Here is a 278,924-nt window from a genome sequence, read left to right on the forward strand (position 1 = left end):
CCCAGCTCCCACCTCCCAGCCCTGTGCTCTTCCTGCAGGGCTCACGCATGCCCACAGACTCCCAAAGGTGGGCATTTGCCACCCTCTGAAGGAGGAGACATCTTCTTGGGGTGTCACAGGGACCAAGACTTGGGCAACACAGCGCGGGGCAATGGCTAGGAGAGAGGATGGAGAATGGGGCCCCTGGTCTGCCATGCCCAGCTCAGCTTCCTGCACATTCTGGGACCTTTAGAAGTTACTTCGCACCACGTGCCTCAGTTTCCCCATCCAGATGGGAGCTGTGCACGAGGGGAGGGTGTACAGGATGAGGCCAGAGAGATTAACACTGTGCAAATACTGCCACACTCAGGAGCGGTGCGAAGATACACGAAGTGCCCTTCCAAAGACATCAGCGCCCACAGAGCCCACGTGACAAACGAGGGCAGTTAAAACGAGGTTTCACGGAGGCTGCACCTGCCTGTCTGTGTTTCTGTGTGCCCCCCAGACCATCCGTCTGTCTGTCTGTCTGTTTATCCCCCCATCTCTCCATCCACCTTTGCGTCTCCCCTTTGCGAAATGGCGGCACCCTTCCCCGGCTGACAACCCCCTAGAATAAATCCATACAGCGATAGCTGGTGTTTTGCTCGAGAAAGGTCATTTAAGCTATTTGTATGACAGAGCCGAAGCCAACTCAATATCCTTCCTGTCCTGACATCCTTTTTCAGGCTGAAGTCCTTTCTGGAAGCACACGGAGGAAAAGCACCGAGCAGTCCGCCTTTCCTCCACCCTCCCAAGCCGTGTCCTGCAGCATCCGACCATCTGGGGGTAACGTGTGCCAGACACCACACCGAAAGAAGAAATGGCTCCTAAATTGTGCCTACACATCTGCAGTCTCCACGTTTATTCAACATCTCCTGGAGCACGGGTGCAGCCAACCTGGGTAGCACAGAACAAGGTGTCAGAGCCTTGCCTGGCTGCCGTGGTTTCTCCCGAGTCCTTCTCATGGCCAACGTGGCCAGGATGAGCAGTGACACACAGCAGCACAACCTCGGAGTCTCTCCGGGCCATCAGCCCCCCATCTGCACAACCCAGGAGTCCCTCGGGCCACCAGCCCCCTGTGTTTCCCCCGGCTCCAGCCCTTCTGGTGGGTTTGTGCCAAGGACAAGCGTGGCGCTGGCTCTGCTGGGAAAGGCAGGAGGGAGGAGAGGGCAGGGGTTAAATTCGGGCCTCAGAGAGCTGAAATATTCCAAACACAAGGCGGATGTGGCACTTCCAGACTGCATGGAAATCAGAGACACATGCAGCCTCTGCTATGGCAGCACATGTGCGCAGTTTATTTGGAGGACCCACGTTGTCTTTTTTTTTTTTTTTTTCTGTTTAAACCCATCCAGAGTCAAACACTTGCTCCAGCCCCGTGTCCCCCTACAACATGGAGCCTCTCCCCCAAGGACCGAAGGCGTGGATTCTACCAGCAGTTCTTGACCAAAAGGGCTCAGCAGTGCCCTTTTCAAACGAGCTCCAGATCCCCACCAGGCCTGGAGCTTTCTCTCCCTCTGAACCCTGCCAGGAGCAACACAACATCAGGAAACTATTCGAGAGGCTGTTCCGCATTAGCTACAACCCAGTTATTAGCTGCAGCCTGACCAAGCCTCCCTGCACCCCTTGCCAGGAGGTGAAGATGCTGCGTGCGGCGCTGGGCAGGCTGGAGGTGACCACCTCCACGTCCCCGTCCCAGGGACAGCTTCGTGGGCACACGCCAAGGTTTGTGCTGCCTGTACAAAGCCAAGTGTGCATCGCCTCGCTGGCAGCACCATCCTTGGGGTGAAATCCAGCCCAGGCTCTGTGCTGGGTCCTGTGCCAGTGTGCTGAGCTGCTAAGGAACCCAGCCTGCTGAGCATCCTCATCCACATCCTCGTGGATCCTTTCTCACCTGGCTGCAATTTTTCAGCTCTTGCTGAAGTTTTTTCCTCCTCTGCTCACCACCCAGCCTGGCAGCCAAGCCAGCCCTCCAGCAGCAGCCACAACATCAGGCCCGATGGAGGTGCAGGGGACGGTCCTCGTGCCCCACTGCTGAATTTTGGATTGGCAAGGCAGGGAAACAGCCATGCTCCAGCCCTGACCTGTTTTTTTCCCTGCTGAATTCAGGCTGAGGTTTTACTCCCCACTGAGCCCAGGACTGATAGGAAAGGACCCACTCGGAGCAGCCCCCGCTGCATTTTTTTTGGCTCTGTGATGTCCGTGCCCATCCCACAGCCGAAGCCCACAAACCCCAGGAATTTGGGTGCACCTCTTCCCCACGCCGTGCTGCCGGGGCTTGCCTTGCTGGAGGGGCTGCTTCTGAACCCACTCACGGCCCCGTGCAGAGGGAAAAACAGCTGAGGAGGGCTGGGGGGGGGAGATTGAGAGGGCTGGGGGAGGCAGGGAAACCAAAACAGAAACAGAGCTCGGAGGGAGGGAGGGGGCATCCTCATCTTGCATCCCCAGGTGGGGCGAGGTGGGGAGCAGGAATGCTTTGGAGTGCCACCAACAGCAGCCGGAGCCCTGGGGGGCTGCCTTCGCCCCCGAGACACAGCCCTGTGCCCTCCTGGCTGTGCAAGCAGGTCTGCATGCCACGAAACCTGGCAGCAGCACGGCCCCTGCCTTCCTCCCACTCGAGACGAACCAGCCCTTATCTCCCAGCTAAGTGGGCAAGAGGTGCCTCCTCCGATGGTGGATGCTCTCACTGGTGTACAATGGCTGAGCAAAGATCAAAATCCTCCCAGGAGCAATTAGCCAGGGATATGAGCCCAAGAACTCCCCCCCACTCCCCACGGCCCCTGTAATCTTACCCATGATGGGTAAGAGAGTGAGAACTGCTCCTGGGGACCGTGGGTGCCATGGGGACCATCCTGAGGCCACAGCTTTTTGTCTTCCTATGGCACCACTAAAAAAAATATACAAAAGCAAACAAACAAACAAACAAACACATTTTTGTGGTGAAGGACTAACATCTGCTTAATTTGGAGCTGGAAAAGATCACACGCCTTTAGACAGCTTGGAAGCATATTGATTTGACTGTCGTGGTTCTAGGCTGTCGTGCTATGTCAAAGCGAGATGCTTTGATAAGGTTGAAGTGATAAAAATGTTGAATTTTCCCTTCAGAAACAGAATTCCCAGGGCTGTGATTTTCATCTTGGTTTGGGAGAGATGAAGACTGCCCCGCCTCAGCCTTTCCCTGGGGACAGGGCCATTTTCTTCTCTTTTCCAAGCCTTTATCCTCCAGACCTTACTTCTGAAGCTCTGGGTTTGGTCTTCCCACAGAGGTAGGTTTATTTGTAACCAGGGATGCCAGAAGGTCTTTTTACTATTACTATAATTATAACTGAAATGTCAAACGTCCAGAGAACCAGGACTCCAGAAAATAAAGGCTGAAGATGAGCACCGGACATGGCAAGACCCCGAGGAAGGAAGGAGAGCTGCTCACATGTCCGGAGAGCCTTGGAGAAAACATTGGGGCCCCTGTTGGTGCTCTTCTGCATCGTGCTTGTGACCATCACATGAAACCACAGCTCCCACTGGGAGGCTGTAGGGGAACATCACCAAAACCATGGTTAATGGACAAACATCTCCCACCTGCTGCTGGCCAAGGGCTCTGCGAGGTTCTCCTCTGTAAGTGAACCCTTGTAAGGGCAACCAGGCCTTCTGTATGAGCAGCTTCCATTCTCAAGAGAAGAAAAGATGCGTCAGATTTGGGTTTTATTTTAAAGCTTTTTCCCATCCCTTCTGCTCCTCCTTTAGTGGAGTCTCTCCTGACTCACACCACTTCGGAGCTGCCCTTGATCTTGGGAGGGAAGCTGGAGAAGCTCTCTCAGATACCCGGGCAGAGCAGGTCCTCCAAAGGAAACCAATTCCTCTCTTTGCAGAGACAAAATGCAAACATGGGACTGGGGCTGGCATCTGGTTCTGACATACACGCATGCCTTGTACCCTGGGCTTATTCCCTGCTCGCTGCCTGGCTCCTGCCTGGAAATGAGCTGGATCCATGCAGACAGAAACAGCTCAGTCCTCCTCTGGCAGCATTCCCGGTGCAAAGAAAAGGATAAAAAGGGAGAAAAAATATTATTTTTAAACAAGTCTGAAAGGAAAGAGCTGTGCTGAGATCAGGTTAACTGCATATTTCAGGCTCTGTCCTCCTCCCTCCCCCGGAATCAGCAGAAGGGCTCCCAGTTGGGAACTCGAGGCGGCGCAGGAGGAGAGCTGCCCTGGAATGCTAATGCATGGGTGGCTGAGATCTTCCTTTGCTGATCCTATGCGATGCTGCATGAAATAGGAAGCAGTCAGGCCATGCAGGTCTGCTGCCAGCCTCACCACATCCCCCCAAAATTCTCTGGGAGGGAGGGAAGGAGCCCTCGGGAGTCTGAGCCCTGGGCTGGGGCACAGGGTGGCCTGTCCCAGCACTTTGACCCCCTCGTTTTTCCCATCTGCAAGGTCAGCATTGACACTGAGGTCTTTGCAAGGTGCTTTTGGTCCTACAAGTTCACAGGTGTCAGCGCAAAGAGGACACTTAAAATTGGGGCTGCTTTTGGCCCCAGAACGGCTGCTGAGCATCTGGGTTTTGATCCAGGCGCTCGTGCCTGTTAAACTGTAAGCGATGTACAGGAGTCCCGTGGGCATCCACAAGGCCAAAGGACACATCCAAAGCGAAGCGTGGGGTTAAACCAGGCCTCTCAAAGGAAGCTGAGTTAAACATTCAACTCCTGCTGCAGCAGGATGTGGGCACCTGCCTGGATCCCTTCCGAAAACAGGATGTGCAGATAACACCGCTTCACCTGGCTGGGTGACTTGCTCCGAGACGGGCTGATGCCCAGCTTGGCTCGGTGTCCTCCCCAAAGTGTCATGTTTTCCATCAAAGGGAGCCATTCAGGAAACGAGTGACTCGGAGCCTGCACCGATGATGAAGCCGTGTAAACAGGGCCGGGTGCCCGACGGTGCCAGGAGTTTGGTGTGCGCGGCGCATCCCCGACAATGGTGGAACGGGTCCTGATCCCACAATGAGACCAGAAGCCCCTCGTGATCTGGGCTGGGGAAGTTTGCAGAGCATTTGAGAACCCAAGCTCTGTCCTGTTTAAGCAATCCTCATCTTTAAAAAAAAAATAAAAAAATGAGGTTATGGAGAATCCAATGAAAATCCCTGTGCGTTTCCTGAGCGTGGAGGAAATGAGTGAGATCAGCTCCAAGCTCTCGCAGAGAGCGTGCCCTGCCAGAAATAGTTGTGCTTGGACCAGCAAAGCCAAACTTCCCAGGCTGGACTGGGAGCCCAAATGCTTCGCTGTTCGACTCCAAGGGAAAAAGCTGCCAGATGCCAGGATTTAAACCAGCGGTGTTGCTTCTGAGCATGAAATCAGCCAGGCAAGACACTGTGATGAGGCAGAGTGGGATAAAAGAGGGCAAACACTCGGCACCGAAAGCACCACGCTGAGAATCCCAGCTGCAGCGCAGAGCTGGGACAAACCCGAGGTGAGGCTGGGTGATATCAAGCGACTGGGACCGTGAAGTTCATATTGCTGCCATCCTTCATCCCTTACTCATCCTCAGAAAGGGGGCAGGAGCTTCTCAAAAGGTGCTACCGCTACCGCTGGTGATTGCCTGACCCTCCTCCCCGCCTGACAGCCCGGGGCAGGCTGATCCATGGCCTGACCACGCACCCCACGCTCTGCTCTGGATATTGCACTGGAAAGATGGCTCAATCTCACCTAGGCACCGAGGATGAACTCAGGTTGAATTGCTTTGAAAGATGACTATTTTTTTCCTGGGGTCCATCAGCGTGATTGCTCCCACATCACAAACTCGTCCTCGCTCTGCATTTTCCCCGCTCCCCTCCGCACTTCCAGAAGCAGCAGGATGAAGGCAGATGTCGGCAGCCAGCAAGATTTTTCTTTCCCGAGCCAGGCAAAAATGACTTTGATTTTCCGTGCTGTTCCAGCAGACTTTTGTGACCGACTGCACGAGCGGGCATGGCTAATGGCAAATCTACCTAACGAGTTAGGAACTATGGAGCAGGCTGTACATATGCAGATCAAATGCCTGTTTTAAATGAGCGTCTGATGACTGTTCTTTATAAAAACGAGGATTTGTACATGAAAAATGTTAACATCTGTGTGTTTCCGGCAAAGAGAAGGTCTGATGGGAGTTGTTTTTTTTTTGTGGGCGCTAGTTTCCCACATGGGAAAATCTGCACACAAATGTGTTTTGTAAACACACTGAAAACTTTATTGCAAAAAGTGACTGACTGTACCTCTCTGCAGTCAGAAACGGGATTGCATCCTATGTAGGCATATCCAGGCTAACCTTAAGCTCATTAGCTCTGGTAGCAGTAGCAGCATTGCCTGAGCAAAGCTGTGAGAGATCCAGGCTGCAGTCCTGGCTGATGCCACCTTCAACCTTCCCACATACTGCAAGGGAAATTCTTCCAGTTCCCAAGCATTAAAATCTTTGATTTGAAGAAAGTCAGCTGGGAAAATATTCCAAATTTCTTTTCAAAAGTGAAAGAAAAAAAAAATCATTTAAAAATGAAGTCTGGAGTGTCTTCCTAAATAAATAAATAAATAATATAAAAGAGCTTTAAGTTAGTTTTATTCTAAGGGATGTGTCAATTCAATATTTTTCTTCATTACTTGATGACATATCAGAAATTGTAGTGCATAATAGAAGTGTCATTTCTAACAAACATGTCATAACATAATGGGACGTGTCAATCTGGGATAGAATAGGAAGAAGTTTAATACTCGGGGCACTGCTAAAGCCATCTACCATATTTTTTAGCTCACAAAGCACCCTGCCTGTACTGCAGTCAAACAGCTTGCCTTTCACAAAATGTGTGCAAATGCAGTGATGGCAAATACCTGAGGGTGAAATTCCAGATCTGCTCACCAAAAAGTGCCGATGTGCAACGTGCAGTGGAGATGCTGCGAGCACACACAGCTGAAACCAGCAGCACTGCTGCAGCCACACCATAGTTTGGTGTTGCTCACACAGAAAGGAGCTGCAGGGGCCTGCTGCAAGCTGAAGTTTCAAGCTTTCAAGTTCCCACCTTACGTGCCCACGTGCAAGAACAGCTGGGAGTTGTGCCGGACCTGGGTAAGCAATGCAGCGCAGCAGCGCAGCGAGTGCTTTGGCACACGGTTGATATGAATGAGGAACTCCCACTGTCTCAAGCCAATTGTAATTCAATTGTAAAAAATTTGCTCCAGGTGGCAGTTTGGCATCTGCTTTCATTTCATCCCTGCACCGAGGGATTGCAGGCAACGCTAATGAACGGCTAATTTTGCACACAGTGGGCCGGATCCTCAGCTCACATTAAATCCGAGGAAGCTCCATTAAATGTGAAGCAACCAAAGCTTGCACCAGCAGAGACGCTGAGCCTTGGTACCCGTCCTTCCAGCCAGCTGCTCTCGGTTGCAAAAGCAGCTTAAAGCTGTGAGGTTTGGGCTTCAGCCACTGCACTGGTGCCCGAGGAACATCTCCAGCCAGAGATCTGTTCCCAGACCCTTCCTGCAGCCCGTTTGCTCTGGGGACGTGTTGCAGGCTTGCTGTTTGCATCTGCAGCCCCTTTAAAGGCTTTTCTCATGTCCAGGGCAGTGTTATCTTTCTGGCATTCCTGAGCGCTGAGCCCTGGCCTCAAGCAGCCGGAGGAATTTGCTCCCCAAGCACTAATTCTTTTCTTCTTCCAGAAGAAGTCCATGGGACAGCTCCTGTTGTGCAATGGTGACGGGCTGGTGTCCTGCCAGTGCTCCTGACCCATGCACCGGGTTCTGCAGCCTGCCCCGGTCATCTCCACGTTGGGGTTGGATGGTGGGGTCGTGGTTCTCCATCCATGGTGGGGCTGGATGGTGGGATCATGGTTCTCCATCTGTGGTGGGGTTGGATAATGGGGTCACGGTGATCCATCCATAGTGGGGCTGGGTAATGGGGTCGTGGAGCTCCATCCACATTGGGACCGGATGGTGGGGTCGTGGTTCTTCTCTGTGGTGGGGCTGGATGATGGGATCGTGGTTCTCCATCCATGATAGGGTTGGAAAAAGCGTGGGGGCAGCAGCCCCTTCTCCCCACCACCCTACAGGTGCCCAGCTCCACACCAGCTCATCCGGAGGCAGAACCAGGGCCAGACCCAGCTGAGATGTGTCACACCTTGGTTCCTCTCTCCCCTTTTTCCCACCAATTTTGAGAACAGAAGGGAACATTTCCCCGCACAGAGCAGAGCTCAGCTGCAGGGCGAAGCTGCAGCAGTTTCATCACAGACTGGGTTCGGGAGGGGGAATATGAAATCCCACGCGGACAAGAGCAAAGAGTTCAAAACGTAAAAACGTGGGGAAGAGATAGAGGAGGTTCGAGACTAAAACCAGGCTAATTGCTTGGGGTTAGGAGGAGGCTCAACCACATCTGCTTACGGCAGGGCTTTTTGCCGCTCCGCTTGCTTGCAGTTGCTGCCGGGGGAAGAGAGGCTTTGGGACGAACTGGGCTGTGGGGCTGGTGAATCATCCCGGGCGAGCTCTGAAGCAGCCAGCGAGCTTTTCCCGAGCCTTTGTGTTGACAAGAACATTGTGCTGACAAAACAGCCCATTTTCCCCAGTCTAACCTCCTCCTTATCAGCCATTCGTTACAGGAGTGTTGGCTGACACTGGATGGTGGCAGACGCAGATTATTAAGCTGTTGACAGAAAGCTCATCCACTTTGAACAGTTATCATCGCGGGGAGCATCCACCACGCAGCCTGCTCCTGACAGGCTCTCTCATCAGCCAGATGCCATGTGTCGGGGAGCCTCCTTGAGGCGCACGCCCCCATTCTCCCTCTTGGCGTATTCAGATGAGTTTCCCCCAGCAGTGTCACGGTTGATTAGCCCCGCAGATCGCTTCACGATCACAAATAGACATGGGGGTGCTTCTTACCTGGCCCCCGGATGGGATGTCTCTGCAAGGAAATAGGTACGGGGGTAAGGAGGGGATTCATTTGGGCAAATGATGCAGCAGTGGCTGTTCTGATGAAGAAGGAGGCTAAGGAGAAGCGCTGGATCGTGCCTTCCTGGGCAGGGGAAAGCCACTGGGCTTCTCAGCTAGACCTTCATTAATTTGCTGATTTTCCTACTGACTGCAGCAAGTGGCTGAAAGCCGTGCCAAAAGGAGGGATTAGAAAGCCAAAACACAGTTTGGTGCTTTTCTTCTGAGCTCAGTAAACCCATTCCCTCTTCGGGAGGGTGCTCAGCAGCAGCAGGTTTAGTGCCGGGCTGTGCCCAGTTTTACCCCACGAGAAGAGTAGAAAGAAAAGGGGTGGGAAGGGCAGGAAGGAGCAGGGAAGGAGGAAGCCTTGGGTGAATTTTCCTCCTGCTCTGCCCGCCAGAGCTCAGTGCTCCCTCCCTGTTGCTCTGCCATCCGAGCAGCTCAGCCTCGCGTCGCAAGGAAGCAGCGAGAGCACCCCAAGCCAGCGCTGGAAAACTCAAGATTTCACTTTGATGTCTGCCTGAAAGATGAAAAGTCTTAATCAAAGCCAAGAGCATGTAAAACAGCAGACTCTAAAATAATTGGGCACTCCGGCCTTCTGAGGCAAGTGCAAATAGGAGGATTATTGTGGCATGGGTAGTCAAACATGCCTAAGCTTTAATCCAAGCGGACTCAGACTCCCGCCTGCCCCGGGATCGTGCTGCTCTCTGCTCCTTCCCTTCTGGCTGGATTAAAGCTGCCGTGGGCAGAGCCGCCAGGCTTGGCCGGCACTTTGCTTGCGAGCCTCCAAGAGTGGCTGCTTTTATGTAGGGGATTTGTGCACCCGGGGAGGCTGAGTCCTTTGCTTCATTTCCCCGCGCTAAAGGGTTTCGTACGGCGTCAGCCTGCGAGGCTGAAGAAGGCTTTTAAGAGGTTTTAAATTGGTCAGCGCTGGTGGGAAGGGGACAGGAATGGCTTCACAAGAGGATCGTCTTCCTGAGGCTCTCAGGACAAAGGTGGCTGACATGCCAGGGGACCAGGGACAACCGTGACCTCCAGATGGGCCAGACCAGAGCAAGGGGCTGCAGAAACCAAGAGGAGTGGGGAGGAAGGGGCTCACTGCAGGCTGGGATCCAGCTGGGATCCACTGGGATCCAGTGATGTGATGCAGATGGCCAGACAGGGGTGCAGAAGCAGCGCCCAGACCCCATCTTGTGCCACGGTTTGTACAGGAGGAGGAGGATCGTCTTTAAGAATGGAGAGGACATGAGACACAATGTTCTTGCTCAATGTTGTAAACAGCCCTAAAGTGTTTTGAAAGACTCTGTCAATATAAATTACCGAGAAACAAGACGCTGGAATTGCAAAAGAGGAACCCAGCTGGAGAAAGGCTGCTCGCAGAGAGCCTCGCTGCCGTCCACCTCCAACACTCAGCGGGCTCCACGCCGCGCTCCTCTGCCCTCATGCATTCCTCTCTATTCTTCCCCCTCTCGCATGGAGGAGATGCTTCAAGTGCTCTGTGCAAGATAAGTGCATTAAAACCTCCTTCAGCCCCAGCCTCTGCAGCCGTGCGAGCGGAGAGAATTTACCAGCAGAGCTCTCAGCATGGCATTTTTCGGATGGAAAGGTTTCGGGGTAATTCCTTGTGCAAGCCCCCCACATGTGTGCACCACCAGGGTGCGGGTCTGCAGCGCATCCTGGAGCTCGGCATTCTCCACAGGGAGAATGTGAACTTCAGCAATTGCCAGGGAGCAGCTGCTGTGCCTCAAATTCACACCCTGCTTTACCTCGTTTTAATTTCCTCATGTCCTGCCGGGACCACGGCCAGCCCCCTGTGAGAAACCTCCCTGTCGGCCACGGCAGAGCTCGCCGGGCTCAGCCCAAGGTAGCTGAAAGCCCAGGTGTTAATGCTGGAGAAAAATGAAAATAAAAGTCAGAGCAATGCCGTGCTTTCATTTGCACCCTGGAGGCATTGCCTGCATTGATCTGAGCTCGCAGAAAGGTTGCTGTGCGCTCCCCAGGAGCTTCAGATGGCAGTGATGGGAGAAGGGCCTGTGCCAGTGCACTCTCACCCACACAGGCAGTGCTTTGGTGAGGGCTGGAGCCAAAAGTCCCCCTTTTTGGAGTGTGTCAACCCTCTCCCAAAGACATCAGGTGAAAAACCTCTTGCAGGGGATATCAGTGCGGTGAGCGCCCAGCCCAGCCCCAGCACCAACCCTCCTCCCATGGGGCTCTGGTGGTAAATCTCAGGAGGATTTCCACAACACTGGGGGGAATCACAAACTTCAAAACCTTCCTCCTTGCCGATTAAAGTGCCATCACCACCACCGCCTGCGCGTGGCGATGCTTCAAAGCCCTGGGATTTCCCCCAGCCCCGAGTTTAGGCAGCTACATGAAGGAACCGGAGCGGCTCCATCCCCTGCTGAAACACCAACACGGCCGGGATGGCAGGGAGCCAAAGCGGAGAGATAATATTTTCCTTAGATATTAGCCCGCTACGAAATCAGAGCAGAAGTATACTCAAAGAAAGTCTTGACGGGTACTAATGAGGGTTTCAGGTGGGCTTTTAAAATTTAACTAGAAAGCTGGGAAAATGATGAATTCTCCCGATGATTAAAGGAGCCTCAGCACCGGTAGGCAGCGCATTTCAGGAGGGTTTTGCTGTGATCTCTGCTGCTGCCGACTCTGAGGGAGGCTCCAGGAGAGCGAGCTGTGGTGCCCTGAGCTCTCAGCTCCTCCAGCTGCAACCAAGGCCACGAGTGGGGTCTTCATGGGACACAGCAGGCAGGATTATCCAGCAGAGCTGCTGATACAAGTGTTCCTGCAGCTCAAAGCTGGCTGAAGCTGCAGGGCTTTGGGGCACAGATGGAGCCTCTCCAAGAAGAAGGCTCAAACCCAACCCAGGGCGCACACAAGGACTGGAGAGGTCCTCTCCACATGCATACTGCTGTCACCACCATCTCCACCTGTTTTGGTGCTAAAAAAAACCTCGCCAGGCATCCCGGAGCAGGGCAGGGGCTACAGCCTGACCTGTGAATGTGGGGCTAGGGGTGGAAAAAGGGGAACAGAGAGAAATTGCTCAGCTTTGCCTCCACCCAGCACCGCTCCCGGCAGCGGCACGAAGGAGGCATCGCTCCGCCGCGAGCCCGCGAGGAGCGTTTTGGCTGACGTCTCTGCCTGTCAGCATTCAGAAATATGAGACGATGGACGGCTCGCAGGAGCAGAACTAACAAGCCAACAAATCAGGCCGCTGCCATCTCCTCCGCCCCTCTCTGTCTGGTTCAATAACAGCCGATGGGGGAGGCTCCGCGAGCCGCTGAATGGCTCGATAACCAGGAGCCAAAAACATTCAAAACCACACGTCTAAATTAATTCATCCCAAAGCATCCGCAGACAGCGAAGGGTGGGGGGGGGGGGGGAGTGGAGAGGGAGGAGGTGGAGGAAAAGAAATAGAAGAGGGAGAAACGACTTGGCCTCCTTTCAAGCCCTTTCTAAAAATGCTGAAAGAGTTTGGCAATACTAATGAAAACCCGGCACAGCAGTTGCCCTAATTTCTCCAAGTACCATCACAGAGACACGGGATGGCTGTGGCATGTAAAACCAGGGCGGAAAAGGATGAGGAAAGGGTTCAGATGTCAAAATGACAGCGGCAGGATGGCGGGACAGAGCCGGGGCCACTGAGCTCCGTTTCTGCTCCCCCGGTGCTCACCCCAAGCCCCCTCCTGGGGCTTCTCCAGTTGTGCTGCAGGCTCCTGGAGCTGGCCCCTGGCCACCTGCACGTCCCAGCCGGGCACCTCAGGAACAGCAGAGCTGGATTTTAGTGTAGTTTAAAGGAAGCGGACGAGGTAATGCTGTCTGCTGGAATGAAATTCAACAGAGCCTCGGAGAGACGCATGCGAGCATAAAAGCAAGGCGTTAGTATGCAGAGCGAGGGAGCCCAGCAGCCAGGCAGGCTGCTTGCCTGTAATGCAGCACGGGGAGCATTTTTTCCTTGAGGAGCATGAAATCCAGGCAGGAGAGAAGTTGGAGAGCTCGCCAGCTCGGCCTTCGAGAGCTCTCCCAAGGAGGTGAGGGCTGAGGAGGCTCGGTGGGCACTGCTTTCAGGAGTGCCTTTGTTTGGGGCTCAATGTCTACAATCAAATGACAAAATATCATCACTCCAGAGCAGTGCTGGAGGCAAGCTAAGTGGTCATGGTCATCATGGCCAAGGTGGGATGCGTTGGGTTATTATCTTGGAAGCTGGCTTCATCAGTTGGATACCCTGGGTATCCGGTCCCTCAAGAATTTCAAGCTCAGTGCTTCATAATTTAGGTTTCCAAAATGAAGCATGAGATTAATTTAAACAGGAATTGAGATGACTCCATTCCCACAGCTGTGGGCTCAGGCTGCTGGCCCTCCTGGCTGCTGAGTGGTGACACTTGTAGGGCAGCGCTGGACCCAGGTCGGTGCTCGGGGTGGCTCATTTCTAAAGCTAGCACTGCTGTGAGCAGCCCAACATTTCAGGGCTGCAGCCCATCAAACCAGCAGAACAACCAAGGTCAAGAGCATTTTTTGAGTCATCCCGCCGAGCCTTACAGTGATATATATAAATAATTGTACAGGCTAAAGCTAACGACCGAATGCAAACACTCCCACTGCTGCAGAACTTGGTGACATTCAGCCAAAAGGTCAGTTTTCTCACGTTGGTATTTGCATTCTCCATCTACATACATTAAAAGGAAAGCAAAGGAACTGAAAGAGGCAGATGAATGGCCTGGAAATGCTGACGGGTCTCTGGTTTCAATAGCCCCTTGCATTTTTTTTTTCCTCCCTTTAACTATTAAGGCCGAGCAACAAAACACCTCCCGGGGTGCTGGGGCTTTTTCCCTCTGACCAAGCGCCCCGTGGGCGAGGACAGCACAGCCCCATGGGGCCTCGAGCCCCCAGCAGAGCAGCTGGGAGGTGGAGGATGCTGTGGGAGACCTTGCCCTGCTCCAGCTGGAGCTGGTTCCCCAGGGAGATGCTGTGGGGTCTTGTAGGGGCCAAGAGCAAACAGTAGGATTGCTCCAGTGGAGCTGTTGTCACTGCAGAAAGAGGGATTGGGAAGAATGAAACAGCAAAATCAGGCTCTGTTAAGTTATGTAGTATTTTTAGGGAGCCCTAATCTCAGTAGTAGTTGAGGGTAATTGAAGCTTGCAGAGGGAAACTCCCAACTTTTGGGCAGGGGGGCACCGAATCCCCATCGACCCCAGGCTGGCTCTGGATGGGGTGAGGCAGGAACGGGGCTTTTCTGTCCTTCAGAGCTGATGTTTGTTATCCGGGGATCATGGGGACAAAGAGGTGTTAGGAAATCTCTCTGACTCATTCTTAAAACTTGCTCAATCCAAATGTCTGCGGCGTGTAACGTGCCGCGTTGGAGGGGTTTCTTCCTCAGAGCCCCATCCCGAGGGGAAACGGCTCCAGAAGTTTAAAGCTCCGGCTAATTATAGACGCACTGCCCTATTAGTCCCCAAGCGTGCATCAGCTGAACCTCGTTCCTCTGTGATGCAGGACATGGGAGACATCTGTAGGGCTGCAGATTGCCTGAGTCAGAGCATTTCTGCAGCCCGAGGCGTGCCGTACTGGATGGCTGCTCCTAGCGCAGTTTCTGCTGATGTCTGAGGCCTCTCAGAGTGCAGAATGCATCTTTTTGATCAGAAGGAAAAAGGCTGCAGCGTACACAAGCCTTAGGAGCCATGTCCTCGAGGTCTGGTGAAGGGATCAAAGTCAGATAACCTCCTCCTTGCTTCCCCGCTCAGGCAGCCACGCTGGCTTGTTGCACTGACTGTACATAATTTGAAGTCCTGGGCAGGATTTTAACCACTTCAGATGGTTTAAAAGGCAGCAAAGAGCTTCCAGAGCCAAACCTGGGGTGCAGACCGTGCAGTAACACAGCTCCTGGGTCCCACCTCTCCTGCTGGAGCTCCCCACGTGGCCCCAGAAACTCAGGGTGACACAAGAGGGAAAGATCTCACACGGGAGATGGTACAAGGTGAAAGAGGGGCTAGAGCAGACATTTTAGGAAAAACACTGGATCCGTGCAAGTCATCAGCACGAGGCAACCCCGTGCTGCTCAGATTTCTCCATACAGATGTCTCCAGGTGGGGCCAGGCCCAACTTCCAGGCAACGGGGCTACCCTGGAGTCCAAACGCTGATGCTTTCAGGGTTTTGGTGCCTGCAGGGTTACGTGCCATGTTAGCAGGGAGCTGAAGGGTGGCGATCTGGCAGCTCACAAGTGGCAAAGTCCCACGAGTCCCCTTTAACGCACTGAAGGTCTTTTTGCAGATCCAGGCCTGTGTTTGTGTCTGTTTAAAAATCAATAAAATAATACTGGGCTTATGGAGGGTGTTGTGACACTCCGAGGATGCGGCTGGAGTGTTTTTGAGTTCCTCCTCTGGAAAGAACTCTGCGAGGGCAAATTGAAATTGTTTTTAACCTTTTCCTGGGTGGTGCAAAGACCGGCTTCGCTTCAGCATCCGGCAGATTCAAGCTGAGATCAAGGGTTCCTTCTGCAAGGTAATAAAATTTAGGCAAAGGCCATGCTCAGAGAGATTTGTCACCCAAAAAAAAAAAAAAAGGAAGAAACAAACAAACAAAAGAGAAACAGTAAAAGCAGAAATCGTGAGCATCCTTCCAGAATGAGTGGGGGAACAGGGAAAGGGAACAAGCTGAAGCCAGACAAGAGGCTGGGATTTCACCTCTCCAGAGCATCCGTCCTGCAGCTGCTGATGCTCCTCGCGCTGTGGGAGATTGCATCAGCGCTGCGGCTGCATTACCTGCAGGGCATGCAGGCTAATTACCAGCCCCACACTCAGCAAATGGCTCTGCCTTGGAAAAGCGTTATCGACTGCATAAGAGTGCAGGAAAATGGCCCGATCTCTGCTAAGGTAACCTCCTTTTTCTAAATGGTTAATCTCCGACATTAGAGCTAGTGTGTTAAAGGAGGTTTAGGACAATTTAATAGCTCATAAAACTTTATGGTCCCAGTTGAAATTGGAGTGATAACTCTGGAGTGTAAAGCTATACTTTGCTAAATGTCTCCCTTAGATTTTTTATTTTATTTTATTATTGGAAACTTAACATCTGCTACAGCAAAATAAAACGGAACAATTTTCGCTGTTGAGAGACATGAGCATTCTGCTTCTCTTCGTTCTGTTTATATGTTTATTGCTTAAAACTTTGGCGTCGGTATTATCCTTGATTATTAAGACTTCAATCACTTAAAGGAAGGGAGAGATAAAATAATCCAAAACAGACCCATGTTCGATTTAACCTGTGAGCAGAACAGAAACCAAGAGGATACTAAATTGTAGTCATCAATATTGTCTGGAGCCCTTTCAAATTTCAATTTACTGATATGGTTCCTTGGCAAAATTTGGTTTGCAACTGTGCTGCATAAAGCAACATGCAAATCATCACGGAAAACGCAATGGAGAGGCTCTGGATGTGTCTGGCTGCCAACAGTCCCTGTTTTGGTACGAGGTGCAGCAGTGCCTCCGTCTCCCCAGGTGTCCAATGCTGATGAAGTTACTTGATCCTCCTCTTGCCAAGCACAGACCTGCAGCCAAAGGGCTCATCCTGGAGGTCAAGCATCATTATAGCACAGGGCAGTAACGCCAGGCTTCGTGAGCGCCCAGCTCTTCAGCAGAACTTCTTCCTGAGTGCTGGTGTCGTGGGGCTCTCTGATGCCCAGAGTAACGTCTTGTTTTCCCCCAGCAAGTCCCTATTTGCTACTCCTTCCGTATTCTTCCCAACACAAATCTCAGCTTGTATATTCTGGCCACATATTTAGGGGGAAAAATATGTCTCTAAAAGAGCCGCAGGAGAGCTGAGGCAGTGACTTACGATGCCGGATCAGGCAGAGCGTGAGCGGCGATGCGCGCGGACACGAAATGCCCACGTCAGCAAATGCAACACGGGGGCTCCCACCGGCTGCCTCTGGTCCCCAGGGCACAAGGAACAACCCTGGGGTTATTCAGGGGAGGAGGAGCTGGTTTAGCTTGGTTTGAGTCCCTGGCAGTGTGGCTGAGAGCCCGGAGGTCTGCTTTAAGCCTGGCTCTAGTTCGGTGCCCTTCCCTCAGCATCACCCCGTGCTTTATTACCAGGGGTCCTGCCTGTTACAATTCCTCGCTGCAATTTTGTGCATTTAATTGCCACTTGGAACATAATGAAACAGTTCTGACAGGAGCAGAGCAGCTTGTAGAGGCTTGAGAGGGCTCATCCCAAACCTGGCAAGCTCCAACCGCGGGCCGGACGCTGCGCTCCGTGGCGTGGGAGGAGAGGGCTGGGCGAGCCACTCGTCCTGAAGAGTCGGTTCCTCCGCTTCCCCTGGCCTGGTTTCCCAGGCAGATGGTGGCACGCACAGCTGTCCCCATTACTTTTAATGCCTCCCTGCATTTCTCCTCGCTCACAGAAGCACAGCTTCGGTGCCTTCCAGCTGCTCCGCGTGCGCAGGGCAGCTCCACGCTGGTGCTGGTCCGCGGTGATGCAGCGAACAGCAGGGCAGCACCCGAGGAGATAAAGCACCGCTGGTTAAGTTGTCCCCAGGGATCCCATCCCGAGCTTCAGTCCTGGCCTTTGCTGAAAGCCTCCCTCCTTCCACAAGATGTCATTTAGGCCGTTAAGGGATCTTCTGCGAGGAATAATGCCTCTCCCTTACACGTGGTCCCCTTAATTAGTAATTAGGATAATGCGATATTGAAAAGGAAAAAAAAAAAAAAAAAAAAAGCAAGGCACAAATTTAATTAGTTGTGTTTTATCGGAGTAACTGAGGAGAAGGCCCCTGGACTCCGCTGGAGGAAAGAGATCGATACGGAACATCTATTTTCACAGGAAAACAATCGCAGCTGACGGCTGTCCGCGGGGCGCGGGTGCCGTGATGGAGCTGCCGCCCGCCGCAGCCACCGCCGCCCACCAAAGGGGAAGGGGGAGAGCAGGGCCTGCTAAATAAATGATCGATATCTCCGGAGAGGATCTGTGTATCCTCAGATAGCGCTACGGAGCGGCTAATAGGAGCTGACACATAGCTATAGGGAGATGGCTTCCATTGCTCAATTAACTAATTATCTTTTAAGCCGTTCTGACTCAAATGGGAAATGATGGCGGAGGAGCGTGGCTCTTGCATCTCTGTCCTTTTTGGCAAGTTGCTCGCTCTGTTGGCCAAGCAAACCCCCTCCCACGGCCGCTGACTCGCCTGGTGTGCAGGAGCAGGTGGGGGTGCTGGGCGGCACGGCTGCACCACGGCACAACTACACCAGGGAACAACTACACCATGGAGCAGCTACACCATGGAGCAGCTACACCACGGCACAACCACACCACGGAACAACTACACCATGGAGCAGCTACACCATGGAGCGGCTACACCATGGCACAACCACACCACGGCACGGTGTGCACGCACAGCAGGAGCAGCCGCTTGCTTCTCCCGTGCCGTTCCCCCCCCTTCTCCCCGCCGCTGGGATGGAGTAACACATTTGTTGGCTCTTCCAGGCATCCTCATGGAGATATTGCAGGAAAGGCTTCCTTCTTGGCAGGGCTGCTGTGTGCACAAACTCGCCGTTATTTACGCGCTTGCTTCTTCCTATGAAAACGTCCCATCTGGGCACACTTAAAGCACTTTATCTCAGCGCCAGTGAGTCAGTAACAGGCATATCTTTGCATGGCTTATTAAAGCCGCCAGCCAGTTCCCAGTCCACCTTCTCCTCCCTCCACCTCTGTTCTGTAATTGTTAGCCTTTCCATATTTCATCGCACACCGAGAGCGGGGCCCTGCTGTGCTAGGAACTGTACAAATACGTGCTGAGATAAAGGGCCCGCATGTGGGCACTTGTAGCTCGGAAAGGAAGATAACAGCTGGGAGAAAAGAACAATTGTCCTGCTTTACAAGAGGGTGCCAGTGGCTAGCTGAAGGTTGCACGAGGTGGCCACCGCTCTGAGTGCCCCTTGCCAGCGCATTGGCCACCGGGCAGCCAGGAGCCGAATTGGGGGAAAAATCCAAAACTCAGCAATGCTCTCTTGGAGTTCAGGACCTGACTCAAGCGAAGCCTGGCTTGAATGGAGGCCAGGCTTCAGGAAAAGCAGCTCAGCCCATCCTGGAAATCCCAGGCAATGCCACCTAGAGCAGGAGGAGGAGGAAGAAGAGGTGGAGGAGGCAGCCCCGAGCCGTGCACGGCACAAAGGGAACCACACTCTGAGCCCAGCCTCGCTGCTCCCGGTGTTTAATGCTCTCCAGCGCGATTTCGTCTATAGAGATCAGTCAGGCTTTGATAAGATCATAGCAGGAGGACAGGAGGAAATTGCAGTCTTGCCCAATGCTTGATCTTACGCTGCTGAACTTGCTGTATCTGGGATATTATAGCCCAGCCTTAATAGCATCATATTAAGCTGAGACAATGCAGCCCTGTGACCTTGCAGTGCTTGATAGCCATATGTGCTATTTTAATGAAAAATTGGGACTTAAGTAAATGGCCGCCTATCGGCAGAGGGCTGCTAACAGGATCTCGCTCCCGAGCTCGGGCTGAGGGGGAGGGCAGGGGAAGGGAATTGGGATGTAATGGCCATAATCAGCCCCCGGCCAGTGACCTTCCGCCTCCTCCCAGTGCGTCCCTGGTGCTCACAGGAAGCCAGAACCAGGGGGCTGGAGGCAGGGTGGGCATCTCCAGTCAGTGACGGACCCCAGAGGTGGCCAAGTGGCTGCTTCCACAGCACTGGGGTGCTTTAAGGCCACCAAAAACCCTTGCCCGTGCCAGCAGCCACCCGTGAGCAAGGAGCTGGTGCTGCCTCGCAGGCAGACACCCACCCCTGCAGCCGCACACGGGGGTTTCCTCCCCCAGCAAATTGAAACTGTAAATATTGATAGCCTTTTCTTCCAGGGCTTTTTAATGCCCTCTGATACTTAGAAACTATTAAGTGCACCCATCATCACTAACCTGCGAAGTAAATGCGTCCTAATGGGCAGGCGAGCTGCGCTCGCCCCAACAAATCATTTCTAATGAATAGCACCTGGCACATTCATCACCGTTAAATGCCAAAGCAAATCCATCTGCGTTAGCCGCTGAAAAGAGCCAGGCAGAGCTCGCGCTCCCCTTCTCTCCAAGGTAGGGGAGGGCTTGGCTCGCAGCGTGTACGTGTGGCTGTTTCTAATCTCTCCCCGTTCCTGCAGCCAGGATCCTCGAGGCACGCCGCTCAATAGCCGGGCTGCTCCCGCACACAATGGCCAGAGGTCTCTCCGAGCGCCGTGGAAGGTTTTAAATAGAAACCAGCGCCTCTCCCTCACACGCACACAATGCTTTCCTGACCCTCTCCTGACCTCACCCTCAAATCTGGGGTTCACAGCCCCAGCCTTGAACCCGGCTCTGTTTTTTCATGTTTGGCCTCTCTATTTCCTGAGGTCAGGCAGCCCACCGCTCCATTAGCATGAAGCAACTCAGGGCTCATTTGCCAAAACTGACATCCTGGGAAAGTCCTGATGAATTTATGAATTAGAGGCTACAGATGCCAGTAAAAGAATTAAGGACTTATTTATTTATTTTTTTTTATTATTTGCAGGAAATCAGCTGGGATGCTGCTGTTTTCTTTTTTTTTTTTTCTGAAAAACGCCATCAGCCTTGAAACTGCAAAGGCTGCGTCAGCAGCAGTTTGCTTTCAGGGAGGAAAAAACACATTTTTAAGGGCTTGTTGTTTTGTTTTTGAAAGGAAGGGCCGGGGGAAGAAAGTTGAGCGGGTGGACGAGCGCGGGAGCCGGCGCGGCACAGCGGCCCGGCGGGGCGAGGTGCTCTCACCTTTCAGCACGTAGCGCTTGCAACGCTGCAGAGAGAAGAGGTAAAATTTATATCCCATAAATCACATGTCAAGTGCCTGCGAGGAGAGGTCATTAAACAGATGTATGAGGCAAGAGACAAAGTCCATCCATTTTGGGAGACGCTCCCGGTGTCAGCAGCACTCCAGGAGCCTCCAGAGGCAGGTACCCAAGCAGCACAAAAGAAGCTCCCCGGATAGTTTTATTTTATTTCCTCCCCGATTTATTTGATTGCTTTTTCTTTATTTAAATAACTTGCCGGGCTTTGCCCTGCCAGAGCTGCTGGACAGGGGTGAGAGCGGAGGGTAGCAGCACATCAAACAGCTCCGAAGCACGGGCGGATGGAGTGATGGATGGAGGCCGGCCCGCGATTAATAATCAAACCAGGAGCTTTTGCTGGGAGTCATGTGGAAAATGTGGCTTTGGAAACATTTGTCTTGGTCCCACAAACAACAAGTGGTGTTTCGCTCCCTTCCTTTGTTCCTCGCCCCCCTTTCCTCCCTCCCCTCTCTGCCTCTTTTGGCTTTTCATGCCCAGATCCGCTGATTAAGATCTTCTCCATCCTTTACCTGCTCCAAGTGGCTCCTGAGCTGCTTTGATTTATGCTTTGCTTATCTCAGGCTTCAGTGGAAAAAATAACGACCAGATAATAAAGAGCACTGAGGAGCTTTTCAAATGACATGGCACCCGCTGCTCGGGCCGGGGCTGTGCAGGAACCTTGGCGAGGGACGTGGTGCTGGCCCTGGGCCTGAGCAGAGGAGGATGAAGCAGAGCAGCTCCACTCGCCCAGCGCCCACACTCCAGCATCACCTCTCCAGGCAAAGCTGGGCACCTTGAACAGCTCCTCCATGGGCTGAGTCAGCATTTGGCTTGGCAAATCCATGGAGAGGTTTGCCGAGGACTTTCTGCAGGGATGCAGTAGCTGCCAGTCCTCCCGGGGAGGTGATCAAAGCAGCGTCTCCACAATGCTCTGCCCTCCCTGAGCCCTGCTCCATCCTTCGGCTGGCCTGGGGTGCCCGAGCCCTGCAGCATCCCAATCCCAATGCTCCCATGGACCTTCAAGGGCTCCACACCTGTGGGGCTTCAGATTTGACTGTGGGGGTCAGATTTTACCGTAGGGTTGGGGACCTATTGGTTTCCCTGCGTTCTTTATTACAGCCTGCACAGGGACAGCACGTAGTTTCGCTCTTCCAGATCTCCCCAGCCTCTGCACCGCTGTCATCTGGTTAAAGAATTGCCATTAATTTTAGGGTAGGAAGGACCCATTGTTTACTACGCGATCAGGGAAAAGGGAAGGTTTTTGCTGCCAATAAACTATTTTTACCCGTAATGCAGATCCAGTATGGCCAGCGAGGTGGCCGCAGTGTGGGAACAGCAGGCTGTTTGCAGCCCAGGCTGCAGCACGGGGACATCAGCGACACCGCAGCTGGGACAGCAGCCAGTGCCAACCCAGGGAGGATTTTGGCACTGGCACAGCATGGAAGTGCTGCACGGAGGTGGCAGCAGGGCTGGGCACAGCCCTGGAGTGTAGGGGCAGAGCTGGGCAGGCAGCAGGAAGCAGGGGGGCAGCAGACCCCGATGTGCTGTGCACCATTTTCCACACCCCAGCGCTCGCTCGGTCCCGGAGGCAGCAGTAGCCAGCAGCCTCGTCCCTTCCAGGATGCATTTCCAACAAATCATCCCCCCAAACACGCTGCTCGGTTCGATTTAACAGGGAGAAGAGATGCAGCCCAGCGCAGGACCCGCAGCGTGAAATTATTGCAGGGGAGGGAGAGCAGAGGTCCCTCCTGGCTTTAAATAATCCTAAAAAATAGACGTCTCCGGATTGCCTCCTGGCTCCTTCCGACGACTGCGAGTTTGTCAGCAGGAGGAGGGATGGATGCCTGCTCATTTACCCCCATCCTCCGGCGGCGAGCCAGCAGTTTACACCTACGGCAGCAGCGGCGAGCTCTCCGCCGAGCGTGCGCTCCCCGCGCCGCGTGCTCTATAAATACGTGTGCATGACAGATTTGGCACCGCGTATTCCTGTAAGTGATGTAATCCTCGGGAAGTTACTTAGCAACCACGGAAAATGTTTTGGAGGCTCTAATTTTTCAGTATGGTAAAATCGTATATTTATGCAGTGCGGCTAATCAGCTTGCTGGCAAGTCAGCGACGATGATCTCATTTTCTTCATCATTATTTTATGTGAATTGGGCTTTTAGCACTAAAGAGACCACAAAGATTTAATTCAAAAATGTGATTGCTTTATGTTTCCAGGGTATCATTAACATGGCATCTACGCAAATAACCATGGTAACAAACTGGTAATTAGTACATATATGGCACTTATTATTAATACAGAAACAGGACAAGCTCCAAATCAGCGCAGATTACAGTACATTATTACCATAGTAATTACCTGCAGTAACACACACAAATTGAACTAAATGGCCAATTGAACTAGAGTGAATGGCTTTTTATTCCAGTCCCTAAATAATGTGCATTCTTGGCTGAGTAGTTCAAGGTAAATAAAACTGTTTTAAATTTATTGCCAACTTTTTTTTTTCCTTTGGTGGGGAAGGGCTGCAGATGGCAGGAGTCAAGAACTTTTTTTGCTGTGCATACAGTGTAATTATTGTACAGACTAAGCCGTTCCTAACTTCCATAGAAAGACAAAGAGGGCAAAAGTTGTTAGTTTCTATTTTACTAGCAGCTTTATTTCTGTAATTTCAGCCATGAAGTAATGTTCAATGTATCTAAAAGAGTCAATGCCAAAAAACGTAGGGCCCAAATTCAGTCTTTTGTTTTCTGCGCTTTTTTTGAGAGACAGAAAAAAAAAAGTATCTCTTTTTGGAGGAGGCTAGAAAAGTAAACTTTTTAAAAATAATCACATTGATGAAAATATGGAAAAAGGGGCTTTGACCTAACCCTTTCCCATAGTCTGAGGATTGACTGGAAAAGCACCGAACACGTGTGCCCAGAGCCAGAAGCCAAGTGCCCTGGCTGGAGCTGGCAGTGCCAGGATGAAGCCAACTGCTGAAAAAGGAGCAAAGCCCCTGACCATTTCTCACTCCCCACATTTCACAACATGGCACTGGGGCTCTGCTGCCTGCACGAGCCCAGGGGGAGCAGAAGCAGGAGCAGCAGCAGCAGGAGCACCCAGCCTGGATGGGAGCAGAGCATCCCGGAGCTCTCTGCCAGCGGCACGGCCGTGATGCCAGCCTGGCAAAACCAGCACCGTGCTCACTTGTTGGGCCTTGGCAGGTCTCATCCCCCTTGCTCGGCTGCAGGACGTGCTGCTGCCAGAGACACAGAAAATCCCCAGCTCCTGATCCCCCTGTAAGAAAATCCCCAGCTTCTGATCCCCCTGCACAAAGCAGGAACCGTCCTGCCATCGGGGCGCTGCCAGAGAGGAGCCCTCTCTGCTCCCCACCCGTGCCCTTTAAAGGTGAAAGCCATCTATCCACCCTAATCTTTACTTTCTAAATGAATATAACATTTATAGAGAGGCTTTCAAAGGCGATGTCTGCCTGACCTCTAGGGCTGCACTTTTGGCAGGGCGGGCGCGAGCGCTCGGCTGTGCCCAGGAACACGGGGCGTGCTGCGTGCGCTCCCCAGCAGCAGCTCCTGCAGGTGCACAGCTCGGGACCTCTCTTCTTTATTTTCCAGCTCTGCCTCCTAAAACGACTCCCCGGGGTTCTTAGTATGATGATGATCTTACCATTCTCTTCTTATTTGGAAGGGCTTCCTTGCCTCTGCAGTGTTTTTTCTGCCCAGAGGCCCGTTGAACAGCTTTTCAGAGCAAAGGAAGCGGCCCCAGCCCCACCAGACGAGGTGCCTCCCGTCCCCACAAGTGAGAGCAGAATTAAAACTGCCGTCATTCACAGACCTCCCCCCTTCCTTCTCTTTCCTCCAGACAAGCATTAATGTTTGCACGTGCTGCTGGGGACTCAGTGCTGCCTGGAGTGTGCGTTCAAGGTTTGTGTGGCGATGGGCAGCACGTGAGGGCTTCATCTGCCTTATTAACACCTCTGTGATGAGCAGACACAGGGGCCTGCACAACAGAAAGAGCGGAAACCCTTCCCCACCAGAGCCCTGCTTTACCTGCCCACCAGCCTTTATTTGTGCTCTTTATCTGCGCACTTCCAGCAGGCACAATGGAGAATCATTGTTCCTTTATCAGGCCCATCTTTCGTTGTACTTTACCTTTCTCAATTCATAAGAAAATTATTATTTTAGCAGGCGAGCATTTAATTATGTCTCACTGTATTTGCTTTGGCTCTCACAGCACGGAAAATCCACTCCTTTTAACAGCTATCCATTTAGTGTGGGTTCCGATAAAGCCAAATTGCCTGCAACTCAGTTTTATGCAACTCCATCTGCGTTCTCCATACAGCTCCCTCTCTCCGTCCAAATCCCAAACCCACCTAACATTGTTCCAGCGCCTGCCCGGCTGTGCCAAAGCCTACGTAACCCCCGCAGGCATGCAGCAGCAGCAGCAGCAGCAGCGCTTATCGGTGCTGCACCGAGCACCCGCCTGACTCACGGCTCCGAATTAACGCCCATCAGGGCTTATTTCCATAACGCTCCTCCTACGCGCCCGCAGCAGAGCAGCACCTGAGTTCAAAACAGGGTTTGAGCCTTGTTTTCATGCCAACTTTCTCCCAGTTTTGGCTCTCGGGGTGTTTTCGCTCAGGGGAGCCAAAAGCGTCGTGCGCCCCACGTGCGCCCCTGCGCAGGAGCAGGCGGTCAGCCCCTCGCAGCAGCACCAAGGAGGTGCTGTAATGCCCAGTTCCCTGGCACAAAAAATCCCACTTTCCCTTAAGGAACCCTGCAGGCCAGAGCAGGGCTTTATTTTCCCTTTCCCCCTCTCTTCTTGTTACTGTTTTGTTTTGCAGCAGTTGCCGCTGTTGCCATGCTATCGCCTTTTGTTGCTATGGATTAATATTGTTTTTTTACTTATTTTTATGTATGTCCTGGGAACATGATTGCTTAATTTGCCCTGCAGCTTTGTAGGCCTGTCAGGCATTTCCACATCGTCCCAGCGCTCACCTTATCTTAATCCAGTTCTGGGCTGCTTGCAGGGTAAATACCTGAATAAATGTTCACGGCAGGCCAGGGACCGGTATTTGCCCCAGTGAAGCAGGGGACAGGACAGACTGTTCCTGCTGTCTGCGCCGTGCCCACCCTGCTCGAATGGGGCTGGCTCCCACCTAACCCAGAATCACAGCTCAGAAGCTGCCCAGGCAATGAGCTACCAGACCTAGGCAGAGGGGTGGGCTCCAGATGTCTTGCCCGGACCCCAAAGCCCAAAGGGGACACATGCGAGGGCTTCATAAAACGCATTCCTTTATGTGATTGTAATGGGCAGCTCCATTTTGCTCCCGATTTATTGTCTCCGGAAAATCTTTGTCACTAGAGAGGAGCCAGGGGGCCCAGGGGAGCGTCTGAGCTGTGCCATGGAGAGGCTTTTGTCCTCAGTGTGCTGGAGCGAGGGCGTCGGGAAGAGGCAGGGATCGTTTTCAGGTGGTTTCAGGAGGTTTGTCTGCAAGCTGTGCAGCCTGAAGGCCTCCCCAATCTGCTGCACTGATAGGGCTGAAGTCCTGAGGCCGCTGGTTCGTGCCCCACCAGCCCCCAGGATGCCCTCCCGAGCATCCCCGTGGTGCTGCTTGCCACCAGCCCGTCCAAGAGAGGGCCTTGCAAAAGAAAACCACCAGAAACTTTGTGGTTTCATCGTGTTGTATAAGCGTGAGGCCACCAAGGGGGCACAGGAGGGATCTGCTCCAAGCCTGGCTCCATTGCATGCCCCTTTTGGGACAGCCTGCTTTATTATTTTAAGGCAGGCCATTATTGCTCTGTGTCTCCATCCTCCCCACAAAAAAATGGGGAAAACAGTCTATCCTTTTGTCCCACCACTGAAATCTTCAGGGAAGTGACTTTGTCCTACTATTATTTTCGCATTGGGCTCGCCACAGCGGCCACTACACCCTAATGCACTAATAAATATGGATGCGGGGCTTGGTCTCTTCCTTTCCGTAATTAATCTTCTCTCCATCCTTCTAGGTCATCTCGTGAGCAATGCGCAGACAAATATCCCCCTGGAGTCGTGAGCCGGCGGTTCCTCGGCTGCACACATCAAAGGGGAGCTGGTGACATCACGGAGATCACAGAAAACATCAAGTCTGGCTGTCTGGGGGAGAAAAAAATAGCTCCTCGCAGACCCACAGCTGGTGGGTTTTTTAATTACACCCGGGCCAAGGAACATTCCAACCATAACATCCTGCAGCCCGCCCGCCACCAGACAACACGTCTTTTATTAGCCCAGGAATGTATCTTTAATAAACTGGAGCTCTTCGGCTCGGCGGAGGGGCTGGAGGTCCCTTTTGGCCTGGCTGTGGGGTCTGCAGCAGGGCAGCGCACCCCTGCCCGTGGCTGCAAGCTAGGGGAGGGCTTTGTGCTGCTACAGGCAGGGCTCACCCTCTGCAGAGACAAGTTTTGGGGACGCAGCGGCAACCTGACAGCAGCAGGAGAGGCACAGAACGTGGCAGGCTGTGGCCAAAGGCAGCCCCGGGCAGGGTTTGTGCTCGTGGTGAGCATGGAGATCGTGGTGCCAGCGGCCTCGTGGTCCCCGATGTGGCTGGGAGCACCTGCAGGGAGCAGCAGCCCAGCAGCACGGGTGTGTGCCACTGCCCGGAGAAATCCCTCGCTGGGGGTTTGGGGAAAAAAATGGAAAGAACAGGTCAGGAAGTCCTGCCACAATGCCGTGGCCATGCAGCTGCCAGGTCACGCCTGCTTGTTGGACTCGAGCTCTCTCCAAACCCTACAAAAGCTTTTCCTTTGAGCCCCAACCCCAGGCTGAGCAGCACGCTGGGACCCCCACCCTACAGAAAACCTCAGGGGACAGCAAGGGGGTCCCTGTGTGAGCGGTTTGCTGCTGGCCAGCCCTGGATTTCAGCACCTCCTTGGGCATCTCACAGCATCTCTTCCCCCCAGTCCTACCCAAACCCACCCGTGTCCCTGCAAGCCGAGGGGCTGGCAGCACACCACCCCCTCTGCTGCTTTCTTTAGAGCTTTAAGTGCGGTTAAAGTCAGCATGACAAATGAGGGAGTCCATTTTGCAGCCTTAATTATCTCTCCCATCGTTAGTGTATGCCTCTGCGTTTGCACAACCTGGGTTTTGGGGTGTTTTCCATGAAAATAATTTTTTTTCTCCAACTCCAAAGCCATGTTTTTCATCCTCCTCACCAGAGTCCGTGGATATCCCCATGCACGAAAGCACCACCCCGCATAATTCAGCAGGTCTGGGGGGTTTTATTCACGTTTTTTTCTTCTCCCCACTTAAAGCAGCACCGGAGGAAATGTGATGCCGAGCAGTTGCTCCAGCAAGTAACAAATCTCCCGTATTGTTCCCTCTCCTTTATTTATCCTGAGCGCACTGTAGCAAGGCAGCCTGAAAAAGTGCGTTGTTTTCAGAGGCATGCAGCCCTGAAAATGGATGTTTGCTTTAATCAATCTCGGAGGAGCCCGTGGGGGCCGGCAGAGGTGCGGCGCTGGAGATTTGTTCTATTGATTAACCGAGCGCCGAGATGGGAGGCATCAAACACTCCGAGTGGATAAAAGCCTGCTAGGTGAATAGGGCTATTGTCGGGTTTGGTTTGCAGGTTATTGGGTTTGGGGGATTTTATTTTTCTTTTCCTACCTGCGGGGCCGAGAGCGAGCCGAATAACTTTGCTAATATTCCTCCCCGCTTCCCCTTTTCAACTTCCCCGGGAAAGGCACCGCGCCGCAGAGACCCCCCCTCTGCGTGCCAGCCCGAAGTGAGATTTCACATTATTGCATCTGACAGCTCTCATTCCTCAGGCGCTTTCTCTTCCCTTCCTCAGAGAAGGAGTAAAAAAAAAAAAAAAAAAATCAAAACAAAAAAAAATCAAAGGTTTCAAAATGTGAGCACCTTCTGAGGCTGCAAAGCGCAGCGCCTCCTCGGGGGGGGCTGCTCAGAACGGGGAGCAGGAGGGGGAGCGACAGGAGGAGAGGTACAGGGATTTGCCATTGCATTTGCCTTGGGCCCTCGGAAAATGTTTGCAGTTTTCAATTAATCTCATTAGTTCGGAAGGAGGTGGAGGGGCGGGGAGGCGGGGAGGAGAGGCGGGAAATAAAAATAATTTCACGGGGAATTCTCTTCAATGACTTTTGCAAAACACGTAATTGAAAGCGGTGCTCGTGGGGAATGCTTCAGGAGCGCCGAGGCCGGCGGCGGGGGAGCAGCGAGGGATGCTGACCAAGAAGCAAAGGGGAGCTCTCGGTGCCAGACCCCTTGGTGACAGCCTCCCCACCACGGTGACACTGGATGGGGTACGGGGTGGCCTGGCTGAGGACAAACTCCAGCCCCCACATCCCCAGAGGGACAGACAGAAGAGGGACGGAGCTTGCCCTGCACTCAGGGCACCCAAAGCTCGCTGCCTCGCATGAACAAGCCCAGTACTGCTCCTGCCTGATGGGGAGGAGACCCTGCAGCATCACCGGGGCATGGGCCACAGGAGCTGCCAAATTCACTGCATCCTAATGAACTGCACGCTCACCAGACAGGGAAAACTGCTCAGCCAGGGGCAGCACTTGCTTGGTTTTAAGGCTCCATCAGCACAGCCTGCAGGTGCTTGCCCGGCATCCCTCTGCACCCACGTGCTTTGCTTTCTGCTGCTCCTTGCCCTGTCGCCTGGTCAGTACCCAGGTATCAGCACTGCTCCTTCCCACAGGGCATTCCCTCGTGCCCTGGTACCAAAATACTCCCAGCTCCCAGGGCTTACCCTGACCACTGCCCGCCTGCTGAGTGCCACCAGACTTCCTGCATTTTGTCCCGTGCTGTGCCAGATGCTAAAAGCTGCCAAAACCGCGTGGGTTTCTGCAGCACGTCCCCAGCCGTGCCGGGCATTGGTGCAAGCCTGCACCGGCTGCACCTCCATGAAGAGCCCATTGCAGGGACCCCCAGCAGCCTCCACCAGCCCTTGTGTACCCCAACCTGCCCTCGTGCACCCCAACCTGCCCCGTGCTCCAAATCTGCCCCATTCACCCCAATCTGCTCTGTGCACCCCAGCGCTGCACGGCCGCCCCTTCCCCTCCGCCTCACCGGCAGGGCTGTGCCCTCCGCTCCAGCCCCCAGGCTGAGCACTTAATTGATCGGATTATCCCTTATTTACTAATTAGCAGCCTTGTACTCAGACGGCAGGAGCGGGGGCCAGCAGCGCTTTCCCTTTGTACCTAAGCAGTTGGTGTTTGCCGGCTGCGGAGGCTCGGTGAGCAATTTGCTGTGATTCATTTCTGCCGTGGAAAGCTGATACTTGGCACGGCGCTCGCCTGGGAACAAAGCAACGCAGATGCATTGCCCGTAGCCACCGGGAAGAGGCAACGCCAGCCTCTGCCCACCTTTTGCCTTGCCTTATTTTATTCCTTCTTCTGCACCGCGGTTTGGTTTGCTGGGTTTAATGAGTTCGGTAATTGCCGGCGGGGGTAAGGTCTGCTGCTCCATGGAGGTCGCACGGATATGGGTCTAATAGAGAGGGTATTATTGAAGAGGAGGGACATGAGTCCAACACCCTGAAAACCAGGCTTTTGTCCCAAAGGCACCTCTGCCCTTCACTGAGGGGCAGAAAAGAGCAGATTAGGACAGAAATCTCCATCCTCTGCAGCAGAACCCATGAGGTCAGCAGGACTGGCCCCAGGGTGTAAGATGCTAAAACAACAGAGCCAAAGGAAAAGCATTGAGGGTGTGTTGGCAGGCTGGATAATCAGATAACTGGGCAGGAAGGACACTCGAATCCACTGTGATCCATTAGAAGGCCCCGCAAGGAAATGGGGATCTCGCTTCCAAGCCAGAGAGCACACCTTCCGAATTAATAGCAGCCCAAAACCTTGTGTGCATCCCTTCGAGGCATCCCAGGGGCATGGACAAATGCTGCCAGAAGCCAGCTACAAGGAAACCAAAGCCTGCCATAGGAGAATATCCCCAAACACGCGGCCGTGGGTGCTGTGTGCTGCTGGTTACGGAGGGCAGGGGCAGGGTGCTGGGGCTGCGGGGTGCCCGGCCACCAACACTCGCTCTGTCTTTGTGTGCTGCCAATGGATCGATTGTGTGCAGGGAGCTCTGCTTCGCCTATGTAGGTCAGGCAGACAGAGCTGGCCCCACGGCTGCCACGACGTTGTTAAAATGAACAAGGGTCCCCCTTTCTCCCCCCGTCCGACCCCCCTGATGCCCTGCCCTTGGCAGAGGGCAGCCTTGGCTCCCTTCCTAGAGGATCCAAGGCGGTTTTTGAGGCTTTGGGCTCGTTTGAGCCCAGCCAGCACATTTGCAGCTCCTGGGCCAGCGCAGACATTTTGCCCCGCGCATCGCCCTGAGCAATGCTCCCCCTGTTTGTCTTTGCACGAGGAGAGCTCCGTGCTGGGAGGGGAATGGGCAGCGTGACCCAATTCACGGCTCTCCGCCGGTACGGCTGGCATCGCTCCCTCTCAGCTTCGTGATCTGGAAAGGGCTGAACCAGCTCCCGGAGAAGGGGGATTTCTCAGCACTTCAGCATCCCCCAGCAGCCCTGGGGGAGGGAGATTTCCCACACTGGGCTGTTCCCCTGCTCATCTCTGCATGGGAGGGGAGCAGATAAGAGAGCGACTTCCTAACCCTCGACCTTGGGAGCCTCTGGGTTTGGCCACGCATCTCTGCTTCCCTCCAGAAGTTTTCATGACTCAAGGAGGAAACCGAAATCCTCGGGAAACTTGGACTCCCCCAGGGCTTGCAAGCAGAGCAAAAGGGGGAAAGGGAGAAAGCAGAGAAGAAACTTTCTCAAATAAAAGAGACTCGGTAGTTTAGAGCAAACTTTGCACTAGCCAAAGACTTGACCTTGTGTTCTCTCCTAGGAACAAACAAGAGAAGAGTGTGGATCGCATTATTTTGCCTGAAATTTGGAGTGGATCAACCCCCTGCTGTTCCTAGCTCCTGAAGTGAGTGGCTATAAACAACACGCATTTCCCGAGGATGAATTAAACAGCGAGCCTGAGTACTGACTGTATTTTAAGAGATGTTTATTTGTCCTCGCTGCTGCTCTACAAAGAGTTGCACAAGGGCTTATTAAATTTTAACCCCACATTGTTCCTGGGTAAACACTGCCCTTCACCCAGCGTGCCGAGTGCTCGCAGCCCCAACAAGCAGCCGCTCACCAGAGCCCCCAGCGTGCAGGATCCCAGCACCACGGTCCTGAGCCACCGGCACCACGCACGGCCCCGTGCTGCCCCTGCTGGGGCTCGGAGGGCTGCTGGAGGCTTTTCTTTGGGTGCTGGGGAAGGCTGCTGCCCGGCTGTGGTTTCTGTCACTGGGGCAGCCAGCTCGTTTCGTCTTTCCTACAGACATCCAGAGGTTTTTCTGCACCTTTCTGCCAAAAAAATCGCTTTGTGAGAAGGTGGGGAAGACCTCGGTTTGCAGAAGGGTAGCCAAGCCAGCAATGTACATCTGGGCTCCTCTCCTCCTCTTTTCAGAGCATGGAAAGGGAAAGGGTGAGAAACTGGGACCGCTGGCCAAGGAGCTTGTTGCAGCTCCCCAGGATGCCAAGCCCTGGGGGCTGCCTTGTCCCGAGGTCCTCCTGCCCCAGCTCCCACCCCCAGCACCCTGAGGAGCCGGCACGCTGGACACGTGTGCCGTGGTCCGTCCCTCACGTCCCCTTCCTGCAGGCAGCATGGAGAGCTTCCAGCCCCCAAATTGGCTCTGCGGCATGCCCAGCATCGTTGGCGAACACAGCAAAAGGCTGAGGGGATTAGTGCTGAATGCTCGGGCTCCCCCCTCTCTGCAGCAGCTCTCGCCCTGCCTGCCCCGGTACCGTGGAGCTGGGCAAGCACCACGGAGCTGCCCGGTGCACCAGTGGTGAAACCCATCAGCAACAAAACAAGAGGCACAGCCCAGAGTTCTGCATTGCTGGGGGAAAAATATGGTTTTGCTGTTCACAAGGGCAAAGCGATGAGCATGAAAACAAACCCCAGCATGAAATCCAGGCCAGCTCTTCCTGCACTGCTGAGGACCCCAAGAAGCCATCACCTCCCCGTTTTTGGGGTGCTTTTGGGGGTGTTTCCCCTGCCAGGGGCTGTGGGATGGGGACACGCAGCCACAAGAAGCGAGATGCTGAGCAGGGTTCTCCAAAAAGAAGGCTCCGTGCCTTGCAGAAACATTTTTGAACTCATGTTTGTTCCCTCTCCTGGGTCTGGGCAGAATGTCAAAGCCTGCTCTGAGCTGGAAATATTTTAAGACTAGCACTCACTGGAGACTGAAACAATGGCAATTCTTTAGCTACTGAGGCTTTTATAAAAGGGCTTTTGACACAGAGGCTGCTTAGGGGTTTTTTTCGGTGTCGGTTTTTCTCCCGGAAAGCACGGTGCTCGTGCCCGTGCGTCTGTTTGTGCGCACACTTCTGCGTGTGCAAAGCCCCCTCTTGGCTCCCAGCTGTGCTTTTGGTGCGCAAGCCCTCGGGGATGCCCGCGGCGCTGCTCGGGCGCAGCCAGCTCCGGCGAGGAGGGAGGAGATGCCGATCGCACGGGATGCCATGCAGCGATGCAGGAAGAAGACATTTTCGAGTAAATGTCAGCTTTTGCGTTTCTGGGTTTGGGGCTTTTTTTAAACACGTGGGTGGGACTTTTAATGCCCACATGAAGCCGAGATGGTTTCAGTCTCCGGGGCTTATCCAGAAGATTCACACAAACACTATGGAAAGTGTCTCTTTGCTTAGGAGGATGAAATTTGACACTGCGGAGATTTTAGCCCGGTATTCCAGCCAGGAGCCTCGGTGGTTAGTGTGTCATATCTGATAAAGGCTAATCAGCCCTCCTTCAGGCACCATTCAATTCTTATTTTCATCTGCCTCCCGTGCGCGTTGCGTTCTCGGTGATTCGTACTCGCACGCAGGCAAACCAGTGCAAATTCTGCCCAACTCTGCTCTCCCCTGGACACGAGGCCAACGGGCAGGGCACAGGGTAGAGAAATGCACTGTGGGACCCAGCACCTTTGCCCACAGCCCCACTCCTGGCCCTGCCTGCAGCACTTTTGGCACCAGATTTTTGCAGGGGTACGGGCACAGGATCGCATGAGAGGCATTTTTCCAGCCAGCCCTGCCGTCAGCTGCCTGCCCCGAGCCCGGCTCCATGCCTGCCCTTCCTGCGAGGTGTCCAAAGCCTCCTCAACAATTACCCGAGTTGCTGTTTGTTCAGGCGATGTGGATTTAGCTCTCCAGCCTCACGTGTAGTGTGTGTATAGGGAAAGATAGATTGCCGCTACTTTCCAGTATAAATCACATTCCTTACAACACTCCAAAGTAGCATTTTCAACCTCAGGGTGCTAATAGGATCCAGCAGGAGAAAGAAATGTCAGCTAAGTAGCAGGCGCTGTTTGGAGAGTGCAATGGAGCTGATCCACAGCCCTGGGGCAAAAGGAGCAATCCCAGGGCAAAGGTTAAAGAGTTCAGGAGCACTTCAGCCTACTTAATTGCAACAGGCCTCTTACACAGTGCAAGATGGATGACTCAAGCCGGGCAAGGGGGGCAGAGCGGGGCCAGCAGCATCACCATCTGGAGGCAGGCAGGCGGCAGGGGACCACGGCGGAGGGGACGGAGGTGGCTCCTTGCCTCGAGCCACTGCTAGCCAGCAAGGTGGCCTGCGCCACACCGGGACCCCCGGCCACCAACTCTGTCCCCTCCACCAGCAGCTCATCCCCAGTCCCAGCCAAGAAATGGGAATTTCTATCGGAGCTGGCTGAAGGCACCAAGGTTTGGTTGCAGGAGCTCAGCACGGATCCGGGCTGATAAATACCCAGGAGCGAGAATACCTCCAGCTGCCAAGGAAAGGTTCCTTGCTCCCCCCAAATCCGTAAGGAATATTGTAAGGGGAAAGGAGAGGAATTGGTTATCGCTGCCGTTCTTGTCATTGTGGCAGGATTTGTTTTCCAATTCCCTCTTTTTTTTGTTAATCTTCAGAATCTGAAAATGTCTTGTATCAGCCCCAAGGTGATTCTGCTGGGAAGATGCCTCAGATAATATTTTTAGTAGAGTTTAGACTTGTTTTCTGACACTCATCGGAAAAAAAATGTCATCAAAAGCTGATGTTCTGCATGGAAAATGCCTTTTGAAATATTTTTTTTTTCTCTATCGGAAGGAAAAAAAAAAAAGTTTAGAATAAAAACATTTCTTCCAGGCCTCACGGGCGAGCTTTCTGCCGTTTCCCTGGTGATAAAAGCACGAGGCTGGATCCCGAGGCACCAGCACTTAATTCCCAGCACCATGACCTTGACGGAGCCCCTTCGGTCCAGCTCCACGGGGGGGGGGGGGGCAGATTTTTGCCCCAGCTTTTGGGGCTTTTTTGCTCAAGACGATGTCTGACGGGCTCGTGCCTCCTTGGGACACCCCGCTCCCCCCCATCACCACCCCCGTGTCCCCCAGAGGGGCTATCCTAGGGCTCCATCCCCTCATCCCCCATTGCTTTGGGGCTGCTTTAGATCCCTGCAGCCTTTTCTTGGGGTCGAGGAGGGGGTGAACTCTGCCGGGTAGCCCCGGGGACAGCCTGGTTTTATGGGGGGGCTGCCCCAGCTCCTCGACCCCCCCCCCCCCCAAAAAAAAAAAACCCCGGCTGGCGGCCCCCGGGTGCCCCCTGGTGGGGTGTGATGGAGCCGCAGAGCCGAGGCCTGCTTCGGCCTGGGGAGGCCCTCAGAGCCCCCCCTGCCTTGGGCACGACCCCTGCCCCCAGCCCAGGCTGCCCAAAGCCCCCCCAGCCCGGTCCTTGGCACTGCCAGGGTTGGGGGCAGCAGGGATGGAGCCATGGTGGCTCCTCGGGGCAGCCTGGGCCTCACCTCCCTCGTAGTGAATTTCTACCTCATATCTGACCTAAATCTCACTTCTTTTAGCTTAAAGCCGTTCCCCCTTGTCCTATCACTGACACAGAGACCCTCCCCAGCTGTCCTGCAGCCCCTTTTAGGGACAGACAGGCCGCTATAAGCCCCCTCTGGAGCCTCCTCCACACCCCCAGCCTCCCTCCACAGCAGAGGGGCTCCAGCCCCTCAGCACCCCCCCGGCCTCCTCGGGACCCCCTCCAACAGCTCCATGTCCTTGTGCTGGGGCTGCAAGGGGGGTCCCAACCCCAACACCCCCTGCCCACCTCCCTCCCAAGAAGCAGCCCCATCTCCAGGGCAAACATTCTCTCCAGGGCAAAACATTCATCGGCTTTTATTGAGGAGAGGGGCGAGGAGGGCGCTGCGCAGGAGCAGGGATGGGCGCACATCCCCCCTCTGAAGCTCAGAGACCCCCATCCCAAACCCCTTGGGGGGGGGTTCAGGAGAGGAGCAGGGCTGCCAGGAGGCAGGGAAGCAGCAGGCGGCCGCCGGCGAGCCGGGGGGAGCCGTTGCAGAGATCGGTATCGCAGCAGTGGATGCGGACCCCCGGCAGCTCCTGCTGCTGGCAGTGACGGGAGGTGGCACAGCCGCTGGTCAGCAGGCTGCCCAGGACCACTGCAAAGCAAGCAGAGCGCGGGGCATCAGGGACAGAGGCTGCGAGGCTTCGGGGTTTGCTGTGGGCAGGCAGGCGGGCAGAACTCACCGCTCTCTGTCTTAATGCAGAACCGGTGTTTGAAGCCCTGGTGGGAGTGGGAGCAGGTGATCACCTCGGGGTTCGAGCACCCCATGTCCACGTACTTGGTGCCAACGATGATGTTGCAGCCGTAACACTGGAGCCCGGATGCTAAAGGAGAGCATATGAAAACACAGCTGGTTGTTATTATTTTTTTTTTTCAGGGGAAAACGCTTCAACTCCTTCCTAGCTGTTCTCCACGGAAGGATTTGCAGCACTCGCTGCCTCGCCAGGTTGTGTTCAGCACTGAGTCAGAAACCAAATCTGCCCGCCGCTTGTTCACCCACTGGGCCCCAAAACGCAGAGCCAGCTCCCGCTAGAGGTCAGTGCGAAATCAAAGATTAGCCGGAGATTTGAGCTGGGATCAAATCACAGGAACAAGGCAGCTTTGAAACAAGGTTTGTAAAGAGTAAGTGAAACCTCCAAACCACAGACACCACCGAGCCTGGGCTCAGCCGCTCTCGGAAACAGCTTTTGCCTGTTTCTCCAAAATCCTCCAGTTTCAACCGTGCCTGTGCCAGAGTCGCTCACACTGGAGGGATCATTTAATTTTTGGTTTGGTTTTCTCCCTGCTTTTAACACAGGGTCTACAAGGGAGGTAAAATGACCCAGAATCAGAAGAGAAAGAGTCAGAGTGGCTGAGAGCAAATGTCCGTGAGCCCACAGCACTGGCAGTGCTTTGTCCCCCCTAGAGCCCTGCTTGCACTGGCGACAGCTCGGTCCTTCCCTGCAGGGTCAGTGGCTGTGTCTGAGAATGGCTCCCCCCAAAGCAGAGTGGGAATTAAGTCATTTTTCAAGTTCTTTAAAGCTAAATAAAAGGCATTCAGAGGATATTCAGCTACATCACTCACAGGGCTTAAGGCAAACACAGTACCTGAGACACATTTATTAACCGCAGCAACAGAAATCACGCTGCAGGCTTCCTCTGGCTGTTGCCTTCCCCCTGCCTCTTAATTATGACCTGGAGCCCTTCCCTGTCCCTTGCTCATTTGCTCCCAAACCTTTTTGGGGCGCTGTGTGAGCATCCCCGCACCCCTGGGCCCGGCAAGGGGGTCACTGGGGAAGGGGAGCCCCCAAGGATCCTGGCTCCTGGCCCACGCTTCTTACCCACATGCCCTCATACAAAACGTGACCATTTTTCCTAAAACTGCCGACAAGGCAACATGCAGCTACACCGCTTGGGGCAGGAATACCCCCAGATTCATCCTGAAAACAAATCACACTTTAGCAACCCGGGGTTGGGGAGGATGTGAAGGACCACAGCTCACAGGGGACACCCCGCACCCTGGGGACATCAGCACTTACCCTCCGGGAGGACGAACACCATGGTCAGCAGCGAGAGGATCCCCTGGGCACCTCCAGGCATGTGTCTCGAGAGCATGGGGGGGTCGGCCCCACAGCCCCCCCGGGGCTCAGAGGATGAACCCCAGCTGGTGGGGAGCGGGCACAGACTGCCTCTCCTCCCTGCTTTCGCCGGCCTCACTTTTCTCCTGGATTTTCTCCTACAAAGCCCTCCGCCGAATGAAGGCAGGGAGATGCGGTTGGCGTAGCAGAGCTGGCCCCGTGGCTCTGAGTCTTGTTCTGTTGATGCTTAATTTCTCCCTTTTCCTCCCGAGAAATTCTCTGATTCTTTCAGTTCATGCACAGACGTGAGTGCGTATGTGCTACCCTCGGTTATTTCTGTCCTATTTCCTCTGTCCACGATCGCTTCCCATTAATACTACTGTGCAGCAGCTCTTGGAGAGAAATTCTCCCTAATCAAGATTTAGTTTTAAATCCACTTCAAAATCCTCTAATTCAGTTGGATTAGGCAGAAGGGGTTTGGGGAGATGTGTTTTTACTTTTTTTTTTTTCTCTCTCTTTCTCCTTTCTGAGCTGTCTCATCTTCACAAGCAGACCCACTGGCTTTGTGTGACATATTGTGCTATTTAAAGAGGGAAGGAATATTTTTATTAAAGAGAAGTCGTCAACTAATTTTAAACCCAAGGCTCGGGATTCTGTAATAAAGTACAGCCCTGGGGGTGGCTGTTGGGGTTAAAGGGAAAACCTGATGGAGGCAGAGGTGGGTCTGGATGTACCCTATGCATTTGCACACAAGAAAATTGTTTCCTCATTAGAGCAGTGAGGAGCCAAATGGGGCCAAGGCTGGGCTTGCATCAGCTCTGGGGGGAGCATCACCAGGGCTGCTCGGGGTTGGGATAGGGTCTGTGGGTGCAGCAGAGGATCACACAGAGCCCTGATGGCCCTACAGGGCCAGGATCAGCCTCACAGCCACGTGGGGCCTCACGGACGTCACTGGATGCAGGATCAGGCCCCCAGACCTCCGCTGGCTCCCCCACGAGCAAAACCCCAGCTCTGAGCGGAGCTAATGGGACTTAGAGAGATAATGCTTACTAATAAGAGAGCACAACTGAATGCATGAGATTAAAAAATTAAAATGACAAAATAAGCTGCTTATGCAGTGCATCCAGCAACTGCCTGCTAGCACCTGGAAATCCCTGCCTGGGGCAGCCCAGCCCAGGCTGGTGGCAGGACCCCAGCCCCATGGGGTCACCTCTGCTGCCAAAAAAAGCCAGGTGCTCGGACCCCATCTCCACAGCATCTTCATTAGCCAGCACGCTCGTTAATATTTCACAGGGAGGCAGCACCAACTTGTTCAGGTATGGGCACCCACAGCTCAGGAGGGGCAATTAGCACCTGGGAGAAGTGCCTGAGTAACGCAGCTCATTTATTCAAATCACTTAAACCACCCACGGTGTCTCGCTTGCCTCAAAACAATGTGATTATAGCAAATGTCTCACACAGCACAAGCCTGAAAGCCTAGGGGAGAAGGGATAAAACGCAGGAAATGGGATTGATTTAACCGCTCGCATAAATCAGAGCATTCAATAAGGAGGGGAGACTAACTTTTAATCCCTTAATAAACTCATCGGTGTCTGGCAGGGGAGGCTGCTCGCGTGCAAGGAGCAGCCCGGGCTCTGATGAAGCGATGCCGAAGTGATGCTGAAGCGATGCAGCAGCCCCGTGCAGCTGGTGGGTTTGGGGCCGTGCACAGCCCCAGGCACAGCACCTGGCTCTGCGGCCTCGTCCAGCAAAGCTGGCGGCTCCGACGCAGTCCTTGCAGGGCACCAAGCCGGAGCCAGAGGGGCTGAGGGCCAGCACGTGGCGTTGCAATGGGTGGGGAGACGTGCCCTGTGTTGTGGCAGGGGAAATAGGACGATGGGGATCTGCGGCTGGTCCCCAGGCAGGGAACGGGGTCGTTGGAGGGCTCGGAGGAAGAAGCCAGGCTGGTAACCTCGGCTGGTGGTGGTGGTGCTGAGGCTGGGTTAGCCAGATTCGCTCGTTTGTTTTTCTGTTCCTTTGGGATGCAGGAGGTAAAGACTTCTATGGAAATAAAGCAAAAAACATAAAAAAATAAAAAAAATAAAAAATAAAACAAAAAATAAAACCCTCCTCTTACAGCCCGCTTCTGCACCTGGAAGCAGCGCATGGTTCTTTCCGCGTGCCCTTGGCTCTGCTGCAATTCAGAGATTTGTCAGGCACCAGGAATGGGTTAGGAAGCAGCCATCCTCCCCTGCCTGAGAAAGATTTGATGGGCAAATCCCCCGGAACATTCATGTTCTCGCTTAAACCTTTGTGATGCCCAGCAGGACGGCTCAACCCTGCGCAGATTAAGGGGGTTTGCAGGCACGTCCTGCTGTGGGGCTGTGAGGGCAGCGGCGGGGCCGAGCAGCAGCGCTGGGCACAGCCCCGGGCCCTGCACCCGAACCCTCGCCCCCTTTCGCCCTTCCCAAAAGCCGGGCTGGGGCCGCTGGGTGCCCCGCCCCAGGCGGGATTCGAACCCGCGGCACCCGGAGCCTCCCCGCCGCCATTAGCGCCGCGGAAGCCGGGCTGCCGGCAGGGGGCAGGCGGAGAGGCTCCGTGACTGGGCGCTGATTGGTTGGAGGCGATGAATATCTTAAGTAGGCTGGGAAAAGAGCCGGTATGCGGCGTTTTTTGGGATTTTCAGGGCTCTAAAAACACATATTGGCCCAGAATTAAATTTTTCTCATGAGGATTAAATAGAGAAATCTGGAAGAGGAAGAAAAAAGCAAAAAAGTTTTCCTCGCCTTGTTGGAGAGGTAGAGTGTACGACGGAGCTTTAAATAGCCGCAGCGCGAAGCCGACGACCGTGTTGTATGAAAGGAGAGAAGGTTAGCACTCCCCTTGATAAGGATGGAAGAGGCCCCAGTGGCCTGTACAACACGCATACGGTTAAGGCACTGCCACCTACTTCGTGGCATCTAACCATGTTTTTCGATTTTTTTCTTTTCTCGAGGAGCACAGGCAGAGCTTCCCCTGCACTCTCCTTCTCCCCCCATCATCTTTTCCCCCAGCCCCTCAGAGCACAGGGCAGTGCTGTGCCTTCCTGCTGCAGGGGTTGATGCACTGCAGCCCCCAGGAGCTTTGCTTTAACACCAAGTGCAAGGAATTTTGCTGTAACCTGGACCCCCAGACTGCCAGCAATGTTAAACAGAGATGATGCCAGCATCGCTGCTCCCCGTGGGGTACAGAAACACAACCTCAGCCAGGGTAAAGAGAGCAGCAGCAGCAAGATGCAGGTAGCAGGCCGGCCCATGCAGGACAGGGATTGCTGCAGGACAGGGGGGCAAGCGAAGCCCCCCCAAACACAGCTACACTCAATGTGCTATGCCATGCAGTGCTGAATCCACAGGGAAATGCCTCCAGGTGTAATACAGCAACTGCTCTGCGCTGGTGAAGAAGCACGGCCACATCTCGCACTTGTAAAGTTCTTCTGGACTGTAAAAAAGGCTGAAAAGCTCCATAAAGTTATTTAAAGAAATGTGACTATTTCAGCAGTGAAGCTCTCTAAGTCCAGAGCCACAGCAGCCCTCCCTGTGGGTAACGAAAAGCCTCAAAGGATGGGATTATTAATAGCTGGTGGTGCTCAAACTCGGCATGAACCCTATGTTAAAAACAAAACTATACCTCATGGCTTGCAGCTGTCTTCTCTAAGGGGAGAGGCAAAACATCCCAGAGCCACTACAGGAGAGGTTTGTACTACAACTGATTTTCAGTTATTACGAAGCAGATGGTTGATAGCAAAATAAATATATGAAAACCCCTTACAGCAGAACCCTTGAGGCAAAGTAAACCTTGTGCATAAGCACAGTTAACCGGCAAAAGCTGTATCATCATGCAGCCTGCCCTGCCCACTCCGCACCGAGAGGGCCGCAGAATTCCTTTCCCCTTAGCTAAAGGGCCCTCTGAGGGTTTGTACTAATGTTGCCTCAGGGGAGGACACCTTCAGTTCAATCCTCTTGCTTTCTTTCAACAAATGCTCCTCTTTCATCAGAGCAGATGTAAGCATGGCTGTTTCTTCTCCTTTCTCCTTCTCCCCTACTCACTCAGCGGGGCTTCTACAGAAATACTTCCTCTAAAACCAGTTTTTAAGGGAGGCTCCTTTGGATACAGACACTTCACATTAGTACACTCTTACCACAAGCATACACATAAAATCCCACCTTTTTATTATGGCATATGGAATTTGTTTGGATGTGTAAATACCACGTGGGTATGACAAAAGGGGAAAGAAATACCAAGGCTGAAAGAGATACAGAGTCATGCCATCATCAATACAGCTTCATACGATGGATTTTCAAAATACAAAAGTCTGGGTTTCTTTTTACATTGAAATAACTTTACAGTGTTCCGAGAGCTCGCTTTTATCCAGAAGAAGAAAAAAATATGCTCAGAGTAACTACAAGCAGAATTAATTTTAATGATTAACAGAAGATTTGTAACTGCTCTAGAACAGCATCTATGAAACACACTTAACAAGAGGTAAGCAACTATACAGAAGGTAAGAGGAGATCGTCACCACAGCAGTCAAAGTCAGTGGGGCAGGAAGGGGAGGGGGAAATCTGGAACTGCATGGTTTCATTTGGTCACAAAGTTTGAGCTGAGTGTTTAAAATGAAGCACCTTTAAAGATGCAGTACTCCTAGTTAAAACAATACAGAAACTTTCAAGACTAGAATCTACATTCTGAAAAAATAAAAAAGTTAGACATTTAAAAAAAAAAATCCACGCATCTCTAGGCTCGTGACTTAACTTACTGTTAGAAAGCAGACTGGCAGCTCTTCCTTAAGCAGCAACAGTGCCTAGAAGTAATGCCACCAGAAAGTAAAGCATCTTTGGGGTGTCCAATACAAGCTGACACTTCTAACGATGTCAGAATGATCCATTTGTCTGCCAAAAGATTAGGCAAGAAAAGGAGACACTGCATCTTTTTTTTTTTCCACCACGTTGCCCGGTTCTAGCAAAGAGCTAAGACGTTTTCTTTGGGCCAAGACTAACAGAAACCACTTTATCAAATATTCTTCAGGTTTCCTGCCAAACTGGATTTATTATTCTCATGTGGTTTTTTAATATTTTTTTAAAAACAATTTTTCCTGACAGTCTCTAAAGTGTTACTGGAACGTTTAACAGTCACTCTTCCACAGTTTAATTGTTTTGTCGTTTTCTAGTGCTGCTGATGCAATGATGTTTTCTGTTGGGTGACAAGCTGTTGAGATTACAACATCTATGCAAAAAGAAAGAGAAATACAAACATCATTATTTACAGCAATGAAATCAGGCTCATAGCACACTTCTGGAAAGTAACATGTATTGTTGCTACATCTTAAAACAGCATAGACCAGTTACTATTTCCTTGTAATTAAGAACAGTTATTCAACATTCACTCCATATATTGGAGAAGAAATATTTGCTAGCAAAAAAAAGCATTCCATAGGTGGGCTCAACTTGAGAGCAGTAGTCAGGAAGTGTTTGTCAGGTTACAAAATCTCTAGATTACAGGTTACAGAATCTCTAGATTCTAGTTCTTGCCTATCTCATGGCAAAGCTCTTGGCAATTACAACAGGACACAGCTAATAAAAACCCTGCTCAGTACCTAAAACTAAACATCAGTGAGAAAATGCTGAAGCTAAGCCCTCTTTACAACCTGACATGTAGGATATTCTATCAATAAAACCAAAATCCTCTTCCTTACCTGTGTGCCCTTGTAATTTCTGTACAATCTCTTTTGTCTGAAGGTTCCAAATATAAACCAGGTTGTCTTCTGAACCGGACACAATCCACTGGAGGGGCACAGAAAAGTTATTTTAATCTTTCTCATCATCTATATCTAACAACTAGTACTCAGTAAATACTTTATTATTATAAGGAACTTACACAACTATTTGATGTGATTTGTTCTGTCTCAGCCCCTATTCAGTGCATACAGGCAGCAGAAAGTTTTGTTACACCCTCTGTATGCCAAAGGAGGAAAACTAAATGACCAAAAGATGCCAAGGTCCTTCTGTGTTAGGATTTAACCTCTGCTGATGTGCTCCGCCATCTCAACCAGAGCACACCATCGTATCCTCAGACAGCTGCCTGCTGTGCCACTAACCAAGACATTCCCACTGCTCCTCACTTGGGAACGTCCTCTCCTGCTGCAGCAGAGGGAGCCTGGCCACGAGGCAGCAGGACTACCCAAGGACACAGACACCACAGGCACTCAGGGAGGTAAATGGAGCTTCCCAGGACAGCTCCTTCTCCCACTGCCCTATGGCATCCATGAACCAGGATCTGCTAAGGGAGGTTTCCATCCCCAAACTACTGCTGCTTCTACAAAATTTTACCATTGCTAGTTATTTGGCACGGCCTCTACTAAACTATTTTTCCTCCTCTTCCAGATAAAAAACAGTTTTCGACACGATGATAGAGATGTTTTGGAATCAAATTACAGAATGAGACACTTGCATCATCCTTGCATGCCCATGGAGAAAACCAGTAAAAACTGCACATGAGTAAAAAATAAAAATAGTCCAAATAACCACTAACCTTTCCACCAGTAACGGAGAAGTTTGCAAATATGCAGTACTTTTCATTTTTGTGTCCTGTGTACGTCTTCAGGCACTGAAAGTGAAGAGCCAAAACGCGTAAGCATTGTCGGGAAGTAGCTTTCTCACAGCCAAGGACAAACTCTCTTGTCTGATCAGGCTATAAATATATCTGCCCGGGTTTCCCTCCCTGCCAACTCGCTTATCTAGAGGATGCATAGGGCATCGCTGTCCTAGAACACTAATTTTGAGGATAGCAGGAAAAATAAATAAATTTGTCACTTCCCCACCAAGCAAAGCAACAACAATTTAATACCTAAAAGAGATATATATGTGTATATATATATATATATATATACATACACACACACACACATAATATATATATATAAAAAATAGATATGTATTATATATATTTATAATTATATACATTCAGTGTCTTGGGCCTATACAGCAGGATAAACAATTTTTTTTCAAAGGCATCTTTAGTCCTCCTTGACAAAGGGTTACTAACACTTTTTCTTATAATATTCATAAAATGTTAAGAGAGGTTAAAAAGCAAATGAAATCCAGATTCTCCAACAAATTTAGCTAAGTCTACATAACAAGACAGTCATAACAAGACAAAGGACTTACCTTTCCTTTGCTGTAGTCCCAAAGTTTAAGAGTGCTACAAAACACAGAAAACCAAATATTAGTTCTTGCAGTTTTTTTTTCACCAGACAATTTCCTAGTAGCAGAAAGTTTCTCCGTAACAGAACTTAGTCTACATGGGGCACTTTAGCCTGGATTTTCATTGACTAGCTGAAAAAGGCAGGCTACGGTCATGATATTCTACGCACAGATGCTCAGACAGACAGGCTACCAGCCACCCAACACAGGAAGGGTAGGTCTCACGAAAGCAACAGCATCATTACTGTCTGTGAATGGAGATGACAGATCAACTAATCCCTTCTTAGACACTGCATTGAAGTTCTCCAGGTGAATCATTAATACAGTAAGCACACCTGCACTGCTCTTATGCCTTACACAAAGAGTTGATTTCATATTGCACCCTTTTATAGGCTAAATTTTGTCTCTTGATGTTACAAGAGAATCGTATGATTAATGCAAGAGAATCCTGTGGTTTTGAAAGGTACACTAGAAGGAATAGACAGGTCTTGCAGACACTAAGCAGTGCCAAGGCTGTAAAAACAGAAGCTCTACCTATGACATTAGCAACATACAACACCTCCCAGATTTTCAAAGTTTTATAGTATGTATGAAGTTGTGTAATGTTATTATTGTGACAGGTAAACAGCAGCAAAATAAAGTTTTATCTGATATTCATGGACACTTCAAAGCTTGTGGATTTTTTTTTAAATACCTACTTGTCCAAAGTTGCAGCTAGTATGTATTTGCCATTTGGGGAGAATTTCACAAAAGACACTGGAGGGTTATCATCATCTACAGTGAAAATAAAAGTGATTGTTAACCAGCGCATGGTTGCATTGCTCCATTGGCAAAGAATTTCTTTCGACAATAATCTGTTGTTAGTTGTCTCACTGAAACAAGCTTTCCGTTTTGCTATCCCTTGGTACTTCAAGAAATACAGATATAAGAAAGTGATCGTTTTCAGTACTTCAAGAAAATGATGTTTTGCTCACATTTTAAATAACCCTTTGTAACTGAACTTTCCTTCTTTGAATCAGCACTTATCAAGGCAAAAGTATATCTATACCTTTTAAAAACCATTACATTAAGAGTATATGGTGCTAATTTGCAGTGCCTGTAACTTGTCTATGTAATGTTTTATAAGAATATGAAAGACTAGGGAACATATGCCCAACAGGTAACTTTCTTTTATTATCTTTGTTCACGAGATGCCTCATGCTAACAACCATCACCAGTAAAAGCAGGCAGCTCATGCAGTCATGGACTGTTTCCATCACATCCAACAGCACAAACAATTTTGTTACAGTTTTGAACTGCTGCACAGCAACAAACTGAATGGTAGAAAGCTTTGAAAAACTCATTTATCCTGCATCTATACTACAGAACACTCCAAGCTTAAGCAAGTTTCCATAGATGTGACAGTTTCTTTTATTGTAATAGCTAGGAGGACAACAGTGTGCTAATGGAATGGTAGGAAGACTGAAAAATAGAGGTTAAGGAAGTCACTGTTCACAGCAATGATGCAGAATAGCTGTATTGCAGCTAAACAGCAAAGAATGAAGAATGGAGCACAAACGAGAAGCCTTCTACTTACCAATCAGTGTTTTCAAGCACTGCCCTGATGCCGTGTCCCAGATTCGACTATGAAAAACACGAGACTCATTACTACCAATATAAGATTTAATTATATATATTTTTTTCTAAGTATGCAACAGTTTTAAAGGTTGCAGCAGACCAAAAAAACTTACCAGAGTCCATCATAGCTACTTGACACTATCAGGGATCCATCACGATTAAAATGCACCTGTAATATTATAGAAGGGAGAAAAAAAAAAACTTTACTTATGTTTGTAGAAATCAATGTTTTTAAGCCTCAGTAAAAATATTCATCTTCCAACACTAGCAGTTTAAGTCGTATGGATAGAAGCAGAGAGTCAGTATGATACCAAAACCACAGGTATGAATTTAGAAGGGTAACACAATCAAAACAAGATCCCCACCACCCCAGTTTGCCTGGCATAAATGGAAATAGAGTTAACTCAAGCATCAGGAACTGGCATATATGTTTCCTCAGAAGCTAAGAGCAGCACCTTAACATGAACACGGCATTAGCTGCTCAAATAATAGTAATGTTCAACCTGGGGTAGCACCTTAACATTTTAAGGACATGGAACTTAACCTCTTACGTAACCAAATATGTTTTGAGGTCAATTTATTCCCTTCAGCTATACCTCAAAATACTACTATTTAAAAGAATAATTATTGTTAATGTACATTTTCAAGTGTGAAATCCAGGCAAGGCAGAACAATTGTACCAATCGCATTCCAACAGCCATGTTTTAACACAGCAGAGGCTCAACATTCTTTTAGTCTTTCCTTTATTTCAACAACATTAAGAGTTAAATACCTTCTTGTTTTCCTTCATTTTATTAGATATTGGCGTATTCCACGTTACTTTAAACTATTTAAATTAACAAGATTGGAAATGGAGCGTACTATGGAACTGCCCTGGTCTGAACCATAGCACTAGTTTGGAAGAAGCAAGCAGACACACAGCAGTTCCAGGCTGTTCTCCGACCCTCAAGTGACAACCAGTCAGCACCCCAGCATCAGACTGCCAGGCTCAGGCATGCTCAGCACTCCACCATTCACTGCTCCCCACATTAACACCCAAGACAGAGAACCATGTAAGCCTCACACGTAACACTCCTCATTTTGTTCTCATTGAGCAATGACCACCTGCAAACCAACCGCAGCCCATCCACTACACTGTATGAGGGGTTCATAATAAGAATGAGAGCACAATCCCACTCCTCTACCAACAGAGGTAGGAGAGGAGCTGCCCTAAACAAAGCACATTAGCATGTTTGTTTATCAGAAAGGACTTACAGCTGAAACTGGGTCAGAATGAGCAGGCAACGTCTTGAGGCACTTCCCTGTTTTCACATCCCATATCCTCACGCTTTCGTCAAACTGAAGATTGAAGAAATGCACAAGGTAGTTTAATGATACACCTATTTGTGGCATACACGATGTTATAACTTGATGCAAGCCTAGACACACTTTGTCCTCCAGTTGCACTGTAGCCTCATTAGAAAGGCCAGGAAACAACAACCACTACACAGGGTAGCAATAACAAACAGGGAGCACAGTTCCCTTCAACTCTTCCTCTACATGCAAGGAAAACTGCATGTTGAAGATGGGCTAAAGGCTCAACTGAGTCCCTAAATAAGGACAGCCATAACACTGCACAGCTCACCCAATTACAAGTTGCATTTGTGGGGGAAGACAAAATTGAAATAAGGGGTGTGCAGCAATTGCTGCGCTCTAAGGAAAAGAAATCACTTACTGAGCCAGAAACGATGAGGTTTGACTGAGGGTTGAAGTTGCAGCAGAAAACGTAGTTACTGTGCCCCTTCAGCGTCTTTAAGCACTTACCCTGAAATAAGATTTAGCAGAGTTAAATATTTAGCATCCTCTACAGCCATACATGCATTCAGATAAACTGCATGAAGGTTAATAACCTTGCAGCACAAAGAAACCATCTCTAACCCCAGACTTAGATGGGCAGAGGACCAGCTACAAGAAAACAATAGAAAAAACTTTTTTCAGTGAACGCAGCCAAATTTCAAACCCTCTGGGCAACAAGAGAAAACCAAGCACTTTAACATATCCAATCAAAATTAAACCAATTTACCCAGTTTTCAACATAACTGCGGAAAAGAAAGGGGGAAAGAAGCAAAGAGAAGTGAGCCTATGATGAAAAGTTACAAAAAAGTTCAATCTGAGAGGCTGCTTTCAGAAACAAAGCCTGCAACTGCATTGCCACCGTAAGACTTTAGCACTCTCAGAAGATAACCAGACTCCTCTTGGTACCCGTGAGCATCCCCCTCTTTCCAAAAGCACGCGGCACAACTCACTCATCCTCACTCATTCAGCCAACTGCTTGTTTTAAGCAGGAAAATGGGAGCTATTACCTAAAGAGGACCAGTGCTTAAAACTCTACCTTCTCTCATCATAGCACATCACGCTCATCTCTCAGAAGAGCCTGATTTACAATGGCAACGTTGCAGGAGAAGGTAGGTAAATAATAGCTTGTCCTTACCGAGCTTACATCCCATATTTTGAGAGTTTTGTCATCAGAGGCAGAGACAAGAAGGTTGGAATCTGATGACCAAGCAACATCGGAGATACCCTAAAACAAAGGAAAACAATCCTCTTAGCTCTGTTTGCTCAGTGACACATGCAAATGGAAAACACAGGCTGCATATTATATTCACAGCTGAAGCTTGAAAGAAAAGTCAGCATTGGGAGCTGGGAATTCATTGATCTGACTGGGATGCAGCTCCTTTGACACTTGCTCATTTTAGACTGAGCCATACACTCCAAAAACATCAACAGCTTGTTCACATGGCACTTATTGTGGCCACCAACACCCTTTCTTGGAATTCATAAACAGTATGCTACACAAACTAATCTGAATAAGTGGTTTCTCATGATGACAAATGGTTTGCTCTTTCTGGTCTGAGTCCCTAAGGGCTGGAGGACAACAAGATTCTACTGGCTTTTCTTTTGGTGAATCTTCATCTTTGCTTCTGAAACTTCAGCACGTAAGAAACTTTGGGAAACAAACCTGGAGGGTTTGGGAATTTGTGTTTTCTTTAGAACTTTGGAGAATGAGTAAGTGTTGTGTTTATGTAGGCAAAGCCACAAGAAAATTCAATCTCCTTAAAAGGCAAGCCATTCTGCTCCAGATACAAAGGAAAGAAGGAACAGGACATAGCGTTACAGTTTACAGGGATTTTCACCCAAGAATACGTTGCCCCTTGTAGGAGGTCAGTGTTCCCGAAATGGAGGGACTCAAGAAAACAGCTAAGCAGTGTGCATGCAGGTTCTTCATTATCACTCTGCAATGTATTTCCAGCTTGACCTGGTATCACCTCAGCAATTCCAGTCCCAGGGTATTGCACAGGACTGTATAAACAAAGACGTACAAAATGTGACTAAAGAGCAAGCCCTCTACACAAGTCAAACTAATCACAAATGGAAAACTCGGGACGTGAAAAACAAAGCAAAGTAAATTCCTTACAAGTAAATTCATACTCAAGTGCACAGAGATCTCCTCATACTTACCAGTTTATGACCAGATATTGTTTTTTCAAACTTGCCGTCGTACGCTCCCCAAATTTTAATGAGCTTGTCAGCAGCTGGAAAAGAATGTACCAGTTAAGAGACTAACAGCACCGACAGATACATCTGTCCTTTCTAGATGGCAAGAAATTAACTATGTCTCTGCATACAGCGAGTAGTTTTCCCTCCCCAGGCAGACGCTAGTGGATAAGGTCGTCTGTAACTGGTGAAGAATGGTTTCGTACACGCCACGCTGCAGCAGCTGAGATTACATAAACTGCCTGGAATGCATGGAGTCTCCAGCCACTTCAGTCTCTCTGATGACAACTTGGGTTTCTACTTTTGTTTCAGATTGCCAGTGGTAGAAGTAGTACTGTTCCACGAGGAATGCTGAAATGCTTTTGTCCAGAAAGAACAAAAGTGACATCACTACCTGGACTGAATTAACGTCTGTAACAACCCAAACATATTATCCATTTTAGCTCACAAAACAGGCCAGAGAAAAAGGTTGATATTTGCCAGAGGTAGAGGTTGGAAAACCTTGGGGTGGGGGAAAGGGTCTTTCTTTAGGATACTTGAACACAAGAAGGATTTATACACGGTGTACTGGCCTTATAAAGGCAATCTGCAGTTAAGCCAAAGACCTAAGTCATTCCCATGTCTGGAAGTTGTTTGACTGGCCCTCAGCATCATATTCAACATTGTTCTTTTTAATTGCCCTTTCCATATATATGGATCCTCACTGAGGGTTTATGTAAACACATTTTCAAAGGAAAAGCTGTCAAGCAGCATTAACCATCAAAAAAATTAAAAGAAATACCAAAGCTGTCAGGGAGAGAACTTGATCTACCACCTAAGAGAGCAAGTAGTGAAGCACTATATATAATAACATCTTCTGCACATTTCATGGGGATAATCAAAGGCTCTGACTCACTGAACACCACAGGCACAGCGGACAGAAACACATGGCCAGTCCTTCACACCACGCTACAATCCAGTCTGGCAGTGCAAAGCTATCTCCCTCAGCTCCCAGAACTACACTTTTGCCTGCAGGTACTGCACACAAAGCTCAAATCAAAAGCTTAAGCTGGAACTTGAGCGATACAGAAAGGCACAGGGGAAAGAATCCTGTGCTTGCTTTTGCCCACTTGCTCAGAAAAGAAAGCTGAACAGGAGAGGACTCTGATCTGGCAACACCTACAAGATCCAACATCCAAAGTAACAGAACTTAAAAGCCGAGAAGTAAATCATCCCAGAGATTGTCAGCTCTGGGACTGTTCCTTTTAGGAAGAACAATGACACTACAGCCCTCTTCCATTTGATGAGGGTAACAGTAAAGACAGGTAGCTCTCCAAGGCCCAAACATGCACGTTTTCAACAAGATAATAAGAGAGCAATACTTACAGGAACTGGCTAGCCACTCTCCGTTAGGACTGAACTTCACCGACGAGACTGCCTTTGTGTGTCCTGCTAACGTGAACTTTAGAGCATAATTTGGTTTTACTGGCGCGGGCTGAAAGAAAAATATGAATGAATGAGCTTAATAAACTCCCAGGAGAGTTTCACAGTCAGCACACAGTAATGGACTCCATGAGTATTCACCATAACACAGATTCTACTGTTTACATTCTTTTCCCTCTCCAAATTCAAAAAAAAAAGCAACATGCTGTCAGGAGTCTGTGGTGCCTTACTGCCCACGTGCAACACCAACTCATCCTCGACAACAATTCCATCCAAGCCAGGAACAAACAGATGAGAAGAATCCAATGGTCCAAGCACAAAATGCTTGGCAGATTAAAATAAAACTCTCAGTACTGATCTGTGTAGTGCTATTAAACATTTGTAGTTCTGTTCTTTGTTGCAGATCAAACCACAGGTCAACTCCCCCAAAATCCCACTTTTTTCCACTATTTCACCATTTGTGAAGGCTTCATGGTTAGACAGCAACATCTTCTTTCAGCATCTGCAGGCTTCAAAGAATCTGACTAATGCCTGCTTTCCCATTTTGCAACTAAGACCACAAATTCACCAGTTCTACAGCCATCTCTAGGCCTTCCAAAAATACAAACCACCTGAGCTTTTAATGCTCACAGTGACAAGAAGTATTTCCTTAGCAAGAACTTAAACAAACAAATCTAGTGCTACAAAAGAGGCTGTTTTTATCCACCTGCTTTACCCACAAAATCCTCAGCACGTTTTCATCCCCAGACGGCAGCAGAAGCAGACATCTTGAGAAGTTCTTAATCTACATTTGATTCAACCCTCTAATTCTGGTTTGCCTGGCGAACGTGCAGGTAGTTGCCATGTGCATTTACACAGACATTGTTCAGCCCCACACACACCTTGCTCTGATTGGTTGAGGAGGAAGGAGTAGATTGTGTTTTGGTGGATTCTGCATCTGGCTTCTTTTCTTCTGTTGCCATGGTTCTGAAGCTGGCAAATGAGACTTACGGTGCTTGAAGGGGAGAATGAATGTGCTGCTTCAAAAGGCAGCCCTTGCCACAGAGAGCAGAACCGCACTGGTAATGAAAACCTGGAAGAAAAACAAAATATTCTCAATAGCTGTCAAAGAAAGATCGTCAGCAGCTAAAAGAATGAGGTCAGCCTAACTGCAGATCTCCAGAAAACAGCGTGTAAAACTTATCTATAATCTTTTGTACAGATATGTATATCTTTTCAGCAACATAGCAGTATTTTATGTCTTCAGGTCTATTAACGTGCAAGACCAAGAGTCCAACTCATGGCCTTTTATTACTTCTTGGACAGCATTTTTCACTCTGCTCTGTTCCAAACACAAATCATTAGAAATAAAGCAGAATAGCTCTTCGGTGCAGTGGGACGGTTCATATCATATTCCCCAAAATACTTGTAAGAAGAAGTACTTGCATAGCACAGCAAATACAATGGTTTATATAAAAGCCGTTTCCAAAGCTTAAAATCCTACCAGGATGCTTTCATCTCCTAATTCAAGTATTTCAGTCTCATATTTCTCCCCTAAATGGTGTGAGCATCACATCATACCTTTGTCTGAGCGTTTCACCTGACTGAAAGCCAGCCTTGTGTTAGTCTCAGCAGACTCGCTTTCTGTAACAGAACCTGATAAAGCACAGTGCCAGTGCTCTATAGTTAGGGCCGATGCTGCAGAGGGAACAATCTCCAGCTACTTTTTACCGTAACGATTTGTCTTTAAACTACATTTGCAACATCCCTCCACAACTACCATTCTTTTTGCTGGTGGCAGCAGATTTGAGAGCCAAATCGTTTGCTCTTCCAGCAACTACTGGTATTTTAAGCAACTCTTTCTTGGGAGGGGACGGGAGGGTGCAGGGCAAAGTGCTACCAGTTGCCTGCTTGCTTTAATAAGCACTCTCTGCAGTGTGGATAAACTTCGTATTGTTGCCACCAGTGATTTAAGTTTTCTAATGCAGATCACATTCTTTTCATCTGGAACTAATCTGGGAACTTGAGCGAGCACGCATCCTGCTGCCAGCACTCAGCTCCATCCCGGGGAAGGCTTCACCCTGCACCACAGCATCTTGCACTAAACACAGCACCTCAGCAGCACCCGCTGCCCAGTGTGAGGGCTTCCAGCAGGGTGACCAGCAGTGGGCAACACCACTCCTTCCCCACCCACCTGCCCTCGCCTCGCTGCTCCCCTTCACACCCAGGGGAAGTTCTGTGGGAGAGCCCAAACTTTTGGGGGGCACGAGGAGCCACCCAGAGGCATGCAAAAGCGCAAGAACACACACATGCAGGCATGCACGCACAGAGGCATGCAAATGGAGGCGTGTACACACATACATGCAAGCACGTACAGCTGCAGGCATATCCAAGAGCATGGTATGGCTCCAAGTACACGTACACATGCAAGCACACACAGCTGCAAGCATGCATGGCTGCAAGCACATGCAAACAAGCATGGTATGGCTCTGAATACACACATGCATGCAAGCACACGTGCATGCCTGCAAGCACACACATGCAGACACACATGAATGCAAGCACATGCATGCTGCAAACACATGCATGGCTGCAAGCGCATGCATGCAAGTACATATGCATGCCTGCAAGCACACACATGCAAACACACAGGTATGGCTGCAGTCACACGCATGCACACAAGCACCTACAAACGCACAGCCACATGCAAGCGCTGCTGCAAGCACACACATGCCGGCATGCACCACCGCAAGCACACACCCCCCCATACAATCCACTCAGGGGTGCAAGCACACAGACACAACCACGCAGCGCAACAAGCATGCACCGCTGCATGCACGCGCGGCGAGGCGGCGGCGAGCACACGCCCTCATGCAAGCACCGGGCGCTGCAACCACGCGTGCATGCAAGCAGCATGCACGTGCAGCGAGCACGCGCACGGCTGCAAGGCATGCACGGCTGCAAACGCGCGCGAGGCTGCACGGCATGCAGGGCTGCAAGGCATGCACGCGCGCACCGCCCCCAGCGCGCGCCGTGTGGAGAAGGCGGGAGAGGGGGGCGCGGGGGGGAGGGGGGGGGGGCGCTGCGCGCGCGCTGCCTGAGGGGGCCCGGCCGGGCGCTGAGGGGAGCCGGGAACCGGGCCCACCCCCACCCCTCCCCCCCGTGACTTACCGGGGGCTGGGGAAGGAGCCGGGGGCTGGGGGCTGGGGGCCGCCGCCGCCTCCTCCTCCTCCTCCTGAGCTCAGAGGCGGGGGCGCGGCCGCGGCGGAGGGGAGGGGAGGGGGGTGGGGAGGGGAGGAGGGAAGGGGGGGGGAGGGGGGGACGCGGCGGCGGCGGCGGCGGCAGCGGCGGCGGCTCCGGGGCCGCCAGGCGGGGGAAGGCGGGAGGGCGCATGCGCGGTGCGGGCCAAAGGCTGCACAATGCCGCTCTCTCCCGGGAGCGCTACGGAGGGGCCCGAGGGCCAAAAAGGGGCGGGGAGCGCCTTAAAGGGACAGGCGCCGCCTTCCCTAAGGGGGGGGGAGGAATTCAGCGCTCACCCCCACAGTGAGGGTGGGGTGGGAGCGCTGCGTGAGGCTCCCTGGTTGTGAAAATCGCCTGATTTTAGCCCGTTAAGGCTCGGTAGCGCACTCAGGCACGCATCAGTGGGTTTGTTTTGTGCCGCTGGGGCTGCGCAGCCCGGTTTTGGCCCCAAAAAAATAAAGAGAGGGAAAAGGAAGAGCCACGCGTCGCTGACCAGCCCAAAAAGGTCCTCGGGCTCCAAAAATCCGAGTGGCAGCTGGGAAAGGAAAAAATAAAAAGGAAAAAAAAATAAAGCTGTGGTGCAGCACAGCCAAGGCCCAGCTCCTTCCTTCCCCCAGCCTGGAAACCCACAGCCACAGGCTGGGCATCGATCCCTGCCCTGCAGGAAAAAGGGAGGGAAAAATCAAAAAAATCGTGTTACAAACACAAATCATAACCCTAAACAACCCCTTCGCCTCTGAGGGTCCTGGATTTTTCTTTTCACACATTCAAAGCTTCATAAACCTGATTTGGCCAAGTACTCGGTCGCACCTTAGATTGTGTTTTTTTGACAGAAAAAGGCAGCCCCACGTGCATATTTCTTCGGGACTGCAAAATGTGCGCACCAGGGGATTTGCATGGACAGCCCATGAAATTTAGCTTGTTGGTTGTGAATCATCCGCCAGGGTCCTTCTCGCTCCGCAGGCCTCGCTGCCACAGCTGGGATCAGCAGGATGTGATCTCTGTCCAAATTCCCTCTCTGTAAAAGACTGGGCCTTGGCAGGCTTCTCTCTCACAAAGTCTTTCATTCCATTTGGTTCCCAATAGCCTGAACTTGGTGACCTGCCAAGTACACTGGAAAAGACACCTGTCTGTGTTTTGTTTTTTTTTTTGCTCTTGTATTTTATTTTATTTTTTTTTCAGGGGGGAGAAGCTTCCCATCATGATGAAAAAGCAAAAATTTCCACAAGTGGCTCAGATGGTAGGGAAATGACTGCTTTCAGCGAGGCTGTGATTCCTCTGGATGGCTTTAAGTGTGTCAGGAACAGATCTGCGGCCATGGATCCTGCTAAGACTAACGTGTACAATTTTGTCACAGGTTCCACCGAGACGAGAACTGATCCAATCCTGCAGATTTCATCCAAAGGACATTAATGCTTGTGGAAAAGCTCTCACTAACTTCAGCACATGCTGGATCTGCTCTTTAGACGTGACGGCTGCAACCAAGCACATGCTGACGTTTGCAATGGTGAGTAATAAGGCAATAAGCTTACGAGCTATGCAAGTCTATGTTTATGTTTTGGCACAATGAGCAGTCTCTGTTAGGACTTCTATTTACTTGGGCCACTCAGACAGCAAACAGAAGGAACACAGAGCAGACGTACTGCATGTTTCACACTGTTCAAGAAACAGAGGGAGCAAGAACTCATGAGAGACCTGCTGCTTCTTTTAGGCTCTTAAGGAGCAGCTGATGCCTGACATATAGCTGTTTCTGTGCGGTTGCTAATATGCTGCTCTGTTTTTTTTTCTAGATCCCAGATACATCGTATTCATATGTTTCTTCTGGGATTTAAAAACAAACACTGAACCTTTTCCAGGCTGATATTTCTACCTCCCCCACTACAGTATGAACCTTACTTGCATTACTGCCAACATTTGTTCATTTAAAACTAGGAAAACTTACCCCAGTGGAAAGCAGCAAGGATTTGATTCATTCTGCCCTGGGAGGGATGTGTATACTTAGCCTGGGCACAAGGGCCCAATGGATGTTGAAGAACTCAAAGTAAGAGTGTTTTATCGAACACTGCGTGTATAGAAGTCCATGTCAGGGAAGCCCTGCAAAGAAGCAGTCCATGTTTTTGCAGGAGAAACATGGACTTCATTCAGGATTAGCATCCTGCAGTATCGTTCAATGCAGATTCCCCCCCAGTGCAAATCACAGCCAAGTTGATGCACAAGGGCTGCTGATTTGAGGGCCCCGGACTGAATCACACACGGTCTGATTGCCAGGCGTGATGACAGCCTCTCTCTCCTGGCCTCTTCAACTGGAGCAGCAGGTTCTCAGCACTTCTGTGAATCAGAACTTTGTTCTTGACTGGTGCAAATGGTTGCAACTCCAGTGACTGGATGGCTCAATACACCTAGCTCATTATTCCCTGGGATAATTTCAGTAAAATGTATGTATCTTTGTCATTGAGATGTTTGAAAGTGTTACTGTTGTCTTAGAGCTTCTCTTTACTGTTTTTCCAGTCTGTAGGGCAGAATTCTTCATTCTGAGGGCAGAATGAAAAGTAAGAAAATACACAGAAATACGTTAGGGCTTTAGTCAACTGAAATCTAGCGTGTTCTGGGATCTGTTAGTTTAAACTGCCAACTCAGTAGCACACACCATTCACAGGCTTGCTTTCCTGTGCAAACCACTGTGTTAACAGCAGGTGCTAGGTCTCTACATCACCCTGATGTGTAACAAAACCATTTAGATGCAGCTAATTTCCAAATAAACATATTTACTGTGGCCGAAGCTACATAGCCATATTAGCTGAACATTTTCTCTTAACTTCTCAGATTCTTTTGGTCACATCCCTTTTTTTTCTTTTCCTTCCACAACAGTTTATACCGTTGCTCTGCTTCCTTCCATAAAAATAAAAGTGTCTTGGCTCACTGTGTCCCAGCATCCAGCTCCTGCAAGTAGAGCTTCTTGCTACATCCTGATAAAAGATACAGAGATCAGAGCATTTTGCAGGCTTTTCATGCCTTTCCTCTCCTCTGCGGAGGAAGCTGTTCATCTTTGTTTCTTTGTTCTGAGAACTGCCAGTCTAGAAGGACACTATTAAAATCCACTTCAGACTCTCTATTGGATATTGGCTGTCTCCAGAACAGCATTTAGAGCATAATCAAAGCTTATATTTGCAGATGAACACTTAAAAGATCCGTCGGATCTTAGACTGCTCAATTCCTTCCTGTCCTCTGATCAGTTATCATAGTGCTGTGCTTTTTGGGGCTTGTAGATGTACTGGCTCATGGGTTCTCTGTTCAGAGTCTCTGCATACCTCTCTCCGGATGAAGAGTGAACACTGAAAAGTCAAAAGTCCTGTAGACACTGACACCTTCCCAGCAGTGAGTAGCAAGGGTGGCCTCACCAGTTGGTGTGGCCAGGCTCACAGAACTACAAAAAATGAGTCAGAAGAGCTGCATCCAAGTTCTTGCTCGGCTAACGATTCTCTGCATCATCATATTCTCTCTCAGCTTCCCCAGCTGAAAAACAGAGCTCATAATATTTGATTTACCTACATAAGCTGTTAGGAGGATTATTGCATTGTTGTGAATTCCACAGATGAAAGGTAATACAGAAGAACAAACTGTAATTATTGTTTCAAACCTCTGCCCTAGACCTGTCACCCTTACCTTATGGAATAATGCTTACTCAGTCGAGGAAATTCTGCTGCTATGGTGAAGAAAATCATGAGTGAAGATGACTCTCTTTTGCAATAAGAACACTTATCCCCTAGCGTTCAACACCCTTCTCTTTGCCAGTGGGATGACTGGAGTCACTCATATAATCTCAGTCACTCAGTGCACACTTATGCAATACGCTGTTTGGACACTGTTGTTTCTTTATCCCAAACAGGACTGTAGTTGAATAAATTCTCTTTTTGTAGTGGCTAACGATGTCCACTCGAGAGGTAGCAGCTCCTGGTAATAGGATTTTCCCTGAGTCCATTGATAGGTGAAGGCTCTTGGAGACTGTGGTGGCTGATGGCTGACAAAATGGTCAGAATGGCCAAATTTGCTGCCTTAAGGCATGTGGAGCCCCCATCAGCCTTTCACATGCACGCAGATGCACAGTGTGCCTGCGGATGTGCCCGGAGATGGAAGACAGAACTCACTGATGGAGTAAATACTCAAAACATTTCAGCAGCCTTCTCCGCTTGTAATCTGTTTGCAATTTGTATAAGGAGCTTCCTTGCTGTAGGAAACTACGGTTTTGATGGTGAAACGGGCACTGAATGGTGATGTAGAGAATCAGAAGCTTACAGTTACAGCTTACACCTATGGTAAACATCAGGAAAATTGGTGCCCAACGTTAGTCTTCTCAGCAGTCCCCGAATACTATTAAATACTGTTGAGTGCAATTATGCAAGGCACTGCGTGTGGTCAGTTCTCATAAAACTCAACAGTTCCACAGAGATAAGTATCTTTTCTGATTCTGCCCACCCTTGTTTCCTAAAGACTCAAGTCCTCCCCTTGACAATGAGAGCATAGAAGCAAAGTGTCAGTGCTCGCCAGCCCTGCAAACCACTGTGTTCTTACACAAATAAGTTTTTCTTGTCAAAACCTATGCACAAAGCTTCCTAGAAGGGTGTACATATCACTGCACATTAAGGGTTAAAAGTAGTGCAAGGGCAAGGAGTAAATACACTGCTGGTGTTGGTTAACAAGGTACTAATTGGGTAACTGGAGGTGCATCTTAAAAGACCACAGAGGTTAATCAAAAGGCTTTGGGTGAATCCAGGGTGCTCCTTTGAGCTTAGGGAGCAGGTGATATAGCAAAGGCAAAAAAAGCTACTGCTATAATCTTGTATTTCATGGTAAAAGTCAGAAGTAAGGTATCTTTGCAGAGAGAGGTTGTTAGATACTATGTATAAAGCTAGTATGACAGAATTGGTTCTGAAGCTAATTTAGTGATGGCAACCATCTCTTCCTCAGTCTATGTGCTCTTATTTGGGGCTAAGTTCCCTGTGCTTGAATCATTCTGATATGATTTCACTATATCTCACTGTACTGGGGCTTATTCAAAATGAGTCAGCACGTACCTGCTTGGCTGACCAGGTATCTGAATTTACTGCCTTACTAAGGGTCCCTAAAATATGTTTGTTTTCCCCTTCTGTTGGAGGATGTGACTGAGTTCTTCAAGCACAAGTTTGCAGACCTCCAGGTAGGTGTGTGAGGGACTTGGGTGTTGCAGCTTGAAAGCTGATAGCTGTGAGATCTCAGGGGACGGTTTCCCATGTGAGCTGTTTTGCCCGCTCTGGTTGATGCATAATGAACATAACAATTTGGGATGAAATTATCTGATGACCCCCTGTGTGAGATAAAGGAGTATAAGGTGTATAAAGCACTATGGGTGCAGAGAGCACTGAAATGGCTTTTAGGGACAAAAAGGTCAGCTTGCAGGTGCCTGTGGTAGGGGGGATCCCGAGTCACACACAAACCCCATGTAGGGTTTTGCTTTTTGCGTGGATGCAACTTAGAAACTCTCTCAAAGAGTAGTTCTGTCCAAGAGAGGTATGGTTGTGACACTTTTCTAGTTCCTGAGTTTGCATCAGATTTGAAATGGAGTGAAAAATGCACTTTTCTATGGATTTGGTTAAGGTATGTGCACAGCTCTGCTTTCGTTCTGAGGCAACCACAAGTCTGGCTAAGTGGAATTTTCCTAAGCATCTGTCCTCTTGCCTGTGCAACAATCAGCCTTTGGGTTGTATCGGGCTGTCTGAGAAATCTCAGTTCCATTGGTCACATTTTTCAAAAGCTAATCTGCTGGAAGTAAGGTCTTGCAGTGAAAGTGCCTCCACCTTATGCTTACAATCAAGTGACTTATTAATTGGCATCACCACACGGCTGTCCGTGTAACAGGCAGCGTGGCAGCCTCTGCTGGCATATGTGGCCACAGCGAAATCCCATAACTAGCTCTTATTTCACGTTGGCTCTCACATTTCCTCTGGATTCATTTATTTTCCAACCGATTTCTGTTTGTGCTGCAGGGACTGACTCCTAGTTTGGTGTACAACAGCATCTTTTAACTTTTTTTCTTCTGTTTGCATTCGTAGATTGGCTTCGGGACGCGGGCTGCAGGTCTTTATGGCTTGGAAGCGTTTAACAGCGTTCCCGTTTGCTCTTGTGGTGGGTGGGTGTAAAATCCTTACTACTGATGGTAAACATTAAGAGATTTTGCGCTTGTTTTCAGCAGCTGACCGTGCGGTGGAACTCACTAAGCACACCACACGGGGTTGGGGGCTCTCTGGACGGATTTTTGGGGTGATTTCCCCCTACAACTCGCTCTGGCCGCCTGCTATTTTTATTGCGGCTCGCATTTTAGTCGTTGCGTAACCGAGAGGAGCGCGCATTACCCAACGCAAACCGCGAGTTCAGCAAAGCACGGGCCCAAGCAAAAAGAAGCACGGGCCGAGGAGAAAAAAAAAAAAAAATAATAAATAAATAAATAAAAATAAAATCCCAACAAGCACGGGCCAGCTCCGGCTACCAGCTTAACCCCATCCCAAGGAGCAAGCAGCTGCCCGCGGGGTCCCCAGCTCCCCATCCCCGAGCTCTGCGCCCCCTCGGGGACCCCAAACCCCCCGGCAGGACGTCGGGGACCCCCCCTTGTCCCCCCCTTTTCCCCCCCCAGCCGCCCCCGCTCCTTCCCCCGCCGGGGCCGCGCCGCTCCCCGGCCGCTGCCGCCGCCGCCGCTCCGGGGGGAGCCCGGGGGGGGGACCGGGGAGCCGGGGGGGGCCCTGCCGGCTCCTGGGACTTGTAGTCCGGGGGGGTGGCCACCGCCTGCAGCCCTGCCCGGCCGGGACTACCGGCCCCACATGGCCTTGCGCCCTGGCGCATGAGCTCTCGGGCGCTGGAGCGCATCTATTCTACTGCCTTGGCGAGGATAAAAAGAAGAGCAACTGGAGGGGGACTGTAAGGCAAACGGTGCTGGAGCCGCCGGGGCAAAGTAATCTGGTTTAATCTTTCCCTTTTTCTTTCTCGGGTGCTGGGGGGCGAGGCGGTGCTGGCACCGGGTTCTGGAGGGAGAGGGGTTGGGGAGAGGGGAGGGGGACCGGGGAAGAAGCGAGGGAAGGCAAAAACCCACTTGGGAAAGGCCAACGCTGATTTATTATTCTTATTATTTTTTTTTTATCGTTTGTTTGTTTATTTATTTATTTTGTTTGTTTTGCCCTCCCCTTTTTCCCTTCCCCCCTCCTTCTTCTTGCGGGAGCCCCCATGCGCCGCTCCCCGCGGCCCCGCAGCCTTTGTGCGCCGCCACAATGCAACAAAGCGCGGCGGGCTGGGCACAGCCTGCCCATTGATTTCCTCCCGGCCCCGCCGCTCCTGCCCACCCTTTTCTTCTGCTTCTTCTCTTGCTGCTGCTGCTTCTTCTCCTTCTTCTGCTCCTCCTCGCCCAGCGCCCCCAAAGCGACCGGGCGGCCGCGGGGGTTGCGCGCCCCGGCCCCTGCCCCGCGCCCCCCGCGCAGGAGGGGTTTAGGAGGGATTTGCTTTCTTTTCTTCCTTTCCTCTTTTTTTTTTTTTTTTTTTCTTCTCTTCCTCCTTCCCCTCCTTCTTCCCCCCCTCTCTCGCTCGCTCTCCCTCGCTCGCTTTCTCTCTCTGCCCGCCATCTTTTGAAGGGGGAAAAAAAAAAAAATAAAAAAATTAGGGGCGAGGGAAAGGAAGGCGGCGGGCGCTCTTAGGGAAAAGAGGAAAAAAAAAGTGGGGGGGAAAAAGGAAAGAGAAAAGGAGAAAAAAAAAAAGGTGGGGGAAGAGACAAGGGAATAGAGCAGGAGCAAGCAGCTTGGGGCAGCTCCGCAGGCGCGCAGGGGGTGCGGAGAGGGGCCGGGCAGCTCCTGGGAGGGTGCTGGTGTGGGTATGGGTGCATGTGTGAGTGTGTTTGTGTGTGTGTTTGTGTGTGTGTGTGCAGCTGCTGGCCCTGTGCAGGTAGCTGGCGTCCTCGGGACTTTGGCAAATCAAGGGGAAGCGTGGGTTTGTTGTCCAAACTTTCCGCGCTTTGAAGGCGCAGAAAAGATTGCCTGCAGATTGCCTGCTCGGTGTCACGCGAGGAGCAACGCCACCGGTAATAAAACATCAAACTTCCAAACAGCCTGGCTTTCCCTCCGTTTATACGACTTCTCAGCTTTCGCACCTCCGCGGGCGCCGGGGATAGAGCGTTATTTGTAGCCTGCTTGGTTTCGCTTTCAAACAAAGCTGCAGTGTGCAGGGCGCAGATCTGCGCTCTGTAAGCAGGAGGCTGAGCCTCGCAGGGTGCCAGGGGGGAGTGGGTTTCCTACCGAGCTGTCTTCTGACAACGCTCAGCCTGCCTCCTGGGTGGTTGGTGTTTAACGTGTGACACCTCTGTACCTTGTGTGCACCCCTCCGGGAATCGAAAGTTACCAAAATAAACTTTTTATTTTGGATAAGCAAACGTGGTGGCTTCAGCACTGCTCCAACGTTTATAAATTTTACATGCAAGTTGCCCGACGTTAGTAAATAGTAGGCTGGGGGGTAGTGCAATTAGTGAAGCACACCTGCTGTTCCTTGCTGGGAATAGAGAAGTGGAGAGGTGGTTTTGATAAGCTTGTTAGTATTTGTAATGTATTCAGTCTCTGTCAGCCTGCTAAGGGAGTGTCTCTAAATTAAGCTGGAAATTTGAGGTTCAAGCTGGAGCTCGTGTCCTTAATTTGCTCGGCAATAAGTCAAGGTGTTGGAGAGGACTCAGTGTCTACCGTATGTGCTGCAATATAGGAGTGAGAAGTGTGGAATAAACACGCACCAAAACAAACAAGAAATCCCCAACACAGTCTGGTTGCGTTGCAAGCAAAAAACCTCGAGCTGCGTTGCTTACCCAACAACTTGAGCATGCTGTAAACACAGAGTCCTGCCTCCTAATCTGCAGAGCACAGCTCTAGCAGAGTGCTGGGTGTCTTATTTTGTTAACTCAGAAGTTTAGGGAGTTTTTAATAATCCACTCGGAGGCTCCCGCTGAAACGGAGCAACTTCTGACCTCGGAGCCTTCCTTTTTGGAAAGAATAAATGCTAACATTGTGTTTTCTTTCTCTTTACTCCACGCTGGTTAAAAATACTCACTTACGCATGTACTTAGTGCTCCGAGACAATGTTTAATAAAAGGATTGGGCAGAGGGTAATAGTCTTATTCAACATTTGGCGTTAGCTTGATTGCAATATTGTCTTCCGTACGTGCTGCCTGTGTGGTGCTGGGAGCTGAGGCAGTAGCTAGCCCAGTGAAAGGCTTTTTTAGTTTTAGTGACCTATGCCTGCAGAGTTTAAATTAAAAAAGAATGCATGTGAAATGTCTGAGGTTTGTTCTCCAAACTGACTTTGTATTTAAAATTAAAGCAGCTCAGACTCCAAACGAGGCTCGATTACTTCTGGAGATAAAGCTGTTGTTATTTTAGCACTGAGGTGCTTTCAAAAACTTTAGTTCTTGCCATTTAAAAAATATTTGGAAGAAAAGCATGTGTTAAAACTCTGATGGGCCCTCTCGGAGTGTATGCTAGGCAGCAGTGCTGCTCTTCTGTCTGCCCCTTAAGGCTGGTTGTGCTGGTGTTTGCAGATACAGCCTGGTTCACTGCTTCCTGGCACTTCCACGAGTTTTTACCCACACTTCATGGTTCAAGTTGTGAAAGGCGCTGTTTATTTCTTACCTCTTGGCTTTTGGAGGGCACTTGTGTGTTCCCACAACACGCGAGGGGTGTGGGGTTGGGGGGCTGTGTGCTTCCAGCCCAGCCTGGCTGCGCTCCTGGAGCCCTGCTCCTTCTCCCCGGAGTAATCTGGGAGCCCGATCAGCCCCGCTGACAGCACAAACAACTCGGGAGTCAAATCCCTCTCCTCAGCAGCAGCTGAGTGATGTAGAGGTCTCATGTTTCAAAGGCTTAATTACTTTTACAAAATATATTACCCTCTGTCTACTTCGGTAGGCTATCAGGTGCTCTCAGTGCAGGCAGAACTGCGCTCACCTAAATAAATGCACAAAGAGCGTTTTGCATTTCAACGTTGCCGATTGTTTCTCTTTAATCCCGCTTGCTCCTTCTTTGCTAATTTGCAGAATTCATTAATCTGCAGCGTGTTTCCCAATCATTACCATGAACCTTATGTTTTGTTTTGTTGTTGCTTTATTTTTTTTTCCCCTTAAATTGCCACATTATTCTCCAGTAATAGCCCAGAACACCACTGTAAGCAGTCGAGTTCTGGGAATTAGGAAGGAGCCATTGTTTGCTGTGCTGCTCAGTGAGCTGTCAGGACATTTTGGAAGGATGTGTGCGTCTCGAGCTTTTCATTCCACAGTATCTCACTGTGATACTAGTGGGGCTTTGTCAATCGTTAGTGCTTGCTGGAGGTGAACATCTTTCTTTGGGGTGCAGTAAAAGGGAAGCAGTACTCTTTAACCCACTTGCTGCAAAAGGCAATGTTAAAAGGATTTAAATTCTTCGGGAGAGTAGTGTGGAAACTCACTGTAATGCACTGTTAAGGCTGCTTTTTCTCCTAGTCCTTGTTCCTTCCCCCAGCCTTGCTGATAAGGCACTGACTGAAGCAACACTTGCCTCTTTTGGATTCTTTTCACACCTTGCTGGGCCTCAGCCTTTTTCCAGCTTGAGTCTGATAAGAAGACACCATCGTGTCTGGGTGTATTTCAGCAACTCGGATAACCTGGGCAGAGGAGGAGGTTTGTTTGAGTTTCTCATTCCTTTTACTGGACCAGACCTTGACATTTTCCTCGCCACCAGCAATGCAACAAGTGGAGCAAAGATGAACCACGGTGAAATTTCTGTGAAATGGGGGCTGATCTGGAAGAACGTGACCCGGCTTAAACGATTCCAACCCCAAGCCTGTTCAGCTTCAGACTTCGAGGTTTAGACTCAGTCCTGGTTGACCCAGGTCAGCTGTGGGAATGACCTCGTTTGCTGGGAATAAGCAGCATGGTGCTTGTGTCCACGCTGTGGTGGTTGTGCTTCCTTTGCCTTGAACTTCATTGGTGTCCTGGTTTCAGCTGGGATAGAGCTAATTCTCTGTGTAACTGTTAGCATGGTGCCCTGTTTTGGGTTTAGGAGCAGTGTGGTATCGATCACACGCTGGTGGTGTAGTTGTTGCTTGAGCAGTGCTCACAGCAAGTCAGGGACATCAGCTTCTCACACCTTACTGCAGGAGGCTGGGGTGCACCAGAAGCTGGGAGGGGACAGGACCAAGACAGGTGACCCAACCTGGCCAAAGGGATATCCCATACCGTATGGCATCATACTGAACCATAAAACCAGGGGGAACTTGCTAGGGGGGCTGCTGCTGCTTGGGGACTGGCTGGGCAATGGCCAGCTGGTGCTGAGCAATTACATTTTGCATTACTTGTTTCATGTATTCTTTTTTTTTTTTTCCCCTTTTCTTTCCTATTTAACCGTCTTTATCTCAGCCCACAAGTTTTACTTTTCCTGCAGGAGCTTTGAGAGAGGCTTAGGGGTTGTCTCTTCACTTTGCAGGGAGCAAAGCTGGGGGTGCTCGCAGCGGGAGCTGTGTCTGGGGGAGCCCAGATCCTGCTGTTGGGATCCTTCCCCTGTTTGTTAGGCAGGGGGGAGCTCCTTCCCCTCAGCTCCCTGCACAGGCAGGATGCAGGCTTCAAAATCCAAACTTTTTCCGTTCTTCTCCTTTCCTCTGAAATAGTGGCCCACATGCAGCCTTTTGCACTTGTTTGCTCTGAGTTAACCCATTGAGTTATAGTTCTGGGACAGCGTGTTTGTTCAGGCGAGGTGCTTGTGCTGGTCTAGAAACAGCTAACTGGGTTACACCAACATAACTTTAATGTTTTTAGGGGAGAAGTGCTGTTTGTGAACGGGAGGGCTGCTGCAGCCCAGCAAGTTGCTGCTGCTGTGCCAGCCAAGCTGCAATAATTAACCTGGGGGGGGAGTGTGCTTGCTCTGCCCTGTTACCAAGTGTAACATTACTGCGGCTCAGCTAACGAGTAGTAATTTTATGTCATGGTAATTCAATCCATTTCACTTCATTGTCCAACCCTTAAACTGACTTGAATGTCGTGTATTGATTTAGGTGAGCTTTGTGTGCTCGGGAAAGTCGCCGTACTGTAAACCCAGCACGATTTACACCAGTAGCGGCTGATCCCTGCTTACTCCACTTTTAATGCTTTTTGTCCTAAAATCAATCTTCTATTCTTCAAAATAGTATGTTTAGTCATATCAACGTATGAAAAATAAGTTTAAAAAGTGGAGTAGGAGAAGGTGTTGGAGCACAAGAAGCGTGCAAGAGGTCTGTTGGAGAGGAGATGCTTTCTCTGAGTTCCTTAGGAGGTTCTGCTCTGTGCTGTGAAATGCTTCTAAGGAGTAAGCATGTGGATCTGTGTCTGCTTGCTAGGATTCTGTCTTCTCTGTCAATGTTTGCGTGGAGCTGCCCCTGAGGATAATGTCTGTAGCACTGTTAGTGGCATTAGTGATGCTGATAGATGGTCGTGCAGCGCTAGAGATGTAGGGGAGCCTGGTGGTGTAGGTCGTTAGGCACGCAGCAGAAAACCATCCTTCCTGCAGGTAACACATAGGAACGGAACTGATTACCTGGGCTCTGTGTTTTGTACCTTGATCCGAACACTTCTTATATTTAGTTTCATTAAGAGGAGTTGTTCTTCCTGTTCCCCGTAGGCTGTCAGTTTGAGATGAAGGTGGCTGTATCTGAAAACCCCTCCCTAGCAGGTGTCACGGGAGACCTCTGTGGTGGTGTGGTTTATCTTTTAGAAACATGCCCAAAGAGCACCCTGTTACTGGGGAGCGGGATATAAAGCAGAGGGCAGTTTCATTTCTTTTTTTTTTTTTTTCAAATGACAATTAGTGTTTATGTATATATATGTACCTATATATACACTAAAGTATTTCTAGACCCAAGTCATGGTATTTGAGTACCTCAGAAATATTAGTTTCTAAGTGTAGTGTCTGTTTGGTTTTGTTTTTTCCATAAAAATTGGTATCATCATAGCACTGTAAAGGACTTGATGTTCAATGGGCTGTGTAAATGCATGGGAAAAAACAAATGGCTTTAATTGTGAGTGATAGGGGACGTATTTCTATCCCAATTTTACAAATGGGGAACCATAAGCCCACAGCACGGGGAGTCAAGCACTGAGCGGAGATGTCAGCATCCTGTTTTGTAGCTCTTTTGTGTTTTGTAATTCTTTGCAGGTATAGCACAAGCTCAGAGATGTTCTGCCCAGCAGGGAAGTATTCGTTCTCGCTTTTTTTTTCTGGTTTTCTCCTTTTCTTCAAAATGCTTTGTGTCCGATAATCTCTCTTTGGAAATCAAAGATCAGAAAAAGAAACAATCATGACAAAACCTGTTGTGGAAAGATTATGTATAATTTATTCGCCGTATACTGAATCAAACTGAATGGATGTGAGTTTTCTACTTTTACAAGTACACAGAGCACCATATGCTGATTCAAAAGGGGAAGGGCCGACTGTCCTTTTCAGAACACAAATGTTTAGCTGCAGATCACATCCTTTAAAAAGCAAAAAAAAGAGAACCCTGCGAGGGTGTAGACATGCCATAATCCCATTAAGAGTTCTGAAGCCGTTGCGGGTGTTGCCACGTTAAGCTTTAATGGGCATACATAAATGCTTCTATTATGCACGTATCATCTGAAACTTGGGGCAGTGCCAGAGCAGTATTATTATTATTATTTTTTTTAATAATGTGACTGCAGAATGGTTTGCTAACTTGAAATTGGGACAGCTGACTTCTGGTGTCACAGGTTGAATGTGCCGTAGTGTCGTGTGTTGGATAGGTCACGCTTTGGGGCAGTTTGGCTGTAAAGTAATAGATGAGCGTGGGGAATTAAGAGATAGAGCCTTGAAGGAGGTGGGATGCGGTGCTGACAGGGCACGAGACTGGCGCTGAACTGCTGTGATTTCTTTTTTTCTTTAGGTCACTGCATCTTGCCAGCCTGTGCCTCCCTTTCATGGCCTGCCTGGGCCTCTCCTTAGGGCAGAGGCCGTGTGGGTGCTGCCCAGTGCTTGGTCACGGCCGGGCAGTATGACCTCTCAGTCAGGCTGGTTGATGTCTGCACACAGCCTGGTTAAAACAGTTAAACCGAGGTGTCCAACCTGTCAGTTCATTGCCCTTTCCATCAGACTCCAACTTACAGTCCCTATCCCCATCCCACTCTTGCACACTTCCAATGGGTGGTCATGAGCCGAGGCTAGCGTCTCCTACAGCATGCACAGTCCTCATAAAGCACCTGGCAGGATGAAGTCCTGGTCCGTGATGGTCCTTTCTGTGTTGTTACACGGCAGCAATGCCGGTGACCGAGCCCGGATGAAGCACACCAGGGCTCCTCTCCCCCTCGCACCAGCCTGGAGCCCACAGAAGTGGGAGCGGATGTGTGTGATGCAGCACCTCACAGCAGCCTGCGGTCAGTCGCCTTTTCAAGCTGCATGAAATGGGAAGCTTTAACTTCCTGTCTCTTCTCTATTTTTCTCCTTTCTTTTCCTGACTTTCTCCACATCTTGCTTTCTCCTGCAGGACGTAGGTCTTTTCTCCTTTTCAGGGTTGACTGTCTCCTCTCCCAGTTTATCTGCTCGCTAATACTTGCTTCTTTCCACAAATTTTGCTCCGTGAAGGCAAGGAAGCAAAAAGGCACCTTAGGTTGACTTCTGAAGCCACTGGATACCAGGTTAAAACTTCTCAGCACCCTTTCATCTCCATCCAGTTCTGAAATGATGAACAGGTTAGGCCTGCTTGCGTGCCACCTTGGTGGTGTGTTTAGGACAGACCTGTTGCTCCTGAACTTTGAGACATGTTTTCTTCGTAGCAGCTTGCAGCAAGTGAGATTTTCTTTCCTTTGCTCCTTGTGCACTGTGGTAGTATTTCCTGATGGCTGGGCAAGGAGGGACCCAGAGATCCTGTGCCACTGAGATCTGGTACAAGAAAGCTCATGGTGAAGGCAAAGGTCTTCCCCTTTGCCCAGCAGCAAGGTTTTTGAATCTGGGATTGTTTAACTTTTTTTCTCTTCCCTGGTCAACTTCTGTGTAAATGCGGAGATGACTTTCCTTGGCAGGGTTCCAGTTTCTTTGTTGTGTTTTAGGAAATGCGATGACAGAGACCGGGATCTCCATGATCTCGCACACCTTACACTTGTACAATGACACTTCTCCAGCTGGGGTCACGGTCTGCTGCGAGAGGCTGCGTGTTCAGGGCTGGGTAGAGCTGGCCAGATCATCTGTCAGAGCTATTGCAACCCCAAGAATAGGAGCACCCACAAGCCTGCCTCTTTCAGAACAGACCTCCCAACCCCAGGTAGCACCTAACCTTCTGTTTAACTTTCTCTCACCCTAACAGACCCCTAGAGAAGGGGTTGAGCCAGGCTGAGAGGCCAGAAAGCGTGCGGAGCCTGAGTTTGTGTCTTTGCCCAAATCTTCCTTCGAAAGAGGTTTATCTTGATGGAGCAATTAGTTGTATCTTGTAGGTGATAAGTTTTGCAAAACCCATCTGTGGAGAGGCGCGGAGCCGCAGAAACCCTGCAGCTGAGCGAGAGGGGAAAGTTGCTCAGCGCTTCGCAGGATGGGGCTTGAAGTGGTTACTGAATCACGGAGACGCTGCGATGCTGTCGGGGCTGTGGTTTACACCATCCTTCCAATGCGCCTTCAGCCACGTTCCTGCCTCCCCTGGGTCCCCCCCCCCTTCCCGCTCCTGACATGTTGGGAGCTTGTATGGTATGTGGCTGCGTGCCAGCACCTTCCCAGCATTTTCTTTTCGCCTGGTGCCCAAGGCTGCAGGGCTTCTGCTGCACACGCGGGGCTTTGGGGCGCTGCAGTAACCCCTCTACAAGCTCTGCACATTGCCACAGAAGCCCTGGATGTGAAGGTGTGACAGCAGGCGTGTCGCAGTGTGTTACATATGAGCGGGCACGTGCCCAGGAGCAGGCTCACCTTATCTCCTTTCTCTCTGAACCTTGACTGCCGGCTGCCTGGCGTCTCTCCGGCTGTGCCCATGATTGCGAGGTGGTGTGGGTTCAGCCTTCTGGGTCATGCAAGGTAACTTCATCGCATCTCTGCTTTGCCCTGCTATAGGAAGAAGTGGCACAAGCAGACTCTGCCTGGGCATGTGAGCCTCCCAAACACTTGCCTTTCTGTTACAAATCTCTATAATGAAAATGAAAGCTGAAACAGCCCCCCCTTTTTTTTTTCATTGCCACAAATGGGTAATTGGTTTATCTTGTGAAAGACACAACCACTAGAGCTTTCCTGTTAAGCACCTACCCGTTCCTGTCCCACAGATTTGACTCAGTCTTCCCAGAGTATCACATGCAAGCCACTAGCTGCTTTGTCCACTCTGAAACTTCTTCATAGGTTATTTCTACTGCTACAGCTAAGCTTTCATTAATGTTTTCATTATAGGTCACCTAGCTAATTTGCTGACGTGCTTCCAAGAAGATTTTTTGTAAGTGCAGCTCACTTTATTTCACAAGTCTTAGTCCAATCCTCAGCTCAGAGTGAGGTCTCAAGCTGGCTGAACTCCCCTAGTGAGGAATCCAACACAGAGTAAACTCCCGAACCAGTCTGACACTCTTCTTTCCTCCTGTAGCCTTGTTAACAAAAGTGCACATAACTGAAGGGCTTGCACACAACCAACATATGGCTGAGTTAAAACTTGTCTGTTTTCAGAGAACCACAAGATGGTAGGGCTGGAAGAAATGTCCAGAGGTCATTTTGTCCTTCGCCCTGCTACCAAAAATAAGATCAACCGTGCCTAATCCATTACTGAGGGTGGTTGTCTAAACTGTTCCCAAAAGCAAATTCAAAGCTATGAAAATAAACTTGTTATACTGTGAAACATCACTCCCTGCACTCGAAGCTGCAGCCTTTAGAAAGCAGTTGAGCCCCATATGATTTGTGTTGCAGAAAGTATGTGACGTGCATCTCAATTCTTGCTCAGACTTGGGAGGTGCTTTCGGTGGTTTTAGCAGCTCGGTGGAGAGAAATGCTTTGGCCCATAATTACTAATTCCTAATTACATTAGGAACTTTTTACTTGGGGTGCCAAGAGCAGTGCTCATAGAAGTCCCCAGTGCTTTTATTGTCAAGGTAAAGTAACTTCTGGGTACCCCAAAGTTTGAAGGCATGATGTAAGGCGTCTTGAGTTGTGGGAAATGCTGAGTACGTGTCAGAACTGCAAGCCCTTGAAATGAACAGCTACACCTCTGGCTAACTCTTATCTACCAGTGAGGCTCCTCGCTGAGGAAACACCTGCCCTTATGTTAGCCAAGGAGAAATCAAGGGTGGGAAATCCATCCGTAGCATCCAAGGAGCCTTCAGCTAACCAAGCCAGAAGGGAAGGAACCGAGAGAGTCTGCCGTGATCTCCCTCCCTCGTGCAGAAGCAAAGTGCACAGTTATGTCTGTGAGTCTCGGGATGTTACTGGGGCTGTGCTCAAAATAATTTACACAAAAGGCAAATCTCTGCATGGAATTAACGATGTGGGAGACGAGAAGGACAGCTGAATGGACTTTCGGAAGTGCAAAGATGCAGTGTGCCGTCAGGGCACTTGCAAGCCAAATTGCTGTTTCCTGCAGTGAGGCCAGGTGCAAACGCTTCATCCCCAGCTCGGAGGGGGCAGCATCTTGTGTGCAGCGTGTGTGTGTGTCTGCCAGGGCAGCGCTGGCTGATAAAGCAAATCGTCTGCCCTCGAGCCTTGGTCTTAAATTGCAGATCCCTGTGCATTTAAAGGGAACGTCCATGCTGACATGGAGTTAGTGGGGAGTGAAAGCTGCCTGAAGTTCGGTTCCTATGCAGGGCTGTGAAGAAGGAAGAGCATCTGCATCATCACGCACCTGCCCTGTTTCTCTCCGAGGAGCCTGGAGGAGAGGCGTTGTGTCCCTTGCTTTCTGCAGCTAGAGGCATGAAATGGATACAACTACCCTCACTTCATAATCTTATCTGAGGTTAAGGTCGTGTTGATGGGTAGATTTTGGGGGCTGTATGGCTCACATACTATAATGAAGGGTAATGCAGCTGTCTCCAAGATGAATGGAAATCATTCCTGAGGGTATAAAGATGGGTGGATCAGGCAGCTGGTTGCTTTAGGGATCTTTGGACTCCATACCCTCATTTTCTTTCTGGAGATACCTTATTGTAAAGGTAATGGAAGTTGCTCAGTTTGGACAAAAACAGATTTCTGGGTAGGAAATTGCTTGCTAACAGGCACTTGAGAGAAAAGCAATATTCCCCTCATTTGGGTGGTGTTTGATTTACCCAAATGGATTTCTGGGTTCTCCAATAAACCAAATTCACTTGCTGCTTCTACTAAACTTTGCCTGGCCACAGTTAAAATCGAATGCTCTGTACTTTCAGTTCCCGTTGCTATTCAGCATCTTCCTGCTGAAGTGGCTTATGTACCGAGCAATGTATGCGTAATCACAGTGGCATCAAGATAGAAAGAATCTCACTCTTCAGTTAGGCAACTCAGGAAAGGCTGGGAAGGCAGTTCTGCTCACCGCCCTTTGCATGCTTTATAACCAAATAGCCGTGTGCTTTTCTGCCTTGGCAGCGATCTGTGTTTGCAGGGATTTGAGCGACGGGCAGCCTTTCTCATAACCCCAGTTTCTAATTTCTGCACCTCCGAAGCCATAAGAGCATGCTGAACCTCTCCCATGGCTGTAAGAAAGGCAAATCCCATCGCCACTGTGCATGGCAAGCACTGGCTCTTCAAGCAAGGAACAGGGTCTCGCTGTGTGCCTGCAGCGAGCTCGGAGCTAAGGGACCCTGATCTGTGCCCAGCCTGTGCTGCCAAATTGTCAACCTCAGTGCAGATGAAGATTGAGGTCAAGGAACATCTCTTCAGCTTGATAATTTTCCCTGATGGGAGGATTTATGTGGCTGCTACTGGCTCGGCTGGAGTTGCACCAGTTTTTGGTCGAAGTCCAAGTAACCACACAGCAATACTACAGGGCAGAAAGAGAAAGTTGTTGGGCTCGCCTGATAGCATAAAGCTCGCCGCCTTCTAATTTTGCAATCAAAACAAACACCTTCCTGTGCTGCAGGAACAGCAGCAAGGGACGGAGCCATCCGTTAAATGTTCTGCCTTGCCAAAGGAAGTGGCAGAACCGTTAGCTGAAGCAGCAGGCTTGCTGGCACAGTGCACATTTCATGGGGCTTTATAGCTTATTTTAAAACAGTCTCCACCACTGCAGACAGTCTGTGGGTAGCATCAGCTGAGTCAAATGTTATCCTACTAGGGCAGGGAATTATTAACATGTTTTCTCCGTGCCAACTGTCTCTCCGCTGACTGACCCATGCAAGCAGCTCAGTGAAACAAATGTTTTTGAAAAACAACAACAGAAAACAAACTTCCAGCCTGTGTTGTTTTTTTTTGATGGTTGGTTTGGCTGAAGGACAAGCCAAACCCCATAGCTTTGCTGGATGCCACGCTTGAGGTTGCAACTTAGCACAAAAGGACAGACTTAAACTCCACAGAAGCAGGATTTATTTGAAAGTTTGGGTTTGGGTTTTGCTTTTAATTATCTCCTCAATCTGGGGTGGGTAAGAACGAGGAGAAATGCACAATGTGGCAAGCAGCGTGCGCTCCTTGTTTATGGCAGCAAAGGGCGTACTTCAAATTTGTAATATTAGATGTGTGGCCAGAAAAATCAAGGACAGCTTCTGTTACTTGAACCTTGCAGGTCTGTGGAACAGGATAAGTAGTGACTTAAAATTTTAACTTTAAGTAGTAATTACTTCTGGGCTTAAAAAGTCCAACCTTAGGCCCTCAGTGGACAATGCACGTGCTGCCTGTGCCAGGGCAGGTTTTGGCAGCCTTCCTTCCAGGTTTGTGTAGCACCTCGTGCAGTGAGGTGCTGCTCACAGCTGGGCTCCCTGATAGTTTAACTGTTGATATTCATGCAGGTTCAGAAGATGCTGAAGCTCTTGGACCAGAGCTGTGTATTTTAATTCTGCAATTAAATGGGGCAATTTGTGGAAGTCTGCTTGATTTCTGTGCAGGAATCTGCTTAAGTGTCGTGTTGGATGATTTGACTGAGAGGTCAAGGAGGTCAGAGGGTCATGCCTTCGCTTTCTTTGTATAGTAAGTGAGGTCTGACAGCTAGTAAATGTCTCACGCGGGGCTGTGGCCTCTGAAAACGTTGTCATGCACTCTGCTAGGAGGTGGGACATTGCCAAAACATCTGTACCCTCAGCTTCAGATTTCTCCTAATCCTGCTTTTTTATTTTTTTTCCTTTTTTAAGAAGTATTATTTTGAAACTTTAAAAAGAATGGACATAAAGATTAAATAAATAAAAAATAAAAATAAGGGATCTGATATCTGCAGCTTCCCTGGCAGATGATGAGGAATCTGATGGAATAAGGGTTAAAAGGCTGCAGGGAGGTGAAGGCGCATTAAAGCTGCGTTTCTGGCAGGAACAGACACTTCCAGGTAGCTATTCCTGTCTTTCAGCTGCAGGATCCGGAATTTCAATGACTGCTGCTAAGAGGCTTGGGGTTTGTAGCCACTCTTGGTTGCACTAAGTAACGAGTAGGAAAATGCAAGTTACAGAGGATCAGTTGTCAGCGGACTGGCTGAGCTGGCTGTCATGATTCACCCTCCCTACTTTTGCTAATGTTCTTAATTAAAATCCTTTCTGAGTTATGTCACTGATGACTATTACAGTCCGTTTAAGCGAGCCTTCTCTGGACGAGCAGCGCTGTGCACGTGAAGAGGCGGTGTGTGTGTGTCCCAGAGAGTTTGCAGGCTGCTGGGTGGAGCGGATGAAGGCAGAAAGGAAATACCATTCCCTCCGTGGCACAGATGAGGAGCCGTGGTGTGAAGATCCTGAATGCCTTGGCTGAGGTCAGAGGGGAAGTCTGGGAGAGGCAGGAGCCAGATCTGTTTTTTGAATTACGGGTCTGGGATTTGATGGAAATTTAAAAAATCCTCTCTGAAATGGAGCTTGAGAGGTAGAAGGAGGTGGAGAAATTGTCTTATTTAACCTTAGGGTATTTAAGGGGAATACTTACGTTATATACTGCTTAGTTTCAAACTTACAACCGAAATGCTCGGTAGCACTCGGAATTACTTTTCCACACCAGCTCCATAAGAGCTAACGATGCAATTAACCCTAAAATAACCTGGGTCTGGATTCTGGAGCCAGGGACGCCTCGGAGCCAACCAAACTGGGCCAGAGCAAGGTGCACCCAGTGCCTGCAGCACCCAGAGCACTTGGGTGTCCCTGGCACCCGGTGAACCCGTGGTCCCTGGCTCACAATGCCACCGGGCTTCCAGAACGCAGTCCTGGTTACGGGATGCTGGAATGCAGATACCTCTGCTGCCTGGGCAAGCCTGAGAGGACGGCTACTTAAACATCCCTCCGTGTCGCAGATCTGTTTATGTTTTGTACACATCTATTTTTGTAAAATTTCCCTAAATTAGGCATGTGTTTACTTTTTGCCATCGTCTAATCAGCAGCTCAAAGGGTAAGTTGATGTTCTATATTTAGTCCAGACATTCAGTAGAGATGATTAGGGAGGTATCAAGGAAGAGTTATTTTTCTAGGATGCCTTAATATTCTCTCCTTGCATTACTGCAGTTTCTGTCCCTGCTCATGTTTCTATGTGCAAGAAAGAAGCATATGTCAGTGAGAGTATATTTGTGGTTTTCCGAACGTATTTGAAATAATCTGCCTCTAGAAAGTGACTGTGGTCTGTTTGTCATAAGAAGCGTAGCTACAGTTCTGATACAAATTGAAATATCAAGTGTTTACAGAAGATGACACAGCAGAGCTGTTTACCATATGGTATACAAGAAACAGTGATACTAGACCATTTTTCCACTGGAGTTTGCCAGGGAAAAATAGGATAAAATATTGCAATTTGTGTATTCTTCTGTGTTTCGTGCATGCCTTGGGAGAGCATGGCAGTGCTCTCTTAGCCAGCTCATGGAAAGCAGTATAACACTAACTATCATTTATATTGAACCTGTATCTTCCATATGAAACTTCCATGAGGGTCCGGTTAATTGGGCATAGTAAGAGACATGCTAAGACATTTGAGATTCAAAGCAGAGATTGCTTCCAGTTAGGATGTTTCTGGTGCCTTTTTCGTTTACGGCTGATCACAGCACATCTCTGCAGGCCTGCTCACTTCTCTTGCTGGGGATCTTCTGACAGCTGGAGTCAGCTCTTGATTGTGGGATCTTAGAGAACCGTTGTACCAGTGTGGAAGCGTGCAAGCTGGCTCAGTGCCACCCAGCGTGGGTCCAGAGACAGCATAGCTATGTTTACATGGGGCTGCGTGCTACGGATTTACTGGCTTGAGTCAGCACATTCATGGGAGCCTCTGCGTTACATCCCAGCTGTATTCTTGTGCTGCCCCGTGTGTATTTGTACAACGATGCTCTCTGACCTAGATAAAGCAAGAACCAGTCCTGCGAAGCTTCCTGGCTCTCTGCAGGCTTTGAATTTGGGAATTGCTGTTCCCACTCTCTCTTGGGTCTTGAGCTATGCCCATCATCAAGGTGACAAAGTTTGTTACAAAGAATGAAGCAGGTGGGGTAAAGAGCTTGAATTAAGATGCTTCTACTGCTGATAGTGCTTGAATGTGCCTACCTTAAATAAGTACCAGCATTTACACGTTGTCCTCTTCCTCATTTGCTGTAGGTTGCATGGTTGGACCCTGGAAATGGGATGTCAGTCCCATTCAGGGAGCATAAAGGAAGAAGGAAAATCTCCCAGTTGCTGCCGCTGTGACAGCGAGTGAGAGCAAGAGCAGGAAAATGTCGACAGTCACATCAGCAATTCAGGCTCCTCAGGGCCCTGTGAATCCGCCGCCTCCGGAGGTCACTAATCCCAATAAGCCCGGCCGGAAGACCAACCAGTTGCAATATATGCAAAATGTGGTTGTAAAGACCTTGTGGAAGCATCAGTTTGCTTGGCCTTTCTACCAACCTGTTGATGCAATTAAATTGAATTTACCGGTACGTATCTACCCTCTTCTCAGTGTTGTGTTCTTGGAAAGCTGCATGTTAATGGGATCGGTTTTCTGATCCCCGGGTCAGAATGGTAAGGTTGCTTTTGGAGATGACCTCGAACGTTCTCAGACTCACTGAAGTTGAAGATTTTATTTTACAGAGCTGGAGAGGTGCAGGTCTCTGAAGGAGAGAACTGCTCCTGGCTTGGTGAGGGAAGGGAACACCACACAGGCAAGCTGCCTTAGAGCAACTGAAGCACAGTGCTTCGTTTATGGCTTGTCTGTGGTTACTGTTGTGTGTCTTCCCCCCACACTGTGTCCCACCTCTGTCCAGTTTGAGTGACAGACCTAAAGTCTGTGCTCTGCTACCCGTGCTCTACAGAGCATTTGGTACTAGGCTAAGAGTGACTTGTGTTTCCGATAGGCTTTGCTGGGTCTGACACTGACTGCAGGGATGAGGGAGTCAGGAGAAGCTAATTACCAAGCATACTTGGAGTGAAGTGGTTTCAAACACCATGCTGGAAGCAGAACTAACAGAACAGTTGTATTTATCCATCTGCCTCCTGTACTTAATGATACATATATATATATATATATATATATATATATATATATATATATATATATATACACACACATATATCCTGTCTCTGTCAGACCAGGTAGTACAAGACAAAGCCAGGTTATTCATAAATGACCAAAGTGAGTTAATTAGCTTAATTCCAGGGAACAGAACCACACAACCTTCACCTCTTCAGAGTGGTCCTGTAGGTGTGAAAACTCAGCCCTGGAGGCAAGCCCCCATCCACCTGCCTCACTTAAACACGGAGCCCCCCATGTGCCCTGCTGGCTGTTCCTCCAGGCAGCCCATTACGAAGTCATTACGAAATTACTCTGCTCTGAACCCGAGGATTGTGGATAGGATTGAGGGAGCATGGTTCTGGTATGTTAGCTCTGGAGAGCTACAGTTACTGCAGGTTATGACCTGATTTTATGGACTGGGTCAGGAGTCCTTTGAACTCAGTAATTTTGTTAATGAGTGCTATTTAAAGTGATAATCGAAAGAGTAAAACACTTAACACATGTATAATGTTTCACTAGGTCTGTGCTCCTATGTGTCTTCTTTTTCTGCATTTAGTTTCTCAGAGAGACATTTTGAAGTGGCTTTAGGGCAGGTTACCAAAAAGGAGGAGTCAGTTGGAAGTGTAATTGTTTTTCACATGTTTCAAATCAAATCTGCACAAGCCCAGCAACCAGCAGGATTGCCTCTTCTGTCCCAGTGTGCCTCGCCTGAAAAAAGTTGGTCTCCTGGGTCGTGCCTGAGGGTTGGGCTCAGAGCGGCTCGGGGCTGTATGTGGCTTTGTGTGCACATGCAGTGAGAGGCACTGCTGCCTTTCTTTGGAATGAGAAAATTACAGCATATAACCTCGCATGTCTGCAGTGTCTCCAGACTAATCACAGCCTCTACAGATGCTTGAAACCAGCCCAGAGAGAAACTGGGTTAACACGTGGAAGCCTTCGGAGACCGTTCCCAGAGAGTCACTGAAGATTTTAGTGCAGTCTTAGCCAGAGCTGGCACTGATAAACCTCCGTAAGTGCCGAGCGTTTCAGAGGCAGTCTTTTAAAAAGGCAGGCAGAATTGCTGTTACCCAAACAGCTGCTGCCAGTTCACTGTTGAACTGAACACAAGCCAGAGATAGTGCTGCCCCTGTTATCCTGACTTCTGGTCCCATGCAAGCACGAATTGCATCACTGCGGTGTTAGCCAGCTGCAAAGAGTGGCACTGTCCCGCTCCGCAGCACAATCTGCAGTGGCATCTACAACCTCAGTGAAGGGATATCAAGGTTTCCATCAATTTCCAGATAGAGCTGCTCAGAAAGCATGTTTTCTTCCACATAGCACTGTTACTATCTTCCCGGTCCAGCTGTCCTTACAAAAAAAGCTGGTAATGGCCAAGCAGCTGTTTGTGTGTTCGAGCATGTACTGGGGGGAGCTGGTGGTTGTACAGGGGGATCTGATGCCTTGTAGTCAAGTTCCTAATGATAGGTTAAGGGCTACAAATTAGAAAATAAAAGTAAAGGTGATATTTGCACTTTGCACAAAAATACGGGGATGTGTATTTTTTGGGGAGGGGGAAAGAGGAGAAAGCTGGGAGTCGAGAGAGATGTGAACACACTATCTTTATACCAGGAGATGTAACATCTTTCCTGTTTCTCCAACAGGATTATCACAAAATAATAAAAAACCCCATGGACATGGGGACTATCAAGAAGCGCCTGGAACATAACTATTACTGGAGTGCCAGTGAATGTATGCAGGATTTCAACACCATGTTTACAAATTGTTATATTTATAACAAGGTAAAGAGCCCAGACAAGCACTTAGCTGGGGCACTGCCTAGGAAAAAAACCACCTACAATTGTTACAGTGCAGGTTTTGAACAGGGCAGCTCCTTTGTGCTACAGGCCCTCCTTGCAAGGATTGAAAATGCCACTAATTGCAACCACATTACTTGAAATGCACAAAGCTGTCTTTGTGCTGTGTCTTTCTTCCCTCACAGCATTTAAAATGGCAAATGTGCCTTTTAATTATATGTAGATTGCTGTTTGGGGGTTATGTAGCAAGTTTTTACTCCTCTTATTTTCATTTAGGAATTCTTCAAGGTAAACTTAAGGTTTGTGCAGGTGTTTTGTGTTCTTAGCTCTAAGTTTTACAATACTTGTCTAGCAGTAACTAGTGTCTCCTGCCTCTTTTAGCAGCAGAGAGCAGTTCAGTAAGTTGCGTAACTCTGTCCTCTGCTGAGCCTTGTCCATACTTGTACACCTTTGGATTGCTTATTATTATTTTGGGTTTGGCTTATTTGCTGTTTTGTTAGCTTGTTAAAAGCCAGTATTTTTTTGTTTCTTACAGTGGTTTGTCATCATTGACCCATTCTGGAGAACTAGCTGAAATAAACAAATTAATTAGTATAAGCCACAGACTTTATGTTTACGCTTTTCTCTAGGACCTGTTGGCAAGCAGGGAGGACAGCTCATCTGTTCCAGTTTTCTGCTTCCACGCTGATGCACAGGATGCTAGCTGTCAGGCTTCAGCTGGAAGTCCTGATATTCTCTGGATGTAGCCTATTTAGAGGCTGTGATTATTGCATCGTAGACTGGATTAGACGAGCAAAAGAGTAGTGTACAAGGAGGGAGAAGAGCTAGGCTGTTTATTGTCAGTTCAGTGGATACCATCATTTATTTGAAGGGCAGTGTCACTGGGGATTTCAAAACTTGATCTTGAACCTCTTTGCTTTTAATGAGCAGATGACACAGCTCAGGCTTGTCTTCTTCCTGCAGCCCACAGATGACATCGTTCTCATGGCCCAAGCCCTGGAGAAGATATTTCTGCAGAAGGTTGCTCAGATGCCTCAGGAGGAAGTCGAGTTGTTACCCCCAGTTCCTAAAGGCAAAGGTCGTAAGCCGTCAGCAGGCACACAGAGCGCAGGTATTAACCCGATCCGGTGACCATAGATGTTACAAGCCTGTTGGTAAGGCCTGATCCATGTTCTAAGCTGCATGACTTTGCAAATGGTGCAAAAGGCTAGGAAAGGAGCGTGTAGCCTAACAGAGCAGCGGAGGAATGCAAGATGCATAGATAACGTTCACCTGGTGTTTCAGGGCTTGTCTGTCCTAATGCCACTCTCCATTTGTCACACGAACATCTTGCCATCTGATGTTTCCATCTGCGCAGTGCTTCAGTGAAGGAGGGCAGTGCTGTTGCTTTCTGTGTGCAAAGAGGAAGCCAAGGCAAGAAGAGACAAGGTAGTTAGACATGCCAGCCTGCTGCAAGTGACACACCGTGGTGCAGGGTGCCTCTATACATCGGGGTTTATACAACTCACCCAGGGTCCCAACAGAAATCCGACACAGCAGAGACACTAAATCTTGCCAAACTCCTAAACCCCAGATAGTTTTTCTTTTGCACACACGGTTGCAACATCACAGAAAAAAAGTGTGATGGACCATAAAGGATTTATTAAGCTATTGCAAAAGGCTGTGTAGACTATTGTATATCAGTCGAAATTAAGTTTAGTTCAGTTTACCCTGAGTTGATTTTAAATGGATTTAAGATGAAAACATCCATAAGCAGGGTAAAACAGTTCATAAAGGAGCTTGTGTTGGCTGAATTAAATTGTTGAAAGTTTTTTTTTTCTGTAAACAAAGTATAATTGTTGCGCTGGAAAAGTCAACTGTTCCTCTTTGTTTTCCCACATCTCAGGTGCCAAATGGAGCTGCAACTTTATCCAAGCTGAGAGAAATTTGTAACGATGTGTATTTTCAGCATCCTTTGCTGAACACAGCTATAAAAACATACAGGCATATTGATACTTTATTAGTTATGAAATGTCCTGTTTAATTTTATTTTAGTAGGTAATTCTTTAACAGTGTGAGCATAGTGTAAGAGGCATTTGCCTGGCTACCTGGAGGTTAGGCACCCAGCTCTCTTTTTTCATTGTATAACTTGTTGGCCTCTGGGTAATGGCACCAAGCAAATCACACACAGTGTCCTTTGTGCTCTTCCTGTGGCCCCGAACTGGGATCCTTTTGCCAAGCCCATGACTGTATAATCCAGCAGCACCGGTGTCACTTTGTTCACAGTGTCCTGTCGGCGTTTGTAACCGTCGATACATTGCAGTGTTTTCACTTTGTCGTTTGAAAGGAGCGCAGCAAGCAGTGGCCGTGTCTTCCGTCTCCCCGCCGGCCCCGTTCCAGAACGTCCCTCCAGCTGTGTCTCAGACGCCCGTCATTGCTGCCACCCCTGTGCCAACCATCACTGCTAATGTCCCGCCTGTCACTGCCCCTCCTGCCGCTGCTCCCCCTCCGCCTGCTGCTCCGATAATGCCTGTGGTTCCTCCTACGCCACCAGTAGTCAAGGTAAATGGAGAACTTGACCCCTACCTCTTCAGAAGGCAGGATTGCCGAGCAGTGCTTTATTTTCATCCCCTTACTGCTGGTTGTGTGCATAACTTCTCTGCATTTGGCTCCTTGGCCACTGTTGTCCCTTTGGGATGTGCTCGGACAAGGGCTTGCTGTCAAGTTGCAGTGGGTTCAGAAATGTTTTGTTAGTTTTACTGCACCCCAGCTGAGGTGCTGTCACCTGTAATTGCTCCAGCTCAATTATGAGCTCTCATCTGACCGCAGCCTTAGCCAGTGCTCCCTGAATCAGAAGGCTGCTGGAGGTTTCCCCTGTTTTCCTCCGTATAACCCAAAGCGTGTCTTCCCTCTGGAGCTGAATCCCTGATTTTCCTGGGACTATTCCATTAAGGTTTGCACACCCCAGCACTAGGAATGTTCCTCTGCCACAGAGGTCACGATAAGCCTTTCACTCCAGTTGGAGGAGACTGATGTTGCCTACAGGTTTTGGGTACATGAGTTCTGTCTTCCTTTCTGAGTAATCTCCTGGGAGGTGTCACTAGTGTTGCGCTATTTAATATGTTAATTTATGGGTAAATGAAAATGTTGCTCTAAATAACCGGAATTTTCCTAGCAAGCTGTGTATTACCTAAAAAACAGTCAAAGCATAGCTCAAAGCTCAGTTCTCTGGACTGGTATATTAGCTGCAAAAGTGTTGGTGCTCCCTGTTGTGAGGTTGCATGGGTCAGCAGAGCTCTGGATTTTTTTCTTATTTAACCCTATAGTTGGAGAATTACGAGGGGAATTGTAAGTCAGATCTTCTTGCAGCAATGCTGTGCTCCTCAGAAGCCTGTCTCATATTGCAGTTTCTGTTCAAATAACTTGCTTCTGAGAATCAGTTTAATTTTAAAACTCAAGGATGAACCCAAAAGTGAGTTTGCCAAATATGTACTGCAAAATTAATCTTGCTTGGGATTTACTTAAGATTTGCCTTAGATTTCCCCGGGGAACCTCCCTCCCCCTTTCTTGTTGTTGTTTCCTCCAGAGGAATAGATCCTTCTTAGGAGCACAAGAAAGAGCTGACTGGACAGCCACAGCTTGAATTTATGGGAGATGTATGTTTTATTTGCTTGAAGCAAAATCGTTAAATTCTTACTCTTGTCCGTAATAAACAATCTACCTTAGCACATCCCCTAAATACAAGGGAGTGAGGGCTCATGGGTCTTTGGTGATTAATATGCTTTGGTTCAGAACTTATAGCCTGATCCTGCCACTGGGGACTCAGACATGTGGTTAAGTTACTGACACTTACTAAGTCACCATGCATCAGCTGAGCTGCAGTAATCGACTGGGCGCACTCCTTTCCTTTGGCAAACATGAGGTAAGAGTCCTTAGTTTAAATCTCAGTGAAATACATAGAGCTAACACATTTTTCATCATGTTTGGGGTTGGGTTGGAGACGTGCAAATGGCTGGTTACTGTGGCTCAGATGACATGTAGTAATACATTGTGTTGTGGTCACTGAATTGTGTGTCGAAGCCTCTAGTCACAAGTCCCATTTGTCCCAGAGAAATAATTGTGTTTTCTGTCAGAGGACAGGCAGATCGCAGAAATGAGGATGAATTGGGCTAGGTTTCTGCTAGCTTAGCGTGACAGCCGGGCATGCACTCATGAAGCCTGTCCATCTCCTCTTTCAGAAAAAGGGAGTGAAGCGAAAAGCGGACACGACGACGCCCACCACCTCTGCCATCACTGCCAGCCGAAGCGAGTCACCCACGCCCCTCTCGGACCCCAAACAGGCCAAAATCATCGCTCGACGGGAGAGCGGCGGCCGGCCCATCAAACCACCAAAGAAGGACCTTGAGGACGGAGAGGTCCCCCAGCACGCAGGGAAGAAAGGCAAACTCTCTGAGCACCTCAAGTACTGTGACAGCATTCTCAAGGAGATGCTCTCGAAGAAGCATGCAGCCTATGCATGGCCCTTTTACAAGCCTGTTGATGCAGAGGCCTTGGAACTACATGACTATCATGACATTATCAAACACCCCATGGATCTCAGTACTGTTAAAGTACGTCCACATTTACCACCTCTTTTGCAGGGTGTCACGGCCCTCTGGTTGCAGAGGACCGGCTCCTTCTGGGGGAGGGGGAAGGGACAAGGGTGGAAACTGAAACTGGATATCATCTGGATATTTTTATATTTTGTTTCCTTACCCTCTCCTTTTTTCCCCATAATCTGTGACTTTTTTTTTCTGCCCTACAAAGCAGACTATATGATGGCATCCTCTTCTCTTTACGGATAGTCCAGCTATTTAAACTTGTGTTATTGGGATCGTGTTGCACTCGGAGAAGAAGAGGTGCTGTATTTCATAGGATTCAATTAATAGTATCCCATTTCCAGAAACCGCTGCCTGGCTACTTGTTGGCATGATGCACGGTCCAGATAGGCTTACGCTGAGCAATTCCAGCTGGAACACGATGATCTGGTAGGCAGGGGGAGGGAATAATGTGATGCTTGTGTGGTACAAGATTGGCTCTTCAAGACTTTAGCTTAGCATGGTCCGATATTCAAGATGTTTTTTTTTTTATAGACTGGGGGAGTTTCTTAGCCCCTCCTAAATATCCACAGAGCAAAGCTGTGTCTTTCTAGTTCCCATTGCTACTTGGCCATTGGAATTGATGTCAGCGGAGGTGAGACTTTCTTGCGTATGCAGGAAGTTAAGGTGCCTCTGCTGGCTTTCATGGGCATGCCAGGATTGTACTGCTCCCAGCTTGGCCAATGCCTAGGATTGTTTAAAATGCTCAGGTGACAAAAGGACAGCCTCATTCCTGATTCCTTACATGTTCCTTGACAAAATCTTTCACAGTACCTGGCAGCAGCACGTGGTGCTCTGATGTGCCATTCCATTCAGCCATGATGCTGCAGGGGTTCTCACTGCAGATACAGCATTTCAAAGAGTATTTTAGTTGCATTATTTAATGGTGAAAGAATAGTCACAGAATCATAGAATCATGTCATCCCAGTCTGTGCGCTGAGGACTAGAGCAAGAGTTAGAAGTGTCTGAGTTAATTGCCATCCTGATGCCGTGGTCCTTGGCAAGTTTCCCCATGCCTCTGTGCCTTAGTTTACCCAGTCATAAAATGGGGATAAATAATATTTAACCTACCTCACAGAGCTGTTGGGAAGACATATCTGGAAAGTGTTGTCTAAGTACTAACTATTATTATTGATTTGGTTTGTACAACGAAGGCCCTCTCTGAGCTGCCAAAAGTGCTGTAAGTGGGCTCTGGTGGAGCTGGGCTTGGGGACAGTTCATCTCCTGATCTTGCTGTGCCCTTGCTTTATTTACATAAACCAGTGCAATGTGCAGTATTTTCTTAGACTTGCAATTAAGCCAAGTCGTATTAAAAGCCTGCAGCAATTTCCTGGGAAGAAAAGAGAGTAAGAAGGGTGAGTTGAGCTGCAAGCAAGAAGGGGGAGCCAGAAACAAGTGGTAAAAGCAAGAGAAAGGACTGGGTTGATCGGTGTAGTCTGGAGAGGTGGAGCACTGGTGCCTGGCTGGGATGTTCTGCTGACAGAGGAAGGTCCCAATGTTTTCTTGAGTAACTTTCCATTTTCTCTTGCTCTGAGCATGGATGAGGGAGGGAGAAGTTCCCGTCAGTTTTGGTACTGCAGTTTGTTTGCCATCCTGCTAATTTTGGACGGCCAGTACTAGAGGCCTACTTAGTCCTTGCACCTTGCTTTAACGATGTGACTGCATCCCTTGCTGTCAAGGTCTACTCGATTCCCTTTGCAATGGGGTCATTTTTTCTTCCACTTGGCTTGAAGGTCCATCCACGTGGCTAGGATTATAGCGTAATTCAGGTTGGAGGAGACCTCAGGAGATCACGGTGTTTGACGTACTGTGCGTACAGTTATATCTGCCTGTGCTTATCATGGGCTGTGCCAAAATCAGCTCAGAGTTCCCAAAGTGTCCAGTAGCTTTAAAGGGTGTCTGGTTCACAGACGTGGCTGAGATGGGGAGAGGTGTCTCTGGCTCAGTGCAACTGTTCTTCTCGTTATCACACTAGAGGGATGCAGTTATTGATAACCTCTTCTCTACCTGTTTTGTGAAAACAATTAGATAATGGTGTCCTAGATGACGTCATTCAGTTACTGTACTGGCGAACCTCGTCCTTTCAAGACGTGGTCTCGGCTCCGTCGCATCTCCTTGACTTCATAGGGATGCCGTGGGTCTCTCCAGAGATACCTGCTGCCTGGTGGATCAAGCCCAGGTGAACGCAGTAAGATTACAGATGAAAGAAGTGGAATCCTGACTGTCAAAGCTGGTATTTTCACATGTGACTAGGTGGCTTCTCGTTGCAAGGGCTTCTGTGCTGCGTTTTGCAAAAAGTAGCTGCGATGCTCTGATTTTTTGGGTTGGTGACTGCTTCATTCTTGAAACTCTTTGTGGTCCTAACTTTATTCTTTTTAAAAAGTGTCCATCTCTGCACTTCTTCTGCAAGTGCAGGTGATTCTTTTCCCTCTGTACTTTTGTAGTATAGGTCAGAAAGCTGGAGAAGAATTGCTGGCAGACCCAACAGAGTCTTTTGTTTGTAAAGACTCTGGACTTGTCTTTCTACGTAGTAGATTTTTTTTTAATAAACTTGTTTGAAGTGCTGTCTTGTTTTGTTCTTTATGAAGTGTTTTGTTGTCGTTGCCCTTGGCCTGTAGATCATGGCGTGACTTTTCTGAGATGCAGTCTATAATACGTTAAGTGCCTGGAACAGAAACCTGCCATTTGCAGGCAGTGCAGGTGTCAGGGGCTTTCGCTGTGGCTCTGAAAGGCTCGAAATGTAATTCTGCATGAGTGACAATGGTTGTGGTAAAGCAGTGCAAATAATGGCCTTCAGACTAATCTTGAAAGAATTACGTGAGGAACTAAAACATAAACATTGCTGCAGCTGCAATGGATTCCGCAGTACCTGGCTGCTTGGAACTTCAGTTCTCTGTACCAAGTTTGATTTTTCACTAGGGAATACCTTTCCTGCCCAGGAGCATATTTTTTTCAGGCTGTGCGCCCAGCAGAGGTGTTCTTCGGAAGGATTTGGAGATGGTTTGCGTGGTGGAAGCAGCAGGTTGGTTGTTGTGGCTGTGCCGTGGCAGGTGAGAGGTGGAGAAGCTGCAGCAGAGCAGGTCACAGCTGGGAGCTGAGGGTGTGCTGGGGTGCTGTGCTGGGCTAGGACTGCAAGCAGGAAAATCTGAGGGCACAGGGGGTCTGCAGGGGTCTCGGTCATCACAGAGCAGGCGAGAAATGCAGAACTGTTTGGAGCAGAGAACGGATGAGACATGGGGAGAAAAGGAGAGAAGGGCATGGATTATGCTTTAAAATCAAAGAGGCAGCAGCTTTAACTCCCCGAAGCAGTTGAAATGCTTGCTGTGAAGCTGGAGCAGTGCTGTGCTGCTGCTGTCCCATCCACAGGCGTGCAGGGCTCAGCTGCAGTGTGTTTGTGTCCACCACTGGTGCTGGGGAGCCTGGGCACGTGGAGGCAGGGTGCTGCGCCTGCCGTGCAGCGCAGGATGAGGTCCTGCAGAGCCCAGCAGCAGGGATGTGGATGGCTCTGCCTTTGGTTTGCTCCACAGTGAACAAACAACGGTCCTTGCTGCGTAAGAGGATTTAGAAAGGTGTTTATTTTGGGAATAAAGTGCTATGTCCAGGGATCTGACTGTGCTTATCGGTTAGCTTTATGGCAGTGAATTGCTGTGGTTTCAGAGCAGCCGAGTCTTGGGGTCTTGAAAGTGACAAGAAGGCTCTTTGGGGAAATTTATAAAGATTGCTTTAATTGTACTTATTCTAAAGTACAAATGCAGTTTCCCAAGGCAGCTCTTCTGGTTGAGGCAGTTTTTGTAGGGCACAAGTAGGCTCCCAGACTGATGTCTTTCCAGTCCTGCTATCTATGTCTTCTGATTTGCCATTGTAAATGTTTTAAAAAAAAAATGCTAAACAGCTGAATATATCAAGGTGAATTTGTAACCCAAATATATTCCGCCACATCGTTTTAAAATCCTTTCTTTTGTCAAGTTAATTTTTCTTTACACGAAAGCAGAAAAAAAAAATCGACAGTTTAAAGCATTGGGCTATAAAACTGTTGGTTTTGGATGAAAGCAAAGCCTCAGACACTGAAATGTATTTCACAGGCTGTAATCAGCCGTTGAGCGTGCCAAACAAATACAAGCATATCAAAAAGGCCTTTCATGCAGCAAGACGTCTTTTAAAATAAATGGACCCTTTCGTTCAAACATATTGTTTTGCTTTGGAGTTGGCCTGAGACCCTTCTCAAACAAGGCCAGCTCTCCTTCAGACAGGAGAGGCACACAAACTGTGTTTCCCTCCCCATTTTGGGCTGTAGTTCGGAGGCTTGCTCCTCGTTTATTTTCCAAGGGAACGAGCTCTTGTGACAGGAGCTGGACAGGCGTTGAGCTGCAGCCCTGCGGGGAGGGGTGCTGCAGGACCCACCCTGCAGGCAGATGCCTCCAAAAGCTGCATCCCTGAAGGTGCAATTCTGCCTTACTTGGAGCAAAAGCAGTTTTAGGAGTCATTGTAATGTCTCAAAGTAATTCCGATATCTGCCGTATTCAAAGCTGTGACATATGTTTAATTTCCATTGAACAAGTGGGAGTTTTTCTAGCCTAAGCCTAAGCACCCTGCCTTCTGCTCTGGTGGGGAAGGAACCTTGCCCGATCACATCTGCAGCCCGACTGCCTGTCGCTGGGGGACACAGGTGCACAAGACATACAAAAGGGAGGCTGCGAGCACTTGGCAAACAGCGAGTGTCTTTAAAACCATGTCTTTTAGATGCAAATGAAATCTAGTGTTAGCTTTTTAAAATTTCCTTTTGGTTAGGGGCAATTGGAGCTAAGGTTTTATAGGTGGTAGCAATACATGCATAAAATCAATTAAGTGCTAGGGATGCCATAAACTGTTCTCTAAACCAAATCGTTCAGTCCCAAACAGCAAGAGAAGTGGATGAAGCTGAGAGCTAGAAAATGAGAGAAAGGAACAAGTTGCAAATATTTAGCTCCTGATATTTTTCCTCACAACAGTAGGAAATAACATGGGGAACTGGTTCGTGAAGGGTGAATTCCGTATCCTTTCTGTATCTGTCAGTTGGACTTCTTAAATCAAGAGCTGGGTCTGTAGCTTAACAGCAAATGCCTGACTTAGCGTAGAAATCACCAAGTGTAATTCATGCCTTGTGTTAGAAGGCAGCCGGGAGATGGTTGTAATCTTCTCTGCCCTTTCAGATTTAGAGGGTAAAAATACCCAAGCAGCATATAGAAATACATGCTGAAGGTAATCCTGGCATTGTAACGTTGTCTGTTGACTCCCTGCCCTTCAGTCTATGTTCTCTGCTTACATTAGTTTCTAATCCTGCAAACTCTTTCCCTGTCTGACTGCCTTTATTTTCTAGCAGAATGGGGGCCCTGACAAACTTACATAGTGCTGTTAAAGAAAACAACCCAAATTTAGAATCTTAAGAGCTTAAACTATTGTGGAAGTAGATCAGTTTGTTTAGTTGTCTGGCTTTTGTTTGCTTATTTTAAAAAGCAGAAACTCTAAATGTTATTTAGGAGCTAATAAGCCTGATCAAACTACTGTTCTCTTAGACAAATGTGATTTTTGAAGCTGTTCTGAGCCCTCTCCATGACGCACATCCTTCATGCAATTACTGTAAATGCTTTTTGCTTATGGCTTTTTCTCCCCTTTCCCTTTGGCTTGTTTGTTTGCAGAAAAAAATGGACAGTCGGGAATACCAGGATGCACAAGGTTTTGCAGCAGATATTCGGTTAATGTTCTCAAATTGTTACAAGTACAATCCTCCAGACCACGAAGTGGTAGCCATGGCCAGGAAGCTCCAGGTAAAGGTGTTGACAATTGCATCTTTCAGAGTACGTTTAGTACAGCTATACGGTGTCCATTCAGACATCCAAGCATGGATCTGCCCTTGGCACCATCAGGGGAGAGTCGGTGATAATTCCAGTCCTTGAAAAGGGCCTTTAGATACTCTCTGATGCAGAACTGTTGTGTTCTTCACGTGGCATGGCCCAATGCCATGCCTAAAATGTTATAATCATTGCTGTATAAAATAATGGGAGCATTTTCTTGGGTTTTCGGAATGTGTATGCCCCTCTGTACATGCACCTTGGAAAAACTGGGAGAAATTGTGCCAGAAATTGAGCTGAAAACTGTGCAATGTACAGCACTACAGCGAGTGCTTCAGTCTTTGGATAGGGTGTGGGGGATCCTGGCATTAAGACCAGCTGTGCAGTTGGTGTGCAGAGGCTGAGATTCCTCCCTGACCTTATGGAAGAGCTAAAGACCGATTTAGAAGTCTGCTGAGCTGGGGAGCAGCAAAGAGTGAAGCCAAACCTAGAGGGAAGTTGGTTAGAAAAGCCAGAATGGGTCAGATCCGTTTAGCCTAGTGCCCCTCTCTGGCAGAGGCTGGTGCAGACAAGATGCAGGAGCCTCCCAGGAAGCAGAGGGGTGAGAGCCCATCGCCCCTCCACAACCTTCCCAGCCACAAAAGGATCTCAGAGGGAGATTCAGTGACCTTCCTCTGCCTGCTCCTATCCCACTGCAAGACTGGTTTTGTCCTTGATGAGAGGAGGAACTATATCTTACTATGACGATTTCAACCCCTGCTCTAGAGTGCTCGCTGTATTTTGTTATTTACTGGTACAACCCCTTGTTCAGTGCAGGAGGACCCTGACCCGTGGTGGGGTGTCTGGTGGGTTTAAAAGACAAGAATGAGGTCTTTGTGGCCGAGGCTCCTTTGTCACCATTTTCCCCCCCTTTTTTTTGTAGGATGTCTTTGAGATGAGGTTTGCGAAGATGCCTGATGAGCCTGCAGAGGCCCCGCCACCTCCTCCTCCAACAGCACCAGTTGTGAGCAAAAGCACAGAAAGCAGCCACAGCAGCGAGGAGAGCTCCTCCGACTCAGACAGCTCAGACTCAGAAGAAGAGCGAGCGACTCGGCTGGCAGAGCTCCAGGAGCAGGTTATTGGAGTGGCCGAGCTGTGTGTATGTGTGTCTGTGCAGTAGAAAGGGCTTAGCAGAAATGTGTTTTTTTTTTCTTTCTTAAAAATCCCATCTAGTCTGTGATGCAGCAGAGTGATCTCCCCTTCTGCCAGCTCAAGGGGAAGAACTCCCAGCTGTGAAATAAGTGTACTTTTGATGTCATGGTAGTTTTCCTTGAGATAACCGTTCTCACGGATGGTGGTCTGTGCTTTCTGGGGATCCCAAAGTATTCAGCCATTGTGAACAGAGGGGCACACAATATTGGGGATCTGGGTAAGCAACGTGACCCCCATTTGGTGTGAGAGCTTGGGCACAATGACACCCGTCACAATCTTCCTGTGTGATATTTTCACCCTGTACCTCATCTACAGAAGCTGTTTTGGCTGTTACAAGCTCTGAGCCATGGCCTTTTTTATTATGCAGTGGTTGTAGGTACTACCTTAATGCAACAAAGCATTAATAAAATGGTTTATCTGGTGTCTCTAAGCAAGTTAATAGGAGACCCAAGAAGGGAATCTGGCATTTCAGAGTCCACATTGCCAGCACTCTAGACCAAACTATTAAGCTTAATTTTTATTTGCTACTGTAAAGCAAGAATTAAGTTTTCAGTTAGCTTCTGCACATTTGCACTGCCTTCTTTAAAGAACTTCAAGCAAAGCCTCTGAAGTCCAATCAGTCGACTGCTCAATCACTAACTTGGGGATATATTTATGTGTCCAGGGTACAGAGGAAGTGTATGTGGAGGCATCAGTTGTCTTGCCTCAAAGTCTGATCTATTTTTTCACTTTTCTCTCCTAAGCTAAAAGCTGTCCATGAGCAGTTAGCTGCATTGTCACAAGCACCAGTGAACAAACCAAAGAAAAAAAAAGAGAAGAAAGAAAAAGAGAAGAAAAAGAAAGACAAAGAGAAGGAAAAGGAAAAGCACAAAGTAAAAGCCGAGGAGGAGAAGAAACCCAAGGTGGCTCAACCACCGAAACAAGCCCAGCAGAAGAAAGCCCCAGCTAAAAAAGCAAACAGCACGACCACAGCTAACAGGTGAGAGCTTGCCTCCCACAACTTGCCTTAGGTGGGAATACCAAGAGCTTTCAGCCCAGTTTTGTCCCCTTTTTTGTCCCATTGAATTCCCTGGTGAAGCTCAGTTGTCAGCACAGTTAACTCGCAATTGAATAGTGTCTCTGTTCCCAGACAACCTCTGGGAGTTTTTAAGTTAGGGCTGGCAGCAGAGCCATCACATTTCCACTGTCTGATTCTCTCACAATCCCTGCCCAATCACTGTCAGATAAGGTTTTGCTTTTTGCCTTTTGCCTAGCCGGCGAGAACATGCTATTTCATTGCTGCCCCCCTGCTGCTACTTGGGCTTGTTGTCATGCCTCACAGCACTAAAATATAATAGGAATAGAACAGCTGATCTCAGCTTTCTGAACTTTCTTTTTGTGGTGCTGTTCAAGCTATCTGGCTTAGAGGTTCAAAGCCAAAAGCGTTGGGATGTTTGTTGGAAGGGGAGTAGCAGAAAAAGTTCGTTGCTCTTTTATATACCCATGAATGTTTCCATGCTTGCCAACCTCCCCAGGCAGCCCAAGAAAGGAGGCAAACAGGCGTCTGCAACCTATGATTCGGACGAGGAGGAGGAAGGCCTGCCCATGACCTATGATGAGAAACGACAGCTCAGCTTGGACATCAACCGCTTGCCCGGGGAGAAGCTGGGCAGGGTGGTGCACATCATCCAGTCGCGGGAACCTTCCCTCAGGGACTCCAACCCGGACGAGATAGAAATAGATTTTGAAACGTTGAAGCCCACAACTTTGCGAGAACTGGAGAGATACGTGAAATCTTGTTTACAGAAAAAACAAAGGAAACCATTTTGTAAGTTACCTCCTGGGGCACGCGTTCCCCAACCAGCTCTTGGGCTCAGCTTTGGAGTCGGGGCGTGTTTGTTGAGATTCTCTTATCCAGCTGCTGGGTAGGTGATGACAGGGAGTTTTAGAGATTCTTTTCTCCCAGAGAAAATATGCAGAAACGTTCTGGTTTTTCTATTCCTTCTCATGATGCCCTCTCTTGGAGACCTGGAGGGACTACTTGTTCCTCTGCAAGACCTGCGTGATACCTTTATTCCTGATCTTAGAAGGCACTACAAAGGTTTCAGTCCCATTGTGTTGGGTGTAATGTGTGTTTACCTAGAAGGATACCTGGAAGGATTGGTTCCTTATCCTGAATAGTTTATCTAATTAGGAAGGAAAAAAAAAAAGTGTGGTTGGAATCCAAAACACCGAGGGAATAAATCACTCGCACAAAGTCACCTGGGTTACCTAAGGGTTCTGGATGTGTCTCAGTTGTATGTTTGTGCCAAAGCTGCTATTCCTAGATGGCCTGATTACCATCTAATCCTCAGTGATAGATGAGGGGGTGAATGTCAATGCCCTGGTGAGTGTACAGTGCTGTACAGTACAGGCTTTTCTCCGTGCCTCATCCACAGAGTGAATTGCTGTAGCCCCTTGAGAATTTGGCTCCAGCTAAATAGCAGTCGGGTGCTGCTTAACCTGAAGTGGTCCTGACTCAATCCTTCTGCTTCTTGGTTAAGAGGAAGTTGTCCTATTAAGAATATAACATAATTAATAGATACTCACAGCTCTTCCACAGCGCTATTTCCTCGCCAACGGGACTTTCAGGTGGCTTAAGCAGGGCTCAGATTTCTGCCCTTCTTCTTGTTTTTTAGTACTGCTTTGATTTCTGCCCCCACCCCCCTTCGCTGGTGGAATAGTTGAGGAAAGGATTTTCCAGAGCTGCTGGGAATTAGGTTTGGAGTCAAAGCATGGAGTAACACACAACATCAGATGTCTGTCTGTCCAATCCTCTGAGCCCAGCCTGTCCTGAGCTGGCTGGCTGGCGAGCCTGGCCCACAGACACAGCATTAATTCCTGACCATGGCCAGACTCTCCTGCTGTCTGCTGCCTGTTCTGGTGCTCAGGGGCGCACCCTCTTAGCACTCTGCTTTCTAGATTTCTCTTTAAAAAAAAAATAAAAATACTGCTTTAAAACAGTGCACAGAAACGTAGGTATTTCCTTGCTGGATCAGGCAAAATATATGGCCCCTGTCTGCTTCTGATACTGGCCAACACCTGTGTTCAATTACTCCTCCTCTGAGTGATATTTCTTCTGCTCAGGAGCATGAGTAGTGCTGGTGCTTCCTACCATTTCCGTCCAAACTGATGCAGCTGTGTTCTTGTTGTCTTGCCAGCCTTTGCCTCTGTTGGTTTTTAACTTGTTCTTTTTGTTTTGTCTTATATCTAAAGCAACGTAAAACGCAGTCGATTCTTGTGTGAGGTGTCTTAAGTTTTAATGGCAGATGCTTCCTCCTGACAACCTTTAATGGGACACTTTATTTTACAGGGCAGAAAACCCATGTAACAATTCTGTAATTAGAAATGTGTAACTATTGACCATATAACTGGCTGGTAAGTAACCTGTAACTACAAGGTTATTACGTGGATATTTCTATCTTCTAAAACACTTTCCAGAAGGTTTCTCTTAAAGTGCATGTTACAGGATGATGGTGATTGGATTATCTAGACAACTTTGCCTGTTGTCCTCTATCTGGGATGTGTAGTTGCTGTGCAATCACTCGATCTTTGCAGTGTCGCTGCAGAGTGGTCCCACAGCCGTACATGCCCTGTAAAATAGCGATGTCCATTCTTTTTTTCACCCGCAACCATGCAGTTTCAGAAATTTTGCATTCCTCCTCCACAGCTGCAAGCGGAAAAAAGCAAGCAGCAAAGTCTAAAGAAGAGTTAGCTCAGGAAAAGAAAAAAGAACTAGAAAAACGCTTACAGGACGTCAGTGGGCAGCTAAACAACAACAAGAAACCTGCAAAGAAAGGTAAAGGCTGTGGTTTTACTGTGCTACCAGTGCCTGGAAAGCTGTAGTGTGCCTCGCTAAGGCAAAGCTCCTGCCTTCGGGTAGCCGTGGATTTATCTGGTAGTTGCCATTAGTGTGGGCACACAGAGAGCTGCTGCTGTGTGGGGTCTGCTCTGATCCCCGTCTGGGTGGAAGCTCCCCTTGGAGCTAAACAGGAGGTGTCTTGGAGGAGATTCATCCTCTGACGGGCCAGGCTCCGTTCCAGCGAGTAAAGATAATGGGTAAATAAGCTGGCCGTGCAAAGCGAGGTTGTAAATGAGGCAGTGGATGAGAAAAGCTGTGGGCAAACCTTCTCTAGTTCAATTCCTTGCAAGTAACTGCTTCGCTGCCTCTTTTCCTGCAGAGAAATCCGGCTCTGCTCCCTCTGGAGGCCCTTCCCGGCTCAGCAGCAGCAGCTCCTCGGAGTCTGGGAGCAGCAGCTCCAGCGGCTCCAGCTCGGACAGCAGTGATTCCGAATGAGTTACGGACACTTACACACAAAATGGACATCACTCTCACCGATGCTCTGCAGTGTTCCTTTCTCTCCTTAATATACTGCTCTCGTTCCACAGTGGTCAGGTTTTTTTTTTTTTTCCTCTCTGACTTGTTTTTTTATTTTTTAATTCAGTGTTATAAAAGGTATCTTCCATTTTTTTGGGGGGCGCTCTTTTAATAGGTCAAAGATCTTTGCGTGTGCGTGTGTGTGTGTGACTAGACTTTATGACAAATAGTTCCCTTTGCATAAAGTCTCTAAAATACATTTTAACTAAAGAAGATTTCATGAAAATGGAAGAACTTGGAACTCTTAGCAGGAGATCACTAGAAGGTTCTGCAAGGTTTGTAGTACATTTCCCTCCTGCCCCTTCCCTCTCCCAGAAATGTTCTCTTAATAAGCCCACCTGGCTCACACAAACAAAAACTTTTTTAAAAAAAGGATTCTCTGTAAAATGGTACTGTATCTGAAAGATGTTAGCTTTGGAACTAGTTGGTGTATTTGTTATTAGCACTAGTATTCTTAATCTCAAAGTCTACAGTGTGATGAAAATGTCAGATGCTATCATCTTTTTACATAAAAAACAAAAAATTCTCATGTACTGTGGATTGCTAACATTTTTTGTTAATATTCGTAGAGGCCATAGGCACCTGTTCAGGAAGGTATTTAAGCATGGACTTAATTTTAAGCACATGAGCAATAGAAGTGTCTGCATTTCTAGTCTTTTCCACTAAAATTTTTATTTTTCTTGGGAATATTTTGGTAAGAAGAGAGCGAGGGACACTCAAGTTTCTTGGAAATGTTATTTTTAACATCAAATAGATAATTTCCAGGAAATTGACACTGTCTATGAAAGTTTTCATTTAATTGAAAACAGCTTTTGGCTGCAAGTCCTCAGCTGGACCTGAAGGAGTGATCCCTGCAGAGTGACCAAGGCATCATGTGCTCACTATTAGACACATGCTTAAGTACTTTCTCCATGACAAGCACCTCAGTCTGGGCTTAAAATAAAAGAGCACTTGAGCCCCAGCTGAGGCTGAGCTGGCAGGGGACTTGGAGAGGGATGTTGGTTTTGTCTTTTCCTTTGTTTTTCCCCTTATCTCTGTATCTGCAGTGAGCTCCTAGAAGGGGAATGCTATTTCTGTGTCACACAGAAAGGAGGTTTCCAGACACTGAAATGTTTACCTCAATAATAGTAAGGGAGGGAGGGTGGGGGGGTTAGAGGTAATTTTTTTGAGGCTATCAATTTCTTCGGAGTCAGACGAATGTTTCGACCTGCACTGCTGCAATACACTCCATTTCCACTGTCCCTAATTTCATGTATATATAAGTACTTTATTTATTAAACACTACTGGTCATTTAAAATTTACTAAAAAAAAAAATAACAAGACCAGCAGAAATACAGATTTTTAATGTGGTTTGAACCAGATAAAAAACAAAACAAAACAAAAACCAACAGCAACAAAAAAATAAACATGTTATTTAAATACATAGGACTTTATACCTACAGGTGCTACAGTCCAGTCTATTGTGTATCTGGTGCTCTGTCATGTTTTGTGTGTTCATTTCTTTTTGTCTTTTCGCTCCAGCCCCTTTATTTCCTGTTTTGTACAAATTTTGAAGACATACAGGTAGATGTAATTTCTTGATGCAGCACATGTTTTGTCTGTATTATTTCCACAGGTCTTTCCCCTCTCTATTTTTTTTTTTTGGTAGAACAGTGTTGGGTTTGATTTTTATAATCCAATTTTAGGAAAACACCAGTTCTATAATTATATAAAATTTGTAATCTGAGGGGCAGAAATTTATTGTAAATTCTTAACTTTTTAGCTTTTTATTGTAAAGAAAATATACAGAGTTTAACAGAAAGTTATGCCTTTCCTTCTCCCAGCACCAGCCCCGATGGCTGCATCTCTGCTGTGGCGTAGCCCTGAACTTCACCCTGCTGAGGAGTGGCCTTAAAGGGCTCCTCGGCCCTGGCACGGGATTTTTGTTGCACAGTCAGCCTCCAAGAGCTAGGACAGGAGCTGGTGTGCTGGGAAACGTGGAGCCTGGGGGATAGCCCTTTGCTGAAAAGCCAGGGGGCTGCAGGGCCAGCCTGCTGTTAGCACTCCATGGTTTGCACTTACTGCATCCGCATTCAGCTGCCAGTCACTTAGTGAAAACCTGAGGTTTTATTAGCCAGACCCTTAGGAGATGGGGTTATCAGGAAGTTTATTCTTGCATCTGGCCTTTAGAAATCCATCTTTCAAGGATCAGCATTTCAGGTTGCTCAGATGTGCGTCGCATACAGCCTACTGGCCCTGTCTGTGTCTTTTATCTCTATAGTGACAATAGCACTCTGCAGTTTGCTGTAGAAAGGAATTCCCGTTTTCTGCTAAGGGTTGAAAGAGATGCTCTGCTGCTGTAAACAGCTGTAAGTAGCTGGACGTCCTCAGCTCATTTTGTAATTGCTGGGGTGCTTGGCCCACTGGCAGAAAGCCCTCCAAGTCTTTGCAGATTGAATTTCCTGTAGTGTTGGAAAATGCGTGGACTCGTGTGTTCTGATTCTTGCTGAAATTAATGATTTTTCTTTTCCATTAACAATGAAGTTATTTTTAGTTGCTATATTTTTTTAAATTCTGCCCTTAAAAAAAAACAAAAAAACACCTTCCCCTAGACAGATACTTAGTAATATATTTTCAGAATTTTACTACGAGGAGATGTAATATACACCTAATTAAGCTTAGGGTTTTTTTTAATGAGCTTGGATTTCATCTGTCTTTCTCCTAGTGTCTGAGACTTGCATTATCAAAACTAACTAGTACTTTTAATTAAATTAATTGCTACCAATTCAATACCACGACAGCTTGGAGAAACTGGCTCCCGGCTTTCTCTGCTGAAATCCTTTCCTGCATTCACTTGAGCTATGCCGTTGATGTAAGGTGATGGTCGCCCCGGACAAAAGGTGCTCCTGTGCAGAGAACATCCCCCAGCCAGCATTTGGAGGCAGTGGCAGCCCGCCCAGCAGCTCTCTCACCAGCATCACCACCATGCAAAGCCCGAGGACCTGGCTCTGCAGCACGCCGCCGTCCCCTGACGCTGAGGCCAGGGTGCAGACACCCACCTGGACACGTAGGTCTGTCCTGACAAGTGGAAAGGTTGCAGCTGAAGGGTTGGAAACAAGTGTGAAGTGATGGAAAGGGGCCTGGCCTGGGACTGTCTGCAGTGCTGGAGGAGGATCCCTGCTTTAGCTGGCAAACTTGTCCTAGCCTGGGGATTTGCAAGGAAAACAAGCAAACAAAACAAAACAAAAAAAGGAAAGATGAAGAGGCTCCTGCCTATCCTTGATAAGCCAGCAGCGACTTGGGCTTCTCTATTTGGTGGAAAACTTTCATGGAAAGTAAGATGTTTTCCAATGAATGGCAGCTCACAGGATAAATCCATTTTGGCGTGACCATTTCAGGGGAAAAAAAAAATCGGTGACTCTTCACTGCAAAATGTTCTTACATTTTTTTCATTTTCGTATTGTTTGTAGTGCTCATTATCTCCTGATATGTCAGTAGTGGTGCCTCTTGTACATCCAAATCAGAGTGTGTCTCCTGGAAAGAAGAGATGTTTTCAGTCCATAGTAAGTAGCAGCTGCCCTTAATGAGTTGGAAACGGAAACAATAGAGCATTTATTTAACCGAGTTTGTATTGCATGACACATCATTCCTGATGTCATGAAATAACTTGGAAATGATCAAATGTGTAAGTAACATTTGAAATGGCATTTTTAAACTTCAGAATGAAAAAGACTGAATTTTTTATGGTAGGATTTTTTCTTGAATGAACAAAGTCTAACTTTGTTTTCCAGGGGAAATTTCACTGAAATCAGTATGATTTCATATGTATACATACACACATAGTTTTATTGAAACTGTTTTTTCTGAAGAATTCCTGTTTTGACAAAACGATTTCTGACCAGACCTAATACCAATCAACCAGCATTACTGCACCTTTAAAAACTTTGTTAAACTTTGATCTGATTGTAAGGTCAGCCTGTCTCCTGGCATACCATCAGACGTAGGCTCAATGGGACCAGAGGGAGATCCGCATCCCGTGGGCTCAGGCCCTGGTTTATCTACTAAAGGAATCTGTCGAGTCCGACAGTTTTCTGCTAACCAAATGTTGTCTATACAAAATCTTTTCAGTTTTGTATCGATGTGATTTTAAACTTTCCTACCGACAGGGTTTGTAACTGTAGAACTGATATTTCAGGACTATGTAGCTGATGTCTGTGGGGTGTGTGCACAATCGCTGCACGCACCCACACACACATACACAAGCACGTGTGTGCGTGTATATATACAAATTTAGTTACCCAGTGAGGTCTCTTTCCATGTTCTCTATGTGGTAGAAGCAGACTGCAGTTACCTAATCTAGTTCTTTCTCTGTTTTGGGGACTCTTAGACCAGTTTTTAATTTTTTCCTTGTTTTGAAAGGAATGATGTTTTTTAAAGCTGGGGTTGGAGCTAGGGGGAAGGGATTGGGGCATGACAAACAAACAAACAAAAAAAACAAACACACAAAACACAACCTTTTAAGTAATGAATTTTTAAAAAAGGAATACTCTAATACATGAGCAGTTACCACTAGGGCTAACTGGGCAGGCTCTGCATTGTCGAAGATAAATTTCGGGCGAGGATGCGTTACACTAGCAGCATTATCTTGCTTGTAAAACAATGAGATGCATTTAAAGCAAAAATGGTATTTGCATATCTTTTTAAATGTCATTTTTAAAAATAAATAAATCACCAGCTAGGATTTGACACAGGCCACTTATAGAACTTATCCCTGATACTGGCATAACCAATCCAGAAAGATTTGTTGTTGTATTTGTTTTGTTTTTCCTTTTTTTAATATTTAAAAAAAAAAATGTTACTTTTCTGTATGATGTGCATGCAAATTTACCGTAACTTTTTCTTAAAACTTTTTAGTGCCATTTCTAGTATATTCCTGTAAATGTCAGTTACTGGAAAAAAAAAAAAGTCAATGTAAGTAGTTTAGCTTGTTTATTGCAAATTGCTGGCCTCAAACACAACAGAATTTTTAAAAAAAAGTTAGAAAGTAATCTTTGATGTTACTGGTAATGGACCCTGGTCCTGGGGCATTTGTTTTGTTTTCATAATAAAAAGAAAAATTGTTTTGTGTGTGCAGTTTTATACTATATTTTCCCCTCTCCTCTTCCTTTCCTCAGTTTCCCTTTCAGGTGTGGCAGCTCAGCTGAAAACCAGTGGGGCTTTGACTTACCAATTGGTAGAGTAGCATTGCCACCAAACAAACATAAAAATACTAAATGAAATAATTTGGGAGTTATTTTGCAAGCCCAGCTGTTAGTACGGATGGTGTGTTGCACTCATGGGGGCAAACTACCTGCAAAGCAGAGGGCAAGGCTGGGGTGCTGCCAGCTTGACCTGGGGGGCTCTGAATCACAGTTCAGTACCTGTCATATGCTAAATACACCTTTTTTTTTTTTTTTTTTTTTTTTTGGTGAGGATTTTGGGCTGCTTCAATGCAGGGGGGCAGCCAAGGAAGGACGTTTCCCTTCCTAGAAAAACCTATGATCTGAAGGGGCCTCGCCTTGTGAGAATTGCACCTGATAAAGGTAAGTTGAGCTGAATACAAGGATGTTGAAAATCTCCCCCAAGTTTAATGCTATTTTCCAGCCACCCAGACCTGAAGAAACCAGAGGGAATTTCTCACCAGCTGCGGCTGCTGGCCCCGCAGGTCAGTGAGCCCAGGGCAAGCAGGACATAGGAGATGCAGTTGGGAAATGGGGGTCCTACAGCGGCTGATTGCATTCACAGCACAGTCCTGACATTGCTGTATGGTGGCCAAAAGCTATTTTGGTTACTGAAGGTTGCTTTTTTTTTCTGTTAGCTTTCTCAGATGGATGCCTGGTGGTTTATTTATACGGTAGGGGTTACAGCAGCCAGGTTCCTGCAGGGTTAATCTTTCTCTAACCTTGTTCCTGCTTGCTGGGTTTAAAAGCTGTGATCTGGAAGGTTTCAACAAACCTCTTTTGCTTAGCCCTTGGAAACCCATGGAAATGTGTTTTTTTTTTTTTGTTTTGTTTTGTTTTTCCAACCTAGACTTTAAAATTCTCTTGCGAGGCTGCTTCCTCCACAAGTGATCTTTTTCAGCAGTGGTGTGACTTCAGGGGGGCCCCACCAGTACCTGAGGTAACCCCCTGCTGAGGGACATGCAGAAGAAAAACGCACGCCTGCACACAACGATGCGTTTAAATAATTTTAATGCACTTAACCAAAGAGGCTAAAACAGCATTTTAAACCAGTGCATTAACACTACCCACCTGCCTTACAGAAATGCTCGCTTCGCAGCAGCCACCCCACAAACCTGCTGTGACTAATGAGGACACAGCTACGGAAACTGCACTCACACTCACGGGCACGAGAGGGAAGAACAAGTCACACATCTCCTACTGTCCTGTCTGCCCTCAGTCCTGGAAGAACTTATGCACACACTTAAGCTTTTATTCCTGAATAGTTTTAACGCTTTAATTAAGCTGAATTTTGGTTTACCAGCCACATAAACAAAAAGGGACTGATTATACCCAAAATAAATCGTCTTTCTTACTGAAATTAAAAAAATAAATGCGGTTTTTCTATAAGAAAAGTAAAGAAAATGAACAGCTGGCTTTGGGGATGTGCTGTTGTTCTCCCTTGTTCCTTAAACTCCCAGGATTAGGGCGCTCCCCTGGGCTGCTGGAAAAGCCCTGAGCCCACTTCTGCCTTGCCAGGTTGCTTCTGTGCTTCCCAGGGGAGCCCTGGGGCCAGGCTCCTGCCCATTTTTATTTATTTTTTTTTTAGTGCTCACCTGTCTGGAGCCCCGGGTGCGCCTCATGTCCCAGGCAGTGCCCTGCCTTAACCAACCCGCTCCGTACAGCGGTTCTGCTGCCCTGCCAGCAGCTTTCTGAGTCCAGTTAGTGTTGTGAATCCTGCTGGATGCTTCTTCCCCAGCTGAAAAACCATACACCAAAAATATTTCTCAGCTAGAGCTCGTCCTGCCAAGATCAAGAGGACTCTGAGTGTGCAGAGCGATGCCTACAGCTGGGAAGCACCGAGGTCCATCTCAGCAGGTTTGGTTTTATGAGCACACACAAGGTACCGAACATTAACACATGCATAAATAGTTACGTTAAAAAAAATGAGCTGCCCACGTTTTGCAGTGAATATAGTGATCAGGGCTGAGTACACCAAACCTCTCTGATCTCACAGTAACACAGGTATGTTCTGCTCAACACATCAACTTCAGCAAACTTCAGTATTTGTGCATTTAATGCGCATGGGAGAGGTGGAGAAAATTCTTCTTTGCTATATTAAAAAAAATAAAGTGCTTGAGAAATGCTTAAAGGGAGAGGTTTTAGATAAATATGATAGCAGTACTGACTGTGCCTAATTTTAGGCAGGTAAATAATCCACCTTGAAGTCAACATCAAACACTGATTTGCTGGAAGTTGAGCCCATGTCCAAGTACTGCTGGGTCGAGCACACGGGGCTCAGCCCAATGTTACGCTTCAATGCTGAACCCTGGGAACATAATTAGCAGCCCTGGAAGTGGTTCTGCTTTGTCTTTAAGAAAGGTTTAGGTGCTTGCTGGGTTGGGTTCTCAGCTTGACCTTGTCATGAGGAAGTCAGGGACTCGGCTCCAACAGCAACAACCTGAGAGCAGGATCCATTGCTGAGAGGTATAACTGTAGTATTTTTGTCTCCTAAAACCCTTCAGTTGGTTGAAACAAATGCTGCCAGACGCAATGGATGCGTACCAAATCTACTAAAACAAGAGATGTTATCCAACCGGAATTAGAAATCATTTCAAGCTCCTACATGCATTAAAACCTACGTGCAAAGCAGACCTCAGTAGGCTGGAGCTGTATTTACAGCAGCTTTCTTCCTGTTGCTCTTAGGCCCATCCCTCCCTCTCAGGTGGTTCACCCGGCAATGCATTCCTGGAGCATTAGCTGGGGCCTGTGTAAGCTTTAATGGGGTTGGGGATCTTGCTGCAGGAAGGGACTCGGCTGCACTGGCTCCAGAAGTCCTGTCTGTAATTTATTTCTGTAATGCCAAAGTGAAAGGGCACTCTGCTGTGCAGAGGATGAAGCTGCAGTGCACCTTTCCTGTTAAGTATTTTGAAGGCTCAGATAAAAATCTCAACGCATTTTTTCCCTCTTCCCCTTTCATTTAACTTCATGACCTGGTTCTAAGAGACCACTTCCAGGGAAGTAATTAAAGGCAGACAGGGCAAGCAGAGCAAGCACTGGCTGTGTGTGTTAGCAGATAATCTTCCTAAAATCTTAATCTCAGCGGAAACCAATCTAGACTCGCCTGTCTCCCACCAGCGTTCGCAGAGCTTTGGCAATGCCTAAGGACTAGCAAGGTACAGTGCCTGCTGGGGCCAGTTCCCAAATGGCAGCGGGTGTTGTTCACGGTACACAAGCCACTTAAAGCAACACATGGTCCAGCATGGACCCTGCTGATGATGCTAGGCAGCACACACAGGCTCATCAGTTCCTGAGCGAGGCTGGTTTTGTTATATACACTCAACGACATGCAAAATCAGATGCTACCGACAGCAAAAATTAACATCAACTTCCAGCAGCCTTCCTGACCGATCCCACGCCCGGCCTTAGCCGCAGGTCTGGTGGCACGGTGCGAGCCCTCCAAACTCCGGTTCGTCTCCACGTGCAGATTTCTGGTGCCCAGCCACCGGAATTACATGATAGCACAAAACTTGGACTGTCCCGTGTCCCTGGAGACATCCAGCTTGTTTTTGTCCCGCACCAGGATGGCTTCGTTGCCGTACTGCGAGTACCACATGCTGCGGCTCCGGCTCAGGTAGGTGTTGGGCGGCGCCGACTCCAGTTTCTGCTGCTGCTGCTGCCAGATGAGCAGCGAGGTGTCCCTGTAGCGCAGCCGGGCATAGCCCTCGGACAAGGCTTTTTCGGGCAGGGGCACCCTCCCGTTCATCACCTTGTCAGTCATCTGCTCAAGGGCACCTTCAAAGGTGAGATCTTCCTCCCGGCAGCTCCGAAATACACCCCGCTGGGGCGGTGCAGACCGACGGCAGCTTGGTGCTCAGGGGAGAACATCCCCAGGGGCACAGCTCCTGGGGGCTGCGAGCTGTGTGCCTGGTACCAGCACCCCTCAGAAGAGGGCACGGGGATGTGCGCACCCAAAAATCACAGCAGGCAGCCTGGCCTTGCTTAGGGAACAAGCCAGGGCTTTTCCAGAAGCTCACCCAGCGGTGGTGTTGGTGCCCGTTTCATCTTGCAGCGGGGCCGGGCGCACGAAGCTGGGAGTGATGGGGCGAGCGGCTCCAGCTGAGGGTCGCCTCTCCAAAGGATGGAGCCCCGAATTGTAGGGCACACCTAAAGGGCCCCCAGCAGCATCCAGGCTTGTGCGTGACCTCGTGCGTGACCTCAGCGCCCGTCGGTGACCTCAGCCCCACTGCGTGACCTCACGCCGACGCCAGCCCGGCGCTCCCCCAGTCCCTTCTTGATGGATAGCGCCCAACACAACCCAAGACGCTGCCTCCACGTCTCCGCACCCCTCCTGGGCCACCCATCACCTCCCGACAGCACCACTCCGAGGGGCTTCAACCTGGAGGGGGGGGGGGACACAAAGCAGGGGTCACAGCAAGGCCTGGCACCACCCCCCTTTTTCCCCCCCTCCACCCTTTTCCCACCCCTCCACGGTTTTCCCACCCCCACCCCTTGCCCCCCTTTAGGGTGCCCCCCACCCTTGGGCGCTCCCTGCCCCCCCCCCCCCCGGCCCCACCGTGCCTGCGCTGCCCGGCCCGGCTCGGCTCGGCCCCGGCGCGGCTCCGCGGAGCGGCTGCGGAGGCGCCTCCCGAGCGCATCACGGCGGGGAGGAGCCGCAGCCAACGGCGGGGGGGAGAGGACGGGGCCGGGGCGGAGCCGGGGAGGACCGGGGGGGGACTCGGGGGGGGACCCGGTGCTCGCCTCCTGCCCGCCCCCAGCCGCTCCCGGTGCTGGCTTTGGGGCGAGGAGCGCCCCGATAGCAGCATCTTGGGGTTCCCCTGGCATGGAGCAAGAGAGCTGAGCGAAGGGAGATGGTTATTATTTATTTATTTACTTGTTTATTTACTTATTTATTTACTTATTTATTTGCTTATTTATTTACTTATTTATTTTATTTATATGCTGGTGGAGATAAATCTCAGCTGCCAAGCTTCGTACCGCCCGCTAAGGCAGCGCCCTGGTGGGGTTTTTGCCCTGCTGGGCAGCTGAACGCAGCCCCAGCCGCTCTCACGCTCCCCGTCCTTAGAAGGGGGGGAGAGGACAGTATGCTGGAAAGGGAAAAAAACAACCCGTGGGGGGAGATGAGGGTAATTTAATTAAAGGGAAAAGGAGGAGGGAGAAACAAGCAAAGGCTGCGCGGAAGCACAGAGGGAGAGAAAAGGAATTCCTGCCCGCTTCCCAAGGGGAGGAGGGAAGGAAGGAAGGACAACGGCAGGATGGACGCATGGATGTGGTCAGCACTGGAGATGTCCCAGCTCCGCCTGATCCCCTCCCGCTAGCACAGCAGAGACAGGAGCCAGCCCAGGCCCCACGCTGGGGAAGCTGCAGAGCAAAATGTGAAATCACTGAGTGGAACCAGATTTGTTTTTCACTTTCCTGCTCCCCTTTGCCAGCCCGCAGGCACTCACCCCATCGGCTGCTCTGGGTGTGCAGGGGTTCAGGAGCTCCACAGCAGCCTCGGGTCTCCACGAGGATCGAGCAAGAGCCACTGCTGAGCACCGTTGGCCGAGCTGTGCCTCCCGCAGCTTTCCTAAAATAGCTGGAGAAGGGAACCCGCAGGGTCTCAGGGTGTGATACAAGTGGTACCAGGCTGCACGGTGACTGCTGACAGCTCCTGCCCGGGCAGCCAGGCCCCAGCTGGGGATGGGTGTCCTGTGGGACAGGCTGGTGCACACGCAGCCTGATCCAGAAGGTGGCAATGGCAATCCACGGACACTCAGAAATGGGGATTTTGTGGAGGCACGGCCCTGGTATTTAAGGGAGGTTTTCAGATGGATGCTCCTAAGAGGCAGCGTGGTGGCAGCTTCTCTGCATGCTCCAGCTGGGGGCTCCTGCCGGCACCGAGTTACTGAGACCCCGGGGATGAAAAGCCATGAAGCCCCTTCTGTTACTAGTTCTGTTTTAGTATTTTTCCAGCGCTCATCTCTCAGGCCCCTCACTTGAGAAAGCAACACGAGGATGGGCCACGAGGGCCGAGAGCAGCGCGCTGGGTGCCCAGCAGAGGGTGGTGTCAGCCTCTGCCAGCAGCTCCGCCGCTGCCCCGGGCTGTCCTGTCCTTCGTTCCCTGGCTGTCTGTCGTTCCCTGGCTGCCTGTCATTCCCTGGCTGTCTCTCGTTCCCTGCCTGTCTCTCATTCCCAGGCTGTCTGTCATTCCTTGGCTGTCCATCATTCCCTGTCATTCCCAGCAGTGCCAAGGGGCAGGAGAGGGGAGCACAAAACCCACCCCGTCCTCCTTTCATTTGTCCAATCCCCCTTTCAGCTTTAGGTTCACACTGGAAGCAGTTCCCAGATCCTCTTTGCTTGTCCCATACTCCCGGGTTCAGGACGTTTGTATGATCTGCAGCTCGCAGCCCACAAGAGTGCGTGCTGGCTGCACGCTCGTCGCCGAGCCTTGCCTTCCAGTTGTTTCCCCTCTCAGAAATCCCTGCTATCAGCTGTTTTTCCTGCTGCAGAGGTGGGTGAGAAGCGTCCTTGCTTCAGCACCTCCCACGCAGATGCTGGCTTTGCAGCTGCGGCGATCGGTCCTAAGTGTCCGGGGGCCAAGCAGGGGTTTTATTATGCAGTAAAAAAAGCCAGGCCATAGCAAGCAGCTTTAATTATACGCATATAATAAACTCCTCTGTAGCCCTCTACCTACAGACCTGATCTCACAGGGCAGACTAGGGCTCAGTGACCCAAAATTATCCCTGGCAGGACTCCACGCCTTTCAATGGCTGCGTGACTCCTGCCCACTGGGTGCTGCTGGAGCCCAGGCAGAGAGGCTTAATGGTGAACTTCAGGAATGAGAAAGTTATGGAGAGAAATCACCTCCGCAGGGTACGGGGAGCTGCGGATCAGCATGCTCCCCAGTACACCCAGGGCAGGGCACAGCTCTGATTGCGAGGCCGGGGCACAGGGATGCTGTTCCCTCTCCGTTTATACTCGCACCCATCCTGCCCTGCCAGAGGCGCACCAGGCACCGCACGCAGCCAGACCGGGGGCAGATCGAGCGCCAGCACATCAGGCTAAAAGAAGCACTTCCCGTGCTATTTGAAAAAAAATAAATAAAAAAATAAAAAAGCTTCTCCAAACTGTCCTTGGAATATCAAACAATTGTTTTTCATTCTTTACAGGGATCTTCCTTCCCATCCTGGAAGCGAAGGGTCATGCCAGCAGAGTTGCTCTTTCTTCTTTATCTCCACTTGGCTACATTTGGAAGAGATTAGCGTTGCATTTGTTTGACATCCAGGTTAATAGCTTCCCTTCGTCCCAGCCTCGGCTTCCGGTGTTGGCTATCTGGAAAGCCAGGACGAAAATTAATTGACAAACTCTTGGGAGAGGATCTCCAAAGAAAACTCAGACCAGATTTGAAAAGAGGCTGCTCTGAAGTGTGCTGATTTGGATGGGAGCCACCGAGGGAAAATTAGAGATTTTCAGGAGTTTGCTGCCAAGGAGTTAATGGCCAAGAGTTGAGGTTTGCAATAAATACGCTGGTAATTAATTATAGGAGTTGTCTTCGTGTTTGAAAGTCAAGGAACACGATCGCTTGTTTGGGTTAAACATCTCCCCTGCAGTATTTGCAGCCCAAACACGAGCCGGAGAGGGGGAGCGTGGAGCCAGACAAAGCAGCGGCTGCTCGGGGGAGGGCCGGGAGGCTGCTGGGGGGGGGTCTTGGGGACCCCAAATGCGAACGGGGGCCGGGGGGGAGCGGAGCAGCGGGCGGCTGGGGGGGGTCCGCAGCAGGACGGGGAGCGGGGAGCTGCAGGAGGAGGGAGCGGGGGGGGGTGCAAAGAGAGAAAATAAAGGGGAAAATAAAAAAAAAAATAAAAGGGAAGGAAAGGAGGCGTGCAGCGCTCCCGCAGACAAAGGGGCGGCGGGGGCGGGCCGGGAGCTCCTCCCGGCGGGGCGGGGGCTTCGGCCCGGGGGTGGTGGTGGTGGTGAGGGGAGGGGGGGGGCAGCAAATTCCCACCCGCGACGGCAGCGGGGGCGTCCCCAGCGCCAGCTCCGCGGCTGTGCAGGTGGGGCGGGGGCAGGAGCAAAAGCAGGAGCAGCACCAGGAGCGAGAGCAGCTTCGGGAGCAGGAGCAGCTTCGGGAGCAGGAGCAGCGGCTGCAGGAGGAGCAAAAGCAGGAGCAAAAGGAGCAAAAGCAGCAAAAGCAGCAGCGGCAGGAGCAAGTTTCCCCGGGCCGGGGAGGGGGGACACGAAGTTGCGCGGGGGTGGCCCCTTTGTTCCCGGGCCGATGCGGCGCGCCTAGCCCCGGCGGTGGGGCCGCAGCGGGGGCAGGGGCAGCCCTCCGCCGGAAAACTCGGCGCCGTCCCCCTCCTCCCCTTCCTCCTCCTTCCTCCTCCTCCTCCTCCTCCTCCCCGCCGATGCTTCCCCGGGCGGTGAGCGGCGATGGAGCGGGGCGGTAGCGCGGCGGCAGCCGCCCGCTGCCCCTGAGCAGGGAGGAGGAGGAAGAGGAGGAGGAGGAGGAGGAAGGTCGTGGCCATGGAGGAGTGGAGGCAGTGCGGCCGCTGGCTCATCGACTGCAAAGTTTTGCCCCCCAACCACCGGGTGGTCTGGCCCTCGGCGGTGGTCTTCGACCTGGCGCAGGCGCTGCGGGACGGGGTGCTGCTGTGCCAGCTGCTCCACAACCTCTCCCCCGGCTCCATCGACCTCAAGGACATCAACTTCAGGCCCCAGATGTCCCAGGTATTCATTGGATTTTTATTTTTTATTATTTTTTTTTGGGGGGGTGGTGGTATGCGTATAGGGCTCTTTGTGTTGTTCTTGCAAAACTTCGTGGGATGAGTGAGTGCGGGCGTGGATAGGTGTGTGTGTGTGTGTGTAGAGCTTTTTTTCCAGCCCCCCCGGCTGCCCTTAGCCCCCAACCCCCCTATTTTAGCTCCAAACCCGTACCCCGAGGCTCAGCCCCAGCACCGGGGCTCAGGGCTGGGAAGCCGGCAGCGGCTGCACAAGGGGGCTGGGGGGGGGAGAAACCGCCCCGGGGGAAGAAGGCAGTCTGTGTGTGCCCCCCCCCCCATATTTATAGCCCTCTCGAAACAAAAGCAGCCAGCACGGCCGGGATGAGGCTGGCGTGGTTACTTCCAGGGCTTTTCTCGAGGCTTATGTTCGGCTTTGATGCGCTGCAGGAGCGGTGCTCTGAGCGCTGTCCTGGCAGGGTTGCTGGCCCGAGGGGCAAAAGTTTGCCCAGAAAGATCAAAAACGAGAAGAAAACACTCCCCAGGAGCTCTGCCAGCCTGCCCCGGACCTGGGGGCATGGTGCTGTAGGGCTGGGCTCAGCGCTGCCCACCACCAGGATTTGGGGTCGGGTGACCCTAAGGCTTTAGGGTTCCCTCCCTGGGCGTGTTTCCATCTGGGATTGTTTTGGTGGAAGGATGCTTGAACACCAGATTGGCTCTGCCTGGCTGGTTTGCAGCTCTCCGTGTTCCCGCGTGCTGAGCCGCACGGCATTTGCGTGGAAATCGGGAAATGAAAATCGATGAGAAACCAACAAAACCTGGCCGTGCGTCCCCGGCCCCGCAGCTGCCGTGCCCATGGGCAGCTGGGAAGCTGCTGTCCTGTTTGAACAGCCCAGAGCTTGGTAAAAAGGGAGGGGAAATTTCCTGGTCACGAGGGCATGTGAGAATCTGGGTGTCAAAGCATTCACAGATAAATAACGTAACGTTATCTGGAGTTCTGCTGTGTGCTGTGCAAGCACGCTGCCATGCAAGCGCCTTTCCCTGTTTTTTTTTTTTTTTTCAGAGTTTTGTTCAGGGTAACAGTGGGTTTGTGGCCCTCGTGGCTCCCCAGCCAGCAAAGCACGGCCACGTGCGCTGGGGGAGCTGCTGTGGCTGAGGACAGCTCGCCTGCGGGGTGCTGGGCGCCAAACTGAGCCGTGTTTTGGGGCCCAAAGCGTGTTCTGCTGCGTGCACAGGAGCAGCTGAAATGGAGACCTTGATCCCACAGCCAGCCAGGGTGGAAAACCCCAACCATGCAGGTGAAAGGGCAGCTCTGTCTGTGAGTGCTCCTGCTGGCACGTGGACCTGCTGGTGATGGGGAAGCAGCACGCACCGAGGGCTCTTCCCGGGGTGGAACAGTGCTGTGGGGCTTCCTCTGGGCTCGCCAGGCTGTAAACCCATCAAACTGCCTTCTGCTGATGTTACCGACCGTAAATCATCTCGCTGGAGCTGCACTTGTGCAGGGACTGGCACATCAGAGTCCTACAACCCAACTTCAGTTTAATGTTTGCCCCGTGGGGAAATAGGCAGGGGTTTAAGGATGGGGAGCTGCCCTAGATTGCAGCCCCCGTGGCAGGAGCCTCGTGCTGCCGACGCAGGTGCTGCTTGTTGGAGGTGAGGGTTTACAGCCCAGCTGTTGCTGAAATCGCTTTCTGCTGCACCACCAGCTGCCTTGCAGGCTTTAGGAAGAGCATGAAGTGAGCTCGGGGGGTCGGATGGCTTTGGGCAGCCCGTTTGTGGTCAGGCAAGGAGAGCAGTGGAGAAGTGGCTGCTAGGGCAAGGTTCAGCTCGTGCTGATCCACCTAGACCCGAGCCTTCACGTGTGCTCTTAGGCACTTGATGTTTCTCTCCCGGTTCCTGAAGCTGGGAAGCTGTGAATTCTCCCCCAGGGCAGCTAAAGGCAGAGCATCTCCCTGCTCTTTGCCCTGTGTTTGCAGCCCTGTGGGGGGGGGGACAGGAGGGTGCTGAGCCCTGCCTAGGGGTTGGGCACAGCCCTCGGTGCCCCCCTGCAGCCACCAGCACGGGGTTGGGTTTCTCTGGGCTGAATCTCAAAAAAAAAAAAAAAAAAAAAAAAAAAAAAAAAAGGCAGGAGCTGATTTTTGTCAAACCAGCTGCAATGTGTTCAGACACGGGGGCTGGGATGTGCAAGACAGAGTGTGCCTTGAAACTTCAGAGGTTGTTTTTGATTATGAAGGCACATTTTGCCTGACTGGCTGGGCTGGCTAACCAGCTGTTTGCCTGGCTGCAGAAGAGATTTTTTTATTTTTTAATTCACTGGAAATGCCAGGGGACAAGACACTTGTGCTAGACTCGAAACCCCCAGCGCTGTTCTGTCGTCCACCTTTCCGAGTGAATTAAATGGGGTTGTGCAGGTGTGTAATGAGAAACAGCTTTCTGCAGGAGGCGAGCATCACTTCAAAGGCCAGAGGTGAAATCTCATCTCTGCAAAGAATTGCTCCAAGACCCAGACACTGTCGTGTGTTTTCTATTCTTCCCCACTCCGCACTGATTTGTAGGGCTCTTATTTTCACTCTCAGCCATCAGAGGTGGTGTGGTCGCAGCGTGGCTCTGGCTGTGCAGCACGGCGAGGCCGGCAAGGAGCAGGCTGCAGGGGTTTGCTTCCCTGCTGTGTGGGGTTGCCCTGGTGTCCCCTTCCTCCTGAAGCCTTGCTGTATGTGTGCACCATGCTGCTGTGGTGCTCAGGCCGGGGCACAGCAGTGCTTTGCTCCTTGATGCTAGGCTACGTTCGTTTAACTCGTAGATTTAGCTCCTTGGGTTTAATGAATAACTCCAGCAGGCTGCAACCTCAGGTTTGCTTTTTGCTTGATTCCAGAGGCAGGAGACGTTGTCTCGGCAGGGCAGGATGAGTGCTGCCAGCCCAAAGTTGTTGAACCTTCACTGGGATGGGCAGGAAGAGCAGCGATAAAACCCAGCTCAGTTCGGAGAGCCGGTGGGTGTGAGGCCACTTCTGATGAGCCTGGAGTAAAACTTCATTTCTGCTAATTGCTTTAGCCATGGAAGCTGTTTGTGGCGAGGCGGGGAGCGGGCTGGTGTGCTTGCCCTCGGTACTTATTGATCGGTATGTCTGTTCCTGGGATCGGGTTCGGGGGTAATTTGACCTGCCTTCTCAGCCAGCTGGGAGCGATGCGAGGCCTCGCATTCACAAAGGAGAACAGATGTAGCACCCCTCAAACCCTCAGTCCCCATCCCTATGTTCCCAGAGCCCTGCTCCTCTCCCCCTTCCCCTCTGGCACCCCGAGGTTCAGCCATGCTCGTGTCCCATGAACAGGGTGGGGAGCTCCGAGCTGCAGATCCCCATCAATAATCAGCTCTGAATCATCATTTTGTGAAGTCTCCGGTCAAATACAAATTAAATGGCTCTTCACTTGCATTCAGCAGGGTTTTTTATTGCGTGTTTGGGCGAGGCTGCTTTTGTTTTCCTCGGATAAAATTGATCCTCCCTACGAGGGCCAAGGACACTGGTGGGGAAGCCCTGCTGCAGGCTGCTCCGGGCAGGTGGGGGCATGGGCAGAGAGACCCTGCCAGGGCTGGACCAGCTCCTCCAGGTGTCTTTGCAGCTCCAACCAGCTTCCTTGGCTGTCTGAGCACCTTGTGGCAATGCTACCAGCTGTGATGCTGACACCCCGATGTGTATTTAGGCTGGTGGAAGTTCATACTTCAACCAAAGCAGCTGGGCCCTTCTAGGGTCTGATCATGCAGCTTGCTGTAAGGTGAAGGCTCTCCTTAGTATGTTGCGTTTGCCTTTCATTTGAGGTTGTCCTGGACACTTAAATATCTCCCAGATACTTGAAATGAAGCAACCCTATATATTTGATGTGCCCATTTGTGTGCGTGGAGATGTCAAGCTGGCGGTAATGGTCAGCTCATTAAGAATTGGTGGTTGTTGTTGTTGCATATTGACATCTCTCTGTGGATAATCCATCTTGGTCTGCAGTGCCCGGAGGTTTTATTAGGGCTCCTGAGACTGATGAGACACAGCAGACATTAATTGGCGTGATGACTTGGCTGCCCACTGCTCTGTTTTGCTGTCATTAGGGAAGGACACATCCAACTGCCTCCCCCGACACCGTGCACCTGCCCGAGCTGTCAGAGGCATCCAGGCCGGTTTGTTTTCCAGAGGATGGGAATAATTTGCTATCCGAGTCCCGTTTATTGATGATGTGGGCCTTCATTTGCCACGACAAGGGGGAGCAGGTGGCTTGTAGCAACTGCTTCCCCCAGGTGTACGGGGATGGTGTGTTGGTGCACGGGGCACCAGCAATTAGCCACGAGGCTCTGGGACCTCCAACACGCTGCTTGGAGGCTTTATAACTAGGATGCTTGTAATTGCTTCCATGAACCTCGATGGTAGCTGTCTATAAGGTGTGTTATTGGGGTTGGGGGGGCTGTGTGAGCAGGGGCTGCCTCAAACAAGCACATGAGTTACCGCCACTGCTCCGGGAATGCCCAGCCTTTTCTGCAATCAGAGAGTAATTCCCCTGCACAAAATGGTAATACTGGGCTTCTGGGGTTTTCCTACCCAAAAGAAACCCTAAACACCTTCAGCTTTCCCCCTCTCCCAGCTCCTCGGGGCAGCTACCCCGAGGCTTACCCCGCTCAGGTCCCCTTGCTCTTTATTTACTCTCCGCTCCTTGAAGCCGAGCTCGGTTCCAAAAGCAGCTATAAAAAATGGCCTCATTACATCTCGCTGTTTACTGTGTCTCGGTGACTTCCCGTTCGGATGTGCTGAGCTTTACAAAGTGTGTGTGTGGGGAAAAAGGTGCTCTGTTTTGTACGGCCAAACTCATGAGCGCCTTGTGAATAGGAGCTGATTGTAGGCCTCCCCTTCGTGCCTCCTGCTCTATTTCTGGGAGGAGATGTCAGACAGCACCCTAAAACCTTGCTGTACTCCCTCCTTGCTGTTTGGTGAGGTTGTAAGGTAAAAGTGAAGCTGGGGCTGAAGGCCCGTGTGTATTCTGCAGGGGCAGAAGGTGACCGAAAGCATCGGATGGATCCTGCTGGCTGTGCCAAGAGGCATAAAGAGCAGGGAAAGCTTCCCCCTCCCCTCTGGAGTGATTGATGAGGGTTAAATACCTGTGTTCAATATCGCAGGAACAGCCTCTTGAATGAACAGCTGCCCTTCAAAGCACAAAGCCACAAAGCAGTCACTGCCAGTCCCTCTTCAGGCTGGGACCGAGCTTGGAAGCTGCCTCCTGTCCCAACAGCACAGTGAGGAGCTGTAAAAAATAAAAAATAAATAAAAAATAACCAAACAAATGCTTGGCTTGCGTGTCCTCGGTGGTGGCCCTTTGTGCTGGGGGTACCACCAAGGAGAGGGGTACCTCGGTGCTGGTTCCTTGGGGCAGAAATTGGCAATTTGTCAGCTGGCACTTGCTTTACCTAACAGCTTGGGTGAGGTCGGGTGAGGAATTGGGTTGCTCGCTCCAGCAGAAGATCTGCAAGGTGTGGGCTGGGGTTTTGGTTATGCCACAGGTGAGGGCAGTGGCCGTGCTGGTGTGGGTGCGGGGCCGCAGCCTTTGCTTGCTTCAGCTCCTCGGGAGCCAGAAGGGACCCGGCTTTTTGGCTGGACTGAAATGTTGCTTCAGACTGACCTCAGGGCAAATTTTTGATCTGCTGCTTTGTCCGTTCTTAAAGAGACAACCCTTTTTCCTCCAGTGTCTGAGCATTTGTGCTTCTTCACTCGGATTCCCTTAAGCCTGCTTTAAGCAGCCTCTCAGACTCAGGTCCTGCGGGGCTGATTTTGTTTTAATTTTTGCAACCTTGCAGTCTTCCTCCTGTGCAAGAACCCTACAGATGCCAGGGCTGGGAGCACGGCTGGGCTTGGGGTGGGAGCATTGGGGTTGTCTCCTTCGTGGGATGTGTGTGCTGGGTGGGGAGGATCAGCTTGGAGGGCAGGTGAGTACAGGGAGCTTGGCAACACCTCTAGGGATCAAAGACTTTATTATTATTATTATTTTTAAAAAAGCATGGATGCTCCTCCTTTGAGCAGCTTTTTGTCTTTCCTCATGCCAGCCCTGACCTCGGTCGGATCCAGCTTGTCCCTGTGGCTGCTCAGCTTCTCCGATCCCACCCCAAGTGCTTGCTTGGTGGCACTGCTGGTGTGACCCATTCTTGTGTGGGTGCCTGTGCCCTGCTCAGCCCCCCCAGACCCGCAGGGCTCAATGTGTGCCAGCCCCTGGCAAAGCCTCAGCCCCAACGTGCCCGGGGGGCTGCAGCTCTCCCCCTCCCTGCCTCTGCTCGTCCCGGCTGCCAGCGAGCTGTGAGTCAGCCCCGCTGTTCTCTGGGGTTGGTATTAGCCCGAGGAGATGAACTGGAGCGTTTTATTGGGGTGACTCACACGTTACCATGCTGCAGCCCCCACGTCCTCACCCTTCTGGCTGAGCTGCAGGGAGGTGGCAGCGCCCTGAGATGCCAGGAACAGCTCCGGTCTCCGTCCCAAAACTGGTGGGGTTTGGCTGTCCAGGTGGGATTGCAGACACCACGCAGGACATGACTGAAGGGCAGAGCTGTCCCTGTGCCTCCTGGGTCCCTGTCCCCAGCTGAGCCCTCCTGTACATGCTGCTGTTTGCTGTCCTGCCCCTCCTCGTCCCCTGCTTTCTTATCCGAAGCTGTTCCCTCTGATGCTCCTCCTGCAAGGAGAGGGAACGACTTCCCTTTTTCTTTAGGGCAACTCCTAATAAAAATCAGCACTTAACAACTTCAAACCCAGCTTTAATTAAATGCCTCTTCCCAGCGTTGTTTCTCCTTCAAGAACAAGCCAGCCTGAAAAAGGTCTGTTTCTAATAAAAATGACTTTTTTTTTCTTTTTCCCCTCCCCTCCTGTTTTCTTTGGTTGCAGCTCAGGGCTGTGCTTCATCCGATGACACAACCCGAGCGCGGCCGCTCCTTGTCCCCCACCCTCCGTGACTGCTTTTGGCCGGGGCTGTGCCGAAGCAGCGAGCTGCTCCCCTATGGGGTCCCCTATAGCTGGGGTTTGTCAGGGGCTGAGCCCTGCGAGCATGAGCTGCTCCTTCTCAGAGCATGGGCGTTGTGTATGGGTAGCAAACCTTGCCCTACAGGTGTGCGTTATTTTTTTCCCCTTTCTTTTCCCTGTGTGGGGCTATCATAGAAATCTTTCCTATCTCTGGATGTTTCTGCTGCTCCTTCTAGGAGTGTTTGACCAGGGCCATGTTCTGGACTAGCCCAGCCTCATGGATTTGGTCCTTGTTATTGGAATAATATACAATACTATTAATTTAATATTAATATAATAGCTAAGGAAGCTGTTATGGATGTGTCCCTGCAAAAAGCTTTCAGCTCAGGGTGAGTGGAGCATCTGACCATCTGTGTCAGAGGGTGTTCTTGCACAAGTCTGGCTGCATCCTAGAAAGAACGGGACAAGTACGGGTTCAGGCGGGATCAGGATGCTATTCGGAGTCTAGGAGTAAAGCCAAGTTGCTCTGGAAGAAAAACTCCTTTGGGAGAAGTCACTGAGGAGGGGTACATCAGCCCTCGAAGTTCCCAGGCTGTGTAAGAAGCCCCATGGAAGGCGTTTTGGAACACCGCTGCTTTTCAGGGTCATTCTCCTTCTGAAGCGCCCGCAGCAGTTGTCTCGACCCGATTTGAGGGCTGGCAGCCCTTTCCGTCCCAAAACAAAGGATGCGGCCGTCCCATTGTCTCTCTTCCGCCTAACGCCGTCGCTTGGGTGGCAAGAGATAACGCGGGCTCTATTCTTGTTTCACAACCCGTGGGACTGCCCTGTCTGGACAGCGAGCCTCGGGCTGGAAGGTCCCTCCTTTGCCTTCTTGGAAAGCCACTGACCTGAGTCATATCCTGACTTTGCTCCTCGCTGGTGTGCTCCCAGTGAGCTCCCCCCCTCCTCTGCGGGCTGTGCAGCGCTGTCTGCAGCAGAGACCCAGCTGGCCATCAGCCTTTATTTGCCGTGACACCGCTCGACGTCTCCGGATTGGGTTTGCCAGCTCTGCTGGACCCGGGCAGCATCTCTCCGATTTCGCCCTGCGCACCCTGCTCGGGAACAGCATCAGCCCGTGCTGGCGGCTGACCCAGGGCTGAACCTGGCACGGTGGATGCAGATGCTGAGAGCTGTGCTGGGGTGTGATAAGAGCGGTGTGGGGTCGGGGGGATTCGTGCCTCCCGGGCTCAGCTGCCAGCCCTGCCCGAGTCCCTGTGCTCCCCTGCGGCAGGGCCTGGCTCTGCCTTGATGGATGGGAGAGGTTAAGGAGTTCCTATAGAGGAAATTTGCTCTTTCTCTTGGAGCATATGCTTTAATGCTGATGGAGGGGGGAGTAAATTGGCCTTTTTATAGCGTTCATATCTTTTGCTGTGTTTTATAGTGGCTTGCTGCTAAATGGAACATCTGGTCTGTGAAAGGGGCTGAGCGGGGAGCAGAGCAGGCTGCGGATCGAGAAGGGGAGGAGCGGGAGAAGTGATTTGTGTTTGCTGCTGCAGACACAGAATTAGCTGTTAAATCCCCAGAACTCATGTGCATGACAAAAGTATCTGGCCTCATGGAAAACGGGCATGTGCCCAAGCCTTGAGCACAGCATCCATCCCCGCTCTGGGACCCACGGATGGGGCAAGCTCCCCGGTCCCTGTGGGGGATCCCCATTGCTGCGCCTTGCTCAGGATCAGCAGCACCCTGTCTGAGCATGCATTCCCCAAGCTGCTGTGACCCGAGACCTGCTTTAGGAGCTGTTGTTGTTTTCTAGGACAGGCTGTTTGGCTGCTTTGGGTTTATCAGGTACTTGGAGTGTTCGCAGCTGTGCCGGGAGCATCCGAGTTCATGCAAGGATACGGCATTTCCTTAGGGCAGACCCCTGCTCCTGAGAGGCTGGGCTCATCTTGGCAGCAGACCCAGCAAGAATGGGGAAGATTATACACATCCATATCTTACACATCCATATATGCCTTGTATATATCCATATAATTTCTTCTGAATGGCTGGAGTGTGTTAAACACTGCAACCCCCATGCTGAATGGCATGTCCCCGGGACAGGAAATGTGGACAGCATCTGGGGCAGGCTTGTGTGTGTACGGAGACCCTTTGTGTTTATGGGAAGCACTTTCACATGTGAGTGATCTTCCAGGAAAGTTGTTGGTAAGCCACGAGGAGTGTGGGGGGGAGCTCAAGTCTCATCTCAAAGAGCTGTAGGAGAATTGTGACTTGAAACAGAGAACAAAATCAAACTTATAGTGAAGCCGGGATGTTGCTTTGAAGAGGGTTTATATATATATATATATATATATATATATATATATGTAGAGAGAGAGAGACAATCTTCCATTTTCCTTTTCTGTTGCTGCTGCAAAGCTTTGAGCCGTTTTCTGGGAACTGCTGCTGAGCAGGGCACAGCCCCGAGGTGCTGGCCAGCGAGGATTTATTTTTTTGAGCCTGCTCAGTGCTGGCTGGGCTGGGGCCGCTGGCGAGGAGCAGGGATTTCCCTGCACACCTCTTCTCTACGTGCCTGCTCTGTGCGGTGAAACCTGGCTTTGTAACTGGTGCTGGCAGTGGTAGGGAGCCCGGGCGTGAGATCTCTGCCCAGCTCCCTCCACAAGGCTGGATTTTTCCATGCAGAGTTGCAGGACGTGAAATGTGAGCGTGGCGTGAGGTTTGCCGGGGCTGGAGCAGGGAGCCAGGAGGTGATGTTCCCAGGGCAGCCTCCCGGCACCACCTGCCCCTGCTCCTCTCAGCTCTCCCTGCCACCGGCGTGATTCACCCAGCGTCCGCTTGCGAAACCAGCTGGAGATGCAGGAGCCCGTCCCGCTCCAGAGCAAATATTCTTTGTAAAACCGGAGTCTGAAGCTTTAAAACAAAACCCAGCATCTCGCTGTCTTGCCAGCTGCGAATCGCCCTGCGTGCTCAGGCAGCAGCGAGGGCGCGAAGGCCGGGAGCTGGGTGGCCTGGCACTGCTCTTGTTTAACTTTAATCCCTTCGTGCATTGGGTTTTGGTTTCTCCAGTGGTGGAGGTGCTCGTACCGATGGAGTCAGGACGTTTCCCACATCTAATCCCTGCTGCTTCCCCAGCTGCTTGGCATGGCACCGATCTGCGTCTCCTGGTGGGAACCTGGTCCGAGAGGAGGCCAGCTTGGTGGAATGTCCTCTGCTCTGGGTAGCAAAACCTGTTCCTTGCAACACAAACAGCGGCGGTGGTCAGAGGCTGTGAAGGAGAAGAGATAAAGCCACGATAAGGCAGCCCTGGCTGGGACAGCGGGGCTGGAAGGAGGCTTGGCTCAGCCCTGGCTGGAGGCTCTCTGCAGCCTCCTGCATGTCTGGGTGCACGTCACCAAGCTTTACCCACGCTGAGGAGCATTTTTCTTAGGGGTCACAAAGGTTAGAGGTAAACTTCCCTTGTATTGACACCTTGGTTATCTCAGAAAGCATAATAAGGAAGCTGTAATGAAGCTACAGTGTCTGCTCGAGTCTTTTTTTTTAGCCAGGTTGTTGCAATAAGCATTTCTAATTAGAGAGATTTCATTCCAGATTTTTGTCCCCCCCCTCCAACTCCCCCTTACTTCTTAATTATATTTGCTAACATGTTTAACAGCTTTCCCTTCAGAAAAGAACAATTTATTCAAAGGTCATAAACAGATTCTGGCATTAATTACTCCAGGAGCCACACTGGGCTGCACCGGAGAAACCAACTCCGTGGGGAGCGCTAAACCTTTGGCGGCTGGATTTATCTGCGGCTGAAACGACTTTGTTTGCACGCGCACAAAAGACAGGCACCTCCAAAAAATAAAAGTCATTGTATCCATGTTAGCGCCCAAGTTTTTCAAACCCGTGGGGATCTAGCAGGTAATTTCCCTGAGTTTTGGAACAGGTGGATAAATCGCATCTGCTTTGATCTGCTCGTCTCTGCCTCACAGACGATATCCGAGGTGTTTCCATTGATGAGTTTTGATCCCATGGCTGCTGTCGGGGTGCTGGGGTGGAGGAAACTTGGCAGCAGGATGGGGCTGAGCCCTTCCCCTTGTCACCAAGTGCCAGCTGCAGCCGCTGGCTGCCCAGCCTGGCTGCTGGGCTAGGTTAATGGTTTTTGTAACCTCCCCATTTTGGAGCGCCCGCAACATCTGTTCCAAGTGATAATCAAGCAGTGCTGTGGGGAAATTAGCATACAGCTGCCAGGATGGGTGAAAGTCTATAGAAAAAAAAAAATGAATTTGTTGATGGAAGATGAAGCCTCATTGCATTTTCATATTTCCTGGTGGTTTTGGCAGCGCGAACAAAATCTGCTCCTTTGTGATGGAAAAGGCCAGTGCTGCTCTATGGGCTCCTGATGTAAATTTAAGAGCGAAGTGTCCTTTGTTCCAGTGCTTCCAAGAGTACTTCTGCCTGCTTTTGGCTCTTCCTGAGGTCTCTACGTCTCCCTGCTGGGGTTAAACCCACCCTTGGTGCTGCCCTCCCAGCGCGGAGCCGTGGCTTGGCTCCCTCCCTGCTGCCCGCTGAGCTCGCTGCTGAGGACCGACTCGATGCACGCAATGAAACCGTGTCTCTGTGACTTTTCCTCCCTGGTGCTCTTCCAGAAGAGCCAGCTCCCGGCGTCCTGTGATGCGAGGATTTATTTTTTCCTTAAGGGAAGGCAGACAAACAGGCGCTGACGTTGTTGCTTTCGCTACTTTGGGGGAAACGCATGAAAACGCGATTGAAGTGCTCTCTGAAGTCTCATAAACTTGAAAGCCAATTTAAAACAAGCAAGTTTTAAAATTTATAAAGCAGGATGATTACTGAACAATGGGTGGTGCTGTGCGGAATTCCACTCCTTGTAAGATTAAAATAAAAGGGGGGGGAAGGAGGGGAACACCTTCAGCTTTGGGGTCTGCCACCAAAAGCCGGTGAAACAAGAACTCCTCTCTCCTATAAGCATGGAGAAAAATAAGCTGAAGTGGGATGAACTGTGAAATGTCTGGTTGGACTTGGTGTGAATAAAATGGGTGAGAATAAAGGTTTGAGCAGTGCAAAGCAGCATTGTGATTCCACTGAGGGAGGAACTTGCCAAAGACAAGGCTTTTTATTCGCATGGGTATTAAACCTCCTGGGCTGGAGCGCTGGGAAGGGTAGGACCTCTCCAAGCAGGTGAGGTAGGAGGAGCTGCTCAAATAGACTTTTTTTTTCTTTTTGAGACAGTTCTAATAACAGTGCGATGGTGTGAAGCTCTGGTGTAATAAAGGCAAGGCATCGGGTGGTGTTATCGCTCACAGAAACCTGTTATTCACCGCACGGGGCTGTGATTTGTGTGATCTCTGTGATTTGTGTGCTGCTGTGGCAGGAGGAGCTTCCATGTGGCAGGATGAAGGCAGCAGCCGTACAGGTGTCTGCAACAAGGGGTATTTAACTTGTCGTTGCGCTGAAGGTACCTGAATAACCGCTGGGGTTTGCCTTTGTCGTGTTAGCAGCCTGCCTCTGTCATGTGTTTGAGTGCTTAAGAATAACTGGAGAGCTTCTCCTCCCTCTGCCCGCTTGGTGTTTTACTCAGAAAAACGTAAAAATGAAAGAAAATAGTAGATGTGGATAAAACCGCCTGGGGACTCGCCTCGTTTCGCTGGAGCTGTGCCTGGGCTGTCTGTGCCCTGGCAGGGGCAGTGGCAGCTCGGTACCAGCCGTGGTGGCACTGGGGGCTCCGTCCTGGTGGCAGTACCAGGCTTCGTGGGCTGCTCCTGAAACCTTCAGGGTGACCTCAGACTTTGCTAGGAACACTTCAGGGGATGTATACCTTTTTTTTTTTTCCTTCTTAGGTCCTCTGAGTGCTGTGGTTGTCCTGCTCCTGCTGCTAATGGCAGCTTTCCTTTGCCAGGTTTCTTCCCCTCCTGTCTGTGAATAGAGGCACGAGGAGCAGGAGGAAGGGCTGCCGGCCGTCTCCTCTCTCTAAGGAGACTCCCCTGGCTTGAGGGAAACTCACTGTGACTTCTGAAAGCTGCCCCAGGGTTCATGCTTCGCTTTTCCAAGGGAAAGGTGCTGGTCCTAGGGGCTGGTGGCACTGGCTTTGGCACTGCCACCCGTCCAGGGATGAAGAGAGCTCAGATTATCCCAATTGTGCTCTGTAAATGCTTTGGGGTTGATGCAGTCGTCGTAATGAAGTAAAATAAAAGACGAAATGGTTTGTGCTGGGGCTGGGTCCCCAAACCTGCATGGAGGAGGAGGAGAAGGGTCTGCATGCCTGCACGCCTCTCCTGGTGTGTCACACGTGGGGTGGGTGCTGTCACTGTGCTGGCGTGTCCCACAGCACCTGGGTCTAGCAAAAAGCTCCTTCTGTCACCTTTCTTTGGGGTTTAATGTCTTTAGTGTCTATTAGCCAGGACGTATTTCTGTTTCTCTCCTTCCCACCCTGTTCTCCTTGGCTCGCTGGCTTGGAAATCCTTGTGCCCTGTGAGATGACAGCGTAATTAGCGCTGATGGAGCTGATGAGCAGCCTGGGCTTTGTGCTGCTGCAAGGTGCTGAGCCCCCCACCAGATGTCTTGGCATTGTTTTTCCTGGTCTTCTGTGGGAAGAAAGCTTTCTGCAGAAATTTTCGGTGGGTGGCTTGCAAAGAAATCCTCCGTGCACTGAAGAGGTGTTGGTAACACAGTTCTGTGGGTTTCAGGCAACTGTTTTATTTAAAAAAAACAACAACAACAACAAAAAAAGCAGCTGCAGGGCTTTGCGTGGCTGTGGTCTGCTCGCAGGCTCTGGTTCTGCAGAAATCTTTCAAAGTGGATGTGAGTGCTGTGGGGAAAAAGGACACTTAGAGGTGCCAGTAACAGTTTGTGTTAGGTTTGTTGAACTGTGGGCTTGCAGGTCACAGATCCAAGCTCTTCCTGCTCCATTTTTTACAAGCAGGGGCCCTAGTCCCGGGCAGCAGGTTACTCAGTTTGGGAACGTGAAGCACCGTCACCTAATGCTGGAATAGCAGCAGGGAGCTATGGAGCAAGGGTTTCCTGCCCCTCTGCTGGGATGTGGGGAGACAAGAAATAGCCTGGGGAGAGGCCACCACGGACTGGCTTGGGGTGGCCAATTTGGGTGCTAGGGTCAAAAAAGTCACAAAGCAGAATGTGGAAGGGCTCTGGTCCGGGGAGGACTCCGTTTCTCCTCTGATGGCAAGGGAAGCTGTGCACTGCCCTGATTTTCTTCCCCTCCCCGAGACGTGAGCCCCTCACCAGATGCATCAGACACATGTTGGTCACTCCTTGAGTCCCGGAGGGAAAACAATCTCCAGGACAGGTTTTTTTTTTTTTTTTTTATTAATAAAGAAAAAAAAAAAGTTGTGTTTTACTTCTTGATTGCAGCCAGAAGTGATGGCCACGATGACTTTATGCGGAATGTTATTTATTCTCCCCTCCCTAAAAGGCACTCAGCACTTGGAAAGCCTTTTCTCTGTGGAGATGAGGAAGGACTGTTTTGAATAAGAGCTTTTTGTATTGGAAGCTACACCTTAGAGAAAGATGTTTTATTTCCCCTGGTGTTTATGGCCGTGTAAAATACTACGTAGCCTTCATTTTTTTTCCTGTATGGTCTCAATTGCAGTATGCAGAGAAGCAATTTACTCCTAACAGCTCAGCCTAATGTGTGCCATAGCGATTTTCACAGGAGCCAGACCCGTCTTAATGTTTGCTATACGACTTCTAAAAAGCGCCGTGCTTGCTTCGAACCATTCTTAATACCTTCTGCTTGGGGCTCTGCAGAGCCGAGTGCGTCTTAGTCTGAAAAATATATATATATATCTGTGTGGCTGTTCTTCTGCCTTAATTCTATGCTTAAAAAAGTGAATTTGGAGGAGGAGAGTGTGTGAGCAGGGCCAGGTCACTGTTGCAGATTAGTGCATAGCCAATTTAAGGCAAAGTGTGACATCTTCTGCATTAACACAGGTCTTGAGTAGCACCTCTGAGTCCTGTGACATCTTCTGTGTGGTCTAGTTGACACCATGGATGTGTTGCTGGAAGTAGTTGCTGAGAGGGATTAATTTAAAGCAGATCACTTTTCTTTAGGTATATATGCAGTTTAATGAAAATTAATTTATATTGGGTGGCTCTAGAAAAATAGTTCAGGGTTGCTGTCAAAAAAAGGGAAACAGAGTCCATATTCAGCTGCATGTTGATGCTTTCTTAGCCACATCAATAACATAACTTCAATTTGCAGGTCAGTGAGCTGGTGTTTGTAGGGCCTCTGCCTATCTGGAGGTATTGATCGGCTCCCAGTCGAAGCTCTGAGCATTGTGCTCCGTGTCCAGCTGATGGCCAGCCCTAAAGTGGCTCTGGGACGAGCCGGGGTTAATGGCCACGTGGAGGAAGGAGGGAGCTGGGGATCAGATGCTGCTTCCAGCTCCCCCCAACTCCTTGGGCTGGAACACGACGTTAATGGGCCAGCCCAACAAGTCCCTGGGGCCTCATCTCCCTGCTCAACTCGTACCAAATTAATTAGACCAGCGCAGCAAAACGCACCCTTCCCTATCGCTCCCTGCTCTGCAAATGCAATTACGCCTTTACGCGGAGTTTATTTTAGATATTCCAATTAGGAGAATAAGCTTTGCTCTGATGTGCTGTCTGCTGTAACTGTTTGTGTCTGACTGGTAAATACATCATTAAATCCTGTTTCCAGGGGAAATACTTGTCCTAGTAAAGCACCTGCACCTAGTTTGACTGCAGTTTGACTGCACCCAAGTCAGTGCGGGGATGGGGGAGTCAGTGCCAGAAGACAGCTGGTTCTCTTCACCCCACAGAAATTCCTTTTTTTTTTTTTTTTTTCCTAAATGAGTGTAAATTGGGGATAACTGCAGCACTGCAAGCGTAAGTGTTTGTGACTGCATGTACCTGTTAAACTTTCTGCTAAATTATTTAACAGAGCATCGTTTGTGGTAGACTGCAATAAATCCTTGATAGTGCACGTTCGCCTCTCCTAGTCTGTCTCGGAAAGGCCTTGCCTTAAAACGCTGAGCCAAAGCTGGAAGTTATTTGGTCAAAATGTTGGAGACTTTGGGCAAAAAAGTCAGAATTTGCCCCTCTCCCTTTCCACCCAAAATTAATGTCAGGGCAGGAGCAGCACGTCAGACTCATTGAAAAGTGCTGGATTTCTGCATTCCTCATCGTCCCTTGAAGTGCAGGGGGGATTTCTAAAACTGTCTCTAACCTCAAAACCCTGATGCTGACTTAGTACCCTCCTGTCGTGTTAATGCGGCGGATAAGCAAGTGTTACGGGCCGGGAAGAGTGAGATGTGGCTATTAGATTAGAGGGTTACGTTGATCTTGTTACACTCCCAAGGTATTAATTTATATAAATATCCAGAGCCTTATTTCCTGTAATCTGTGGGATCTGTTCTCAGCGGTGGTTCTTCTGAGCCGGGGATCTGACCTTTTTAAGCAGCTTTACAAACGAAGTAGCCGCTAGATTAATTTTCTGTAGCCCGTTTGCATCACGCACAGGGGTGCCTGGACCAAGGAGCTGTGTTGGGGCAGAACATTTTGCCTCGTGAGCACGGGCAGGAGGGACAAATATCCCAGGTAAGGTAGAGCAGACACATCCAGGGAGAGATTTGAAACGAATTGGGTCAGGTGTGAAGCTCCCCACTGCTTCCTTTCCCTTAGGACTCCCCATGAAGCGAGAGCCATGGATGGGGACGTACCCAAACCCAGGAGGGCTTGGGGCTTGTGCTGCAACTTGCTGCAAGCACGCCTCTGAAATGTTAGGTGCTTAGTCACAGCACAAAGACGTCTTGAGTTCATTTTGGCACCACGTCTTTTTACGCTTTGGGGAACTTCACAACCCAGCATTAATTTTGGCTGGAATCTCTCATTAAATTCCACTCCGCAAAAATAACTGAGAATGGAGAGTACATTTTTTTTTCTTGTAGCACGTTTTCTCCCCTTGGTGTGAATTGGGGTAATTGACAAGCTGTAAAACTAAAGCAAAACGAAATATGGCTTTTGTGGCACTTGCCCTCTATTTTTTCTCCCAGGAAGAAGTACAAGTTCTGCGTGGCACATGGAAATCCATTGTGCTCAGATAGGCACTGAAATTGGGGTGTCACAGCACAGCTGCCTGGCCTCCTTGAGCCTCCTGGACATGGGGGGGATGTTCTGGGGTTCCAATGGGGATGGTGACAGGGCCCAAGGGAGCAGCATGGACAGGGGAGGGTCAGGTCAGGTACCAGGGAAAAAAAAGCCATCACCATCTCAGACATGGTTTGGGGTGATGATAGCTTTTCTTCTGCTTTTCACCTTGGGTTTTGTTGCAGTGCTCGGGTGATTTGGAGTGATGCTTGATCTACCGTATTAAGGGATTGCACTCCTCTCCAGAAAGGAGAAAAATACTTAATTGAAATAACGAAGATAAAATAAGTTCTAATCTTTAGCAAACCAACCAACCTCGCAGTGATGCCTGTGGCTTTCCTGTTCTTCCCGACTGAAGTTCCTTCTGATTTTTATCTCCCGTACATTAAAGATGGTTAACCTTCAGCTTTCCTGTCCCAGCCTCCCAGGCTCTGTGATACTTACAGTTACTAGTCAGTTAATTAATTTCCTTGCCGTGTTGAAAAGGAGAGGAACCGATACCCTGAATGCAAATGACAGAGGCGGTGAGAGCGCTTTGTGTGGCAAGAAAAACGTCTGCAAATGCCTGTGTTTGTGCAGGGCTTTCCTTTCCTCATACAGAGAAATGGATTTGGAGCAGTTAGGAGAAAGCCAGGCAGGATTTGGGGGCCTGGTCTGAAGCCCGCTGAAGTTGTTGAAGGCTCGTGTGGGGCTTTTCTTGGTGCCTGGGAAGTTCTGAGTGCCGAGCTGCGTCTTAACATTGAACTCTTCTTGTCTGAGACTTTCTTCTTGTCACTGGAGGGGACTTCATCCCAGCTGCTCTCTCTCCATCCCCGCTCTCCATGTACATCCCGAAGCAGGCAATTTGTTCTCCCAGGCACGGCTGATGGACCTGTGGGAGCTGTGTGCTTCTCGTACCGGAGGGGAGTGGTGCTGGAAACCTCCGTGGAGGCGAGGTGTATCGCATGGCTGCTCCGAGCCTCGGCTGTCTAGCTGATTGTTTCCTTGTAGAAGGCAATTGGGTCGGACAAGCAGCGCTTGCTCTGCTAAATGCGTGCTGACTGCTCCTGATTTACCTCCTTGTCCTCGCAGAAGGGATCCCGAGCGGGGCGCGCTCCAGGTCGGAGGTGAGGCTGATCAATCAGCCCGTGGTTCCCTGGGTCTCCCTCCTTGTTCTTAAGGATGGGCATCGTGTTGTAGGCTGTGTGCTAGGGAACGGCTAAAGCAAAGGCTGAGTCACAAGCAGCTGTAGTGTGCGTGAAGCTGGAGGTGTCTTTTCCTATTTCATCTCATTTTGTCCATGACAGAGGTTTTGTGTAATCCAAGCGAGCTGCTTGGATTCCTGTCTGAGCGAGTCTCTAGCATCATCTCTGCTGATGCTACCAAAAGTTCCCGGTCCTCTTTGGGGATGTCCTGCCTTTTGTCTCGCTGGTGCTGCAGGAATTGATCATTCCAGGCACCGTGCGTGTGGCCTGGGCTCTGGTTTGGCCACTGTGCAGACAGATATGGGTGCTCACCGCAGACCAGCTGCAGCTTGGTCCCCAGCTCTGCAACAAAACAACTAAAGCTCTTGGATTATAAAAACCTTTTATTTTACTCCCATGAAGATTTTTTTTTTTAAATAACCTAACTGATGCAATTGTCTCTGCATCATGCGTGTGCTTTAACCGCCCCTGGTGCGTTGTCACTTTGCATACAGGGGGTACTCCCCGTTCCTGCCCTTACCGCTCTGCCTTAGCTTAATCTGCACACAAGAAATGTGGAGCTAGAAAACTTGATGAGCCTCAGTTAAACCACTGGTAAAAACAAAAGTCACTTTGTTCACATTCTTGGCCCTTCCCAGCACCGGAATGCGACACAACACTCATTTAAAACCAAGGCAAGGAAGAAGCCCCAGGTGACTCCGTGGGCATCAAGCTGCCCGTCCATCTCCATCTGTGGGGAGAAGTGTCCCTGCACTCCGGTCCCCAGGGACCCTTCTCCTGGCTCCGGCAGCGTAAGGACCAGCTCCAGCTGCTGCCTGTAACAGTAGACGTGCTGCTCGCCTCCCCCAATTTATCCAGGAGGCAGGAAGCAGCTGTGTGCAGCGGGCTCGCAGCAAGGCCTGCCCCATGTGCTTTGCAATACGTGAGGCTTCCCTTTGAAATTTCTTTGGAGGATTTGCAGTGCAGCCTGGCCTATCCCACCTATTTCCAGCTCTCTGCTCTTCCCTCCTCCTGTCCTGCGAGCCCCTGGGTGGAGGAGCACCCTTATAATTGCATTTGTCCCTTCAGGAGCTGGGTGCTTTGCACAGCCCCCTCGTGCTGCTGCGACTAGAGAGAATCATTAAAAGCACATCGTGGGCTTAATCTTGCTCGGTGCAGCTTAATCTCATATGCAGGCCCACATCGGCTGTCTGTAATGTGAAAAGTAGGGTTCTGGTTTTAATTACTTCTTTGGGAAGAAGCTGGGGGATATCTTTCAGCATCATTACCCGGTGCCATTAAGCTGAGCTTTGAGTGTTTGTCGTCTGCTTCTAATAATGCCATCCCAGTCCCCAGCGTGGCGTTTAGGAAGAGTTTTTCCACCAAACCTGCTGCCAGCTGGAGAGCTGGCAGCCTGGCTTCAGCGAGGACGTGCAGGTAAGTGAGAATTTGGGCAAAGTCCAGGAACCTCCGTGCAGCCCAGGCGTAGCAGCAGGCGCTCTCCATCTCTCCTGCTGGGACAAACCAGAGCTTTGTGTGCTTCTGCACTGATCCTGATGCTGAAATACGATCTCCAGATCTTGACAGGCCCCGGCAAGACTGGGCAAATCATTGACCATTAGAGCATTTCAGCTTCCCAGCACTGCCATCCCCCGAGCCATCAGGGAGAACAGCGTTTGCTGCGTATCCAATTTCTGAGGTTTCTCGCTGACACTTGTATCGAAACGACAGAATTTTGCAATTGTTCTAGGCCGTTATTTCCTTTGTCGCCAATTTAAAAGGTAAAAGCTGCAACGAATGCAGCGTTATAAATATTTTTCATGGCTGCCTTCTCGCTTTTCAATCACGCTTTCCCTGGGTGTGCTGCTCCACTTTGGCTCAGTGGGACGAATGCATCAGGAGATTGGTTTGTTCAGCGCGTCTGATTCCTGGCAGGTAACCTGGCACTTCTTGCAGCGAGGGAAATAGCACATTTGGTCGTAATTCCTGAAGCTCTGCGAAGGGGAAGCAAATCTAATTGGAAGCGGGTCGCCCAAAATCATGGCTTTATGGAGAAATGATGCTTGAATAACATGATGGCAGTTCGTACAGGCTCTTGCCAGAAAAGGCTGTTGGATGTTGAGAGCTTACGTGCCGCTGGTCTGATATCAGAGCTTTTGAAACCAAAATTCCCAGGAGGTTTGGAACCAAAAGCTGCAGTGCTTGCAGTGAGGCAGGGGTGTGCCTCTGGTGGCGTGGTCAGCAGAGGGGTGGCCTGCAGATAATAATGGGCATGTAAATGGGGCTCATGCGGGACTCAGAATTGACATGAAGGTCTCAAATTCAGCACAGACGTCTGTTAATTATGTCATAAGTCTGTTCTGACAGTTTAGCATAAACAATGTTGGAGCTGGCTGTTGCAGGCACCCAATTCCGTTCCCACCCCGCGGTGTGCTTCCAAAGTCAGGACGTGTCTGTTCAGCATCCGTAGGGCAGCTTGGTATTACCCAGAAGAATAACAGTACCTTGAGCTTCATGAGCTAGCCCAGACCTGCACGCTACCGCCCGGAGCTCCCTCTCTCGGGTCTGGCCCCAGTACTTGACGTGACAAGGTCTGGTTTCCCGACTTGGCTGCTACTTGCCCCTCTCAGAGCATACCGAGGCTGTTCCCATCCCTGTCCTGCCAGGAGTTCATCACGGGGCTGATTCCCTGCGCCAGCCCGAAGAGCAGGCAAACAATGAGTGCTTGGAGGGCTGGGTATGAGCGTGTCGTTACGGTGTAATGCTATAGATGGTTATGTAATGATCCATTTTCTTTAACAGCCGCTGAATTCTCTGTTATAATTTGATTGTCATGGCTCAGGGCAAGTCCTGTCTGAATGCTCAGGGTTGGCCAAAGTGTTTGGAATTTTCTTTGCTGCAGACTCGGTGCATGGGAAGGTATCCGATTTCTCGATGGGCTGTAGCCATAATTTCTTCCTTACATATCTCATCTCTCTGTTTTGTGCTTTTTTCTACCTATGGCCACGCTTTATGCCTGATGAAGTGTGAGCCCCAGCGAGACGAACACGAGTTTTAGGGCTTTGTGTCAACAGCAAAAGCCGAGGCAATTCCTGTTTTTTCTTTTTTCTTGAACCAAGCTCCCCTGGTGGAGCTGCATGTCTTCAGCTGGAGGAGAAACAAATTGGATTTAATGAGCGCAGGAGGGGGCTCTCTGCTGGAGGTGCCAGACACAGGCAGGTTGAGCAATCCCTCCAAGCTCATGAGGTCTCAGACCTTGTGTCTCGCTCGGTCCAAGCCGGGATTTGGCAGCCTGCTGGTAACTGTGCCTTGGAGACAGCCCCAAGCTGGTCTAAGCCGTGGGAAGGTCTAAAAGAGGCCTCTCTGCATTTGCCTGCGATCCTGGTGCTGAAGAGCCTCAGAAACTGCTTCGCTGCTTTTTTGTTCTCAGTCTTGATGTATATGGCTATGGGGAGGGTGTCCGGGTAGGGCAGGCGTAGGTGTCCTGGCTCTGGTTGTTGTGCCATTGCCCTTTGGTGTCCCCAAAAGGATGAGGACAGGAATACAAACTTCTGGTCCGTGAAGGATCTGGCACATCGTCGGTGCCTAGGCAGGTCCTGCACCAGAGCAGGAGAGAGGCTGAGGAGGGATTTTCACACGAGAGATGCTCATTTGGGAGTAACACAAGGGCAGCTTTCAGCCCAGGGTTTTCCAGGGTGGTTCGGGATGTGAATTCTCTTTATTCAGCAAACAGGGCTTCCTCTTTCCTGGCTTCCTAGCAGCAAGGAGGAACGTTGCTCAAAGCAGTGTTGTCCTTCGTACAAAGGAGCTCGAAATTCCCTCCCTCAGGAGCTGCTGGGGCCTTTAGGGAGGGTTGGACCCAGCTGATTTTGCAAGAAGTTCGTGTTATTCCTGGGAATTTGCAGATTTCTTCTGTAGAGACATCGGAAAACATCGATGTCTGAAGTCTAATCGGCTGCCAGATGCAGCGCAGGGAATCTGATGAGGGTTTTCTAAAACCTCAGTGGCAAAGATTTTGGTTTCCTAAACCTCAAAGCTGTGGTTGGGGTTTGCACCCGTGCTGAACTTGTTGGGATTTTGGGTGGCTGGGCAGGAGGCAGAGAATTTCAGACCCTTTAAGTGTCCCTGATAGAAATGCTCCAGGTGTTGCAGCTAAATCCCTTCCCTTACCCAAGCGACTGCTCATTTTCCAGCAGATCCCTACGTCTGCAGACCTGGAAGGGCTTCACAAAGGGGGGAAGTACTGTCCTCAGCTGCAGCGCGGCCGTTTTCGCTGGGAAGTCGCAGCTTCCTTCCTCTCATTTAGAGCCCCCGCGCTTCGCTCTGACCCCGCCGTGGCAGGATGGCCCCGGCAGCTCCCCCACGTACTTTTAAACAAACCTGCTGGGAACAGCTCAGCCTGTCAATAAGCATAGGAGAAGCATTGATGCTGTCAAAACTTTTCCCCTGAGGACGCAAGCTTCAGGGATTCCTGTGACTTTTTCCCTGCTCCAAAGCAGGGGACGTTACGCCATCCCCTCCTCCAGCATTGCATTATCATCTTGGACTCAGCAGCATGCCTGATGGGATTTTTTTATCCATGTTTCTGATTTTTTTTTTTAATTATTTTTTATTTTTTTTTCCTCTGAAGGAGCATATGTAGTAGAGGAAATGAGCCTGCTGTCCTGGACTGCGGCAGCCCTTGGGTTTGGGGTCAGCAAAACTTCCATAGGATGTACCCACAGGGCTCCTTGGCGGGGTGACAGCAACCTGGGGGGGACACCGCTATAGCCCTGGGTATATTTGTACCTCTGTGTATCTTCTCTGTATGCTTCAGCATGTCCCTGTTTCCTCTGCATCTCTGGGTAACTTGGATTTAATTGTTTGGCCCCGTGCTGTGTCTCTCACTCTTCCCACGTCCTCTCCACATTGGCCACCTCGAAGGTGTTTGCCTCGAGCCCTCTCCTTGTTTCGGTAATTGATGTTTTGTACCAAATCCAGGGGCTCTGGCTAATATTTTTGCCAGTTCTGACTCAAGCAGCGCTGAAAGCCGTTCCTGTGTCTACAGCTGAGGTTTGTGAGTTCAGAGGATGTAATAGGTTACTCCGGGACCTCCCACTGTTTGTTGTTTTTTTGTCTTTTATATTGATTTTATAATTTTATGCATATTCTGGCTGCCAGTCAGAAGCTAACTGGGAACTCATTTCCTGCTTTACCTGACCACAGGAGCAAGGGAGGCAACAGGGCTGGTGGTGGCTTTGCCATCAGATGCTGCAGTGTCGCTTGGTGCTGGGACCCTGCTGCATGCAGTAGATGCTGCTGATGATTTCAAGTTGTCCTTGGAAAATCAGACCCCAAAATGATAATAGTGACATCTTAAGAGCTGATGCTCCTTGCTGAGAGGTGCCTTGGCTTGCTGTAGTTCTGGGTTTGCTCCCCTCCTTCTTTCAGTAGTGAGGAGCTGGTGGTGTTTGCTCAAATAAATGATTGCTCTCCCTCAGGTGTCCTCCTAGGGCTAATCAGGGCTTGTGGGTGGATGCGAAGAGAAGCTGTGGTGAGGTCAGTGCTCATCATTGTTTTGGGCTCATTAATCAGCCATGCTAAGTGGAGTTTGCCCAGCCTGTGAGGCTCTGCAGCAGGAATGCCTTTGAAATGGGGAGAAATAATAGCACTAAATTGTTGGAGAAATAATTTCATTCTCCACTTCGCAGTAGATAAATTTCCTGTCCAACAACCCGAAATTTAATCTGTCCATCTAAAGTAATTGATGAGTTGTGACTTGAATCCAAATGCAAATGGGAAGGGAGGTTTTCTGCAGCGAGATGTTTTGAATCATTTCCGTGGCGGCTGCTCTCTGCTGGAGGCAATGGCCCGAAGTGGGAGAAGCCCGAAAGCTGCAGAAGGTCTGGGGCTGCTGCTGGAGGGTGGCACGAGCTTCGATCGCCTTTGACTTTAATTACTGCTCCTGAAATTCTCCAGCAGTGCCTTGATGGGGAGCGGAGCTAGCTCCGGCAGAGCCATTTGGAGAGCTGAGCAGGTAAAGGTCGTGGCTTAATGTGCAATTCGAAATGCAGAGCTCCATTAGCTCCAGCCCTGTGGTTCCTGATGGCTACTCAGATGCTCGCAGACTTTCTCACTGCCTCTTAACTTTGAAGCAAGCAAAGGGAGCTCGAGGAGCTCTGCTTTGTGTCAGCTGCAGGTCTGCTTGTTCGCCCTCCATGCTGCTTATCTGGGCTCGTGCCACTTGTGGTGCCCCTCTGCAGTGCTGGAGTAGCGCAGGGGGAGCCCAGCATGACTCGGATGTCCTGTGGTGTTGTTAAGAGATTTACACCAGAGCACATCCATTTCACCGCCGATCATTGCAAATCCCATATTTTCTCAATGAGGGACCTTCCCTTCCCCGTTCGGGAAGGCTGTGACAAGCAGATGCTCGCAGCTCCCCGCCGGGGGCTCGCTTTTTGCCTGGTGCATGTGAGTGGTGTTGGCAGCCAGATAAGAGGAAATCTTACATCACGGGCAGGAAGCACTAAAGAAAGTTACTTTCGTCATTCGTCCGTGGGTTATCTAAAACGGTAAGGCTGCAGCATTCCTTGCATGCTGCAGGGTCCATTTAAAGCCCACAGCTTTGGACGAGGTTCAGCAGCGTGGCTTCGTGCCCGGTCACCCAGAACTATGGCGTGTGGCTCCGGTCCTCCCCGAAGAACTAACCCAGCCCCCTGCCGTCCCTGCCTCCCTAAGAGGGTGGCTCTTAAAGGCTGTGAGCTTTTGCATGATCCTGCCCTGCTGGATAAACCACCTGCCCCACTTCCTTCCTCTCCCTATATCCAGTTTCCCCTGGAGACCCCAAACCTTGCACCAGCCCCCAGCTGGGAGCGCTTTGTCCCAAATGCAGGGACTGGAGGCTGCTGTGATGTTCATGTGAGCATCCTCCAAACCCCACCTCGGGCAATTTGGTTGTTGGGCGAATGCAGCTGCCTTCACAGGCTCCCTGTGTCCCGTTAACAAAGCAGGCTCCAGTGGGAGCCAGAAATGCATGTGGCTTTCCGGCCTGGGAAGCATGTGATTATCTCTGCTGTTTGCTCTCTCTGTCCGAGCCGAGGCTGGGGGATGGTTTCCAGCCTAAACCAGGCACGCTTGAGCCGCTGGAGCTTTTTCTAAAGAATTGACCCAGGAAGCTGCTGCTGTCTGATTCACACAGGTGCTGCTGGGTGCCCCGTGCCTGGGACTGCAGCAATGGTGCCTGGAGGGGGGTGCATGGAGGAGCAGGGCACTGAGCCACCAACCAACACCTCACCCAAGGTCTCTGAACTAATTAAATTCAATAAAATAATAATATAATAAACGCTTTTTTTTTAGAAAAAAAAAAATAAAAAGAAGCAAATCCCAGAAGCTCCCCAGGTTCAGGGCTGCTGTGATTGTGCCGGGAGGATGGGGCTCCTGCTGCCCCGCTTTGCACAGAGGGTTTCTGCAGGGCTGAGGCAGCACGGGCTGGGGCTGGCAGCAGTTTGTTCACCTTACTGTGCTGTGGGGGGGGTTAAAAATAAGCAAAGTTGTTCTGAAACTGGGTGTATGCAGGTGCTGGGGCCCTTCTGCTGCCAGGGTGGCTCAGGGGGGACAGGAGCTGGGCTGTAGAGGCTGCCTTCTACGTAGCCATGGCTCGTTACAACCCTCAGGATCTGTTCACGATATTTAGTTTCACCAGATGTGTCCTGCTCAGCTCCATCTTTGCCCCTATTGCCTTTTCATTCCGGCTTTAAGAGCTCCCCTGTCCAGAGCACCCTGGATGGAGGTGGTTGCCTGGGCAGAGGTACGAAGGGCACTGTTGGCAGCAGAAGATGCTGTGGGCTTTGAGGTCTGGTTCCAGGACTGACCATCCTGGTTGCTGGTGGTGTTTTCCTCCAAAAAGTGGTGGCTTGAGGGGGCTGAGCCCATTCTGAGTGCAGAGGAGGGTGACAGCCAGGCTTGGGGCATGTACCTGCTGGCTCCTGCACCAGGAGACCCCAGGACCCCGCTTCAGGTTTCGTCTTGCTCAAAGCCGTATAAATGACACCATTGATTTGGGGCCTGGCAGGTGGTGAATGAGCCCCATGGAGAACATTGATTTCTCTTTCTCCTGTGGATTGTTTACTAGTCCTAAGTTGTGATTGACTGGTAAATAAAATGGCCTCGGCACAGCTCACATTCAATTGTAGCTAACTTTAACGTGGGGCCCTTGAATAATATTACCGAGCCGATAACTCATAATCCTCCAGCACAGCCTCAAAATGCTTGTGAGCAGAAGCACGAAGAAGGTCCTTTGTGGATTGGTGAGACAGAAATAGTGTAGAAGGGAACTGTGCCCCTACATTTAGCTGCAGTTGTCACCCCAAGTGGTGGCAGTGCCTGTGGGCCAGCACGGTGGCCTTGCTCTGCTGCCCCATCCCTGGTGCCAGAGCAGAACCGCGATGCCTGCCCGTTTTGTGCTTTACACTGGGCCTTTTCAGCATCTCTTTAAACAGATTATGGGGTTCTTCGTTGATGTAGTCATCATTTTTGTAGTCATTTTTTGTAGTCGTCACCTGGAACTGCGGGAAGGGCAGCGGCACCGCTGCGGGGCAGATTCTGCTAATTTAGCAGCTGGTGGCCTGATGCCTTCCAGATTTTAATTGGATGAATGAAGACAGTTGGATACAGCTGATGCTGAGCAGAATATCTGGTGCTGTCCTTCCTCGCCGAGGCCAAGCCAAGATGGGGGGAGCTGTGTCCGACCCAGCCCCGTGGCAGCGCTGGTGCTCGCTGTCAGGACGAGGCATTTCATCCGCTCGGATGTGCGAGCTCTCGGAGATGTCTCAGAAAGTAGTGTGAAACTGAAGCTTTTCAGGGTTTTGAACCCAAAATGCATGGTGCGGAGGGCTCAGGTTCTTGTGTTTTTCACACAAGGAGCGTCTTTCGCTTTGCTGAACATCAGGGCTAGAAAAGTCGATCTCGTCTGAGCCCTCAAGCACTGGGAGGCAGGGGATGCTCTTTGGAGGAAGGGTGCCTCTTGCTGTGTGTAATGGTGGCTATAAACTGTGTCATTAGCTTTCAAAACTGGGGGCTTAAAAGGACTTAAGGTAAACACGTGCCAGAAATTTGAATTCAATGAGACCGCAATGCAACAGAAAACGCAGCCCTGCTGCAGGCAACTGCCCTGCACAGGATGCAAAGCCTTGTGGAGACCCGGCAGACAAAGTTATGAAATAATCTGCATCGGCGAGAGAGGTTGTAAAGCAATTCCAAAAAAACTCGCAGTCTAGACAGATTATATTTACTGCAGTGTTTATGTGAGATAGAGGAATGCCCTAGAAAAACAGAACTGTTTTCAGTTTCTGCCTCCGGCACTTGCTCGTCTAATGAGAGCGCCGATGTGATGGCTGCGTGCTGGGGAGCCTGGCTCTCGCTTGGTGGCTTCACGTGGATGGGGCTGGAGTGGGGAAGAAGGGTAAAAGGTTATTTCTGCCTTTGTGTAGGTAAATCCTCCTGTTGTTAACGAGATGGTTTTGCTAATCCATCACCACCGACCTTACATTTAATCCCAAATGCAGCAGTGCCAACAAGCTGCATTGCAATTATGTTTATGGAGATGTGATGGCCCCAAAGGTTATGTTAGAATCTTGTAATTAAAAATAAGCTCTTTTATTTTTCTTTGATGGCTGAAGTTTGCTTTTGCATGGTGTTGGTGGATGCTGGTTGAGGAGCACAGGCAAACTCCTCCAAACGCAGCCTCTGCCTGATTTTCACTTGGGGCTGATTCACTCCTGATGGGCTGATTTTATATAAAAAGCTTTCAAGTTGTACATGTTTGTGAGGAATTTGCTGAAAAAGAAGAATGGTATAAAAATGCAGCAATAAATTGAAGAGATTTTGTGGAATAGCTTGAGGAAGCAAAGAAGTGGAATTAATGGCTTGCTCAGCACAGTCGGTCAATCTTGATGAAGGACACAGGTGATGCAGCCCCATGAGCGAAGCGGATTTTTATGCTTCTCATTCCAGTCTCTGTGCTGCCAGGCATCGCTGTTGGAGCAATACTTCAGTCCCTAGGCTTCAAAACCCCCAGTGCTCGCAAAGCACCAGCCAGTTAGTGCTTTTGTCAGAGATGGGATCTTGGCGGGCACAAACAAGCGGCACGTTGCCTTGTTGGTTTAGCTATGTGAACAACTGAGGGTGGTCCTAGAGACGTGGGTCTGCTGCTTCTAAACCTGAAGACTTGCAAAGCCTGGTGGAAGCAGCCCAGGGACTGCCCTGGTTTTGGGCACGGGCTCAGGGCAGGGCCAGGAGCAGCTCTGCTGGCTGCTGATGTTCCGGGTGCCTGCAGTACGGAGGCACAAGGACAGGGGATAAAACAGTACTTGAATAAGTTGTTTCTTCAGCCCCCAAAGCGACAAGCTACAGTTCTCAACGTCTCGATCTTTTGTCTTGTTTGTCTGGGATGTGTGTGTGTGTGCACGTGTGTGTTGTACAGCAACAGCTACAAAGAGCGGTGCAATGTGTGCAGCTTCTGCAGGGAGCCAGTGGGATCGTGTTGGATATGGTTAAAAGTACAACACTGGGCTTCTGTAGAACATCAGCTGTAATTTATATTTGGCTCGAGGCTTGAAAGAGAAACGTCCTGGCTTCAGCTTTCCAGCCTTTCTGCAACGTTACCTTATGTTTGAACTGTGAAACTTGTTTTTCAAAAGGGCGTTTGTTTCTGGTGTGCAGCTGAGAACACAGAAGTCCTAACAGGGCACCAGGAGGCCGACATCTTCAGGAACAACAAATAAACCAATGCATCGTTTTTCAGTGCAAGTTTCTGAGTTCCTGTAACTTGTCTCACGTGGATTTAACTCAAGAAATCTCAGCTAAAATTTGTGCCTTGCTTATGTTTTCTCTCCCTTTCTTTTGTTTCTCCTAGTTCCTCTGCTTGAAGAACATCCGAACCTTCCTAAAAGTGTGCCATGACAAATTCGGGTTAAGAAACAGCGATCTGTTTGATCCCTTTGACCTCTTTGATGTTCGGGATTTTGGAAAGGTAAGAGGGGAAGCGACGGTCCTGGTTCTGGTGTTGTGGGCTCCGGGCTGTTCTCTGGCCTTGTGCTGTAGCTCAAATATGAAGGTTTTGTGTTTTTCTAAGCAACTTCTGCACCCTTAACCCATGCATTGGGCACCTCTTCCCCTCTGCTTATGGTAGCGTGCCTATCCAGAGGTTGATTGTGCTGTGTATTTAATTAGTGAAGGGAGAGAAAGCTTGAAGACCTGATGTTTTAGATTGCAGAGCCTCCATGGTCAGTCTCTCGAGTACGTGGGAAGTGTCTGATTTGGGGGAATTATCCTTATATGCGTGTTCAGAGGAGCTGCTGGGAGAGGCTTTAGCCAAGCGTCCGGGGTCAGGACTTGAGGTCCTATGCCCAGCTGTAGAGCTGGGGGAGCTGCACCATCTCCTGCCTCATCCCTGCCCTGCACACACCAGTTTGGCACTGAACACTGCCTCCCCAGCAGCACGTTTCCCTGGTGTTACAAGCTGTTACGAGCCTGGACCCAGCTCTGTACCAGCACTGTGGCAAGGGCCCCTTGTCCACAAACGCTTCTGGTTTTGCCCAGGTGTGGGTGCAAACCTTGCACTGTCCTCCCCCAGCTGCTGCCACGGCTGTGAGCAAAACATCTTTACCAGAATCGTTGTTGGGTTCATAATGGGGCCGCTGAGTTTCCCTGGTGGTCAGAAAGTTTCAGGCCAAGGCCAGATTAGTCCCCTGAAATGCTTCTGAAAAATGCATGTGGAGGTTTCTCCTGCCAGCAGCTCCGGGATGCTGGCAGTGTTTGTGCTGCGTGTCACCTAGACGAGAGGAGCGAGCGAAGACGTTTTTGTTTTGCTGTAATTGATGGGTGGCACCGCGCACTCAACGAGACCCAGCTGCAGGGGAGGAAAATCCTACACGATTTTGACAAGAGGCTGTCATCCTGATATCCTCGCTTTTGACGTGCGCAGCATCAGGGCTGCGCTGTTACTCTGATGGATACTGGGCTCAGGGAGGCTATTACGCAGGACAATCGCTATGTTCTTCGGTGGAAGCAGTGTTAAAAGATTTATTAAAGCTCTCTATTGTTTTACCTGCTTTTGAGCTACCAGGCACGAGCTGCTTGAAGGCATCTTCTCTTCTGATTATCCAACGAGTCGAGTTTCACTGCTGATGGGGATATATTATTTGATATTTATTGCCTAATTTATTTCTGGACCATTATCTGGAATGTGCAATTGCAGGGGCTTGTTTTATGAGTTTTTTTTTTTTTTTTGATTTATGAAATACAAGAAGGCTTTTGTTGTTCTGGGAATATGAATGCACAGAGGGAACCTTTTGGGCTGGGGAAAGAACCGCTGCTAATTAAAACGCTGCGTTATCGTCACGTTCTCTCTTGCTTTGTGCTGTTTTCAAATTGCCACAGGAGCCTGGTGCTAAACACTTCTGGAACATGTCAGCCAAGCGTGGTTTGGTTTCCTTTGTGTTCTGGTTAGGGAGCAGCCATTCCCGACTCCTCCTGTTTACTTTTTGGAGGTCATTCAGAGCTGCGCAGGCCTTTGGGCTCTGACTTGGGAAGGAGGCGATTTGCAGTTTGCTCTTAACCCGTGGCAGCTGGGTGTTTTAAGAGATTTGGGGAGGAAACTTATCACAAACTTCTGAGAAATCCTGGTATGCTTTATTGCCCGGGTCTTGCTTATTTTCATGCGCATTGCCGTCTTCAAGGAGCCTTACACGGTTTGTGAGGCACGGATTCTGTACACGAAAACCTCGCTGATCTCTTCCTGATGTGCTTTTTATGAATTTGGTGGGGATATCAGCTGTTCAGCTCTGCACCGCCCTAAATCCCTCTGGAAGGCTTTCAAAACGTTCCCATTGTCTCTGCCACCTTTCGTTCCCCCTTTATCCTCAGATCTGTTTTCAACAGTGGCAAAGCAAATAAACAGGGAAAAATCTGCTGCTGACCTGAGCGCCTTTCCGTTTGAGTCACAGTCCTGCAGCCCTGAGAGCGAAAGGAGCCTTTTAATTCATGCTCCAACTGGCCAAACGCAGACTTCACACACAAAAAATGCTTCCTGAAGCTGTTCATTATTTAGATCAATAGCACTTTTTGGCTACCAGACACTTACGCCGTGTCAGAGGCTTTCTGAGCAGCACGCAGCCATAGCTGACCATTTAATTACACAGGAACCTCGGTGGAGTGGTGCTGGGTGGTTCCTTTCTGGGCACTATTAAAGCAGTTATTTCTCTCCTCCAAACCAGCGAGGCAGTTAGACAGCAATTACCAACAGCACTTGGGTTTGCTGAAGTGTAATTACCAGGCAGAAAGGCAGCGGATCGCGTTTGTGTGGTGCCAGCCTGTACGTAACGGGACCTGACCTGACCAAAGGAAGATGCTGCTGCTTTTTAGAGGAGGAAGAAAAATCAGATCTGCCTTGCCTTGACCGGCAGTTACCCTGAAAATCAGGGTTTTCCACAGGTCTTGTTGGTTTCCCAAGGCAGGATGTGAGCAGAGAAGAGCTGCGTTAGGCTCCACGGAGCCCCTCTGAGACAGCCAGCGGGGTTGGGACATCGATTTTCATCCCTGGTTTTGCTGTTTCCTTGAGGTTTAAGCTCAGGAAGTTGCTGCTTTCCTGCTGTCATTGGGATAACAGCTAGAGAAACGGGATCGTGGTCCACGCAGGCTGCTCTGGCCCCAGTCCCTGTGGAGCTAACAGACCCATCCCTGCCTTCGTGGGATGTTGGGTAATTGGCAAGGCCAGGCTTTTGCCAAGCAGATGCGTCACGGTTCTTGTAATCTGGGTTGCAGTGTTTCCCAGTTACCCCAGGGAGCTAAAAGGCCAGTTTAAATTGCTCACGGCCAGTTTTTTTCCCAATGTCCAGTTGTTTAGCAATCCCTCCGTGACAAGGGACAGGCTGCGTTTCATGACAGAGGGTGCCAAAAGCGCCCTGAGAAGCTGATCAGCTACATTTCTAGCTGGGCTCCTTTTAGACACCTTAAAACACTGTCTTCTACAAGTTGGATCTCTACTTCTTTATGGTTTGTTTAAATCTTTTTCCTTTACAGTGGCTCAAAAGCCACTTCAGGACTAGGGACATGAAATGAGGGCCTGGTCTCGCAGGAGTGGGCGCTGCAGGGGTGCTGTGCCCAGCTTTTGCTACTACAGCCTGGCTCCTGACAGAGAAAGAAAATTAAATAAAAATGCAGTGCTCACGTACGTCGTGGTGTTGTGCAGCGCTTCATGCACATTTAATAGCAGTGGTGATATAAAATGCAACTCTTATTGGACTTGCTAATTTATTAGCACTGACTGTAACGAGATAAAATGCACATAAATATGGATTAAACTCTTTATCACTCTATTAGTCAGCACGATAGTAGCAAGGTTCATTAAAGGGAGTTACTCATTTTCAATAACTTGCTGTAATGTACGTTTTTTTGGAGAAATATAGTTCAAATATTCATAAACCCGCGGAGCGTGCCATTTATTAGCCTCCTACTCCTCTCTGCTCTCCTGATGTGTGTTTAATTGTCCTGACTTTTTCTTTTGAAGTTCCTGGACTGCCAGAAAAAAAGGTTTTTTTTTCAAGACACGGGTCTTACGCCTTACTGCCCCCGGCAGCCCTGTTTTCAGAGCCTGCAAAATGTTTGAAGCTCCCTGCTGTTGGGATAAGGTGCTGGGTGAGCAGCGAGGGGACTCGGCCCCAAGCCTCCCAAATGCCCTGCTGCCACTCAGGGAAACAAGATTTCTGCTTGACTTGAGTGTGGAGAGCATTGTCAGGATTATTTAAGGGATTTTTGAGACATTTCTGCTGAGGGCTGTTGGTGTTTTGTGCTGCTCAGACTCTTTGCTGAGAGTTCCCCTCCCTCCATCACCTCCAACTTCAGCACACGCTAATACCCCCGCGGCAGTATTTTACAGGGGGGCTTTAAAACTGGGCATGCACTTTTAACGTAGCCTGAGCACATAATGGGGGGTGGAAAGGGGGAGATTTATGTGAAATAATGTAGGTAGTTGAAAACTGCAAGGCTCTCAGATAAACCGCTGTGTTTCGGTGCCATAACAAACAACACGAGCTCAACGCCTGCCCTCCTGCAGCTATCCCGCTGCCGGTGGGAGCAGCTCTCCTTTTCCCATTCTGGATTTTTTTTTTATTACTTTATTTTTTATTTCTGCCTTCTCGTAGCCAAGAACAAACTGAAAGTCGTGCTTTCTGCTGCATGGAGCGTTAGGGAGCAGAGCTGGGGGTGGCTGAGCTGGGTGCCCCATCCCCTGCTGCCGCTGGCCGTGCTGCCCGCGCCTCCCGTCCTGGTTATTTGCAAATCCCTCAGGGGAAAGGGCAGCAGCACAGCCCTGCCCTTGTTGTGGCCCTCTGTGCCAGTTATTCGGCTGCTACGTGGTGGCTGGAGTGTGTCAAGAAAAGGGATCCTATCGGAGGCGAAACTGCTTCTAATTGCCTTATAACTCACAAGATGCGTGTGCAGCGGGTGGGGAGGGAAGTGAGGAGCCTTCTCCAGAAGAAGGGCGTGTGTATTTTTTTTAATTCCCAAGGGAGTAGTAGAATAAACTGCCTTGCAAAAAAGATGTGTGTGTGTGTGTGTGATTGCATGCAAGAAACCAGGAACTTAACTCCTTGCCAGCCTGGTGCTTACAGTGACATTGTCCCAAAGAAGCAGGAGCCGCAGCTGCCCCTCCAGCCCCTGCCCTCCTTCGTGTGCCTGTGCTGAGCAGCCAAGCTCTGTTTAGCTCCAACAGGACAACATTTTGTTTTAATTACATTTGATTTCTCTATTTTGAAGCTGTTGTGCTTTTCAGAAGTGACCAAAGAGGCTTTACCAACAAGCTAAAAATTCACGTATGGCGTGGATGCTGCTGATGGGTTTTTGCCCAGCCCCTTGGGTGCTGCAGGTCCTTGCTGCAGGGACAAGCAGCCCTGGCAGAAGCAGGGCAGCCTGCGGCAGCCCTCAGCCCGCCTGCGATCACTGATTAAATCCCTGGCTGCTTTCAGGAGCTGCGGGTGGCATTTGGCCCTGCCGTGCAGGCTGGCACGCTGTTCAGCTGGGGTTACGTTGGCTGACATTTGGCCACCCAAGTTCCAAGTAGCTGGAATCGCACTGGATATCACCATGAACTCTACAAATAGCAAAAGCAGACTGGAAGAGGATAGCTTGGTTTTCTTCCCCCATCCCTTTTTTTTTTTTTTTTGGCAAGCTTATGGGGTCGGGTGTTGCTTTTCCTGCAGTCAGGGCACCCAAATTCGGGGCCAGCCATGCCCAGGGCGATGCTGTCGGGGGGCACCCGGCTGCAGGATGCAGCGAGGGGGTGGTGGCAGGCTGGGTTAGCAGGTGCGGAGCGTCCTGCAGATGTTTTCAGCCAGAACGCTAAAAGCAAGCACAGGAAACCCTGACGTTGAACTTCTCTAAAGCACGGGGCAAATGAATTGCAGATTTCTGTGGCTAGCCAAGCGTGCAGCAGGCGGTGCTTTCTGCTGTACCGTGCACCGGCCTGTTACGGCACGGTGTTTGCTGTAGGAGATGTGGGGGGTGTTGCCACGCACCATGTATGTTTGTAGGGTTCCAGTCCTGAAAATTTACCCCTAGTCTACTGTTTGCCCTGAGATAACTAGTGGTTTAAAAATCTCCTAGCTGCCTGCTGCAGTTTGCACCTCAAGGACCACGCTGGTTTACTCTGTGGTCTTCAGGGTCCAGTGACAGCACCGGGGCCTCAAATCACGCACATGCAGCGAGCTGCTGGTAAAAGCAGTTGGTCTCTCACTGCACCCTAAAGCAAACCCCTGGTGTGAAACACCTGGGTGTCACCAGCCCGGGAAGCTGGGCACTGAACTGTGCCTGCACTGTCCCCTCCTGTCCCTGGCTGGGCTGGAGGAGAGGCTGCTTAAAAAGCAGAGCTTTAAGCTGCGAGGTGCCTGGTTATCTCTGCTTTCTCCTTCTCCTTTCTCCTTTTCCTCCCTCTCCTGCTTCCAAACCAGCACTGTTTATAGATGCACAGCTCCTCCGTGGAACTGAAAGAGCCAGAAATGTTCGTTCTGGGAAGCTTTGGAAGCTTTGCTTTTTTTCTTTTTTTTTTTTCCTCCCCTCTTGGCTGCTTTCCCCAGTATTTTTCCAAGGGGTCACATTAAGGGGTATTATGTTTCAGATCAAACAAGCACGGGCAGGATCTTTCCTAACTCCCATAGCCTGCATGGGAGGATTGTGCTGTTGGGCCTCAAACTACAGCCGAAGTGTTGTAATGTGCAGGGGGCCGGAGGTATCGATCAGGACGTGGGTAAACACGTGTCCTTACCGTGTACAAAACTGATCTTCCTGCGCTTCTGTGATTTGGCTGAGTTCTTCTTGTCCTCATATTAGAAAAGATTGGGGGATGGGGATATTTGTTTCTTTGAAAAACCTGAGAGCAGTAAAACATTCACCCGTCTGTGCCCTCAAAAAGGGATGGGGTGCAGTTTGTCTCTTTTCTGTGACCCTGCAGCTTTTGTCTGTTGTTTGAAAAATGCCTGGCTGCTTTAGAACCCCACAAGACTTTTTTTTTTTTTTTTTTATTATTATTATTACATCACTGGCCATTTGTGACTTAACGATTTGGCCGTGGTCATCACAACTGAAAGGTGTCAACAGGCAGAGTCAGTCCTTCAGCGCTCCATTAGTGCATCTGGCATCACTTGAGCTCAACCGTTCAGCGTGCTTGTGCTTTGGGAAAGGAAGGAAATACATCCCGTGTAATGTCATTTAAAGCAGTCTCGGAATAAAAGGAGGGTTTTATTCTGTAACGAGCCAGGGATCTTCTGTTTCTTCATTAAAATCTTCCCCAGATTTCCTAGCCTCTGAGTTTCAGCGTCTGATAATGAAACTGTCTCAAGGCCAAATGCTTCGGTTATGAAGAATAATTAACATTTCTTGAAACAGATTAACGTGTGGGTGTAGCCATGTTTTAGCAGAACGTGCAAAAAGCGAAACTCTCAGCCTGAAAGCACTGCCATGACCGAACTTCACAAACCCCCGTGCTCAGGGTAATTCTGCTCGGCATCTTCCCTGTGAAACAGATTAAAGAAAAAGGGGAGGACAAAAAGCTTCTGCAGCAAACCGATTCCTCCTGGGGCAAAGGAGGGCGGGTACAAGTTAGCATATCAAAGCATCGTGCCCCAAAACAGGCACCCTGATGCTGGGATGGAGCCGGGGTGCCTGGTGCCCATTCCCCGGCTCATCCTGGCAGAAGGGGCCAGGGCTGGGGCGCACAGGGAGGGGGGGACCTGATTTGGCCAGGTCAGCCTCCTCCTGCATCCACACTTGGCATTCGGACAGTCACATATCGAAGCAAAACGTTAATGTTTCACGGCAAATAAACATTGCTCAAAGTGGGGGCAGAAAAATCCTGTGTTGAAACCTCGGCTCCTCAGCAGGGCATGGTTTCGGTGAGGTTTGCTATTAACACCCAGGTCTCCTGCCATCTCCTGATTCAAGAGGCTTCATTTTCTTGAGGCTGACTTAGGGGGTGCTGCTGCTGGCATGGAGCAGCTCCATGCACGGGGGCTGCCCTCGTGCCACAGCTTGCTGGCGATGAGGTTTCTCCTTTCCATCCCCGCCTTGTTCGAGAGAATTTAAAAAAAAAAAAAAGAAAAAAAAAAAAGAAAAAAAAAGGCATCTCAGACTGTTTTGTTCCACTCTTTCAAAATGGGCTGCTTGTTTGTTCTTGGAGCGCTTCCAGACTTTTTTTTTCCCCTTTTCCTTCAGAAATGAGTTATTTCTTCAAAACTGCCTTCAAATCCTGTACTTTCAGGATTCCTCCGGGTGATCCCCCTGCCCTCTCTGGCTGGGTGTGTGGAGCTGGGGGGGCTGGAGAGCTTGGTGATGGGTGTCCCAGACCTGTAGGGGCTGCACTGGGCGCATCAGGGCACTGACACGGCATCAGGTGGCTTGGATCTACAGTGCTGGCAGGGAAGAATTCCCTTTGAATGGGTTTTAAATAGTTTCCCTGAGCATCGCAGGTGAAGCCAGGATCACGGAGACATGTGAAAGCCACCTGCGTGGGCTGTGTGACATTTCAAACTATTATTTTCCTGCTGTGTGTCTCCTGGGGACAAGTGCCTCTGCATTTCCCAGCCCTCCCCGACTTTGCCAGGCTTTGAGCTAGGCGAGGAAGAGGAGGGGAGGCACGGTGCCTGCCACCAGTGTCGATGTGCAGTTTTTTTGCTGTACCTGCAGCCGGACAGCAGTGCTTGCCAGCCCCCGATGCTTTGCAGATCGAGTTAATGAGCCTCAGATGGCGATGCCGCAGCTCGCTCATTTATACTCTCAGTCTTAATGGCGTGTGTGTAAGTGAGGCATTCTCCTCTTCAACATCATTTTCTTCCTACTAATTACATATTAAAGCATAATCACGGTAGCAAGAAAGCAGCCTTAATGCACCCTGGGTAAAGCTAACGACGTGGGCACGCTCTGTTTAGGGGCGTTTGTCAAAGTTCCCTATCCCAAGCCTGTTGTTAGTAACTTCAGGAATTTCTGAGCCAGCACGGACTTGGTAAATGTTTGCAGTCATTCCTCCTAATGAATAAGGCTTGTGTGGGAGAGGCTGATTGAGCTGCGGTGGAGCTTTTCCCCTGGCTAACAGATGGTGGGGATTTCACAGCCTGTTACTGAAGTTTTGAAAAAGGTGGTTCAGGGGAAGGAGCTAAATGCAAATGGGCTGGGAGTAAGGCAGATCGGAGCCAGCAGGGTGTATGTTCTTCTGGGACTTTGGGAGTGGTGCTTCCCTCCCTAATCCTAGGGCAAGGCTTCATCTTGGTGCCTCACTGCTGATGCCAGCTGCTGGTGTCCAGCAGCTTCTCTTCGGCCTCTGCTGGGTGGCAGAGCTCGTCTCCATCTCCTGTGTTTGCCACCTTCGGGATCTCCCCGACTTCAGGCAGCTCTGGAGAACGTGTCTAGCTTAAAAGGAGCCACAAAGGGGCTCAGCAGTGAGGAGAACTCGTATAATATCTGGGTTCTGAGTTGGTGCAGATGTGGCCCAAGAAGCAGCAGTTTTGCCCAGGCCCTGCAGAGTGGTAGCAGGGGGGCAGCGATGGAGACCCAGCAGCTGTGGGCCCCGGCCTGGTGCAGTACCCAGCCTTTAAGAGCATCTTGTTGAAGACAGGTAAATTACTCATATGGGCAGGGAGACAGTCACACAGATATTTGCATTGTATGGTCCTTGAGGATGCAATGAATGTCCCACAGAGAATAATGAATATCGTGCAGATAAAGGTGTGCTCTTGTCTCACTTTGTGCATCTAACTTAAAATACACCTCTAGAGAGACCAGACTTAAAAGAGGTGTTTTGACAAAGAAAACAGGGTTGTCTTAAGGGGAAAAAAATGAGAAAAGCCCTCTCCCAGTAAGCAGACCCCTTGGTGCTGGTGCTACTGGTGTGCAGAGGTGGGGATCCCAGGAGGCTCCTGAGCATAAGTGTGACACTGGGGGTGTTCCTCTGGCTCTTCAGCCTCCTCTGGGTGCATGCAAAGACAAAGTCAGCAAAGACAGTGCTGGAGCACTTATGTGCAAGAAGTTCTTGGAGACACAGGGTGCGAGGCAGAGGACTTGGGTCCCAAAGCGTGCCTGAGTCTGGTGGGTGCAGCTCTGCAGCGGGGAAGAGAAACCCGGCCTTTACAGCGGACTGCAAAGATTATTGGAAAAACTGAATATATTTCTCTCATGCTGAAATGGTGCTGTAGTCTGTGTACGTGGTGATTTATCAAAAGGAGCTCTGTGCTCTCAGCAGAGCTGAGATCACAGCTTGTTGCAGATGGGAACTGAACTGCCCGGGTCCCACTTCCCTGTGAGTCTGAATGACCATTGTAGAGTGGCGGTGTGTCCTGAACACCACACAGTAATCCTGCTGGAAAGCAGCCTTTTCAGATGCTAGACTTGCGCAGTAAATTAAAACAAACAAACAAAACTTCTGGCTTCTGGAACTAACGTGGCCAAGTTGGCTGCGAGGGCTCTGTGTATGGGCGCATGATGTGGGACCCTGGGGAGCAGCAGCAAATGGAGCCCACCAGATCCTCAGATGTTAGAGGCAGATCCACCAGCATGTGGGTTTGTTTGGGTTTGTTTCATTTTTCAGTTGGGATGGTTGATCCCAGTGTGGGAGATGCTTTAAGTTCCCATCCAGCATTTCCAGCTAACACAACCACTCTTCTGATTTTGGAGACCTTATGTAACAGCTTCTCCGAGGGAATCTAATTTTGAGAGCAAACCATCACTGGGGTTAGATGTTTCTGATGTCTTAGGTCATGCACAAAGATTTATCAGTCACCAGGCGATCCTGTGGTAGGACCTTGAACTGAATGTGTCGGGAAAAGCCATTGCCCGTGGTGGTGTTTTCGAGGTAAAGAAGAAAGCTGGGTCAGGAACAGCAGCCCACGTTTGATCTAAGTACAAAACTTGCTTTAAAAAACATGCAGGCGTAGAAAAAGCTGCAGTTGGGAAGTAGATAAACGGCTGGCTTAACTCCAGCCCGCGGGGAGCCATGTGAAGGGCCCTTGCCCAGGGGCCTCGCTTCGCTCTGTTTGCTCAGCCCGCTTCCTCCACCGGCCAAACCCCAGTGTGTGCTGCCTCCCGCCCGCCCCCTTGCCTTTTTTCATAACATTGTTCTAATTACTGGAGTGTGAAGAATTGACTCTTAAAATGCCTCCTGGCAAATTCCATTTGCGCATTGATGAAGTGGCCCCGTGCTGCAGCCTCGCCGTTAGCGCTGGCTGCTCAGCGCCTGCTGGGCTCGGGCCCTCTCCGACCTTCCCGGGCAAACCAGGACACGCAGGCCATCGCCTTCACTGGGGAGAACTGGGAGGACTGGGGGGGGGGATGATGAGGGGTTAATACTTGTGTTGAAGCTCCTCTTGGGGTGTTTTCCCAGCCCTGCTTCTCCTCCAGCAGGCTGGCTGCAAAATGTCACTTTTGGGGATGGCTTTTTGGCCGTGCACACACCCCTGCCTCGGTGTGGTAGTGCAAGGGTTTACTGGGTAAACTGGGACACCCGGAGAGAGGCCAGAGCCTTGCCAGGGTGGCTACGGGTGGGTGGCGCCGGGCCCAGAAGCTCAGCTGGTGACACAGGGGTGTGGGGCTGAGGTTTTTGGGGAGGTCGAGCTCTGAACCCTGGGTGGAGTGGGGATGTTTGTGGGTGGCACTTTGGCCGTGTCCTCTGCTTTAACTGTCCCTTGAGGTAGGGGCTTGCTGGCTCTGTCTGGACCTCCTGTGCCCTGGCTTGGTGTAGGGGTGTGCAGCAGGCTCTTAACCCCATTATTTCTAGAGGGTTTTTGTTTTTTAAGCGAGCAGGGAGCGCTTGAATAATGCTTTGGGCTTTTTTCTGCAGTTTTGAGGGGCTAAAAACTTAAAAATAAAACTGAAAGCTCAGTTAGCAAGTAATTGCGAGGTTCCTGGGACTGAGGCTTTATGGAGAATGCCGAGGAGGTGGTTCTTTCTGTAATGTTAGGGAGCGGGCAGCCTTGGACCATGTCCTGATTCCTGAGCGCTTGCGGTGGGTCCGTGCAGCAGACTGGGGCTGTAAAATTACGGGTTGCTTCTGTCTGGGTTTCCCTCGCCCCTGTGTTTGCAGCATGGAGCTGGGCCAGCAGGTCCTGGGGAGGAGAGGAGGGATGGGTTGGAGACATTCTTCTCCCTGGGGCCCCCATGGAAAAGATCTGCAGCTGGGCTGCCCCGAGCAGGGTGCTGGCCTCAAGCACTCATGTCTTTGGCTGCCATAAAATCTTTATTGTTAGCATCTTCACAAAACTGGCCAGGAGTTCTCCATGCAGGGTAGGCTACAGGCTGGAGAAGCATTTGTCTGGACCCTAACTGGCTTTGTCTGAGGAGCTAAACTGGTGGGGAACCCAAGCTCATCCCAGCAGCTCTGCCCCTCTGGCAGCCCCCGCACATCCCTGCGTGGGACCTGCTGGAGGTGTGGTGGCAGCCAGGTCCCCACGGTCCTCTGAAAGGACCTGCTTGGGTGCTGTGGGCAGCCTCTCCAAGCAGCTATAGCCGTTTTCTGGCACATAAAGTGGTGTAATTGTCCCTCGCCGGAGCATTGGCACACCTCCTGACTGCTCGTAATGTGCCTCGACTTGGCCGACGGCTGGCGGAGGAGCAGTTATCCTTCAGAGGAGCAACAGAGCCTGAACCTCCACCGCATTATTGTGCTGGTCAGCTTTAACCCTGATTGGGAAGGATTAGAAACACGAGAGGGAAGGCTGAGGAAACCTGCCCTGCTCTAAGCTAAGGAGGAAACACCTGGGGACGCAGCAGGGTCAGTCGGTGGCCAGGGATGCTTGGGTTGGGTGTGCTGCCACCACGGCAAAGGCCTCCAAAATTCAGGGGAAGGGCAGTGCTGGAAGCCCTGGAGGTGGTGCTGAGGGCTGCAGGTGGTACTGATGGAGAAGGTGAAGGCTCTTGTGGCTGCACCAAGGCTGTCGGGGGGCGTGCAGTGGAAGCATCCTCCCGCTGCTGCTGGCACCTGGTGCTGCACGAGGACTCCTGGAGCCGTGTAAAACGGCCGGAGCACATCTCATGTCAGGCCCTTCGCTCCTCCCAGACACTTCTCCAGCTCTGCCTCGCCACAAAGAGGTTTGTAAAGAGGCAGCGATCGATTAAAACAAGCGGTAGTGAGTTCCTGGTAGTGCGAGCTGTCTGAAGGACGAGCAGATCTTTAGACTTTTGTGGTTTTGCTCATTTCTATTCCAAGCTGCATTAAATCCCCCCCCCCTTTTTTTTTTTAACCTTGTTTTCTTCTGAAACATAAACAAGCAAATGCCACAACAAGGGCACACTTAAGGAAACATGAAGCACGGCTATAAATATGAGTGACCCTGCTAAAAGAAAGGGCAGGTAGGAGACGTTACCCGGCAGTGCTCATTAGGGGAACCGGTGTAATTCAGCTCTCTGGATTACCTGCGTGTTCAGCAAAGCTGGTCGGAGGACTGGCAGAGAGAGATAACAGATACAAGATACGTATATGGATCTTTTTTCCCCTGTATGTTTGTATTCTGGGCAGTGGAGCAGATGAAATGGAAGAAGGATGTTGATACCCATGATTATCCATGGTGCACTTGGTCTTTTTGGAAATAAATAAATAAATTAATTAATTAATTCTTGCCTTAGGGAGAAAGGGAAAAGAAGGATCTGGCCGGCAGCTCTTTGCAGAGCCCCTGGCAGCCTTGCTGTTTGGAGAAGGCAGGGCTGCAGCCGGGCTGTTTGCTTTCCTGCTCCATGCTATGCACCCAGGTATTTGCAAAGTGCTCGAGGGATTTTCATGCCACGGGGCTCGGAGCCTGAGCTGCAACGTGGAGGACAGGTGCTGGGGCTCGGTGTGCTGGTCTGTGCCTCGTGTCCAGCTCTGGACGGGTGGCTTCTGCTGCACCTCCGTGGGTGCTGAGCATTGAGATGGGATGTGGTGGACGTGGGGGCAGTGCACAGGAGCAGGGCACAGCCGTGCAGCTCTGCCCTGATGAAGGAGTCAGAAATCTGGCAGAGAGGTTGAAATGGGAGCCACCTCGGAGATGGGGCACTGAAATTACTTTTCCCCCACCCCAGGCGCACGGTTTGCCTCCATAGCATGCCGTGACAAGAGGCAAAACTTCTAAGAGTTGGGCATCTGTGTGAAAAAGGAAACTGCCCACAGTTCAGAAGGCAGGAATGGTTTGGAGAGGAGCTCACGTTCCCATGGCACGTTGGAGGCAGCGGTGCCTCTCGTGGCTCTGACACCTCAGGGACCTGTTGTCAGCCACCTCTTGGGCAGCATCTGGGGGAGGTGAGCCCCCAGCTGTGTGTGGATGCATTGCCACCATCCCCAGCCTGTTCCTACCCATTTTTGTCTCTGCTCCCACCCATTTCCATGCCCGAAGCTCTCCAGATATCCACACCAGTGTGGAAGTGCATCCGGTTGATACCAGGAAGAAACGGCACTGCAATAAAACCACGCTAATGGGGATTTATTGTGGAGATTAACTGAACCCTGCTTATCAGTTTGCTTTTCCTGCCATGAAATTCAGTTCCGTGAACTGAACAGAATTGCTCTACAGGTCTGCACCATCTGGGGGAGGTAGAATAATTGTAATAAACCCAGTTAAAGTCTCCCTTGTATTTGGGAGGGACGGTGATAATTCCCCTGCTCCCAAGACTTCTTTTGCGTTGTTAATACCTGGGTTTCAAGTTTCCTTTTTTTCCTTTCCTTGCTCATGGCTGTGATACTGCAAAGCTCTGTTCTCAAAGAGCTTTGGCAAGTGCATACCACGTGAAGTCAACAGGGGCTGCACTTCAAAGTGAAGCGTGTGAATAAATATTATCCTGACTCGAGGCTACTATTTACTCTTTTTCTTCGGAAACAAAACAAATTCATACATGCCTTTTTGAGGCCTGGGATTAATAGTTTTCTGTTTACCGCCGTGGCAGCGCCAGCACTTCAGTGTTTGCTCTGCTCTGCTCAGATGATGGCTGTGCCAGTGCTGCGGGATTTGTTCTCCGGATGTGTCTGTCCCTGTGCCTCAGGTGGATGGAAAATACCAATAAATTTGGGTCTGAACAGTCCCATCTTTGTGAGGTTTGGCTTTCCAAAGGTGCTGAGCGCTCTGTCCTCTGAAAATCAGGGTCTCCAGCTCACCAAGTCTTCAGGTGGTTTGCAGCAGCCCGGGGTGCTGCTGTGGCATCGCCACCCCCAATGCTTCTTGCTGCCTGCTTCAGTTCTCACCCTCTGCTCCAAGGGGGGAAAACCACCTCACATAGGAAAAAACAAAATAAAATTATGCCATCAAATGTTTTATGTATGAGGAGGCACAGGCTGTCAATAATCCTCTATGTTTTTTAATGCGAACTCTCCCTGTGTTTCTGCTGGTGGCTGATGACACCAATTAATTTTATTGTTTGGAAATAATCTTCTGCGGCGTGCGCTTTGCACAGCCCTAGCCTTATGCTTTCTAATGATTTCTCTATTAATTTCACCGCTGCCAATAAGCCGAAGATGCCTTTCAAGTGGAAAGGGAAACATGACCTAATACCACGGATAAAATATTAGCAAGAGCAAATTAAATCTCGGTTAGTCGTGTTAGGACCCCGGCTGCTACAGGCAGAAGAGGTGCTGGAGCGTAGCAGCGAGCTGCGAGGCTCCTGGAAAGAGGATTTTGGTTTATGTGCCTCTGGAGCTGGCAGGGATGTGGTGCCTGAAGTTTGACTTCTTGCTCCAGAGTGCTATTCCCTGGTCAAGACAAGTTGGCCCTGATGGGTTTCTACTGGCTTTACAGCTATCCAAAAAGTCTTTTGGGCACCGTTGGGGGCTCTCTGTGAAGGACACGTGGAGGGGTGCAAGCAGTGCTGCCTGTGCACCATCCTTTCTGTGCTGAGCATGGATCTGGGGTGAAAATGATGATAAAGTCCCTTGAAGCTGTCTTCCTTCCACCTCTGGCAGATGCTGTAGTCACAGCATGGCTCTCAATGTGTGTGTGGTGTTAGGCACAGTCTGGGTGCCTGGGCTGGCTCCGTCCATTTCTTTCTGCGAGGGGAAAAGGGTTCCTGTAATGCACGGAAGTGTAATCATGTCGGCATTGTTTAAGGGAAGCCACAAAGGGAAAAAATCAATGCAGGTTGTCACCAAAATATTGACATGATGATCTCTATCGATACACAAAAACACAAACATACAAACATTGATTTGTTTTAATGTTGTACTTGCCGGGAGTGCTGTGAAGTGATGTTGCTCCTGCACTGAAATATGTGGCAGGAGAGTCGGTAAGCGAGGATGTGGGCTGCTGGGTGGTGCAGCTGGTGTGCCCCTGGAGATGGAGGGGTTGTTTATTGGGAACACTGGGGGAACTGGGAGCACTGGGGCTGTGTGCGCTGCCCCTGCCGGCGGCAGTTTTGTAGATTTGTGGGAGCAGATCACAGGGCAGGCTTTGGGCAAGGCTGTGAAAGATGTGGACGCTTTGGCCAGAGTCATTCCCTGATATTATATTTTGAATGGTAACCTGTGAGGCATTTCAGTAATTTCAGTTCTCCTTGTTTTTAATGGCAAAAGCATACATAAACCCCAAGTTCTCCCAAAACTGAATCTCGCAATGGTGTGGGCCAAGAAATTTATAATATAATGAGCTATATATACTAAAAAAATCATCAGAAGCAGTGATTGCAGACACGTCTGTGGCACTGCTATCCATGTGTTAGTGTCCCTGCCTTGTCTGGGTTACAGAAGATGCTTCGAGGCACATGCTGCCCACTGGAGCAGGCAGGAGCACAGAGCAGTGCCCGGGCTGCTTAATGCCCGTGGGTGCAGCCGGGAGCTGCTTTTGGATGCTCAGTGGTCTTTGAGTTGGTGTTAAAATGCTTGCAGCTGGATCAGAGTCTGAGCGTGAGGCTTCTGCTGGCCTCAGATTCCTTTGCACTGGGCTCGGGATTGCGGAGTGAAGTCGAGCCCTCCCGTGGGGTAAGGAGCAGCACGGCTCCAGCTCTGACTTCACTCTTCTCCAATAAAAACGAATAAATAAATAAAAAACCCTTCGTGATTAGGGATAAATAATGCTGTAGTACTCTGGTGGCATTTCCCCCTGGATGCTTTTTTCTCGTCCTTTATCTCATCGAGCCTAATCTTCCGATATTATAAGAAGTGACGAGTAACTTAGCTATTGGCCTTTTTAAATATGTATGAACTTCTTAGGGGAAGCCAGAGAAATGAGGAGCGACTGAGACAGATAACAGATGCACGATGGTCTCACAGCCGTGTCATTTGACATGCTGTTTTTTTTTTCTGCTGTCCTAAGTCATTATTCAGAGGCAAAGCATAATGTATCTGTGCTTTTCATGTACAGATTATTATTATTTAAAAAAAAAAAAATGATGGTATCTGGGACACAGCTGCGATTCTGTCGCAGAAAGCTGATGCTGCAGTTCTGCTCGTCCTGCCTGTGGCTTGCTGGGCTCTTGCTGCCGGCAGACAAAGATGTTTCTGCCTCTCATCGGAGTCGGTCTGGGAGGGGACTCTGTAAAATGGGCTCTGTGGGGCAGGATGCTGACCACATCACGGTGGTTTTCCTGATGGACCTGCGAACTGGTGCTTGTGGAGGTCAGGTTTGGCTCCTGAGAGGCAAAGGGGTCTGTCCCATCTCCAGATGGTGATGATCCCTGGCAGTGCCGCTGCCACCCGTCTATGCAGTGACTGGGTTTTATAGGACTGGCTTTTAGGCACATGCTTGGTTTGCTTTTGTTCTCCAGGTTTTCATGCTCTCGGCTCTAGGACCCACAGTGGTGGTCGGCCCTCACCCGAGAGGGAACTGATGCAGCTCCGAGGGGCTGCCATCGCTGCCTGTGCTCCACAAATCTCCCAGAAAAGACTTGGTGGGAGAAACGATGCCGTTTAAAGAAAATTACTGCATTGCCTATCAACTGAAAACAAAAGTCTTTTGTCTTGTCAATCATTAGGAGGCTTTATCTTGTCACTCACAAGGAAAACGTCTCCTTTTCACTTCTCCCAGACTTTGCTGAGACCCAGCTTCTCCTTCGTTCAAACAAACAAGAACTGGGGCCAGAAGCTGACTTTCTTTTTTTGGGTTTGTTTTTAAAGGAACCAAAAAAAATATTGGAATATCTTATCAGTATTTGGACTTGAATGACAGAAGTAACACAAGCTGGTGCGTGTTCTCCTGTCCTGTAGCCAAGCCTACAAGAGGCTTGTCTAATTCTTGCTGTGGAGCTGGGACCTGCGGCTCTTCTCCAGCAGCTCTGGAGCACCCCATGGTGCCCCGTGTCCCACACTGTGCTGCTGTCACTGCAGGGAAGGTCCCCTCTGTGTGTGCTCTTTGCTGACCTGGGCTGTGCTCCCTCAGCCTCACAAAAATTGGGGATGCTCTGTAGCCACTGCCCGGCTGGGCAGGTATGAGCTCTGGTGGCTTTTTCCTGTAAACATCTCTCTCCTGGGGCACCGTGCGGTGTCAGGAACTGGTATCATTGTTCTCAAGAGCCGCACGTTTCCCTTTGCAGCCAGCTAAATATACGGAGCTGCTAAATTTACGCAGCTGCCATATGGAGTTCCCATTTCGCTCTTGGCCCTTCGTGCAGCACGACACCCAAACGCGGCTCTTGCTGCGTGCCAGCGTTTTGGTGCTGCACTGAGGTTATGTGACATCAGTGCCTTTGGTTGATAGGTTGTCCTTTGCCAAGCCAAGGTGAAATATTTAGCCCATACAGACGTCTGCTCGTAGCAGGGAAGCGTGAATCATGCCTGGTCAGTCTTGGGTTGCACGCCTTTTTCTTTTTCCACTGCTCGGTGTCGTTTCCTCTGCTCTGCCCCGTGATGCTGCAGCCGCTCCTCGTGGCAGCGTGTTTCCTGCAGCAGCTGAGCGTGGGCTGCCCTGTCCCCAGGGGATGTGGTAGGAGATAACGGAGCTCCTGGCTTGGGGGATGCTCCTGGTCCTTGGGGAAAGCCCCGCGTGCCGGCGCTGCTCCGCGTCCTGAGACGATGCTCTTTCTCTGCTCCATTTGCTTTCGCTGCCCGATGGCTGCTCCCCTGGGAATCGTCGCTCTCCAGGGTGTTTTACATCAGCCGTGTGTGTTTTGCCACTCTTCTGTTATTAAAAAAAGTTATTTTCAGAGCGTGGAGGCTGGAGCAGCCTGGGCTGGCTCCTGGCTGTGCCACGTCTCAGGACCAGGGACCAGCGCTGGCGACAACGTGCCACCTGCACTGCAGCCCAGCTGGTTCCCAGAAAGTCTCCTAAACTCCACCAGTTCTTTCTTCAATTCAGCTGAGGCTGGGAGAACCATAGGGGGTGCATGAACCCCCTCCCAGAGCCCCCTCCCAGCCTCTCCTTCGAAGCTGCCTCATCCCAGCCTGCGTGCGAGCGGCCTGTCTGCGCCGTGACAAGGACAAATGAGACCTGGCGTCCTCCTTCATTTCTCTGAACGCAGAGAATCTATCTTACCCAGACTTTTCTTAAGAGAAGATGAATACGAGCTGCTCCATTTTCTTTGTGTCAGTCTTTTTTTTTTTTTTTTTTTTGTTTCTTTTTCTTTCAGAGCCGTAACAAAAGCTGTAGTGCGCTGTGGCCAGTAACGAGCTTGGCTCCTATTTTCCGAGTATCTCACCTCTGGAGGTGTGTGTGCGTGCCAGAGGCTCCAGGGCTGCTTACAGGAGAACGGCCTCAGGGTCAAATTTGCATTCCTGCTAAATAAATTCAAACTGCTTTCATATGCTAAGAGATTTTACTTGTCAGAGCATCGCTCTGCATGGGATGGGGGGGGATATTTTGAGTACAAAGCTCTCCATCCACAGCAGGGCCCTGGGGGCGTGCAGGGGCTTCTTGCTCCTGCTTGGGCTTTGCAAGGGGAAGAAGAAACCCCCGAGGGCCAGAGCGATGGAAGGGGCTGTTCCTCACCCTCCAGAGAAGCCCCTCCTGCAGCAGCCGGGTGATGTTTGACACCCTGCAGTGTGCTTCTGTGAGCTTCTGGGGTGGGAGGCTGTGCGCGCATCTCACCTGGTGCCGCTTTCATCGGTAATTGCACTGCCTCCTTGGTTTATTTGAATAACACATCCCCGTCTTCTTTGAGCACAGCGATGTCTAGCAGTTACCGAGCGGCTGATCGCTGTCAGCGCAAGCCTTTAGTCTTGGCTTGTACTCTTTTGTAATAATAATTAATTACCTCTCATCTTTCAAGTATCCTAAGGCTTTTTATGAGTGGCTGATCGTACAGGGAGCGTGCTGTCCGTGCCTGAAGAGGGATGGGCTGCTCCTGCTCGGTGCTGTCGGTGCTCCCAAGCCGCAGGAGATGCTTTGAGGAACTCCCTCAGGTTTTAGGAACAAAGGCTCTCGTTTCTCCCCAGGGAGCTGAGCCGTCATCCTAAGGAGACCAGCTGGCACCTGAAGCATCTCGCTTGGAGACAGCCAGCTTTGTTTCAGACCTGGTGAAAACACGGGAGGTTGCACCTAAGGAGTGTGTGGTTGTCCTGGATTATTTTCAAGCTTTTCAAAGGCCTCCTGTCTTTCTCGGTACCAGAATTGGGACCTTTTTGCACCCATCCAGCCCCTCCCCATGTCACAGGTGCCTGGGTCCCCCCACCCCGCTCCGAGCCCTTTGCCAGCAGCGCTGCCACTGACCGCTGCAGCCAAACTTAATGTGATGTCTTTTGGAGGTTTTTGTTTGCTCTGAAAGCATTTCTCACCTGTCCTTCTTGTTTAATGCGAGCTGGCAGAGGGTATCGGCCCTGTCTGAGCTGCTTCTCGAGCGTTTGCTGAAGTGTTGCCCGTGCATCGCCTCCCCCGGCAGCTTCACACCTTCCTGCTGAGGTGGAGGGGTGCCAGAAGTCAGCCGAAGGGCAGGGAGCCCCTCGGAAAGGCGAGGTGATGCTCCTGGCACTGCTGTACGAGCACCCCAACTTCAGGGAGCATTGCAAGCTTGAGTCCTTGGATGGGTTTGCTCCTGTTGGTGTGGAGGATGCGGCGTGAAGAAATGATTTAGCCAAAGCCTAACCACTCCCCTGCGCTTCACCCAGTGCTTTTTCTGGTTAATTTACTGGGAAAAGTACACTTCTTCATGTCCCTTACCCCACTGCTTGTTTGTAAGGAGGTAAACGTGGATTTGATGTCCTGCTGTGGAACCTCCGAGCCTGGTTTTTCTCCAGCTGGGTGAGCAGGCACCGTTGGGTGGTGGAAGACTTACAAGCCTGGAGGCAGGGCATCACACCCCTGGTGAAGGAGATCTCCAGGCTAGGACTCAGGCAGCTGCAATAATACAGGTCTTTCAGGGCGGAAAATGAAAACAAAAATGGAGGAAACGCTTATCCTTCAGGAAATTACAGCTTGCAATTTGATAATTGACCCCATGATGGGCTTGTGAGTGATGGCTGCATTAGGAGGTCCGGGTGGCTCTTCGCAGCTGCCTTTCCTTTCCATTTTCAACCCCGTGCTAGCACCAGGCTGGCGTTAGTCCCCTCCTCCTGCTGTCCAAGAGGATCGTTGCCTTAAATCACTCGGAGGCTCATTACCCACGGTAGGAAGCCGTGGTGCTCGGCTCATCCTCCTCCAACAAGGGATCCCCTCCCAGGGAGCAGCCCCTAATGAGGAGAGGACCATGCATCCCCCGCGATGTCTAGAGGAGGAACATAAAATAAAATGAAATAAGTAGAGGCAGAAAATCAGCTCCTTGCTCGCATTCTTGGTCTCCTCTACCTTGTCACTTGGGTTTCGGTAATCATTTTAATCTGCAGTTGGGATTGCCTGACAGCATAAGGATTTTTTCAATGACTGTCATTTTCTTTGTTACTTTCAGGCTGGTTGTTTCAAAACTCATTACCCCTGGCATTTATTTACTAGGGCTGGAAGCAGCTTGCACCGTGGGCGCAAAATGGAAATTGATTTACAGGGATGGTGCGTGATCTAGAAAACGTCGATTTTTTTTCCCCTCTTGAGTCCATAAATTAGTTTTGATTCCAATGAGGTTTTATACGACACTTATAAATCAGTTCCAAAGGAACCGTGCGAGCATGGAAATTGAAGCCGTCGAGCGGCAGGTGGGTGCTGAGGCGTTGCTGCTGCAGCTTCATCGCGGCGCTCCTCTCCTGCATGAGGATGCGCCGGGGTTTGCGGGGAGAGGCTTCTGGCTGGAGAGCAGAACCAGCCTCTGGAATACGGCTGTGTGCTCCCAGCTCCGCTTAAAACATGAAATAGGTCAAAGCTTTTAGGGAGGTAAGGGTCCAGGTTCTCTGAAATGGCTTGTGATGGAAGGGAACAGCCCCCACGCTGAGGGGTTGTTGAGAATATCGATGCCTCAGCGCTCCAAGCTACAGAGCTCTGCGAGGGCTTGCCTCAGGCTGTGAAACCACTTGTGGGAAATCGGGGGTCCTTTGGACTTGTGATTTCAACACTTACACCCTCTGAGCACCTGATGCACGCAGGCTCGCACAGGGCACTCTCCAGGACGGCTGCTGTGCAAAAATGCCCGAGGGAGGGTTGGAAGTGAGGAAACCCAGCGTTCATCCGGTGCTTCACACGTTTTGCTTTGACGTGCTGTTGAGCTAGATGCAGAGATGTGAACAGGCACGAATCCTGTTATCTCCTTGCCACTTTGTGGCTGGGCACCGTAAGAAAAACTGTGCCTTCATCTCCCTTTGCTGTGATAGACATTGGGGGAGCTGGGGCATCCCTTGGCCGTTCAGCAGGAGCTTGGCCGTGCCGTGGCGCAGCAGTGGTGACAGCGGGCGAGCTCCTGGTGCCACTGGCTGTCCCTTGGGCCACTTCCCTGGCTGCCTGCAGAGCTGCAACAGGAGCTGCTGAGCACACGGCAGCTCCTCTCCTGCGCCAAGATGCTGATTTCCAGCTCCATGAGATTGCAGCCAAAGGGCTGTGTTATCTGCAGGAGCCTCCACCTGCGGGCAGCCTGTCTCGCACGCCGCGTTGCCGCTGGGCTGAAGTTGGTTCAAGCTCCGTCGAGTACGATATCATTTTTACATCTCGTCACTTGGCATCTCCGCTCCTGTCCTTAACGTCGGCTGCTCCGTGGCCTGGCTCTTGCAGCTGAGCTGCCTTGACAGCTTCCCTTGCACACGCAGTTGGTTGGTTGCACGCTTGTGCGGCTCTCTGCTTTTCTGTTGCGTTTTTTGTGCCTTGATTGGAGCACTGAAGGAGCTAATAAGGAGCCATGCAAAGGACCTGCTGCATTGCTCCTCAGCTTTCTATGCACCCACGCCAGCAGAGCAGGACCCGCGCCCTGGCTGGCAAGGAGCAGGCGGGAGCAAAGGCTGGGGTCATCGTACAGCAAAATCACAGTGAATCTGCTCCTCCTGCCAGCCCTGCTGGGGTTATTCCCCGAGCACTTGGGTTCCTGAGGGAGCCTCGTGGCACTCGAGGCTCAGGCTGGATGGGCTGCCCCTGCCCGTATGAGCTGGCCTCGTCTGAGCTCACAGGAAAATTATTTTCTAAGTCAACACAAGACCTCCTAGCAGGTGACAATGTGGTTTCAGCCTCGTTGTTTTTTTCCATTTGCGACACCAGCACGGCTGCTGTAACCCACCAGGAAGCCAGGGAGGCTTTTGGTGGTGAGATTTTCAGCTGGTTAGTTAGAAAGGCATTTCGTGTGTGCGTGGGGGTATTTGCTTTGCTTTGGGTTTATTTAGCAAATGTTGGTGATTTTTTTTTTCCTCTTTAATTAGAGAAATGTAAGCTTAGAGCAAATTTGAAACAGATGGAGTTGGTGACATCACCCTTTGTTTTCCTCCTGTTGGTGCAGATTACCTACTTTAAAAATGGGAAAGCCTGAATTTAGGCTTAAGCACCCGTGTCCCCTTCATTTTCCTTTCCTTTCTGCCTTTCCCATCCGTCTGCTTTGTTCTTTCATTACTCCTCCTCCACCGGCTCCAGGCGCGGTGCCTGCCTCGAGAACCCTCTGCTTCCAGCCAAGGTCCCTTCAAGCTTTCAGCTGTTTCCCGTGCTGGAGAGGAGCAGCCCCAGCGTGCGGGTGGCAGTCCCCGTGCAAACAGCCCCCAAGGGTGGCTGCTGACCAAAAAACGTGCTAAGAGCCTGCAGCTCCGGTGCTGAGTGCTGCTGGCCCCTTCCCCAAACCTGACCCCGTGTGTTCAATCCGCATGGAGGTTGTTATTTTCTGTGGGTATCTTCTGGCAGCTGCTGCCCTTGTTGCGTGCACCCCGTGGTGCTCCTACCTCCCCTCTCCTCGCCCCCAGCATCCCTGGGGGGCTCTCCCATGACCCTTACAGTAAAAAAACAAGCTGCTTGTATTTGTGCAGCTCCCTGCAGGCTGAGAAGCCACGGGGACAACCAGGGCATGCGATGACCCCACAACCTCTGGTCTTCACCCCCATGGTCCCGCAGGCAGGGTGCGCGCTGCGGTGCGCTGCTGTGCGGGGGTTGCTTGTGGATGGATCCACGCCAGAAGTCCAGGCAGCCCCACCAAAGAGCACACACACAGCTCGGGGTCAGTCCCCTTTGGGTCAGTCCCGGCGTGACCCGCTGTCCTTGCCTGTCCCTGCTGGGGCTGTCGCTTCCCTCGTGCTTGGCCCTGCCTTGCTGCGTTTTCTTGCCATCGTTTGCACAAGCGTGACAAAAAAAAAAGCAGCACGTGCCTAAAGGAGCAATGGCTTGAAATTCTGCCCAAATCCCCGTGCCACCAGCTGGCCCTTTGGCTGCAGGCAGCTGAAGATCGGGGGCAGAGCAGGGCACGGCCGCTGCGGTGCTTTCCGAGCCCACCCCGTGTCCGGCAGGGCGCTGCTGGCCCAGCGGGGCTGCTTTGCAGGAATCCGCTCCATCCCCCTGGCAGCACATGAAAAGCCCCGGCCACAGGATGTGTTTGTGCACGCTGAGCTGGGGAAAGCGAGGGGAAGGGACAAGAGAGAGGAAGGGAGCTGAATTACTCTCTCCATTGTCAAGTTTATTTTCAACACTTTTTTTTTTTTTTTTTCTCCCAAAGAGTTGAGACTTTTTATTTCCCTTTTCTCCAGAAGTGACCTTGGAGATTTATTCTGCCTTCTCCAACAATAACACCATCCCGGTCCTATTTGTGGTGCGGGGCTCGAGCAGCTGGCACGAGGGGCTGGGCTGGATTGCCAAAAGTTGGGGCTCTTTAACCTCTGCCAGCCGCTTCCCCTGAGCACCTCGGGGTGCAATAAATTAACACGCTTGCGTCTTTCCGCTGGGAACCCGGACGAATTTACAGGATAAAATACCTTTACCAGGCTTTTATTTTTTTTTTCCCCTGCTTTTATTTTCCCTTTTCCCTTTCCCTTTGCTCCCATTCAGCCCAGGCTGCTCCCCGCTGTCCCGCTGAGCGTGGCCAGCGTAATGAACATCGCTTAAAAACACAGCTCTGCGTAGCCCCCTTTGCACCGAGGTGTGTTGGATCGTGGCTTTATGCTTTTATAACTGCTGGTTAATGCTCGTGGATATGAATCCAGCTGGGTTTTTCTTGGCTGCTTCAGGAATCGCTTGGATTCCTCCTGCCTCGGGGTCCGCAGCACGGCGCGTGCAAAGCGAAGCCGGGCACGGTCCTGGTGCCTTGCTCTTGGCTCAAGCATCTTTGGACCTCCAATTCTGCATTTGGGAAATGGCATTGACTGTTTGCAGGCGTTCCCAGGGGATTGATACCTGTCAGATGTTTGTTCGGTGCTGAGAATTCTTAGAAACAGCAACGCTAAGAGCACGCAGGATGGAGCAGGGTGCGTGTAGGACCTTCTGCTGTGCAGAAAGCTGCCAAAACCCTTCGATTTTCCTCTATCCTAAAAGCAGAGCAGCCATCCAGGCTGGAAGCAGGTTGCTTTTTCCTTCTGTGCGCCAACTCTGAGTGACTTTGACAAAAGCAGCTTGTTCCTGGGCACCGGCACTGATGGAGACACAGCCCCTGCCACCCGTAGCTGCTGTGCTGCAGCTTACCTGGGGGGCAAGGAGCACCCCTGGGTGCCACCAGCAGCTGAAATCAGGGCTCAGGGACCCCAGAGCGCTGGTACCCCAGCCCTGCTGGATGGCTTTGACAGCTCTCCTGTTGCTCTGGTTGGTTTTTGTGTCCCACCATCCAGGCTGGGGCTGGAGCTGGCTGTGGTGTGCGGGGCTGCTGCTCTGGCTGTGGATCTCTGGCTGAGTCTGGCTCCTTTTGGGATAGGTAAAATCATCCCAGCTGCCTCATTTAGATCTTATCGCCCCTCTCTGGTGTGGACGGTCCCTTCCTGTGGCGCTGCTTCCATCTTTAGGCCAGTATCTAAGAGGAGGCTATTTATTCCTCTGTTCAAATTTATGTAAAGCATAAACATTGTGTCCTGAGATGTTTATAAAGCAGAGAGGCACTTCCTCTTCTCATTTCTCACTTTTAATCAGTGCTTTTTGCTTACTCACCAGCAGCAAAGCCATAAAGGGATCACTTTTTTTTTTTTTTCCTTTTCTCCCCGATTAAATTAAACTGTCCTGGTGCAGGTACTGAAAAACAACCAATCATACAGAGAAAAAAAAAAAAGTTCTCCCTGCCTGCCCGCTGATGGAGGTGATCATCTGCAGCGTTACGGAACAAAACACGGAGGCAGCCCCAGCAAAAAATGTGTGCTGTGAGCTTCTGGTGCTGGGCTGGGTGGCCTCCCATCTCCTCACCCACCCGTGGCACTCGTGAGCCCCCTGGGCACAATCCTGGCAGCAAAAGGGCAAGGTCACGACGAGACGGGAGAGCCCCATCTGCGTCTGACCAGATGCCACCAAGCGTCCAGATTTCTTCTGCCCCAGTGGGTTTCGGCTCAGAGGTGGAAGGCTCTCGTGGAGACATCGCTGTCCTTCAATGCAAAGTCTCGATGTAGGTGGATTGGGGTTGTCAGGGGGTGACACAGGACGGGAGGGTGGCAGTGCCTTGTTGGCACGGCAGGTCACTGCTGTGGCTCCGTGTCCGAGCTCTGCGCCCTCAGCGGTTCCGCTGTGTCCGTGCTCGTAGCCTGAAAGTGTAGCTGAAGCTAACCTTGGGGGAGCATTGGCTGAGTGTGGGTAATTAAGGTAATTTTCACTGTTTTCACCTGATCGATACTGGGAGTTATTGATCCCATTTGGTGATGGGGATGGAGAGGGGGCAGCACCGCTGTTAGTGCCTGCGCAGGCATCGCGGCGCTCCTGTGCTCACCCCGCAGGACCCACTGCAATAAATCCCTGCAAACCGGAGCAGGAAACACCTGAACAAGGCAAATGGGGGCAGAACAGACCCCAGCAAACAAATGCAAATGTGCACAGAAGCAGCTCAGTGTCAGTTCTTCCAGCTGGTGCATGGGGCACCTAGCAGGGGTGATGGCTCACCCTGCGTGGCACGGCCCCCAGCACTGGGGAGCTTCACTTGCAGGCTCCAGGACCCCCTGTTGCACCCCTCAGTGGGAAAACCAGGCTGGAAAGCTGTGGGGGCTGATGCATCAGCCTCTGGCTGAGGTCAGTGGTGGTGGAGGACTGGAATTTTCTCCTCGAGCCTTTCAGGGGAGCTTTGCCATGTCGTGCGCTTCTGCGCTGGGTTGCTGCTGCTTGGGGTCGCTGCTTTCACTGACAGGATGGTTTGTAAAGGGTGGGATTCTGCCGTGTCTGGCAGTGTTCCCATGTTGGGTGCATTTTCTCTTCTTTCTCCCATAACGTGAGCACCCAGGAGCTCAGGATCTGGCTCTGTAGCTCCGGGGTGCTGCTGCTGCTGCTCGACCCCAGCTGGTCCTGAGCCAGCGTGAGCAGACAGGCCTGACTCTTAGGAGGATGGATAGTTGGGATTTATTGGGATCTATTCTTACCCAGCTTCCATTTATAAACTCTTCAGTCAGGATGAAATCTGGGTAGGGTTTCCCAATGTGGTAGCTGTGAATAAGAACATCTCCCATCTCTTCGTGCCCTGCAAAAGGAAGAGAAAGTGTCTAATAATAGCTGTGCGAGGAAGGCTGTACACAATAAAGACATGATGAAAAATATTACACTCATTCATATTGATTTTTGCTTTGTTTGCTAGCTGCTTGCTTTATTACCCTGGCAGAGCCATGAGCAATGTCATCCCAGGCTCAGCTAATGAGCAGCCATCAGCTGTCATCAGGCTGGCTTGAAAATTCACTTCCACAGCCATGGAACAAATAACACCATCCAAAACGCCCGTCCAGAGCTGCGGTGCCTCCTGTGCGAGCTGGTTTGGCACGGGGAAACACCAAGAGGAGAAGGAGCCCATTTGGTTTTTAGTCCCATCCCTTAACTGGGGCGTGCAGAGCTGCCATTTAACCAGGGTTAAACACGACCCTTCCCCAGGTTTTGTGGGTCACCTTTATTTGGTGACTTTTTCTTAAGCAATGCGCTTCGCCCCCAGTTTTCCCCCAGAAAGGAAATTTTTGCAAGTGCTTAATTTATATTAAATTGACCCCGGCTCCCATTGGCAAGGGCTGGAGTTAGCCCCAGGGTCCCTGGTGGGAAGAGATTTGGGCTGTCACGGAGAGTGATGTGCATGGGTTTTGAATACCATTAATTAATTAGAGTTTTGCAGCCCCTTGTCCATGCTGGAGCAGCAACTCCCTTCATTAGCAGCCAGAGAAACGCCGCCTCCAGACAGCGCAGCGCAGTCCCCGAAACCTTCCCGTCTCCTTGCTGGAGAGCACGTTCTCAGCTGGGACTGGATTTACAGTGCCATCATGCATTATTCATCCGAAACAATGCATATTCCAGCTCCACGGTGGTGCGGGCCAAGGCAGAGTAATCTTAAGGATGTCTCCAACCCATAAATCTTAATGATCCAAGCATTAATAGACTTTGTGCGTGTGTTTGTGGGTACACAAGCAAGTCTTCCTCGTAGCAGACAGCAAGATCCACCCCAAATTAAATTGTTTTGCAAGCAAGCAGCGCAGCGTTTCCCCTCTAGCAGGAGAAATCGGTGACCTGGGCACGTGCAGTGCTTCCAAACAGAAGTTCAGACCTGCTCTCGATGCATCTGCTGGGAAAAAAAGGGGGGAGCTCACAGCCTGAGGGTCTCTCTTGAGGCAGGAGGTTGGGACGCTTGGTTTAGATGCTGCTCATGCCCAAGTTGCAATGAAGAGCTAACCAGTTGCTGTGGCTGCGGGTTTTGGCGTTTGCTAGCGGAATTATTTCTGATTGGGAGAGTGAAGGAAGGGTTGGGGATAAAAAAAATCTTCTAAAAACTGCTGGGATTTGTTGGCAAAATTAAGTGTCTTTTAAGAAAGTGAACAGGATGTTGGACTTCTTAAAAGGGGGGGCAATTTATGCTAGTATTTTTATAATAATTGATATTAAAGGAAAAAAAATCAGGTATTGTTTACATAAAAGCCACGTTCTTTGCCATCATTAAATCCTTCTGCTGCCCCTAATATCACATGTACCCTTAGGTCTAAAATACAGCTCGGGAAGCCGTTTCCTTTAACCGAGTAAATAAGATTTAGCTCCTGCGCGCTATCTACCTGTTTCTATGGAAACCAGATTTTAGTGCCAAGCAGGCTGCTTGAAATCGGCTTCGCTCCTGGTACGGTCGCAACCTGTCCTGTGCCAGAGCAGCAACAAAAAGCACCCGGGGGCTCGTGCCGACGGCCTGGAGAAATGGAATTAATGGGGGAATGGCTTCTGCTGTGGGTGATTTTTATTTTTTATTTATTTTTTTATTTTCTTTTTTTTTTTCTTTTCTGAAAGCTGATTTTGCCTCTGCCCAGAGGGGAGGAGGAGATGCTCCGGGCTGTGCTGGGTGCTGGGGGAATCCCGGTGCCCCAGCTGGGAGTTTGCTGGAGCCGTGGAGGTGCAGGGATTGGGGTGAGCCCTCAGCAGTGCTCTTGCAGTGCAGGGGCATCGTCCGGGATGCTGCAGCGAGCCCGGGGTTGGATTTGGGAGAAAATAAACAGAGTTAAGTGTTGCTCGTCTCTGGGTTCCCATTCAAGTGCAGCTAGGAAGAGCAGAGCGAGCCAAGCACGACTTCCCTCTTGTACTGAAAAAATTATTACAGCATAATTATGTTCGTAGACTTGGAAAATGAAACATCTTTCTCAGTGGGCCTCAGGGCCAAAATAGATGCATTTTTATGTTATTTTTACCAGCGCATTTTTTTTTTAGATGTCAGTTCCTTTTCACAATCAAAGTGGAAGCGGCCGAGCTACGCGATCGTCCTTATGAAAATCTCCAGCCTATTTTTGCCGTGTTTGGGATTAGACGATGCGACACATCCAAGGGCCTGCCCTGGAGGCAGGGGCGTGGGTCGAAAGTGTCAGATGGTTAAAAACAGATGGCTTCTGGTTGTCTTCTTCTGCTCTCAGCACTCGTGTCGCATCAGTGGTTAATGTTTTAATGAGAGGCTGGAGGGGAGGTTGGCGCTGGCATTCTCCCCGGCTGGACATCCCCATGGTGCTGGCAGTGGTTATGGTCTTTCATAGCCCTTCGGATTATTTCTGTAATCCCTTGGATTATTCCTTTTGCTGCTTCCCTTGTGTTTCTCCTCTCCTTTCCTTGCTGCGATGGGTTTGTGCAGTGGTTGGGGTCCGTGAGATCAGAGCTAGCTGCAGAGCAAACTCATCGTGGCTCCACCAGGAGAGGCGGATCGCCCTCGCCGGGCGAGCACGCACCACGTCGGGCACCTTGATCTGTGTCTGCGTGCCAAGATCTGACGATAATGAGGGCTAATAATGTGCCAGCACGATAAATCTGGAGCAAACCCAAGGCACAGCGGGCAGGACTATGGCCCTGGGAAGTGGCACCGCTGCCAGCCCCAGGGGATCTCTGCCGTGCTCCAAGTTCTGAAAGGTTTCTCTGCCAAATGGCATGGCTGGATGGTTCTTCCATGCCCCTGCGTTCCTGTTTTGGGGTTTTTGTCGTAAAAGACATTATGCCCTGCATCCGATGTGCCAGTTGGCTCGCCGTTAGAGGTGCATGAGTGTGAGTGATGAACCCCCGTGGGCTGAGCAGCACCAACCCTCTGCATGAAAACAGGCCTCCAATCTGCAGCCGGTCAGATCTTGGTGCACATTTTCCCCATTAATGACCGGGGCAGAGACCACGTCCTGCATCTGGACATTTTTTCCATTCTTCTTGCCTGAAACCCTTCTGTAATCTTAATGGAAAAGAAATCCTCCCTCCCCGTCCACCCATTCGTTATTGGAACTGCTAAACAGTCATCTTCAGCAGCTCTCTAATAAAAGGATGTCAGTGAGATGAAGCCCTGGAGAGCCGAGCTGCTTATGGGGAGCTGTTTCAACTTGATTCCTTGCCGGCTTTTTAATATACTTTAATACAGTTCCGGTCCTTTTTCTGCATAGTTTTTCCCCATCAAAGCTTATCTACCCTGCTCTGTTGTCTTACCATCCCCTAGCTTTGCGTTGGGTTTGGGGGAAGGAGACGGTGCACGGCGCGGCGGAGATCTCGGTATTTATATCACAGATGCAAATTGGCGAGTGGCTCGGCTCTGGCCAGGTGGTGAAAAGCTCTGAGGTTAAAATTCTGGTAACGAACGTGCTTGCGGCACCACAGCCGCTCACTTAACGGACTGCACTTCCTCCTTTGTTTGTTTGTAGTTTTATTTGTTTGAAGGTTGCTCTGGAGTGCGGGATCACCCTCAGCCTGCTCGCACCTCACCGTGCCGTGCTGTACGGCCATTCTCAGGCAAAGCCATCCCGAGGTGCTCGACAGCAAAAAAAATAATAAAAGGCAGAAGGGCAGGCGAGCTGTCAGGACAGCAGACAGAGGAGGAAAAGTCACGAGCAGATGTGCATTTATGGGGTATGCTGGGCCCTGCCAGGAGGCAGCACTGAGGATCAAGGTGTCCTGTGCACAGCGCGCGGCTCTCCGGAGCCATCCGGGACATGCTCATGGAAAGACTTGATAAGATGTGTGTTTGCTCTGTGAGATTTATGGACAGGCCTGGCTGAGCTTCCCCTTCTAATATTTCATCTAATGTTCCTGTTGGTGCTGGGGAGGAGAGGCAGGAGAGCCTGGCAGCACTGGGGACACGAGCTGCCGGCCGCCTGCCCTCCGATGGGGCCATGCTCGTGCCTTGGCATCTCCATTTTTCATGCAGAAACGTGCAATTAATTTATATCACCTGTACCATGAAGGCAGTGGTTTGGCTTAGGGGTGCTGAGGCTCACCCCAGCAACTCTGCTGGAGTCCCCAGAGGGCAACCGTGCTGACACTGTCACTGTCACTCGGCCCTGCTCCGTCCCCGTTTGTCCCCAGGCTCAGCAGGAGAGCAGCTGCGGAGCCCTGGGGGAGCAAAGACATCATTGAGATGTCTGCAGGCCCATGGGGCTGATTGCTTTCGACGTGCCCCATCCCTTGCTCGTGCACCATGGAAGAGTTGTTCGGGTCCGTGCTGTTAACCCTGTTTGGGCTGTAATGAAGACATCCCACGTCCTGCATGGGCAGAGCCGGGTGATGATCGTGTGCTGCCCGTGCTGGTTTTTTGTGTTTTTTTGGGGGATAAATTGGGGTAAACCGGGCTCAGACCCACACACAACATGAAGGAGAAGGGTGAGAATACGTGGGAATGCGCTTCTTGCAGAAGGATCCCAACATAAATCACTTGAGTGGCTGGTTAATAAAAAGTTTTAATAAATGCTGAGTTGTTTCGGTGTGTGGCCCCGTCGCTTTCATCCACGACTGTACAAATATCAGTGCCATCACCCACTATTGTGCCCGCGAACACTTATTACTGATAACGCTGGTATCTGTTGCAGTAGAAAGCACTCCATGAAAAATACATAAGTGGGGCCTTTGTTAGGAGAGCGCTGCCGCCGCCTCTCCCCGCTGCGATAACGGGCTGGGGCATTTTGCTGCGTTTTCCCTCTGCGATGCAGCGATCCCTATTTTTGATTCCTCTCCCTCCTTAACCCCTCAGCTCCCTTCTCTCGCAGCTCTCGTTCCCCAGGTGGGATTGATCTCAGGGTGATGGGGACAGGGGACAGCTGGAGGAAGGGGGGTGGGTCTGGGCTGGGGCTGGTCCCTGCTTTCTGGGTAAAAGCAGGGAGGAGAGGAGGAAAAAAGTTTGTGGGGAAAAAAAATATAATTAGAAGACCTTTTTTCAACATGAGCCAGTTTGTCCCCATTTCCCTGCCCTCTTCTCCATGGATATATTTATTCACAGTCCTGTTTGGTATCGGGTACCGGTCAGGGTAAGTGATCCCGTGATAAATATTGCAGAGGAGCCGATGTGGGGCTGCTTGGGTTCGGGTTTGTTGGTGCCCAGAGGGCCAGCCCAGGCTGCTGCCGGGAGCACCCTCGGTGTTCGCATGGACCCGACCGCCCCTCCCCAGGTCTGGCAGGAGGGGTGGGGAAGAACCCCCCGATCTCGTGTCAGCTGAGTGATGGAGAGCCCCGATCACAGTTCCCGTGTTCCTGGCGTGCCTTTTTTGCTCCGTGGAGCTGCATTTCATGGGATGCCCCGGCTGGAAAACACGTCCTGCTGATGGTGAGGTCCCTCCGCTGCGCTCTTGGACCAGCTGGTGGGGGGAGAATCCCAGCTCTCGTGTGACCTGCAGGGTGCCCATGGGTGCTGCGGGATGAGCCGTGTCCCCGCTGGGGCTATGAGGTGCCACGGGTCACCCTGTGGGGTGAGTCTGGAGGTGGTGACCCCGGGGTGGTGCGCCGTGCCCTTGGGCTCGCTCAGCATCGCTGTACGGGATGGTGCCAGCCAAAAAAAGCAATGCTGAGGCTGCGGGGCTGTGGCAGGAGCAGGATGAGGCTCAGAGCTGTGGGTTTTTTTTTGGTTTGGGTGGATCCTGCTCAGCCGCCCCTGTGGAGCTGTGGTGCTGGAGCCACCTCGGGGGCTTCTTGCCCTGCCAGGGTCAAGCCCCAGCCTGGTCACCACTGCTTGTGGAGCCCCCCGACCTCTCCAAACCTCATTTATTGCCAGCTAGGGAGAGAATTTGCTTGGTTTAATGTTTACTTTGCAAATGTAATTTCAGAGAGGGGGAATACTTGCATAAATACACGTACCTCATCTCGCCGCCTTGTTCCTTCCAGTCACTCAGACGTGTGATTTTACTCCTCCAGCCGTAAAGCCGAGCGTGCGAGTGTTAAATTGTTAAATAAGTCAAACATAATGATTCGAGTACCCAGCATAATGTTTCCAAAGCGCAGGATCTGAAATCCGACACAAGGCGCGCGGGCAGACGCCTTTGTGGAGATGGTGCTCCTGAGGGGGCCGTCATTTTGACAGGAATATATTTCCCCCCCCCTCTTTTCCCTCCCGCAGCCCCGTCTCGCACGGGCTCGGTGCTTTCGTGGAAGTCGCGTCCGCACGCGGTTCGTTTGGGTGTGGGATTATTCAACCCTTGCAGCTCCATCCCTGCGGATGCGCAGGCTGATGGAACGATACCCGCTCAGCTCGTGTGGGGGCCCCGACATGAAATGAAAGGTTTTGTTTTGTTTTGTTTTGTTTTGTTTATTTTCTGAGGGGCAGGCCGAGCTGCTTATCTCTTGGTAGCGCTATCAAACATGGCAGCCCAGGCACAGCCTCTGCATCTGGCCAAAATATGTCATGGGGGGGGAAAAAAAAAGTTGTTTTGAATAAAACCTCGTCCTTTGTAGCAGATGGGGAAAGACTCATTAAAACTGAATTTTCAGTGACATTTTTCGCCTGAAGATGTAAAATGGTCTGTCTGAAAGTTTGTGGAGTCAAAAGAAACATTGCTTTTTGTTTTCCTTTTTTTTTTTTTAATTTTTATTGGATAAAAACGAGACACTTCTTGGTATCTTTCAGAGCAGAAAGAAATCTCTTATTTCTGCTGCCCCCCTTCCCAAAAGCCGAGGTTTTTGCCAGGCTGAGCTTTTCTCTGAGGCCTTTAGCGGCTGCGGTGGGCTCGTGGGGCTGCTGGAGCTGGCTCTCGCCTGGCTTTTTGGGGGTTTCACGCTATGCAAAGCGCCTCGTGCAGCGGTCACCTCGGTTGCTTTGCTTGCTGGTGGCGTGGGACCAGCACCACTTCTTTGATTGCAAAAATCTCTCTTTTTGGACCCGTAGCACCAATTTGCAGGAGTGGCTTTTGGGATGGGGTGTGAGGTGTTGGCCTTTACTTATAATGCTCTCCAGACCTCGCAGATTCACACACGCAGATTTATCCCTTCTTTTTTTTTTTTTTTTTTTTTTTTTTCCTTCTTCCCCCTGCAACCCAAGCCTGACCACAGCACCACCCAGCTGCTCTTTGTCTCCAGTGACTGATTAAAAGGCTGGAGGAGATTGCATGTGGTGGCTGGGGCTGCGCTTTCCGCCCTGTGCATCACCGTGTGATTACGCCTGTGTATTTTTGGCATCGCTTCCCCGTAACGGGGCTGGAGCTCGCTCTTTACAGCCTATGTCATTTTAACGTGGCATGCTGAAATTCACCCAAGCTTCTGGTTTCCGCAGATTCCGCTTTTGCTCAATCTGTTCTTATTAATTTTTAAACACTCGCGTTTCAGCGGTAGATAAACAGCTGGTGACACCTCCGGAGCCGCGGAGCTCTCCCAGCACAGCCCCCAGGACCTCGCTGCTTCAGGGTGCAAGCACTCGCCGAGCCCTGCTCCCACCCATCCCTGAGCCCAATTTGCTCTTTCTGCCCTTGCCCAATTTGCAGCCAATTTGCTCTTTCTGCTCTTTCAAGCCGTTGCATTTTGCTATGGTCAGAAGGGCCAAGCGGGGCTCGCGGTGGAGCATCCAGCTGGGGATTCTGCCTGAGCATCCCTGACAAAGCTATTTACATTCCTCAAATCCCTGCCTGAAAACATCACGCCTGATCCTTTCTGTCCTTTTCTATTCTCGAAGGCAGCCAAGATCTAATCTTTGATTTTTTTTTTTATTATTTTTTCTAACAGCTGCATGGATTTGCTAGGTCTGCAGGGACCCTTAGATCATCCTGTCTCACCCTCTGTACAGTAGTGACCGTGGAAACCCATCCAGCTTCCCTTCCACCCCATAATTTGTGAGCTGTGACTGTACACATCCCACTGAGGGAGCCAATATTTCAGACGTGTTTCACTGCAATTCTTTCACCTGCCAGCTTGCAGCGCGTTGCGAGCACGTGGCAGTAAGTGTGGTGTCTGCAGAGGCAGCTGGATGGAGCGGAGACTAAATTTAACCAGTGCCACCAAACCAAAGCCCTTTATGGGTATATTTATATCCAGCATTGCAGCACAAGCAAGGGCTGTAGGTTTTGGCTATCAGTGTCTCTGGAAAGCTACCTTATGCATTTCTTTTTCATCAGCCCAAGGCTCCTGCCTTTCTGCAGGGATGTGCATTCACAGACAGAATGGTATCAACGCATTTATTCCCTGTCACAGCTTTTTTGTGGAAGCAGATAGTCGTGTACTGGACATACCCGTGCTCATGGTGCTTTTAGATTATCCTCAATAACCTGGAAAAGTCAGGCAGATGTTTCTGATGGGAAATTTCCTGTGTCCTCCGCATGGGAGGAGGGAAGCAAGGTGTGTGCTCTGCTGGCCTCTGGGAGCGCATCTTCCAAGAATCCTGCATCCCTTCTTCCTTTGTTAGAGAAACTTGGGGAAGGGGATAAAATGCCCTATGCTCAACGAAGGCAACGCTTTTGGGAAAAAATAGTCATAACCTGAATTAACATTTCATGAGTGTGGAAAGTGAGGTTTGCTTCCTTGTGCCCCGTGCTTGAACTGTCGCACCGTGCTCGAGGTGAACTTTCCAAAGGTTTCCGGCTGCATATGAGCACAGGGCCTTATATTTACACATAACTGAGGCTGAAGCAGGGAGCTCTGTAGCACGGAGTGATTTCTCAGCTGGAAGAGCAGTTTTCAGGGTCACGGAGCAGGCCCTGGTGATGTGAGGGGCTGCGGCTGCGAGCCCGAGCGTCGCCAGCAGCCGGGGGCTTGAAGCCGTTTACCAGGCGTCAGTGCCGATCCCTAGGGAGAAGGGCTGGGACCTGGGTGGCTTTGGGGAATTTTGCTTGGCAAGCCAGCTTGCAATAACAAGAAAAAAACAAAGTTTACAAGGTGCTTGTCTCCTCTCTGGTGGCCAAGAGAAGATGGGAGTTAATGAAATGAAGGCTATGCTTGCTTTCCCGTGCTTTGTCATCTAACAGCCGCTCTTTCTCTTGCTTTATCTATTTATTTCTTTATTTTTATATTCTATTTTTTTTTCTGCTTGATGTCGCTTTGGGTTTTGAGATGCTGGAGGCAGGGCAGCAGGAGCCCCATCCCTCTGCCATGTCACCACCAGGGCAGACCGGGGTGGCTCAGGAGGTGGGGGGCTGGTTTCCTCCAGTGCACCTCGTGCTGCTCTTCTGGGCTTCTGGTACTCGATGCTGTGCAAATAAACACATTTCACCAACTTGGTGAGCCAGGAGCAGCCCAAAGGGCCTCGATCCTAATGGGGTTCTCGTTGCAAGCCCTGGGTCTGGTGCAGCTGCAGGCCTGCACACAGCATCAAACAAATCACAGCAGCCGTTTGCAGCCACATCCAAAAAACTGTCTTTTGGGATGCGCTTGAAAAACTGCTATAGCTCCCTACATCCTTTGTGTACTTTCATATTACAGAAATTTATTTGAGCTTAGACAAATTTAAACCGTTCTCCACAGCGGCTTGGTTAAGCTGCAGCAGCAGGGCTTCAGGAGGGGCTTTGCTAAGCCAGAGCTGCAGGGGCAGAGCTGGGAGCAGTGCTCTGCTCGAGGTGCAGCACCCAGCTCACAGATAAGGTGCTGCTGCAAGACGTTGTGGGCTCAAAGCCAGAGAAATCAAAATGGAAAAGCCTCCACTGCTTTTGTAGGACTTGCACTAAGCGGTGTCTGTTAGCCTGGCTCAAGCTCAGAGCTGACCCCGTATGTTTGTTCGGTGCCAGGGATTCCTCGGGCTGTGCTTGGACTCTCTGAGCCACAAAAGCTCAGTGTGGCAGCAGGGGACAAAGCTGTCCCTGTGCCTGCGTGCACGTATCCAGCTCCTGGTGCTGGCATCTCCTGCCTGGGTTACTGCTCTGGTGCTGGGGGGTTCGGTGTGGTTGGAGAACCACCCGTCTGCGTGCCACGGCCGTGCCTGAAGTCAGGGGGATCTGCAAAATCCTAATAACTGGCTTTTCGGCGCTGTCGCTAGCGTTCCTCTTAAATACTGCTGCACTTTTTTCTCTAGCAGCTGGAATAAAGATGAAGGAAATAAGCCGAAGAGAATTTCAAGCCCTCTCTCTTCAGTAGGTAAATTGCCATTGTGCGAGTGAATTGGTTTCATATGGATGCTTCTGATTTCTCCCTGCATATGTTCATAAGCCTCTTTTGTGCTCCATATGCTTTTCTCTGGCTGCCCAAATCCATTCCAGTGCAGAGTGGACACGGGAAGTTAAAGGTATGTGAAAATCTGTAATATTTTCTGCTTACATCCAAGGCCTTGATCAAGAAGGATTAAAGCTAATGCAGGCTAAAGCCAGTTTCTCGGAAGCGGGTTGGGATATCCCTGTCCTGCATCCGACTCGATGTTCTTTCCATCTGTTCCGACAAATCCAATCAGTGCTGGGGGATGGGGAACATCCTTTGGGCATCACGAGTTACCGAGTCCAGGAAAGTCCTTGAGCACAAGGAGGGGCGAGATTGCAGAGCGGGAGCCTCGCAAGCTGGGGGTGAAACTTAACCAAAACCACCCAAATCCAAATGTTTAACAGGCACGGCTCATTTCTACCCCAAATTCAGCCTGCTGTGGGCTTTTCTATGGTGCCAGATGAACGCCTCTGCCTGGAGCTGCTTTTTGTAGCACAATGGCTTGGCCACCCTGTGACTTCTGGTACTTGTGTCAGTGCTTTGGCACCATGGGTGACCCTCCCCTGACTTTTCCTGGTAATTGTATCAGGAGGTATCACAGAGGTGTGGTGATTACAGCCACCACGAGATAGGCTCCGAGCCCTGGGGGCAACACCGAGAGGCTTTCCTAGAATCTCCAAAGCCTGTGGGGATGCATTCCTGCCTGCCTCGCAGGGAAATGTTGCCGCTGGTGTTTCCTCCATGTGCTCGCACAACTTCGTGCATCTCCGTGGCGGCTTGCTCCTGCGTGCCAACAGCAGGTGATGGAGCTGAGCTCTACATGGCCCAATTAGCCATTGTAAATGCATTTACCAGCATTTTAAGCTAATTAGCATTCAGGGCTTTTTTTTTTTTTTTTTTTCTTTAAGCACGAAGGGCAAAGTGCCCAGCACTTGTCACAGAAACTCTACTGGTTTGTACAGGTTGAGGTCAGGGCTGTTGGAGCCCGCATCTTCCTGCATGTTTCACGTCCTCCCACGCTTGAGCCTATTCCATCACAAACTTGCTACCTGCTTGTCACTTCAAAGGGAAGCGGGGAGGAGATGCAGCTACTTACTCGTTGCAGAGCTTTTGATTTGGCACCCTGTTACTGCTCTGTGACAGCCTTGCAGGTGCCCCTGGAGCGCAATCCTAACGTCAGCTCCTTGATATCCGCCGGGATGTCCCGGAGCCTGAATGCCTCAATGGGAATTTTTGGCTGCTGGGAACATCAGTGCCACTGCATTTGTGCTCACACTGTGCTTGTGGAGCTGGAGCAGGGGTCTGGGTGACAGCAGCCCCGTGTACAGGCACCACGGCAGCTCGCCTGCACGCGGGCAGTGCTGGGCAGCAAGCAGGGGCATCGTGGGGCAGTGCGATCCGTAAAGCTAGTGAGGGTTTGGGGGGAGATTTTTGGCCCTTTCCCAGCTGTCACACCTCCTGCCCACCCTAATGAACCTGGCCAGCAACTCTTTTTCTGCTAAAGGCTGGTTGATCTCCTCCTCCTTGCTTTTGGGGTCAGCTAACGCCGATCTCCCGGCACGCTGCCGGCCCGTCACCCTGCCTGCCTTCATCCCGAGCTGCTCGGCATCCTTCCAGGTTAATTAGTTAATTACAGATCCACTACATTGCTAATTGGGGCTGAGGGAAGGAGCCAGCTTGGCCAGGCGAGGCACAGAGCCGTGGAGCCCTGGCACGTGCCGGTCGGTGCCGCCACCCCAGCGGCTTCTGGCTCCTTGATGCACCCCATGGCCGGGCACTCACCTTGCTGTCAGCTCTAGAAGCTCAGCCAATTCCTGGCTTAGCCACCATTGCTTACTGTTCCCTTTTTTTCTTCCTAATTTCCAGGAAAGTGTTGTTCCCTGGCTTCATCAGCTTTGTTTCCAGAAGGATGTACGTTTTTAGCCAGCTTTTGTAACTCTTACAAGGCTATACAAATGAACCCTCTCTATTTTTTCTTAGAGGCAATTTTGCAACGTCCTTGGTCTCGGGGAAAGCAGCCAGCCCCTCGTCTCAGACTCCCCCATGCTCAGGCATTTCTGGGAATCCTCCTCATCTCTGGGCAGCTGGCAGGAGGATGCTGAAATCTTCGTTTTGCTTCCCATCTGGTTCCCATTGCCCAATTGTATTCCGTTATTGCTCTGCAAAAGCAGAACGTGGCTGGCTCGGGCTTCACAGACCAGCAAAGCCAGCCTGCACTGGGACAGACTGGGATCACACAAGCAGTGAGGGGCCGTGGTGCTGGGCAGCAGCGAGGGGAGGTGACACAGCGGTCCCCGGGCACTGCTGGCACATTGGAGCCCCCCAGGGACACGAGGGTTGTGTTCGGGGGGGAGGAATGCCCAAGCAGCTCTCCTGAACGGACTGATGGTCAGAGAGAAGTGCACGGGTGTGAATGAAATTAAAATCTCCATCAGCACGTGTAAAACATCGCATCCTCCTCCATCTTCTGGACAGCAAGACAGGACAAATCCTCTGCTAAAGCCAGCCCAGGCTCTCCTGTGTCTGTCCCATTGGGGCATTTGTCCAGTTGCCATCTCCGACAAACCAAGGATGTTCCTTGTGGTTTGCAAGGAGGGACGGGGCACCCTGTGAGCCTGCTGTTTGCCCACGTGTCCCTCTGATCCTCGGCTCGTTTCACACACTGCTGCACACCAGGGCTAAGGTGGTTTCGGCTCCTGTTTAATTAATGCTGTTCCGTATCATGCAGAAATGTGAGATGGCTGGTGCCACCTTACACCCACACTTGTGGCACGTCGGTGACTCATTCCCAAGTCAGCGTTTAGAGGTGCTAACGAGCTTTTCCCACAAATAACTTTTGGGACATGGAAGCTTTTCGTTTGCCTTCCTTCCTCGTGCTAACAGCTGGCTTATTTCCAATGGCTTGCAACTTCTGTGCAAATTGACTTCGCAGGAGGATGTGGAATTGGAAAGTTGCCTCCCCTGTGAGCATCTGAGTCACACCACCGGATTTTGGGGGACCTGATGTGCACGACAGCCCCCTGGGACCTCCCGGAGCGTGCTGCTATGGGCAAAGTCATCGCTTGACACATTCCCAGTAGGAAATCTCCTGTATTCCCCTGCTGGAGCTGCAGCGTGCTTCCAGCAGCGCGTACAGTCTCAGTGCCTGCTGGCTGTGGTGTTAGTTCACTTCCTCAAGTGCTTGGATTTTTTTTTCCCTGCTCTTTTAAAGTCCCATCAAAGCTGGCTCCCCGCTTCAGTCGTTGCCAGGACGTCAGATAGTGATGGCAGAGGTAACTGCATGAGACAGGGACTCAGCATCCGTGTCGGAGAGGAGAGGCCATTAGGTAGCAGAATAAGTATTTATCGCCGTTGTGTTAGAGACATTTGGCAGTGTAAAGAAAGCCTCGAGGTTTGTTTCGGGGCATTGATTTCTGTGCCTGGGGGCGGTGAGGAGCTGCACGGCGCATCCAGCTGCAGCTCTTGGTACTTCTGCGTGTCCGGCTGCCTTGCTCTTGCCCTCTCCTGCCTTTGCCTCGTTTCTGTGTCCCGGGAGGTGAGGGACCTGCTCTGTGTTGGTCGTGGCTCTGAGGGTTGGCTGTGGGATGGGGACATCTCTATTACAAAAGGAACCGAGGAGCACAGGTGCCTCCTTATGGCCGTAGGGACCAGGGACTAAGTGGTGAATGAAAACATTCCCTCCAACACCGTGTGATAGGGACAGACAGCTCGGTGCCATAAATATGGGAAAGGGGCTGTATGTGTCGGGGAAGCTTCTGACAGCATGGTACAGTGCAGAGCTTTTCTACCATTAGCTATAAATCCACCTGAGTTCCTCTTTTCTCCTCCTTGTCAGGAGATGTATCTGTTTTTGCAATGCCTGCCCACTGTTGTAAGGCTGCACAAGAACAGATGCTGCCCCCAAATTCCTCGAATGAGGCATGTTGGAATGATACAAGACCTGTTCCCACTGCAAATCAGCAGAGACTTTGCCAGTGACTTTGATGAAAGTGTATTTGCATCCCCAACACTTAATGTGGGCAAATCACGGGCTTAATGCCGCATGATGCTGGCTTTAATAACCCTTTTTTCAAAGGACCAGCTGAGCAAATCCATCCTCCCTGCCCGCATACCCAGCGGAGCGATGCTGATCGCCTCGGGATGGCCTCCTGGACCTCTCGAGTGAGGGCTGTAAAAGCCCTGTACACACACTCAAGCCCTTTATTTTTAATTACACCTACACAGGTGCCCTTTTCTGATGGACTCCCTCCCCTGCCGCTTTGCAAGGAAATAACGCAGCCCTTTGGTGCGCCCTCCTCCTGCTGCCTCGGAGGAGTTGTTGGTTTGGGTAAAGGTGCTTTCATCTGGAAAGCGCATCTCTGACGAGGCACTGCTGTTAGGGGGCTTAACCTCATTATCCTGAGAGGTGTAATCGCTCGTCCCTGTGACCATAACGCAGCCTGACACGGGCGCTCTGAGCTGTGGCTAAGAGGTCTCGGGGACAATCTGTGTCAGATGCTCACTTGAGATTGTTTTAACCCTTTGCTACTCTCGAGATCAAGATTCCCTTTAGAAACGGAAGGTCTGGCCATCCTTGGTGAATTTTGGAAGCAAAATCTAGCTTGTGCCTGCAGATCCTGCTCCCAGTGTGCAGACTGGGTGCCCAGCGAGGAGTCCAGCTTGCCGTGGGGCTGGTGGCGTTAGCATCCCTGGGGAGCTCTCCTCCTAATCAGCGTTTGGGCTTTAGGACTGCATTTACCACTTGAAAACAGCCCTTAATGCTTCACGCACAGCTTTAAGAGGTCAGGGGAGCCACAAACCTGGAAGTCCTATCCTGTTTTAGCAGTGCTCTCAGTGCAGGACAGGGCTGCACCCGGAGATGTTAGTGCAAGGAATTCCCTGCGACATCTGTGGGATGCTCAAGGGGCAGCAGACACCAGCTGTAGGTTTAATGTTTGCTGTGCTTGTCGGGCCTTATAGGTACTGTGCAGTAGCATGCAGAGCGTAAATAATGGATCCGGAGCAAGCAGGTTGTATTTTAGCTGTGCATTTGGGGCTGGCTCACATGCTCTGGGGCTCACAGAGTGCTGCAGGATGCGGGGCTGGGTTCCCCGAGGTGTTAGTCATGGGAGAGGCACATGCAAAAAGGCAGTGATGGGAAAAAGTGCTGGGGACGCTTTGGTTTGCAAATATCCTGCCTTGGCTGTGAGCCCCCGTGTGCGCGTGGAGCTGGGTGCGAGGTGCTGGGGTGGGTGCAGGGGGTGCAGCGATGCTCCCCGGCAGGTGGGTGGGCAAAGGTGTGCAGGGACCAGTGCCACCAGCACCACGAACTGAGCTGTCTGGGGCACATCCTGCTGGCGCCTCGCAGCAATCTCACGGCTGCTTGGGTTTGGCAGCCTTGTCCCTGCACCTCTTCACGATGCTGGTGTTGCTGTTGGGTGCCGTTATCCAGCTCAGGACTAATTGAGCCAGCTGGTATCCAAGCTTGGGGGCTGCTTCCCAGCCACACGGAGGCAGGGGATTTGGTCTGAGGATTTTTAGTTTATTTTATTATTTTTATTTATCTTTCGTTCTATTTTATTTGCCCTTCCCGAGTTTAGGTGTCAAATCATTCCGTGTCATTTCGGGCTCTGAAACCACCTTCCCCCCAAGAAGCATGTGCACAGAGGTAGCAACATCAAGGTTTCTGCCCAGGCTTATCGCCGCCGTGCTGAGCTCCTGCCTCCATGCAAAGCAAATCCTCTTGTTCTGGGAACGCACGACGACCTCGCTAGGGTCTGCACAAGCCACGAGCCTGGCTCCAGCCCCTACAGCTTGCTCCTAACTGCAGGGTTAGGGAGTTCCTCGTATGCAAAGTGTATTCCAGCCCAGCTGCCTCGGGTTGTTTTTGCAAATAACGAGAGTTTATTTTAGTTTTCTCGATGTGCAGAGATACCGCTAGAAATAAACAATGCTGGAGGAAATAGAAGAGCAGCAAGCATATTAATTTATTTTTTGTTTTGTTTTAGTTTATTTTTAAATCCGTAATTCCTAAAAGAAAGCATTGGCTCTAAGGAAGATGAATATTAATGGTTTTCTTACGGTGTGGGGCTTTTGCTGGTTTTGTTTGTTTGTTTGCACAAATCCCATTTCTTTGCTCAGCCAGGATCTGTGCAAAGCGACCGGTGAATTTGAGGAGCCTGGCTTGAGCCCTGCTTTTGTTTCTGGAAGCGCAGAACTCGGTGCCTTTTGAACACGAGGCTCTCCGTGAGGCCCCTGGTGCTCAGGCTCTGAAGCCGTGTCCCTGGCCGTCCCGCTGCCTTCCTGCTCGGGCTGATCCACGCTCTTGTACCATGGGGCACGAGGTTGGTGAATGATCAGCTGGATTGTTTGGTTTGGCTCACGGCAGCAAACCGGAGAGCTGGAATGCCAGGAATGCAGAGAGCGTCCCTCACCCTGCCCGGGGAAACCACCAGGGATTTCCCAACCCAGTGCAGGTCAGCGGCTGGAACCAGTCTGTGGGTTACGGGTACCTCTGCCTGCACTTTGTACCCCCACAGCTCTGTTCCTGGCATCTCGTTGTCACCTTAGACCTAGCTTTTATGGCAACATGTGCGCACTGAGCGTGGCTTTCTTGGAGGAAGTTCCGCTGAGAACTGGATAAAGTAATAATAATAATAATAACCTGCATGAGACCTTATTTAAGCCTACAGCCCGCCTCCTCCCAGAAGACAAACGAGCCCATACAAGTGTGTTTTTCCCAAGCAGAGTGTAGAAATGACTCTGCAAAACCTCCCCCTGCCAGTACCGGGCACGGGGCTTTCCCCTGGGCTGCGGGATGGGGCACGGCACCGGGCTGTGCGGTGGGCTTGGTCGCTGGAGCCCTCTCCAGCACGGTCCAAGGGAGCTGTACATTTGGGAATTGTTGCTCAAGGCTCCTGGTGCGCTCCTGTAGCACTTTCAGGACGCTGCAGCCTCAAGACTGGCTTCATAGGTTCAAGCAGTGGGGATACCCGAAGGTCTGAACGTATGAAGTAATTGGCATAAATCATCGGGGAGCTGATAAGAAGTCTGGGGGCGTGCTGTCTGCCTCGGGAAACAAAGCTTCTGCGTTTCCAGCCTGCCTTAAAGGAAAGGGGAGGTATAAATAACCAGGGAACTGTAATTCCACTTAGTGTCATGTCTGTATTAGCTGCGTTAATATGTCCTAGAACTGCAGGAGCGACCAAGCCTCGGATGAGATCAGGGACTCCTTGTGCCAACCGCTGCTTGGCTGCATAGCGCAGCAGTTCCTGCCCTGCCTCATAGAAAACGATAGCCGGGAGTGGCAGGAAGTATTAACTGCGTTTCTCAGCACATAAGAACCTGCTTTATGGGGAAAATGACACAGTTTAGCAAACACTTCAGGATTTACTTACTTTTAAGAATGCTGTTTAATCCTGTTGAAATTGAAAGGATTACTTGTTCTTAAACGCACGCTTCGTGCTTCCCTGGCTGGGGCTGGCACAGGAGCTGGGGTTGTGCGGGGCTTTCCTCGCCCCCAGCTCCTCCTTACCGAAAAATAAATAAATCCCTCCTTGGAAAAACCCTGCTGGGTGCCGGACAGTCACTGCTCACTCTTGTTTTTGGGGGTGTAAGGCTTCTTTGTACCCAATCCTTCTCAGAAAGTGGGTCGCTTCGCTGCGTCCCTGGGCATGGATTTGGAGCCTGATCACAGGCAGGCTCACCCGGAACAGGTCCCAGGATTTGATGTGCCAGGATGCTCAGAGATGTGGGGGTTTGTGAAACAACAAAGCAAAAAGCCCTGGCGTGGAGAACAGCGTGCTTCTCTTAGATTTCCCTGGAAGTCAAACCCTCATCGTAGCTGTCTGAGTCATAAACTGATCTCTGGGCTGTGCGAGCCTAATAACAGAGGGCAGACGAAACTCACCCGCTCAGGAGGGGACGTCCCAGGGGCCACACGGTGCCCCCAGCCCCTGGCTTGTGGTCCCCCTGGCTGGCAGCCGGGCTCTGCCTTGAGCCCATGGGCAATAATGGGCTCGGTCCTGCTCCTCGCCCAGCCTGGGTGCAGTCGGTCTGGCAGGATTTAGAGGTGGGATGCTGAAGCACAGGGGTTTAATAATACGGGCAGAGCGGTTGTTGATAATTTGGGGAGTAAGACCTGATTTCTTGGAGTCCAAGTTATGCTTTAACAATTATATTTGCTGTTTGAAGAGCGATGTTACCAGAAGTCATATCTTTGCTCAACACTTCCCAAAACCAAAGCAAACAAGAGACGGCCAAGACAGGGCTGTGAGAGGGACCAGGAGAGCCAGGCTGGCTCAGTGCCCCCCCAGGACGGAGGTGGGAATCTGGTGGGTGCCTGCAGCATGCTGGCCACAGAGCACGTGGCCAAAGCACCTTTTGTGGAGGAGTTCAACCTTTGCCCATGCTTCTTTTTTGTTAGATTAGAGTAAAATGGGGAACTTGGCTGCGTTTACATTTGTGGGGCTACACTTCTGCTGGAGGGGCTTTACGGCTCCTCTTCTGGTTGCCCGGTAATTATGGGCCGTGATCAGCAGCTCCAGGGCATCGCTGGAAAAGGCAGGCAGGCGGGGATGGTGTCCTGATTGCCAGCCAGATGGGATCCCGAGGGTGAGAAATAGGCCAAAACAGGCTCATGACAACCGTGGCAAAAACGATGTTTTGTCTAATTAAAAAAATCCCTTATCCATATCTTCTGATTAGAGGGAACTGTCAGGGGTAGCATCTTATTTAAATAAATAAATAAATAAGTGGAAGGACGTTTTGGTAATGCTCTGTTTTGTTAGAAGTATCATACGGGGGACGATAAAGGCTCTGAGGTGAGCAGAAAATCCCCTCTTGCTCTGCGGCTCCTCTCTGTGCTAGACGCCCATCGGGGACATTTTATACCAGGGTGAAACTTGGCCAAATTTTGCCGTTCACAGCATCTCATTTGCCTCGTTGAATAATTCAGCATCTCCGTTCTCCGAGTGGAAGTCGGCTGCGAAATGCCAGGCTGTGGCTGCTCCTTTGTTGCTGCCCTGACTTTGGGTCCGAGCGTGGGGACAGGAGGCCAAAAACCGGGACAGGAGGAGACAGGTTTGGAGCACGAAGCATCGGTTCTGCTGCAGCCGGAGGAGCTGAGGCTGCATCCCCCAAAACTGAGCTTGGGGTTTGCACACAGAGGGAAGGATTTGCATGGGAATCCGTGATCTGACTCTGGTTGGCATTTTGGGGTTTAGGTGCGGGGCAGCTCCAAATGTCTGCAGTGTCTGACTTCATCTGCTCAACGGAGAGCCTGGGGCTGGGGGCCCTGGGCACGGGGACCTCTCCTGAAGTCCTTTATGTGCGTCCCGGACACAGGCACCTCAATTCATTCCAGTGGGCAGGAAACCATTACAAAAATAATAGGTTTGTTTTTCATTCTAGTTTGGAAATGATGAATATCACTAAAATTTGTAGTTTTGGATCTGTAAGTGCCTGAAACCATTCTTTGTCTTCACTTAAAACCCTGAGTAGCAATTAAAAAAGGAGCGTGCATCAAAAATGAGAATTTTCAGAAAAAGCTGGTGTCTTGATTGTGATGCTGGTGAAAATATTTTACGCTGAACCCATCCTGTCTGCTTTCTCCAGAAGAAGGCAATGGTCTGCGCTCAGCTCTGACCTCTTCGGTGCCTCTTTACGGAAGTGCGAGTAGTCAAAACCTTTCAACGTTGGGAAGTTTGCCTTGAAAAGAGGAGGTAGAATGAGGCACGAGGCATTATAAACCGTTTGAAATAAAGCACAAAGACGTTTTTTTCCCCAGGTGTTCTCAATGCTGCATAAAACCCACTGGAGCAGGTCTGGTGGTACTACAGGAGCTGCAGGACTGAGCTTCCCTGGGTGACACTGCTGGATGTGTATCTTTATAGCTGAAGGTTAAGGGTCTTTTATGCTCAGTGGTAAAAGCAGAAGCGGTGTTTGCTCAGAGAGTATCCTCCGAGCCCTGACGGTGATGTGCTGTGACGCTGATGGGGGCACTGGAGCACATCCATTTCAGTGGATGGCTGTGGGAGCAGAAAGCTCAGCCCCAAATCCCGTGCTGCGGGTCCTCAGGTGCCCTCCTGCCTTGCTCTGTCTTCAATAAGCACACCAGGATTTTTTTTTTCTCTCATTTCCAGGTGATCTCCGCAGTATCCAGGCTCTCCTTCCACAGCATTGCTCAAACCAAAGGAATTAGGTAAGATCCTTTCGATGTGATGCTTTAAATGTTGTATCTCTATATATACTCAGAGCGTTTAATCGCATCAGAAACATCAACGGGACTGGGATAAATTAGGGTTAAGCAGACACTGAGGACGTAAAAGCACCTTGCCAGCTGCTCAGGAATAGTTTAAAAAGGAAAAAAAAGAAGTGAAAAAGCCACAAAAATGTAATGCACCAGGGAGGGACAAAGGGTGGGGTTGAGTTTGTGGTGATGGAGGCTTTGCTCTGGTCTCCTCCGCTGCTGCCAAGCAATTCCCCTTGTCCCAGGAGGTCAGAAATGCCCGTCCCCTTCCTCGCCACCCCCTGTCCCTGTCCCCTGGGCTCACACCCCCTGTCCTCCCAGGAACTTGGCGCTGTCGGGAGCTGCAGGAGTGACCCGGATTCGCCAGCAGCTGGGAAATCTGTTCCTGGGGTGAGAAAGGCACCTGATGGCTGCCTGTGGGATGGGGGCAAATAAATGGCCTGGCCTCAGGGACAGCTGCCTGCTGCCCCGGCTGCTCCTGCCTGGAGCCCTGAAGAAGGGCTTTAGGACAGCAAACAGCCCCATCCAGCAGAGCTCTGACCCGCTCTGCTCAGTTCAACGCAATTTGTTTGCAATTGGTTCCCTTGTTTGCGTGCATTTATATTATTAATCAGGCAGCGTCTGCTCATTAGGCTGAGATACAACTGGGAAGAGTTCTCAGCCTGAAGAACCTTTCCTCCCTTCTTTTTTAATTGGTAGTTGTTTTTTTTTTTTTGGTTTTTTTTCCCTTTCCCCTCCGTCCCCTATGCCCCAAGCTGTAAAACACTTGCTTTTTTTTTTTTTTCCTTGGATCTTGTCTTGCTGCTGTTCTGGTCAGGGTGTAGCATCACACTGGGCTGTGGCTGCATCCTGGGGCCAGCCCCAAACTGTGGGGCCAGCTGTGGGGTTTAGGACTGGATGAAGCCCCCCCCTTTTTACTCCTAGCCCCACCACCCATACCAGCCACCCCACACCACGATTTTTACGGCCTGAACTTTATTTTCTTAACATCACGCTTTATTTTTCCTGCCTTGACTGCACTGATATTGCTGGAGGGGAACAGCTTTTCACGTGTAAAACAAACTCTGAGTCTTCCCATCTGTTAAATCCAAACCTGACAGATCCCACCCGGAGCGGGGGGGAGATTCGGGGAGCGAAGGAAAGCACACGGAGGGATAAAGGCGTGCTCTGAGTTAGGGGCTATTTATTATCAAGGATAGCCCAGAGTACTGTGGAAGGTTGGTTTGCTTCTCGGGATGCAGGCGTCTTGTGGATGTGCTGATTTTTTTCTCATTCATTCTACAACCAGCATTTACAGTCCCCACTAAAATCCCTTATCTTGGAAGCCTTTTGGCACCGTAATTACACAAGAATAGCAGAGAGCTTAGCGGGGCTTTGTGTGTAGCTCTGTTTTCCCTGCGTATTAACCCTGCTCCTCCTCCCCATTGTAAGCACAGAAAATGCTCTCCCTCCCTTCAGCCCGAAAATCCCCCCACGGGGCTGTCTCTTCCCATCACCGCCGTCCCCGCAGTGCCAGAGCCCTCATTTTGCCCATTGCTGCCAGTTTTTTTTTTTTCTAGCTAGATGATTTCTTGCTGCACCATCACCTGAGCCGAGGTGAGAAGCTGATCTCAGATGAATTCGGTCAATCTGGGGGAATTTGGTCAATCTGGGGGAATCCGCTGTAAATTAATCAGCAGCCCCAGCTCCCCAAGGGGACTGCTTGCTGGGGTCCCTTGCTTTCCCTCCGGGGAGATGCTGCCATTGGAATAAATAGGAAAAATCTCGTTGGTTTAGGCACGGTGCTCAAAAAAACACGCTAAATACTGTGCAATTCACAGCATGGATGCGGGTCTGTATTTTAGGTCTAGGGCTTCAGGATGAGGCAAATTAAGAACGAAATAAGTCCACCAGCCTATTACGTGTCCTTAAGTAAGTTCTATGGCATGCAGGGTAGAAAAATAAAAATCAATCTTCTGTGCTGTTCAGTGAAGAAAATGTAAGTCTTTCTGGCTAATAATTTGTGGATTCATGAACCTTGCCAGAGAAAGCCTGTTTCACAGAGTAAATCAGATAGCTATCAGGATAGCTCTGTGGAGATGACAGAGTGTTTCTTCCGAGGAACAAGCTACAAGCAGCAGAACATGGCAAAAAAAGGAGCGTGAGTGCGCTGTGCTGTTTGCAGTGCTCTGCGAGGGCTGGAGATAATCCAGGGCGGCTGCAAGCCCATGTGGCACATCTCCTGCTGCCCTGCCCTGCCCTGCTCTGCTCTGCTCTCAGCTCCAGGTTTCATAAGTCCCCTTCAAAGCAGCGGCACCCTTTGGAACGTGGCATCACCGATGAACTCCTGGCAGGCTGCTGGATGCTGAAATAGAGATGTGGGAGGCCCTTGCACGAGGCTGTTGGTGCAAACAGCGTGAATGCTCTGGGTTCCCACTAATTCTGGCAGTGTGTAGCCCCAAGGGCCGCCGCTGACTGCTGCACACCTGCATTGTTTTTGGATGCGTAAGAAGCCCCTCAGTGATGCGAGGCTTGTTGGTGTCTCCTCGAAAAGGGCACGTTTTCTGGCTTTGAGTCCATCAGAGAGAGGAAAGGTGGTTTTGTGGAGGAAGAAGTGTGCTGAAGGAAGGGGGATGCACACCGTTGTGTGCAGATCCTGGCTCTGCCCCCAGGTGCTGGACGTGGCTCTGGGCAAATCCCCGAGATTTTTTTTATTTTTTTAATTATTTTTTTTCCTCCAAAAGCTCCCCTTTGAGCTTCCTCAAGCAAACTCTCATCTCTCAGGAGGACAGCAGGACTTCTTGCTGCAGATCCCCGTAAATAAACCAGGGTTTTCTCCTGGCAGCTTGGTTTCTCTAAGCCTTTCCCAGCACAGCCCTGGTCGCTCCCCCTTGCCCACCGTACTCCCGGCCCCGGCTGCCTGCACCTGGTGCTGGCGAGCTCCTGGGGCTGAGTGCGAGCTGTGGGAGGGGGGCCGGGTGTTTTCATCTCCCCGAGATGCTTGTTTTTCCTGGAAGCGGAGTTTTGCAAGCAAAGCAGGAGGTTAAGGAATATTGGCTCATGCTGCCTGCATGCATTTTTAATGCGTGCGCAGGGAAGCCATCTGAGAACGGGAAGGGGTTCGCGTGCTCAAAGGCCTTTTACCGAGGTCCTTAATCTAAGTAAATCCTTTAGCTATGAAGCGAGCCTCTAAGTGACTTTCTTCAGAAGGCACGGCGGTTAATAAAATAGATTTTAAAACATTTGCAAATGGGGAGGAGGGGTAAAGCAGCATTTGTCAAGCAGACAGGGTCTCCAGCGGGCACAGTGGCGGTGCTTTGGCTGTGAAGGGGGATGAAGAGGAGGAGGAGGAGGATGGCTGTGTGGGCCTGCCCCCCCCCAAGAGAGTGGAGTGCTGCAGCCACCTGGTAGCACGTTTGTAAAATAAATTGTAGGGATTTTTTTGTTTGCTTGTTTATTTGCAAGGCTTTGCTTGCAAAGGCAAGACAAACACAGCGAGGCCAGCCTGCCAAAAAAAAAATATTATTTGTATTTGAACAAATAAATAGGTAGAAGCCAAAATGCCATGTCTCTTGGCTAGTAACCTCCCTGCGTGTAGCACCCCCTGAAATCCCAGGCTGTTGGTGCTGAGCCAGCTTGGTGTGGTGCGATGGGAGGCTGCAGGAGCAGGTCCCAGCACCCTGCCGTCAGCAGGGATTTAACCCAAAGATTTCCCAACCACCCTGCTTTGTGAGGCTCAGCACTGCTCGGTTTCACCCAGGTAAACTATTAAAACAAACTGCTGTGCCTAAAATGAGGTTTGCAGCCTTATCATCCCCAGAGTTTCTGTGCTTAATGGCTTGCCAATAATATCAGGGTGTGTGTGTGGGCTGGGAAGGGAGAGCCACGAGCATCCTGCCTGTGCTTTCATGGGATTGTAATGCTGCTGTCGGCACAGCAATGCCTTCCCTGCCCGAGCAGAAGGGAATTTATCGATTAAATCATCCTGGGGGTGATGCAGGGGCTGTTGGGAGGTGCTAAACGTGCTCTAAGTCCAGCCCCGTTGCTCTTAACATCTTCATTTCCACGGTGCAAAGATCTCCCTAAGGTAACGCAGACGCTTCCCATGAGGTCAGCAGAGATCAGGTCTGGGAGCTGGGGTGGGAAGGCACAAGCCCAGGCATAGCTGGTCAAGGAGACATTCCCCTGGCTGTCCTGGGGGAGAGGAGGGAAGTAGTGGAAATATTGGGGGGATTTGCAGACTCTCCAGCACGATGGATGCTGTATTCGGGCTGTGGGCCCCCCTCCCCGGTGATGGCAGCTCAATGCAGGAGGCAGATCCAGCCGTGTGTGAAAAAGGCAAGCAATTAAAGTCGCTAACAATTAAGTCCTGGAGTGTCTTCAGGCAGACGCTGGTGGGAAGGTAGCTCCAGACCTCTCCTCCCGTACGGCTGCTTTTACAAGGGCTGTTGTGTTCATCGCCAGCGCGCTCCCTGTGATTGCGCTCTGCCCATTATATTTTTTACTGCTGTTGTGTATCCATTGTACTCACTTTAAGTGTTGCTATAAAATGGATTTAGAAGGCTGTGTAAGGAATCCGTGTCCTGAAAATTGCACGCTGTTGCTGTGCAGCATGTTCTTGTGCTCTGGGGAGTCCGGGACTGGGACACAGCATAAAAATACACGCCTGCGTTACCCGAGCTGATAGAAACCATCCGTACCTGTCCCGGGGCTCCTTGCAGACATCTGCCTTGCTGAACATCAATTCTGAGCAGCCCAAAACTGCGGAGATGTAGCCACAGACCTCGCAGTTTTGGGGTCAAGTGGAGATGGCTTCCTGTGATGTGGACAGACCTTCCCTAGGAGCGATGGAAAGCCCCATTTATCCACAGGCAGGACCCTTGGCTAAGAGCAGTTTCCTCCCAGCTAAGACATTTTCAGCACATTTATTTTGGCAAGCGTGCATCCTCGCAGGCTCGCTCCTAAGAGAGGCTGAAAAATCTCCCTGACGTGTTTTCATGCAAGGCCGCTTTGTAGGCCGGGGAGGTCACCCCGTAAGCATCCACTAATGGGAGCAAAGGCAGTTTCTCGCCCCCTCCCCACCAGCAGCCTTGCGTAATGCAGGTACAGCCCTGAAGTGAACAGCTCGGCTTAGTGGTGAGATCTGGGGCTCGCTGGCTCTTTGGGTTCACCAGCCTCGTCACGGCTCGTTGCCTCGAAGGTGCTGAGCTTCCCTCAGGGTCCCTCCCTGCCTCGCCTCCCACCTCTGGGTGCAATGGCAGAGCACCCACAGCCTTCTCCCCTGCTTGGTGTCAGCACATGGGCTGGTGTGGGGAAGGCTGTGCTGAACTTCGGCACTTTCCCTAGGCCTGCAGAGGGGTTTCAGGCTCAGCAGATCCAAAACAGGGGTGGGGAGGTGGGCAGCTGCCAGCGCTGGGGGGATGTGAAGGTTCAGGATCGGGTCCTGCCTCCTCTTGGGGCCAAGTCACATCGCTTTGCACCCCTCTGGCGAGGGGAATACGCATCTTTTGGTTCCTGATGGAGCACAGGCAGTGCTGTTGAGGCCAGGGGCCTGTTTGTGTCTGGCTGGTGTTACACAGCAGGGCCCTGTCTGGGTGGCTGTGCTGGCACACACCTGGGAGCAGGCAGGAATATGAATTTGGGGAGAGATTTGGCATTATTGGTGAGCGCTTCAGAGGGCTGCAGCTGCTCAGGTACAGCAGGGAAACAGCTGCTCAGAGTACTGAAAGATTTCCTCGGGCCGCTTTGCTGCACGTTAAGAGCAAGGCTCAGAGAGATTTGCAAATTGAGGCAATCGAGGAGCTTTGCGGGGTGTAACTAACTGTTGTGGGGTGTGATTTGTCCTCATACTCCCAAGGAGACCAGGGGGAACATGCCCTGGGGACGGGCTGCTGCCCTCCCCCAGCACTGGGACATGGGAAGCTGGCACTGCCCCTGCTCACCACGCTGGCCGTTGATTTTCAGCCACAATGTTTTTAAATCAAGCGTTTTTCTGAGTCAGAGAGCTGGACCACATCCCTTCCTAGGGATTGTTACCCCAGAGGGTACTTCTCTTTGGGAACGATGTTTCTGGATTCCCCTTTTGATTTTACCCATCTGTTATTGTCAAAGCGGAGCTGAAGTGAGGAGGAAATCGTGCCACTTTCCAGAGCGAAGCATTGCTGCATGAGAATTTTTTTTTAAAAACGCGATAATGTGTTGAAACATAAAATTATACGAGCTGTTATTTTCTTGTCTCATAGTCTCCAGAAATATTTGGTTCAGATTCGAGCTAAAGATAAATCAGGGCATGCAGCTAACCCTTGGGCACTGTGCAGTGCGCTGTGCTGAATGCTGTAAGTACTCTCCTGCAAAATCATCATCTTTGTGTTATCTGATTATGTAGCTTGCTGCTTCCCTGCTGAATTTCTATCAGAATTAATCTTGTGAGAATTTCTGCGAGTTCCAGACCACAAATAAAAGCAAATCATAATTTTTCAGAAGACGTGTCTAAAATTTGGCACAGCACGAGGTGCTTCTTTCCAGAGATGAGTAATGTAACACAATAGCATGATTTTAATTAAATTCAGCAGCTTTTGGTATGCTCCGATGTGTCTTGTTCTGCGGGGAGAATTGATTCCATCCTGCTTTAGAGAATCGGACATTAAGAGCATGCTTTTTGTCTGTCTCATAGGGCTTGACCAAAACCATTCCCCAAGCTTGTTCCCATCTCACAGAGGGGAACCAAAGCTTGGGGAAGTGCCCGGCGTGAGAGCAGAGCTGGGGAAGGAGCTCTGGGTCCCCCCGGTCAGCTCACACCCACCTCTCGCCGCAGCCATAAATCTCTCACCCCCCCGAAGCCGATGACGGACGCGTTCTCGGTTGCATGCAAACATCTTGCAGAACCACATGGTTTCTTTGGACGGCCCCACGGGCGCTGTGCTGATGAAAGCATTACGTCCTGCGTCACCCCAGGGGCTGAGGAGCGAGCGCCCCACGGCCGTCAGCACGCTGCTCGCCAAATGCTCTCAGTAAGGAGAAGGTGCTGCTGGGATCCTCGGATGGATGAGGTCTGAACTCTTTTCCTTTAGCTCTCTGGAAGGGTTTCTCCTCGTACGTGGGTGTGTTTGGGATGCAAGCACCTCCCCAAGTATGTGTCCTGCAAGCAGATGTGACACAGAGTGTGGGCATGCTGGGTGCCTTGGCCAGCAGGTCCCACGGGTCCGTGTGCGCACCCAGACTCACCCAAAAGCCCAGGAGCCAAGGCTGGCTGCTAACCTAACACCCAAACTCATGCTGAAAGCCTGAAGTACAAAACCTTGGTGAAATCAGAGTCCTGGCTTTCTCTGTCTTTCCATAAGGCTTTCTTCAGAAAGGGCTCGTTGGAGGATCTGCGCATCCAGCCATGGCTTTGTGAGTTACTGCAAGGTGTGATTACAGTCTGGAGATCCCACGTACGAAAATGTTTTTCAGCCAGATCCTGAGCACAGAACGCTCAGTACAGCCCCATCCATCCCAGCAGAGCTGCAGAAGCCCATTTGTACCCATTTCAGGCTCTGGTCCTTTCCATTTATCAAGAAATCCCTTGCAGAAGGGGCAGCAGATGGGTGCAGCTCAGGTTTCACAGGCGTCACACACCCAGCCTGCTGTTTAAAGCACCGAAGTGCTATCCCTGGACTTGGGAAAATGGGACAAGATTAGCATGCTGGTGTCTGGAGGCTGGAATCCAGCTCCTGGCAAGGGCTGAGCCACCTCCTGTGGTTTTCTGTGGCCGTTCACACAAGTCATACAAACCCCACTGTGCCGGCGGGGCTGGTGGCTGTCCCCAAGAAATCTGGATGGAGACAGAGGGGAAATAGAAGATTAATCACACTGGATTCACCCTGCTCTCTCATACACGAATTTGAGGCTAAGATGCTACTGAACCCAATGATCTGAGTAAAACCGACCCATCCCTGACCCTCTGTATTCTCTGTGATGGCATCCAGAGGTGAGCAGCTGGCTTCGGTTGCTAGGACAAGGCACCAGACGCTGAAATATGCTCACAAATAAATCTTCCTGCTTATTGCTGCTGGAGAATTGCAGCCTACCTCGTTCTCCTCGTTAAATAATTCAGAGCAGAGAGCAGGCAGCGTGCCGAGCTGCAAGCATCGTGGCCAAGGAGCCTGGGGATGGCTGCTGAGGATACGGCGTGGGATGGCCCCGAGTGACCACGGAGAGAAGGGAGGGCTGCTTCTGCATTAGGTGCCTGCTGAAATATTCACTGAATATCCCCGGCGTGGTGTGCTCTGGCTGGGGGCTGCTCCTGCATTTCCTTGCAAGAGGCAGTTTTTTTTTTCCAGGGGGCTCCATGCCCCGGAAAATCACCTGAATGGTTTTAAGCTCAGAGGGGAGCTTTGCGTTGGGTGTCGGGGAGGATTGGCTGCCGTAAGTCTTGTCCTCAAGCTGAGAAGCTTCCTTTAAACGCCACAACAAATCACTTGGTCTTTTCTTCTCTTTTTAGTCTCTAAAACAAACGCCTTGGATCAATCACTCCTGGGTTCTCTTCTTTGATCTCTGGAAATGGTGCTGTTGAATGCGCTGGGGTTTGTTGTGAAGAAGCCTGCTCTGGAGGTTTATCATCTTTAAGAGGCTGCTCCAGCAGCGTTTGATGTTGCTGGGGCTTTTGCTCTCCATCCGAGTGGATGAAGTGGCACAGGCTTGAGGGATAAATGGCTCAGCAGGTGTCACTTTTTTTTTTTTGTGATGGTGGACTGAAAAAAAAAAAAGACTAGTGCTTAAATATTGATTCTAAAAAGGGACTTTTTTGAAATGAATTTTAAGAGTTTGGGAGCTCTGCAAAACTGATGGGTTTCAGTGGACACAGAATATTTTATTCATTAATGTTGGGCATCCCCAGCTATTGCAGTTAATACTGCTTAGGAAGCGCAGTGAAGCACACAATTTTTCAGGGAATCATGAGCTTTTAGTCTCCTTTACTCCTGAGGCTTCTGCTATTATTTTACTTATTTTTTTCAAATAATGCCATTCGGACTGGTCCTAGGCACTACGACAGCTCTTGGAGAGCTCATGGCTGGAGGAGGTGCAGCTTTTGGGTGCCAGCTGCCTGAACACCCTGGCAAGTCCCTGCCTGGGTGCTGCCAGCTGGGAGAGGGGCGGCTGGCACCCTGCTTTGGGCAGGGAGGTGGCAGCCCCGCTCCCGTGACAATGACCCAGGGACTTGGGAAAATCACTGGGGTCTCGTGTAGCTCCTGGACAAACCACACATTTGCACAGGCAGCCAGCTCAAAGGGCTCGACCGAAGTGCTTCCTCCAAAAAAGCCGCCCTTCAGCTCCGAATTTCAGACGGCTCATTTGGTAACCCTCCCCTCAGCCTGACCTTCCTTCTAATTGCATTCCGCGCGTCCCTATTTAGCCATTACCTGCAATTGCTGAGATACAGGTTATTAATTCCTCCCCTGCCCTGACTTTCACTCCGGTGCGTTGCCCACGGTCAAGGTGAGGCTGCCGGGGCTCGCGGAGCTGCTGTCTCCCAGAAACTCTCATTAGGAGATGGTTTTCTCTTTGCTCTCTCCTTGTCTTACACAGTGGGGGTTTATCACAGCCCTTGATTCCACCTCAAGCCCAGATTTATGGTTGGAAACGCGTTCTCATGATTTTAATATTCCTGATAGCTCTTAAACGTCTTTCGTTCTGGCATGGTGAGCGCTGGAAGAGGAAATAGAGTTTAAATGCAGAAGGTGCGTTTGGAAAAAAGGAGGTCATGTCTTGTGGTGGGTTTTTGCCTTTACTTTAACCAGTGGTGTTTGAGGAGAGGTCACCTCTGTTTTTTTTCTCTCCTCCTGGGGCTTTGCAGGGGGGTGCAATGCTGCTGCCATTCCCCTTGCTGTTGGGCTGAAATCTGAGGATGTTTCCCCAGGATCAGCTCAGCCGTGGGCAGGGCTAGCTGGTGGCTTTTTGTGAGAGCTTCACGTGGATTCGTGCTAGCCCCAAGTCCCCAGGGCAAAGGAAACCCACAAACACTTGCTTTGTGAAGCTTTGTGAAGCCCCCCCTGATCTCTTGCTGTGCCTTTGTGCTTTGATGCTCGTCCCCAAAATGCAGAGGGCACATCTCACAGACATGCAGACAGATATTGGGGCTTTGGGACAGCCTCTGGATGGCACAGCCTTGCGGGGAGAGCAGCCACAGCCCCGTCTGCTCTTCCCACCCGTGGCTCCCTGCCTCCTGCATTGCCCCTTGGCACGTGTGCATGGTGAGATCCAACCAGCCCGGGGCCGTGCGCCCTTGTTCTGCGGGTTTGCATCTCACAGGGAGGCACCACAACCCCAAGACTAGGAGTATGGCATCATCCTGCCCTGTGCTGGGCTCACCACCTGGCAGTGGTTGGGGTTAACTCCTGCATTCAGCCCCTGGTTCACTCGGCCTGAAGCCGCTCACCAAAACTGGGGCGAAGCGAAGCAGGGGAGGGCAGGCAAATCAGTGCTGGAGACAAGATCCAAAAATAGCAAATTGAGGGCCCAGCCAGGCCACGTGTTAAATCTTTCAGGAGAGGCAATCCATCGTGAAATAGGGAGAGTGGGATAGAACTGAGGAGGAAATTGCACGTGGGGGCAGCTGGAGGTTCACGTGTGTCCTCTTCCCCGCAGCATCCTCCCCGGCCCCGTGCTGCAGCTGGCGGCGCAAGGTGCATCCAGCCCCAGCAGAGCCCTGGCCCACTATGGTCCCGTGCCAGCAATAATACATTGGCTTTAATTAAAGCAATATTTTTCATCTCTTTCCTACATTACTTGATTATTACTTCAGAACGAGCCAAGGAATTCTTGCTTTCCCCCCCCTGCCTCCCCATTCCCTCCTTTCCTCTTTTTAATCCGCTTCCCCCTGCTTTCTTTTGCCCTTTTGATGTCCTTTCTCTCCCCGTCACCCCCTGATGGGGTTTTAGCATTTTTTCAACATGTTGATATGAGGAAGCCCCACTCTTGTAAGGACTTCTTCGTCCTGGTGGGCTCTCCTGCTGGCAGCACAGCTCCGGGTGAGGGTGTGTTTCCCAGGGTGCGGGTCCCCCTGGGACCTAATGCCTCGAGGGGGACAAATGTGTCTGCAAGGGATATTGTGCTCGGTAAGCAGCTCTGGTGATGCTCTGGGTTCGGCTGGGACTGCCAAACTAACCACTAACACTGTCACCCATCTCCTTTGCAGGCCCTTCCCTTCGGAGGAGACCGCGGAGAACGATGACGACGTGTACCGCAGCCTGGAGGAGCTGGCCGAGTGAGTGCCTCGCTTCCCCGGGGGGTGGGGGGGGCACACGATGGGGAAAGGTTGTCCTTTAGATCCAGCAAAGACAGATGGGGTTTGACAGCGGGGCTGGGGGCACCAGCCTGGCTGCTCTGATGATGTGGGGGCACTTCCAGCGCTCTGTCTTTGCCCTGCAGAGCCCTGGGAGATGTTGCTTTGGGTCAGGCTGAGTTCATGGGCGGCTTGGGGGGGGGGACAGCCCATGGGGACCCCCTCCTGCTGCATCCCTTCAAGAGCCACAAAAGCCCTGGGTGTGATTCCTGCAGCGGGGCTTGCTCCGAGTGCTCTCTGTGGGGCTGCAGGTTGGGGAATAACCCCCACGGTAACCCCAGGGTCCCACACAATGCATGAACCTGAGCAATTTATCGTTTTCCAAGCCGTGTCTCACTTCAGCAGCACACTTTCCACAAACAGCTGGGACTGCACAAAGGCTCGTAGCACCCGCTGTGCAGGGCAGAGCAGCCAAAACAGGGCAGGAGAGAGCTGAGACGTGGCTGAGACAGGGGTACCCGGTGCCTCGATGGGTGCCAGCCCCTCGCACCCGGCAGCGCCTTCCCCTGTCTGTATTTATTTGCATCCCCGGTGCCTGTGCTTTGCTGCCCCTGAGCTGCGGGGATGCTGTAACAAGCTTTTAAACAACCTTGAACTAAAGCTGGTGGCTGGTGAAACGTTGGCCCGATCGGAATTCGATGGCAATATTCCCATCGGCTCCGGCGGGGCCGGGACCGGGCTCACAAAGTGCAGCCTGTTTCAGACGGGGAGAAAAGCTGGGCGGGTGGATGTGCGGCTTCATACGGTTAAATATTATTGTTCCACAACATAAATAATAAGGCTCCTTAATCCAATGAGTTCCTTATGGCTTCGGTTATTACGAAAGTAAATCATAAATCCCCCGTACAGGGAACGGAGGATACTGCAATCCCCCGCTCTTGGGTTGGTCCCAGCAGCTGCAGTTTAATAAAATTTGAACTTAGAAAAGGAGCCTTTTAAGAGCAACATCCCCCCCCTCTCCTCAATATTAAATCCCTTTAATATTGGGCTTTTTAAATACCCAATTTTTGCATGGGGGCTCTGCAAGGTGCTGTCTGTGTAGGAGGGGACACCTCTGAGTGTTGGGGACCGAGGGGCAGTGTCCAGCTGTGGCTGTCCCAGTTCCCCCCATCCCTTCGCTCGTGGCTGGGAGTTGGTCTGGCCCTGGGGGCCCTAAATGTGCTCTGATGGCTTGGAAATGTATTTCTGATCGGCTGCCGGTGGGGCACGAGCTCCTTTCTTCTGTCCCAGATCGTCTTTGACTTTTAACTTGTTTTTTCTTCCCCCGTCCTTTGCCAAATCCTCCTCTTTACATCATTAGGTGGGACCAGTGCTGACAGGGGTGTGTGAAGGGGGATAGCTCACGAATTTGTTCATAGGAATCAGCGCTCCCAGCGCAGCCAAGTCGTGCGGAGGCACAACCCGTGAAATGGAGCCGTAATTCATCTGCAACTGTAAAACAACCCTGAAATGCCCCCGAGAGACCCCGAGCAGCAGGGCTGGTGCGCTGCCTGCTGACACAGCAGCACCGCTGCCCCTTCCTGCCCCGGCCAAGGAGCATCTCCCAGGGGACGTTGAGGGGCAGCTTGCCGTTCACAATGGTGCACGCTGGGCACCCACGCTGCGCGCTGGCAAGCCACGAGGCCGCATGAGAAAGCTCTTTCTTAGCTGCTGCCGATCCCCAAGCAGCGGAACAAGGGCATCATTCACGGGCTGCGAGTGATTCAGTCCGCCCAGCAGCTCTGCATTGAGTATCGCTCCCGATCCAGCTGCCTTGGGGAGATGTGAGTGCATCCCGAGTGCTGAATCGAGGGCGAGGAAATGATTTGCACAGCCTTGAGTGACCCAACGCTCAGAAGAAATCATTAGGAACAGTAAAACCACGCACAGCAATCTTCCCTCTTGCAAAAGCAGTCCCCCATCCCTGTGCTTCTTCTGTGTTGGCTGCACTGAGTTATCCAAGTGGTGATTTCTGCCCTTTGGATAGCTGTGGAGGGATGCACAGCTTAAAAACTCTGCAAAACGTGCCATTGCAGGGTGCCAGCCTGCTGTCCCCGCTGGCTTTGCAGGGACAGGGAGGGACAGGAGGAGGGGGACAACTGGCACAGACTGGGACCTGCCCAGTCACCCCTACAGGGCAGAGGAGTCTCCCACTTGGGGCTGTCTTTGGATGTTGTGCTCCTGTAGTAAAAAGCTCTGGATAAATATTGAGCTGGTTCAAACAATGTTTTGGTGGCTGGTGGCCCTAAAGGACGTCCGTGCCTTGCTGAGCCCTTTGTGCCCTCACTTTTGGGGCAGGGCTGATTTTTCGTGCAGATTACCTTATCCCCAGCATTGTGCGGTGCGTCCAGGAGGTCAAGCCAGATCATGGCATGGAGACAGACATTTATTTTACATAAAAAAAAAAGAGCAATCAGTGATGGAGAGGGGAGGGAAAACCAAAAGGCTATCAGGGGAGCGAGCAAGGTCTCAAATTCCCTGTCCTCAGCCCGCCTGCCCCCTCTGCTCGCGCTGCTGTCGGCCAGATGGCAGCTTGGGAGCACCGGGGCAGATGGCAGGGCTGGATGGTGGCTGTACCATCAGCGCTGGGAGGAGTGGTAAAAGGTCGAGCATCCTCTGCTGCGTGATTTATTGCAGCCCGCCCGGCTGCCAGGCCCTCCAGCAGCACGCTGGGGAGAAATTTACACAAGGAAATGAGTGGGTCGGGGCGATAACACGGCTGCCTTCGCTGGGAACTGCTGAGAAGAATCGAAGCAGTGTTTGTCCGGGTCTGTGCGAGCCTCCTGGCAGCAGGCAGTGACCTGCTGTGCTGCTCAGCACCATCCTGCCCACTGCCTTCACGTCTCGGGGTGTCTGTTTTAGCCGCCCCGAGCCACTCTGGCACCTCCCAAGCCTTACTTAGCGCTTCATGTGAATTCTCTCTGCTGCTGCTTCACCTCACCCCGGTTATTTTGTCATGATAAATTTATGAGGGCAATTAATCCTGGTCTTCTTTACAGCATCTGAACCTTCCTTATCACAAACCTGCTCCGCTTACCTTCCCTCTGCAGGGCCCTGGCCCTCTGCTGGCACAGAGCGTGGTGTGTGGGTTACACCCAGGGCAGGTTTGGGGTTGTTTGGTAGGTATTTGTATAATTTGGAGTCAGTTCATAGAAGAGCTGTGAATGGTTTGACAGGAAACGTTCCCTTTGAGCAACTCTTACCTCTTTTTCTCCTCTAAAAGTGAGAGCTTGTGCCCAAGTGATGCCGCTCATTTGGGCACGCTTTGCCCCAAACCTGTCCCCTGCTACGAGTTTTTGCTGAAGTTTATTTCTTTCCCTGCTGTTATCAGTGGCTCTCGTCACGTCTTCCAAAACAGTGATGTGATCAGCAGAATTGCTCAAGTGCATTTTAAAAAAAGAAAGTAATGAATTGAGAAGCCAAGGTGAGATGATAAGTTAGCTGCCACTTTTCTCATTATTTTTCCCATGTTGGGAAAACCACACATGCCAGGCAGTGAAATAAATGGCTCTGTGGTCCAGGACACTCAAGCCAGAGCACTTGTACACATCTTTTCTTCTTTGTCATCAGCAAAGATTTTATATGTCTTGCTTTTGCCATCTCTGAGATGATGTTAGTTGCTATAACTGCTCGAGGCTCATTTCTGAGATTATAGGGTTCGACTTCTGACAGAGAATGTGAGACCAGAGCAGAATAGATGGGTGAAGGCCTCTCTTGCTATTTCCAGACCTGTGTCTCAGTCTAAATAACATCTGGGTAATAAAAACCCTGCAAGATCTCGGGTCCAGCCTCTGCGTTGCACATCTTGCCCTCCATCACCCTGACACCTAACCCTGCCAGATGTGCTGCCGGCACGGGGCTCTGCTCACCCTCTGGCTCTTAACCCCGGCTGCACTGCTGGAAATCTGTGTTCAGCTTTTGGTCCTCTTATTTTAGCTCCTTCTCCCTCCTCCTTTTGCTCTTCCTGGTGCTTCTGGTCTTTGATCAGTGCAGCAAAGCCGCGCTGTGGTTTTGGGTGGGTCGTGGCGTGGTTGGTTTGGTGCTGAGCGCCTCGCTGGGACTCGTCCGAGAATTTCTGAGGCTGGTACAAACTCATCAGCTTCCCAGCATTTCTCTGCTTACCTTCCTCGTCTGTAATGCCACTGGAAATGTCATCAGTCCCTCTCTTGTGGGAGCTGCTCACAGCAGGGCCGCTGCCTGCTTTGGAGGGCATTTGTGCAGAGTGGTCATTGCCAGGGAGGAAAAGCTTGGCCAAAAGCACTGGCTTTGCCTGAAATTGCCTTACATAAGAACAACTCCCATTACTTTGCCCTGAATAAGCTTCCTTGGCTAGGCAAGAAGCTGCCAGCTCAGAGCTGTTTGTATCCATCCTAATAACAGCAATTGCAAATGTTGCTGGTACCTCTGAAGGGAGGATCAAATCCCTTTGCCAAACCCGGGGATGTCAATGAAGCTCCTAATCCAGGCAGCAGATCACAGGCTCCAGTCCCACTGGGCAGCTCTCGGTTTGCTGCTTTTATTGAAGGACTAAATCCTGCCTCTGCAAAGAAAAAGGTGAGGGTCTGGCCTCCCCAGGTTGCGCAGTCCACGTGGGACATGCTTGGGATGCTGACGGTACTGCTGAAAATATCTGCCCTTAGGGCGTTTAAAATTTAGTGTCTTCGTGGGTTGCTGCTGTGTAAAACCACCCAAAGCCAATTCTCTTTGTTAATAACGGGGGAGGGTGCTTATTTTCCACTCCGGCAGACAAAACACGGCACCGACGGAAGGGGATGGGTTTGAGCACTTCTCTAAGCTCTGAAATGGATGCGCCCTTCCAGTTGGCCCTAGGATTTGGGAATTGTCTCTGTTTCTGTCTCCAGGCAGCAAATAGAGATAGCGAGGGCTCGTGCTGGTACCGGTGAGCAGGGGAGAGTTGGCCTTGGTTGGGCAGCAGCCGCCAGGCTCGTGCTGGCGACATTAACCCAGCCGTACGGTTCCTAACGACCTTCGAGCCAGGGAAATGATGTATGGAGAGGCAGCCAGCAATCCGAGAAGGGAAGATTAATCAGGAAGCAGGAGTTACTTGCTCTGGATAAGGAGAGGAGCTGAGAATATAAATATTGGTACAGATAATAACGGTGACGGCGACGCTTGGGAAGGGGAAGATGGATCACCAGCTATTAGTGGGCATTATTACAGCAGCTGCAATGCATCACTCGGGAAGAATGGGATGGATACATCATGCCAGTGAATTTATTTAAAATCCCCAAACTTTTATTAAATAAATCTGTTTTTAAAAATAGAAAGAGCTGCATTTAGAAAAGAAATAAAGCCCGGTTTTGCAAACAGATGTGCTCTGCTGCTCAGTGCTGTATAATACAGAGATTTGAGCATTACGTTTTGAGCACGGTTTTACACCTAAACGTATTTGTATGTAATTAATGCCCATGTTGAAAGAGACTGCTTGTAAAATATGTGAAAGCTGTTTGATATTCCAGCATTTCACACTGTCCTGATCCCATGAGGTTGACTTCAGTGGGAGCTGTTAGCAATTTGCACCTGTAGATCTAAGCTCTAGCATTACTGTTGTTAATTGGTATTTATTGTGGGTTGAATTTTCAGAAGAGCTCCAAGACTTAGGAGCCCCTGGGGGAGTTTGCAAAGGCTCAGGTGACAATTAAGTACCTAAAACCTTCAATAGAAGTTGGGCACTATGTTGCAGGGACACCTTAAAGCCTGTGCTTGCAGGGGCATCTCCTAAACATCTTGGCCAGTCCTGAAAATGTGACTTTATGGCTATTTGATTCACCTGTGATGTAAATGCTGTTACTGGAGTCTGCCCAGCACTGGGACTGAGCATCACAGAGCTGAGCATCTGGTGAGATTCCCGTATGGCAAAACGTGTATTGGGAGTGTGGCTGTGTGATTTTTTTTATTTTTTTTTTCCCAGTGTCTCTTTTATCCCCATTTTCCAATAAGGTTGCTGCTGGGGGCTGCAGTGGGTCATAAAGTGCTCACAGGAGGCTGCAGACACCTTCAGAGGACTGGATGGACCCAGGCTGGGTTCACCTTCACCTTGCCCAGCTGCCAGCCAGCAGGAGGGGCTGGGCAGTGGGGCCAATCCCAAAAAATGGACTTTAATGTCGATGGGAAGCATGGATGGATGTCAGTGCCACGGGCCTTGGGGTTTCCTTATGGCTGTGATCGCTCTCCCTGCGATCCAGCAGCAGGGAACGTGCCCTGCTGTCCCTGAGCTTTTCTCCTTCTCGTTCCAGCGAACATGATCTGGGGGAGGATATTTACGACTGCGTCCCCTGCGAAGATGAAGGCGATGATATCTACGAAGATATCATCAGAGTGGAAGTTCAGCAGCCCATGGTAATAATCCACGTGCGTTTTTTTTGGAACTGGAATCGGGCAGGGGGGAAGGGAGAGGATAGAATTAAATAATAAGTGATCCACGGCTGATGGGGGTTGAGGATAGAATTAAATAAGAAGTGATCCACAGATGACGGGGGTTGCTGCAGGGGAGCAAATCACTTTGCATCATCCCTCGAAGCCAAGCTGCCTCGCCAGAGGTAAAAATAAGCCGAGTGGGATGGCGCTGGCCCGGAGGGAGCTCTCCGAGGAGTTTTCCAGCACATCGCATCGTCTGAAGGAGTTGGCGGAGGAGGAAGGGGAAGGAGAGCTAATAAGCCCAAATGGTAAAAGACAAGCTAAAAATAGTCGTTTGCTGCTGAGCCAGCGCAGAGTGTGTCGCTGCAGCCCCTCTGGGGGGCGATGGGGCTCGTACGTGCTCCATCACCGAGCCTCGTGCCCTGTGCGATGGTATTTTTAGATCTGGGCTGGCAGATTTGTGTGCTGAGGGTTCAGCACAAGGGTTGGAGCTTGTTCCTGCTCCTGCCTGGGTGCTTGGAGCTTTCACGGCCGAGATTCCTGGAGTGAAGGGACCCAGGGCCCTGTGGGGCTTTGTGGAGAAGCAGCCGACCCCATGTGTCATCTCCAAAGCCAGTTGGGAAAAGCAGGAGTACGGCACGCAGGACATCACAGAGGGACTTGCATTGACTCCAAGGGGCTCTGGTGCAAGTTTCCTGCTCCATGGATGGTCCAGGGAGGTGGTGGTGGCTCTTGCATCTCCCCAGAGGTGCCGTCAGCCCTCCTTGCTGCCTGTGTCCCCACGGAGAAGCACCACACTGGTTTTTGCTGGTGCAGAGCTGGAAGGGAGCCTTCCATCAGAGCACAAGCTTCCACGTTCTCCCATCCCCTGATATCTGCCAGCTCTGGATTCGGGTAAACCCCAATTACTGCCTCCTGCTGGCAAACAGCAGCTGGCCGTGGTGCAGAGCTCCCTGCAGCACAGCAGGATAAATGCACACATTGCTGAGCCATTAAAAACCCAAAACACATGGACGGGTGCTGGGAGCTTGGGGACCAAAACCAAGCCTGGCCATGCGTGATGTGAAAGCTGTGACGATGCTGGATGAGGCGTTTCATCTCTTCACCCCTTGTCTGCAGCCTGAACAGCTCCAAAAACCTTTCTGGATTAAGGAGCTGGGCACAAAGTGTCCCCAGGGACCCCTGCCAAAACGAATGGTCCCACGACACGGGTGCCCAGCAGGCAGGCAGTGCCAGATTAGGGGCAGTGAGAACAGTTTTTCAGTGTCCTCTGCAGTGTTTTGTTTCCTTGGGCACCCCCTTTCCTCCCTGCCCTTGAGCAAGAGTCTATTTTTAATGCAATCACCCACGTTTCTGTCTCGATATTGGATTCTTTTTAAGCTGTGTTGCCATAGCGAGTGTGTAACACTAATTGGTTTCTTGTATTTCTGCATGCTTCAGATTAGATACATGCAGGTAAGCCACATCGATTAAAACACCGGTTTGCTGCTAGGTCCAGGCTGGGGGTTAGAACAGGCACGCTGAGGATGTGCCGTCCCGTGCATGATCATTACATCAAACCACCGACTGAATCACCCCCCAGACTTGGCACTGTCAAGTGCTTCACCTCCCACCACGACTCCTCAGCTCCTCTTTACAGATGTAGAGAAGTGACGCCGGGAGTTGAGGCTTTGAAAAAAAACCACACCAACACGTGTAGTATCAGATCTGACCTAAAATCATCAGACTTGGCAGCCCTGGCAGGGGATTTGTATAAGTCTAACGTATTATTTATGACCCATTTAGGCTCTGCTGTGATTTTCATCTTCAGCAAAAAAAAAAGAGAGAGAGAAAAAGAGCATTTCTCTCTCATTTATTCTTTAGCCGATAGTCTTTGGCGATGGAGCTATAATAAATGGAAAAATGCAATGCTGTCCATGCTGAAACACACTGAATAGTAGAGCCAGAGTTTCTTCCTATTGTTTTTGGATAAAAATAGTTTCCTTTAACATAAACCAATGCCAATACTTCTCTGCCTGTCCTGCCTTGGGCTTGTTACAACTTTGCCATCACTGAAGGCCAAATGAAGCTGTGTGAGCAGGACCACCATTAGGACTATCTGAACATGCATCACTTTAACTTTTTTCTAGAAAATGGGCATGACAGAAGATGACAAAAGAAATTGCTGTTTGCTAGAAATCCAAGAAACCGAGGCCAAATACTACAAAACACTTGAAGACATAGAAAAGGTAAGAACCGAGCCGTCCCTTTTTTATACCATTGCCTTCCACCCCATCACTCCATCCTGCCTTAATCTTGCCGTGTTAGTTCTTGCTGTGAGAGCTGGCAGATGCGACGAGGCAGGATCAGTGCACTCAGATGTTAAATTGCAAGAGGAGGAGGAGGACACAGAAAACCCATCCTGACAAGCACAAATGCGCAGCCTGTAATGGCAGGAGCTGAAGAGCATATTTTTTTTTTCTGATCGCTGCTTGTTGGAAATAGGCTGAAAAATTCCCTGCTGTGTCCCCCCACCCCATGGTAAGAGGTTCCTGCTCCGCACCCCCTGGCCGGTCTCTCTGATAAGAGCCGTGGTTGCAGATATCTTATCTCTTCTTCGATTGCCACTAAGTAATTTGAAGGAGTTTCTTTGTTCTGGGCGTTTTTCAAAAGTGCTGAAGCTGTGCTGACTTGTCATTGAAGCTAATTGGATTAAAAGTAACATTCCACTGCTCAAATTCATGGGCTTTAATTGGGTTTGGTAAATTATTTTCGTGCCTTTCTTTTAAAATAAAACGAACGCCGCAGCAAGGCGGAGGAGTCATGGGTGCTGCCAGAGCCTGGAGGTGGTTTCTGCTCCAAGGAAAGTGGCAGGAATGAAGAACAATAGTGAAAATGAAGCTGCCATTTCTCATCACCCTAACGCTTTTGTTTCCCCCCTTCTGTGATTGTTTGCCTCAGTCTGCTGCAAGTTCCTGCAAAGGAGCTGGGCACAGAACTGAGTGCAATAAAACACCATTCCCCACTTTACAACCAAATGTCCTAATGTGTGCAAATAGCTCTTTTTCTTTGAAAACAGCCATAAACCCTCTGTTTCAGTCTAAAAAAAACGAGTTAAGTTATTGCTTTGATATCCTTCAAAACGGCTTGCAGAGGCTTAGCAGGTTCTGACGGCATGTTAAGGGCCAGAGGGTCCTGTCTCCAGTGCATCGCATCTGTGTTGTGTTTTTTGTGTAGTTACAAGTACTGTGGATATTTCTATTAATATGTATTTGTTCAGAAAGGCATTTCCAATGTAATCATATCAGCCACGCTTTTTCAAGGGCGAAATTCTAGGGAGAGAATCAAAGATGCTTCAGAGCTGCTCACGGCTGCAGCCAAGAGCTGCAATGTGGTGGGAAAACTAGCAGGTTAATAAAGTAAAATAAAGTAAAATAAAAAATAAAATAAAGTAAAATAAAAAATAAAATAAAATAAAATAAAATAAAATAAAATAAAATAAAATAAAATAAAATAAATAGTTTGATAGAGGTAGTAGCACTGGGGTGCCCTGCACCTTCCCTGCTGGACGGGCCCCTTGCAAATGCACAAATTCATTAAAGCTGGGCGTCTAGCTGCCAAGGTAAATGCAGCTGGTGGAGCAGGAAGGTATCTCCCTTACACAGAAAAAAGAACAACACTTGTTCTCTCTCCAATTTCAATCCCTTTTCCACTTGCCTCTTGCAGAACTACATGAACCCACTGAAGCTGGTACTGACTCCCCAGGACATGGAAGCTATTTTCATCAATTTGGAGGTAACAACACAAACGCTGGCTTAAATATTTGCTCTTTTCATGGCAGCTTAGCTTCCCACTTACGAGAAGACTCTGAGATTGCACATTAGATTCCTGCCTTTCCATGAACAAGTTCGGTCCTCCATCTGCTGCAGAGCTTGAGTGGGCTTAGGAGATTTTTTTTAAGTGCTTATTATTAAAGTTGGGGATTATATGAACTCTAGGTAAGAAAATAATTTTACACAGTGGATGTTCCAAGGTTGGGCCTTGGCCTGTGTGTATTTTAGCTGTGCATAGAAGTGCTTTGGAAAGACAGCAGGGCTGTTTCAGAAGCAGGCAGGATGGAGAAAAATGAAGCCCCCACTGGGCAGGAGGGGCAGGGCGGTGTGGCAGAGATGTGTTTCCTGCAGAAAGGTTGGATGCTGCTGGTGTGGGCACACTGTGGGATCAGGGGGGCTATTTCCACACCCGCTATGGAGCTCTGTCAGCTTGCATTTGTCCTATCTGAATGACAGCCTTGTACTTATTGCCGTTTAGGGCTGATCTCACCCAGGAAGGCTTATTTTAAAAACAGCTAAAAAGAAGAGAGAATGACTGCCTGATGAAGAAGTGAACGTGCATGTCTTCAGGCTCTGTTTGCCCACTCGCTTTAAGTGTGTTTAAAGTATTGATTGTTTCTTCATTTTAGGACCTAATTAAAGTGCACTTCAATTTCCTGCGAGCCATCGACGTCTCTATGATGTCTGGAGGAAGCAGCCTGGCAAAAGTATTTCTGGAATTCAAAGAGAGGTAAAAAGGAAACTCGGCCTTCAGACAACTCTGGTTTTCACAAAGGAGGGTTTCTAACTGGACGTGTGTTGCAGCAGACCACTTTCAGCAATTTATCAGCAATTCAGCAGCGAGGTGCTGTTGGGCTGCTGAGACATCGCTTGGACCTGCCCTTAAACACAACACGTTGGGAGAGGTTTACCAGCAGGGAGACGGGGAGATAAAGGTGGGAAGGTTTTGATTACAGTGAGCCAGAATGGAATAAAACCTCTCTCCCCTGCATGGGCTTTAATGCTGTCTTCTCCTGCAAGCCCTGATGGGGATTTGAGGGCCTGGAGCATGGCAGCATCAGGCCCTGCAGAGAGACGTCTGTCTGGTTAGCTCAGAGCAGTGGTTTGCTATAAAAATCCCGTGTTTGGCACTGGCATTGCCCTGCACCTATGGAGTGATGAATAAATGTGAAAGTTGCTTTCGCAAACAGAATAGGTTCTGTGTTTTGGCAGCTGCGAGCAGGGGTACCCCCGAACACAAAGATAAGGTTAATAAAAGCCTTTAATATCCTTAACACTAATCAAAGGCCTGATTCATTGTGGACTCATGCCAGGGTGTTATTTCACTGTGATTAAACCAGTGTCTAGACATAGAAATGCCATTCAGAAGTCAATAACTCCAGAAATACCATCTGCATTAATAATACACCGTAAGGTCAGATATTCCATCACTCACAGTGCCTCTTTTAGAAGGGAATGTTTCTTGGATTAAAGAAAAAAGTTTCCAAAGAAGAATGCAAATAACTTAAAAATGCTCACAAAGCCCACTTAGGTGATTTTAATTTCCTAATTCCTGACTCGGCTCCGTGCACATGAGTGCTGTCCCCAGGCACAAATCCTTTCTTGAGGCTGGGATGGAGCTGTGCAGGCGGGGACAGGGAAGGGATGTGGGCATCCCTGGGCTGACCCGCACAGCTCCACAGGAGCTAGGAGCTTGCAAGCTGCTGAGATCAAGATCTGGCCAGTTACAGCAATTTTTGGTAAACAAAAGACAAACCAAGAAAAGAAAAGAGAAAAGAAGAGAAAAGAAAAGAAGAAAAGGCCACTTTTCTGTTTGTTACAACAAGGTTTTGTGCATCAGCTCAGAGCAGTGCAAGAGCAGAGCAAAGCATCCCTGTTGCTGCTTCTGTGAGCTCGGCCACAGCAGAGGGGGTGCCCTGCTGGGAAATACTTAGAAAAATGTTAAGCCGAGAACTGCACTGGTCTCTTCAAGGAGAATAGGCTCCTGAAAGTGGGGAAGAAGAGTTTGGAGCAACTAGATCTGAACAGACAGGGTCCTTTCCCCCATAGGAAAGGGCTGGGGGAAGGTGGCGATGTCCCCTGCTCCAGCAAAGAGATGAGGGCGCAGGAGGAGACAGCAAGCTCGCATGGCGAGATGGCATTGCCCCACCAAGAAGTGGATGTGGGCTTCCAGAGTCCCTGTGCTGAGACCTTCCTCATCTAATGTAGCCATGACAAATAGCTCTTGCTCCTGTCCGCATCCTCGGAGACGCCCTGGCAAAATGATGCATTGCCATTCTGCTTCGCAGATTTTTTTCTTAAAGGAAATAGTTTGTAAATCTCTTTCTGTGAAGGCTGGAGGTTTGAATTTATGCTCCCAAAGCCTCTTCGAATCTCTCCAAGTGCTGGCAAGATAGATATTATTGTGCCCGCTCAGAAGTTGTCAAGGGGAAAAAGGCAGAAGAATAATCTGAATTGGCTGCGGCGTGGTCGGGGACTGCGGAGCCCATAAATCTCTCCATTCAATTACCTGCCGGGTCCGAGGGTCCCACGTTTACAGAGCGACACCGGGGCAGGTGCTGGAGATCGTCCCCATCGAGAAGCGAGGCCCCGGAATAACGGATGAGTTACAGCGCCCGGCTGAATGTGTTTCTTATCAGCAGCAATGCAGTTAACAGCGAGGAACGGGGGGGGAAACCCAAACCTGTCACGTAGGATTAATGAGCAAGATGGAGGAGAAGGGGGAATCCACAGCAGAACCGCTCTGTTTGTGTCAGGTGTTTAGATTTGTAGCCTGGGGTGTCCTGACGGAGCTGTGCTGTGTTTCCAAAGGCTGTCACAGCCTTCTTTCCCCCAGTCCCCCCTTTTCGTGGTCTCAGGTGGGTCCCCTTCCCCTTCCCCTTCTGGAAGCACACAATGCGCTGCTGCACACCTGAAGCTCTGCTGGGACTTTTCAGAAGACATCCTTGGGATTTAGGGGGCTTGGAAGCCTCTGGTTCCCTGGTGAGGTGCAATAATTACCACCCACGCCCACTCTGAGCTCTTCTCAAGAATGGAAAGTTTCTTCTCGGTATTTGGTGAAGCACCTGTGAGGTGTGCGCATTAGTGCCACTGCTTTTTGGGCTGTGAGCAGCTGGGACACAGGAAGCAGAAGTATTTTTGTGGGGAGAGGATCATAAAGACAAATTCATAGGGCTTGACCATGGCAAGGTCTGGTGGCAGCCACATTTGGAAATGCTCTCAGGAAATAGATTTTTATGATTTTTATTGGTGTTTGGGCTTTTTCCCTCTGTGCCTGGAAGCTGCTTGCTTTTACACAAAGGCTCTGCCCTTGCAAACCGTAGTGTGGCATAGCCAGAAAACCAGAGAGCATCATGCTCAAGGAGGCACAGCACCAATTAAGACATCGAGGGGATTATGTCAGTGTTGTAATCTTGAGAAAAAAGCTGACTGGCAGCAGAAGAGCCGCTGCAGTGAGGCGCGTGCTTGGGCTGCAGGGTTCAGCGCTCGCCCCCTCCATGCATTTCCCTTCATCTGCTGCCCCTCGCTGTGGTCAGAGTGGCCCAAAGCATCCTATTGCTTTTAGTATTTGCAAGAGGGATTTGTCTGCTCTGCCCCAGACACAGGGGAGTGAGGGGCTGGGCTGGTGGGGGCCGTGCTCTGGGACTCAGGAGCTCCAGAAATGGGGCTGCACAGCCCCTTGTGCTGAATCGCCCCGAGAGCCTCCAGCTCTGCAAACTCCAAAAGATGTCAGCGTTAAAAAGCACTGCAGTAAAAGTGTGTTAATACTAAGCAGTTACACGGGGAGTAGCTGTTCACCTTGTCCTCCCACCACGTACGTGCGTATAGATCTTGTATAACGGGTTATAACTGCCAGCGAGTGTTTCCGATTCAATTTGTGATTTTCCCCTTCCCAAGGCTACTGATTTATGGCAAGTACTGCAGCCACATGGAGTACGCCCAGACCACGCTCAACCACCTCATCGCAAACAGGGAGGATGTGCGGCAGAAGGTGGAGGTGAGCGCCTCGGGGTGCCGAGGGCTCCCCGGACCCTGCCACGGGTTTGGGAGAGCTGCGGGAGCTGCTGGCACGTTGGAAATGCTGGATTTTGTGAGAGATGGGGGCTGGGGGCTGAGCTTGTGTTACCCCAGCTGGGAGCAGAGCTGGGAGGTTTCTTATCCTGGCCCCTGCTTGCCTCTTCCTCTCCCAACCCAAAACCATGCTCTGTCCTTCCTCCCTGGGGTTAAACCAGATGACAGCATCTGGGCAGCTCTGTTTGTGCACAGGACAGGCTGTGGACCAATTGCTGTCTTGGTAGAAACCCAAAGGCATTGAGTATCCACACGTGGGGACCCAGCTGGCTTCCCGAGGTCCCACACGGTGCTGGGGACAGTCAGAGGCAAACCCAAGTCCCCACACAAGTGCCCTGATTTCCCCGCTGCCCTCCTGCCCCAGCACAAAGGCTTGGGGTAAATAGGGGCAGATCCAGGTGCTGAGCAGCTCAAAGGAGCCCCAGAAGGGATGTGCTGTTTTAAGCTGCAGTTTTTCTCTAATTTCTGCTTTCGTCTTGATGCTGATCCGCATTTGCGGGGCTGTCTGTGCGCCTTACCTTGTTGTCTGCAAATGTCCCTTGACTCTTTGTGCAAAAATAGCAACCCAATTTGGGGATAAGGCTGTGCATTCAGTAATTACTTTAAACATCTTCCCCGGATTTTGCATCAAGCTATCAGGGTCCGAGCTGCATGCTCTGCTGAAGGCTTGGTTGCTGTGACATCCCCTTGCTCCTGTGCTTTTCCGTGTGCTCCCTCCCTTGAGGCAGCTCAGCTGATCCTCCTGAGGCCACGGAGAGGTCCTGGGCTAGCACAGCCTCGTATCCAAACGGGTCTGGGTGAAGGTAGCTATGCAAAACTTCCTGTGATCACATTAGCTTATCTTAATGACTTTAATGCTTATCAGCAAAGCCACAGCAACTGTCTGCGTGCTTGCTCCTAGCCCCTTGCAAATAAAATGCATTAGTTCAAGCCGGTGAGGAGGTGAGTTAAGCTAATGCGTTTCATTTGACATTTCCCGAGGTCTAGGAGCACTCGCGTGCTCTCCTAATGAGCAGCATCTCATTAAGCTGCGGTAGCTCAGCTGCATGAGAATGCCTGCATTTGAGGGTCCAGCCCCTGTGTGTTATTCCTCGATAACCTCCACGGTGGCAGCCCTGCGAGCGGATCCTCAGCAGAACAGAGGTTACAGAAGCAAAATGTTACAGCTGTGGAACTTCTGAGTGTGTTTTTTTATTATTGTGGGGTAGTCATTGTTTTCCCTCAGCTACTTCACTCCTGCCTTATCGATTTCTTTAATAGGAATGCACGCTGAAGGTCCAGGATGGGAAATTTAAATTGCAGGATCTGCTGGTGGTTCCAATGCAAAGAGTTTTGAAATACCATCTCCTGCTAAAAGTAAGTGTTTCAGCATTAGCACTTCCCTCCAGCTGCCATCCTCACTGTAGCATCTTTTGGCATTTACAGTAGAGAAGGAAGCATTGCCAGATGCAGAGTGAGGTTTGTTTTTTTCCCCCCCTTTCAAATGAAATAATTACTAGAGCTACTTAACATGACATAATATTTGTGCCGTCTCTTAAAGTATGGTGACCTGGGGTAATTCTGCACTTGTTAGCCACAAGAGGCAGTTAATGAATATCAAATAAGCTTGCATATAATCTGATTATGTGTGAAATTCCTGCCGTCAGCTCCGTGTAACGGCTCTCTGCAGCACCAGCAAGTTGGCGCCGTCCCCGTCCCGTGGCTGCAGCACCGATGCGGGCAGCTCCCCCCATGCATCCCCTGCTTTTGTGTTTCAGGAGCTGCTCAGCCACTCGTCAGAGCGCCCAGAGAAGCAGCAGCTGAAGGAGGCTCTGGAGGCGATGCAGGTACGGGTGTGTAGGTGACAAACAGCCCGGCAGCCTGGGAGAAGGCAGCGTCCCCTCCTTTAGGACACGTGTGTGCATTGGGTGCTGTTTGACGGGATTGCTTTGCAGCACAGCTCTAGCCATCACCGTTACCTTCCTCCCTGAGCGTCTGGGGAAGCTGGTGTTTGTTTACAATGTAGGACTTTTCACTAACTACTGTTGGGGGTAAAGGGGCCGTGCCAAATTGGGCTCTTGGTTTTCTGGTAGGGATCTGGAGGAGCTCCAGCCGTACCTGCAAGCCTGGGGGCACCCCTGGAGTCAGCCCCTGCCTGCACGGTGTCATCCAGGCTGGGGGGCCTGCTCTCCAAGTGTATTTTTTCGAAGAAAATAATGTTTCCAGAAACCTAGACTTCTTGCAGCAAAACCTGGATTTGTTTTAAATTTTTTGAGGAGGTGGAGCTGGGGACTCATCCAAAGGTTTTGTGACTTGGGTACATCCCCTTGGGCACCCCAAATTCACAGCAGGACCATTGCCAGCAGAATCTGATGGGAAGGTGATGGTTGCATCCAGTTTTCCTCTCGGGGACCACCACGGGATTCATCCCCAGCATCATTCGTGTGCTCTGAGGTCACTTTGTTTGTTTTCTACTCCGAGCCTCAGCTTTTTTAATGACACTGCATTTCCTGGCAGTTACATAAGGTTGGTGACCTTTTTAGCTGCTATCCCTGCAAGCCAGCGAAGGCAGAGCCGATATGTAGGTCGTCCTAGCCGAGGTTGTGTAAAGGACATCGCATTCCCTCTCCACAATACATGACCGTGGCCTCAGATGAACGCTCTGGGCGAGAGAAGGGAGCAGGGGAAGGGATTCTTCCTCGTGCCACAAATCACCTCTGTCCCCAAAATGTCCTGGCCGATGAGACAAAGTGACAAACCCAGTGACAGCTGTTAAACCCTGCTTATGGCCTCGTAATAACGGCATCCCCCACTACCTCTGCTAATAAATAAATGTACGCAGTCCGGTTGCACTACAGAGTCAGCATTATTTGGAGGAAGCTGAGAGCTTTGTTTGCTTTCCCTGCCCCATCTCCAGGAGAGCGCGGATGCAATTCAGACCGCACAGGGCTCGCCGGGGGCGAAGGAAGCAGAACAGTTTGATTTTAATTGATTTGTAAACCAAGGCTTAACATACAAGTAATGTTTTTCATCGAGATTCCAGCCTTTCTGTTTCCCGTGCTGGCAGACACTATTATCCTGCTGTCCCTCCTGAGAGCTGTGCAGGGGGTGCGTGCCTATGGCTGGGGGCACGTTTCCCAAAGGGCTTCACCTCCCTTTTATTTTGCCCGCGTGGTTGCTAGCACAAGGCAGTGGCAGTTTGCACCAAAAAGCTGCACGTGGAGGTATTTGGTGCATGCATTGTCCCCCCACGTGAGCACAGAGCTGAACCCCAGGGGACGGGGAGGTGAGGCAGGTTCCCTGGTGAATCCTGCAGACCCATTCTGCACATTGCTGCCGCTGTTTCGAGCCACCGATGATCCTGGGATTGGGTTTCCCCTTTGCACGTGAGACAGATTTGCTCAGCAGAAGGGAACAAATGCTCTGCTGAACACTCAAGTGCTGACGGAGGATGCCAGCTTCGTTTCACGAGGCTTTTAGTTTTGTCATTCTTCATAACCGTCCCTGCCACTGGCTGGCCTGGGCACTTGGTGATGTTACGAGTATTGTCATGCAGACTTGTGATTATCATCTGTGATTAACCCTTCCTGTGTTGGGAAGGTCTCGCCTGGAGGGTTGTCTTAAAAAATTCCCTGCTCAGATTTAATCCAAAGTGACAGGAGCTGTTGTTGAGAACAAGGAGGCTGGGAGCAGATCAGAAGCAAACGGGCATCGAAGATACAGTTGGAAGGATGTGAGAAGTAGTTTCAGCTGAAGGAGCTGGGTTCCCTGTCTGGTGGGTCAAAATTTGGAGAAGCAGGGAATTTTTCAGAGAAGATCAAGCACCACTGATTGTCTCCGTATTTTTCAAAATCACCTTTTTGTGTGGTTGGAAATCCTGGAGTTCAGAAGCGCTGGATTTAGGGATGCTCTTGTGGGCTGGCTGCCAGCAGGGCCAAGCTGGGGCAAGTGCCCTTCCCAGCAAACGTGCATCCAAAGCAGTTATTTTACAGACGTGGATGTTTTGACAAAGAAGGCGGCTTGGAGCTTTTTTATTCAGGGCGATGATGGGAATTAAGGTGATGAGAGCTGGGAGTAAAGGGTGCTGCCGGGGCTCACACCAGGTAAAAGCCACGTGTTGGGTTTGCCATCGCAGCAGGAGCTGTCTGCCTGCTCGTGTACCACTGGATTAATGCATTGCCCTCTTCTGGGAAATGGGAAAAATTGCAGCAGCTGCCTGGTCGAGCAGTGCCAGCACAGCACAGGGCACAGGGCATGCCCTGGGGTGCTGGGATGGAGCCCAGGGGTGCAGGCAGTGATGCTGGGTGCCAGCATGGGCTCCTTTGCTTCGACTGAAATCTCTGGGTTTTGTTTGTAATTCAGCAGAAATCTGCCAAGCTGCTTTTCCTTTTCTTCTGGTGACGCCTGTGCTCACAATGCCCTGTGCTTTTTGGGTTCTTGCAGAGCTGCTTCTGGTCTCATGCGAGGAAAGGGCAGCGGGGGACACGTGGTGTCTGCTTTAGTGGAGGTGCTAGCTTTGTATGGGAAATAAAAATCAACACTCGCTTTTCTTTTCAGGACTTGGCCATGTACATAAACGAAGTAAAGAGAGACAAAGAGACTTTAAAGAAAATCAGCGAATTTCAGAGTTCTATAGAAAATTTGGTAAGTTGGAAGATTCTCATCCCCAACTTTAACTAGATCAGGATGAGCATATTTGCTTTTTTGGTGCAGTTCTTACTGAATTCAGTGTGGATATTGCTAAGTTATTTGGGATGTGCTACCCAAGAAAGATCCCTGTGTTTTCACACGGTCCCTGACCATTGACAGTGTTCACACAGAACAGAAATGATTGTTTCATAAAAAAAAAATAATGATTTGGGTGTGATACAGGGTGGGTTTTGTTGGTGGTATTACACTGAAAATGTTTCTCCAGCTTTTGCTCATGCTGTTAGTGTAGGGGTGACCCAAGAAATCCCCAAATCAACTGTCACCTGCTACCTAAAATAGTTTCCTTTTGTGGTCGAGGCAACAAAATGCTGGCCTCGATGTTCATGCTCTTGAAAGTGCATCAAGGCCTAATTGGAGGAGGATGGCGTGTGCAATATGCACCTAATTCCAAAATCTCAAGCAGCTATTTTAAAGGGAATCTTATCTTCCAAACTCCAGAGGCCTCAAACACATGGTCCCATTACCATGCACCAGCCACCCCCCAGCACTCGTGTGCTTTTAGCCCTGAACGAGCCCATTAATTTAATGTTCAGCAGCAGAGCTGCAGGCTAACGAGCTTTTTCCCCCCATTTGCGGTGGGTCAGCTGCAGGCACAGCTGCTCCGCAGGCCGGCTTTACGCTGGGGTAATGCAATTTGGGGTCTGACACCTGAGATGCTTCAAAAGGGCTGAGGGGGGGAGATGCTGAGCACTGCCCACCCCAAGGGCTTCCCGGAGGCATGGCAAGTTTGGGTTCTTTAAGCCAAAGGTTTGAAAATGATGAAGTTTTAATTGATGATTATTTAACAGAGGGAGGCAAAATGCTTAATTTTCAAGAGAAACATGCAAAAAAAAATCTCAAGTGGGATCCGGGCCATTGTAGCTCACGGGTTTTGATTGAAGCAGTCATGATAATCCAGATCAGTGCGAACAACCAGACGTGGCACGCCATAAAAACACAAATGCAAATGGGGGCATTAAGCAGCTCCTTCTCGACTTGCAGCAGGCGGAGAGCAGCTTTGACGTGCAGGAGATGAAATGTTAGCAAAGCGGTGACTCCTGTCTGCAGATCAATCCCACACACGTTCTGCTCGGGTGTTCCCTTTCGCTGCACGGGGCTGGAAGTTGTGGAGTGATTGGTGTTATGTATACAGAGCCCACATGGCACAGCAATGAAATAATTATAGACTGTACACACAGCTGGATAAAATATTTATTTTCCTGACTCGCGGTGACTCTTCATGGTATTTTTCTTTCTGTAAGAAGCACATAAGTGGGCTGATTCATGGGGCTTGGTGGTGGTGCAGCCCTGAGTAGTGTGCGAGCATTTTGAGCTGAAAATCCAACTGATGAGACCATCGGGTTGGATTCCAACCTGCCCCAAAATGTCCAGTCCTGGTTCAGGATGGGTATCAAAACTACAGAGCCCTGGCTCCAGTTTTGTAGAAAACCCTGTAAATAAAACCTATTTTGTTGGAATTTTGCTTTCTGGAGGCCAAGCTTTCCAAAACTACTTTGAGCCCTGCCTTGGGACAGGGTGCTGGTCCTCCTGTGGTCCCCCTCCTGGTGTCAGGGCCATGCTTGGGCTTGGGTTGCCCTTGGCGAGGGTGATCCTGGGCACAGGAGCTGCAGATCTGAGCCCCGCTTTGCTTTCTGCAGCAAGTGAAGCTGGAGGAGTTCGGGAGGCCGAAGATAGACGGCGAGCTGAAGGTCCGCTCCATCGTGAACCACACCAAGCAGGACAGGTGAGCGAGCAGCAGCATCCTCCTAAAAGATAAAAGGAGACCCTTCCCCAAAGTCCCTGATTGTCCCTGCTAGGGTGACACAGCCAGCCGAGCTGTTTGGCTACTGCTGCTCTCTGCAGGAAGGGATAGAAAGCACAACTTAAAATTTAAGTTTTGAAGGAGAAAAGCAGTCCTCAGAAGTTTCCCCCACCCCAAAACATGCCCTTTATTTGGCCTCCCCCCTCGCCTCCGGGGCTGCTCTGCGAACAGCCGCTCGGTGACCTGTGCTCTGGGTTAATGCCTCTTGAATTACCTGCACCAGGCACGTGGCCGCCCATCTCCAGATATTTTGTGCACGATTATTCAATTACTGCCTAGAGTCGCATTGACAGAAAGCACCATCGATGTGGAATTATAGCACAGGGGGAGCATTGAGCTGTGCGGGCTGGGGATGCTCTGCAGAGCTTCCCAAACCCTTTCCCCTGAACGGGGGCCGTAATTCGAGGTTTGACTGGCTCGCTTGTTTGTTTGCTTGCTTTGGGCAGGTATTTATTTTTATTTGATAAAGTGGTGATCGTCTGCAAAAGGAAAGGCTACAATTACGAGCTGAAAGAAATTATCGAGCTGTTCTTCCACAAGATGACGGACGACCCTATGAACAACAAGGACATTAAGAAGGTAGGTGGACCGGGGATTAGCTCTGCTGGAGAGCTTTGTGGAGCTGTTCGGGCCACTCCTTGGGCAGCACATTTCCAGCAGCCTTTTAAAATAGAATCAGAGCTCGCAAAATGCTGGAACATAAAGGCTCGGCTTTCAGGGCAGCCTTACAGAGAGTTTGGGAAATGCTTACAAAGGTGGGGTTGGGCTTGATCCTTTGACCTCCAGCCTTGGAAAACAGCCCTGGAGAGGCTGGGATGGTTTGCCAGGAGGGAGAGAAAGCAGCTCCTGGCAGCAGGGAGTGGGAGCAGGGAGTGGGGCAGGGAGGGAAGGTCCCTGGCAAGGCAATGCCAGCGCTGCCACCAGCCTGCCAAAATCAGCACTTGGCAAAGGAACATCATTTTGCCAGTGGTTTGGGGCTTAGCCTGTGGCCATGGAGGAAAACCTCCTCCCAGGTACCAAGGCGCGATGCAGGGAGGTGTTGTACGGATGGGAGCAGTGGCTGTCGGGTGAGAATAGCTGATGTTGCCACTTGGGTGCTGAACAAACGCTGTTAGCTTTGTGTTTTACTGAAATATGTTTCCACTTTGCTCTCCTATGCTTTCTAGTCTCATGGAAAAATGGTAAGCAAAGCACACAATTTTCTCTCGTGTTTCTCTGTGCAGTGTTGTAACGAGACAGGCAGAGCATATGGGCATTGGGCAGGTCAGATGTTCCTCCTGGGCTGTCAGGGAGAGGAGTAATGGCTGGGGAGGATCCACTGAAGCAGAAAAATCCGGGTTCTCTCATCTGCCACCATAAAATCCCGTTTGGCCCTAGTGCACAGTGCAGAGCTGATTCAGGCATCGTTAGCTGTAATGTGTTGTAGAGATAAAGAGCTGTTCTTCCTTCTTCCCTGCTGTTATCCACACAAAGGTGCTGTAGTCCTTCAGGAGCAGGGAAAGGGGCAGGAATTAAGAGTAATTCTTGAGAAGCCTGGATAAAAGTGTGCCGTGTCTTGTTGCTCTGCTGCTGTGAGAGCAGCGGTTCAATCGGTTCTCTCGTTTCCTCTTGCAGTGGTCCTATGGCTTCTACCTAATCCACCTCCAAGGAAAGCAGGGCTTCCAGTTCTTCTGCAAGACAGAGGAAATGAAGAGGAAGTGGATGGAGCAGTTTGAGATGGCAATGTGAGCACCCGGCACGGGGGGGAAGGTGTCTGGGGCTCGCTGACTGTCTTGGAGACCAGCTCCGACAGCCGAGCCTGTGATGGGGCAGTTCACAGGGGCTTGCAGGATGGGTCTCTGATTAAAAGGAGTTTGGGCCCAGCACAAAATCACCTGCCCCGAGTGTTTGCATTTCCAAATTTTGTCCAGAATGCAAACACCCTCTGCTGTGAGAGGCCCTGGGGGCAGGTCAGTAACCCCCGGCCCTTCCCCTCAGGTCCAACATAAAGCCAGAGAAAGCCAACGCGAATCACCACAGCTTTCAGATGTACACGTTTGAGAAGACCACCAACTGCAAAGCATGCAAGATGTTCCTCAGGTGAGCCACATCCTCTTGGCTTTTCTGCCTCTGCACTCACACACGGAAGCAGGTCTCGGAGCTGGGGCTGAATTAAGGCTTTGTGACTTCTTTTATTTTTTTCGTTTTGCACAGAGGAACGTTCTACCAGGGCTATCTCTGCCCAAAATGTGGAGCTGGTGCTCACAAGGAGTGCTTGGAAATCATTCCTCCCTGCAAGATCGGTGAGTTATTTGTCAGCATTAGCAGCTTCTGGCAAGGAGGTGAATGTATGCCATGATCCCAAAGATCTTCCCGAGACAGTTCCGTCAGCTGTTTATTTTAACACCTACCAAAATCTGAGGATGCTGCCAGCCACTTCTCAGGGCTACAGTTCATAAAGGCTGATGGTTTTAAACACAAACAAAACACCAAAAATCAAACGGTCCCATCCCTGTATGGCCACAAATCACAGGAGCTCTGTGTGCGCTGTGGGGTGCACATGGGGTGAGGAAAGGCCTTTAAGGGGGCTGGCCGATGACTTCTCCATCTGAAAACGTTGGTTGGTGCACGCAGGAGCGAGCTCTGCAGGGCTCATGCTTGTGGTGAGAGGGAGAAGCCTCCAGACCCTGTAGCGCTGGGGTGTGGGAGGCAGAAATCCCCATCCCTGAGCTAATCTGGGCAGATCTTTATTGCTCCTGTGACCGCCCAGCTCAGCACTGGAGCTTTGTGGCAGGGAGGATGTGGGGGATTTTCGTGGAGCAGCATCGGAAGGAGTTTGGGGGGGGAATGGAGAAGAAATGAAATTTCAAAACTTTTGGTGCAAGTGAGAAAATGGCCAGGCCAGCTCCGGCCCCTCTCGTCTCTTGCCACCAGGCCCTGAGCCAAGCAGCGGCCCCAGCCCCTGCCTGGCTCTCCTTTGGTTCTGGCCAGGTGTTGATACCACTTTATGAATTCTCCTGGCACCAAGAGAAGTGATGGGTTTATGGCCTGTTAAATTAACCACCTGTTTCAACATGTCTCTTGCAGGTTCTTCAGCAGAGCAGGTACGTTGCTCGATGCCCCTTTTCCCTCTCTGCATGGGACAGGCCCATGTCCTCACCTGGTCTGGGCACGGGCAGCTCCCGGGGGGGCACAGCACCAATCTTGGGGGTCCCAAGCACTCTGCGGACAGGACTGGGGACTGACGGCTAAAACTGGCCTGGTTTACACAGCACCGTGGGCCTTGGGAGGTGCCAGCACCTGGTTTCACATCGCCTTGTCTTTAACTGGGGAGAGCTGGGGCTGCTGTGTCCTCACGGGGGCTTTTTCTTCTCTCTTTGCAGGATTTGCTGAGTGCTGGACCCGGTAAGGGCATTGCTGTATTGCAAGAGGGCATCTTGGTGGTAGCTGAAGGTGTCACCGAGACTTGAGCACGTGGGGTGGGGAAAGTTTCTGGGAACGGAGCTTTGGGATCCCAGGCAGTGGGATGGGATGGGACGGGACAGAACGGGATGCCTGGGGCTCTCCTCCTGCCCTCTAAAGCTGCACTTAGTGCCAGGTCTCCTCCCTGTGCTCGGCCCCTAACCCACCAGGGAAGAGTTTCCACCTCATAAATAACTCCCTGTCCCAGAGAGAAGAGGAGGAGCTTGGCGAACCTGTGCCAGATCTTCCTCCAAAGCAAACCACAGTGGTGCTGGTGGTGACGGGGGAACATCCTCCCACCCATGTGGGATGCACAGCCCCAGGCACTGCCCTCAGATGGGACTGTTAGTCGGGATGCTTGCTGCAACTTTATTCATATATTTTGTTTATTTTATCTTCCTTCACTTCACACTAACCTGGACAGAGCGCTGGGCCCACCCTGCCCGTGCTCTGTCTCAAAGGAGAAGGAACGGTTTGTTTTTGTGCTTTTCCTGTTGAAAGGAAAGCCAAGCCTGGCAAAAAGAAACTTGAATCAAATTGCTGGTTTGGAAACACAGTGCAAGAGCACAGAGCTCTCTCTGGGCAGGGAGAGGCAGCTGGCGGCAGAGGTGGGGGAGCATTTTGAAGATAAACACTGTGGTTTTCGTGCAGTTTGGGAAGCTTATTTAATCTGCTGGTGTTTGCAAGACAACTGGACTTTGGCTGCAAACTCCCAGGGACAGAGAGGTGCTGGGGTCCCAGGTCCTACAGAAATCCAGTGCAGGACGCCTGTTTGCAAACATTTTGCAAGCGTTTTGCGGTCACGGGCATCGCTGCTGGACCTGGCAAGGTTCAGTGCTGACCGGGCATTGTCTGTTGAGAGCCTGTCTGCGACAGCAAAGTTCAAACCTGGGTGCAGGGTTTGGAGTTGGAGCTTTGGCTTGGCTCAGTCCCTCGCTGGCTTGTTTTTGCTCACTGAACTCAGCCATCCATGTAACTTTAGGAGCCAGTACTGTTTGCTGTGGGTGCTGATCCCTTTTGTTTTCATGCTTTCTGTCCCAAATTCCTGTCTGCTGGTGCCGTTAGATTTGTGGTTTATGGATAAGGAACGGCAGACAGCAGGGGGGTTATTGCAGTTTTGCTTTTTCTTAGCAGGGACTTAGCAGGAAACTGCTTTGTGTCTCTCCTCCCAGGTCCCAAAATGGTGGCAGTACAGAATTACCACGGTAACCCAGCGCCACCCGGCAAGCCGGTGCTGACATTTCAGATTGGGGACGTGATCGAGCTGCTGAGGGGGGACCCGGACTCGCCGTGGTGGGAGGTGAGGGCCCTTTCCTCGGAGAGCTCAGCAAGTTTCAAACCGGTGTCACCTGCATCGTCCCTTTCCTTTGTCACCTTTCCCGTACTGTGGGGCCGGGCTGGGTCTGTCCCCAGCCCTGCACAGCAGAATCCTTGCTCCTCTGCCCATCGCCAGCTGATTTCCACCTTCTGTGTTCTGCAGGGGCGGCTGCTGCAGACGAAGAAGTCGGGTTACTTCCCCAGCTCGTCAGTAAAGCCCTGCCCTGTGGATGCGAGGGTATGTGCTAAGCCAGGAGCACCTGCAGGGGCTGTGGTTGGGTGGCAGGGGAACTTCTGTTCCACTTTGGGAGGCAAGAGATGCCCCAACAAGGCCTTTGGCTCTCCCCAGCCCATCCCAGTGGGATTTTTGGTCCCAATTCCTGCCCTTGCAGTGAGCCCATGGTGCCACCTCAGGAGCCTCGTATTGGTTGCAGTGCAGGAGAACTGCCCCGCACTATGTTCAGTAGTGCTGTTGGGCACTTCCAAATTAAAAAAAGGCTCAGATAACAAAAAATGCAGCGTGCTCATCACAGGTGTTTTGGGCAGGGCTTGGCTGTAACACTGCCCTCGCAGCAACGAGCAGTGCTCTCTTTGCAGCCTCCCAACAGCCGGCCGCCGTCCCGGGAGATCGACTACACGGCGTACCCGTGGTGAGTCCCCCTGAAAGCCAAAAAGATGCGTTGGCTTTGCTTTTTAGTTGTTGCTCTGTCACAAACCCACTCTGACACGGAGCTGAGTCCATGTTGCAGATGCTTTGTGTCCTGTCACAGTTGCAGTGGGCACCTGTGGGGATTTCATCACTGATGGAGAGGGACAAAAGGAGAGATTCTGCTCTTTCTTCCCCCTCATGTTTTCGTGGTTTTTTTTTTTTTGTTTTGTTTTGTTTTGTTTTGTTTTGTTTTGTTTTGTTTTTTTCTGAGCCCAGAAAATGATATGGGGAGGGAAGAAGAAATTCCCACCTTGTCAGGAGAGGTTGTGCTTCCCTTTCCTCCTGCTTCTTCCTGCTGGCTCCATCCAGGCTTTCAAGTTCATGAGTCTAAATTAGCATGAGTTTAAATTATCCGCAGCTCCCGCTGAAATCTGGACAATTCCCAAGCAGGGGGTTTTCTAGGTGCCCTGGGAACAGGAGAGAATTCAAAGGGCATCGCTCATTGCTCTGCTCAGTGGTAGCTTCTTATCTCTGGGCCCTTCTGGTTCTGCTTGTGGAGGTTCAGACGAGACCCCTTTTTCTACTTGCCCAACCTTCACATCTTTAAAAGACCCTCACACCTTTAAAAGAGATGCACCGTTTGCCTAAAACATGCCAAAAAACATGGGAGGCAATTTGCTTTGGAAGCAGGGTGCTGCGCGGGGCGGCGCGGGGGCTTCACGGGGGCTTTGCGGGGTGCTCAGCACAGGTCTCAGCACCTCGGGCTCAGGTTCGCAGGGAACATGGAGCGGCAGCAGACGGACAACCTGCTGAAGGCCCACGTCAGCGGCACCTACCTGATCCGGGAGCGGCCAGCTGAGGCCGAGCGCTTTGCCATCAGCATAAAGTGAGTGCGAGCTACCAGGACGGACGGGGTCGGAGCACGAGCGTGCGTTTTCTTAAACATCTTCGCATCCTGTCGCAGGTTCAACGAGGAAGTGAAGCACATCAAGGTGGTGGAGAAGGACAACTGGATTCACATCACGGAAGCCAAGAAGTTTGAAAGCTTGCTGGTATGTCCTTGAAGCCCCTGGGGCCGTGCGGCAGGCTGCTGCCAGTTGTGCAGAGCATCGCCCGGCCAAGTGTCCCCCATCCTTTGCAGGAGCTGGTTGAGTACTACCAGAGCCACTCTCTCAAGGAGAGCTTCAAACAGCTGGACACAACGCTAAAATACCCCTATAAATCCCGGGAACGCTCTACCTCCAGAACCTTCACCCGCTCTCCAGGTAAGACTCGGCTTCCCCAGCAGGCATCGTCATGCTCCTGATGGAAATCCTCGCGGGCACGGTCTGAGCAAGGGGGTTACAGCTGCAGCCCCCCAGGCAGTGTTTTAGCTGCTTTCCCTCTCGTGGTTTCCCACACCAGGGATTTTAAGCACCATTTGGTGCAGCGTGAGCACGCTGGGTCCTGCCTGTCATGGTCAGACACGGCGTGAGCTGTGGGCTGTGTCACGGCCTGCGTGTGTTTTGGTGGTTCTGGTTTCACTGTCACGTGTGGTTTGAGTCCCAGAGGGACTCCTGTAGTGGGGCTGGTGGGAGAAACAGCAAGTCTGCCAGCCAAAGAAACGTCAAAGTAAACAGAAAGCGAAATTTGCACTATTGCAAAATGTTTTGTGTGAAGGCTTGAGAGCAGAAACTACTTCACAGGGAAAAAAATTCTTTTAAAACTTTCTCCATGATGTATTTTAAAAAGAACACCAATGGAGAATAGTTTTAGAAAGTTAAGTATCTTTTCCAATCAAATACACCCCTAGGCTGAGGGCTGTAGTCAGATCTGCCACCAGCTGTCCCAGCTTCAAGCCTGCGCTCAAGACCTGCTGTGTGCTTTGCCCTGTATCTCTCCGTCGGCTTTTACAGCATTGTGCATTACAATTTATTTTATTTTTTTTAATTTCCCTTTTAATGCGTGTTCTGCATCTTTCTGTTTCTCTCTAACCTCTTTGCAGCCTCCTGCGCTTCCTACAACTTTTCTTTTCTCAGTCCTCAGGGCCTCAACTTTTCTTCTCAGAGCTCCTCCAGTCCCTTCTGGTCAGGTACCAGCGCCTCTCCCCGCGGAGAGACCTGCAGCATCCCCAGCTTGAAAGCCATCGCAGCGCGACCTGCCTGGTCCCTGCAGTCCCTCTGCCACCCCTCCAGCCACCTGCAGGCAGTTCAGGGGGTCCCCAGCACTGCCCTGCCAGGGACACAGCCTGGAAACACGTTATAATTGACCAAGGTTTTTCTGGAAGCAAAATGCGCTCCCCCTCTCCCCAAAATTAACTCAGGGAGAAGATGGAGTTGTTGCTAAAGGGGATTTAAATTAATGAAAACCAACTCTAGCGCATTGGGATCTCATGATGTACTTCAAGCTCGACCTGCTAATCCTGTGTGTTTCACCGAATGAGCATCGGCATCTCACCATCTTTCAGCCTGGTTTTCCTTGCTGTGCAAAGGAGACCACCTCAATGTCCAGCAGCTTTTGAGCTCTGGGATCTCAGCCTGCTCAGGGGCTCCGTGCCAAAGAGATGGGGAACCTGGGCTGTCAAATGTTCTGTGGCTTCAGCTCCCTACAGAGAGTGCAGTGGAGCTCTGGCCTTAAATTACAGAGCAGTGTCTTCCTCCCTATTTATCAGGGATCAGAGCAAAAATGTGTTCTCTTTATGCTTTTACCTTTCAGCATTTTCTTTAGGCTAGGCAGGGAAAACCATCTGCAGAGCCAGATGTGCTTTCCTTAATGCTGTGTTTGGGAAGAACACAACTTTTCAAGGTATTAAAAAGTAACTGGGAATTTGGGATGCTTAAACTGCATAAAAAGTATTGCAGAAATGGGTTCTGAGCAAGCTCCTGATGAAAGAGTTCAAAGCTGTCGTGATTTTTGGTCCGTTCTCCAGCCTGGCAGGGATGAACGAGCCCTCCAGTGATTGCACATTGTGTGTCTGGACCGCCTCCATCACCATCCTCATCTCTGTCCATCCCGAGAGCTGAAAATCTGGGCAAAGCTTTCCCTCAAACCTAGTTCAACCTTGGTTTGCAAACTTTTTAAAATATAAATTAACTGTGACAAATCCTGGGACAAAAAGGGCTGCTTCACCAACACCTGATGTACCTTCAGGGTGTTTTTTTCTTTTCTTTTCTTTTTGCAAACTCCCCAGAATGTGCGTTTTTTCCCTCCTTTGCTTGCCCTGCAGTGATGGGACCCATCCTGTCCCTCCCACCCTTGCCCTCCAGCCCTCCTTTCCCCTGCCCAGGTGCCAGGGCAGGGAAGCCGAGCACTGCCCCTGCTCTTCCCCGGTCCCCTGCTGTTCTTCTGTGCACAGGGCTCCATCTCTCCTCCCCTCTGCCCCACGTTTCCCTGCCTGAAGCGATGGAGATCCACCACTCAGCATCTCCAGGAGATCCCAATAACTCAGTTTTTCAAAGTGGTTCAAACACCAGCGGGCTTGGCCAAATCTCCTTCTGACAGGGTGGTCCCATCAGGTGTGGGGAGCTGTGCGGCACCCAGACCTGGTATAAATGGTGGAAAAGGATTTTTCTGTGGTTTCATCATTAATCATTATATATTCCGATGCAATCTTTCCTTATGCCACCTCCTTCCCTTCTCAGAAATGCCCCTTACCCTAGCAATCCCCACCAAGGGGTCCCAGCCCCTCGTGGGCAGCCAGAGGGGGCTATCCTTGCTCACACCCCAGGGCTCTACATCCCCAGCAGGATTCAGTTCACCCCTGACCGCCCCAATCTGACCAGTTCAGATGAGACCAGAGCCGATCCGAGTCGCGGCACTGCAACGGGAGCCGGTGCCGTGATGGAAAACCCAGGTTGAACCCCACCGAGCTTTCCCCAGGCTTCGGCTGCTCGGTGGGGTTGCTGCTGATGTTTTGCTCTGTCCCCTCGCAGTGTTCACCCCTCGGGTCATAGGGACGGCGGTGGCACGCTACAACTTCGCGGCGCGGGACATGCGGGAGCTGTCGCTGCGAGAGGGCGACGTGGTGAAGATCTACAGCAGGATCGGCGGCGACCAGGGCTGGTGGAAGGGGGAGACCAATGGAAGAGTAAGCACAGCTGCTGTCTTGTCCCTTTTCTCTCCATGTGGTCCGGGGGATGTCCAAATCTGCTCTTCCCCAAGCCTGTGTTTGGGGAATTAACGCAGGAGTGGTTTTGTGAGGGGAAGGTGCAGCAGCCTGGGGAGAGGCTGCAAGTTTGCACCGGTGTCCCACAGGGATCACAGCACTGGGGACACATTCCTGACATTTTTATTGCAGCCATGAACAGCTGCTAGCTGTGGGTCACCGTGCAAGCTTTGGGAATGGCTGCACCCCCTCCCCATCACCACTAAACATCAGAGGGTCTGACGCAGGGGTAGGGCTGTGTCCAGCACCGTGCAAAAAAACTCTTTGGGAACGCCACATGGTGGCACCAGAACTGTCCTGGAGATGGGACGCGAGCCTCCCGACTCCTCAGCTCACCTCTCCGTCTCCCCCGCAGGTTGGCTGGTTCCCCTCAACGTACGTGGAAGAGGAAGGGGTGCAATGATTGCGGGGATGCCTGCTGGAAAGTCGTCGAGCGCCCAGAGCGAGCCGCCGCAGCCCGTGCACGGTCGTCCCGGCCCCCAGGCTCCACGTGCGGCGCGGTGGGACTCCTGCCAGGACTGCCGAGAGCGCCGCCGCTCCTCGCAGACTCTTTAGCGACCAGTTCCTCTGTACAGTGTGTGTGCGTGTGTGTGTGCGGGCCTGGGGGGTGCTGCTGGCCCCGGCCGTGCGACGTGTATAGAAGATGGGTGGTCGGGGAGGGGGGAACGCACGCGGAGCGGCTGCAAAAGTCCCGGGAAAGCCGCACGCCCCTGCATGGACGGAGCTGAGAGACTCTGTGCTTGTCCCTCTCCCCGGGATGGTGTCCAGACCTGTGTTCCTACCAGTGTTTTAAAGCCCACCGTGGTGGCGGTGGGAGGAGAAGCTGAAGGCCTGGGGGTGCAGAGGTGGGCACACGGGGGGCCGGGGCGGACGGCCGTGGCTCGGCCGTCCTGCCCTGCGCTGCCTCGGTGCTGCACACCAGGATGGCACCCGAGGGAGCAAAGCAGGGACACCCTGCTCAGGACGAGGAGCAGCTTCTCTTTGTCTCTGGAGGATGCCAGCTGTGAACCAAGGAGTGCGGCCGGACCTCGGACGTAGGCTGGAAGCGGACCCTCAGGTCAGAGCAGGAGGGCACGGAGCCTTGCGGGCTGCCCAAGCCCCTTTGTGCACAGCTCCCTCAGCCCCCCCCCGCCTTACTGAGGGTGGAGGGGGCAACTCGGGGTGCTGAGCGGCTCCCAGGAGGGCTCGGCACGTTGCAGGACTGGAGGCATGCCTTGCCACAAAATAGTTTTGGAGGCCACCGGGCGAGCGGGAGCACCCCTACAAGGTCCATTCTCCTGGCAGCCATTTCATGTCCCACCTCACTGAGCTCATGGGGCGAACCCACATGAGTAAGGGCTACGGTTCCCGAGTCGTGATTTTTATCTCAACGAGTCCCGAAAGCATCTCTTCTTTCCCAGCTGTGTGCACTTTTGGGGGTCGTGAGCGTCGTCCCCTCTCTTCCTCCCCCAGGCTGTTACTGCTGCTGCTAAGGGAAAGGTCCGTCTGTCTGTGCATTGCCACTTTGTCCCACGTCCCGTCCATCCCGGTTCGTTCTTTCCATTTTCCAGCCCCCGTAGCTGATAGGCAGTGCTGCTGGGTGGAGATCCAGGCCAACATCTTCCGCCTGGCACTGGCTTTGCCATCCAGCTCCAGCATTTCCTTCCGAAATGCTCCGTTTTGAACAAATCCTTGTGTGTGTGTGTGTGTGTGTGCGTGTGTGTGTGAAACAAGGAACAACTTCCCTGTCTCCTGGTTCTGAGCTCTGGGAAATGCCCTCCCGTCTCTCTGAAGAAGGGGCATTTTGAGCTGGTGCTTCCATGCCCCGAAGCTGGTCCCCTGGCACTTTGGGGTGGTCTCACTGTGGGCATCGTGCTAGCACAAACCTGGGGGGTGCTGGCATCGTGGGGGTGCTGGGACAGCCCCGACACCCAGCGCCACGCTGCATCCGACTCACGTGGAGCAGCAGTGCCCTGCTCAGGATATTAAATGGAAAGGTCTGGGGCTGAAAAGGGAAATGTATTTGGGGGACTGAACTTTGTGGCTCGGTGAGAAGCCCGGAGCCAGGACAGTTTGCTCCCCGGTGCTCCTGGATAGGGCCAGGAGCAGAAGGGCTGCGTGGGGAGCGGGGTGGGGGTCCTTTGGGCAGGGACCAGCCGGGCTCGTGGCTTTACCAAGGTACTGTTTGGTGCTACCCTCTCCCAGGCCATCGGTGCTCAGCTCGGGGTATGTCCAAGGAGTCTTTTTTTGCGAAAGGAGCTGAACGAGCCGTGCTCTGCAAGGAAAACCCCTGGGTGTAGCCAGCGAGGCTCTCCTTTGAAGGGCCACGCTCCGATTTTGGTCATTTTGGCATAACTGAGGGCATTTTTAAAGCAGGTGAGGCGCACGCACGCACACACCGGAGAGAAAATGACTGCTGATGTTCTGCCTCAGACACAGCTCAAGCCTTACGCCACCCCCCAGCCCAGAAGCCCCACGCCGGCGGTGGGCACATCCCCAGCCGTGGGGGCTGCGGCGCTGCTCCCGTGCCCCCTCCTCCAGCCAGGTCTCCCCCCTCGTGTTTACTGTTGTAAGAAACTTGTTCAAAAGATTGTCTCGTTTGTAAGTAATTCTTCAGCCATTTTGCCACGGTATATATCTGTGAATAAGAAGGGAAATGTTTTTTTTTTTTTTTATGACGGTGAGAAAATTGTATATATATTTTAGTTCATCACGGGACGTTCAGAGTTGCAATGGGATACGTTGGAAAATAATATGTAAATTCCTTGGGTTTTTCCTTTGCACTGCACTAACTGAGGTAGAAGGGGCTCGGGTGGAGGGGATTTAAAGATCAAACTGTTTATGGAATAGTTGGTAGCTGGGAATTTGGAAATCATTCGGAGTAGCTTGTAATGCTGGAATAGAAACCTTTAGCTGCTACTTAGAAACCCTTTTGCATGTGGTTTTTCCAGACCTTTTTAAGTTACAATACATCCAAGTAAATTCCACAACAACAAAAAAAAATAAAGTGTAATTTTGCTGATAATTTTATTTTATTTTCCCCAGCCATGATCTTTACTGCCCGTAAACCTGTGTCCCTTCCTGGGCCAGAGGGCTGGGTCTTGGGGGGCGCTTCTTGTCCCTGAAGCCCTTTAATGCCACGGGGAGGGGGCGTTTGGCCACTCCAGGAGATGGATGCTTATGGGGTTGAAGCCTTTCTGATGGTCAGTGCTCGGAGCCCTTCCAAAACCCAGCTCCCGTGGTTCAGACACGGCTCTTCCCAGCGAGGCAAGGCTGCAGCAGCCCCCCGGGACGCCCGCTGCCCTCCTCTTGGTCCATAAACCGCTCCCCCCGCAGCTGTTCCCGGTGCAGTTGTCCCGGATTCCTTCCCCCGTGCCTGGGTGGGATTTTCAGGGCTTTTATTCGTTTCTGAGTATCGTGTTCCGAAATCCCACCTGGCCCTACGCACAGCAGCGTTTTCCAGAGCAATAAAATATAAAAGGAAAAAAAAAATCACAGGGTCGCTCGTGATGAGCTGCCCGAGGCATTTTTGGAAGCAAGGGAAGGTTTCACCCCAGAGATGCCACAGTGAGCTGCCATGACATTTAATTTCTAACAGCATTTATTGTTTTCTGCTCTTGGAGACCCCACTGCTTGGTTCTATCTGCTTGGACTTTCACGGGGTCAGCTGAAACCTGTAGGGCTGAGCAGAGGGGTTTTACTCGCAGAGACAGGATGAGAGCAGGGCGCTAACTTCTGGGTGCTGCTTTGGGGAGATGCTGCACCTTGGTGGAGGTGACAACCCCTGTCTGCCACAAACCCCTTCCCTGTCATTGCTGTTCAGCCTCAGGAAGGCTCTCCAACACACGCTGCGTGTGAAATAGCAATTTTGGGTACCTGGCTTCCCTGCCAGCGATGGGCTTCAGCTCAGCCCTGCGCAGTTTTGGGCACCATCGGGGGACACCCACAGCGCTGGAGCCTGGTGCAAGAGCAGGTAAATGCAGAAATCTGCTTCCACACAAGGTCCTCCTGGCTCTGGGGATGTCACTGCCACCCCAGGGGTGTCCCCACTCCTCGGTGGCAGCTGGTGACATCCAACCCTCTGGGGGTGGTTGGAGCAGCCTCGGCCAGGTGGGTGCCGCGACAGCCGGCTCCGCTCGGCTCCATCTAACCCCCCCGGGGTGTGCACGGAGGGGATAAATGGAGCGTTTATTCCCTGTGCCCAGCCCAGCCAGGCGCTGTAACCAGACCAGGAGCAGCCTTCCCAAGGGCATTAACAGGACGATAAATCTCCAGCCCCCAGCCACGGCTGGCAGCTGGCTCCAGCCCTGCACGGGCCCTTGTCTGCTTGCACCCTGCAGGGAGGAGGAGGTTGCGCCAGACACAAGTTTTATATTATTTTATCAATTTTTTTCTGCAGCAATAGCAGCTGCTGACATAATCTTGCCCCATGAGCTGGGCTCACCGGGGCTCTGAGCAAACACGGCGCCGAGGGGTGGTTGCATTTGCTGGCTGCCCTCTGCAAACAGCCGCTCCTGCTCCGTGCCGCGGCCCCCAGCACGCCCCATGGCCCCGGTGGCCTGTGGCCGGCCAGCGTGCGGCCACCTCCCTCCACCGCCCCGCTGCTCACTGCCACCGGCACCTTGGTCAGCCCTGGGCACCAGCACAGTGGCTGTCTGGGACCCCACAGCAAAGGATCCGAACAGCTCGGGGTGGGGAAACTGAGGCAGGGGGTGGCAAGGTCAGAGCTCGGCAAGCTATGGACTGCACGGGGTCGAGGGCGCTTTCTGCTCAGTGTCCTGCAGCTGTGGTGCTCTCCTGACACCAAACTTGGACTGCAAGGTGTGAAGAGGGTTCTGTGCATGCCAGTGCAGGCTTTGGTGATGGTGATGGCACGTCCTGGTGGCTTCGTGCGCGCTCTGATCCACTGCAGCCTTGCAGCATGCTCGGGCATCCATATGTGCATCAGCTTTGTGATGCTTTCTGTGACCTGGAAAGCTCCAGCTGGCGCATGCAAACAGCTCTGCCCCTTTATTTCCTAATTAATCTAAGCATGACAAGGAAAGGACTGGATGTTTTACATCCTCTCTATGTTGTAACGACCACCAAAAAAAATTAACCTCCCTCGTTCTGGCTCTGCAGCTCCATCAGGGCCTCGCTGCTCGGAGGCTCTGGGGCCTCGTTCTGCCCCATCCTGAGCTTCTCAGGCTGCTCTGCTCCACGCATGCTTCGTCTTGCTTTGTTCTGGGTCTTTTCTAACCCAAAGGCCGTGTTTGTAGTTAGGACATGCCGGCGAGACAGCTTGGTCCCATCAGACAGCAACACCCCACCACGGGCAGGAGTTTTGACTTGTTCGCATCTCTTTGGTTACTTTGCTGGGCTCTCTTTAACCAGAAACTGGTTTTGCCTTTAAAAAAAAAAAAAAAAAAAAAAAGGCAAGGCTGTTTTGGGCTGATTCTGGATCAGCTACCCCCTCCTCCCTTGGCTGCTATTCAACCCCTTCCTGAACCGGGATGATTTGGATGCAGCCCCCATACAGCGTGCATTCAGCACACACATGGGGGTGGCTCCTGGGACAGTGATGCCACCGAATGCCACGAGCCCCCCAAACTGCCATGAGTCCCCCAAACCACCACGAGTCCCCCAAACCACCACAAGCACCCCAAACCCCAGCCCCCAGGCAGTAACCTCAGAGCTCACAATACTTCTCAGCCCCAAACTTCACCAGCCCCTGACCCAGCCACGGCTCCACCCACCCCAAATTTCTCCCCCCAAGCAGAATCCGGCCCTTCAGAGCCGCCTTTGAGGAGCCTGCACTGCCTGCGCCTCCTGCCCAAACAGGCCCTAATTTTGGGGTGAGTCCTGGGCAGGAGGTGCAGGGGCTGTGAGAGCCTTGGGGCTGTGAGAGCTCAATGAAAAGTTTTATTTTCCTCCCCCCTCTAGATGAATTTTTTTGGTGTTCCCACCTTCGCTTTGGGCTCTCGGGTCTGGCTTAAACGCATTTTAATTCTGCTCATTCAATGTGACTGCTGGGAACTCCGGCAGGAGGGTCAGATGTTCGCCGCGCTCGCTGTGTTTGCTTTCTGGCACCGAGCGAGCCCTGCAGGCTGCGAGCCCCTCCTGGCCCCAGCCAGGCTCTCTGCTCTCCGCCGAGCGCTGATCTGGGGAGAAAAGTGAGAATTTCCTTCCGTTTCGAATTCCTCGGCTCCCCCTGAGTTTTTCTTCTTCGGCGGAGGAACAACAGCGGGTAAGATCTCGGTTGGGGCAGGGGAAGCGCTCAGCTGGCCCCGCTCGCCCCCGGCTCTGGTTAATGTTTTCACGGCAGTGGCACGGAAGAGGAGGAGGAGGAGGAGAGCATCGGAGGAAGGCAGGAGCCCCACGGCCATCGCGGCAGGGAACACCACTCGGAGCAAGCGTCACCGGTGAGTGGAGCTGGCGAGCGGTGGGGAACCCAGCGTGGGTTTCCTCCCCGCAAGGAACTCCTGCGGGATATCCCGGGTGGGATTTCCCAGATTTGTAGGGCTGTGGGGTGGCAGCGAGCGGGATCCTGCAGGAGCGAGGTCTGTAAAAGCCTCCAGCTGCAGCTGGTGTAGGAAGAGCGGTGCCACCCCGTTACAGCCTGCTGGTTGTGGGGCCGCGGCTGCTCCAAAGCCAGCGCAAACCCCGAGCCACGTCCCCAGATCCCAGGCACGGGGCTGGAGGACTTTTTCTGTCCCCGTCCCCGCCAGCAGCCATTGCACTGCCCTCTTCTGCTACAGAGCAACCCCTGCTCCTTTGTGGTGCCTCCTGAATACACAAACATAAAGGGGGTGGTTTCTGTGGGCTGGGAACCCGCGCAGGAGCTGCAGTGACCTGTGCGTTTCCAAGCTCCTTTTTTTTTTTTTTTTTTTTTTTTTTAAGCCGGGCCCCCCCGCAGGGTGCCTGGAAGCCTCCCCGGCTCCCTTTGGGGTGCGATTCCTGCAGGTGGGGGTCCACGGAGCCTGGCTCAAAGCCGTGCCCCAGGTCCCCCCCATGGTGCCGCTCAACCCATTGCACGGCACCACGATGCCACCACAGGTGCCACCACCGGTGACCCTCTGGCAGGGCCCCCCCTGCCCACCCTGGCGAGGCTTTTGGGGTCTCCGCAGGTCGACATGTCCTACATCAGCTGCGCCTTGCGGGCGGCTGCCCCCCGCCGCCTGCCAGCCCCCTGGAGAAGCCCCCGGCCCTTCAGCAGCACCGCGGGTCCCCCGGCGGAGAAGAACGTCCCCTACCAGAAGACCCTGAAGGAGGAAGGCACCAAAATTACGGGACCCAGCCGGCCCCTACCGCCCTCGGCAGAGGTGGTGGTGGTCGGGGGGGGCAGCCTGGGCTGCCAGACCACCTACCACCTGGCCAAGCTGGGGGTCACCAGCGTGGTCCTGCTGGAGAGGGACCGCCTGACGTCGGGCACCACCTGGCACACGGCTGGTGAGCAATTGGGATTGGGACCGGGGCAAGGAGGGGGGTTACACAGGACCCCACTGCTGGGGACAGGTGGATGGAGCCCACCCATGGCACGGGTGGGTTCTGGGTGTGCCGGGGGGGGTTGGCTTTAATCGTGGAGAATTTCAGGGTTCTGCTTTTCCATTTGGCACAACTTTCCATTAGGAAAACACACCCCATTTTTTCTCTATATATAATTTTAATAGGATCAGAGAATAACTAAACAGTTTATTTCCCCTCTTACTTATTTCCACTCTTAAATTATTATTTTTAATCCAATTTCTTTGGCAGGGAGAAGGGAACTAGGCGAGTTTAATTCAATGCGCATTTTGGGGTTTTGTGTCTTTTTGGGGTAGTCCCCACCAGAAACCCTGTTCTCCCATTCATTTAAAAATCAAAAAAAAAATCAAAACCAATAATTTGTAGAGCTCCGAGGTAGCCACGAGATGGAGCAAGTGACACCCACCAAGTGGGATGGTGGTGCCAGGAGGCCCCCAGAACTCCTCTCCCTGGGGTTTTGGGGTGATGGGGGGGGGTCGGGAGGGGATGCAGAGCCGCCTGCCCCACGGCCGGGCTGTCCCCCACCCAGGTTTGCTGTGGCAGCTTCGTCCCAGCGACGTGGAGGTGGAGCTGCTGGCGCACACGCGGGACGTGGTCAGCCGGGAGCTGCCGGCGGAGACGGGGCTGCACACGGGCTGGGTGCAGAACGGGGGGCTCTTCATCGCCTCCAACAAGCAGCGCCTCGACGAGTACAAGAGGCTCATGTCGGTAGGGAACGGCCCCCCCGGCGTCACCCCCAGGACGTGGTGGCCTCCTGGTTTCCATAAGGCTGATAAAATCAGGCAAAATGCTGGCCAAGCAGGCAGGATGGAATCCAGCTGGCAATTTTTGCCCTTTCAGATAGAGGTAGCATTATTTTCGGGGTTGCACAGGCAGCTCGAATAGGAATATGGGGTCGTATGGCCCTAAAAAGCTGTGCAGACCTTCCCACTGCCCTGGCTGGAGGGCTTGCCTTGGGGCAGCGATGCACCTGGGCCACGCAGCGTTTGGGGAGCTAAACATGTCCCGGTGGGTTCTCCAACTCCCTCAGAAGCATGGGATGAGCCAAGGCTCTCATTCCCTGCTTCTTTTCCCAATTTTCTTGTCTGGCTGGCAGCTAGGGAAGGTGTACGGTGTGGAGTCCTACGTCCTGTCCCCGGCGCAGACCAAGGAGCTGTACCCGCTGATGAACGTCACCGACCTGTACGGCACGCTCTACGTCCCCAAGGACGGCACCATGGATCCCGCCGGCACCTGCTCCACTCTTGCCAGAGCAGCAGCTGCCAGAGGTGCTACGGTAATTCCTAATTAGCAATTACTAATTAATGCCTGTTGACCCTGGGAGGAGTTTTCAGCCTCTGCCTTCCCCAGCTCCTCCTTTCGCAGGGAGCAGAGCTGCTCCTGCAGGGTCAGGGCTTTGCCCTGTAAGGATGCTGTGCTCTTGGGCTTTGATGGCTTTTGGGGTCACAGAGACAAATCTGGCAGGGGCCATAAGCCCAGGGAAAATCCAGGATGAAGAGAAGACCTTTAGGAGTGAGATGAGGCAGAGCCCAAGGCAGGTTCCTGAGTTTTAGGGTCAGGTAACACAATCCACCCATCGAGGTGAGGATTGCTGGCACATCAGGGGCAAGGCACATCAATAATGAGGGTCCCCTGCAGCTGTGGGTGCGCAGAGGTGTGGTTTTAGGGTGTAACTGAGAGTAACTCTGTTTTCAGTAGTAAGAGTAATAACTGGAAAGGAAGATGGCCAGGGCCAGAGCCCTGCCCAGCCCCACCTTTCCCACTTTTGGGGCTGGATGTCGGGCAAGCTGGGACATCCCGGCCATGACCCCCCTTCTCCTCCCTCTCCCCCAGATCATAGAGAACTGCCCCGTGACCGGCATCCAGGTCAGAGCCGATGATTTTGGGGTGAAGCGGGTGCACGCAGTGGAGACGGCCCACGGGACCATCCAGACCCCCTGCGTGGTCAACTGCGCAGGTACGGGGCGGCCGGCGGAGCCGCTCTGCCTTGTGCCACAGGGGCTGGGGTGTCGGGGGGCTGCTCCATCCCCTGTCCCCCTGCCACCCCCCGATGGGCTCTGTGTCCCCACAGGGGTGTGGGCGCGTGCCCTGGGCCAGCTGGCGGGCGTCCACGTGCCGCTGGTGGCGATGCATCACGCCTACGTGGTGACCGAGCGCATCGAGGGCATTCAGGTGGGTATCGAGGTGGGATAGCCCCCCCCAGGGACCTGCAGAACCCCCCCCCCGACCCTTCCCATCCCCCTGCACAAACCTGGGCCAGGCTCTGCAGGCACCCTGCAGCTCCTCCTGGTAGCCGACTGCCTGATCAGAGCCAGATTTAATATTTAACCATGTTATGACTAGCAGGTAATTTTATTATTATTGTTTTTCTCGGTAGAGTTACTGGAGGGTCTCTGGTGTGTTTGGGGTCTGAAAGCAGCATTCGTGAGGATGCCAAACAGTCTCTGAACCAGCCCTGGTCCCCACCAGGCAGAGCTGTAGCTCTCCAGGCGTTCCCAAACCAGCTGCAGAAATCTCTTCTCACCTTCTGGCTGCAGAGAACCGCTCAGGGTTCTCCTGGGCACTCGGAGAGTAACACCTGCCTGAGTTTCCATCCCACTGACACAGGCTGTGCCTGAGCCGGCAGTCCCCGAGGCCCCATTTTAAGAAGGGACGATTCCAGGGATTGTGGTTCTGCCCCAGTAACTCCTCTGGGCCGTGCAAGCACAGCGAGGAAGAGGATTTGGGGAGGAAAGGCTGCAGTGCGCAACCCTCGGGGCCTCCTCTTCCATCCCCCTAACTTCAATCCCCAGCTGGGCTGGGGACACGGAGGGTGATGAAGCCTGGATGCAGGCCGGGTGCCTGCTCACCCTGCTTGACTTTTCCCATGGAAAAGGGGCCACGTGTGGGGCCTGGGGGTCCTCTCATCCCCCCTTGACCCCTCTGCCCCCCTCCCCGCTGCAGAACATGCCGAATGTGCGCGACCACGATGCCTCGGTGTACCTCCGTCTCCAAGGCGATGCTCTCTCCGTGGGCGGCTATGAGTCAAACCCCATCTTCTGGGAGGAGGTGAGCACTCCCCGGAGGGGGGCGGGAGGCTTTACAAGGAACCCATGGCCTCAGGATGGGTGCAGAAAGGAGCTCCCCGTGTCCCCGCTCACATAAAGCCCATCCTGCAGGCATCCTCTGTGCCCACCCTGCTGGAGGCACGAGGCACACGGGTGTGAGAGGAGATGAGGAGGATGAGTAGGGCTGGGGGGCACTTTGGAGGCCACCGTGCCACCCCTGGCCTGCCACAGGGTCCCTTTATCCAGGTGCCTTAATTCAGGCTCTGTCCCAGCCCTTTGGCTGCATTATTTTTTGGTTTTCTGGGGCACTGAGGGTTTGTCTTTCCATCCCGGGGAGGAGGGACTCTGCAAGGGGACACAGAAGGAGGTGAAGATTCCCGTTCCTGTGGTCCCCAAGAGGCTTGCCCACCACACGCAGGGGGCACAAAGGGCTGCAGAGAGCAGCTCTTGCTGGTTTTGAACCTCTCTGCTTGCCTGGGCTGCTCATAAAACCCCAAGAGATCCGAGTCTGCAGCCTCAGAGGCTGCCAGAGCTGAGAGTGCCACCAGCTGTGCTCTGTTTCGTGCCCTGATTCCCATTTCCCACCTTCAGGTATCCGAGAAATTTGCTTTTGGCCTCTTTGACCTGGACTGGGATGTTTTCACGCAGCACATCGAGGGTGCCATCAACAGAGTGCCAGTGCTGGAGAAAACGGGCATCAAATCCACCGTCTGCGGGCCAGGTAACGCTGCACCCCCAGCACCTGGGGGCTTGGCAGGATCAGGGCCTGACCCAGGAGTGGGCTTGGGCACAGCAGGAGTTGGTGCAGGCTGGAAATGGAGCAGAGAAAGCTCCTGTGCTTGTGCTGCAGTGGTGGCTCCTTCCTGGCGGTGGCACCCCAGGCTAGCTGCAGGAATTGGAGCGAGCTGCTGCCTGGCCACAAAGGTTGGCAGCCAAAAGTGGGGACCTTTTGGGGACCTTTCCAGCTGATGCTGGGGCCACTGGCCTGGGGAATTAAGGGACACGTTTTCTCAGGCAGTGTCTGCTGCTCTTCTGGGATTTTTATTCTTGTTTCAACCTTGGGATTCCAGGTTTCTGGGGTGCTGCCGTTAGGTTTGCACCCAATGCAAGAAGCAGAGTTAAAGGCAGTAGCAGCGCTGTCCTGCAGCCCCAGTGGTGATGCTGCCGTTGAACCCAGGCCCTGTAGGGTTGGTTTGGCTGTGAAATCCTCCACACGCTGAAAAAAAACCAAACAAACACCACTTTTTGCTGAAGCACTTAGAGGGAAACCCTGGAGGCCCTTGGGGACGGAGCTGGGCTGTGCACAGAGGGAAAGTAGGGCATGTTGCTGGCCCCGCAGCGGGTAAAACGTGGCTTGTAAAGCTGGGAGCCATGGCCCTGGGCGCTGATGTTTGATTGAACTGCGGTGTAAGAGGAGCTGGTGGCCTCCAGCGGGGAGCTGACAGCTTATAGATGTACGGCTGGGGTTTGTAGTGCAGGGGGGGAACCTCCAAAGGGTCGGCGCTCCTCCTCTGCTGGATTTAGCCGAGCTGCTGCTCTGCTTGCGACAGCTGAGTCAGGCTAGACTGAAGCAAATAACAAACACTTGTTCTTTCTGCTCTGCTGTAAATATTTCACCAACAGAGCAGCTCTCCCTGCTCGGAAACCCATCCTTTGCAGGGGGAGCTGCCTGCTGCTGAGGCCAGGGGTTGGGGGGACCAAGCTGGGCACAGCTGCAGTGCCCCCCCTCGCTTTTTGCACGATTGGACGAATCACCTCAACACAGGGAGCACTGCACGTCTCCATCAGGGTGTTTTCTGCGCTCCTTATTGTGGGATTTGCACCAGGCTGGGGTTGTACAGGGAGTGATGTCTCCCCCTGAGCTGGTGTCAGCACAGGAGCCTTGGGCAGCATTGATGGCAGCCCCTTAGCTGAGCCAAGCAGCTTAAACTCATGAATTTTCCCAATCAATGGGAAAATCAATGAATGTGAAAAATAGCAATAGCAATGAAATACGGCCCGGCTGCTGGGGATGTGATGGGCGGGATGGGATGGTGGGGGCTCTTTGCAGAGTGCAGGGCTGCGAAGGATCTGCCTGGTGCCACCAGCCTCTGCTGCTGGCAGTGCTGTGTGTGTGCATACATGTACATGTGTGCAAGCTTCTGGAGGAAACACATGAATGTTTTCGTATGTATATGCTCTGGGAGCAGGAGCAGGATGAGGCCAGCCCATGAGCCCTGCTCCTGAAGCAGGCGGTGTGTCCCAGGACGCCTGCCCTGGCTGATGCTCCCCGTCTCTGCCCCCCAGAGTCGTTCACGGCCGACCACAAACCGCTCATGGGGGAAGCTCCAGAAGTCCGCGGCTTCTTCCTTGGCTGTGGCTTCAACAGCGCTGGTAAGGGACGGCAAGAAATACCTCCTCGTGCATCCCAGCGTGGGGCACTTGGCCTCGTGGCCTCATTTGGGTCCTTGCCTCTCCCGCAGGGATGATGCTGGGAGGCGGCTGCGGGAGGGAGCTGGCTCACTGGATCGTCCACGGGCGGCCGGAGAAGGACATGTACGGCTACGACATCAGGCAAGGCTCCTCTGGCACCCATCACCTCTGGGAGGTCCTGGGGATGGGTTTCGAGCACCCCATGGGTGCTGGCATCAGGACCTGGTGGCCGGTGGTGTCCGTGCCACAGTCCCTGTCCCCCCGAGAAGCCAGAATCAATTCCACCCCATGGCTTTAATGAATTTACACCTGGGGTTGATCTCATTTGCCTCATTCCGCTTCTACGCAAACAGCTTCCAGCAGACGCGAGGAGATTGCAGTGATGAGAAAGGACAGGGTAATTGCGTTTGGGTTGTGTTGTTGTTCAATTAGTGCTGTGCCTAATCCTCTAAGTTAATCATCGGGGGTAATGTTTTCAGCTGGAGACAGATTACCTTCCCTTCTCCGCAGCACGACGTGGGCCGCGAGGTTTCGGCGGTGCAGATGTTGGCTCCGTAATTGCTTTTGACTTGCTCGATTGTGTTTGATTGGGTTTGGGCTTTCTTATAGGGCTGCTAGCGACAGCAACAAGCTTGCTGGGGACAAAGCTGTTAAAATCCCATTGTTTTGATGGCAATGCTGGTAAACCACGCACAGAATCAGCCTGGGAAGGGAGGAGGTCTTGCAGCAAAGAGAGAAACAAGCAGGTGGACAGGGACAGCTGTAGGGTCAGGAGCATGGGTTGGGGCAAGGCTTTCACCACCTTCCATGCCACGCTGGCTCCAGACACTTCAGATTTTGCTTTGCATTAACATACCGGGTTGCAAAGCAGGCAGCAGCCCCGTGGCCCCACTATCCCTGCCGTGGGGACGGGGACGTGCAGCAGGAGCTGCTCTGCCCGCTGCTGTCCCCTGGGGCACCACGGCCACGCACATCATTGGGGTTTTGTCCTCTGGGTGTCTCGCCTTTTCTGGAGTTGTCAAGCTGATGTCAGTCCCCCTTTTTTCCTTATTTATTTTTAAATCTTTATTTTGGTGATGATTACTGAGCTCCTCTTTAAATAACTCCTTTTTCTGCACATTTAAATATTTATCCTCTCAAAACGCTCGTTTGTAAATATTTCATCTGGCAGCTGCTGCTCCTCTCGCTGCTGTCAAAATGCAGCGTGTTGGTGAAGGGGCCGGGGCTGGCGGGTGCCCGGGGTGCCGGTGACATGCCGAGTGTCACCTGCCACGTGTCCACTGACACTTGCCAGGGCAAGCTGTCCCCACGGAGCTGACTCGTGGTTTGCCCACGGCTGCTTTTGGGGCACGCCGCTTGCATTTTGGAGCTCCCAGGTCTTACGTGAGGAATGACCCGAAAGTACGACCTGTGAGCAGTGCTGGTCCCTGCTGCACCTTCGCCCTGGGAAGCCCCAACCTGGGTGAAAATTTGGGAAACAGCCACCAGCACTGAGCTCAGCCGGGGACTGGGAAAATCTCCTTTTGGGTGCCCGGAGAAGGGGAGGGTGGGAGGAGGGAAAGGGGCACCAGAGCCTGCAGCGCTCAGCCCTGCCATCCCCCTGCTGCCCACCTTCACGCTGCACGCACCAAGTGGGGAAGAAACCTGAAAATGACGTTTTAAAAGGCCCTATAAATCACGTTTTGTCTTGCCTTTTGCCTGCTGCCTGGCTGCCTTTCTGCAGACGGAGGGCCTCTGGGCAATTTGGGCACCAGTCCCCTGCCAGAGCTGGGGCAGGAGAGGTGGCACCGGCTGAGCGGTGACGGTGCCAGAGTTAGGGGGCTCCGGTAACAGCCCCCCAGCACATGCTGAACCAGCACATTCCTTCAAGGAGCTTTTCTGCTTGAAAAAGGAAAATATGTCAAACAAATTTAAAATGCTTTGGGTTTTATTTATATTTCAGTCTGGGGAGAAATGGATGAAAAATGTGAGGAATGTTCACGGCTCGCTCCCTTTTGGGGCTGCATTTAAAACTGGGCTCTGCGAGAGAGGCTCTCTGAGGCTGGCCCAACACTGAAACAGAGCAGAATTAACATAAATTTTCCTATTTTTTTCTTGTTTTCCCCCAGCAGGACTGTATCCAGCTCTGGTAAATCCATCTGGACCAGGGCTGTGGGTTGCACTGAGTGGGCAGAGCCACAGGGATGAGCTAGAGCGGTTTGATGGGCAAAAGATGCGATTTTTGGTTTCTTTGCTCTCCCACCCATAAAAAGGGAGCAGGTATCCCAAATTTACACCACAATAGCTGCAGCCACCTCCTCCGGCCAGGGAGGCCATGCCCAGGAGGGCACCAGGGATCCTAGCAAGCCGATGTGCTTGTCCTGATGTGCTTGTCCTGATGGCCACCCTGTCTTGCTGTGCCCTCCAGGAGGTTTCACCAGTCCCTCACCGACAACAACCGCTGGATCCGGGAGCGGAGCCACGAGTCCTACGCCAAGAACTACTCCGTCGTCTTCCCCCACGACGAGCCGCTGGCGGGGCGCAACATGAGGAAAGACCCCCTGCACGAGGTGAGGAGACCCCAGGGACCCTCCGGGCAGCCCCTGCTTCTGCCAAAAAATAAGATAAATAAATAAATAGATGCACTGAAGCATTGGGAAGGCATGGCCTTAGCCACATCGCTCTCCAAAACAGCGTGCTGCGGAGATGCTTTAAGAGCCTGGTGAGGGTCACCGGGCAAGGGGCAAGTGGAGAGCAGAGCTCAGAGCCCCCCAGTGCTCCCAGGGTGGCCCTGTCCTGCCAGGGTGCAGCCTCTTTTGCTGAGCCCCTTCCCCCTGGGAGAGGATTCACCTCACAGCATCCCTCTCCCGATGGCGAGCAGAGGCTCGAGCAGAACAACAGACATTCCTCCCCACCAGCCCCCGATGTTTGGTTGACAGCTCGGTTGTTTTCTGTCACCGAGGATGCAATTTATTTTTTAATAGCATGTCTAATAGGCGATGCCCATTTGACTGACAGCCTGGTATTTGTACATGCAGCTCCAGAACATGTGCTGTGTTTTATAAATAGACACTGAATCACTTCTGAAATGTTCAACAAAATCTATTCTTTTCCGAACGGAGGCACCCAACAAAAATATCTTAATGGATCCCTAATTAATTGCGTGCAGAGAGATTTTCCTGAGAGTACAGAGGAGGAACAAGAAGGTTGCCATATGAATCTTGGATGTTATTTGTATAATTACTCTTGAAAGCACTGGGGAGAAGCGTGCTGTGTGGATTTAGCATCCCTCAGCCAGCGGTTCATGTGTCACCGGGCAGACTTTGGAGCAGGGCACGGCTGGCCTGTGGGGCTCCTGGCTGTCGGATGCTCTTGAGACAAATACCCTTGTTGGGTGGGCACAAAGATCAGCCAGTCTGCAGGCAGACAAGGGGTTCTGCTCTTCTAAAAGACAACCCACGGAGCTGATTTTGGCTGCTGGTGACCCTTCTTTCCATTTGGCTGCTGACAGCCAGAGCCAAAGGTTTATGAGTCGGGTTTTGAGCATCCATTGGAGGCGGAAAACATCAGCACTGCCGGCTGAAGCAGGAGGGCTTGGTGAAAAGGGCAGCTTTTAACCTTTCCTTCCCATTTCTCTTTGTCTCAAGTAGGAGCTGCTGCGGCAGGGCTGTGTTTTCCAGGAGAGGCACGGCTGGGAGAGGCCAGGCTGGTTCAGCCCCAAGGGAGCAGCTCCAGTAAGCACGGTGCCCAACACGTGCTGCCCCAAAAGCGAGTGTATTTCCCCCAAATAGGGGGCAGCCCTCAGCTTTGAGGGGGTCTTTCCAGTGCCCTCCGTCCTCCTGCTTCTCCCCCAGGTCCTGGATTATGACTATTACGGTGCCTACAGCCAGGAGCGCCACAAGGATTATGCCTACAACCAGCTGCTGGCAGACGAGTACACCTTTGACTTCCCCCCCCATCACGACACTGTGAGTGTAGGGGGGGGTTTTGGGGGGCATTTCTGGAGCTGGGGGTGTTGGGGGCACCAGAGCCCCTGCAACACTGCAGCCCTGCAAAGAGCTGGTGAGGCTCAGAGGGAAGGAAGGCATGGGCTTGCCTAAAACTAGGCAAAATGTCCCCAAAGAAATGAAGCAAAATGCGTGCCCTGTGCTTGGAAACCTCGGCACAGAGGCCCTGTGAATTTTGTCGCTGCTTTCCCAAAGGAAGGAGCTGAAACCAACTCAGGGAAGCTCGGATCCATCTGCAGTGTTGGCCCCCAAATCCAGATAAACAGCACACGCTGTGGAGCAAGGGAGCCTGCTGGGAAATGGGGAGGAATACGCAATTTGATAAAATCTGACTTATTATTGGTAACTCTCACTGTGGTACTGACATAACGGATGGGACTGGGCATACGGGGGAGCCTTCCAGATGTGCTACATCCAACACCTGACTTTTTCAGGGCTGTTTTGAAGGCACCAGGCGCGTGCCCGGGTGCTGTGTCCCCTTACATAAATGGCTTTCACACGTCTCTCCCTTTGCAGAGTGAGAGGAGCACACCACGGCTCCAGCACTGTGTTTGCTTTAATTTTAGATCAAGAACGAATGCTTAACGTGCCGGAACGCCCTGGCTCTCTTTGACATGTCTTATTTTGGGAAGTTCTACCTGGTCGGCCCTGAAGCAACGAAAGCGGCCAACTGGCTGTTCACTGCCGACGTGAGCAAAGCGCCAGGTAAAGGCTCGGCCTCCGCCTGTGGGCCGCCAGGCCTCAACTGCTGCCTCCACTGGGAAGTGCCACCTCGAACCAAAACACACAACAGGGACCCGAAATGGCTTTTATTTTCCACGCTGCTTTAGCAGAGGGCGTGGGAGTGGTGTGGGAGCGAGCGCTCTGCCCGGCCTCCTCGCAGGCCGGATCCTGCTCCTATTAGTGCTGTGGGAAGCGTGCTCTGAGCCAGGAACCGATACAAAACCTAAGCAAAAAAAAAAGCTTTGCTCCTGTCTCTGGTGCTGGGCACGCAGCACAGGGCACGGCACACCAAGGCAGTGGTGTTTTATATAAGAATTAGGACACGTTTTGGCGGGGAGGGCTGGTGGGCAGCGATGCTGTCTCCCCTCCCGCAGGCTCCACCGTGTACACCTGCATGCTGAACAAGCGCGGCGGCGTGGAGAGCGACCTGACCGTCAGCAGGATCAACCCCGGGGAGCCGGGCTCCCCCCTGGCCCCCGCCTTCCAAGGTACACAGCAATGCAGAACTGGGGGTCTCTGCTTTCATACGGGGGTCACGGGGCTTCATCGAGCCCCCAAAATAAGCTAAAATGCAGTTAAACAGCTAAGCATCAGGGGGAAGAGCACCACAGATGTTAGGATCCGTGCCTGCAACCCTCATCGTGCCCACAAACCAGGCAGCAGCCCCCTGGGATGTGCTCGGCTCCCAGCACTGGGGGGACAGGGGGACGGGGTGGCAGGTTCAGTTCAGGTCCACCAGCAGCTCCTCCATCCCCGCCATGCTCAGGACCACGCGTGGCCGCAGGCAGCAGGGTGATTGCATTTCCCTAATGGCACCACCTGGCTCTTCCACCTCCACCCCTGGCTGCCCATAACCCAATTATCCCCTTTGTGCCGGGGGCCTGCGCCGCTCCTCGGTCTTATTGGGTTTCTCCAGCCCTGGCTGGCTGCTCTGACCTCTCCCAAAGCCCTTATCAGCTGCCATAAAGAGGAATTGAAAGGAAGCAGAGCAGCCAGCCCGGGGGGCAGAAATGACATTAGGGAGCAGCAGGGGAGGAGGGCGCCGAGCTGGGCTCCGGCAGCGCTGCCAACACCGTGCTGGATGCTGCTGTAGTGGGTACCGGATCCCATTGCACCCTCATCCCATTGGGGATGGTGCCAGCGAGCCCTTCCCACCCCACAGCCCATCCCACATCCCTCTCATCCAGGGCACCCGCAGGTGATGGGAAGCGGATGGCGGAGCTGCCGGGTTTGATGGGTGCCGGAGGAGTTTAATAGAAGCGAGTCTATTTTTCCAATTACAGTAGGTGGCTGCACTTATTAGCGTTATGACAGGTTATCAGAGAGCAATTTCGTCGTGGCGGGGAAGGAAGAGGGGCGATCGATCATGCAATAATCGGCTCCCAAACTGCATCCCTGGGAAGTTGTCGCCCAGGATTAGCAGCGAGATGAAATTCCTGCTCGCGTTCGCACAGATGCCTCCCTGCCTGTGCACCCTAAACCTGAGCCCCGGTGAGGTTGCAGTGGTGGGGGTTTGATTTCACATTCTGGAGACCCTTACTCTTTCTTCTTTCAGGTTTTAAAGATCATTTGGTTTTCCCTTCACTAGCTGGACCCCACAAGCAAAATCAGCACGAAGCTTGTCCCATTGTCCCAGCATCCAGAGACAAAAATCAGCCCCAAGCTGAGCTGAGCATCACCCCAACCCAATGCTCCCAAGCCTAAAATGACACTGGGGGGTTGGGATTTCTTCCAGGGGACGGCTACTACCTGGCCATCGGCGGGGCGGTGGCGCAGCACAACTGGTCCCACATCACAGCAGTGCTGCAGGACATGAAGCTCCAGTGCCAGCTCATCGACTGCTCGGAGGAGCTGGGCATGATGAGCCTGCAGGGCCCGCTCAGGTGAGTGGGGGGAGCACCGTGACCCCCAGCAGGCAACCTGACACCCAGCCCCACGTCCCCTGCTCCTCACCCCACTCCCTCAGTGGGATTCCCCACATTAGGTCCCGTTCGGAGGGAGAGGGGCGGCCAGCTGGGATGGGACAGCAAGGTTGGGTGATGGCCATCAATAGTGGGTTAGCAAGACACCTCCTTTCACCACGGCCCCTTTGCTGTTTCCCTGCAGCCGTGCCGTCCTCCAAGAAGTGCTCGACACCGACCTGAGCAACGAGGCTTTCCCCTTCTCCACCCACAAACTCGTGAGGGCCGCGGGGTGCACGGTAGGATGGGGCTGGCACGCGAGCTCCTGCGGCTTGTCAAGGCTGGGAGTTTGCAGTGGGCTGCTGGGGAGTTTGGTTGTTTTGTTTTCTGCTTGCTTGGTTGTATTTTTTTGTTGGAAAAGAGCAAAAAGGACAATGGGAGCGGGGTGTTTTCCTCCCCACTTGCCTGCTCCTCCAGCTGGGGGTGCCTGGGTGCTCTCTGGGCACAGCCACTGGTTTTGTGGAGGAACAAGAGAATCCTCCCTCAGATTAGGATGAGCACTGGTGATAGGTTTATCTGACACTCCGGATCCCTTCCTTTTCCTCCTACCCCTAAAAAAATATATATAAAAAGATGGGGGGGGGAGCGATTTAATGCGAGATGTGTCACGGCTCCCTGGAAGGGCTCAGCAGCCTGATGCCTCGCTGCATTTGATCACAGGCACAGTCTGACAACCTTAAGCTTTCCGTTCCAGCGCAGATCATCCTGCACTTGCCGAGACTTCGGGGCTCACGTCAGTGGTTATGCAAGTGCAGAGATGGCCAAAACCTGGGGCTGAGCCCCACGGGGCCAGCATCTGGGGACGGGAAGCGCCTTGGGGTGCCGGTGACAGTCAGCCCCGCTGCGTGCCCCGAGGGAGCTGTGTTGCAGAGGATTTTCTAAATTCAAAAGGCTTATCACTGCTGTCTGACACACGGAAAAGCTGATACATGTTCAGATGTTTGTTTTGCCCAAGACCGTCGCTCAGCAAGACGGTGAGAGAAGCAGGATGTCGGTTTTGTGTTTGTCTGCTTGATGACCTACGCAGTCAATTCGAGCTAAGCCCTTGTGAGTAGAAATCTTGGTTAAGAATGCCCTCTGAGCTTTAGAAACTGATTATATAAAGTAGCAGGATGGTATCAGTTCTCCAAATAGCCAGAATTGGCTTAACAGTGAGTGTAGCATTAAAAAAAAAAAAGTTCATTGTGCTTCTTGCCAGCGTTGCAGGGAATAACGCAATTTTTGGACTCACTAAAATTCTTCCCAGATTTAGGGACTCGAGAAAATAACAGCCGGGCACCTGGTATAACATCAGAAAGGAAGTGAGAAAATTGTCTGGATGTGTTCTTAGCCTTAAATAATTAAAGGCAAAATTAACTGTCCCCTGCCCAGGCTGGCGGCCCCAAGCATCCTCCTGGAGGTGCGGCGGTGAGAGCAGGCAGTGGGAGGCAGGCCTGGCATATCGGCGAAATTGGGTTAAGCTGCACGCGGACACTTTTCATTCGGAATTAAAGTGGCTTTAATTCGAATGCAGCTGGCTGCTGAAGGGATTGCTGCAAAATCAAATTAAGGCTACTTGAGCTGGGAGGGAGAGCCTAGCCGGGGCTTAGGGCACTTTAACTAAGGCACAGGTTTTGCCTAATTCAGATGAATCCTCCAAAATGTCACCACGCAGGGGCCAAAAACCCTTTTTGTATCCAGCATACGAGCGGGGACAGTGGCACAGGGGACCCGAGGGCCAGCCCTTGCTGCAGGCTGTCCCCCTTGCCACACGTCACTGTCACCACCTAGGAGCTGCAATCCTCCCCACGTCCTCCCCGTCATGTCTGTGGCAGGCCGATAACATCTTGTAATAATCCACTTAGCCCTCTGAAAGGTGTACGAACGCTCCTGTCTGCAGGAGCGTGATGGGTTTATTTGCATTTCGCTTCAAGTTTGCAAGAAAATAATCCAGTCCTGCGAGGTAGAAACGGCTGGTAGGAATCATAGGGCTCCTTTTGAGTGCAAATGCCCTGATTTTATGAAAAAAGTAAAAGGGAAAAAAAAAAGAATAGAAAAGAAAAAGCTTTCCTGCCCTCCCAGGCAGAGCCAGCACCTGAACTGCAGGTATCTGAGCAGAGACAGAAAGGAAAGGAAAGTGAATTTTCAGGCTTGTGAAATGGGTAATATTATACTGGCACAGAATTAAAGGAGAAAACAGAATGTTTTCTGTGCTTCGCAGGGCTGCCAAGTGTAGGATTTTTGTTGTAGTTGGTTTTTTAAAGTTATGTGGAGAAAAAAAAAAGTGAGCTCTTTTCATACAATTGTACTGAAGCGCTCGGTAGTGCTGATGTCGGAGCAGTCACCCCGTAAGCCTGAAGGCAATCCAGGTCAGCGTGCAGAGGATTCAGCTCGTATGGGGGTGTTGCTGTAGCTGTAAGGTCACCGTGCATCCTTTGGGGGGGCACCTTTGGGCCCTCGAAGTCGCCACGAGCAGGGACAGGAGGAGGGAGGCTCCTGGGGGCGGCGGGCTGAAGCCCACCCCGATGTTATCGCCTGTCAGTGGGGTTAAACCAAACCCGGCATCTTTAAAAAGCGATCGCTGAGGTTTTTGTGCATTAACTCAGTAGTTGAACAAAATCAGCTGGAGTGAAAGGAGAAGTCCCGCGGAGCTAATGACTCTGGAAATTACCGATTGGTTTGCGAATTTATATATAGCGTCTCTCATTGTATTTAACAGCAGCGAAAGGACCCCGCTTGAATTTCCCTGCTGGATTGCGGGGTAAAGCTCAGGTTTTCATTTTCTAGAATACTTAAATGCTTTTGAATTGCTGCTCAAAGGCTCCGAAATTGATGCTATTTCATAGCTCCGTTTGAAACCTACCAGGAACGCCTGCTCCCAGGAGACGTTGGCGGAAACCCGCAGGAGAAGCGGAGCCCGGCCCTCGCCTCCCCACCCCGGGCTGTGCCAACCGAGTGGCTGGCACCCACATTTCCCTGGAGGGCTGGAGAGTTCTCTGCTTCCACCCCGTCAAAAAAAAAAAAAAAAAAAAAAAAAAGCCATGAATCCAAAGGGATGAACCAGAGGGAAATAGAGCTGAGCCTCCAGGGGTGTCTCCAGGGGATGTCCCCAAGCTGGGGTGGCCCCAAGCAGCCTGGGGAGCGTTGGGAGCGCAGAGGAGCTTGATGGGGCTATGGGATGGCACAATGCAGGGCACATCTCTGCCTGCCTGGGAGAGAAGTGGGGGTATCAGCAGGGCCAGGACATCACGGTGTTGCCCCAGGCTCCTCTGTCCCTGGGGAGCACAGGCAGGGAGGGAGGGAGAGCTCCGAGGAGCACCAAGCTGTGCTCATCTTCTCATTCCTCTTTGGGGTTTGGTGCATTCAGTGTCTGGCTAATAGGGCTGCCAGGAGTACTGCTCTGGGGCACCGTGTCTGCAGGGGGAACTTGAGCAGCCCCATGGGGTGAACAGGGCGCAGATGGGGACTCTGGGCTCAGCCCCTGGGTGACAGCATGCAGCTGTTGAGTGCCTGGAGCGGGACACATCCCTGGGGGACAACAGCCCCGAAGTCCCGCTGGGGACATGTCTCCCTGCCAACAGGCAATACAGAAGATTTGGGGAGATGCAGCGTAAGTGGTGCCCGCGGGCTTTCCTCCGGTGTAGCTGGATCAGCAGAGGGAGACAAAGGCCTGGCTGGTGTGGGGAGCATCGCTGCTGACCGCAGCCTGACCACAGGGACGGCTGGCTGCAGGGTGCAGCACCACAACCCCTGTGTCCCCCAGGGACCCCAGTGACAGCACCAAGCAGGGGGGCACCGAGGGAGACTCAATCTCTGGGCTCACTTGCCTCTTAGCTGTGGTTTTGAGCTGCGCAGCTTTGCTTGTCCAGCGATGAGAAATTCACTCTGAACGTGGCACAAAGACAGAGCAAAGAAAAGCCTTGCACGAAATCAGGATGAGTGCAACGCTGCCGGCCAAGCTGGCTTTCACCCTGGTGGGTGGCGAGGCCGGCTAGGGGGCTCAAGCAGCCTTGGATTTGGGGGTTTTGTGCTTTTCAGGTCCGTGCCATGAGGCTGTCGTTTGTTGGTGAGATGGGCTGGGAGCTGCACGTGCCCCGGGCAGACTGCGTCAGAGTGTACCAGGCGGTGATGCAGGCGGGTGCCCGGCACGGCATCGCCAACGCTGGCTACAGAGCCATCGACAGCCTCAGCATCGAGAAAGGTTTGGGGCTTTCCCTTTCCTCCTGCTCTGCCTCTGTCTCGGCAACCCAGGCAAATGGGGTTTGCCCAGCTTTGGGGTGCAGCTGGCGCCGTGCTGCTGAGACTTCCCCACCTGTGGGCTCCTCTCGAGGGTGCTTTGCCCAAGGCCAAGTGACCCAAGGGGTGGCCAACAGGCAGGGCTGGTGGCTTGGTCTCCCAAATTGCTCACCCCAGGCTTGCTGACAAGGCAGGGAGACCCACGCTTGGTTTTGGCAGGGTACAGACACTGGCATGCAGACCTGCGCCCCGACGACACCCCGCTAGAAGCAGGCTTGGCTTTCACCTGCAAGCTCAAGTCCGGCATCCCCTTCCTGGGCCGGGAGGCTGTGGAAGCCCAAAAATCCTCGGGCATCTTCCGCCGCCTCGTCTGCTTCACCACCGACGAGTGAGTACGGCCGCTCGGGGCAGCTCCTCACTGCTCGGCACCACACGTGGCAGGATGAGCACCCGCAGCGCTCCCCATCCAGCCCCCGCACCCCGTGAGCACACACAGAGCTCGGCTGCCAGCTCGCTCGGCTGTTTTCCGTGCTCTAATTACATCTCTAATTTAAATCCCACCACGTATTCCCCGCTCGGTAGTTAATGGAAGCTGGGAGCGCTGCGACAGGGAGGGGGGAGGCTTTGCAATTCGGGCTGGAGGGGCCTTGGTGGAGGAATGGGGGGGCGGTGGGGCAGCAGCCCCTGTGCCAGGGGGGATCCCCAGCTCATGGGCTTCTCCTCCAGCCCTTTCCCCCTGGCCTGTGGGCTCCCAACCGGGATTTTTCCCAATGTTTTCTCTGCTCTGGCCCCGCAGGAAGGTGCCGATGTTTGGCCTGGAGGCCATCTGGAGGGACGGCCAGGTGGTCGGCCACATCCGCCGGGCAGACTTTGGGTTCGCCATCGACAAAACCATCGCCTATGGCTACATCCGCGACCCCGCGGGGGGACCCGTGAGTACGGGCGGCGGCACCGCCTGCCCCTGCACCCCAGGGTTGGCAGGGGAAGCGCAGAGCTTCTGCTTGAAGCCATATGCATGAGCACATTGCCATCAGATGGGGTGCGAGACGGGGCACCCCCTGTGCCCCCCCCCGAAGCGACAGCAGCATGAGACGCGGGGGCGAGCGATGCCACGGCTCGGGGCGGCGATGTCCTCGCCGGTGACGTCCCGGCTGCCACCCCGCCTGGCCCCCGTGTGCTCTCAGATGATAATTGCAAGCGAGTATTTAATTGCAGCGGTGAATTAAGTTATTTTACGGGGATCGACTGCCCAGTAGGAGTGCAGCGGGCTCTCAATTAACCCCGCGAGACTCCTGGGGTGTAAATGAGGTGCCCTCATTAAGCGGCGTGCTGCGGACAGAGGTCAGGGAGCCTGCGTGGGGACAGAGGGCTCAGGGTGACGTCCCCGGGGGCTGTCCCTGTTGCAGCACATATGTTTGTGCTTTAATCCTCTGGCTTGCTTTGATTTTTAATCCTGTGTCAGCGCGAGGCTCCTGAGTCGAGCAGTGTGGGGTTGGAGGGGTATCTGAAGCCCCCCCAGGGGGACCCTCCCTCATCTCCCTGCTTCAGCACAAGTCAGGGACGGGGACAGGGACATGCACTGAGGGGAGCGCAGGACTTGGGGCTGCTCAATTCCTTATGGGGAGCTGTGCAGGAGGGCTTCAGTGAGCATTTAGGGGGGTCAGGCTGTCCCTGTGGGGAAGGCAGGTGCCCTCTAAGGCTGGGAGGTGGCAGCAGGCTCCAGCTGGGTGCTGCAGCGGGGTCTGCAGCCGGTGCCCCCCTCCCACCACGGCGAATGCTTTCCCCTACATCTGGCTTTCTCCTTTCCTTTCTTTTCCCACTCTCTCCCTGCCACATCTCGCTCTCCCGGCCGCCCCCGCCTGCCCCAGGCAGCGTGACGGAGGCGGTGGGATGGAGGTGGCACGGGGACGGTCCCCTCCTGCCTGCGGCGAGGCAGCAGAGCGGTGCTGAGCGCATCCCACTGGGCACGTTGAGTGCTTCTCCCTGCTCGGGCACTTGCCATGGGGAAACCTCTAGGGCCAGCAGTAGGGCCAGCAGTGGGGCCGGCAGCTCTCGGTGCCACGGGGAGCAGTTCTGCGTGCAGGGGGCTGCGCTGCGGGGCCCCAGCCCTGGCAGCTCCGTTGTGCCCGCGGGAAGCAGCGCTCATTAAGCAGATGTTAACGTGCAGCCTTAATCTCTCTGCTCCCTGCGATAACTCCCGCTTGATTTACACTGTGACGGCAGGGGCTGGCTGTGTGGGAGGGGAGCAGGAGCTGCACCAGGACCCTGCCCTCAATTGGGGTGTCTCGGGCACCGGCACTGCCTGGTGCTGCAGGAGGGACACCTCGGGCTTGTCACAGCAGCAGGGACATCCTGGCTGCCACCACGGTCTCCTCCTGCAGCCAGTGCCCAGCTGGGGGACAGCGGGGACTGACCCCACTCGGGTGTGCCATCCCCCTGCCACCCACCCCGTGATGAACTCGAGCTCCTAAGCGCACTCTGCATTGGATGCTGGTGAAAAAAAATCCACAGGAAAAAAAAAAAAAAGGACAGAAAGACTGAATTCTTTTTATTTATTTATTTTTTAGCTCAGTGCTTTTAAAAATCTGTTTTCCTCCTCTCCATGCATCCTCCTGGGATGGCAGAGCTGGGTTTTCTGCAGAAAGCACAGCTGAAGAGTGGGGGGGGAGCGTCTCCCAGCTCAGGGAGAGCCCAGTAGTGGGGTCAGGGGGGTGGCAGGGGGGGTCTGCTGCCTCCCAGCACCTCGCAGTGCGTAATGGAGGGGTTTGGTGTGGCTCTGCCCCGCAGGTCTCGCTGGATTTTGTGAAGAGCGGCAGCTACCAGCTGGAGAGGATGGGGGTGAGCTACCCGGCCCGAGCACACACCAAGTCCCCGTTTGACCCGGAGAACAAGCGAGTGAAGGGAATTTACTGAAGGACACCGGGATGGGGATGTGGAAGGAGAGAGCCCTTTGGAGCTACCCACCAAATCCCCAGACCCGGCTGCCCCAGCAGGGAGAGCCGGGCAAACACCTGCAGTGAACTCATCGAGCAGATTTGGTCCAGGTTAAAGGGGAAGGAATGGAAGAGATTCCAAAGAGCCCAACAATTTTGTTCCCAGGTTTCCTAAATGAAGCAATACCACTAGAGCAATAGTTCTTTCCCGTGGGTTAATTGACCTGAAAACAGTGTTGTGCTTGACTGCAAATGAAACGGTTTCAATTTTTGACTTTGCTGGAAACCCTTTCCCCCAAAATGTAGTTTCATGCTGCACGGAAATGAATTTTTTAAACTCTCTCTCTGCCGTTAATATGACTGTCGCCTCCAAATTTGATGTTCCTCTGTGTTCTTGCTGCTCTTGTCCCCGCTCTGACAATTGTCACCGCGTCGTGGCTGTGCCCTGGGGACCCACTGCTGGGGGCGCAGCAGGGCATGGGGCTGGCTCTGCCCCTTGGGCTCTCGCATGGTTTTTTGGGGGCGTTTCCCAGCAAGTCACAACCGTGCTGCTGGAAATTGGCTGTGGGGTGAGTCGGGGGGTTGGGATCAGCAGCACGGGACAGGCAGGAATCCCTCAGCATCTCCCCTGGGATGGGGCGGGGGGCACAGGGCCATTGCCCAGGCTCCCACCGGGGATCCCACTGCAGGATTCCTCTGCAACATCAAATCATGAAATCCAAAGGGATTTTAAGCACCGACATCCATCGGTTGGTAATTGCCACCTAGCTCCTGTTAAAAGCAAAGCCTGGGGATCCTAACCTTTCGGTGCTTGCTCGGGTTTTGTTTGTGGTGCTGGAGGGCCATTTTGGGGCGTGTGGCAGGAGGCTGGGAGGGCTGACATTCCCCAGACCCAGGCAGTGACCTTTTCCTTTTGCTGCAACGCAAGAGCAAAGGCAAGTTTCATTTTTTTTTTTGCTGTGGATCCTGGAATGGGAGAGCACTTGGTGCCCTGGGGAGCGCTGCCAGCCTGTGCCAGCGCTCTGCTTTTGAAAAGAAGAAAGCACAGCGGGGCTATGCAGCCCCTCAGCACTGAGCTGCAGGCAGATTCTCATCTCCTGCCCCCAAGGAATAAAAGAAAACCCCAAAGGCGATTGCTGTTTGGGTCTGGGTCCCTTGCTGTGTGTGTGTGTATATGTGCATCCTCTGAGCCTGGAGGAGAAGGAATTTGAGACATGTTTTGGCCCGTGGCTGCTTTCCCGGTGTGGTTTTTGCCCGTGTCCCCTCTGGGCTGTTCCTCTCAGTGCTGTGCCATGTGCTGGCCGTGCAGGGCTCTGGCACCAGGGCTGCTCTGCCATCCCCTCTGCTCTGCTGCCATCATCCCAAGGTCACCTTGGAGGTGGCTCCAGCAGCTCCCAGCTGCCAGGGAGACCCTGCCAGCACAGAGCTGGCTTTGGAGGTGTCTGGAAACCCCCCTGGCTGTCCTCAGGGGGAGCAGGACGGGACAGGTCTACGGTCCCTTTGTTGGCCCCGTGGCTGAGCCCTGCACGCGGAGCCCCCCATGGCTGCGGAGCTCCCTCCCCATCTCCCCCCGGCCTCTTTTAATCACAAACGAGCGCAGGCAGCCAGGGACTGGGGCTCCATCCTCCTCAGCACAGGGAGAGCCTCGTCTCCAGTGCAGCTTTCTCCCGCCTGAAGAAATAATCCCGCGGCATCTTTTCATTTCGTTCCCTCCGACTGGGTTCGCTTGTTTTCTGTTCTCTTGAGAACCCATTTCGGTTCCTTCGCCTGGCGCAACAAGCGCCACGGGCGAGAGTTTGAACTCCCAAACGCTTTGGTTTCACTAGAAACATTAAAAAAAAACCAAACCGGGGTGAGTTTGTCTCTCAACAGGAGGCGATTGCGCTCCCTGGTGCTCTCAAGCTGGAAGGCAGAGGGGGGGTGGCCGCGCTCCTGGCCGGCTGTCCTAATAAATGAGGTTTGTGCTGGCTGCGTGGCGATGCCTCCCCCTGTGCCAGGATTAACCACATGTCTGCTGGGGGAATACAGCCTTATCTTCCTGCAAGAACCCACAGCTTTCACCCTATGAGCTGCGTAGGGTTGTATTCTCTGTGGAGAATGTGCCCGAAATGGCAGGAGACCGCTGGCACCGGGGAGCAGGGGCAGGCAGGGCAGCTCCAGCCTTTGTCTGGGATGCACCGAGCAAGTCAGGTCCCTGCAAGGGGAGCCTGTGGATGTGACAGAGGGCATGGGCAGGGGCTGGCTGGGATGGACGGGCCCTCCTGCACACCCTGGGCCCTTCCTCTGGTCCAAGCAAGTGTTCTCCCTTCACAGCTCGACAGCAGAAAGCATCCTTTTTCCTTTTTATTTCACACCTAGGTATTGAACGGAGTCGTTTTTCCTGCCAAAGGTTTGTCTTTCCCCCGTTTCCCTCCCCCCCCCATCACTCTCCCTGTCGAAACCCCATCACACAAGTGTCGTTTGCTCCCATCTATTGGCATCTGGTCGCGTCGAGGCGAATAATCCTCGGCACGGGGGGGCTGCGGCGGGCGGCATCCTTCCCCCCCTTCCCTCCGTCCCCCCTGGGGGTGTCAGTGTGGGGGAGCCCCCGCAGAGCCACCCCGAATGAGACGGGCCCGCAGGGCTCCAGGAAGGCTCGTGTGCTGCTCCCACGCTGCTCTGTGCTCCGTGCCTCAGTTTCCCTGCGGGGAAGCAAGGCTTCTCCCCCCCCCCCCCTCCACCTTCTCCCCGGGGCTGCGCTGGGTTTGGCACAATAGCAAACCTCCCGGTTATTATTCTGGGGGCGGAAAGCAGCATTACTCAGAGCCGGGCTTGCTAATAACGCACTAAATATAGCGCTTCCCATCCCCGGAGTACTTTCTGAACCGCTAGGGATGAGCCCTAAACCCCCCTGGGTAGAGGCAGGGATGGGGGGAGTGATGGGACGAGGCTCCCCGTGGCCACCCGTGCCACCGCCGGGCAGAGGCGCATCCCATCACGGTGCCGGCACGCCAAGGGGGACCAGGAATCGGCTCAGACCCTCTTGATCTCCCCCAGCTTGATGGGCACGGAGGCGGCAGGATGAGGCCCTGGGGCGGGCGGGCAGTGAGGAACGGGCTCCCGCAGCGTCTCGGTGATGCTGGGAAGCGGCTGCTTCTCCCACTCGCCCTGCAAAGAGAGTTGGGCACGGTGAGACCGAGGCTTTCGGGCACCCGGCCGCTCCGTGTTCCTCCACGCGTGTTAAAAATGGTGCGATCTTTAACGCTGGGAAGTGTTTTGAACCCGAAGCAGGATGTTTTCCCATGAGACGTCACCAATTAGTTATCTTGTCGGAGCGCCCACGCGTCCCAGCAGCGGCGCAGATGTCCGCGCTGCACCATAGTGCACGAAGCCGCTGCCGTCGGGGAGCTCCCACCCCAAAAATGCGTTCCCCACCGAGTCACCCCGAGACAGCTCCGAGCCCTGAGCCCCAGCAGCCTGCCGTGCTCTCAGCCCAGGCTGCCTGCCAGCTGCTGGCAGGGAGCTGGGCTCGGAGGTGACATTTGCAAGGTGCCAGCGCCGTTCCCGGTGCGCAGCTGCTGCTGGAGGTGGCAGCCGAGGAGGGGCTGGCACGGCCAGCGGGGCGAGGTGACCACGGGCAGCACGAACCCTCCAGGTTCTGCCTGCAAGGAGCAATTTTCTGGGGTTAGATCATGCAAAGGGCTGAGGCTGCAGGGCTGGATTCATCTCTTATATGACTCGGTGGTCCCATGAGGGGCAGGGGGAGCTCAGGCCAGGCTGGGCTCCCGTCTGTTTGCTCATGCAGAAGTGTCAGAGACGGGCAGAGCTACAGCAGGAGCGGGAGGAGGGCGGGCTGGAGACGAGAGGTAGGGCCGTGAGTCATCAGCAGGGGGAAGAAAGTTGGATTCATCTTTTCAGATGAAATTCTTTGGAGTGCGCGAAGCAAATCAGGCCAGAGCTCGCACCTGCACCTGAAAACCTTGGGAAGGGTGGAGGGGGCGGAGAGCCCCTCCCAAAGTAATCAGAGAGGGGCAGGAAGGCACCAGCTGGAGAACCAAGTGCTTTATCTGCAACCTCAAGGCTTAGGAGAGCTGCTGGGGGCTTGGGGCTGTGCCTGCCCTTGAGCCTAGCTGCTGGGGTCTGCCCTGTGCCCTGCAGATCTCCCCCAGCCCTTGGGGAGGGCATTGGGGGCATTTGGTGGGGCTGGGTTTGGTGCTGGGAGAGAGCTGGGATCCTGCGGAATTGGCACGGTGACATCCCACCACGCTCACAGTGCCACCTCGGTGCGAGAAGGGGCTTGCTAAATAATTAACAGCACCACGTCCTTGCGGGGAGCGAGGCAGGACTGGGATCACTGAACTGCAGAAATGCGTGCGCTTAATTAGAAGCTGGTGCTTTTCTCTTGGCAGAAATGCTGCGGAATAAATGAGATGTCTTGAAATCCAGCTCGCTCCGAACGCACCGAGAGAGCAGGGGGGGGAGCTCAGCTCCCTGCTCCCCTCGCTGCGTGCCAGCATCGCCTCTGCTCCCCGCCAGCCTCTTCCCAGCCGCCCCCGGCCCTCTCTGAGCTCGCACAGTTGCCAGGGCTGTGATTAAGAGGCTTAATTCATAATTCTGCTGCTGCACAAAACTTCCGAGCCTCCTTTGTCGCTGTTCCAGGCTCTGCACGGCCGAGAGGTGAGGGTCTCCGGTGCCGGGCTGGCTCAGGGCTGGCAGGGGAAGGATCCTGCTCCCCCCTGGGGCTGACCTGGCTGGAGGGGATTTACCTGGGCGGAAGGCTGGTTGTCTTCCTCGCCATCAGCTCAGCGGCCTCCAGCACTGCAGTGGGCAGCACAAAATGCCTTATCACAGAAGCTCATTACACTGATGAATGGCATCAGGAAGCGATGGTGATAGGGACCATCAGTGGCTTTAAATCTTCATCATCATCAATGTCATGAGCATCATCACTGGGCCTGGCTTTTGTTTGTGTTTTTGTTTTGTTTTTTAAGCTCCTGTGGTCCTTTATCCTTCTTGCCTTGCTGTAGCTCCAGGTTTGGAGATTGCACAGATGCGGTGCGTAATGAGCTTGCTCTGCTGGGACCTGACGTAATTGGCCCAAATCCTGTAAAATCGCCTCACAGTTCTCCTTGCTGCTGCAGATAGCCCTGTTTTAACGCTCGGGGCTGCTCCAAGATGTCAGTAAATCGCTTTATGCAAATGCACATCCTCTAATTGAATCCACCCGAGCGCACCCAGCGTGCCGGCGGCTGGGGCACGGGGCTCTGAGTGCTGCTGGTGCCGGGGTTCCCTGGGCAGCTCCAGCTCCCTGCTTTAGGGCCACGGGGTGCAGCCACGTCCCCAGCCCTTTGAGGAGCCGATCGAGGAGGTTTTAGCCCTGGCCTGGAGGTTTGCCATGAAGCACGTCAGCCCTGGGTGGTGAAGCTGTACGTACCGGGAAGCGGACGGCCGTGGATTTGTTGCAGTGCATGGAGATGGGGGCGAAGCCATAGAGGGATTTTAACACGTCTCTGTTGAAGGCGTTCCAGGGGATGGAGGAAAACTGCTGCGGGACGGAGACCTGCGGGCACGTGCAGACCTCCTCGTCGTTGAACCTGCGCAGGAGAGATGCCAGGCTGAAAGGCAGCCAGGGGGGCTGGAGGTGCCGCGTTCCTCCCGGCCTGAAGCTGGACCCAGGAAGGCTGCAGACTCTGCACGTGGCAGCAGAAACCCCTGCTGTGGCTGGCACCTTCCGGAGAAGACTCAGGGCCACCTGATGTGCCTGAGCCTAGGACACCCTGTGCAAGGTCAGCACCTCACCCTCTCACCAGGGGCAGATGAGCTGCCACCTGCTTCTCCAGCAGGGTGGTTGGTGCCTTCCTGGGCTTATAAAATGTATTTTGCAGACAGAACTGCCTTGCACGGGGCCCTGCAGGGAAGTCCCACGCCCAGAAAGGTCTCCTTTTCCTTGCGATCCTCCCTACCTCCAGCCTTAACAGCCCTGATCTGGTGCCTGCTCTGGGGGATGATGAGGGCAGGACTCCTTCCAGCCGTGCCCCAGCACATGGCTCCCCAAAACCCACACCCCCTGAGAGCCCCGGGCACCACCACTGCATATCCAGCGCCCGAAAACCCATTTTTATAACTTTTTTTTTTTTTTCCAGCATTGCCAGCAAAGGGCTGGGCAGCAGCCCCTCTCCCCTTTGCACAGCAAACCTCTACCTGTTGACGAGGCTGAAGTAGCGGTGCAGGTAGCCGGGATCTACGGCGCTTTTGCAGAGCTCCAGCTGGGTCTGGGGGTAGTAGTGCACGTAGTTCACGCACATCTCCTCCATGATGCCAAACCCGCCCTGCGGCACACACACACATGGGTAGGTTGGGGGGCGGCACCGGGCAGCAGCCCCAAATTTTCTCCCCAAACTTCAGCCGTGTCCGGGTCCAGCTCAGTGCTGCCGGACCCACAGGGGCAGCAGGAGGGGCAGAAAGGGGTTGTGAGCACAGATTTCCCCCCCCCTGTTACGTGCACACACGCCACCACACGCACTCAGCTCATCTGCCCACCCGCCCTTTGCGCAAGGACAGGCTTTCAGGCTGCAACGTGTGGTTTACATTAAAATGCAGATTCCCTGTAATCCCTCCGCTATATTTAGCTTCGTCCCTGTTGACGGTACCTCTGACAGGCTCCTTTATTATTTTTTTTTTGCTGCCTATGTAAGGGAATAACGCACGCTGTCAAAAAAACGCCGCTTCTCTTTAATTACAATTAATACCCAGCGGAAGGGTTGGTGATGGGAGTTAGAGAGGCAGGCACCACTTCTCAATTAACACCTTGGCATCCCAGCTGCAGCATCCCATCCTTGGGGGCTGTGATTCAGCCCCAATCCATGCACGTGTCCCCCCCCCCCGCCTTGCCTGCACCTCGGGGTGCAGTTGCTGACCCCGCGGTGTGCGCGCAGCCGCACTCACCACGGTCACTTTGGTCCTGTCCTCCGTGTTGTAGGTGCAGGCTGTGATGAGTTCATCACCCTGGGGGGGGTTCAAACAGACACAGGGGGGTGGGAAAGGGCAAAGTTCCCCCTCCCCAGTCACCAAATATTGGGATGTGTGAATCCATAACACCACAGACCCCCATGCTCTTTGGTTGTGCAAGCCCACAGGCAGCCTCAGTGCCCCCCCAGCACTTGCTCAGCTTGCACCCCCCAGGAGATTCCCTCCGGCCATACCCCAGGAATTGTGTTTCCTACTTTTCTTACTTCCTAAGAATTTCCTCCGGGCTAAAGCACCTTAAAAAAATCCACTTAGGGACATTTTGCATCACCCAGCTTGTACCCAACGTGGTGCCACGGCTGCCTGTCCCCCTGCAGGGCCACCCCAGGACACATCCCGGGGATGGCTTGGCCAGGGCTGAGGTTTTCAAGCAGGACACCACGAGCAGCAGCAGCAGTGATGGAGCAGCGGAGAGGAATCCAAGCCCTTGGGACATGCTGGGTCTGTTTGGAAATACTCGCTCTGTTTGGAAAGCGCCACGATTTTTGGAGCCACTCACCGGAAAAACTGCAACCAGCTCCTTCAGCATGCGGATCTCCTGCGAGGGAGGACAAAAAGGCACCGGGTCAGAGCGGTGCCGTGCCCCAGCACCCATCTGTGCCCACGGGACTGGGTGTCCCATGGGTGCCACCCGCCCGCATGGCGCCGTACCTGGAAGTGAGGGCTGTAGTGGCCGTCGGCGTTCACCACCTGCCTCTCCCTGCCGTCCCGTGCCAGCACCGTCACCACTTTCCTCCCTGCCAGGTGCGTGTGGAGCTGCGAGGCGAAGATGCGGATGCCAGCAGCAGGCAGTGCCTGGGGAGGGACGGATTCAAGCTCCTTGCCTGGCCCCATCCCTCTCCCCTCCCATGCGTCCCCGGGGCCGTGCACTTGGGATGGGTCCTCTCTGGCTCCTGGAAGGGTTTTGGGGGGCTGCTGGACCCTCAGGGCAGCCCAGAGGTGAGCTGTGCAGGGGGGTAGATGCTCAGCCTGATGCCATAGCCAGTTAATGCCCTGCCATGCCCCAAATCAGCAGGATCTGGATGCTGCTTGCTTCCTTGCGCTTGTGGCACCGACAACTTCTTTCGGGTAGGCCCTATAAAAAATACCTACTAAAACTTGCCTGAGAGCAGGGTGGGCGGTTTGAAAACATACTTGAGCGAGCTCTTAAGGAACTCCCCAGGAAGCAGAAGCCAATCTTTCGCATTTCCATAGGGGAAAGCACCCAGGCACGGCACAGCAGTATGTTTTCCTAGATGGCAACGGTACTCGGGGGAGACGGAGCAGCTGGTTCCAAGCAGCTCTGTCTTCACGGGGAACTCGGCTCATCCCAACCAGCTGCTCAGGACCACTTGCTGCTGGTTTGCGTGGTTTTTTTTTATTTCCAGCACAACCCCAAGGGAAGGGGCTCCAGGGGCTGGGCACTCACCCGCTGGGTGCACTTGTCGGTGCAGTACCCGGTGAGGACGAAGGCGGTCTCGCCCGGGGGCACGGCCATCACCGGCGTGTAGACCAAGCCCAGCTCCATGATGCCAGCATCGTAGCGGCGCAGGCTGCCCGTGTAGTAGAGGCGGATCCCCGAGGAATCACGGCGCCCTGGTAGGCAAAAGGACACGGGGTGGCAAGTCGCTGCGGGAGAGCTGACGCCTCTTGGGTAAGGTCAGGCATGGAAAAGGATGCTCTGCTGCCACAGGTGTGGGGAGGGGAACTCAAGCTTCTTGCTCAGATTTTTTGTGGGTGCTATTCCTATTGTCATAAAATCCTAGATATTTTCATGCAGGGGTTGGTCCCGCAGAGAGGTCTCCAATTGCTCCGACACAAAGGCGAGGAGTGCCTTTGGAGAGCCCAGAGCAGGACAGGTCTCAGGGTGCTCTGGCAGACTCAGAAACGTGGCTCATTGCACCTTCTTTAACTGATACCTCCAAAAAAAACAAAGCCAGGCTCTTCCTGGGGGCCTGGCAGGAGGGGAAATGCTGGTGGAGCAAGCACCCCTTGCATTTGCAAAGCTCCTGGTCTCTTGTGCATCTGAGGTTGCTCTGTTTAACCCCCAGTGCCCACACACAGCTGGGGGGAGCCAGAGGGAGCCCCGGGCAGGCCAGAGGAGCGGTGCCAGGGCTGAGCCCCCTGTCTCTGAGCTGGAGCCCGCCAGGGGATAAGAATACCGAGGGAGACACTATTGGTTAACACACCAAGGCTGGGAAGTTATGAAAGACGTGAGCTCCGTATTTATAGATGTGTTTCTTCTCAAGTTGCCGAATGTGCTATGATTGATCTACAGTGCATATGCTCCGGTCTCCTAAAAATACACTTGGGTAGTCAAGAAGTTACTTGATTTTATGTAAATGAAGAAAGTGTGTTGTTTGGAATCCTTTTTTTTTTTTTTTTTTTTTAAATGTGTCTCCTGACAACGTTATCAAAGCAGGAATGCCATTAAAACAACATCCAAATCCCCCCATCCCCAGCCAGGCTGGTGCTGTCTCTCCGGTGGCTTTGGCATCACTGCTGCTCTTGGCTCTGAGCTCAGCCCCTCCACAGCTCCTTCCACAGATGTCGGGGGGCACCCACCAGCAACCCCCCTAAATATGGGGCTTGCCATGGGTCACAGCCCTGCAGGACCGATGTGAAACCCCACTGCCTGCTGGCATCCTCCAGCATCCCCACTCACCTTTGAACACCAGGGGGTTGTGATAGTGAACCTCAAGGCGCAGGTATCTGGAGGAGCCCGGACCACCAAAGGCAAGCCCTGCTTCTTCGGGGTAGTAGAAAGCCTGGAAGCAGAGGGAGAGCATCAAGGGAGGGGGTGTCAAGTCGATTTAGGGAGCCAAGAGCATTAGGGGAGGGGGGTCACATTGATTTATGGGCTGGGGTGGAGATTCAGAGGTGTCTTGGGGAAAAATCGGGGGGGTTAAAAGGGGCTGAACCCAACTCCTAGCAGAGGCTGGGGTTGGAGCAGCCCACGCAGGGATGGCTCAGGCACCCGTTCCTACGAGAAGGGACTGGGAAGGGTTGGGACATGGCAGGAGGGTTACCCAGGAGCGGGGGGATCCCATCTTTCACCTGTGCGCCCATGGCCCAGGCGGCAAGCACGTGCCGGCAGTAGTTGAGCTGCTCTGGCTTCATCTTGGCGTCGCAGGGTCCGTTGTACGGTGGGATGCTGTCCAGCTCGGCGGCACACTGGAAGACTTCCATGTGGTGCACCAGGGCTTCGTTGCCCGCCGTGATCACCGGCTCGTACTGCAAAGCGACGTCCAAGAAGGCAGGGGACACGTCAGGACCATTTGCCAAGCCCCCGGCCCCCAGCGTGCTGTTTGTGCAGCCCGGCGTGGGTGAGTCTGCCCTCGATTCTTGCCATGAGATGGGGAGGAGGGAGGGTGGCTTTGGACACAAGGAACCAAGGACCAAGTTGGTCCCTTTGGGACCAACCCAGAGCCCACCAGAGCTCGTGGAGAAACACCTCGTCCCTTCCCTGCAGGTGGCGGCACCTGAGGAGCAGCAGAGCTGGGGCTGCCTCATGGTGACCGAGTCCTTTTTTGGGCTCAGAAAACTTGGATTTCTCACAAAGAGGGTCCTGGCCCCACTGCCTGCAGCTCTCGGGTTTCATGCCCAGCCAGGAGCTGCTGTTCTGGGCACAGGCAGGGGGGATTTGGGTAGAAAGAGTGACTTCAAACGCCTGAGGAATGACTCCGGCTAAAAGCGCCAGCTGTAGAGCTGATCTGCAGCAGCGGGAAGATATCAGGAGTTACGCACTTTTTACTTACACACAGATGATTCATTTCGCACCATCTGTTGGGGAGAAAATCCTCCTTCTGAGCTTTCCTTTGCAGCATCGTCTCTCCCCTACAAATCACTGAGCGCTCGCTTCAGCTCCCGTGTCAGGCTTCCCCTCTCCCTGCTCGGTGTTTTTGGCCCCGGGGGGGGGGCCGGGTCGTGCCATGCTGGGGGTGATGCTGCCACAGGTCTGTGCCCCCCTCGAGGATACGAGCTGAGCATGTGCAATATATCTGCACACAAGTTGTTTCTATCTCTATGACCTTTTTTTTTTCCTTTCCTTTTTTTTTTTTTTTTTTTTTTTGCAATATGCCTGATCTGTTAGAGGGCAGTTCACATTCTGGCTCGCTCTGCCCTGCCCTGGCCAGGCTTGTTAATTTGTTTGCCCTGTTTATTTATTCCTCGTAGCATGTGCTGAGCCGTAATCCTGCCCCTGACGGCTGCAGCTCTGCCCTCTGCAAGGGAGCTGCTCTGAGCTCTGCCCTGGTCCCCTTTCAGTGTGCCAGGAGGAAAGTCACCATAGTCCCCGTTTCGTGTGCCAAAGTCACCAACCTGCCACCAGATTCGGGTTCTCTAAGGGATGTGAGGGTGCTGCTGCCTGGCGGGCTGGCTCAGGGAGGTGTTTTGGTGCTCTGGGGAGTGCATTTGGGTCTGAAACCCTCCCTGTGAAAGGGCAGGGGAGAGGTGGGCTTTGCAGAACGGCTTTGAGGGACCTGAACGCAGCTGCTGAGATGCACCGGGGAAAACATTTCTCCTCTTTCACCTCTTCTCCTGCCTCTTACCATGACGATGTGGTGCTTGGCGAAGCCGTCTGGCAGCTCTGCCATGTAACACCAGTAGGTCGTCTCCTGGCTGGGGATAACGACACCGGGGGCCGTAATCTCCATGGTCTTCATGTCGCTGGGCAGCTCGGGGATGGTGATGTTGGGCTTCAGCAGCTGCACCCTCTGCAGCCCCCTGTGGATGGCAGAGATGTTGATGGCTTGCAGGGAGCGGACGGGTTGCTCCAGGATCCCATAGATGAGGTGCACGGTGCCGTCCTGAAGCAAGAGCAAAGCCTGGAGGTAGTTTTGCGTGTAGGATACCAGAAAATGTAAATCTCATGGATGACTGGTACTGCTGGCATGAATTTGGAAGTAGGCCCTAGCCCCTTTCCAAAGGGGAAACCATCCTGGCTTCAGCAGCATCTCCTTTTGCTGTGCTGTGCCTGTAGATTTAGGGGAATTTCTTTGGCTAGCATGTTTTACCACTGAGCGATGGTCACAGAGAGTTCTCCACCAGCCCACGAGCCTGGAAAGCTCTCCCTACATGGCACAGGTTTCCAACAGAAGTCAATATCAGAACCTCGCACCCCTCCCCTGCCCCTAAAGGATTGGCTCCTCTCTGCTCCCTTGGCCCTCCTGAGCTGTGGGCTGGGGTGGCCACATGGATCCAGACCCCGGGCAGCAGCTTGGGGGGGAGCAGCAGAAACCAAACTTCTCCCCCTGGCCCTTTCTGCCAGCTTCTGGTAGGACATCAGGGCGAGAGGCTCTGCTGCAAGCACTGCAGGCAGGGAAGGTGCAGCTGAAGGCACTCAACTCTGGACAGGAGGTAAGAAGGAAAGGAAAAGGGAGTCATTTTCTCTCCAGGGCTAAGAATAAAGACCTGCAAGTCTTTCCCCAGTTCACACACACGGATATTTTTTCCTCTGGGGCTCTCCGAGTGTTGGCAGCCACCTCTCACCGCAAGGCATGCCTCTGAAAACTAGCAACAAAACCTCAAGGTTGCTGTGCGCACACGGTGGCTTCCAAATACCTCATCCCCCAGAGGATTTCATCCCAAACGAGCCTCGTGGAGATCCCTGCCTGCACCTGGGGGCTGCCCCTCCTTGGCTGAGACCCCGAAGCTCTTTGACATCCCCAATGGGGCTGTTTCCACCGCCCCCTCGCAGACCCAGGCGCTCACAAGCACGCAGCCCTGGCTCCACTCGCTGCACCTTCGCTGGGCTTCTGCAGCCCCCCTCTTTGCCTCCCGTTGAGCAACACCTCTTCGTAACACTCCAAACACTTGGCTCCCGGCTGCAAGCCCGAGTGATGCAGGAGGGTATTTATATAGACCTAGCGCACGCTTACCAGAAGTGGATGATGCAAACGAGCCGAAATCTACGCGTTAGAGAGGCTTATAAGGGGTTGTAAAGAGAGGGTGCCAAACATTACTCATGGCGTGGGGCTGACATCTGTAGCACGCTTCCTTACTGCACTGAGCAGCACAAACAGCCAGTGCCATCCCAAAAACACAACAGGGGCGAGGTCTGACCTGCAGGCTGGGGGTTGGAGCTGTGGAGTTAGGGGGAGGGCGATGCCGTACCTCTATAAGGTAGTCCTTGGGGTCACAGGTGCTGAAGGCTCTTCTGAAGAGGATGTAGAGCCCCTCGGCGGCGCTCTGAGCCCCCAGGAGCTGGTAGTCCTGCTGTGAGTCCATGTGGAGGTGCCCCTTGGCATCGCTCCAGGCATCCTGCAGGAGGAGAGCACCCGGTAAGCCGAGGGGCTGCGTGGGTCCTGCACAGCCCCGGGGGGCACGGAGGGGACCTCCAGTGGTGCATGGGTTCTCCTTTGGTTCACCAACATTTGGTTCATCCCCCTTCGGTTCACCAACCCTTGGTTCACCCCCCTTTGGTTCCCCAGCCTTTGGTTCACCTTCCTTTGGTTCCCCAGCCTTTCATGGCTGTGAAATACCAGACCCAGCACCAATATTCTGCAGAACGGCTTATATTCTGCATAAATATTCTGCAAAAAGACCTTTTAGAGCTGAGATGCATTTGGGGAAAGGAGCTGGGGGAGGAAAGCCCACAGAGTTGCATCAGTCTGCGCTGTTCTGGGTGTATGGCTGGGGGCACTTTCTGAGCAGGGCGATGTGTTTTCCACGACCCCTGCCACAAGCCAGCTGCTTTCAATTTGAGATCAGCCCCCCGATGGGTTGCAGTGTCAGCCCGATGAACCACGAACCTCCCTTCAGTGCCCTGAATTTGCTGTGGACAGATTGTCCCAGGAGCCAGGCAAGGCTGAAAACTGTTCTCGGTTAATGGTGGTGACAAAGCCACGCTGGGAAGCAATGCGGTAGGCTCCTCCTGTGCTTAGCAGTTGGAAGGGTTGGAGTGGAAATTTTATATATAATATAAATTATTTTAATAATTTGGATTTGAACAACATCATTGTTGGTTTTTTTTTTTTTGCATCTCTTTTTTGTGGCTTTTGTTTACCAAGAATAGGCCCCTGGGAAGTACCTTGCAGTACCAAGACTGGTGGCACTGGTTCTCTTGTCTCGGGGGAAGAAATAAAAGAAAAAGAATAAAGCATCTTGGCACCATTTCAGCCAGAAGTATAGAGTGATATTTCGAGAACATATTGTCCTTAGAGGGGGAGAGTAAAATCAGCTACATGAAGCTAGCATGACATTTGTTTTCATAGGAGTGCGTAGTGCAAATTAATCTCATAGTACATGGGGGGGTGAGCAAATTCTCTTTAACAGCTGACATCCTTATCCAGCAGAAAGACTGCTGGGAGAGAGAAAACCGGGGCTGGAGAGGTTTACAGGGAGCTCCTTGCAGGATGCTGTTCAGCACCAACAGAAAGAGAGAGCCCCAGTGCTGCTCGGTGTTAATTCAGCGCCGTTTGCCTTCCAGTGAGCACAAGAAGGCAGCTTAGCAATGATCCTTTATGGTTTTTTTAAACATGATGCTGTGAAATACTGTAGCATTTGGGTCATCACACATCCTGAATGGCTGGTAATTAGCAGGAAAACAGTACAGATAATAAGCCCTCCTTTTCATCCTTTCATTGCACTGCAGATCACATTGCCGCTGATGGTGAACAAATATATTTTATGGCTAATTTCAAGGAAGCAGAGAGGTAAAATTTAACTTACTGGAAAGCCTCACCCAGGGAAAAATGTGAATTGCTTTCTGCACTGAAGCGCGCTTGCAATAAACCTAACGTGGTGATCTGGGGACAGGGAGCTGCCGGAGAGCACGGGGTGAGGTATTGCAGCTCCAGCCCCGGCGGAAAGACAACCCCCAGGAGAGCCTGGACAAACGGACCGTGTAGGAAAGGAACGAAAAAAAAAATCGAATAGCAAAACTGGAAATGAGCCCCCCCCATCTGCTAGCACCGGGCACTTGCAGACCGCCCAAATACTTCTGCCTGTTTAATTTCTGATAACGCCACGCTGCTGGCAGGCGGCCGTCGGGCTGGGTTTTCCTCTGTGCTGTTGAGTTTTGCTGTCTGTGGCCGCAGACGTGAGCGGCAGGCGGCTCATTGATGCTGGCAGGAGCAGGCTGGCTGGCGGATAACTTTTGCACTTTCTCAAAGTCAGGAATGAGAGCGGTGGTTAATTTTTAATTAATTTTTAATGTGGCTGAGGGCAGCGCACAGGCGAACCGAGCTGTGGATGCAGCCTGCGTGTAGCAGAGCTCTTTGTGCACCCACCTGTCGGAGCGCTTGCGTATGAGTGCAGCGGGGTTACTGCATTTATCCCTTTCTCTTTGGATTTCAGATCCCATACCAAGCCCACAGCACATATCTCTGGACCAGAAACCCCCCCAGCCCTTTTGGAGCACCTTCATGGAGCAGTCCAGCCCCGCTCAGCCCCGTGCCGTGCTCTGGACCAGCTCTGCCCCAGCAAACCAGGCCAGATTCACCCATTACGCAGCAACCCCAAAAGCAGCCGTGACAAAACACGTGCAACTCACCCCAAAATACGAGCTGTGCCCATCGCTCCAGAGCACGGCCAGGTCCGCGTTCTCAAACTCTCCCCGGTCCGACATCCCGAAGAGGAGCCCGAATTTGAGTTCCCTGCTGAGGATCTGGAAGTACACGGCTTGCTCGGGGTAGCTGACGTTCCAGGAGAGCTCGAGCAGCCCCTGGGGATCGAGGGGCACCTTGTAGGGAAAATAGGTGCCGCGGGGCGCCGAGCCCTGCAGGGCGACCACCAGGATGACCAAGAAGACGGCGACCATGGTGAAGTACACGGACGCCACCTCCCGCAGCTTGAAGCCGAGGCAGGGGCACTTCTTGCTGCTGGAGGTCTGCATGCTGGGCAGGACGGCAGCCGCCCTCCTGGCTTTTGCCATTTATGCTCCGGCCCTCCTGGGCGAGCCGGGTAAGCGATACCCTTTAATTGCATTTGGTTGTGGGGAAATTGGATTGCGGTATTGACCCTCACCCCCCCCCCCACCTCCTGGCCAAACACTTGTCATTCTCTGCCTCCCCTTAATTGGCTCTAATTGCACATGGACATTATCAATAGCAATTGAACTCGACTGGGCTGATGTTATTTGCTCTTAAATCATCCTTAGTGGCTGCAAAGTGCCGCTTTCTTGCAAGCTGCTCCCTGCACGGCCGCGCTGTGCCCTGCTGCTGCTGCCTGTCGCCGGCTCTGTGTGGCCCCGCTCTGGCTCTGCCTGCCTGCACCTTTGGAGGCATTAAATATTTGTTATTCCTTTGCTTTTGAAGCATCTGGGACTTCAGCTCCAGTTTGAAGACACCATTTTGTCCCCCACTGTCCCCCCATTCTCATTTCTTTAGCCTGCTGCTTTCTCTTTTGGCTATTAACTTTTCTGCATTTACTGGAACAAAACAGCCTCAAGCTCTGATACACGCACCCTGCCTGGTTTACACTCAGAGCTTGTGGCCCCATTTTCTCTGTGCCAGCTCCCGTGACAAGCAGCACCCCTGGATGCCTCCCGGAGTCCCCTCTGTCCCCATGGAGCTCGGGTTTTGCTCCCGGTCCTTGCAGCAATGTCACCGGGCAGAGCTGGTGCCCCAGCGCTGCGTAACGCAAGGATGGAGCTCGGTGCCCGGTGTTGTAATGAATCATCAACGTGTGCACCTCTCCTACATTCGGTGAGGGTTCTCATCATGTCCCGAGACACGGAGGTTATCCAGGGTAATGGATAACGCTCCTTCCCCCGATGCCTCTCGGTGCCTGCAGGAGGTGGCACCGCACCCCGCAGCACCCCGGGGAGGCTGCAGCAGGCGGGGAGCAGCCGAGGGGCTGCACCTCCTCGGTGGCACCCCTCAGCCCCTCTGCACCCTGCAGGAGGAGGCAGCATCCCTGGTCCTGGCTAGATGTGGGGCTGGCAGCCTCAGATGGGTGTCCCGCGGCTGCCAGCCCCGGTTCCTCGGGCAGACGGCTGGCTGCGTGACAAAAGGCCCTGAGAACAGATTTTTTTGCCTTGCCGCGCTCCTACCCTCCAAGCACGGCTTCTCCTCCTCTCTTGGCTTTGTTTCCAAACTGCGAGGGGAAAGAAGCTCTGCTGTCAGCGTGGCAGGAAGGAAAATGATCCTCGTCGGGGGGCAGGAGGGGGTCCTTAGCTAACGAGCTCTACCTCCGTCTATTAGAGATGAATCCCCAGGTTGCTGGCATGTGCAAGTGGAGCTCCTGAGCTTTCCTGCACAGAAGGAATTTGCAGCGGAACAGCATAAGGCAGGCAGGGCAGCTTGAAAACAGCTGAACTTTGGAGATAAGCAGCGGGAATTTACTTAAAGAGGAGAAAAAAATATGTATATCTCTCTCCCCCCTTCAGTTTCTCCAAGCCACCGCTCATAAATCCAGGCGAGAAGCGAGGATCAAGCCTTCCTCCCCTTGCTCCTGGGTTTATTTTAGGACTTGGATGAGATGCAGCAGTGCCAGTTTCCCACTCTGACCCCCCAGCTGCTTGGGGCAGGTGAGAGGGACACCGGGGGACTGTGGGTCCAGCCTCTGGCCTCAGGGCAGAGCACAGAGAAAACGGCACAGAGCCAGCAAAGTCTCACCAGAGCTGACACCAGCACCACCACGCTGGTGCTAGCCCCTCCCAGAGCTCCCATGCTCTGCTCCTGCATAGACTGCCCAATTTCCCCTGGCAGAGAAGAGCTAAAGGGCACCGTGATGCACAGAGGACACCCGCAGAGTGCCCTCAGCCCCCCGGAGAAAGGCTGTATTTTATGGGTGACCCCCCGGACCCCACGCTAGGTGCCGTAGGAACCCCACAAGCCTTGCGTGCAGGTAAGCAGGCTTAAACACAATTGATGCGCTGAGCTGAAGCAGGCAGCACCCCTCCGAGCTATAATCCCTGGCCTCACTAACGTGGATGCAAATTCGATTAAGGCAAGGGGGGGGCGCGGAGGGACGGCTGCTGTCTGCTCCCGCGGAGCCGGGGCGCAGCACACGCACAGCATCCCGTGCCCCGGGGCTCTGGCAGCCACAGCCCCTGTCCGTGGCCAGATCCTGCCCTGCGCCACTGTCCTGATCCAATTTCCTCGGCGCTGATGAGGTTAGGCAGCCTCTGAGTCAGGCTGGACCCGATGCGGTTGCAGAGGGAGAGGAGAGGTCTGGCACGGAGGGGAGATGCTCATGCAGGCAGGTAGGGCCTGGGGACCCTGATGGATGCTGTGAACAATTCCCCACTCTGGCCAGACCCACCCCATGCCCCTGGGCTCCTGTCATGTTATTTCCCAACAGAGGCAGTCGCTGTTTAACCTGCAGACCTCTGGTCAAGCTGGGATGCTCAGAGGAGGTGGCACCCACCTGCGGTGATGGGAAGAGGCGTTCCCTCCACACCACGCATGAGTTTGCCCTGAAAGCTGTCCGTGAGAGCTGCAAATGAGAGCAGCACCCTTGCAGAGCCTCTGCTCTTCCCAGCTTCTTGCTTCCTCCTAAGGTGTTTCTCTTTTTTGTCTTCCTCAGGGCCAAATTTTCTCTCTCGCACACCACCAGAGGGGTCTCCCCAGACCAGGGTTACAGAACTGGACCTCAGCTGCCCTGTGGCTCAGCCCCGCTGCTCCTGCTCCTGATTTAGGAGCCTGAGCCACTGGGGTCTCTTCTGCCTCTCCTTTCCCCTCAATCCAGCACCTGTGGCTCTTTGCAGCTGGCAAGGCAGGCGTGTGGGCTGCGGCGAGCCCAAGGCACCATCGGGGGTGATGCAAGAGCAGGTGAAAGGCCAAAGCTAGCCAAAAGTGAGCATCATTGGCTCTGGGAGGCACTGCCTCAATGGGTGCCCGAGGCCAGGTGGACAGCCTGGTCCTTCCCAGCACAGCCCAGCATCCCAAAGACATCCCTCCCCTACTGCTCCCCCCCAAAAGCTGCCACCGCCGAGCCACCTAATGAAATCCTCCTTGCCTGTGCATGCTATATTAGGGTTTCCATGGATATGGTGCCACAAACACTGGGCTGTGGCTTTGTTATATAAACAGGAGAGATTGCCACCGACACCCAAAATATCTGAAAGGACAGGAAGAGACAAAGGCGGGCTCCGGGCTTGTTTATAAAGGGTTGCGTGATGCAGCGGGTAGTGCCAGCAGGAGGTGGGAGAGATTTGGGCTAGGTTTGGGAGCTGGAGCACAACCAAGGGGACATCTTGGTGATCTCGGACTCAGCAGCTCCCTCTTGTCTACCATGGGATCTTTCTGAATTGCTCAGAGAGGTGCAGCTGGTTGGGCTGTTTGCTGAGCCTGCTCGTGCCCAGGAGCTGTGCACCCCGCAGACCGTGGTGGGAATTGGCCCTTCCTCGGGCACATCCCAGCAGATCTTGGCCCTGGTGGGGAGCAGGAGTGATGGTGGTGGAGATGTGCAGTCTTCTGCTCTGCCAGAGCTGCCCACACCCAGCCCAGCTCAGCAGGACTGCCCAGCTCATCCTGCGCCGTCTCAGGTACAGAGAGTCCCTTGGACCGTTGGAGGAATCGTGTAATTCAAGGAAAAAAAATGTCTCTGGAAATGGAGGTGGAATGTAAGGGAGATGGAGACATCAGTGGCTAAAATTGTATTGCACTCCCACTCCCCTGCCAATAAAAACACCATAAATAAAGTGGCTTTGCAATAACCAGCTCCACGCATTGTAGCACAGATTCACGTGTCCCTGCTGAGGATGCTCGAGGCAGGATAAGCCCCGCTGTAGGCTCCTTCTGCTAGGGAGCTCACCCCAGCCCCCCTATTGCCCTTGTGGCTGCTACCCCAAGCTCCCAATCTGGGTCAGTGGCTTCCTCTTCCCGTCTCCCCTGGTCCCCTGTGGGTGACATCCCCAGCCCACAGTGCTGCAGCCCCCTTGGGGCTTACAACGCCCTTCTCCATGGGATGCTCACTCTCCACTTGTCTCCTCTCTGTGGCTCTCTGTGTGTGTCTGAGCAGACACCTTGCCACGCTTCATTATCGGGTATGTGGAGGTGAATACCAAACTCGGCAGGATTTGCTTTATCCTTTAAAAAAAAAAAAAAGAAAGAAAACAACTGTGTTTGTTTGTCAGACACGCCATGTCCTGCGTGGCCCTTCTGCAGTACCTGTCAGCCTTCGTTTTGCAGCACTTGTCTTAATATTCCTGCGGTGACCCCGTGCATCTCTGGAGCAGTTTTCTTTGAGCTGGTTGGGAACAGGAGCAAAAGGAGCTGAACTCACCACGGGCACAGCTCCAGGGGAAGGGCTTTCTGCCAGGTGCTTTTTTTTTTTTTTGGGGGGGGGGGTGGGTTGGTGCCAAGCCCTTCTGTGCCGGGCTCTGCTCCCTGCTGCCAGCCTTTCTTGTTGCTTTTCCTCCAGCCACTGCCGTCTGGCACGAAGCTGCTTCCTGAAGGTTGCACAGCTAGCCAGCCTCAGCATCAAGAGGAGCCAATTCATAGGGCCAAAAAAGCCTGAGGACCTTGAAGATGGAGCTTTAGCAGCTCAGCAGAAGGGTCGGTGCATTGAATGACAAAGGCTGCGGGTAGGTCTGCCCTGCATATTGATGTCTGTAACAGACGAGTTAGCAGAAGGTACAATAAAGGGTGGTGGATGAATATGATTTGCACCAGAGAACTCAACATGGCTTATGTATGGGGAGCACTTGCCATACGCTCGGCAGCCTTAAAAGGGTTGAATAAGAAATGAGAAAAACATGATGGAGTTTGTGGTGGGCATCCTGAAATCCAGCCCTCTGCCTCTCCACGCCCTTCCTTTCGCTGTCCCTTGCAGCTGAAGCAGTGGCTGTGGAGGAGCACATCGCAGTGCCAGCCTCGTGTGTCACAGTGAGAGCTGGTGGGTGCGATGCAGCACCATGTGCCTGCCCCACGCTGAGGCTGCTGCACCCCACAAACCTCAGGATTTGATGTTGGGCACAGGCTGGGGGTGCCCAACACCACAGGAGCGAAGCAGCTGGCTTGGGGACGTGGGAACTCATCCGTCCTGATTAAATGTACTTATTTGAGAAGCTTCATTCCCCTCAAAGGGATCAGAAAAGAGATGCAATAGGGACAGCAGGCAAGGTCTTGGCTCTGGCCAGCTCTTAGGGCTGTGCTTATGAGCCAGGGGTTCCTATACTGTACGTGGTAAAAGCAGGGGGAGAAAGGTTCTCAGGCTTGAACCTAGAAACTGTTGTCCCTGCTGAGCTGCCGTGGGAGCAAAGCTGGTGGAGCACTGGAAATGCACACAGAAAGCTGGGAATTGCTCCCAGCTGCAGCCAGATTCGGCTGTGGTTTGTGGCCACGTAAGCCATGGGTCAAATGGGGTCTCAATGGGAAGATGCCACCTGTTCCACGATAACCAGGTGAAGCTGCTGCTCCACTAGGGAAGGAGCGATCTGGAGGAGGGGAAAAAGCCTAGAAAATGGACTTGGGTGGTGAATTAGGGGAAATTCCCATGCGCTTTGATCCCAAGTCCTGAGGCAGGTGGCAGGAAACAAGAACTGGTGGGTGCAGGAGGGCAGCTTGGCTGCATGAACTCCCCGAGGGACTTGCACCGTGCACAACCCACCGGTGGCAGCTGATTACAGCCCGAACACCTGAACTTAAAACCTACAAACGATTTGGCTCCTGGCTGCTGTTGTTTATCCCGCAGACTTGGCAGGCACAGGACACTTCCCAACCGGCAAGGAGGGCTGCTAGAAGTTGTGGCTGGCCAGTGGCCAGCTCTCAAGGCTAATTAGCGCTTTCCTCCTGTAAAAACGCACGTTGCAAAGTCTGGGTGCTTGTTCAGCCCCTCGCACAACAAGACCCTGCTCACAACAGACGTCTTGCAACCGCAACAGTACCAAAACACCATAAAAACCTCGGTGTCCTCCTCATAAAAGCCTTGGTCTGCTCCAGAGGTTCGGTACCTGATCTTCACAGAATTGATTTTAGAGTAACTGGATCTCGTGTTAGAGATCCACAAAATAAGATCTGTACTGGCTTAAGGCAGTGCAAGTATTTGCTAAGTCCTTGTTATAACATTGGTTTTCTTTGCTCCTGTCCTGGGTTCAGACTGGAGAAGAATTGCTTTGACATATTCATTAAAAAGGCAGCTTGGGAAGAAAGGAGGCTGTTTGTTCCAATACAGGAATACAGCCGCAGAAACCGAAATGAATGGCCCAAACAAAGAACCTCTATCTTTCATATTTCTGAACGAAAATACAAAGATAAATTGCTAGACAATGACGTTTGACCCATAAAAGTAATAAAAAGCTAGAATTGTTTTTTCTTGGCATAGCTTTTCAGCATGGTCTGCACGTAGTCCAAGCAACCTTGAAGCAAAGCTGAAAAGGAACCGTGGTGCAGACGGTTCAGCACTAATCAATACAGCCTATGATAATTAAACAATAATAGCCTGAAGTAGACCCTCTGAAGATAACCTACGTTTTGTCCCCTTGCTTTCGTTTCTGGCTGTCAGACTGGATGGCTTGTGTTTCAGCTCCCTGCACAGGCGTCTGAACTGCGTGCAAAGTGTGCTGAAATTACTGGCAGTAATTAGTTTATTTAGGGAGCAATTAATTTAATGCAACTGTTTCCCTCTCCATAGATTAAAAGAGTGCTATAAGCGATAGCATCTCAAGGAGAGCAGATGCGCTATAAAAGGACCGGGGACTGATTGTTCCCATCAGTCAAGAAGGACAGAACGAGTGTCAATGGGCTCAAACAGAAGAGAAAAATGAAGTTTGCCATTAGGAATAACTTTGGGACCACAGGCACAAGTTAAGGCCAGGGAAATGAGAGCTGCAAGATGAAAGCCACGTGGCCCTATAGGCAGAGGTGCTCCGGGATGGCTGCGCTCATCTCCCAGAGTTATCACAAGGAGGCTGGACCCTAAAAAGGGTCCCTGCCCAACACAGGAGCCCAGCAGCTTTCGTACAGCATGGGGACAGCAGCCCAGGCTGATGGCACAGAGTGCAGCTCAGCAGGGCTGTCACAGCCTCCTGAGGTGTGCCCAGGGGAGCGAGGGCACTGCTCGGCTCCAAAGGGGGAAGGCAGGGGGAGAGCCGGGGCAGTTTGTGCTCCCTGGTCACAGCAGCCTGGGGACAGGGGACAGTGGTTTCAGTGCTGGGGGCTCTGGGGGTTCCCATCTGCTTGAGGGGTAACAGCGACTCAAATCGGCAGGTTTTCGCCCAAGTTCTGCTCCCCAGTGCTTCTCCCTTCAGCTCTAGGTCACAAAAACCTTTTCCCTTTCCACCTCAAGCACTCTGTGATAACCACCCCGACACTGATGAAATCCCGTGGGTCACCCTGCTGCTGCTGGACGCGCCATGTACGGGGCCAACACCTTCAAAGACAGCCGCGGGCGAGGATTTCTAAAGTAGCTGAGGTGGTGCTGGAAGGGACACGGAGAGATGCTGCCAAAACTAGGGGGCAAAAATCTCAGCACGGTCCCTGGTGAATGGCACACGGGACAGAGCCACGTAACGTGTAAAAAGCCTTGGGATGCTTGTTGGGCTAAACGGGGCATACGGTGGGGGTCACTCTTGTGAGGTTAACC

The 278,924-nt window shown here is 51.6% G+C and overlaps 6 protein-coding genes, 3 long non-coding RNA genes and 1 other non-coding gene across 17 annotated transcripts; 7 read left to right on the plus strand and 3 right to left on the minus strand.

Annotated features, from left to right (window-relative positions):
• Positions 1-40,536: 40,536 nt before the first annotated feature.
• Positions 40,537-40,664, plus strand: LOC113845504 (U6atac minor spliceosomal RNA). Its single transcript, XR_003501095.1, has one exon. It is a non-coding gene; the product is annotated as a U6atac minor spliceosomal RNA (small nuclear RNA).
• Positions 40,665-41,873: 1,209 nt separating this feature from the next.
• Positions 41,874-54,798, minus strand: WDR5 (WD repeat domain 5). The gene is made up of 14 exons (XM_072025474.1): positions 54,650-54,798; positions 52,381-52,571; positions 51,443-51,551; positions 50,042-50,115; positions 49,014-49,103; positions 48,258-48,347; positions 47,798-47,881; positions 46,657-46,712; positions 46,503-46,549; positions 45,625-45,700; positions 44,891-44,924; positions 44,256-44,330; positions 43,420-43,507; positions 41,874-42,950 (listed from the first exon to the last, which is right to left on the minus strand). Exons 2-14 carry the CDS (start codon positions 52,459-52,461, stop codon positions 42,850-42,852), a joined length of 1,005 nt encoding a protein of 334 aa, XP_071881575.1. The 5' UTR covers positions 52,462-52,571; positions 54,650-54,798; the 3' UTR covers positions 41,874-42,849.
• Positions 54,799-55,909: 1,111 nt separating this feature from the next.
• On the plus strand, positions 55,910-101,201 carry BRD3 (bromodomain containing 3). 6 transcript variants are annotated; one of them, XM_027470580.3, is made up of 13 exons: positions 61,520-61,697; positions 75,401-75,580; positions 77,385-77,701; positions 79,917-80,054; positions 81,033-81,180; positions 82,396-82,610; positions 84,287-84,658; positions 90,361-90,489; positions 91,436-91,627; positions 92,448-92,683; positions 93,219-93,511; positions 95,393-95,521; positions 95,904-101,201. In XM_027470580.3, the coding sequence occupies exons 3-13, from the start codon at positions 77,501-77,503 to the stop codon at positions 96,017-96,019; spliced, it is 2,169 nt and encodes a 722-aa protein (XP_027326381.1). In that variant the 5' UTR covers positions 61,520-61,697; positions 75,401-75,580; positions 77,385-77,500; the 3' UTR covers positions 96,020-101,201. The 6 variants fall into 6 exon arrangements, with proteins under 6 accessions (XP_071881574.1, XP_027326385.1, XP_027326384.1 ...); XM_072025473.1 differs by lacking the exons at positions 61,520-61,697; positions 75,401-75,580 and adding an exon at positions 55,910-56,225; XM_027470584.3 differs by lacking the exons at positions 75,401-75,580; positions 95,904-101,201 and adding an exon at positions 95,036-95,100 and having other exon boundaries at positions 61,517-61,697; positions 95,393-95,526.
• A 340-nt stretch (positions 101,202-101,541) lies between these two features.
• LOC139999046 (uncharacterized) lies at positions 101,542-102,853 on the plus strand. The gene is made up of 2 exons (XR_011804045.1): positions 101,542-101,662; positions 102,150-102,853. It is a non-coding gene; the product is annotated as an uncharacterized lncRNA (long non-coding RNA).
• Positions 102,294-105,976, minus strand: BRD3OS (BRD3 opposite strand). The gene is made up of 2 exons (XM_072025475.1): positions 105,860-105,976; positions 102,294-105,677 (listed from the first exon to the last, which is right to left on the minus strand). The coding sequence occupies exon 2, from the start codon at positions 105,057-105,059 to the stop codon at positions 104,790-104,792; it is 270 nt and encodes an 89-aa protein (XP_071881576.1). The 5' UTR covers positions 105,060-105,677; positions 105,860-105,976; the 3' UTR covers positions 102,294-104,789.
• Positions 105,977-105,998: 22 nt separating this feature from the next.
• On the plus strand, positions 105,999-108,823 carry LOC110351613 (uncharacterized). Its single transcript, XR_003500981.3, has 2 exons — positions 105,999-106,152; positions 108,451-108,823. It is a non-coding gene; the product is annotated as an uncharacterized lncRNA (long non-coding RNA).
• A 418-nt stretch (positions 108,824-109,241) lies between these two features.
• VAV2 (vav guanine nucleotide exchange factor 2) lies at positions 109,242-231,717 on the plus strand. Of its 3 annotated transcripts, XM_027471053.3 has the most exons (28): positions 109,242-110,008; positions 139,130-139,246; positions 187,019-187,077; positions 198,281-198,349; positions 204,664-204,766; positions 206,914-207,012; positions 208,490-208,558; positions 209,226-209,326; positions 212,494-212,593; positions 213,928-214,023; positions 214,425-214,493; positions 217,204-217,290; positions 218,994-219,079; positions 219,604-219,736; positions 220,772-220,881; positions 221,135-221,236; positions 221,351-221,439; positions 222,224-222,240; positions 222,520-222,541; positions 223,771-223,898; positions 224,079-224,153; positions 224,513-224,565; positions 225,334-225,450; positions 225,529-225,616; positions 225,706-225,829; positions 226,549-226,635; positions 228,476-228,630; positions 229,064-231,717. In XM_027471053.3, exons 1-28 carry the CDS (start codon positions 109,805-109,807, stop codon positions 229,109-229,111), a joined length of 2,607 nt encoding a protein of 868 aa, XP_027326854.1. In that variant the 5' UTR covers positions 109,242-109,804; the 3' UTR covers positions 229,112-231,717. The 3 variants fall into 3 exon arrangements, with proteins under 3 accessions (XP_027326854.1, XP_027326856.1, XP_071881429.1); XM_027471055.3 differs by lacking the exon at positions 226,549-226,635 and having other exon boundaries at positions 109,244-110,008; XM_072025328.1 differs by lacking the exons at positions 109,242-110,008; positions 139,130-139,246; positions 226,549-226,635 and adding an exon at positions 171,764-171,826.
• Positions 231,718-234,772: 3,055 nt separating this feature from the next.
• Positions 234,773-255,809, plus strand: SARDH (sarcosine dehydrogenase). The gene is made up of 22 exons (XM_027471050.3): positions 234,773-234,913; positions 234,992-235,088; positions 235,794-236,115; positions 236,720-236,898; positions 237,287-237,466; positions 238,024-238,147; positions 238,262-238,362; positions 239,134-239,238; positions 239,829-239,958; positions 241,524-241,610; positions 241,700-241,790; positions 244,057-244,198; positions 245,279-245,362; positions 245,483-245,596; positions 246,202-246,340; positions 246,733-246,846; positions 248,094-248,241; positions 248,465-248,558; positions 252,337-252,499; positions 252,754-252,922; positions 253,331-253,466; positions 255,322-255,809. The coding sequence occupies exons 3-22, from the start codon at positions 235,800-235,802 to the stop codon at positions 255,445-255,447; spliced, it is 2,742 nt and encodes a 913-aa protein (XP_027326851.2). The 5' UTR covers positions 234,773-234,913; positions 234,992-235,088; positions 235,794-235,799; the 3' UTR covers positions 255,448-255,809.
• A 2,079-nt stretch (positions 255,810-257,888) lies between these two features.
• DBH (dopamine beta-hydroxylase) lies at positions 257,889-271,317 on the minus strand. The gene is made up of 12 exons (XM_038188107.2): positions 270,946-271,317; positions 268,566-268,712; positions 267,002-267,259; positions 265,509-265,685; positions 265,117-265,219; positions 263,881-264,047; positions 263,124-263,267; positions 262,972-263,010; positions 262,392-262,451; positions 261,648-261,775; positions 260,881-261,040; positions 257,889-258,614 (listed from the first exon to the last, which is right to left on the minus strand). Exons 1-12 carry the CDS (start codon positions 271,285-271,287, stop codon positions 258,480-258,482), a joined length of 1,860 nt encoding a protein of 619 aa, XP_038044035.2. The 5' UTR covers positions 271,288-271,317; the 3' UTR covers positions 257,889-258,479.
• On the plus strand, positions 261,037-262,400 carry LOC139999033 (uncharacterized). Its single transcript, XR_011804019.1, has 2 exons — positions 261,037-261,232; positions 261,590-262,400. It is a non-coding gene; the product is annotated as an uncharacterized lncRNA (long non-coding RNA).
• Positions 271,318-278,924: the final 7,607 nt, after the last annotated feature.

This window comes from Anas platyrhynchos, chromosome 18 (assembly GCF_047663525.1).
Source record: "Anas platyrhynchos isolate ZD024472 breed Pekin duck chromosome 18, IASCAAS_PekinDuck_T2T, whole genome shotgun sequence".
NCBI lineage: Eukaryota > Metazoa > Chordata > Aves > Anseriformes > Anatidae > Anas > Anas platyrhynchos.

Excerpts from the sequence above, each read along its gene's own strand:
- BRD3OS (XM_072025475.1), bottom strand. The coding sequence starts at position 105,059 with ATGACTGACAAGGTGATGAACGGGAGGGTGCCCCTGCCCGAAAAAGCC.
- BRD3 (XM_072025473.1), top strand. The coding sequence starts at position 77,501 with ATGTCGACAGTCACATCAGCAATTCAGGCTCCTCAGGGCCCTGTGAAT. Across the intron at positions 77,702-79,916 it reads CAATTAAATTGAATTTACCG|GATTATCACAAAATAATAAA; the intron begins GTACGTATCTAC and ends TTTCTCCAACAG. Across the intron at positions 81,181-82,395 it reads AGCAGGCACACAGAGCGCAG|GAGCGCAGCAAGCAGTGGCC; the intron begins GTATTAACCCGA and ends GTCGTTTGAAAG.
- VAV2 (XM_027471053.3), top strand. The coding sequence starts at position 109,805 with ATGGAGGAGTGGAGGCAGTGCGGCCGCTGGCTCATCGACTGCAAAGTT. Across the intron at positions 208,559-209,225 it reads CTATTTTCATCAATTTGGAG|GACCTAATTAAAGTGCACTT; the intron begins GTAACAACACAA and ends TCTTCATTTTAG. Across the intron at positions 228,631-229,063 it reads AGGGGGAGACCAATGGAAGA|GTTGGCTGGTTCCCCTCAAC; the intron begins GTAAGCACAGCT and ends TCTCCCCCGCAG.
- WDR5 (XM_072025474.1), bottom strand. The coding sequence starts at position 52,461 with ATGGCAACAGAAGAAAAGAAGCCAGATGCAGAATCCACCAAAACACAA. Across the intron at positions 48,348-49,013 it reads AAATATGGGATGTAAGCTCG|GGTAAGTGCTTAAAGACGCT; the intron begins GTAAGGACAAGC and ends ATCTTATTTCAG. Across the intron at positions 44,331-44,890 it reads GGGACTACAGCAAAGGAAAG|TGCCTGAAGACGTACACAGG; the intron begins GTAAGTCCTTTG and ends CTTCACTTTCAG.
- DBH (XM_038188107.2), bottom strand. The coding sequence starts at position 271,287 with ATGCAGACCTCCAGCAGCAAGAAGTGCCCCTGCCTCGGCTTCAAGCTG. Across the intron at positions 268,713-270,945 it reads GGCACAGCTCGTATTTTGGG|GATGCCTGGAGCGATGCCAA; the intron begins GTGAGTTGCACG and ends CTCCTCCTGCAG. Across the intron at positions 262,452-262,971 it reads AGCTGGTTGCAGTTTTTCCG|GGTGATGAACTCATCACAGC; the intron begins GTGAGTGGCTCC and ends AACCCCCCCCAG.
- SARDH (XM_027471050.3), top strand. The coding sequence starts at position 235,800 with ATGTCCTACATCAGCTGCGCCTTGCGGGCGGCTGCCCCCCGCCGCCTG. Across the intron at positions 238,363-239,133 it reads AGCGCATCGAGGGCATTCAG|AACATGCCGAATGTGCGCGA; the intron begins GTGGGTATCGAG and ends TCCCCGCTGCAG. Across the intron at positions 244,199-245,278 it reads GGAAAGACCCCCTGCACGAG|GAGCTGCTGCGGCAGGGCTG; the intron begins GTGAGGAGACCC and ends TGTCTCAAGTAG.